A 282,541-nucleotide genomic window follows, 5' to 3' on the forward strand; every position below is an offset into this window, starting at 1 on the left:
AAAATGCTTGATTGATCTTGACCCCAAGCAGACCGTGAAATACTCAAATCACCGGGCATGGCGGCTACAGTTCAGTGAACTGTCTAACGGGGCTGTCAACAAAGCGGTCTGGCTGGGTGCGCGGGAAGATCGTACCTGACACAGGGCGATCGTAACCCGCGCAGGCTGCCTTTCTGATGCCAGGGGTTCAGAAAATAGAAAAAAAATGTTTTCTTAAAAAAATGAAGTCCCGTTGATATCCTCAGGCCACCACTCTGAGTCAGAACTCCAACAGACCCAGAGCTCGCAGACCCGCGCTGAGAATTCCCGTAGCCCGCATTGCCGGTGGGAAGCAAGTGTGAACAAGGAGCCGGGAGAGGAAGAGCTGCTCACTTGGAGTCAGCACGTGGCGACTCTCCAGAAAAATAACCAAAATAGTCACGTCAAACTAAGTCAAACTCACAGCATCAGCTGTTTTACTTTTTATTTTTAAAGGTAACAAACAGGTTTATAGATCAGATATTCATTCATTGGCATATCTTATTTTTCAGCGCACTGTGTTAATGCCTTAAATATAGTGTATCCGATTTGTAGGAAAACGCTTGACAACATCTCCCTTAAAGTCACTAGAATAAGATGCAGGATATGGCTTCTGTGTCAGAACAGTCCTGTGGGCCCTGGGCCCTCACCCCCTCCAGCTCCTTTACTCTAGTTGCCAAGGAGTCTTGAGCCAAGAAACTAAGAACAGGGGGAATTCCTGAGCCTAAATGAGTGCAATTTCAACCCTGGATGAAAAGAAAGTAGAAAGTCCTTGTCCTTGGAAAAAGAAAAAGGAAAACAGATCCAAGTTCAGATGGGTAGTCAAGGCCTCTCACCCCAAAGGCACGTCGCTGGGGCTGGAAGGGGCCTGTGTGTTTGTGAGGGATGTACTGCCTTCAGTGCTGGCCTTGGAGCCGCCAAAATGCCACTTTTCAGCTCAGCCTTTGGAAGGCTGAAAAGGCAAGATCTGATTCAACAGCGTTTCGTTCATTAAGAAGGACTCGACAACGTTTACCGTCCACTGTGTGCTGAACACTGTTTCAGGTGCTTGGGAGGTATCAGTGCACAAAACAGACAAAGATCCCCTCCCCCTGAAACTTCTGTTCCAGCTGAGGAAGAAGGATAACAAAAATCAACAAATGAATTCGTAACTCATAAAGTGTTCAAAGGTGATACTGACCCCAGACTCTTTAATCAACAGAAGTTGATGAGGCCACACGAGGAGTTCAGGCAAGGCTTGCACAGGGACTCCTTCTGCAGCACAGGGAGCGAGAACAAGTAACAGGTGCCCTTGCTGCTCCTGGAGGGGGGCGGGCTGCTTCCTTAAATGGGATGAGGGTGGGGCAGGTCCAGGGGGTCTGGCCTGAGGGGGGGCTTAGGTGGTCTGCCCGCCCCCTTGGTGCTGTGTGTACAGGGATCACACACTGGACTCTGCTTTTGCTCCGGGCACCTCAGAAGTGGCAGTTGGGTTTGTGGCCTTTTTGTATCTTGTGGTTGATAATTTGCCCCCCTGCACAGCCCTGCACTTATTTTTAGTCCCTTATAGTTTCTTTGTATCTCTTGTTAGAGATGTTTGTCCAGGTGCAGGTCCTGCAGCAAAGGGCCCAGGGCCCAGCCTGTCTCAAAGGTGGTAAATCCAGAGCATAAAGGAAGCGGACAAAGGAAGGAAGACTGGGGAGGAGGGGTGCGCAGAGCAGGTCTCACAGAGAAGGCATCGCTGAGCAAAGATCTGAACGAGGAGCGTTACCTGCCTGCAGGTGCCGAGAAAGGGGCAGCCAAGCAGAGAGGACCTCGAGTGCGAAGGCCTCCGGCAGGGGTGACGCCCGGAATTCCAGGACTGCAGGGGGTGGGGGGAGGCAGAGGAACCAGGGCCAGATCAGGCAGGCCTTCGGGGGCAGAGCTTTGACTCAATGAAACGGAACCAGCGCAGGCTCTGGGTGTGGCATCCCTTATGCTTTAAAAGGTCACTCAGGTGCCAGGAGCGGGCAGCAGTGAAAAAAAGGAGACCAGGCGGGGGGCGGGGGGCGCGGCTACCGCAGAGGTCGCATGCCAACTGCTGCGGCTCAGACAAGTGGCAGCTGGTGTGGAGAGGAGTCTGGATTCCTGGACCGTTTGTGGGGTGAGAGAAATCAAGAGGACTCAAGAATGACTCCATCACGTTGGAATGCCAGTTTCTTTTCTAGAACAGAGAGGGGGAGGCGGTGAGGAAGTAAAGTAAAAAGGCCATTGGTTTTGCCTGGCTTGGCCAGCCTCCGGGAGGGGATGTGTTAATTTCTTCTTTTCCACAGCCATTCACAGGTGGGCAGGGTCAGATTGTCTCCCTGTGAGCTGAACAGAGGCCCTTTAGTTTAACATTCAGGCAGCGGGGCAGGGTTCCCTGAGGCAGGCCATTATGTATGATTATAATAACAAAAGCACCGGGAAGCAAAGGTTAACGTCAAAGAAACAGATGCAACATGGAGTCCTATTTTGCTCTTCCCTGTTACAGCCTGAGGTGAGGAGGCTGGAAGGGTCAGCCTGTCGGGGAGTCCCAGAAGCCCAGCTCGGGCTGGGGAGGTGGCGGGGGGCGGGGGTGGGGGTGGGAGTTGAGCCATCAAGGAGACGTGCAGGTGGAGACACCACATAAGACTTTGGTGACTGTGATGCAGGCAGGTGGGGGGTTGGGGAGACTGGAACGGGTTAGAGGAGGCGGAGGAATCTCGGTGGATACAGATGAGTCTCGTTCGTGGATATTTGCTGGAAAAAGGAGTAAATAAATGGGAATGTAGCTGGTGGCTCATGACCCTGAGTCGAGGGTACTGCCCTGTTTTCATTTCCATTTCAGGTGGGAGAAACCACGGCATGGTACACTGACACGATCGTGATCAAAGAGAGTGAAAATCACTGAAGCAGGAGAGACCGTGGGGAATTTCTGGAGCTACATCCTGAGTGGGTGCCATGGACGGGTTAGTGGCCTGTGAAGGGCAGGCTCTGGGGTGAGCAGACCGGGTCACTCAAGACATCATGCTTTCTCGGCGACAGACAGATTTCAAATATAAACAGCGTGACACTATCAGAAATGAGAACTAGCCTTGTCATTTGAATTTGTTGTTAATATCTGAATGTATGCATCTGAGATGTGACGTAAAGCGAAACATTAAAATTGTATTGGGGTTTCCCTGGTGGCACAGTGGTTAAGAATCCGCCTGCCAATGCAGGGGACACGGGTTCGAGCCCTGGTCTGGGAAAATCCCACATGCCGCGGAGCAACTAACCCGTGCACCACAACTACTGAGCCCGTGTGCCACAACTACTGAAGCCCACACGCCTAGATCCCATGCTCCACAACAAGAGAAGCCACTGCAATGAGAAGCCCGCGCACCACAACAGAGAGTAGCCCCCGCTCTCCACAACTAGAGAAAGCCTGCACGCAGCAATGAAGACCCAATGCAGCCAAAAATAAAATTAATTAAAATAAATAAAATAAAATTGTATTAAGTTGAAGTAAAATAAAGCAATGATTAACGATTATTATGAAAACTCAATATAAGCTACCAAAACAATTATTAAGAACTTTCAAATACTTAAGCACATGGGGAAATACACTGACAGCTAATAAGAATATTAAGAGAGTACACTAGCTTTATAAGGGTAGGAAGACTATGATATCCTCTTTGAACCAAGAAAAGATATATGAAATAGATAAGCTAAATGTATATAAAATAGATAATTTTTAAACATAAAATACATACACATTATATATTTATATAGTATATAAATTTTAAGATATTGACAATAATTAAGGTATATCTTAAAAGATTGTTTTACCGCAGTTTTTTTCATTGTTGAACTGTTTGATGTATACCGTTCCTATCATTAAACAACATGCTTTTTATAAACTGGATTTAATTGCTTAATTTCATTCTAGCTGTGAGTCTTGGGAGAATAGATTTTCTTTGGGAATTCTTACTACCTTGAAATTTCATGAGGAGAAGGAGTTCCAAGGTGATGTGCAGCTACATCCATGAGGAATCGTCTTCGATCCAGACAGAATAAACATATGAAAAATAGATGCAAGTGTTAAACAAAAAGCAGGCACATTTTCTTCTCACTGAACAAACTGCAAAGGGACGGCTTCTCATGGTCCTTTAAGACAATTTCTTATAGCTGAGTTTACGGAGTCTAAATTAGAAGTTTCTCAAAACAGTTCTTACCTTGCTATTCTCAGTCATTCAGCTGCTGAAGGATTCTTAAAACCTGCCCACATTATGACTCTCAGGTGCCAGGTTTCTTCTACAAGACATGTTACTGAAAACCTTTTTCCTGAGTTTATATTTTGCTACACACCAGTGAGTGATATTATGAAATATCTATATTTAGTATCTCAGATATCTGTACATACAGAAACAGTTTTCTCTCTTTTTTTTAAATAAATTTATTTATTTATTTATGGCTGCGTTGGGTCTTCATTGCTGCATGAGGGCTTTCTCTAGTTGCAGTGAGTGGGGCTACTCTTCATTGCGGTGCGCACGCTTCTCGCTGCGGTGGCTTCTCTTGTTGCGGAGCACGGGCTCTAGGCACGCGGGCTTCAGTAGTTGTGCACGTGGGCTTAGTTGCTGCGTGGCATGTGGGATCTTCCCGGACCAGGGCTCGAACCCGAGTCCCCTGCATTGGCAGGCAGATTTTTAACCACTGCGCCACCAGGGAAGCCCAGAAACAGTTTTCTTGAAGTTCAGCAGCGTGATAGATGAGTAATGAATTTAAATGTTTCTCCTCCATTTTGGTGCCATTAAAGCTTTAATACCACACTTTACAGATAATAGTAGCAACATAGGATGTACAAACTGTGAATGGTTTAATTTCTTGAAACTGCTGAGGAAGGAACAGGGTGACAGTGACATGCTTTGAGGGGAGAAGTTGTCCTGACGTGAACCTTGTAACAGGTTATTTGTGATTCTCAGAACATACGAGACCATTTGACCCTCACTCGTGTCCCTCCCCTGAAATGCTGTCACGTCCTTCTACGCCGAGCGGACAGGTGGCTAAATTGTTCAGGATGCCTCATTGAGCTCGTGCTCTGTGCTGGGTGCTGGGGACACACTGGTGGACAAGACTTAATTCTGCCTTCATTCAGGCACTGGGGTTCTGGAGGGACATGGGCCCTTGTCCCTTACATCTTTTATTCCTTCCAGTTTTATTGAGATATGATTGACACCAGCACTGTATACATTTAAGGTGTGCACCATAATGATTTCACTTACATATGTCATGAAATAATGACCAAAATGAGTTTAGTGAACCTCCATCACCTCATATAGTACAAAATTAAAGAAATAGAAAAAAAGGTTTTTTCTTTGTGATGAGAACTCAGGATTTACTCTCTTGACATCGTTCATATATAACACACAGAGTGTGTATTTGATATTCTTGATGTAAACCTTCCTCCTGAAAAACTGCCTGTGGATGAACTCCAACAAGCCAAGAAGCGTGTCAGAACCCAGTCCTATCACCTGGGGTTGTCTGTGGTGTGGATGTATGGCCCACGCTTCTTCTTCTCAAACACGATGATCTAGGAAGAACAGACGGGTTGCCAGTAAGAAAGGGTGAGCCCAGTACAGAATCAGAAAGACACTGCGATACGTATTTTGGGAATGAAGTCAGATCGGAGCGCTTATGAGCCGTAAAGATGGGGGTGGGGGCCACGCACCTCATTGTCCCCTGGCTGGAGCCAGGCACCAGGAAGGTAAAGGGTCTCCTGAGGCCCAATGTTCCAATATCGCCCAAGGTTATGCCCATTGATGAACACAAATCCATAATGCCAGCCCTGGAAGGGAAGGGAGCTTGAGGCACAGGAACAGATTCCCTCTGGCAAGGTAAGGCCTAAGGCTTTGGGCAGCGAGGGCACGGCTGAGATGCTCGGAGGCACTGAGAGTGGAGGTGCGTTCAGAAGGGGACACGTCCTACCAGTCCCACCTGCCACCTGGTCGACGGATGGCAGACAAGATGCTGAGGCAGTGTGGCGCCTGACCTGTGACAGATGGTGCCGTCTTTTTCTAAAAAGCAGCTCTTCTGCTTCCAGAAACAAGTACTAGGCAATAGAGGTGAACACTGCTGCTGACAACAACCATAAAAGCTGCACATTTTTCTAACCTGCTTGCAATCCAATGAAGAAGTACAGGACCAAGGCCTGGGCGGAGGCATGGAAGCAGTGTTCCCACTAGAGGCACCTGCTTGTCCAGGAGGAGGAGGCTGAGGAGCCGAGCAGAACTGTCAGAGCCTCACACGTTTAGATGCCACCTGGGAAGACTGGGTGTCGGGAACCTCAGTAACTAATCTGCACTCTCACACGTTTAGATGTCATCTGGGAAGACTGGGTATCGGAACCTCAGTAACTAATCTACACTCTTACACGTTTAGATGTCATCTGGAAAGACTGGGTATCGGGAACCTCAGTAACTAATCTGCACTCTCACACGTTTAGATGTCATCTGGGAAGACTGGGTGTCGGGAACCTCACTAACTAATCTGCACTCTCACACGTTTAGATGTCATCTGGAAAGACTGGGTATCGAGAACCTCAGTAACTAATCTGCACTCTCACACGTTTAGATGTCATCTGGGAAGACTGGGTATCGGGAACCTCAGTAACTAATCTGCACTCTCACACGTTTAGATGTCATCTGGGAAGACTGGGTGTCGGGAACCTCAGTAACTAATCTGCACTCTCACACGTTTAGATGCCATCTGGGAAGACTGGGTATCGGAACCTCAGTAACTAATCTGCACTCTCACACGTTTAGATGCCATCTGGGAAGACTGGGTATCGGGAACCTCAGTAACTAATCTGCACTCTCACACGTTTAGATGTCATCTGGGAAAACTGGGTATCGGGAACCTCAGTAACTAATCTGCACTCTGCGTTGGGACCTGTTAGGGGAGGCAAAGACTGGGAGGGGTGCTGACAGTATTTCATTTTTTATCTCAACAGTAATTTTATGGTGTTTGCCTCGTGACAATTTATTGATCTGTACGTTCATATTTTGTGCCTTTACGTTATCCATGTGTGTTTACAAACAGAAGATATACTAGGTAAAAAATAATACCCTCCCCCAAAAAAGGAAATTGGAGAATACAATTTATGGAACCATCCCATTAGTGTAAAAAGTGATTGTGCACGTGTTTAGGCAAAGGGACACATGGAACCATGCAAACTCTTGGTCGTGCTTAATTCTGAGAAGTAGAGAGGAATTGGAGGTGGGAGAGGGTTGGAAAGACAGCCCTTTGCTCTCTACATCTTGTTAGTATTCGAATTTTTCCATTGTGCTTTGATGTATTATTTTTTTAAACAATGATAAGTTAGGAGGACTGAGAAATGTTGTAAACTTTAGTTAAAAGTGAGGAAGAGAAAGAAAGGCAGAAAGGGGAGTGTTCCTGCCAGGAACACGATGGCCTTGCTCCCAGACTCCTCCCAAGAGAACAGGTGGTGGGGACCCCAGAGCAGGGGAGGGCGCCCACTCACCGGGAGCGTCAGGAAGGTGTCCTGGGGAGAAGAGCCCACCTTCAAGGTGCCCAGGTAGAAGGCAGGGCCCAGGGAGTGAGTCGGGACAGGCTTCCAGGAGACAGAGCGGAGCCTGCAAGAAGGCCACGCCTTGAGGGAGAGGAAAGCCCTTTCCCAGCTGCAGTCCCCACACTGACCCCAGGTTTCCCGCGCAGGGACGAGGATTCTGCAGCAGGGGATGTGCTAGGCCAGAAGCACTAGGCTGGAATCAGGAGCCTCTATAATCCTGAGTCCATCACTCCGGGGCCCTGAATCTTGGCCCCTCATCTGCAAAGTGGAGAGTTGGAGACCTCAAGCTCCCTGCCCTCCAAGGCTAGGGTTAGGAGGGTGAGTGTTAGGGTTAGGGTTAGGGTTAGGAGGGTTAGGGTTAGGAGGGTTAGGGTTAGGGTTAGGAGGGTTAGGGTTAGGGTTAGGAGGGTTAGGGTTAGGGTTAGGGTTAGGGTTAGAAGGAGCATACCTCTTGAAGAAGCTCATTTTTAATTCTAGAGAATAGATGGTGAAACTCTGCAGGGGAATGTTATTCAGAGTAACAGGTCCGATTAATCCTGCAGGGAGGGAGGGAGGAGAGAGAAGATGGACAGGACATTCTCCATCGTCCGGATGCAGACTCGTAGCCTGGACCCCCCTGTGACCAGGGCTCGTCCAGGAGGGAACAGACTGGTGTGACCTGCACAACCGAAGGTCTCCATACCGACAAGAAACATCCCCTCCCAGGTTCAGAACTTCCCCTAAATTCCCACAAGGGGACCAGGTCCTGCTCCGACAGCCAGCACCCTCCGCCCCGGGGAGCAGGACATGGCAGGACAAGGGAGCGGGCACGTGCACCATTGGTCCCAGGACTCAGGGGCCCTGCCACTGCCTGGGGACCCAGTCTTTCCTCCCAACTCCACCCCCAATCTTCAGGTCCAAGTCACCATGAAGGGAGGTCATGGCCTGTTTCTTAGGCCCAGAGCCCACCTTTCTGCTGATTTTGAATTTTCCATGAAAAACTGATGCGTCCTTGATTCTCTACCAGGATCCTTAGAAGTTGACATTCCTGCTTGGGACAGACCAGTTCATGGGGACCACAAGGCCAGGTAGGGCTTTTACTCTGGAACCCACTCTTCTCGGAGCCCCAGATGGCAGACAAGTGAATGGGAAAAGAGGAGGCCCCAGTGCCCCGGGGCCCCCCACCAGAAGGACCCCGTGGGTTCCTGTTCCAAACTCTGTCCCGCCTGGTCTGCCTTCGGAGAGGCTGAGGGACTCAGCTGTGCCTGTGGTCAGAGCCCGGCCAGGCGCTTGGCAGGGGAATTCCATCCACACCGAAGCGGATGCTGTAGCCCCGGATGCACCAAGGCCTGGGAGAGGCCCTAACGCTTCCTGCCGGGACCCTGAGGCAGGCATGACGCCCAGGGGCAGAGGTGGGGACAGGACGGGTCTATCTCAGGAACAGGCCGTGTTTGCACTTGAGTCCCTGGTCTAGGGCAGCATCTAGATTTCTGAATTACATACCGTGATTTTAGGAATGTCTATGTTCTGAAAACCATCAGCCAGAATTCCTAAACTTGTCTCATTCAAAAACACCTGCGAAAGAAGAGCTGGTGTCAGATGGGTAGGTCCAAGGGGCAGAAGCGGGGAGGGAGGCCTGGATTAGGGGAGGTGGCTACAAAGGAAGCCACCAGCCTCGGTGCCCACAGGCAGCCAGAAGCTGGCCCGACCCGGAGGCCCCTATAGACTTAAGTCATGGTAAGTAAATCGGGTCTCTTTCGTCCAGCTTTACATCCCAGTCAAGCCTCATACACAGAGGTGCTTAAAAATGCTATCAAATAGCAAAGTGGACCAGCAACTGACCGCTCGCCCCCGCGGCGGAGTTGGGCTAGTGTCCTGCTTGTGACCAGATGGCCCTACCCCACCTGAGCCATGTCCCGCGCGTCAGAGTGGAGCCGGCCCCCGGAGCAGACGGTCGTCTCGTAAAGCACGAGCCCATAGGACTGGCCGTTGCCGTTGTTGATGGGCAGGTTCTCCATGTTGAGTGGAATGTTAGAGATGACCGGCTGACAGACGGATGGGGAGCCAGGGGTAAGAACGGGGGCCTTCTTCCTAAGACCCTGGGCATGTTTTGTTGGCCCTCCTAACGGTCCCCAAAAGCCCTTTGGATGAGGAACTGAAACAGATGCTGTGTGATGACGCCTGTGCCCTAGTCTCCACTGACCAGAACACTTGGGATGGGGTGGGTGGCGAGAGGGCAGGGGGGCCACTGCTCTAATCCTGAATCAACAGAGTAAACAGCCGCGTCCTAGCGCAACTGTGGGCCAGCAAAGAGGGCGCACTGAGCAAGTATTTATTTCACATCTGCAACGTGCCAGGCACGACTTCTTATTGGAAGGAGGGTCAGTGGAGGCACAACAATGTGAACTCAAGATGACATCTTCCAAACAATGTTCACCTTTTCTTCTGCAGGGACACAGAGTCTAGTCCTAAAGGGAGAGCAGGGACCCACAGGGGTTCAGTGATTTGGCCTAGTTGATGGTGAAGAGGAGGCAGAAACCGCGTTTCACGGTTCCTGGCTTGGCAGCCCTTTCCGTGGGGACCGCGTAGCCCAACTCAGGATGGGGGGTCATTGGAGCTGGGAGCCAGGAGCCTCTCATGTCCTGCTTCTCCCCACCCCTTCTTGTTCTTCAAGTTCAAACCCCTTCTCGATCCGCCCAGAAGGAGCTCCTGGCTCTCGCCCCCTAGTTCTAAATGTGGACAAGATGCAGAGGGTTACATTCACGCTTCCCACTAAAAACCCCTGAAGGGATCTCTGCTCTGTGGCCTCGGCCTGTCCCCCCCACCCCCCCATGTCTCCAGGGGCCACCCCGCTCCCCCAGAGCCCGGGTGTCACTCACCCGATTCAAGTACTGCAGGGCATCCCACAATGACAAGTAAAGGGATGGGTCCACGGAGGGGTACACAGTCTTGGGAATGGGCTCCGGTAAGAGGGGCAGAGGGGTGACTGCAAAGAAAATGGGCAAGAAGCTCCTGGAACGTCCCCTTCCTTCTCCAAGCCTCCCCATCCTCTCCAGGAGCTCTTGTGTCCCGGGGCCAACCAAAGAGGCGGGTCCTAGGCCAGCGCTTCTCCAACAGTGATGAAACTCTGGTGGGACTAAGTTGAAGCCACTTTGTGGGCACAGAGGGCTGATGGCTACAGACCCCACAGGGGCCTGATGCCCTTTGGCGATGCCGGTGCTGTCGGACTTCCTAGCACATAGTAGGTGGTTTGTTAACTTAATTTCAATAAATACAATTCAATAGGATGACTTTTGCTGTTGTATATGAGGGTATCATGTCACACATCATGCTGAGAGCTTTATAAATAGTAACTTCAACTTCACAATCATTATATGAGACAAGGACCATTGTCCTCATGTTTAGAGAAGACACTACAGCTTAAAGGGCTTGTAAGTGGGAAAGCCAGGATTTGAACTGAAGGTTGCCCCTGCCCTTACGAGCGCCTTTAAGCTTCTGCTCACAGGGAACCCTTCCCTTTCCTCCCCTCCCGCTTCCTGAGGAGGGCCACCCTTCCAATAAATTGGCAGCTGAGTACCGAGGATGTATTTAAAGAGTTCTTGGAGCTTGAAGTACTTGTCTGTGTAGTCCCCGGCCTCTGTCAGCAGCGCGTCGTAGTCTGCAAGACACCAGCCGCCGTCGCTGGGCAGGGGACACCCCACCACGAGCTGGGCCAGGGCCACCGCAGGGGGACGGGAGACGCCTTCCTGCTGCTGGACCAGGCTGGGGTGCAGGGGAGTAAGGCCACCCTGGGAACATTCCCCACAGCCCTTCCTGGGGGTCCGAGACTGCCACGACCCTGGGCTCATCCTTCTGCTTCCCTTCATAGTGGACACTCTCGTCTCCCCTCAACCTGACTGCCCACCGGGGCCTCCGGTGCCCACACGGCAACCACCACTAGATTCTACCTGGGGAGGTCTAGGTCAAGGGCTCAGGGTACGGGTGAGCGGAGCAGAGCTGGAGCTCACAGGCAGCCCCATCCACGGCAAGGACAGCCTGCTGACGGCATTGTGAGCATCTCAGAACGAAGATAAAGAGATAAGAGAACACTCAATGCTCAGCGTAGATTATGGGTCAAGAGCCCCATAATGCCAGGACATGTTTGTGGGCCTCCCCGGTAAAGCCACAGGGCCCCCGCGCTCGGAGGGGACCCTCCCAGCAAACACCTGCCATAGCTCGTGACAACGCCTCTGTGCCTGTCAATATGCGTGGCCCCGTTCATGAAACCGAAGTTGGTTCCCCCGTGGAACATGTACACGTTGAAGGAGATCCCCAATCTGATAAATTCAGACACACTGCTTTTAACCTCTGCAGAGGAGGGAGATGAGAAATAGAGAACATTAACACTTCAGAGAAGACAGGAGTCTGTGAAATCTTCTCCTCCTCAACCCTGCCCCACAGTAAACTCAACTGTTTTGTCCTTCAACCTCCATGAAGATTCTCACCAGACAATAGGTAGAACTGACCAGAACTGCCCTAGGAAACCAAGTCTTATCAATACCAAGAGCCTTTTCAAAAATCATTTCTCCCAGGGTATGTACATGATTTGACTCCAAACTACATCTATTAAATAACAGCCTGAGAACCTCTATGTCACTTAAATATCTAATGTTCATTAGATTTTTTGAAATTGTAGAAATAATTAGTATACCCTTATGACTACCTTGTAGGGTAGTATCTCTGGGGCCACTGACTTAGAACCACTGCAACAGTCCACAGTCTCTAGCCATGGAGGCACTCATTTTTGTCTCAAGGTCACCTTTGCACTGGCCGTAACAGGCATGGGCTGGTTAAAGGTTAGTTAGAAGTGGGATTCAATGCTGGCTGTGCTCCTTGCATTCCGTCTGATCTTGTTCAGTCTGTTTTCTCTCTCAGAGCCTCTGCTCCTGTATCTGTTAAATGAAGGTCCTATTCCTACTACATCAAGGATGGATGAGAGACTTATTGATGGTGGCATATATGTAAGAAACACGCACAGTGCCTGATATACATGTGGTCAGAAACCGTCATTTACTGGTGATGGTCCAGAGATATTTTTGTTTTGTTTTGTTTTTTATTTCTCAGCCCAAAGCAGACTTTTCTCAGTTACCCACTACCTTTCAGTGGTTTTCTTTATTTCCGGTACAAGTGAGCTTGCTTTTATAACAGCCATAGCAAAATATCGTTAGTAGAAAAATCCTTTTGTTGACAACCTCTGCCAGGCACCATTCTGGGCAGTTTACGTGGATCGCCACACTTAATCCTGACAACAGCCCTACTGGGGAGGGGTGGGCCACGGAGGCTCAGCAGCGGGTCACCCCCACTGGGGCTGCAGAGCTGGGGCTGAAATCCTTGTCGCTTTGGCCGCAGGAGCTACGACCTCTCTCATCTCCTGATAATTTCTGCCCCTCAGCAGACATCTCCAGAGCAGTGGCCTGTGCATTTTCCAGAGATGATTAGGATTTTCAGCAAATGCATGCCCTTCTTCAGAGACCCTTCCCGGGACCCCCACGGCTGGTCTGCCCCTGCCTCTTCTGTCATTGCACCTGCTTTTTTGCTTCAAAGCACTCGTTGGGTGGGGAACTCTACACTGATTGTTTACTTCTTAACTACCTGTCCATCCACCAGCTGACAAGCTCCCAGGGTGTGGGAGCCAGGTAACTTGTACCCCCAAGTGGACCCTCAGGCCTGGCCATGTCCCTGGCCATAGTAGGTGCAGGTCAGAGAGCTGACTGATGAGCAGAGAAATGTGTGAACGACCTCTGACTCAGGACCGCTCCACTGGGTCAAACACTGCAGAGCACTCACCTTCCGCATTTCTCACCATGTGTTCATTTCCCCACGTGTCGAACCAGCCGACCCAGTATTCCATGATCAAAATGGGCTTATTGCTCTAGGAACAAACCAAATCAAATACTAAGTCTGACAAAAGGAAGAAGAAAAATCAGAAAAACTGAATACAACAAATGAGTATTTGAGGAACTCTCGCTTTCCACTTTTCCCAACTCAGCGCTTACTCCCTGCATCCCCTCACCCACTACACCTTTGCTACCATCCACAGCAGTGGCTCCTCCTCTTCCCCTACAAGCTCAAAAATACACCATATGTACCTTAAAACATAGGAACAAAAAGAAACATAAAATTTCGGGGGCTAATTATCCAAGAAACTAGAAATTTCTTGGATAACTGAAATCTAATTCAATAAATTAGAAAAAACAGAAAAATAAACCAAAGAGTACAGTAAAGGAAATAATAACCTGATGGTTATTGCTGAGGGCATCTTGTGATCATAATAAGAACCACAGGGGCCTGTCCTGCTACTGCACTAGTTATCGATTGGCTGAGACCAGCACACAACACAAATAAACAAATCCACTATTTTATTTAGAGATGTCAACACTCTTCCCTTAACAATTGATAGAATAAGCAGGCAGATAATTAGTAAGGATAGAGATTACCTGAACAACATCACCAAACAACCTGACCTAATGGAAATGTACAAACAAATGCAAAATACACCTTCTTCCAAAATGTACATAGAACATTTACCAAGGATGACCATATTATAAGCCATAAAACAAACCTTAACAGATGTAAAAGAAGAGAGATCAAACCAAGCATATTCTTGGATTTTCACAGGATTGAAATAGAAATCAATAACAGAATGATATCTAGAAAATCTCCAAAGACTGAGAAATTAACCAACATGCTTCTAACTGATACATGGAATAAAGAAGACATCTCAAGGGAAGTTTAATGTTTTGAACATTTTTTAAAATATTATTTGAAAATAAAAATGCAGCATTTCAAAATTGGTGGGATGCAGCAAAGCCAGCACATACAGGAAAATTCATAGCACTAAATGCTTATATTAGAAAAGAAGAAAGTCTTAAATCAGTAACCTAAGCTTCTACCAGGAAAAAGAAAAACTAGTAAAAGTAGAGTTAATTCAATCCATTGAGGAATCAGAAGGTAGAAAATATTAAAGATCAGAGCAGAAATCAATGAAATAATAGAAAACAGAAAAATAATAGAGGAAAAAAAGTCAAAATCTGGTTCTCTGAAAAGATCAATAAAAGTGATAAGCTTCTAGTCATACTGACCAAGATTTAAAAAAAAAATACACAAAATTGCCAATATCAGGAATGAAAGAAGGGTCATCATTACTTACAACAAAGACTTTCAAAGGATATTAATGGATCATTACAAACAACTCTATGGCCATGAATTCAAAACTTAGGTGAAAAACGATAGAATAAACCCCTGAAGGACACAAACCACCAAAACTCACTTAAGAAGCAATAACCTGAATTGTGCAATATCTATTAGAAAAATTAAATTCCTAATCAAAAACCTTCTAAAAAAGAAAACTTCAGGTCCAGATGGTTTCAACAGTGAATTTTACCAAACAGTAAGTAAGAAATACTAACAATTCTACACAATCTCTTCTAGAAGATAGAAAAGGAGGGAATTTTTCCAAACTCATTTTATGAGGCCATCATGACCCTAATTCCAAAATCAAACAAAGATGTTTCAAGAAATGAAAACCAACAATCAATATCTCTCATGAACATGGAAGCAAAAATTCTCAACAAAATACAAACAAATTGAAACCAGCAGTATATAAAATGAGAATACATCACAACCAAGTGGGATTCACCCCAGGAATGCAACACCGGGCCAGCATTCAAAATCCACGTTAACTGTATTAGCACAGAAGAGGAGGTGGGCCTGGTCTGAGGTCATAGGTATGGCAGCAAAGACACAATCCACTCCGCTGTCAAAAGAGATGAAGCAGTGATTCACGCTACATATGGATGAACCTCAAAGCCATCAAGCAGCATGAAAGACTGGATATTGTAGGATCCCATGTATATGAAACATCTAGAAAAGGCAAATTTATGGAGACGGAAACCACATGAGTGGTTGCTAGGGCCAGAGGTGGGAGGGGGATTAACTGCATAAGGAAACCTTCTAGATTGTGATGATGGTTGTAAAACTCTATAGATTGAATTGTACACTTGCAGTGGGTGGATTTAATGGTGTATAAGTTGTATTTCAATAAAGCTGTTTTTAAAAGGAACGAGAAAAAAGAAACAATAAAGGAGACACTAAAAACTAGAGATAGCCATGGTGCCGCCCCTGGCAGAGCCCCTTCTTTTTACTCGACAAGAACCTGGGCAGAAATTGGTGAGCAAAGGAAATAAGAATCATTCATTCTTTGATAAAACTGTGGAGGAGGGGGGAAGGCTGAGGGGAGGGTGCTGTGGGGAGGAGAAGAGGGGGGTTGGGCCTGGAAAGGGCATCCCAGGCACAGCAGGCCTCGAGGGCACCAGGGGCTTGGACAGCATCGGAGGCACAAGGGAACACACGTGTGTATGAAGCAGAGTTGGTCCGGAGACCTGGGTCCCCGCTGTGCTGGGAGAGAGGATGCCATCCTGGTAATCGTGTCCATCCATCTCCGTGACTCGCACGGGGTCACCCACGGAGCAGAGCTACTCAACGAACATTTGGGGGAGACTTCATGGTCAATGGCCCCGCGTCCCCATGATCTGCAGAACCTGTGAACAGGTTGCCCTAGCAACCCGGCCACCTCCCAGCCCGTTCACTTCCCACCCCCCTTCCTCGGGGTGTCCCCAAGAGGCACTCCACTAACAGGTGACACCCACTCCCCATGACAATCGGCATGAGCTCCCAACTGCTTTGAAACCACTGAGGCCCCAGGGCCGGCCCCTGTTCTCTTGACCACCACTGCCCAGGCCGGGCGGTCTCCTCCTTACCTGCACCTTATAAAGATGCTTCAACGAGTCCTCGTTAAATGTCTTTATGTTGATGGTGGCCAGCACTGCAGAGAGAGGGGTGCTGCTGAGGCCCCTCGGTCCCCGTCAGGGGGGAGGGGCCAGCCGCAGAGGGAAGGGTACCAGGACCCCGCTGCATCCCTCTGTACAGGGTACAAAGGGCTGCCACACTTGCCCTCACATCGCTGGGCACTTCAAAGACAACGTGAGGGAAGGAGGGCAGTTCAAAGTAGCCATGTTTTTTGCAGAAAAGTGGAACAATTCAAGGTCACACGACTTGATTAAACCTGGGAATTGCACGCAGGTTTCCTGGTCCCAAGGTCAGCATACTCTCCACCACATGATGGTAATGTGGGGACATGCCACTGAGGAGGAGGAGAGGACATGACAGATGTCCCCTGGACTCCCGGGGGTGCTGCCACCTCAGCCACTTCCCTCACTATCGTGACCTCATGATTCTGTCCTGAACTGTTCGGCTACTTTACTCCCAGGACACGAGCAGCGTCCACAGTGAGCCTCAGGCTGTGGGATCCAGGGCTGGGCTCTGCCCAGGCTGGCCTCCTGACACAGCACCATCTTCTGCTTCTCCACGAGGCTCCTGGTGCTGGTGGAGAAATCTGACTCTAAGCCATGCCTGGCACCAGCCCAGACTCTTAGCCACAGAAAAATTGGGAAAGATGGAAAGGTGCCCTGAGGACAGAGGCTCTGTTGGAAGATCTCAGGAGTGGGGACCAGGGAGCAAGCTGGCCAGGTGCCACTACCTTTGACCTTGGGTCCTCATCATCATGACATCAAACCTCTGGGGTCCACTTCAGTGCACACAGGAAAGAGAGGTATCAGGGATACACTTGGTCTTTCTGCAGCTCCTTCAAGATTCAGAAGTCCAGCTCAGAGCCTCAGTTCTCCCTTAAAATAAGTCTAAATTCATACCTCCTTTTATGTGGCCTCTCGCTACTGCATCTGCATTGTCTGCGGTCAAGAGCAGCTCCACAATCCCTCTCCGCAGCAGGGCCTGTTGAGAGAACTGGACTAGATGAGCCCACCTCCTTGCTCCCCTGGGAAGAAGGAAGTACAAGGAAATTAGGAAATATATACACCTGAGCTCAGACGGGCATAATTGGAACTAGACAGGAAGGCACAAATCAAGAGTCTGCCCTGGTGCAGCTCAGCAAAATGGGGGACTGTGGTCTCTGACCAGCCTGGTGTCTTTCCCGGGGGTGACCGCACAGCTGCGTATAGACTCTGACACCCCATGGCCATGGGCCCCAAAGGAAAAGCACAAAGGTGAGTTCACAAGGGAACCCGGAGGAGGGTCTACAACCAGGGGGGAGAGAGAGACATGTAGATAAACAGATGATAGATAGATAGATAGATAGATAGATAGATAGATATAGATGATAGATAGATCAATAAATGATAGATAGATAATAGATGATAGATAATAGATCAATAGATAGATGATAATAGATAGATAGATGCTAGATAGATTGTTAGATGATATAGATAATAGATGATAGATAGATAACAGATCAATAGATAGATGACGGATAGATAATATCGATAGATGATAGATAGATAATGTATAGGTAGGTAGACAGATGAAGATAGATAATATCGATAGATGATAGATAGATGATAGATAATAAATTGGTAGATGATAGATAGATATGATAGATAGATGATAGATATGATAGATTGATACATAGATGATAGATAGATATGAAAGATAGATGATTGATAGATGATAATAGATAGATAGATGATAGGTAGATGGATGATACATAGATATATGATAGATAGGTAGGTAGATATATGATAGATCAATCGATAGATGATAGATAATAGATCAATAGATGATAATAGATAGATATATGATACATAGATATATGATAGATAGATGATAGAGAGATAGCTAGATCGATCAATAGATGATAGATAATAGATAGATGTGATAGATAGATGAAGATAGATAGATGATAGATCGATAGATGATAGATAATAGATAGATGATAGATAATAGATTGATAGATAGACAGATAGTTAACGGGGTGGGGGAGGGGAGAGAGAAAGTGAGAGATCCATAGACACACAGACGATAAACCAGAGGGACAGAGAGGGGAGACTTGGGAAGGGGAGGCCGAGGCTGCAGCCCCTGAGAAAGACCACAGTCACAAACCCGGGTCCCGTCCGGACACTCAAGGAAAGAAGGAGGCCCGCCAGCCTCGGGGAGGCGGGGGAAGCAGGGGTCTCATCTGAAAGTCGTGTTCACTGAGGGAACAGGAAGCAGACGATGGCGGGGAGCCAAGGACCCCGTCTGTGTGTCTTACGTGCTCACTGAGCCAGACCTGGGCCTGGAGGGAGTCGAGGGGCATGTTTTAAAAATCGAATAATTAAAGTAACGCTGAATGAGATGGACCTGAGAGGTCTGAAGTGATGTCCCCGAGCCATGCTGGGGAGGGAAGCTTCTCACACACCACGTGGGCTGCAGAACCACGGCTGCAGGGCGGGAGCCAGGACGGTGCGGAGCCAGCCCTGTCCCTCTCTCTCCCCTCCCCAGTGCCCCCGTCCAGGGGTCTCTGTGGGCAGAGCACATGGGACCGCTGCCCCCACTTAGCAACCTGGGTGGGTCCGGTTTAAACCAGAACTCATCAGCTTCCTGAACGTGGGACGCTGGGGGCTGGGAGGGGCCTGACCCCCCAGAAAGGACACCAGGCAGGACGGCAGGTATCCCCTGGCCTGAGACATGCCACCCCACCCACGGACGAGCAAAGGCAGCAGACGAAAGAGTAGTCACACCACAGGTCAGAGAAGGGGGCGCTGTCACTCGGCCCAGGGAGCACTATTTATTACTACGGGTGAGGACTCACCACCCCAGCTTTCACGACAGCCGTGCGTCCCAGAGACGGGACAGAAAGGAACAACCTTTTACCCTCATGTTTCACCTCATAACAATGCCATTTGAGCCCTTCCTGGTCACTCTGACCCTGTTGTGGCCTCACAGGGACACTGAACTGGGTCCCACGTGGTCCCGCCTCCTCCAGGGTCCAGCACGGTCACTGTGTAGCAGGGACTCACGTGTAGGCTGTGAGGGAGGTGACCACGGAGCAGAGCCGGTCTCACCTGGTGAAGGTAGGGCATGTAAGCCTTGTCCTTGTAGAAGGAGCCGTACTCATTCTCCACCTGCACCGCGATGACGGGCCCTCCCTTGCGGTACTGGGGACGAGACAGGCAGACGGGCAGGGTCAGCCTCCCAGGGAAGCCAGGGGCCTGGGCGTTGCTGTGACCGCCCTCCTCCCCATGTGGCAGCCACTGTCACCTCCAGGCCCTCCGGCTACTGCCAGCAGCCCCACCTCCCTGGTCTTCATGCATCAGCCGCTGCAAGGTTTCCCCTTGATTTCTCATACTGAGTGGCTCCTCCACTGTGAGATCCTGAACCTGCAAACTCACCTGCTTCCACCTTCCCACCTCCTCGCTCCGCGTCGCAGGGGGACGCCACCACCGTGCAGAGCCCCCCCTGCCTCCCGTCCCAGCTCAGGAACGCGGCTGTCCATGCTGGGCCCTCTCCTCCTGTGCTTTCATCCTTCCCTGCCAGACCCACTGACTCCCATCACCATGGAAACTACCCGGAACCCCCACCCCAGAGAGAGGGAGAGGGTGGAGCGCTGGGTCCTCGCGGACGCCTCCAGCGGCAGGCCCCGCTCCTGAGCGTCCTGTCCGCACTCACGGCCTCCGCTTCTCACTTGTACCCACTCCTCAAACCACCCGGTCTGCCACTAAGCCATCGACGGTGCCCCCAGTCACGTGTTCAATGTTTAACTTAATCTGGGAACGTCCGTCCACTCTGCGTCCACTCTCTGCTCCCGGAAGCCTGTCCGCACCCCGCAGGCACAGTGGCATCTGCTTCCCCACCCCGCCCCTGCAGGGCGACAGCAGCTCTACAGGGAGGCGCACCTTCCTTCCCTACAGCGCACGACGGACGACGGGCACCGGCTCCTGAGCTGGAACCAGGAGAGTGAGCATGTTTTCCCTCACAGCCTCTCCTTCGGCCTCTTTCTAGAAGCCCTAGAAAAGGCTGCGCTAAGATGCGGGTCTAGAATTCAAACTGCAGGCCTGTCAGCCTCTGTTCTCGTGCGGGAATTCTGCTCACAGTGAGCCAGGACAGCTGCTGTCCTAAAGCAAAGGTAGCAAAGCAGGAAACGGTCGTCAGTCTTTACCTGCAGCGGAACCACTCTGGCAATCAGGTGATCGAAGTACTTGTTAATAGCCTCCACAAAGCTGTGGTTGGTGGTCCTCAGCTGCGACGCGGGGTCTTGCAGTAACCGGCTGGGGGAGAAGTGGGGAGAGGGGGCGAGGCTCAGCGGGTGAGGCGGGAGGGAAGGCGCGAGGAGGGGCAGGATGATCGGGGCTCCCTTCGGAGGTTTTACGTCTCCGCCCTCACATCCATGACCTTGGGTACTCAAGGCCCTGAAAGGATGCCAGCTTTCTGGACCAGTCTCACGGACTTGTGAGATGTGGGAGAGATTCCACCTCCACTGCCAGGAGGTGCCATCAGCCCCGTGAGGCTTGCCCGCCCGCATCCTAATGAGAGGTGGTGTAAGCTTTCGTTGAATGCTCTCCTGCATTCTTTTTCAGCTCATTAAAAACTTTTTTTTGAGCACAGCATAGGCTTAGGGACAGAGTTACTTTTCCTCTAAGACCTGGACAGAGAGAAGCTGACAGCCAGACTCGCTGCTTCCCCCAGGTCAGGTGTCTCCTGAGCTGGGCTGGAGACAAGCCCATCCTGGAGGAAAGCAAAGCCTCTCCTGATCAGGAAGTAGACCGTCCACCTGGGGTCAGAGTGTGGACCAACGGGAAGTCCCGTCAGCTCTAGAGATAACAGAAGAGCATCCTTGGATTCTCCCCCTGAACCTTGGTTGTCTGACTGAGGGCCAGCATCACAGGGGCAGGACCAGGCAAAGAAAATGGAGGGGGGAGGGAGAGAGCTGAGGGCCTCGGTGCCCTGGAGAACAGAGCTTCTGTCAACAAAATACGAGAAAAACCAGGAGTGGTCCGAACAAGCCCAGAAGTTCTCCCTCCCACTGTCTAAGCTTCCCTTCCCTTCTTCCCACCACAGGAAACAGAGGCGGGCAAAGCTCCCTCCCGGAAAGAAGCACGAGCAGCTGACGCCTCCCCTCCGCCACGCACTCCTGGCTGCACGACCGAGACCCACATCTCATCGGTGAACCGGGGATTCGGGGGCTGAAGCGGCACCGGCCCTCAGCGCTCCACCACCACCCGCGCTCCCTGGGACAACGCGTGCGCGGGGAGACACAGGACAGGCCCTGTTCTCCTTAGACTGGACGACAGCGTCAGCGGTGCTCCACTCCGGACACAGCTGAGGCCCCGGCCCCGCTCACCTGGGCAGGCCCCCGAGGTCCATCTCACTGCAGATGTAGGGGCCCGGACGCAGGATCACCCACAGCCCCACCTCCGCGGCCAACAGGACGAAGGCCCTGGGGGGTCAGTGTCACCAACTCTCAGGCCTCGGAGCCGAGGGGGGACGGCCCAGCCCCACCGCAGGGCAGAGCTGCCGCCCCCTCCCCTCGCCCGCCCTCCCCTCCCCCGGGGGGCTGGGGGCGCTGAGGGCGGGATGCGACCCCCCAGCACAGCAGGAAATGCCCAGCCGGGTCACAGCAGTGGCCCCCAGCCTAGGACATCTGCACGGCACCTCTGGGGGCACGAGGACAACGGGCCTCAGACGGGGCACAGGGGTCCCGACGGGGAGCCTGACCCTGCCGGCCCCCACCCCGGCAGTGGCAGGACCACCCTGCAGGGCAGGGCCCACCTGGGGGATGGGGCCCCTCTGGGCTGCCGCGAACAGGTCTGGGCTCAGGGCAGGCAGGCCCGGGCCCCCGGGAGTAAGGGGGTCACGGCTGGAGAGCGTTGGGGTCCTGAGAACAGGCTGCAGACCCCAGGCTCCCTCTGCTCTCACGGCAGAGCCCAGGTGCCCCTGGGGACCCCAGCCACCCCAGGAGCCCCCGCACCCCCTGCCCCGGGCCGGTCGCAGCCGCAGGAGCACCTACTCCAGGTCCAGGTTCCCAGAGAAGTCGAATCTGCCTCTTTCCGGCTCGTGCAGGTTCCACGGAACGTAGCTGTGGTAGAAAAGTGGGAGCTACAATAAGATGTTTGTATTTCTTTCCTCCGAATTGCTAGGTCAGTCCCAAACCCATGTCAATCCCTGGGAGAGCTCTCTTTTGGAATAACTTGAAGCTTCCACTGGCACGTAGACCTTGTCACATGAACAGTGGTTATTTTCAATAGTCCCTTTCTCTCTTACCCACTTGTGTTCTCAGCTGCCAATAATCCTATGAGTCTAGATCCCTTGAATTTATGCATAAATTATCCCACTCACCACCCTATTCTTTGTAGTATCTATTAAAAATATAAAGAAAAGGAAAAAACCACAAATGTCTCTATATACCCAATGAATTATTGCTAAAAATTCATCAAAATAAGGATAGAGGAGGAGTTTCTATGAGGCTAATGGAGATAAAATAAAAGGAGGTACCACTTATAGACCTTAGCAAGAAGGACCCTGCCAGGACCTCCCCCTAGGGCTTAGTCCGTAGGGCCAAAGAAACATGTAAAATTTTTATTACGTGCTATGTTTATTAGGTGAGTATCTTTTTTGTGTGTCACCAACAAAGGTTTTGAGGTTTGTGCCCCTAACCTCATGTTTCTCATAAGCCCTATAGTTCTTGTTACACAGTTTTGCAGAGTGCAGATTTTTAAGAGTGCATACGTTGCCTTATGGCTGAACTGACTGTATTTCAAGATCTTTTGTTATGAGGAGGAATAAAAAGTTGGTTTGCACAAGACTAAATATGCCTGGCAAAGTTTATAGCTCTACACTGAGAGAATAGAGTGAAAAAATTTTGCTAAATGATGCTTACAAGTGACTTACTTTAAAGAAAATTGCTGAAAAACAAGTTGAAAACAAAAAGATTGGAAAAGATATGGATGAGGAAAAATTATTCTAGCGCTATTCAATAGCATGCAAAATGGATGTTAAGGCAAAAAAACCCCACAAATAAATGTTAAGAGAGGCATCAAATAAAAGGAATAATCCATCAAGAAGATATGATGACCTTCTATGCTCTTAACACACAGCTTCAAGTAAAGTAAAACTTTACTGAATCACAGAGGAAATGGATCCATCCACAGTCATAGTGGGAAGAGTTAAAATAGTTCTCTAAGAAACAAAGATACTAACAGCAAAAAAAAATTGTAAGGATATAGATTTGAACAACGCAATTGAAAGGATGGATCCAATAAATACACAGAGAAAGCAGTGGCCAACAATGTCGAACACGTACTTCTTTAAAAACTCAGGGAACAGTTGTTAAATACAAAGTAAATCTCAACAAATTCCAAAATCTACATCGAATAGTCCACGATCCCAAGGCAAATGCAACTAAGTCAGAAATTTTCACTTTAAGAATAGTAAAAGCTAAAAGAAATAAAGCAGAAAGCATATTCCCAAAGAGCTGAAATGTTTGAAACCAAACAACTTTGCTACTATATAGGAAAATTTGTGGGAAATATAACCAAAGCAATACTTAGAGGTACATTTATGTCCCTGAATAGATATATTAGAAAACATAAAATCCTGGAAAGAAAATGAGCTAAATTTTCAACTCAGGAGACAAGGAGAAGGGGGAGGGGGGAGAGACAGCACAAAATCAAATAGAGAAAAGAAAATTATATATAACTCAGAAAGTATATAATAGAAAACAGAAAAAGATATAGGGAAGATGAATAAATCTACAAGCTAGTTCTTTGAAAAGACTAAAAGTTCAGACAAGATTGAGTAAGAAAAAAGGAAAAAGTCCCAAACACACAATATGATGTATAACTTCCAAGAAAGAAAGAATTTAAGTCCCGGTCAATCCAAAAGAAGAAAGGAAATGAAAAAAGAGCTATAGAATAAAAATATGATATATTCTAGAAGAAACAGAAGCATGAATTAAACAATAACTGTTCAAGAGAGTTGTGTTGTCCCCAGAATCTTCACCTCACAATCACAAAAGATAGCAGTCGCAGAGTTTTATAAGTGAATTTTAAGAAATATTCAGGGTAAAGATAATTTTTTTGCAAAATATTTTCAGAGAATAGAAAAAGAGGATAAAATCAGTTAATGGGTTTATTATAAGACTGATTTCAAAACTGAACAAGACACTCATAAATAAAATTGGGCTTCCCTGGTGGTGCAGTGGTTGAGAATCCGCCTGCCAATGCAGGGGACACGGGTTCGAGCCCTGGTCTGGGAAGATCCCACATGCCGCGGAGCAAGTAGGCCCACGAGCCACAACTACTGAGCCTGCACGTCTGGAGCCTGTGCCCCACAACAAGAGAGGCCGCGACAGTGAGAGGCCCGCGCACCGCAATGAAGAGTGGCCCCCGCTTGCTGCAACTGGAGAGAGCCCTCGCACAGAAACGAAGACCCAACACAGCCAAAAATAATAAATAAATATTTTTTTAAAAAAAAGAAATAAAATTTTAAGTCAAGTTTAGTTATCGTCATAAATATACGTATTTGAGATAAAACACTAGCGAATCTTGATCCCTGGTCGGGGAGCTAAGATTCCACATGCCTCAGGGCCAAAAAACCAAAACATAAAACAAAAGCAATATTGTAAAAAATTCAATAAAGACTTTAAAAAATGGTCCACATCAAAAAAATATGAAAAACAAAAAACCACTAGCAAATCCAGTCCAGCAATCTGTATGTGGGTACTCACAGGTGCATGTCTCACAACCAAGCCAAATTCATCCCAGAGCCGTAGATGGACTCAATATCAGAAAAATTTTCAATGTAATTTACCGCTTTAACAGAAGAGTGAAGAAAAACCATATCATCCCTTCAACAGATGCAGAAAGGCCTCAATAAAACTCAACAATTATTTATGATTAAATTATTTGCATATTAGATGAGCCAATTATCAATTTACTGCTCTCAGCGTCCAAGCCACTGTTCGGGGTCAGCTCTGCACTAAGGGACGGGCCCTGGAAGCATCCTCTCCCCTTCAGTGAGTGTGATGCTTAGCTTTGCCACATGGGGGCAGTGGGGACACTCAGGCGCAAAGGGCTTCTGCTCTGGGTTTGCATTTCTCTGGTCCTGTGACTGGTCAGTGGTGTGAGGACACCCCACGGTCCCTACTTCTTTCAAAATTCAATACATTATAAGTACCATCCATAAAGACCAATGGAGGGTTAACCCGGAAAGGCAAGGGAACGTAAATCTTTTGGAATGAACATAATGAATACAGTTACAGATGTAAAACTGTATTATGTGCCCCATGGCGTTTGCTAACATTTTTCTGCTCTTTTTCTTTCTATATTGTAAGTTCCAGCTTCTCAGGACTGCCTTTACTTTTTCCTGACGTTAACTAACAAAACCCAACACCTTGACCATAAAAGCAACAGAGCTTTCTAATTGCTGGTGACAAACATCTCATCAAGAAGCAGAAAAAGTTTAGTAGGTATTTAGGGACCACTGACCTAAGTAACCTATAATAACTCATTCAGTTTCTGCATATCCCAACAATTAGAAGTTTTTATGTCGAGTGTAATGACATTTAAGAAGACAATATAGGAAATAAATTTATGTTGTTGTTACTTTTCAAAAAAAAGAATAAAACCAGAAAAATATATTCTGCATCATAAAATGATGAAATACCCTGCAAAGGGCACTTGGACTTGACAACAAGACCTTACAGGAAGGGCTGCAAAGTGCTGTGGATGTAACCCCGACGCCCAAGCTGAGCCCAGTTTTGAAAGGCAGCCGGGCCTGGGGCCTGCCTGACCCCCAGCACAGCTGGGCAAGTGCCTGAGTGTCCTCACCTACCAAAGACAGTGACGCCCCTCGCCCCGTGGGATCGCTGCGGGGGGTGGGGTCCCTCCTTCCCAGGGTTTAGCACAGGCCTGGCAGTGTGTAAATACTGCACATGTGTCGGGAGGGAGGAGGTCTGGTGGCTCCCTGTGCAGGGCCCGATGTGTTCAAATTTGCAACGCTGGTCCCGGCAATGGCAGGGTCGCTACACGGAAGGCTTCCCGGCCATCCCCCACCTTCGGGAGCCCTGTTCCTAGAGCTCCCGCACATCCTTTTACCAGCCGCTTCCAGCGTTTTCCGTCTGGGCTCACCTTCACCCCACCATTATGGACTCTCAGTTTTTTCAGTTTCAAGACTTTTCTGGAAATAGGTCCCTTATGAAGGGACCACCACTTTCCTCATTCAAATATGGCTTTTGCTTGGGGCATGGTTTTTACTCAACCTGCCGTGTGTGAGCAGGCAGGAGCCTCTGCTGCGTGTGACTTCGGGCCGCCTCATTCCCGTGGCGTGGTCAGGCCTCGAGGCGACGCCGGCCCTGGACCAGCTGGCAGAGCCCTCAGGGCAGCGACTACACCACGACCTCCAGGACAGTTGTCAGGATCAAGCGATGTTTTGAAAACGCTCAGAAAATGCCTAGTCGCCGGTGCACCCTAAATACACGGCGCCTCTTGTCCCTAGTCGACGGTACACCCTAAGTACACGGCGCCTCTGGTCCCTAGTCGTCGGTACACCCTAAGTACACGGCGCCTCTGGTCCCTAGTCGTCGGTACACCCTAAGTACACGGCGCCCCTTCTCCCTAGTCGTCGGTACACCCTAAGTACACGGCGCCCCTTCTCCCTAGTCGTTGGTACACCCTAAGTACACGGCGCCTCTGGTCCCTAGTCGTCGGTACACCCTAAGTACACGGCGCCTCTGGTCCCTAGTCGTCGGTACACCCTAAGTACACGGCGCCTCTGGTCCCTAGTCTTCGGTACACCCTAAGTACACGGCGCCTCTTCTCCCTAGTTGTCGGTACACCCTAAGTACACGGCGCCTCTTCTCCCTAGTCGTCAGTACACCCTAAGTACGCGGCGCCACCTGTCCCTAGTTGTCGCTACACCCTAATTACGCGGCGCCACCTGTCCCTAGTCGTCGGTACACCCTAAGTACATGGCGCCTCTTGTCCCTAGTCGTCGGTACACCCTAAGTACACGGCGCCTCCTGTCCCTAGTCGTCAGTACACCCTAAGTACACGGCACCTCTGGTCCCTAGTCGTCGGTACACCCTAAGTACACGGGGCCTCTGGTCCCTAGTTGTCGGTTCACCCTAAGTACACGGCGCCTCTGGTCCCTAGTCGTCGGTACACCCTAAGTACACGGCGCCCCTTCTCCCTAGTCGTCGGTACACCCTAAGTACACGGCGCCTCTGGTCCCTAGTCGTCGGTACACCCTACATACATGGCGCCTCCTGTCCCTAGTCGTCGGTACACGCTAAATACACGGCACCTCTTGTCCCTAGATACAGTCAAGTTAAATATCAGGTTAAGGTCACGTTAAAATTCTTCCAATTGACCAAGCTGGGCTTGCATTTCTTTTTGTCACCATCATTGAGTACATGTACGTGCCAGGCATGGCGACAGGCATTTTTGTTATAAAGAAGATAGAGGTTTTCTCTCATTGAATCATCAACACAAAGTTATAAGGCTTTACAGGACCCTGAGAGGTGAAGGCTGGAGGCACAGCTGGGCGTGAAGACCAGGTCTGTCTGCCGCTAAACCCCGACCCCTCAGTCACTAAGCTGCAATATTCCTGCCCTTTCAACACTAACCCTCACCTTCCTGATGCTGGTGTTTCCTTACATGTTTCTTTCTTATTCTAGGATTATTCCTCTATGTGCTCATCTCCATAGACATAAATAAAGATTGTTTTTAAAACACCGTGTAGTGGCTTCCCTGGTGGTGCAGTGGTTAAGAATCCGCCTGGCAGTGCAGGGGACACGGGCTCGAGCCCTGGTCCAGGAAGGTCCCACATGCCGCGAAGCAACTAAACCCGTGCACCACGACTACTGAGCCTGCGCTCTAGAGCCCGTGAGCCACAACTACTGAGCCCACGTGCCACAACTACTGAAGCCTGCACGCCTAGAGCCCGTGCTCCGCAACAAGAGAAGCCACTGCAATGAGAAGCCCACGCACCCCAACGAAGAGTAGCCCCCGCCCGCTGCAACTAGAGAAAGCCCACGTGCAGCAACAAACACCCAAAGCAGCCAAAAAATAAATTAAAAATATATATATATATAAAAAAAAAACCATGTATTTAACTGGAAATATACTTTGAGCATCTGTCGTAAAACTGAGTTCTCTTAAGGGGCACAATGACTCTCCCGTTGGAGAGGCTCCTGAGCAACGCCCTGCGTCACCCCATCCAAGGACGGACCACAGCAAACTAAGCACGCGAGGTAAGTGAAAGGCGTGTGCTGCACTCCCCACCCCAGAGGCTCAAGCCCCCTGGGGCCATGCTCACGTGGTGACGGTGTTGAAGCCGCAGGCTCTCAGCTTGAGCAGCCGGTCCCTCCAGTAGACCCTGGGCACCCGGAAGTAGTGGATGGAGCCCCCGAAGATGAGGAACTCATGACCCTCCAGCGTGAAGTACGGGTTCCTTCCTGCTCTCTCTTCAGTCTGAAGCCCCACCGAGCGGTCCTTCAGCTTGAGCGGGGTCAGGTGCGACCAGTTAAAGCTGTGGAGGGGCAAGAGGGAGAGAGGGGTGGGGGAGAGGGAGGCTGTGGGAGCCCTAGCGGAAAGGGAAGGCATGGCAGTGGCCGAGCGCTGATGTTACTTCCTCCCAGAAAGGAGAAGGGGCCACCTCCCTCCCCGCTCGGGCACACCTGCGCTGGTCTGGCTTCAGCTGGTCGTTTTCAAATACAAAGTTATCTCTGTGTTTCACCCGAGGAGCAAAACCTGATGAAATAAATGGCAGGAAAAAGATGCACAGGACTCTTCTCCAGGAGAGACAGGGGCTGAAAAGAGAAAGAAATAGCAGTGACCACGGAAGGTGCGAGGGATGCTGGAGGGACCAGATGGCAGGTCGGAGGCAAGGGAAAGGCAGGAGCCCGGAGGCGGCTCACGACTCGGGCGGGTCTCTGCGCTCCACCCGGGTCCACCCAGGGTCCTGGGCCACCGGGGCGGTCCCACTGCCCACCTCATTCTGGACAGAGAGCTGGGGACGGACTTTCCGTCCTAAAAGCCTACAGCCAGGGACAGGGCAGGGCTGGGGAGCGGGGAAGGGTCCTGGGAAAGGTGGGGGAGGGGGAACGGGGCTCAGTGCCAGGCGGGAGCGTTACATCCACCAGGTTCGGGAAGGACTCGGTGACCGGCAGGAGGAGCGCCTTCTCAGCACCCACACCCTGACTTTCTTCCATCGGAGGTGATGGACAGACCCCCAGCAGGGGGGGCAGGAACAGCACTGGAGGAGAGAAGGCTTGGGGGGGGGGGTGATGAGGAGAGTCTTGGGCAGATCTGAGGGCCCAGGAGGGTGTCCCAGTGCAAGGTGGCCCTTGCCCCAGGTAACGTTCCCAGGGCTTGACGCAATAAATGCCTGTGGATGACGACTGACAGAACGCGGAGGGGGTCTAGGAGGCTCCCAGGTGAGCTGCCCTCGGGGCGATGGGGAACCGGGATGAGGCGTGAGCGAGCCCGCGCCTGGAAGGGCAGGTGGGCTGGGGGCTGGGGCACCTTCACCTGGAACGCTGCAGGGAGCCCATCACCGCTAGGCCGAGGAGCCGACGTCCCGCGCTGCTCCCGCCGCCTCTCCGCTGCCCAGACGCCGCGCGGGGACGCGGGGACGCGGCCCAGCTCAGGTGCGCGCTGCGGGGACGCGGGGACGCGGGCCGGCTCAGGCGCGCGCCGCCCGGGACGCGGGGGACGGAGGCGGAGAGTCGGGCTCTGGGCGGCGGGAACAGCAGCCCCGCATCGGACCGAGAGTGTCGAACCGCCTCTGGGCGCAAATGCCTTTCAGCGGCGGAAGAAAGGCGGGAGGGTGTCGGGTTATCGCCCTGACCTTGAATTTCCGAAACTGTGTTTCACCGACCAATCGGGACAGAGAGGCGGGGAGAAGTAGGACCCAAAGGCGACTTAGCCTAGGTGTGCGGGAGAGCCGGGAAGTTTTGATTCCGCCGGTTCAGCAACTTTAGTGAGAACCCCTCTGGCTCCGGGCGCACAATGAAATACTTCAATAAGATGAGAAACGCGAAATAAAGGTGCCGCACGGTGCGGGGGACGCAAGGGCGAGGGACATGGGCTACCCTGGAGGAGTCGTTTTCCCAAACTGCGTCGGGAAGTGAGTGACAATTACCAGAGGAAGGAAGAGTAGGGACGCTACTCCTACCCGTGGGAACAGCCTCAAAGTAGCTACGTCGTGTGTGCGAGGGCCACAGTTTGGAATGCTTCGTTTACAAAGGAGCAGAGATGCGGGGGCAGAGGTCAGCTCCGGAGAAGGCTGGTCAGGGAGCGCGCGGCGGAGGCCGTGCTAACTAGCAACTCAGCCTCTTTGCCGAGATTTCAGGCAGAAAGTTAAGTCAGGTGTTAGTTTTATCGGGATTCCCTGGTACAAGGCGGAGGTCAGGTGAGAAACAGGTCATCCCAGTGGAGCTGGTGACCCCAGGATAAGGGCCCGAGCCGTTCTCTGGCGAGGAGAGGGAGGGGTTTAAGAAAATGTTGAGGTAAAATTGGTAACTGTTGCTAATTGCTTGGATGAGGGTTAGGGCGACGCACAGAGGAGGTGGATGGCCGCCGCGCTTCAGGCTTGTGTGAGTTGGGTAGAGAGCGGTGACATTCGCTGAGAACAGAAACACAGGGAGTGATGGGGATTTGAATAGAGAAAAGGGTGCTGAGCCCAGTTTGGAACGGCTGGATTTGAAGTCCCTGTGATGCAAGTCTCTTTTCAGAGATCGGAAAATCAGAAAATCCTCTGACCTTTTCTTTTCGAAGCCTTTGCTTTTCCTCTCCCATTTGAAAGAACAAAGCTTGTGGTAACAGGTTGAAATCAAGACTACAGTTTTCAGAGAATGTTGTGTGTGTGTGTATGTGTGTGTGTGTGTGTGTGTGTGTTTTCGCTCTTGTCTCACTCATTACAGGTACATTTTCGTCCTTGAGATCTCAGCTCCCTGAGAATTTTGTAGAATATCCATCTTTCTCTCATTCTTAGTTTGGAAGCAATGGACTCCTGTGACTTTCTACTTCTTACACAGAAGCATAATATTTAATTTCTTTGAATATACCTTGTTTTAGAAATTTGGTTTTACAGCCACAAAACTGTATTCTTCTTTATCAAGATTGTTAAAACTGCAACTTCCCTGGTGGTCCAGTGGCTAAGACTCCGGGCTCCCAATGCAGGGGGTCCAGGTTCAATCCCTGGTCAGGGAACTAAATCCCACATGCCACAACTAAGAGTTAATATGCCGCAATGAAGATCAAAGATCCTGCGTGCCCCAACTGAGACCCGGTACAGCCAAATAAATAAATGAATATTTTTTTTAAAAAAGATTGTTAAAACTATTCTTGGGCCTGTGCGTTTCCATATAAAATTTAGAAAAAGCTTGCTTATTTCTACCAAAAGCCATGCTAAAATTTTGATGGGAATTACGTTAGACCTATAGATCCGTTGGGAAGATTTGGCATCTTTACTCTTGAGTCTTCAAATCCATGAACATGCTATGTTTCTCCATTTATTTAGGTCTTCTTTCATTTTTTTAATCAGAATTTTGTGATTTTTTTCAACACACAGTGCCTATGCATATTTTGTTAGTTTTATACCTCAGTATTTCATTTTCTTTTGAGCTATTTTAAGTGGTATAGTATTTTCAAGTTCAGTTTCAGCAAATTCATTGTTAGCATATAGAAATGCAATTGAGTTTCTTGTGTAGATTTTGTATTCTGTGACCTTGGTAAACTCACTTATTAATTCTAAAAGTTTTGAAAATCCAATCCCATGGGACATTCTAAAGAAGCAGTCATGTTATCTGCAAATACAATTTTTTTTTTCTTTCTAATCCTTCCAATGTCTTTTATTTCTTTTTCTTCTCTCATTGTGGTAGCTGGAGTTCCTAGTACTATGTTGAATAAGAGTGGTGAGAACCAACATCCTTACCTGTTTCCAGTCTTAGGTAGAAAACAGTCTTTTACCACTAAGTATGATGTTAGATGTGGGTGGGGTTTGTGTGTGTTCTTTATCAAGTTGAAGTAGTTCCCTTATAGTCCTAATTTGCTGAGATTTTTTTTTTTATCATGAATGGTGATGGATTTTGTCAAAGGCTTGTGTGGAAACACATTTTCAGCTCCTGTGGGTAAACACCAAGGAGCATGATTTCTGGATCATATGGTTAGAATATGTTTAGCTTTGTTAGAAACCACCAACCTGTCTTCCAGAGTGGCTGCACCATCCTGCGTTCCACCAGCAGTGATGAGAGTTCCCACTGCTCCACATCCTCACAAGCATTTTGTGTTGTCAGTGTTCTGGATTTGGGCCATTCTAGTAGGTGTGTAGTGGTATTTCATTGCTGTCTTAAATTGCACTCCCCTGATGACATATGATGTGGAGAATTGTTTCATATGCTTATTTGCCATCTGTACATCTTCTTCAGCGAGGTCTCTGTTAAGGTCTTTGGCCTATTTTTTAATTGAGTTGTTTGTTTTCTTATTTTTGAGTTTAAGAGATCTCTGTATATTTTGGATAAGAGTCTTATTATGAGATACGTCTTCTGCAAATACTTTCTCCCAGTCTATGGCTTATTTTCTCATTCTCTTGATATTGTCTTTCGCAGAGCAGAAATTTTTAATTTTAATGAAGTCCGGCTTGTGAATTATTGTTTTCATCATGTCCACTAAGGACCTGGTCTCAGACCCATCCCTGCCCCACTGAGAACTCGAACTTTCTTTGAGCTGCACCAGATCCAGGGACCCAGCTGTTACAAGACCCAAGCTGGACCCGCCATATTCAGAACAGCACCTGCCCGCTGCAACCTTATGGTCTCAAGGTCTCCCCTTGTGACTATGCAACCATTTCAGACCTCAAACAATCCTTACTTAACAAGCATGCTTACTTCTTGCAGCTCCAATTATCACTCTTGGTAAACAACTCATGTAACTAACTGTATAAGCCTCCCTTCCTATGATGCCAACGCTAGCACTCCTTCAAAGATAAGGTTTTTTTCCCAGGTGCCAGGATCGTGCTGGCTCGCCATGGATGTGCTCATCTCTGTTGAAACCTTGGAAGAACAGACCCCTGTTGTGTTTGGTGTGTATTCTTTGTCCTGAAAAAGTATAAGACTGTGCTGAAAACCGTGCTTCTCCAATCGCTTTCCTCCTGGATGGAGACTGTACTCCTGGGCTGGTCCTCAGCTTGGCTCGAATAAAAGCTCTCTTCCATTCCTTATTATAGATGGTTTATTGATTATTCACGTTGACGACTGTCACTTACCTGAAATGCCAGGTCCTAAAATTCTAAAATTATGTTCAGCAAAAGATCTGATTTAGAAACCGTTCTGAGATACAGTCTCTGAGTGCAGTGTCACACTGATGCTCTCCCCTGCCCGTCCCGGATGGGCAGTCCTTTGAGATGCAACTCGTGTCCTGTCACCTTGTTCTTACACGTCATGTTTTTAGCTATAGCTTTTACTTTGCACTTTTTCCCAATAATTTCATATTGTTGATTTCCATCAAAATAGACTCCCGTAAACCCCCTCATATTTACTAGTCTAATCATTATTTGCTTTTGAAATAAATAAAAAGGTGAATTTTTATGAGTGCCACTGAATACATATTGAAACATCATTTCATTCGTTTTGATGAAATGTTCTTTTGCCTTTGCAGTCAGAAGTAGCAAGCTTCAAGGCAACCGATTATTTTAACTCAAATTGTTACAAGAAGAATGTGGGTAGGAGAAGCCTATGCAAAAAAGTACAGATAAGTAAACTTTAGTTGCTCCTTTAGAAGAATGTGCAAAAAGTGTCCCCAAGTGCTCGTGGAGGGGAATTCACTGCAGATTGACTGCATTATTCCCAGAGTGGTCCTTTGCGACACCCTCCCCACTGGGTGTCTCACTGGCCCAGGGCAGAAGTCGAGCATTGATTGTGTTTTATTATCTGCACATTGGAGGACAACCAGCTGAATTCTGCAGCTCCAGAGAGTGTAGACAAAGCCTAGAATGATAAACAACAATCTCTCCCTTCTGCTGAATCTTAAACCTTGTAGAGAATAAATTCTCTGATCTAAATTCTGTAGGTGGAAAATCAGACCTAAGTCATTCACACACTTGAGCAGCAATCTTTAAGATTTCAAACTTCACCACAGCAGAGAAGCATTATTTTAGTTGTTGCAGAAACTAGCATTTTCTTGCATCTTAAAATGGCTTTTGAGAAAGAATGATATCGAGCCTGGTAAAGTCAGCTGTGACACAGAGTGACTGTATGTTAATCCCGGGACTCTTGCATCCTTGCTACTCTGCGTGGAGACTTTTAAGGGAGACCACCAAAAACATTCTTCCAGCTCCGAAGAATGGGGAATGGGCTAGACTTGGAGAATGTCTAGCCATAAAAGGGAGCCAGAGAAAGATGGATATACCAAAATTATTCACCCTCCAACTTAAATTACATTAGCCCACTAGGACTACCAGATATTCATACCATAACTTTCCTTAGTTGGCTATGACGCCAACTAGATTCGGGATATACCATCTGCAGTGCTTGCGTTGCTTTAGAATACGGGATTTTAAGATCCTGCAACATTGTTCTGAAACGTTTCAGTAAAATTACTGGGGAGGAAGGAACTGTCCTCTGCCTTTCTGGGAGCTTCTGGCTGGTCTAAGAATTAAACAGACAGGAGACAGATGAAGAGGAGAAAATCAAACAAAAATTTAATAACATGTACACGTGGGAGAAACCCAGGAAAAAAGTAACTCACCAAAATGGCCAAAACCCTCACCCTAAATACCATCTTCAGCTAAAGAAAAAAGAGGATGTTGTGGGTAGAGGTTTGGGACTCTGAAGGGGAGGAAGGCACTTCACGTGGAGTCTGAAAAGCACATGTGTGGTAAACAATCAATGGGACAGAGTGGATACATCCCCAGGTCCCCTGAGCCCAGATTCTGTGCAGACATCTCTATTCTGGGAACAGACCCTTTATCCAAATTCTTTAGGCAGCAAAGCGGGAGGTAAAAAGAAAGACTTCCTAAGTCTTCTGTTTCTTAGAAATAATCGGCCTAAATTACTCCTCATGCCAAAGAGACACATTTTGGGTGACAAATTTTGCTTCTGATGTTACAAAGGTCCTTAATGTACCTGCTACAGAAACAAACCCCGCAAGCAGCTCTGAGAGACGTTGGGCTGGTTAAAAAGGGAGAAACAGACATCACCTTAGGCTTGTCTGAAATGGGTCAGGTTGCATCAATCCCAACCAATACCCCTCTGGGCCATATACACCAGGATTGGGAAAGATTTGGACAACAGGAATTAAAAGGAAAAACTTAGTAGGTTATATAATCAGGTTTGGCCACAATAAGAGTTAGGAAATTTAAAATGGAGTGAAGTACCCTATGTTCAAATTTTCATGGCCTTGTATCTAGGCAATGGAACCCAAAAGGAATTTCAGGCATGTGTAGCTTGGAGGGATAACTCTAGGAAGGACACAGAGGACATTTCAATTGACCCACCCTACAGGGCCACGGATCCCAAATGAACATGGATCCCTCCTCCCCAGACGCACAGGCCCTTTGGTTATGCATTTCATAGCCCAGTCTGCCCCAGACATCAGGTGTGAAATTCAGAAAGCAACTGCTGGTCCTCAGACTCCAATGAATGATTTGTTCCAATTGGCTTATTTGGTTTTCAGGAATAGGGATATGGCCAAAAAGGCTGAACGCACCCAGAGAAATATGCAGAAGGCCCAAATGATTGCAGTGGTTTTGTCCGCTCAGAGACCACCAAAGGGGAAACCAACTCTTCTGGGCCAGTCTGGCCCTGGCAGACCACAAGGCCCACGGGTACCCACACAAGGCCAGTGTGCCCTGTGTGGACAAAAGGGGCACCGGAGGGAGGATTGTGATCAACGTGCCCTTTGCAAACAGCCAGGGCATCGGAAGAGGGAATGCCCCAGATGCCAGAGAGCAACGGGGCCCCTCAGCCATTGATGGTTTTGCAATCAGAAGACTGAAGGGGCCCAAGGCCGAAAGTGGCTCTACCTAGAGATACCATCTACATAACTAATGTCAAGCCTCAGGTGGTCATTGATGTGGTGGGCCACTTGATAAAATTTTTTTATAGACACTGGTGCAAACTTCTGGTCTTAACCCAAAGGGTTGGAAACCTTAGCAATCATAAGAAATATGTAATGAATGGGGTTGTCAGGGAAGAGACAGGGGCACACTTTCCTGGAACCCCTTTTGTGCAAGATCAATGGCCAGCTGTTTTTACATTCCTTTCTGTTTGTGCCTGACTGTCCCATCCCTTTAATGGGAAGAGATTTATTAACCAAGTTAGGGGCCACTCTGTTTCTCGAGGGGCAAGGGAACCACCCTCATCACCAAATGGTTCTAACAAAAAGCAAAAAGGAACAGATAAAATCTGAAGCTAAAATAGAAACCAGTAGACCCTGGAATGCAGAATATTGAGGTTCCGGGCTTGGCCAAAGATATCCAGCCAGAGATTATTAAGTAAAAAGGGTTATAGTGTCTAAATATAAGGTACAAATTTCTTTTTTTTTTTTTTTTTTTTAAATTTTATAGCTACTTTTATTTATTTATTTATTTATTTATTTATTTATTTATTTTTGGCTGTGCTGGGTCTTCGGTTCGTGCGAGGGCTTTCTCTAGTTGCGGCAAGTGGGGGCCACTCTTCATCGCGGTGCGGGGACCGCTCTTCATCGCGGTGCGCGGGCCTTTCACTATCGCGGCCCCTCCCGTTGCGGGGCACAGGCTCCAGATGCGCAGGCTCAGTAGTTGTGGCTCACGGGCCCAGCTGCTCCGCGGCATGTGGGATCTTCCCAGACCAGGGCTCGAACCCGTGTCCCCTGCATTAGCAGGCAGATTCTCAACCACTGCGCCACCAGGGAAGCCCAAGGTACAAATTTCTTAAACCTAGGGAAGATCCTCAAAAATGTTTGTAAGTAGATTACCAAAATACGAGGCCACTGGTCTCACTAAACTGACCATAGCTGATATTAAGAGCCTGATAGGAATTTTGGAAGAGGCCTGCTCCCTTAAATTAAACAAGGAAAAGTAAAACTTTCCAACATGGGTGAATGGGTATGTCAGTCCTTCAGTATCATTGAGGTAACCACCCAATTCTTTGAAAAAGAAAGCAAAACTGTCCTTGTTTTACAAATGTAGTCTTTACAGGACCAGAGGTGTGGCTCCAAAAATAATCCAAAACCCACCAATCCTTTTACCACTCCCCAAACCTTCCCTATTTATCTTAAGAGGCTTGTAAGTATTAAACAAAAGGGAGGGACTTCCCTGGTGGCGCAGTGGTTAAGAATCCACCTGGCAGTGCAGGGGACACAGGTTCGAGCCCTGGTCCGGGAAGATCCCACATGCCGCGGAGCAACTAAGCCCGTGCGCCACAGCTACTGAGCCTGCGCTCTAGAGCCCGCGAGCCACAACTACTGAGCCCGTGAGCCACAACTACTGAAGCCCACGCACCTAGAGCCTGTGCTCCGCAACAAGAGAAGCCACCGCAATGAGAAGCCCGAACACCTCAGTGAAGAATAGTCCCTGCTCCCCGCAACTAGAGAAAGCCTGCGCACAGCAACGAAGACCCAACGCAGCCAAAAATAAATAAATAAATAAATAAATTTAAAAAATAAAAATAAAATAAAATAAATAAATAAACAAAAGGGAAACAAAGTCATCCTGGGAGGAACTTGCCTGTACCTTTGAGATGCAAATGTCCTATCTGGTCTTCTCAGGAACCCTTACCTCTGCCATCTTTTTAAAGGCAAATTTTAAAAAAAGGGTAAAGTAATTTAGAACTTGGCTTGTCAAGGATAAACAGAAATCTTGTGTCTTTTCTGTAAACACTAGTAAAAAGGATTTAGCCATCTAGGTAGGTGACCTTACAGGGGTCCATCAGGTGTTCCTTACAACGTGCTGGGCCCGAGACATAATCGAGTTGCAGAACTTCAAGCGTGGCTGTAAGTGTGCCCTGGGATCTCCTACAGCATCCCCGCCACGGGCAGGATGGTGAGTCCCTGGGGCCTATGGGTCTCAGCCTCTGGTCTCACACTACGTCTGGAAGCTACGGCATCACGCTCACCACTTTCCTCGTGCAGCGGGTCCTACCTCCGTCCCCACCAGAACACGCGGCAGCCACCTTGGTCACGTTTGTTTGGCTTCGCTCCCCAACCTCAGTCAACACCGGGGAAGGGGCGGTGCCTCCCAGACGGCTGCGGGGCGGTGGAGGTCGCCAGGAGCCTGGATTCCCTGGCACCAGGCAGGGCTCGCGCACACGGGGGCTCTTCCTCAAGGGCTCTCATGGGACGGAAGGTTGGGTGGGGGACACGGGCCAGGGAGAAACATCACTAACCTTCATGTTCATGAAGGTGTCTTTGGGGTGACTTCCAACTCTCAGGAGAGCAAGGAAGAAGGCAGGGCCCTGAGGCTGGAAGAAGGTCTGTATCCAGATGTTGGGAAGGTCCCTAAGGGGGAGAGAGTCAACCCAGTGGACAGGTCATGCCCTTCTCGACAATGTGTCAGTCATGACCTCTGAGGGTCGTCTCCTCCCTGCCAAGCCCGGCGACCCCTCGCACAGCCCGTTCGGGGTCCACGATGCAGTACTGAGACAGCAGACCGGGGCTGGGGACGGGGGACGGTGACCACTCTGCCCCGAACAACTAGGAAACTTGGGGCCATTTCCTTCAGTGTTCTGGGCCGCTGTCTCTTATGTGAAAACAAAGGGGGTTAGTCTGGATGGCCTCCGATGCTCCCCACCTTTGATCAGACACCTTCAGTCAGTGGTCTGGCACCTACCTTTGTATGAATTTACCCTGCATCTCCAGGCTGTAGATTTTAAATTTCCTCAGTGGAGAACTGTCCAGATAGATGTCCCCAACTAAACCTGCAGAAGCGGGAAGAAAGGGAGCACGAGGCAGGGAGGATGCAGGGATGTGCCCGGGCTGTGGGCAGCGTGCCCCTGAAAGAGGACGGAGGTTTCTGCAGAGCCCTGCATAGATCCCTCCTCCTCCAGCGCCCGCGTGCACCTCTCAGAGCGGGTTCCCACAGTGACTGCACCTCCTACCGTTCTGGCCAGCACAGTGGTTCAGCTAACTTGAACTCTGAGGCAGGTCAAAGCACGCAGAGAAAAAGAAAGAAGGCGTGTGAGCCGGGGCAGCCCAGGGGAAGCCTGGGGAGGCTGGGGGAGGTCAGGGCAGGCCGGGGGAGGCCAGGGGAGGCTGGGGGAGGTCAGGGGAGGCTGGGGGAGGTCAGGGCAGCCCAGGGGAGGCTGGGGAAGGCCAGGGGAGGTCAAGCATGGGCTCCAGAGAAGGAAGATCAAAGTTCCCAGGGAGGCACTCTGACCCCCTTATTCTCCATGGGCATTTCTACAGCCTCCTTCAAAACGCTCCCGGAAGAGGCAGGGCCGTGCGCTGGCTTGGTGCTTAGAGAACACCCTCGGGGGAGCCTTGAGAAAGGACGTGATCATCCTTTCCCCTCGAAGCAAGACTCCGTCAAAGCTTCTAGGCATGGGTGTCTCACTGGTCGAAACAGCCCATTCTCTTCCACACCATGAGCCTGGCCGCAGCGACCCTCGGCCGCGGTAAGAGCAACTAGAATTTGGTGCTCAGATTCTCAGGCGTCTCCGTCCTGGGCCCCCCTTTCCTCTCCCCATCGATGCTGGGCCCACAGACAAGTCGGCCTTGGCTCTCCACCAGGATTCTCAGCGTCAGGTAGTCCTTGTAGCCCTGCCCAAGGCACACCGGCCAGGTGGGGGCCACTTAGGCCCTCTTCTGGAGACCAGTGAGGTCTCCCCGAGACTAGGACGAGCTAGTAAGCAGGGTGGCCAACAGACTGCGGGCCTCAGGGTCCCCCCAGACCTCTGGCTCTGGGTCAGGCAAACCCTTCAGCGCCTCCTCCTCTTACTCGCCCACCCCCTCACGTGCTGGGCCTTTTGAGAAATAGAGTCACTTGAACATTTTACCAGAGACTCTTTTGAGGCTGCTGACCAACCCAGAGTTTTTGAGCAGCAAATATCTAACATGGAAAAGTTCTGCTCACCCAGAGTATGGACACCTTCTCACCCTTAGAGGGGCACATAGCTCATCCCTGCTGGGCCCCAAGGCAAGGAGCAATCCGAAGGTCAGTGGGGGAGAAAACAGACCTTCACAGGGCCAGGCCACGCTTACAGCCGAGCCCAGGGCCTAGGCAGGGGCTAGAACTATTAGTCCATTAACAGTGGATTATGTGCATTATTCCTGGGAATAGTCAGCTGTTGGCTGGCATGATCCAGGACTCCTATATACTTGTCATCCAAAAACACCTGCCAAAGAAAGAGGGAAAGCGTCATTGGGTCCTGATGAGGAAGGAGGGGAAGAGAAGCCTTGGAAAAGCAAAGAAAAGGGCAAGTTCTAGAAGGACTAACTCAGTCTCTCAGAAGGTTACAAGCTGACCACGAGTTCACAAAAGGGAGCATACTGAAAGCAGCTCTGCCCTGAGGTGTGCGAGAAGAATCCTGACACCAGATCTGGGCCTGGGCCACTGCAGGGGGCGGAGGGAAAGAAAAAGAGTGAAAAGGCCTGCAGGGAACGGTCAGGAAAAGGGAAGCAGAGGACAATGGACACTGTGAAAGACGTGATGACCAAGGGAAGGCGGGCTCCAGGGGCAGCGGGCATGTGCCTGATTCTAGGGATGACCTGAACGTACACCCATCTCTCTTCTGCTACCCGCCATACTGCTCCCGCCCCCTTCCCCTACAGAAGACTGCTTGAGCCATGCAGGACCAGAGAACGATACATCATTTGCCCCTTAGATTATCTGAGTTAGAACACAATTTTTCAAATGAAATTTTACTAGGAGACTATAAAAATTAAAATCCGCAAGTATTAAAAACATTAATATTATATAGAACACAGAATTCACATTTTAAGCTTATTATAGTCTAATGACAAGGTCTGTATGCTCTACAATCATTTATTGAGCACCTACTGAATGACTAAATATTTCCCTGGAGAAGGGGTCACCACGGTTAAAACACAAGCCCAGCCCCTGAGAGTTACACAAGTTACACAGAGGGGTGATGGGAACAAAGACTGCCGTGGAGGAGGCTCGCAGGAGGGCGGAGCTGTTCCCATGACAACAGCCACGGGAAAGCGACAGGGGCTGTAAGTGCGGGACAGCCAGGATGGGATTCTTTCTCAGGAAGACAACTCCGGTGGCCCTACGTGGGAGGGATCGGCAAAGGAGATACAGGTGGGCTCTCTGAAACAGGAAGGTCAGGTACGAGGGTCTAACCGTAGTGCAGCAAGAGGCAAAGATGACTCTAAGACCGTGACAGCGTGGATTTTAAAAGAAGAGCAGCTGAGTAGGGCAGCACATCAGGGGCCTGGCGAAAGCAAAGTGTGAGGAAAGGACAAGGACGGCGGCAACGGCTCCAGGCTGGGAGGCTGCAGACTGATGTGCGGAATACACGATGCGGTTTATTTAGGGAGCTAATGACTTTGGTTTTGGACATGATGAGTTTGAGAAGCCAAAGGAACGTACATCTAAGCGAAGATGCCTGTTCAGCAAACGGCAAGAAACAAGGGTCTGCAGCCGAGAAGTAATGAGGAGCACAGGAAGCCTAGGAAGATGACGCTGAGTGCAGGGAGCAGCGAGAGCCTGCAGAAGGGCTTCCCTGGTGGCGCAGTGGTTGAGAATCTGCCTGCCAATGCAGGGGACACGGGTTCGAGCCCTGGTCCGGGAAGATCCCACATGCCGCGGAGCAACTGGGCCCGTGAGCCACACCTACTGAGCCTGCACGTCTGGAGCCTGTGCTCCGCAACAAGAGAGGCCGCAACAGTGAGAGGCCCGCGCACCGCGATAAAAAGTGGCCCCCGCTTGCCGCAACTAGAGAAAGCCCTCGCACAGAAACGAAGACCCAACACAGCCAAAAATAAATAAATAAATAAATAAATTTATAAAAAAAAAAAAAAAAAAGAATATATATGGAAATGTTCAGATAAAGCAGAGGATGGACCACAGGACATTTACTGTGGAGCTGATGAAGCTGAGACTTCTGGGCCCTTCTAAGATCCTGGGAGAAACCTTAGTGACTTGTTCTTGTGCTTATGCGTTTCTGTAATGTTGGCAAAGGGAGATACAGTCCTGCCATTTACCTGGAAGAGGCAGACGGGGAACAGCTGGTAATCAGCACTAATTGACTACAACGAGTCATGATTTAAATATCGTCAAGTCCGACAGAAGAGATGTGTAAGTTGAGCAAGACACTTAACCTCCCTGCAGTTCACTGTGCTCGTCTGTGGGATGCGAGTGCTTATTGCACTCCATTCCGAGCCCTTTGTGTGGATTCTCTCACTTGATTCACCAGCTATCCTATGAGAGAGGAACTTTTATTCTCTCCAGTTTACAGGAGGAAACAGGCAGAATTTAAGCGATTTTGCTTTAAGCCGCAGTTGGTGGCAAAGCTGGCAATCAAAGGGCAGGGGAGTCTGACCCCAGAGCCCAGGCTCGAGGGAACGGCAGCACCAGTTTTCAGCAGGGCTGCCTTGCAATTCAATTCCAATAAATTAACACAACAAACACCTCTTGGGTGTAACCTCTTGGGTGTCTGTTCGTGCAAGGACCCCCCTGTGAAAACTAGGAGATAGTTTACAGGAAAGTGTTTTGGAGAAGTCCTACTGTTTTTAAAATAACTGTGAGCAGAGACAGTACTTCTAATTTCTCAAATCTATAAGGGATAGAGACATTTTTAACAGGTGACCGAAACCCTCCTCTGTTTAAACATCCATATACTGGAATGGTTAATTTCTCCTCCCCCGTGGCAGGGTCAGAGTAGAGGCAGTCTGAGGAGACCTGGAAGAGTTCAGACCCCTTGGAGATGCAGTTGTAACTGAGGCACCGTGTCCCCGGCTCAAGCCACCCCCCTTCCCCCAGCCCCAACCCCCCGCCCGGCGCTCTGTGCAGGCCTGGTCCTCGATGCCACACCCCGAGCAGCCTTCCAGCCCGTCAGATCCAGCCACGTTGGGCTGCATCTGGTCACCTGTGCGCGTCCTGCGCCCAACAGGGCCCCTGGCAGTGGATTTCCACAGGACCTGTCTGCTCTGCTTCTGCTGGTTTCGTTTACGGACCAGCTGAATGGTCGATGACAGAGATGAGCTCCAAGTTCACTGTGTTCTTGCCACAGGGCCCGAATTCAGGCTGCTGGGAAGCTGAGCTCTAATAAATGACCAAAGGCGAAAGCACGTGTGTGCGTAATCCCAGCGGCTCACCGAGCTCTCAATGGTACCGACGGCGTGCCTGCTCCGGCCTTGGGTCAGAACTGGGTGCTGGAAGCATCCCGAGGACCGGGAGGCCATCCAGGCCCCAAGGCGGCACCACACCCACCCACCCTCCTGCTACCTGGCAAGTTCAGGCTCAAGCAGCCTCACCTCGCCGGCTTCAAGGACCTACTGACTGGCCGGCCTCATGCTCCGTCTTTTCCCACTCAAATTCCTCCCCCACGGGCATCCCAGAATGTTCCTCTCAGTGGATTAACCTCATCACATCTTCCTCATTAAGAGCCTTCCGTGGCTCTCCACTGCTCGCAAAATGAAACCCACACCTCGGCCTTCGTAACGCTGCATCCAGATTCAACTTAAATCTTTCCATCCCGGGACCGCCCCGCTGAAGCAAAGTGTAAACAGCTCCCACTCACAGCCTGCACTTTTCCTGCTCCTGGTTCTTTCCTGTCTGAAGCTGACTTTCTTGGTTATCTTTAAATACCACACATCATCATAAAGGCTTAATTTGAATTCCTACTTCCTCCATGAATTCCTTCCTATAACACTTGTGCCGCATCATTCTCTCTTCCGTAGACCCATCATTATCTTGCACTGCAGCTGTGGAGTTAGGCTTCTGAAGGCGGAAATTTAACTTCAACTTCACGGTAGACCCACAGCCTGTCCCCCTGCACTACCCAGTACAGTGCCTTAGACTTCGAGGTCAAAACAGAAAACACCTGTCGTAGCTAAGGGCACATATGTTGGTCTCTCTAAACACTGACTTACAGTTAAAAAAATACCTTGGATATTTCTTTTACAGAGATGAGATGAAATAATGCAATGATCGTTTATAACAGGGTTCTCTAAAAAGTCTACATCTTTGGGTATTACTTTAAATCTACTTTCATAAATCATAAACACTACTTGCTTTACAAGGCTATTAATAATTTAAGGAACCTATTTTTAAAAAGTCAACTTGGTCAAGGAGAGATTTTTGTTTATTATCCCAAAGTCTAGTTAAATGTTTAATTAAATGTTAATAAAAATTTAAAAAATAGTCGTGAAGGCTTATTTAGAAAGATAAAATAAAAGCCAGTAGACCTGAAAATGGTACAGAGAGGGGTAGATTTTATTTATTAATGTAGTGATTAAAAACATTTAAAAAGAGGAGCAAAAAAGCAAAAACTCAGAAAACAAATATACTCAAAGCACTTATAAGGAAATGTTACAGGAACTTTGAATACCATTCCCAGACCACATGCTTCTAAAACAAGTATTCACAGTTCCAAATAATCTCAGCCCTTGATATTCAGATAGTCCAGAAGTGCAGATACGCCCTAAATCACAGCTTAGAAGGATTTCCAAACACTCATTTCATCATGATTTACATTCAGAGGAGGAGTTGCTGCAAAGGAAGAGCAGCCCATAGAAACCTTCTGCATCTTTAGCTGAGGCACAAAGAACAGAAAAAGACAGGAAGACACTTTCTCTCCATTTCTCCTTTCCCACTCCTTTGCTTTACAGTCAGGAATAACCCTCAACAGAAGTACCCAGATTCCCAGAAGAGGGATCTGGTGAACCAGCAAAAGGCAGACAAATCAAGACTCTGTGGATCCAGGAAAGGACAGTGGTTTGGTGGTCAGTGTTCACCGGTCACCCTCTGCATCAGGAAAACAAGGCGGCACGACTTCTTGTAACGTTCCAGCCAGGGCAGCTCCTGCCGCCCTCCAGGTGCCGCCCTCCAGCTGCGGCCCTCCAGCTGATGCTGTGATGGTGCCCTGGACAAGCACAGCCCCTCCAGCGCGTCCTGGACTCACTGTGACAGCGCCGTCCACATGGAACCACTCAACACTGATCCTCCCATCAGAGCCTCAGTCCAGGGGCTACTCCTGCAGCAGGCTTCTTGAGATCAGTATCCGCATCACCTCGTTGCTGCCTGCAAGAGCGAAAGGATGCAGGGGCTTAGGAGCTGCCGGGCCTGAGAGTCAGTGAAGCTCTGACTAGGGATGTAAAGGGCAACGTCGCTTTTTATCTTGAAAGATGTCAGGAAGTGAGGAAAAAATTTACTTTTAAAAAAACCTCTTCTGAGTGGCATGGACATATATACACTACCAAATGTAAAATAGATAGCTAGTGGGAAGCAGCCACGTTGCACAGGGAGATCAGCTCAGTGCTTTGTGACCACCTAGAGGGGTGGGATAGGGAGGGTGGGAGGGAGATGCAAGAGGGAGGAGATATGGGGATATATGTATATGTATAGCTGATTCACTTTGTTATACAGCAGAAACTAACACACCACTGTAAAGCAATTATACTCCAATAAAGATGTTAAAAACAAAAAAACAAAAAAACCTAACCTCTCCTGATAGTAAAAGTGATTTTATTAGGTAAAAAACAAACAAAATAAAACAGAAGAACATACAACAGTATATGTAGTATAATTCTATTTTTAAAAAATGTATCTATGGGGGGTGAGATGAATTGGGAGATTGGGACTGACATATACACACTATGTATAAAACAGATAACTAATGAGAACCCACTGTATAGCACAGGGAACTCTACTCAGTGCTCTGTGGTGACCTAAATGGGAAGGAAATCCAAAAAAGAGGGGATATATGCATACGTATAGCTGATGCACTTTGCTGTACAGCAGAAACTAACACAACATTGTAAAGCAACTATCCTCCAATAAAAATTAACTTAAAAAATGTATCTGGGGCTTCCCTGGTGGCGCAGTGGTTGAGAATCTGCCTGCCAATGCAGGGGACAGGGTTCGAGCCCTGGTCTGGGAAGATCCCACATGCCGCGGAGCGACTAAGCCCGTGAGCCACAATTGCTGAGCCTGCGCGTCTGGAGCCTGTGCTCCGCAACAAGAGAGGCCGCGACAGTGAGAGGCCCGCGCACCGCGATGAAGAGTGGCCCCCACTTGCCACAACTAGAGAAAGCCCTCGCACAGAAACGAAGACCCAACACAGCCATAAATAAATAAATAAAATTAAAAAAAAAATGTATCTATACAAGCACAGAAAAAGGTCCAAAAGAAGATATTTTCGGTCTTAAATATAAAAGGAGCCCAAAGTATTAGTTCTGATGTCAAAACATGAATGATCTTTTTTCTTTTTTAACTTTTCCTATATTTTGTTAAGTCTTCAACAATAAATATACCAACATCATCAGTAATCAGAAAACTGAATTTTAAAAGAACAAAAACATTTTCCCTGGAAGAAGGGGGGGTCAGTTGCTTGCTTCATTTTTCCACTCTTTTTAATGCAAAAAGAAACATTAACCACCATGAGGAATGAATAATCATACATCTCGAATAAAGTCAAAGCTGAAATTTCCTATCTATCCAGTAACAAAGTCTGGGGTGAAACAAGTGACAAAGACCAGTGCGCCCATTTTCCTACAAGCGGATGATGGTGTGGCCTGAAATAAGCATATCTGGCTTTTCTCGGTTATTCTAACAGGGTTGAAAGACAGAGTCAGAATGAAGGGAAGTCTCCTGCACTCACCAAGGCTGGAAAGCAACAGCTACGTACGACTGGAGTCACAGAAGGAATGAGGCGGCGGGGTTTGGCCTGCTAGCAACCATGCTCGTAAACACACTTTAGGGACAAGGTCTGCAGCAGAAAGCAGACACTGAAGCCTGTGACTTGGACGTGACACCCCGTGGTGGCTCTCAATGTGACAGGCAGGAGCAACCTCACTGAAGCCTCGTAGCGATGCAGATTCCCAGGCCCACCCACGACCCATGGAGTCAGAGGCTCTGCGCTCACAAACCCTCCCAGTGGTCCTGACGCTGGTCGGGTCCGAGAGGCATGCTTCAGAAGCCACAGGGAGGCCCGTGCTTCCTTCACATTCCTTCACTCAAAGTCACTTCCCCAAGCCTTTGCCTCATCTGCTGCCTTGGCTACAGCGTAACAACCTCAGCTACCTACTGGCTAAACAACAGTCATGTAATTTCAAGACTTCCACACCAGCGTGGAGTGGAGAAGGCCATGCAGAGCCCGACGCCAGCAGCTTAGCCATCTCCTGCCCGTGGGCCTGTGATCAGCAAGAACATGCCCGTGTGTGACAATTAATTTACTGAAAGCGCCATCAGCAACACTGGTGATCGTGATCAGTGTGTAGAGGCTGGAGACCAAACTAGCTCATATCTGCCCTGGAAGTTACTGTGGAGAAGTCCTGGGACCCCTGACGACCAGGTACAACAGTGAAGAACAGCCACTGCTGCAATTTTCAAAATGCTTTCTCGGATGTTACCTTAGTTTGCGCTGTCTCTATAAATGACAAAGGCAAAGGGCAGGAGGGGGGTGACTTGGTGACTTCCGCGGGGACAGAGCAGGGCCTCCTGGCCCCCAGGCCAGGTCAGGAGGGCACAGCAGGCCCCTCCAGAGGGGGCCCGGAGCAAGGAGGAGGAAGACAGGCAGCACGGGGAGAGACGGCAGGGGTGGCGGCTCCGAAAGGGAGAGAACCACCTTGGCCACGTTTACCTTCGAGGATCTGGTGGACCCTGGAGTCCCGCATGTACTGCTGGACTGCGCAGTCCTTCAGGTAGCCGTAGCCCCCGTGCATCTGCAGGGCCTGGTTGCAGATCTGCAGGGACACAGGGATTAGATACCTCGGATTCTGGGAAGGCTCTGGAACAGGGGCTCCTCTCTCCACCCCAGCCCTGATCTGGCCGCCTGCCCTGAGCCAACGCGAGGAAGGTGAAGGTGCCAGCCAGGCCAGAGGGGCTCTGGTTCTGTGTGCACGGGGACAACGAGGGAAGTCTGCCTCCTGAGCGAGCCCGTCCCCACCCACGAGGGACTCAGAGGCCTCTGCCCTTCTCGCCTGCTGTCTGCAGGGAGAGGCTGCCCGCCCCACACCAGCTGGAGTTCTGGCAAGCGGCAGATGCAGCCTCACTGTGGAAATGGCTCTGCCCCTGACAGTTAAGCACGGCACAGTGCTGTGGTCTGACCCTTCTTCCAAAGGCAGCATCTCACCCAGCGCACAGCCAAACGGCAGAGACAAAACATGATGTGCAGCGGCGTGGAGCGGGTGAAGCGCCGGCCGAGAGCGCCCGCGTGGGCCTCTCCCGAGTAACTGACGCCTCACGCCGCGTGCCAGGAGCGGCCAGCCGGCCTGCCACATGCCGGTCACCCAGGAGAGGCAGAGCATCCCACTCACCGCAAAGCATTCGTCTGTAGCGAAGAGCTTGGCCATGGAGCACAGGGCCACCGCGTCCTCACGCCCCTCCTGCAGAGCCACGGCTGCGTGGCGGATCATCAGCCGCGAGGCCACCAGCCTGGCCACCATATCCGCCAGTTTGAACTGCAGGTACTGCAGTGAGAGGAGAGGAGAGAACCAGACGCAGACAGGCTCGGAGAGGCACCTCTAACCGCGGGCCGCTTCTAAGGGGCCCAGGCTCCACAAAGAACGTGCCTCGTAAGTCCTAAGTCCACTGCACTCCCTGCACGTCAGCATCTCGCCTCCTTAGGAAGACGCTCCCTCTGTCCCTTCCACCCACAACCGCTAAAACGCCCACAGCTCTGCCCGGCACGTCCTGGGGCCCCGCGCCCCTGCACACCTCACGGGGGGCGGGCTGGGACCCAGCGCGGGCAGGGCCGGGAAGCAGTGGACGTGGTGCCCGAGACCCCTGCCCCGGCAGCAGCAGCACAGGCCACAGCAGCGCCCCGAACCCAACAAGCCAGACACAGCGGGGCGCCTGCGACCCCGGCTCCAGCCCCGCCCCCCCGCCTGCTGTGGTGGCAGCGCCCGTGACCCAGGCAACCCCGGATGTGGCAGAGGTGCCCGCCATCCGGTGCCCCTTGAGGCGACATCAGCCACAGGCACAGCCCCAGGCACAGCAAGCACCAGCACGCCCAGCCCAGCGCCTCTGGCAGCGGCGGCGGCAGAGGCGAGAGAAACCAAAGCCCACACTGCAGCGCCACCTGCTGGAAACCAAAGGAAAGTTAGAACCAAGTAACAAAGCTCTACCCAAGAAGGTACTGGCTGCTTCAAATGGGCCAGCAGAGGAACAACTGACCAAGCACCATGCAGAAGCACGGTAACACATGGGACCGCAGAAAGACGACAGTTCTCCAGAAACCAGACTTAAAGTCATGGAATACTGGGACCTAACTGATGGAGAATTCAAAATAGCTGCATGAGGAAACTCGATGAGCTACGAGAAAAGTCAGGTGGGCAGTTAAATGAGCTCAGGAATAAAACTAATGAACAGAAGGGCTACTTTACCAAAGAGACTGAAACTCTTAAGAAAGAATGAAACCAAAATTCTGGAGCTGAAGAACTCAATAAATGAGATGGAAAATGCATTAGAAAGCTATGGGGAGAGAGCCGACCACAAGGAAGAGAGAATTAGTGAGCTCCAAGACGGAAATCTAGAAATGATTCAGGTAGGAGAGGAGAGAGAGCTAAGATTAAAAAAACGATATCCTACGAGAGCTATCCTACTCCATCAGGAAGAGCAACAGAAGGACAGTGGGCATCCCAGAAGGAAAAGACAGGGGAAGGCAGCACAGAGCTTGTTTACAGAAGTAAGGGCTGAGGGCTGCCCTGGTGGCACAGTGGTTAAGAATCCGCCTGCGAATGCTGGGGACACGGGTTCGAGCCCTGGTCCGGGAAGATCTCACATGCCGCGGAGCAACTAAGCCTGTGCGCCACAACTACTGAGCCTGCACTCTAGGGCCCGTGAGCCACAACTACTGAAGCCCGTGCACCTAGAGCCCGTGCTCCGCAACAAGAGAAGCCTCCGCAATGAGAAGCCCGCACACCGCAAGGAAGAGTAGCCCCCGCACGCCGCAACTAGAGAAAAGCCCACGGGCAGCAACAAAGACCCAACGCAGCCAAAAATAAAATAAATTAATTACAAAAAAAAAAAAAAAGCAGTAAAAGCTGAGAACGTCCCAAATCTGGGGAAGGAACTGGATACACAAGCCCATGAAACTAAGAGAACACCTAATTATCTCAACGCAAAAAGATCTCCAAGACACATAATATTAAAACTGCCCAAAGTCAATGACAAAGAAAGAATTTTAAAGGCAGTCAGAAAAAAAGGGCAATAACCTACAAAGGAACCCCATTAGGCTAAGAGCGGAACAGAACTACCTTACAATCCAGCTGTTCCATTTACGGTATTTTTCCAAAGAATATGAAAACACGAATTCAAAAAGATACATGCACCCTTATGTTCACTGCAGCACTATTTACAACAGCCAAGATGTGGAAGCAACCTAAGTGCCCATCAATAGATAAATGGACAAAGAAGACGGAGTATACGTATACAATGGAATACTACTCAGCCATAAAAAAGAATGGAATCTTGCCATTTGTGACAACATGGATGGACCTAGAGGATATTATGTTAAGTGAAATAACTCAGACAGAGAAAGACAAATACCATATGATTTCACTCATACGAAGAGTCTAAAAAACACACAATAAATGAATGCACAAAACAAAACAAAACCACATAGATATAGAGAACAGACTGGTGGTTACCAGAGAAGAAGGGGGTGAGGGGAGGGTGAAATGGGTAAAGGAGATCAACGGTATGGTGATGGATGGAAATCAGACTTTCAGTGGTGAGCTCACTGTAGTGCATACATAAGTCAAATTATAATGTACACATGAAACATATAATGTTATAAACCAGCATTACCTCAATAAAGAAAAAAGAAAGAAAAACTGGAACACAAGCAAAAGAAAAAAGAGATAAATCATCTAATCACATCCCCCTGAAATAATTACTTTTTGCATTTTTCAGACGTATCCCTGAAAATGTTTTATTAATATTTATACAGGGACTTCCCTGGCAGTTCAGTGGTTAAGACTTCACCTTTCAATTTAGGGGGTGTGGGTTCAATCCCCAGTCAGGGGGCTAAGATCCCACCTGCCTCGCTGCCAAAAAACCAAAACATAAAACAGAAGCAATATTGTAACAATTCAATAAAGACTTAAGAAAAAAAAAAATGGTCCACATCAAAAAAAAAAAAATCTTTTAAAAGAAATTTAGGGCTTCCCTGGTGGCACAGTGGTTAAGAATCCGCCTGCCAATGCAGAGGACACGGGTTCGAGCCCTGGTCCGGGAAGATCCCACATGCTGCGGAGCAACTAACCCCGTGCGCCACAACTACTGAGCCTGTGCTCTAGAGCCCGCAAGACACAACTACTGAGCCCATGTGCCACAACTACCGAAGCCCATGCACCTAGAGCCCATGCTCCACAACAAGAGAAGCCCCTGCTCGCCGCAACTAGAGAAAGCTGTGCACAGCAATGAAGAACCAAAGCAGCCAAAGACAAACAAATTAATTAATTAAAAAAAACTTATACATATTCATGTATTCTGTAAACAAAGCAGAAGCATACTCCTCTAAAATGTCGTGCTTTTTCTTGCCAGTCAATGTATCACGAATCTTTTCACGACTATAAGCAAAAATTATTAAACAATTATTGACAGAAATAGAGCACAGGTTCTGGCTGAAATGGGGGCAGAACCCACAAGAGACATCAGGGCCCCACAGCTGTAGAGAATGTTCTAGAGACAAGAGCAAATGCTGGGACACCGGGGAAGTTACCTGGTTACTGGCCAGGGGCTCTCCAAACTGCTTCCGGACCTTGAGGTGGTCTCGGGTGAGGATGACCGAAGCATACGCAGCGCCCAGAGAGCAGGACGCTAGGAAGGACGGTACCAACACGTCAAGTGAGCCAGGGGACCGCGCTGCCCGCCCGCCGCTCCGGCCCCCTGGGGTCCTCACCGACATTGATCCTCCCCCCGTTCAGTCCTCTCATGGCAATGAGGAAGCCCTGGCCCTCGTCCCCGATCCTGTTGGCCACGGGGACGGCACAGTCTTCAAAGATCACCGCTCGGGTCGGCTGTGAGTTCCACCCCACCTGGCAAAAATCAGGGGCTGTGTGGCTGCCCGGGAGCTGCCCGCTCAGGGCAGCGCCCCCTCCACCAGGCTCTCCGATCCCTGGGCTTAGCCCCTCGAGGACGTCAGTGAGGAAAAACAGAAAGGCCACACAAAGATCCGTCGACTCCGAGTTTCCTCTTTCAGCACATTAAGAGCATCGACTTCCTAGGGCCCGCTCCACCAGAACCACCTGTCCCCACACAGCTCTCACGGCTCCTTCAGGATCGGGCAGAACGCTCCTCCTCTGTGGCACTTCCATGAGTACATTCTTTCATAAAAGACATTGACAGTGGAAGGATTACTCGGGGTATGTGTCCTTTTACAAGGACAGCACAAGGATAATGATGACCAAGAGCCACGCTCGTCCTTTGCAGAACTCAGCGCTTTTGCACGTCCACCACGCTGGCCACCGGCTGCACAGACCCGGCGAGGCGCGGGCACTGGCGCGTGGGAGCCAGTCACACACACCTTCTCCCAGCTTGGCTCTCAGTGACGTCACCCTGGCGACACCATCCCGGTGACATCACCCCGGAAGCCAGAAATCGGTCCGGGGAGAGTATTTCCACCACAGAAAATGGCAAACCCTGCACATGAGGGGCTTCTTGGTGGCTGCTTTTCCCAGGGAGCAGAGGCTCAGTGAGGCAGATCCTGAAGAGCACAAGACCAGACAAAGCCCCCGGGTCCCCGACAGCTGAGAGCCCCACTGCCCTCGTTCAGGGCTCCCTGCCGTGGGAAGAGGCGCTCCGTCCACAGCCTTTTACTCAAGGTTTTTCTTCCAACATGGGCTCAGTCCTTCTCTTCTGTCCGTCACCCACCCCGTACCCTCAATTCCACTCAAACTGCTCCGCGAACTGTGCGGCTGGGCTTTTTAAACCATACTTTTGCTTCTCCTGCTCCCTGCCTGGGAACACTCCCCATCCCCAACCTCCGTCAAAGTCAAGCTTCACTGCAACCTCCTGAGGCCCTGCCGGTCGCCTGAGCCAGCACTGACCTCGTTGCCTTTCAGGCCCCCAAGTCTGAAACCTTCCCACACTGGCCTCTGTGGTCTCCCTGGAACTTACCTCCCATCCAGAACATACACACCTGGAACGGGGCAGACGGGCAGACCTTAACAACAGCCAATCAACGAGAACCACATACTAACAGCTGCTACCTCCTAGCCCCTTCCTGTGAAAACACCTCCCTTCTCCCCTGGGCAGAGAACCCCGCTCCTCACCCCCCAGAGCCCCTGGGAAGCTGCGGCCAGAAAGAAGACCCTCCTCCCCGCCCGCCCAGGACCAGGCGAGCCCTGTCCCGTCCGTCTGTCTTTCCTTCCACAGACTGCCTTCCCACCGCCACCCCTCCTACGGGAAAACGCATTCTTCTGTACGAAACCTTTTAACAATTAGATCCAAGATAAAGCAATTCCTCACACCACTTTCCCACAAAGCCAATGCAAAACTGGTTGTTTAAAGCTCTCAGCTACAAAATGTGCTCAGTACGCCAAGTCGAAGCATGTGCTTGCAGGAAAGACGGCCACGGGGCTGGAGAGAAAGACCGGCTGCTCAGGCCACCACGGCAGCCAAATCAGCCATGGCGACCAGTGGGTGACCCTGCGCCCGGCCTGCGCAGCCCTGCCTGCCTCTCCAACTTCACCCCACGCCGTTCCCTTTGCTCACGACCCCCCGGCCACACGGAGAGGCTCTGGCTCCTTCAAAGAGGCTCATCCCATCCCCACCTCGGGCCCTCCGTCCCACTGCCGTCTCTGCCCAGAACCCTCACGGCCGGCCCCGGTGACGCTGCAGACCTCATCTCAAAGGACACCTCATCTTCAGAGTCATCTGTCCCCACCCCGAGAAGCTCTCCTCCGTCCACGTCGCAGTCTCCCGCCTGCCTTGCCCCCTTGCCCTGAGTGCTGACGGAAGGCACCGCGTTTGTTCCTGCGCCCGCCCTCCGGGCCGATTCTACAGGGCAGGGCGGGGCGCGTCCGTGCGGCCCCTGCTCTGTCCCACCACTCGGTACAGTGGACCCCTGCCAGCTGCTCAGTGAATGAGACACCCTTCCAGATTCCCCACACATTATAGGACAGGTAAAGCAAGACGAATAATTAAGAAGAAAACAAACAAAAAGAGATACAATATATATGCTTAAAAGCCAGAGGAGACAGAAAGTAAAGGGAAAGAGACGCTTTTTGTTTATGGAATTTATTTACAGTTTTTCTCCAGGCCCTAACCTTGTCAGCTATGGTATGCTATCAACCGATACCAGAAATATTGATGTGTTGAAATTATCATCACTATCTTTATAAGCACAAACACCAGAATCAGTATAACTCGGTCCTGTAAAATTATGTCAGGCTCCATGTCAGTCTGTCTTATAACCCCAAAGAGACATTCCTAGGATTAAGAAGTCTTCTAGCTACGTATCTCATACACCACGTGTACACAGCTTACATAGCTTATAAAGGTAAGACGATGTCTTATAATCCCAGACAAGCTGTGGTGATTCTTGTACCCCCAGGAGTGAGTGTAAGACTTTGCACAGTCGGTGTCTAGCAGGCCCTGCTTTGCTGTACGAGAGAAGGGGCACTGAACCTCTGCGCTCCTAGCAGCTGCAAAGGATCAGGAAGGTCGTGAAGGGACGAACGGGGATCCGGGGAGCCAGGAGAGGAGAGGTAGATTAGGGGCCGTCTCATTACTGACTTCTCTCCAACAGCCCCAACTCTAACAGTACCTGCTGGAGGCGGAGGCCAGGCACCTGGCCTGGCCCACCTGACTAGATCCCACCCTCATTACCAGTGACAGTTACATAACCACAGGTCTACTGTTCATGGCCTGACTACTTCTTAATCCTAAAAACGTCTTCCCGAAGCCTATGGAAACACTCTTCCTCTTACATTACTGAAAGACCCACAATCGCTTCCAGTGAGTTTTACTGTATTTTTATTTGGAGAAGAAAAGTGGCCCATGTGCTTTTCATTCCTGAGACCTCTAGTCTCCTGTAAGCATTTCCTCCTGGGGGAACAAGAGGGCATCAAGATAAGAAGGTAGATAAGAAATACAGGCCAAAAGTGGCTGCAGGAGAGATGACGGAGAAATCCCTCCCACTGATGAACTTACTGGCAAATGCTGCCACTTCACCAGCGGCCCAGCGCACTCTAACAACGCCCTATCCCACCTGATACACTGTCGAAACCCTAGTTGAAGCAACAGCCTCCAAGGCCAGTGAGCCAGTGTGGAACCCATTTCCCGAAACAGAGCAGAGGCTGGTCGGGCAGAAGCAAGAGGCTCACAACCTGACTCTCCCTGTCCAACCGCACTCACCTTTCTCTCCTTCTTGCCGAAGCTGAGGCCAGGGGTCCCCTTCTCAACAACTATGCACGAGATGCCTTTGGGGCCTGGTCCTCCCGTTCGGCACATGACCACATAGATGTCTGCTTCGCCTCCACCACTGATGAAAGCCTGCGGGGTTGGAGAGGGGAAAACACTGCAGTCCCCCGACGATGGGACAGTGAGAGAGATGGCGGCACAGAGAAACTAAGGAGGGTTACAAAGAGCCTGCACCGAGGCTGTAAAAAGGAGACACTAGTGAACGGAACGAAGTGGCCTGAGACCAGAAGGGAAAACAGTGACGGTGAACACGGGCAAGTCGGTGTGAGGTTCCCTCCCACACGTACCATCCCGGGGAATGTTCACTCGCAGACCCGGGGTCCAGGCTGTGGAGGCAGGAGGGGGACAGCCTCCGAGCGGCCCGGGGAGGACCGAGGACGGCATGCTTGTACCTTGGAGCCACTGAGCACGTAATGATCTCCTCGTCGCTTGGCGGAGGTCAAGAGGGAGGCGGCATCACTCCCACTGCCTGTGGCAGGGACGGGAGGGAAGCGGAGAGGTGGCAGAGAGCTTGGGAAGGTAAGGGAGCCCCGGCAAGGCTCCACCTGAGAAATCTTCCCTCATAAAAAACACCTCAGCGTTTGATACTTTAAAATCCACACGGCTGAGAAGCTCTCTATACTTGTGAAAACTGCATACGGCAATCAGACCCTTTTCCATCTCCCATCACACTAGCTTGCAGGGAGCCTCCTACAAGGAGGTTCTGGTCTGCAGCCTGGAAAGATTCTGCCCTAGAGAGCTCTTCGCCTTGTGACATCAGGTCACGGCCATCAGGTACCCTTGGTCAACAACGGCTACATGTGCCGGGGGCCGAGAAGGCACACCCCGTGATTTCCCATGAGTCACACCTCCCGCTGCACCTCATCGGCAGCACGGCAAACCCACCTGGTTCAGTGAGGCAGTAGGAAGCAAACTTCTCCATGGTACAGAGTGGAGGGCAAAACCTGTGCCTCTGTTCCTCACTTCCAAAGGTATCAATCATCCAGGCACACATGCTGACAGGTACACCAAGAAGAGACATTGACAGAGATAAAGACGGAAAAGAAAAGGAAATTTGAGGGGGAGGGGAATGGGGAAAGAGAACAAAGGCAGCAAAGTAGAGTGAAGCAGAACAGAGTGGGAAGGGAAAAGTCACAATTGAGAAGATTCATCTTTAAAGCAAAGGCCTGGATTAACACATATTCCTGGAACACGTACTACCCAGACGTACCCAGGGCCAAGATATTTCTCACCTGGATGCTGTTCATACTATTTCTAGTTAGGTTAACTGAGCTCCCTAAAAATCAAGGAGTCCTATGTCCTTTCCCAAATTAGTGGAGGCTTCATCTTTGGGTTGAGGAAAAGGGAACAGGCCCCAACCACTCCACTGGAGAAGCCTGTTTGGTACCAGGTCAATCTGGAATTTGGGAGAAGGCCAGCATTCTCTAAGCAACATACGAGATGACAGATTCAAGTCCAACAGGGAGCAGCAGAGCTCAGTGTGAACTTTTAACTGTCTAGTCCTTCAAGGACAGCCAACCTGAGAAGAGAAACCTTCTCCCTGCTGATATAAAATTTCCCAGTCAACCCGCACGAGCACGTCACTGTGCTTCCCCACCTTGGCCACTCACTTGTGGATGCTTATGTAGGCTGTGGTGCTGGTGCAGCCTGTGGCCAAGGCTTCAAAGATGACAGAGGTGTCGAGCCGTGACAGTCCAGACCCTCCTACGTCTGTTCGTACGTAAATCCCCCCGAAGCCCAGCTGGGCTGCCTTCCGCATCACGTCCACTGGGAACAGCTCCTGCGCACACAGAGGGCAGGGTCATCGGCAAGTGATTCACAGACGGCCTTTTCTTTAGAGGGCACAAGGAAGGGTCAAGACGCTTGCACTCGGGAGAGAGTAGGGGGTCTCTTAACTCAACATGCCTTTTGTCATCTATATAGTGGAACCAGTTAAAGTGCATTCTGTAAGGACTGGTTTCTGGCATGAAAGTTTCTTTTTATTATGAATAGAATTGCCTTGGTTTAAGAGTACCCAAATCTTTGTGCAATTAAAAAAAAATGATATCTACAGGATGCGGGAGATGCTTTCCAGGAAAGGAATCACACCACTCCTGGAACTTGCATTCGCTGTGAGAGTTTTAAGTGGAGAATAAATACTGAACAATCTGGGTCATAAGGAGGAGATAAGGGTCCCTGAGTGAGGCATCTGTGGGAACATCCAGCACAAGGAAAACCCGCACCTTCTGGTCCCACTCCGCCATGTTTGGCGCCATCTCCCGGGCAGCAAAGTCGAAGGCCACTTTCTGGAACTCTTTCTGCTCTTCGTTTAGTCCCGTAGAAGCTGTGGGCGAGGCGGCATTTACTCGGAGCCAGGACAGGGGTCAGGGTAGTGCACCGCAAGCAAGAAGCACCACGAAGCCCGGGCCGGCAGTGGGCCTACGAGAGCATTCCCACACGGCACACCACCTCCAGCACCCACCGTTAATCAGCGTCTTGATAGAGCATCACCTGCTTCCTTCCTTCTTTACTCCCAAATAGACTGGCTGACTTCATTTACCGTGTTACTTATTCTTTCAATACTCATCTTTATCTCTTCCTCCTCATGAATCCACATTAAAGGAATAATAAACACACACTGACCCTCAAATTTTGATGAACATTTTTTTCCTTCAGGATGTCCTGCGTTCTCGGTATTGGAATCTGTGCGTATTTGTCTACCAGCTACAACATATTCATTTTAAAAGATCAGTCAGGAAAGGAAGATACGGTACTTTGGCTTACCTTTCAAATTAAGGAAAAGATCCTGTAACAAAGCTGTGCATTTGACAGTCACTGATAACAATGATAATGAGTCTTCCAGTGTTGAAAACATGGCTAAGGCCTTCCTAAATCCGTCTTCACCGAATGGATTCAGAATTTTTAGACTATTTTCTTTCCTAACTGTTAATGCCGTGACTTTGGGTAACTCCTTCACTTCCAGGTCTAAGCTACTTAAAAGCTAAGGAAATGAACTGACTGAGCGATACCAACAGACAGGTAGTGGAGCTTCATCAGGACAAGTTTCTCTAGAACCTTAAGCATTTTGTAAAAGACTATACTATTCCAGTATTTCATCGGAGGTGATACTCTTTAGGAGAAAGATATCTGCATCAGCCTACGTGAAACAGTGACCACTCAATTCACAGTGTCATTACTTTACAACTTTTCTTTAAATAGCCAGTTCCCCGAATGACACGAACACTATTTATTTTCTATGTTGTTTTTCAAACACTGTGCGGAACGAGATAGGACTCAACTGGAAAGCAGAGCGACAGGCCACCTAGCTGGTCATGTGGGCCTGAAATATTTTTCCCGTTTTGCAAGGTGATAAGACTTTCAGCTAGAGGCAGGCCAGAAAAGCTAAAAGGGAAGAACCTAAGCAAAGCTCCTGTGAAAAGCCACAACCTTTTGGGGACCGTGTAGAGAATCTAGAAAAGGACGGACCATGAATCCTGGGAGCCACCATGCAGAAGGGTCAGCAACCTGCACAGGGTGACGGACTTACGCTGCTCACATTATCTTTCTTTTGTTTTCTCAGGACTGCCGTTTCGAAGGGACCGCCTGCCTCACATGTGTCTGCTGCAGCTGGAGGCGCAGCGGTGGCTGAGAAAACGTCAGGGGAAGAGGAAGTGCCGGGCTCTGCACTGCTTTCTAAGGGTTCAGCCTCTTGGTCCTGGGGTGACGGTAAGAGCGCCAGAGGCGTGCAGGCACCCGACCACGACTTCCTTCAGTGCCCGACTGTCCTGCGCGGCCCCCCCCACGGAGAACAAGGGCAGGCGGCAGCACGTGTCTCTGGGGTAGGCCTGGGCCTCAGGAGCGGCTGCTGCGTGAGGCAGGACAAAGCTGTCTGTCTGTAGCAGGACCCTCACCAACATGGGAAACTCAGAAGTGAAGAGCTGTGAGGATTAAAGACAAACGCGACCTTGCGAAGTCCAAAGCAGAAAACTACGCTGGGTGTTGCTCTCGGAAACGTGGTCAGGGATAAACAATTCATGGCTCCTTGCCTGGGAGTCGGGCCATTTTCCATTCACAAAAGAATACTGACTGAGTGTCTACCATGGAGCAGTGCTGGGGTGTCAAAGATGAAAACGGTCCAGTCACCCAAAGGATGACGTAAGTGGTGAGAAAGCAAACATCTGACTGTACACGGGCTACAAAACTTCCGTCCCAGCAAGAGCTCAATACGTGTCTACAGATGTTATTATTAGTATTTGACAGAATAAAACAAGTAGTTCAGGTTATAAAAGGTTTAAGAAGTAGATCTGAATTGCGTACAAAGTAAATAAGAGGGAATGGGTGTACACAAATCAGATATACAGGCGCACCTTGTTTCACTGCCCTTCATTTCTCTCTGCAGAATCTGTGTTTTTTACAAACTGAAGGTCTGTAGCAACCCTGTGTTGTCAAATGATGTTTAGCCTTTTTTAGCCATTAAGTATTTTTAAATTAAGGTATGGACATTGTTTTCTTAGACACAATGCTACTGCACACTTAATAGACTACAGTGCAGCGTAAACGTAACTTTTACAAGTACCGGGAAAACAACAAAGTCGTTATTGCAGTATCTGCTTCATTACAGTGGTATGGAACCAAACCTGCAGTATCTCTGAGGTGCACCTGTATAAATACAACATAATTACATATTTATTTAAGATAGATAATAATCAATTCTAGATAATGGAATGCTAACAAAAGGAGAACACTGCTTGGAGAAAAAAAGTGGAAAAGGCAAGTTAAAAAGTAAATTATACACAAGAAAGCATGGTTACTGAGTAAAAATACCTAAGTTCTCAGAAAACATGCACTGAAAAACAAAACAAGACGAAACCCAGGAACTTCCCTGGTGGTGCAGTGGTTAAGAATCCGCCTGTCAATGCAGGGGACACGAGTTCGAGCCTTGGTCCAGGAAGATCCCACATGCAGCGGAGCAACTAAGCCTGTGTGCTACAACTACTGAGCCTGGGCTCTAGAGCCCGCAAGCCACAACTACTGAGCCTGCAAGCCACAACTACTGAGACCGCTGTACCACAGCTACTGAAGCCCGCGTGCCTAGAGCCTGTGCTCCACAATGAGAAGTCACCGCAATGAGAAGCCTGCGCACAACGAAGAGTAGCCCCACTCGTTGCAACTAAAGAAAGCCCTCATGCAGCACCGAAGACCCAATGCAGCCAAAAATAAATGAATAAATAAATTTATCTTTAAAAAAAAGAATCTTTGAATGCATCCAAAGGCCAAACCTAGCCAGAGACTCAACAGTTCTGAGAATCCTGGTGCTCAAGGAATGCTTGGGAAGCTGCAGCAAATCACAATGAGGGAGCGCTGGACAAGGAACCAGGCGTTCAAGAGCTGGGTCTGCAACTATTAATTATACAATTTTCAGGAAGTCAGGCCTCCAGACTCCTCCCTCAGCCTCAGGTGCCCCGTTGTAAAACCAGGGGGCTGCACTAGACACTGAGCACGTTTCCTCATCTGTAAAATGATATATCAGATATAATGAAAATCATGACGCTCTTAAAAATTACTTTTCACATTAAAATATGCCATGAATCAATGAGAAACATTTGTTGATCACTTCCATTAACTTGATATTCTAATATGTAGAATGATACTCTAAAAGGACAGTTTCCTTTCATTTTACTAATTAAAAGAGGATTAAAAAGCACCTTCAGGGCTTCCCTGGTGGCGCAGTGGTTGAGAATCTGCCTGCCAATGCAGGGGACACGGGTTCGAGCCCTGGTCTGGGAAGATCCCACATGCCACGGAGCAACTGGGCCCGTGAGCCACAATTACTGAGCCTGCGCATCTGGAGCCTGTGCTCCGCAACAAGAGAGGCTGCGATAGTGAGAGGCCCGCGCACCGCGATGAAGAGTGGCCCCCGCTCGCCGCAACTAGAGACAGCCCTCGCACAGAAACGAAGACCCAACACAGCCATAAATAAATAAATAAATAAATAAATAAACTCTCAATAAAAAAAAAAAAAAAAAAAAAAGCACCTTCAACACTGGTTGAAGTTACACCACTAGCCACCGGAAATACTTATATTTAACCAATTTGTTGCCAATCAACAAAGGTGACCTTGCTTACGGAATTCTAAGTGCTAGGATAGGGTGGCACCCTGTGAAGGTGTTTTAGGACATTGAGAAGAAAACTGTCCTATACCTTGGCGTCCTTTACAGCTCTGGATGTCGAGCTAAGGCCCTCAGAAGCTACTCTGCCGTTTTCAAAAGTGTCATTTATTAAAAATTTTAAGAAAGAAAGACTTCAAAAGGAAAAAGTGGTTAGGCGCCCGACAACGTCACAAAGTGTCTGGTTACCCCCTAGGCGGCCTAGGTCCCCCCCACTCCGTTACTGACATCGAAATTATTTGCCTGGTGCCAGGAGACATTAAGATCTGTAAGCTCTGGTAGTTTCCCATTTGCAACAGGTTATTTTTCTGCAGAAATTTCAACAGTTGAAGTGTTTTGTAGTTATAGGTGTTGTTCTATAATTTATATATGGGAGCAAACCTTGTATCACCGGAGATTTTGTTCACCAATCACAACCAGTCCCGGGCTTTTCACATTCTTACTGCCTTTAAAACCGATGGTTGTGATTTAAAAAAACAAAGTCACGAGCTTCCGCGGCGGAGCCCGTCGTTATCCGACAGCAGATGGGTAACGACGTAGCTCCGAATTGTGAGAGGAAAGGTCGCAGGGGCGGCCTCACAAAACGTACCGCCAGGTTCATAACGCAAAGCACGGTATGGGCGGTCTGTACAAGGACGGACCAGCATCGGCCACCGGGACCGGGCTGAGCCAACGAGGGTCGCCCGCTCCCGGGGCCGCGCCACGTCTAAGCCGGGGAGACCACTAGGCCCGGGGCGCCCGGACGGGCCGACGCGGTGAATGAGGGCGGCCGGGCCGGCCAGGAGGGCGGCCGGGCAGGCCAGGTGGACGGACCCCTACCCCCGGGCGAGCCTTACGGTCGATGCAGGAGACCACGCCCCGCCGGCCGCTTTCGGCGGGGGCCTGGAGCCCGCCGCGCAAGCCGCGCAGCCGCGCCCCGACACGCCAGCACCGGCCCCACAGCATAGCCGCCGCCTGCTCCACTCTTTTCTGCTCGGGCAGAGGTCTAAGCGCCGGTGACCCCGGCCGGCCGGCCACAAGGGCCGCGCCGCACCGCACGCTGGGTGCTGTAGTGCGCGCCGTGGCCCCGCGTGCGGACTCGGGGCGCCTGCGCGAGGAGACGGGACTACAACTCCCAGAGGCCCCCGGGGCGCGCGCCAAGACTAGAAAGCGCCGCGGGGACGCTCTGCAGCGCCCTGCGGCGTGCGGGGAGGTGGGGTGGGGGTAGCGCTTCGAAGGCCTGCGGACCCGCGCGGGTAGCGGTGATTGAGAGAGAAGACCACCGGAGGCGCTCAGCGGCGGTCTGTGCTAGGCGGACATACGGGCGTGGGTAACGCGGGAGGATTCCGCGGGCGCCCTGGGCGACGGCGGAACCCTCGCTCCTCGGCGCGCGGGGACGCCATGCCGCGAGCCCGGAAGAGGCCGGCGGGGGCCGCGAGGCCAGGTGAGCCGCGCCCGGCTGCTCAGCGCCGCTCACCTTCCGCCCCTGCGCGTGGGGAAAGGCCCGAGTGGGTCGTTTTGAGGTCCGGTGTCCCGAGCCTCCCACCAGGCTCATGCCCAGGGCCCCTCTGCTGCTTGCTTGTCCGAGCGGTAGCTGTTTGGAAAGCACGAAAAGTAGCTGGGATACGGGCTGGCAGGCGCTGAGGCCGGTCACTTACAGTTCCCGCTCCCCGGGGAGCCAGACGAGGAAAGGAAAGGGTCACTGGGGCTGTGAGAGCAGGGAGGGGTTGGGGGGACGCCTTGAGAGGGAGGGGATTTGAGTCTAGCCGTAAAGAATGGGTAGGAACGCGGGATATCCGCGTTGTGTTCACAAGGATGAATGGCATTCTAAATGGAAGAGGAGCAGCAGCAAAGCAACGAACGGCAGAGAAAGTGCTTTTTCGAGACGGGGAAGGGTTCCGAGTTGCCCACAACACATTGTTACTTAACAGCACACACGGTGTTTACAGTGTGCTGATCAAGTCCAGGGGGACCCCCAGGACCCTCGGAAGGTTCCACGTGTTAGACGTCCATCATGATGGCATACGTAGGAGCTTGGACTTGGTTCAGAGGCTGCGTAGGATGGTCGTTAAGTGGATTCAGATAGACCAGCGTGGCAGGCCCTGATGTGTGATCTGGGACACATCTTACAGATGGACAGAACACCTCATAGATTGTGTAGACTGAGTTACAGTGAGGGTGGTAACACATAGGACGTAGGGTAAGAATTTAACAGCTGTTAGTTACTGGGCACCCACTCTGCTCCAGGCACATTTCCCTCACTCTGTAGGATAAAGTCCAGTCTTGACCATGTCTGCAAAGTCCAGAGTGGCTGTTTTATCCAGCTTCTCTTGGCACCTTCAAGGAGTAGAAAGGAGGCAGGCCACAGAGCATACTGAACAAGAAGGAAGAAGTCGAGGTGACATAATAGCTAATATTATTGAGCATTTATGGTAACGCCAGACACTGCCTCAGCCCATTGTTTGTATTATCTTATTTAATCATCAAAGCAAGTCCGTGGAGTAGGTGCCTGGTTTCCTCGTTGGAGAGAACAGCCCCAGCAAAGGCAGAGGAGAGGGTGAGGAAAAGAAAACATTCACTGACTACTTACTTAATAGATGCCACGGGAGGTATCCTTATCCCACTGAATGGGTAACCCAGAAGATGTCCTGTAAGGTAGGCATTCTGGTCCCATTTTTATAGATGAGGAAGAAGTTCAACAATGAAGCTGCCACTGTTAGTAACTGACAGCTCCAGAATTTGAGTCCAGCTCTGACTCCAAAGCATGTGCTTTTCCTGCAACAGAACTTTCTCTCTCAGCAAGCAAGAAAGTTCTCTTCTTTTTTCTTCTCCTATTGCAGACAAGAAGGGGCCAGAAGGAAAACGTACCAAAACTGAGAACCCAGGGGAGGCATCAGCTAAGGTGGAGAACTCCAGCCTCCAGGAGACTTCAGCCTCTAAAGACTGTGGGAAGAATCTAAGCAGCTACTGGCTGATGAAGTCAGAGCCAGAAAGCCGACTGGAGAAAGGTGTAGATGTGAAGGTGAGGTCCCGCACCTGTCTCCAAAGTGCATGGGGGACACCACAGGGTCCCATCACCCACTTCTTACCTTCGAAGGGTAGGAAAAAGGTGATAAAGAATAGAATCAACAGGATTTATTGCCATCCACTATCTGTTTTGTGAATCTTCTACTTAGGGCAGGGGTTGGCAAACATTTTCTCTAAAGGGCCAGGTGGTGCTGTTGCAACTCTGCTGGCATCACAAGAAAGTGGCCATAGACAAATAGTGTGGCTGAGTTCCAATAAAAGTATCTGCAAAATCAGGCATGGGCTAGATTTGGCCTGAAGGCTATAGTTTTCCAACCCCCGAACTAGGCAACATTCAGTCTTAGGTTGCCTTTCTCTCGCCACCTGCCATGCTCCTAGGTATCTCCCTGCCAACAGTTGGTACACAGGAGGCGAATGTAAATCAAATTTCGTAGTAGCCTGGAGAAAATAAAATTAGAGATACTATAGAAGGGATATATAATATTTTAATAAATGAAATACAGATAATCAGCAATTACCAGATTATCCACTCAGCTAATCCTCTTAATTAGCAAGGCTAACAAGGTAACACAAAGCTAACTTCTACTTGCGCAGTATGAGTGGCTCTGTGAAGAGCTTCCCAGTAAGCTCATATGCCACGCCAGCTGGCAACACCCTATAGGGGAAGGAACTTGTCTGCTTCCATATATTCTTACCAATTGGCCCAGGATTGTTTACTGAATGACCTTATTTCTTGCTTAGTTCAGCATTGAGGATCTCAAAGCACAGCCCAAGCAGACAGCATGCTGGGATGGTGTTCGCAACTACCAGGTAAGCGGGTTAGACAGGACCTCGAGACCCAGGGCGGGGGATAAAAGCCTGCTTCCTTCTGACTTATTCAGTAGCAAAATCTCTTGGCCAAGGTTGTTTTTTCCCAGAACCCAAACCTGAAAATATATACAAATGCCTTGATTGCTTTGACTGCATGCAGTTTTCAAATGGCCTGTGTTCCAGCCAGTGTCCTGATACAACTCTGGGTAAAAGGCAAGAATTGAATTGAACTGGTGGGGGGTGGGGTGGTGGGGGGGGAAGCTGCAAGAAACAAAATCTCATCTAATAAAAGCAGACTTGATTTCCGGGGGCTAGTGTTTTCTGGCCGGTGGGAGGATAGTTCTTGTTTCTTCTCTGCTGGAACAGGCCCGGAACTTTCTGAGAGCCATGAAGCTGGAGGAAGAAGCCTTCTTCTACCACAGCAACTGCAGAGAGCCAGGCATTGTGGGGCTTATGAAGGTCGGTTGTACAGGCTTAGGTCTGAGTCCATCTCCTTTCATTGCAGGTTAGGGAAACAGCTTAGGTAGGTAACCCTCCTCCCTATCCCTGCTGTCTCAGGAACATGTGACAGGACTGCAACAAGGCAGGCCTTCATTTCCAGCCCCGCTGGCACACACCTCTCTCCATTTCTGCACCTTGGTCTTTCACTCAAAAACAGGCCTGATGGTAGCTCTTCCAGGCCAGGAGTTACCAGGATAGAATTAACTGCAGGTGGAGAAACAGTGGCACCAGTAATAACCTTTAATGTTTGGTTTAGGACATACTTTTAAGATTTTTGTCAAAATAGGGTTGATTTCCTCTGCTTGCCTTAGACTGTGTATTACTTCCAGATACCTGAGCCCTCAGTGGCTCACCAGTGAGACAGATGGGGTAAGAATACGTAGAGTAGGAAATGACAGTTGGACTTGGACTAAAGCCTGGCCATGGAGCTGACTGGACAGACAAATGATTGGAGACTCGGCTTTAATTTCAGATTGTGAAGGAGGCATACCCAGACCACACACAGTTTGAGAAAAACAATCCCCATTATGATCCATCCAGCAAAGAAGACAACCCCAAATGGTCCATGGTAAAGATACTACTATTCTTCCTATTTCACAAAAGAGAAAGGATGGACAGAGAGGGAGGAAGAAGGTCTGGGGTATCTTTAGATTGGGGCACAGAGCCCCGCTGTCAGTCCGGTGAGGTTACCCTGCTTTTGGAGAGAAGGACAAACACTGGCAGCCAGGCCCTAGGACCCCCTGCAAGCAGCTAAAACACAGCAGGCAGAGTCCAGTGGACATGGCTTTCTGTCCCACACACTGTTGCCATGCAGGTGGACGTGCAGTTTGTTCGGATGATGAAGCGTTTCATCCCACTGGCTGAGCTCAAGACCCACCACCAAGCGCACAGAGCCACTGGCGGGCCCTTACAAAACATGGCTCTCTTCACCCGCCAGAGACTCTCGGTCCAGCCCCTGAGCCGAGGTAAGAACGGCCCTTGCCTTTTGATCACACGCCAGAGGGACGGTGAATCCACACGTACTATAGCTGGTGAGCCCCGAGCACGGCGGTCAAGGTCTGAGTCTGTCTCCCCACCTGTAACTCCCACGAGGGAGGAGCCCCCCCGAGCTGCCCAGGGCAGCCGTGCTCGGCACCTGTCGAAACGCCCCTGAGGGTTCCGAGTGAACGACTACCGGCCTTGCGACTTGAGAAATGCCTGCCATGACTGCCCTGTTCAGGAGGAGACACAGACCTAATTCTTCCTCTTCTTCTTGCCCTTTTCGGCAGAGGAGTTTGATTTTATTTTGAGCCTGGAGGAGAAGGAACCGAGTTAACGGAGACACGGCTGCTGAAGTGGGCAAGATGTTGCCCCAAAGTCAAGCTTCCACAAGACAAAAGGCGGCGTGGGGAACATGCTGGTTGTGTTCACCCGGGGTTGTGTGTAGACGTCGGGTTTGGGTCCTTTTTAATAAAACATGAATGTCTGAGTTGGAGGCATTTCTTTTAAATCAGCATCGGGGGTAGAATACTCCACTGCACGTTTTTACATCCTCTCGGCCAGATGCAGGGCCCAGTCTGGTGACACCCACTAACATGGATTGTCTCTACACCAGCCTTCCTTGCCCACCGCTGAAGTATCTGGTCCCAGAGTGGGTAAAACCAGCAGTTTCAGGACAGGTTGCCAGACTGGAGTAAAACCAGAATTCCTTCCTCAGCCACGTGCTTGTCTAAAACAGGCATTAATAAAGTGGGTGTCATTGTTCACCAGGGGCCACAGACACCAGGAGGGCTGGTGTCGTGGGTCAGGGCGGGGCGTCTCCCCTTGTGTGCGGCGGGGCAGTAAGAAGAGACCACAGAGTCTGGTGGACCGTGGGCACGATGCCTCGGAGCCCAGGGGCTTGCTTTAATCAGGGGGACGGCTGAAACAGACTGCTTTGTTTAAAACAGCCATTGAAAAGACACACGTTGAGAAACTTGTAAACACCGCAGCTGCTCAGCCCCAGGCCACACTGCTTGGCTCAGTCCCTATGCTCTGCCAGGGTCCCAGGGATGGGCCTCCCCTTCCCCGATGCACAAAGAGGCAGAGAATGGGGCAGGGGAAAGAACAGAAGCTCCCGAGAGGACAGAAGCAAATTCTACCTCTAGTTCTCTCAGGAGACAGGCTTCAGGGGTCGGGAAGGTTGGGAAGTGAATCTGTGGTCGGCTGGAAGGCAGAGGGATCGGCGGGTACCTAGTAGTTAAGGGGCCAGCTGTCGTGGGAGGCGCCAGAGCCCCAGCTCACGCTCCGGAGAAGGCGAGGGACACAGGAGCTGCCTCTCCCACACTTAGGCCCCCAGCCCTGATAATCCAGGGGCAGCTGCACAGGTGGTCCTGTCCCCACGGGGACTGTCCTTCACATCTGAACCCGGGGTCCAGCCTGGGGGAACCAGCTTCCCTTGCTCGGTTCTGCTGCCCCCAGCCCACCTCGAGCGTCACCCCGAACGCCCTTCCCTCCCATCTCAGCTCTGATCCGTGAGCCCTGCCCAGTCCGAGGCCTACCGCTGCACCAATTTCTGAGGAAAAGACGGGTCCCCGTTTTCCACACTAACTGAAAGATGACCCAAGAACCAACCCCTCTGCTTCCCAAACGACAGAGAACTCAGACCACCAACTATTGTACCTGCTGGCCATGGGGGTCTGCTTGGTCTTTCCAGAAGGGAAGAGAGGCCAACAGGAGACAGGAAGGACCTCCACAGCCTTAACAGGACAGGCGCGGTGCAGTGCGACAGCGGGAGACCCTCTCTAGCATGACCAGAGCATCCACACACACACACCACCAATGGTCCTAAGCTCTGGGCAGCCGGCTGGTGGGGAGGACGGCGGCTCAGGAGGCCCTCCCCTTCCCCCCAGCTCGCAGGGTGAGCACAAAGCTTCTACGTGTCTGAGACCAAGCCCCGGTTCCCAGGAGTGAGATGGGCAGCAGGGAGCCAAGAGGATCCACTCCTGGGGAGGCGGGGAGAACGGGCCCTTCCCGGACCTCTTCTCGGGGGAAAGATGTCCTCGTTCAGGGGCCGGGGCCAAGGACCTCCGGCCCTCAGGGCTGCCCGCACCACGCACAGCCGCCGAGGTCCACCTGCTTGCCATCCACCGGTGACACAGATGTGTCTGTGCCCAGGGACATCAGCCAAAGGCCCTACCACAAGCTCCCGTTCCATCCAGGACGTGACTGACCACAGTCCCTGGGAGGTGCCCGGTCCCAGCGGTGAGAGAAGGGCCAGAAGGAGGGTGGCCTGTGGAGGCTCCAAAGCACCACATCCGAAGCTCCCAAGGAGGCGGCTTCCTGGGCTTGAACCCTCACCGCCAGTTACAGCGGGGCGGGCGCCACACCCCCTGCCACTCGCTAAGGGACGGGGGAGGGGAGTGTGAGACAGGACCACCCGTGGGACGCCCCCCCCTCCCCAGCTCCTGTCCCGGGAGGCTCGGAGCCCGGGCCGCGCTGTGCTCCTGCGGCCCAGGCAGCCCCGCAGACGGCTCTCCCCGGGACGCCCCCTCTCCCTATGCTCCCATCAGCCACAGCGTCCCAGAGACACTCCCTCCCAACCCCAACCCCTTAGGTTCTTCAGGAAAAAGAATTTACATCAAGAACATGATTTGTTTTCAGGTTGCGAGTAGCGGGTCAGCTGAGCATCTTGCTGCCCCGGCCGCTGGTGCCCGGGGGCCTGGAGCCGGGGTGCGAGCCCAGCAGCTTCCTGGCCCCAGGCCTACTGTCTGCTGCTGCCGTCGGACAGCTGGCCGGGGGTGCGCGCCTCCCCCAGGGGGGCCGTGCCCTCGAAGCGCTGCGAGGCGATGGCTGCCTGGTGGGACATGCTCTTGCGGACGATGTCGCCCTTCCGCCACAGCACCACCTCCTGCAGGACGGGCGGGGGGGGGGGGGCAGGCGACACGTGGGAGGGAGGCCTGGGGAGGGTCCCCGAGGCTCTGCCTTCTCCCGGGAGCCTCAGGCAAAAGCCTCCGCTCATACGTCACCAATGACAGCGCCGTCCACACCTCTGGGCCCCGGGTGCCCGCTGACGGTGCGGCCGGGAGGGGCTGGGCCCGAGAAAGCAGACTCTGGGCGTCAACGGGGAACCCCCCCCCGTCCTTGCTGTGGGGCTCGGGGTAAACTGAGTGGCGCAGAGACTAAGCGGCTCGCCCCCCATCCCCGTCCCGTCTGCTTGACCTTGGCGGGAACGATGCCCTCGGATTCTGTCTGGGCGGCCGGGGCCCTGGGGGCGGCCGGCTCACCTGCTGCTTGAAGTAGCGCCGCTCCTCCTCGTCAATCAGCACCAGGTTGAGGTAGTAGCGCACAGAGAACTTCTTGTTGATGTCCCGCATGGTGGGCGTGAGCTCGTAGCCCGCCAGGAAGAGGCGGATGGGGATGGACTCTCCTGCAAGGGCCGGGCGGGAGTCAGGGCGGGGGCAGGGGGCCCCACCTTACACCGCGGTGGAGGGGCCGCCTGCGGCGGGGGGGCGTTGGACACCCAAGCCAACGCTTCTGCCTTCGGGGAGGCGCCTGCCGCTGCCCGGTGAGTGTGAACAGCACAAGAATGCTAGGTAAGCATCTTCTGACTCATTTAATGTGTATAGTTGTTGGGTTTAAGAGCCACTGTCAAACCCCAGCTAACCCACCATGTCACCCAGCAATTCTGATGCCACCATCAGGTCCCTCCATCCCAATTAGCATAGCCCCCACCCCGTACCCCTCCCCTCTAAGACGAGTTGGCAGGGTGTGGTGGTCTGGAAAACAGAAAAGCTTCTCTCTGGACCCAGTTCTCTCCACTGACCCGAGGTATGACTCTGAGGAAGTCTGCTGCTTTCCGTGGACTTTCATTTTCTCATAGGGAAAATTACGATATCAGGCAACATAATATTTTAGATCCCTTCCAGCTCTAACACTGTGCCTCTCCTAAGATAAGTGGAACAAAATCAGGGCAGAATTCTGCTGAGAAAGTCCAAACCTACAGTGCGGCCTAAAGCCAAACACGAACCCTGTTTCACTTCGCACTGTTCTGTGCTTCTCTCGGTGTCCTGTCAGTGCCACAGGGAGGGTGAGCTCAGCCCAGCTGCTCGGCCTGGGAAACACGGAACCAGCAGGCAGGATGGCTCAGCCCTGCCCCGAGGACCCCGCTCGTGACACCCGAGGGCCTGAGAAAGCTATGACACCCCTCCTTCCACGGGGAGCAGACTGGGAAAAAACTGAATGAAACCTCAGCAGCACCAAGCACTGCTACGTGAAAACACTTCATCATCAGCTGCTGCAGAGCCAACGAAGAACGTACATGACTGCTCCTCCCAAAAATCACACAACTTCCCACCCAGCTCTCAGCTCCACTCGTCCCGGAGGTCACGCCGGCACCGTGTGCAGCACTGGGAAGTGTCGGTCAGGGTGTCTGTACTTGGCGAATGAATTCAGAGCACGACTCGTTTTACCTGAGCTGGAACTAAGTAACAGAAATGAGGATTCTGCTTTCATCTCTTGCCCCCCAGCAGCAAAGAAATTCAGAATGTCAATAGGAAAGTGTAAACAGAGCATTCAAACTGTATCTGCTAAACTGGTGCTTTTCAAACGTCTTTTGTTTTTTTAACAGACATAACTCTTGAGATTTAAACTCCAGTACAAGCTCAGTCTATAAACGAGGTCCACATGGACGTCTTCTGGGTGAAGGTGAGCGGGGCCTGAGCTCCACATCCCCGACCTCCTTTTCCTCCTTCTCGGGACCCATAATGCACAGTTAGAGATTAAGAAATTACAGGCTCCCAGGCCACCTAACTTTGACAGGATGATCCCTGAAGCCCCTCCAACACTGGGGCCGGGCCGAGGCCATGGGGCCGGAGCTCACCTCTCACGGGCGCGCCGTCCATGATCTCGTACTTGGCAATGGTGTCGTTCTCGTGGTACACGTTGGGGCCCGTGCCTGTCGTTTCCCGCTTGATGATGTCTATCTCCATGTGCTTGATCTTGATCCTCACCAGCAGGAAGTAGATCTTCCCCACAATGACATCTTTCAAGTGGTACCTGCGGAGAGGAAGGCGAGAGGTGCGGCCCCCGCACGTGACAGGCCTCCTGGTTCCAGGAGAGGGCACTGCCCCGCAGGGCGAGTCCCAACGACCTTCTACACTTGAACCTGCGTCACTTCCTCTGCTGTCCCGCCTGCACCTCAGAGCGCGGTTCCGTCACCCTCTGCTCAGCGCTTTAACGAGTGCATGTGTTTTAGAGGCTCTGGTGTGAGAGGCTGACCCGCAAGTGCAGAGACCGGGTCCCGCTCTTCCTCCCGCTTCCAGGAACTGGGCCTTCCCCCCGGGGCCAGCCGGCAGCAGGGCTGCTCTGTACCAGGTGTGGCCACAGAAAGCAAACCTTCAACCTGAAGCTCAGGACGGGGGACCTGAGCATTCGAGCTCCCGGATCACAGGGCAGGAGCCCTAGGGAGTGCAAAGAAGACAGATGACGTGGTGGGATCCGAGGAGGGGCAGACACGGGTGTGGACCCAGGTTCCCAACCTGCAGGCCTGGGGTCTCCCCACCACTCCACGCCACCTTTCTGCCTCCAGCCTGCCTGGGGAGATGGCGGACGCACAAGGACCGAGGAGAGCAGAACTCTGCTGCTTGCAGCGCGTTAGAAGGAACACTCAGAGCACAGATTCTCTGGGCATTCAAACGTTTAAAGGGCGAACGCTCCTTTGTTCTAAATGAAATCTTACACACAAGAAACACAAAGGAGCCACGCGTGGCGCCCGGGCCCCGCTCCTCCTTCACGGCACCTTTCCACTGACCTGACCAAACCCCTCATTTTTCAGATGAGAAACCCCAGCTACAGAAGTCTTAGTACCTGCTAACCTGAGCCCAAGTCCTTAGTGGCAGGATGGGACGCTGTCCTAAGCTCCGGGCTCTTCCTGTCTGGTCGGACGGCCTGGCACTCACAGGGCAGCCTGCTCTGCAGGGGCAGGACCCGGTCCAGCCCGCCCGTCTGTGACACGCCTGTCTCACGCTCACCTTGGTCTTGACTGCACTGCTGGCTGCGGCGCTTGAGCGCCTTCGAGGTGGCACCCCCTTCACTAGGAGGCTGGGGCGCTGGCGGGCAGGCACTTTGGGGGGCTCTGTCCCAGGAGGGCCCGAGAGCCCCAAGACCATGAGGAGGAAGGGCAGGGGCCTGCTCCAGACTCTCCCTGCCTGTCGTGTAGGGGCCCATTGGGGCCACGCTCAGCACCAGGCCAGGCGGCGGCGGGAAACGGCCTTCCCTCCCCGTCCTGGGAAGCACGTGTGTTCCTAGCCCTTCGCAGGAGAGCCGCCGCTCAGGCCTCCACCCCCCGAGCCTCTGGAGGCCAGCGGGTCTGAGGTGAGGCCTCCCCACGGGGAGAACCCTCATTAGAGACTCGCGGGGGGAAGGGTTAGTTCTCTGTGAAGAGAATACACGTTTACTTTTGCATATTTGATTTTTGAACATTTTCAGGAATGTATCATTTTAAAAAGAAAGCTGCTTGCAGCACATTTTTGAACTGTCAATAAGTTTTATGATTTACAAGCACTTACATATTTAGATGTTGTAATAGCAGAGACAGTTTAAAACATATATGGCCAGTTAAAATAAAATTATTTAAAGACCTTTATAAAAAGGCATCAAATATTCTTTGTTACAATTCATTTTAATTTAAGGAAGAAGCAGTCAACTTGGCTTTCCTCACTTTGGTTTCTAAAGACACACTGTTTACAGGATACAAATGATAATAGAATGGTATTCTGAGGTTAATCTCATCAGTAGAAGGAAACAGATGTACCTAGAATCCAAAACAAATACTTTAAAGTTAGTTTCGCTTGACTTTGAAAGACCTCATAGGATGTTTAACTGAAGTTTGCCCTCTTAAGTTAGTACAGTTCAGCTGCAATGAGATGCAGCTCTTTCCTGACCCGCGACCTCGGCCGGCCTGCGCGCACACCCACCGCGTTATTTCTGTGGCCGCCCCCGCAGGTCACCACCAGCCAGCCGGGCCCGACACTCACTTGGATTTGTTGTACTCAAACTCGATGTGCAGACAGTCCTCGATCCCAACCTCCATCTTGATGGAGGAGTTCAGCTCCGGGTACGTGCTCAGCGTGTGGACCACGATGTCCATCTCCTTGACGACGTCGTTGAGGCGGCGGCTGATGGTGGCGCGAAGGAAATACCTGAGGGACGCAGGCGTGCGGTGAAGGGCCGCTCCCAGCCTCCGGGGCCCACCCCGCAGAGGACCCCTAGTAGAGGTCACCCCCGGGGGCTCCGACTGCCCTGAGCGTTCACCGCCGGGCACCACCTTCCCAGGAAAAGGCGCTCAGACACAAAATCCTGCAATTACAATTCCAGGGCGATCAAAGGCCTTGCCCCAACCCTCCTCTGAGCCTGAGCTCCGAGGTAAGAGGTGACGCCTCTCTCTGCACCTCAAGAGCAGCCTTGCTGCCACCTGCCAGGCACTGTGCACAGCTTCTGTTTCTTCAGCTAACTCCTGGCTCTGTGGGCACAGGGATCGTATACTCTTATGTTTGCACGCTATTTAACAATACTCGACCAATGAGCATTTTTCAAGTCCCTCACAGTTAAACAACAGGAATAAGATAATGGAGAATCAGGTCAGTGATGCATTGCGCACGTTTACTGCTGGGCCTAGGACGGATAAGGTGGAGTCTCGCGGGGACTCATCGTCCCCTGGGGGAGACGGGCAAATCAACAGAACAATTAGAACACATGCAAAGTGTCCATTCAGAGGCAGGAATCAAGTGCTGTGGGGAGAGAGGGGCGCCTTCAGGAGGAGCAGGCCTTAGAACTAAAGCAACAGAGGTGGGAGAGCCCCAGGTCTGAACTAGGATGGTCTCCGGCTGAGCCTAGGGTCCTGGGACACATTAGAAAGAGGGAGAAACACAGCGCTGAAGGGCAGTGAGCCACGCCTGACCACCAGCCAGCCCTTCAGTGTGGCGCCCCCCGCACCCCTCGTCCCCTTGACTTAACTCTGTGCGGCCCTCTAACAAAGCTGGGATGGGAGGCCTTGGTGGAGACCTTGGTGGCCCTCCTCTGCGGCCTCACCACCCCCCGGCCGCCCTCCCCTTCCGCCTGCTCCCTCCACGCAGCCCCAGACGTGGCTCCAGCCGGCCCTAAGGCTCAGGCCCTCAAGCCCCCACGCCCTGTGGAGAGGGCCCTGGCAGCGGTGTAGAAGGGAAGGCTCCACGAAGCTTCCAGCGGCTCGAGCGCCTCTCCTGTGCCAGCAGTCTGGAGGCGCAGGGGACTCACTCCGGGGCGCGTCTGCCACATAACTGCTCTGGAGAGGGACACGGGGATCTATATTTTTCAAAGCCCCCTCCACCCCCCCATGATTCTAACACAGGACTCTTGGTAGAGAACTACTGTCTGGCATCTTGATGCTTCAACTTCCCAACTTTCTCAACACATCCAATCTCTCTCCAGCTAAAGCTTCTTCCTGAGTTTATAAAAAGTCCCAAAGCCATCAATCCCCAGGACACTTCCCAGGCCCACACTCTACCTTTCCTCAGAGACAGCTGTCCAGGGGTCCTGTTCTAACCCTGCAGCTTCGTCCCCAGCCCCTATGCCTCGCCCCGGCTTCCGTCTCTACCACCCAACAGGAGCTGCCCTCCCAAAGGCAGCACAGGCCTCCCAGCTGCCAAGTCCAGGGGCTTTTTTTTTTGGCATCAGCTCTGCATTAGAGCGTAAAACACTCCCTCCTCCTTCACGCATCACCCCGCTCCTCCTCCGTCCCCAAGAGGCCCAGTAGGGTCCCCAAGAGTCCCAGTAGGTCCCGGGCTCTCCTCTCCCAGAGCTCCCCTCCTGGAACAACCTATCAGTTACCAGCTCCGAGCGGGTGATTTCTGACAGTGCATTTCTCTATACTGAGCGACAGGCTTGCATTTCCAATTGTCTGTTCTGCCAGTGCTTCAGACTCCTCCCTGGAACTGGATGAATCGTCTCATCTACAGGTCATCTCCTCCTCCTGATGGCCCTATGTCTGCATCTCCACTCAATGGTCAGTTCTGCTGGCGTCTATTAAATTCCTTGTTTTCTGCCTGTTCCCATGGTGTCCACTAAAGGAAAACTCAGGACCAACACTCCACCCACCCATCAAATACGACACAGTGACTTCAATCTTCTAACAGAACCACTGCCCTGCCTAAAAACAAAGGAAAAGGAGTCCAAAATAATCTTTTCATGTTTCCCCTCTGCCTGTAATAAGACACAAGCCCTTAATCCGGAATGTACCTCTTCCATTAACTAATGTTCCCGATTTTACCTCCTTTCTCAGCGTGAATCCAAAAGTCTTTGTGTAATTTAGACAGTAACACTTTTCTTCCATTGTGATACAATACAAAATACAGGGTGCAGAGCACGCACCCCAGAACATGCCACTGTGGCACGAGGATTCTATTGAGCTGAAAGCAACAGAGAAGCAGTGCACACAAGACAGACTCCGGGGCCCTCTCCACCAGGAGAGGCTGCGCGGCCTGGGAGCTGCTGGGGGTGCCGCCCGCAGAGCGTTCCTCGCCAAAGCAAGCCTCTCCCCGTGCTTCCCACAACTCGAGCCCCTGCAAGTGCAGGGCCCCTTCTCTGCCTCCTCACTTCTCTGTTAAGATGCTGCATAAGCCCAAGTTCAACTGCCCCTCAGTCACCGGGCAGAGCTCAGGTGGGAGCAATGCACACGGGAATACACCTGCTTGCTTGCCTCTGGCCAATCCGTCTTCCGTCCATCCGATTTGCAGAGCCCCCGCCAATGAACCTAACGTGGTGGAGGGAAAAGTTTTTTCCTCTCCTCCAATATATGTAACACAATGTACTGCTTTAACCATTTTTACGTGCACAGTTCAGTGGCATTAAGTGCACTCACGGTGCTGGGCAACGGTCACCACTGTCCATCTCCACGTGTTCACCTTCCCCAACTGAAACTCTGCCCCATCAACCACTAACTCCCCAGCCCCCTTCCCCAGCCCCTGGCAACCACCATTCTACTTTCTACCTCTATGATTTTGACTATCTAACTGCTTAAAAACGTGGAATCAGTATTTGTCTCTTTGTATCTGGCTTATGTCACTGGGAACAACGTTCTCAAGGCTCATCCATGCCGTAGCAGGTGTCGGATCTCCCCCCTTTTCAAGGCTGAATACTATTCCACTGTGTGGATACACATGTTGTTCATCCACTCATCTACTCATAGACACTTGGATTGTATCCACTTTTTGGCTATTGTGAATAATGCTGCTACAAATGTGAGTATACATAAATCTGTTTGAGTCCTTGCTTTCACTTCTTTGGGATTTATACACAGAAGTGGAATTGATGAATCATATGGTAATTCTGTTTTGAAGAACCGCCATGCTGTTTTCAACACCTTTCTTTCTGACATAAGAACATTTATGAGAAGTCCACTGCAAAACATCCAATTAAATAGCAATAAGCCCCCAGCCCAGCTTAAGTGATGACTAGATACTCCTCGCCGCTGCTGCCTTCTGAGCGCAGTCACGCAACGCTGCTGAAGCGGGGCAGCACCAGTGCTAGACCTCTCTGCACAGGCTGGAAAGGAGAGCCTGCAGCCCCTCTTCTGACGGGAGAGGGGAGAGCTTGCAGTAGCCCACACCATGCCACATGCAGGCCTCAGGTGACACCCAAGACCTGGAGCCAGGCAGCCAGAGTGACATCACATACCCCGGAGGCCCTGGAATCAGTCCCCACCCGCACAGCTTCCAAGACTGGAACAAGGAAAACAATCCCATATACTTAAAAGGTGTGTATTAATGTTTTAAAACTTGTCCTACTGTGTTACGTTTTACTCCCTCATTGTCCCAAAATATGGAGAGGACGGGTCTAGGATTAGAATCCAAATCTATGACCCGCTTCTCAAGTGACAGAGCTCAGGACCCCGCCGCAGCCTCATGCAGAGCTGGATGAGGATCAGTGGCCTGAGGCCCAGCCAGGGGTGTGTGAAAGCCGAGCGTCCAACTTTCGGGAACTTTCAGAATCAGCTGTTAATCACAACATTTAAAATTAAATGATAGACACTTGCAATCAAATGAATTATATTAAGAACAAAGGTAATATCCTAGCTATTCTGGGGTGTCACGGTCCTCTCTGCTCCTGGGGCAGGGGGGGTGACATCTGGTGTCTGTGCAGCAGCGTGCTGTCGAGGGGCAGGTGCATACCTCTCAACTCTGCACCCAGGGGCGCTGGGTCAGTGGCTCGAAAGGGGCCACGGTGGGGATACTGACATTCCAGAAACGGACAGACAAGCCAGGAGCACTCCTCCTGGAGGGAGGCCCACTGCACACCCCCCCCCCCGCAGCACACCTTCCCTACGGCCACACAGAGCCTCAGAAACGGGACGGCGTCAGGGCCCGTCCACACGGGGCACCCTGGGGGCGCCACTTACCGCAGCTTCACGTTCTGCCCAGTGTAGGACTCATAGGGCTTCTCCACGTGCGTGAACTCAAAGTCGAACGCCTGCGACTGGGTGACCTCTCCGGGCCGGGCCAGGTCCTTCACCAGGGACACGAACTCGTGGTGGTTCCCGCGGTCGTAGTAGAGTTCTGCAGGGAGAGCGTCGGCCACCTCTACCAGACCCTGAGCTACGCGGCCCGGCGAGGGGGCTCCCAGCTGCAGGAGCCTCCCGCCAACACACAGAGCCCCCAGTCTGGCTTATGGCTCCCTCGCTTCCTGCCCTGCCCCTGTGCTGCAGCCCAGAACCCGACACGCTCCTGCTCCAGGGCACCGGGCAGCACCCGTGGGGGACACACCGGGGGGCCGCGATCAAAACGCCACAGCTCCTTAAACATACTTGAAACTACTGCTAACTTTGGAAAGCATATTCGCAGTAAGTTCTTCAGTCACATCCTCCTCGTAACCACCTTGTGAGACAGCTAGGACGGCCCTATCACCCATTTAACCGCCAAGGAAGCTGAGGCACAGCGGGGTCGGTGACTGGCCTAGGGTCCCAGGTCTCCCGCTGGACTGCGTCTACTTCTGGACCTGGCGAAATGGGGGCAGCGACATAACGCACTGCAGGTGTTGTGAGCACGGGACGAGGTGAAGCAGGTAGAGGACCTGGAGAGGCACTTCAGAGACGGCAGATGCTCCAGAAGTATCAGCTGCCTCTACCCTTCAGAGAGGAGCTCACGGGGCCGACGGGACAGAGGGGCTGTAATGACGCCCCACGTCTAAGCTCAGGGTCCCCAGACTTCTGTGAACATCAGAATCACCGGGGGCTGTGTTAACACACAGACGGCTGGGCCCCACCCCTAGTGTTTTTGATTCCGGGGGTCTGGGGTGGGGCCTGAGAATGGACATTGTTAACAGACCCCGAGAGATGCTTCCTGCTGGTCCAGGGACCACAGTCTGAGGAGCACTGCTCTTCACCCATCCTCCTCTGGAAACAGTTCTGCTGTTTATTATGAGTCAGGCCACCTATTTGTCCTAGATTATATATGCCTGTTTGTCCTCTGCTATGTGTTAACTTTTGCTCCAGGCATGGTCGTTAGAGATAAGGCCTACGTCCCCAGCTTCCTGGCACCCCCAGTCCCCGGCTGTGCAGCAGGGACACTTAATACCGATTGCGACTCCGCGTGGCCACGTTACAGTCAAGGGACCACCCGTGGGCACCCTGCAGCAGGACAGGCAGCAGGCAGTGTACTCTCGTCGCTTCTGCCGTCGGCTGCCTGGGGAGAGACAGGGCCACAGGGAGGCGTGCCTGGGACAGCCGCCCGCCCGGCCTGGCCCGCCTCTCTGCAGCGCAGCGCGCCAGCTCTCTCAGGGACAGCCAGAGCAGCCTGGGCTAGGGCAGACCCCAGACAGCAAAGGTCTGAGCCCCCCAGGATCAAAGCCTTCTTGGGCTCAAGAAACCAGAGCTCTTGCCTCCCAGAGCCGACAGAGTGTCCGGGCCTGCCCTGGGGACGCTCGGGAGGGGAACGTGGTTCCAGGGGTGCTTTCGGCCTTGCTGCCCTGGCCGCTGGCCCTGACACCACCACCCCCGCAGCCTGTTCTCCCCAGGCAGCGAGGCACCGGAAAGCACAGTGGGCTCTGTCCTAAGGTGTGTCCAGCTCGAGAAGGCAGCAGCGGTGCGGTCAGTCCCCAGCCAGTGTGCTGCTTCTGTACGCACACCCAGTGCACCCTGTGAGCACACCTTGTGCTGATTTCCTACACAGTTACGCTTGGATCCACCTGACGTTACAAACAATCCACCTTCTCTTCCAAACACCAAGTGGAATCAGCAGCAGGCAGCGCTCTGGGTAGGGAGTGATGACCCACAAAGCCGCCAAAGGGGGAGGGCACTTCAAACCTTCCGGGCAGGGGGTGCTGGGGAAAGGTGAACAGCCATCCCTCGTTTTGAAATCCAACAACTGTGCCCCCAACCAAGGTAAGGAAGTGCAGTGACCAGGCAGGAACAGAGCCAGTGGCCAGCCTGTGACAAGGGCCCGTCCACTAACTCTTGCTGGTTCTTTGCTACCGGAGTCTCTGTTGATGGGCACTGACCCCTTAACTGGGGAAAGTGGTGCCTCCGTTCCCAAGCACTGGATTCTGCCATAGTTTCAGGGGACAGAAGCAGGCGGAACAAAGCCCCAACGTCTGTGAACTTTAAGTGGGAAATCCCGGAGTCAAGAGAAAGATGGGAAGAGAAGGATGGAAAAACACACAAATGTGCTCACACAGCCTCAGAGGCAACATGAGAAACAAACCAGAGAAGGATCCACAGTGTTCACAGAGAACAGAGCGCCGGCACCAGGGGTCCCAGCAGAGAAGCCTGGCTGGGCTGGGACCCCCGGGGGGACAGGGCCTTCCTGCCTGGCGGCACGTCCTCCCAGGGCTTCCCCGCCTCCCCCCAAACATCATGAAAGAGTGGCCAGTGCGTAGTCCGAGTGGGGCTTGATTGGGCTTTTTACCGTACACTTTATAAGCCATTTGCAAGGCTTCTGGAAACACTGTGGGGCAAAGGGGCAGAAATAGCAGCCGTACTTCACTATGTGCCAGAAAGTTTGGTTTCCTCTCGCATAAATTAGAACAGAAAACCCAAGACTGTTCTAGCAGGAGGTCTGCCCTAAAGAGACTGTCAACTGCCTCTTTCTTCCCCAGTTACCCCGAGTTCTCCCCAGCCTCCAAAGCCCACAGGGACCAGCCATTTCAAGCCAGAAGGAGGAACTGACCAGTTCTTTCTTAAGGTAACTCCCCCGACTCAGTCCACCAGGAGGAAATGACTTCTGTAGTCAGGATGTTTTCACCATGAAACTTGCCACCAATGGCTGAGGAGTGAATTTGCCACTGTGGAAGGAAATTGAGCCAGCTCTGCCCCACGCGGTCATCCCGTGAAGGGTGCCCGGAGACTCGCTGCTGGGCCAGGCTTCCCACCGGCCTTGGAAGAACCCTAAGCCAACCAGGGCAGAAAGAGCTCTTTCAAACAGCCCGCTCTTCACCCTGACTTTCCCAGCTGCTGTCTGCTGACGGGCAACCTGGCCACGATTCACGCTCGCCACGGCCACTTGGACCTCCTGGGCCTGGTAAACCTGCGGGAGCAGTGCCGTCTCCGGGCTGCCCGTGCACAGCCAGCCGCCGCTCTGCTCCAAGCCCTGCAGCAGACTATTAGCGGGTGAGAATCAGTGTGCCTCTCACTTGGCACTCACGGCTTAATGAATTAAAATACAGAAAGCCTCCAGAGTCTTAACAGCACAGGCTCGACTGGGGCTGATGGGTTTAGATTCACCCAGTGGCATTATTTAAAAAAAAAAAAAAAAAAAATCCAGAAGTTCTCTCTCTGGCTTTGGAGTGCAGGGGTATTCAGGTCCTCCCTCCTCGCCAAGTGTGACTGTCTAATTACCTTTGGTTTATTTAACCCCATCAGTCTCCAAGGTGGCCTGACACCCTCCACAAGTGTTCCCCCAACGATTCCACCTAAAAAATGGTCTCTCCATCTTCTAATTACAGACCTTCCCTTGATACTCCTTACGTGCCACACTGTGTTCTTCTAAAAACATGGGCCATCTAGTGACACGGGGGGTTCCCTCAGCACACATTCGCTGGCATTGCTGGAGCACAGACCAAGCCGCTGGGAAGTGCACAGTAGACGCAGGAAGAATCCCAAAGTGGCTCAAAAACTTGAGGAGGAGGACAGAAAAATGCACACAACAGGTGGATGAATCAGAGGCAACACCTGAGCTGTCGGTGCAGAACTGAATGGGGGCCTGACAACTCTCATCTCCTTATGTTAAGGGAGAAATCACAAGGCCTCTAGAATAACGGTGGAAGAAAGGCTTCCGTCGGCCAGGGGAGGTCAGGGAAGGCTTTCTGACGGGTGTCATGCCTGCTGGGCTTTAAGAATGAGTGAGAGCTTGGGTGGTAGGCCATTCCTTGCAGAAAGATGTTCATATACAAAGGGAAGAGGCCAAGACCCCTCTAGAAGGAACATGATACTTTGAGGAAAGCACACGTGGAAGGAGGAAAGGGTCGCAGAGACTCGGCCGGAGAAAGGCAGAGGCAGCTCGGGAAAGAGCTGGATGACTTCTCCCCTTCAACCAGCAGGGAGTCAACAAGAAGAATTTTAAGGAGGTGACTGACCATGCCAGCACTGACCTTTAGAAAGTTCCCTCTTACAAAAGATGAACTGAAAGAAAAGGCAAACAAAGGCAGGCAGGCCAGTCAGGCTGCTACACACAGAAGCATCAAAGTTAGCAGCATCGAGAGCGGAGAGGAAGCCCAGACTCAAGATACCCTACAGAGCCGCTGGAGAGGACCCAAACTGAGATGCCAGTTGGATGCGTAGGAGGGGGAGGGAGGGGTCTTGAGGACTCCCGGATTTCTGAGGCTGAATGGACCCAGGTGACAGGCCAGAGTGGAGAAAACAGGAGAAGCAGCAGGGCTGGGGCTGGAGCAGGAAGAGAAAAAGGTTTCTGGTTTGGATGTGTTTTTGAGGGACCTGAGGGGTATCCAGCGGGAGACTCTAGAAGACGGTTAGAAACCCAAGCATGGAACTCAGAGGAGAGTTCAGGTAAGGACAAAGGATTGGGAGTCATTGGATTCTAAGAGGACACTGCAGTGATGGGTGCGGATGAGGCTGCCAGAGTAGCTGAGAGTGTGAGAAGGGCCAGCAGACAGAAGGGCCCCCCTTCCTGCCCACCTCCCAAACCAAGACCGAGCCAGGAGCTTTTCCGAGCAGGGGCTGGGCCGCTGTGAGGCATGGGGTCTGAAGAGGACCGATGCAAAGATTACCAGACAGCTGTCTCTGCCTGGACTCTAGGGAGACCCTTTCACAGGTTTTCCCTCGGGCGAGCGCGCCTGCTGGGAGAACACACCGGGCAGGAGGTGCAGGGAGGCGGGCCTGGCGTGAACAGTCCCATGGGCGGTCGGCAGAGGAATCAGGGCTGACGTTTTAAAGGTCCAGCCCCTGGAAACTTCTGGAAGGATCCAGCTTAACAGGGATTATGAGTATTTGCGATGAGTGCCAAACCCTGCACTTCACGTACGTTGATGATCTCTAGTCCTCACGTGACCCTTGCGAAGTCTGTACCTTATAAACGGAGCCTTATCTAAGCTAAGTAACCCTCTGCTTGACCCTCAATCACGCACCGGGCTGTCTTTCTACAGGAGGCACAGGCAAGACATATATGCTTTCGTCTGCAGGCAAAAGAAATTAATCATAAGGATAGGAAAGTTAATTACATAAACCACTTCATTTTCAAGCTGTCCAATTCTTCCCAGGAAGCAGGGAAGGAAGGAAAGAAAGAAGAAAAAAAGAACCAAATCCAAGAGACTATGGTTTGTAAGAAGAAAAGTTCTGAGTGAAACCAATGAAGAAGGTGTCCAGAGCACAATGACATCGCCGTTCTCACCCCCATCCAGCAGTAGGACCATCCTGTGCGTCATCCGTACAGCCAGACCTTAGAACCCGACCGAAGTTCCACCCACTTCATGCAGCATCAAGAAAGCAACGAAGGAGAAAACCACACGACCACAACCATGGGGAACTTACTCACCAGCCTCGCTCCAGTGCCCTGAGGTCAGTTCATAGAGCCTCTCAGGTACAGGACACAAATACACCACACTCTGCCCAAAGCCTGGTCCCTAGACATCTCAACAAGGTGCTTCTGTTATTATCCTTGCCTTACAGGTGAGAAAGCTGAGGCCCAGAGAAGGGTACAGCTTCCCCAAAGCCAAGGGTGGACTCAGCCCAGAGTGCTCAGGGGCCCAGGAAGAGTTATCAATGGAAGCAACAAAAGGTCCTGAGAAATCTGAGCAGGGCTGCTGTCCTGGGATGCCAGGAGACAGACAAGAAGCCAGGCAGGGACGGCGCCTCCTCAACTCCCTTTCATTCAGGCTGCAGGGAGGCCTTGCCAGCGTCCCCCTGAACAGCTCATTTCACAACTGCTGGGGCACAGGGGGGCAGGGGACGCTCTGGTTACCTTTCATGTATTGGTGAGGTGTCACCCCCTGGAATGAAGGTACAGACACTGGCTAGACATGCCTGTCTGCACTCACATTGCAGAGCCAAAGAATCCAGCAATAACCTTAAAGCTACGACGTGAAAATACTAATTATAAGGAGGCAAGAACTTCTCCACTTCTTACATCTTACGCCTAGCACAGAACGCTGTGGGTTCATCCTGTCTACCCAGTGGCTCTTTGCTAGGAGTGAGTTTACCTTCCACGGACATAAGACGTTTCTGTGGTTCTGGTATCTGGCGGGTAGAGGCCAAGGAGGCTGTTAAACACTCACCCACAACAAAGAATGATCAGGCCCACAATGTCGACAGCACTGCTGCTGAAAAACCCTATCCAAGCCGGTAGCAAGAGAGCAGAGGATCTGAAACTCACTCTTCAGCTCCCTTTCAGGCCACTCGTATTCTGGGTTTAAAGTCACAACAAACAGGTTCCTATAGGATCAGCCAGCCTTCAACCTGATTCCCTTTCCTCAAACAGCAGCAGCCAATACTCCAGGCTGAGCGCTGGGCTGCAGAGGCAGGCCACACGGCCTTTCCCAGGGCTCCAGCGCTTCCTGCCTCTGTAAAAGGGGAGCAAGGTTCTGCGCGGGGCTCTCAGGGAATGACAGTGAGCATTCAACGAGCTTTCGCAGGAAATCCACCCCCCCAGGGCCAGATGTGCAGCGCCTGGTATGGGGTATGAATTCTCCGCCAAAGGTCTTTTCAGGCCACATGGGTATTTACTGTGAATCTACTCCTGAACGAATGACAATGGCAATTTATTTCAGAAGCACCTGCGAGTTTTAATAAACACAGTGTCCAAAGAGAACTGGAAACAACCCCGTGCTGACTGGCAGCTCTCAGATCTTCGGTACTGCTACTGCCTTTTATTGTCTAGTTGTAATTGCTAACACTCATGTTAGAAGAGTGTTAGAGCCTTGAGAAATTGTGACCACTTAATTTGGGTCTCAGGAGCATCATTTCTTTAAGAAAATGAGTCTGCCAAAGGCTAGGTTCTAATCAAGAAGTCTTAGGTACGCCAGCTGGCTGGACAGAGAGCTGACGCTGGAGCCCGCGGGGCTGCTTTCTCAAACAGCTCCCGGTGAAGGTGGGATGTGAGAGGTGGGTGGGACACAGGTACTAGAAAGGGGTGGACTGGCCGCAGGACTCGGTGGCCACGACCTGCGGGCGGGCCCAGCAGCACCGAAGGCCGGGCAGGAACAAGGAGCCCGGACCCCCGGTGGGCAACAAGGCCGCGCGGCCTGGGGCGGGGGAAAGGGGATACGGAGTCCAAGTAATGGGGGCGGGGGTTAGGAGGCAAGGGTTAGGGAGCAGGGTCAAAGTCAAAGGTCGGGGGTCGTGTCAGGGACCAGGGATTAGTGAGCGGGAGTGGGGGGGGGTCAAAGGCGGGGTCAGGGGTCAGGGGTCGGGGTCGGGGTTGGGGGTGGAGGGCAGGGTCGGGGGCCGGGGCGCGGGGGAAGGGGCAAGGGGCGGGGCCGGGTGGGGTGGATCCCGCACTCACCAATCTGCCCGATGAACTCGACCTTGATGCCCTGGTGCTCCAGCCGCTTGTTGGGGTTCTTGAGCGCCAGGCTCACCTTCCCGGACACCGTCTCCCCGTCGTAGAAGAGGAAGTACTTGTCCTTCTTCCCATCCTCCGTCTTGTGCTCGGCCCTCTTCCTGCTGTCCGCATCGTTCAGCAGGATGTCCACATCCACGCTCTGCCCGAAGCCGAAGAAGCTCATGTCCCCGCCGGGCCGGCCGGGCCTGGGAAGGCCGGAGGGCTGGACGCGGCGCCGACGCCCGCGCTCGCCGGGCCGGCGCGGTTCCGGGGGCAGCGCAGAGCAGGCGCGAGGCACCCGCCCGCCGGTGCTTGCAGCGCCGACCAGCCAGCCAGCCGCCCGGCCCGGGAGCACCGCCCGCCGCTTCCGCTGCTCAGCCGGACGCGCCGGACTCGCCGCGCGCATGCGCACGCCCCCGCCTCTCCTGCTCGGCCGCCGAGCCTCCGGCGGAGCGCGCGCTGCGCATGCGCGCCGGGAGAGGGTCGCCCGGCTTTCCCACAGTTGACATGGCGACCAGGGCTTCCTTCTGGAGCTCCGGCCAGATGTCCCGTAAAGTTCAGAACTAAAGATGTCCTTTCTGAATGCCCTGTTTTACTTTTCCTTTATTTAGTTCGGTAAACGGTAGGCCGCCACCCACACTCGAATGTGTACACCTTCGATGCTGTCTGATGGGTAAACGCGGCCCTTTGACACGCACGCGAAATGCCGCTTGACAGGGGGCAGAGGTGACAATTACAACAAAAAAAATCCTGCCTCAGATTCTCTTCAGAGTGTCCCCATTTAGGGAGACGGGGTGGGAAGGACATTAGATTTAGCTCTCTTCTTGACCCCCAGTTCCGAGGAAAAGCTGAAAACCACCCCCCACCTCGACTGCGTGGGTGGGTTTGGACCCGCCTCACCCTTTGCGCATGCGGCGGAAGGCCCTGCTGATTGGCCAGCGGACGGGCCGGCGGGGCGCGGTAATTGGTTGGTGCGAACCCCGTGCCCCCCTGAGCCCGCTGGGCCTTCTCGGCGCGCGCGCCGGAGCAGCTTTGAAAGTTGAGGCGAGCAGCGGTCATGGCGGCTTGGCGGGACCTGGCGAGCGCCTTACACCCCTGGTGCCCGCTGGACCTCAGGCCAGGTGAGGACGCGGCCGGGGCCCGGGGGGTGCTGGGGAGGGGCCGCGCCGGGCAGCGGCGTTGGCGCTCCTCCGCGGGCTCCTTCCGCTCTGTGCTCCTGCTTCTCGGCCTTGCCTCCGGGTCTGCGCGGACAGCCCCGCTGGTGCCGAGGCTTCGGCAGCGCGTCTGTTTGTTGGGCCGGGCCGACCTCCTGAACTTGAGGCCCAGGGGTGCGGCTGGCGTCCCCGGGCGCCCATCCTCCCTGAAGGGCAGGAGGTGCCCCCCTCCCCCACCTCCAGCCTCTGGTGGCGGCGGCCCCTCGTCCCAGCCTCGCCCGCCGCTTCCCGAGGCTGCGGTCCAACCCGCGCCCTCGCTGTGGCCCGCCTCGGCGCTTGGGGCACCTCCTGCCCCTCTGGTGCCAGCACTTCCATCCCGACCCGGCCCCACACCCCTTCCGGGACCACCTTGAAAAGGCCAGCGTGACCCGCCGGGTCTCTGACCCTTCAGTGGTTCCCCCGACTTCCTAAGAGTTACTACAGCCTCTGTTTGCGGCGAGAGGCTTCACCTGTCCCTGCGGGTGCTCTTTTCCCAGAGCTGAGCTCTGGAGTCGGACCCGGGGCCGGCGGCTTGGTCCGCCGCTGAGCACCCGAGCCTCGCGGGCCTCGGTCGCTTGTGTCAAATGGGGGTTCTAAGATTACTTCGCGGGCGTTCGTGAAGATTGATTTAACACCTGCACCTGCTGTTAACAAAACAAACTTGGGTCCACTTGCCCGTGCGCGGCAAGGCCAGTCTACTGACCCCCGGTTGTGGTGAAGCAAAGTGCAGCCTTCATTGCAGGAACTGACGAGGCGTCCAGGCAGCTTGTGCTTAAAAGACCCCAACTCCCCAAAGGCTTTCAGGGGAAGAGTTTAAAGACAGGGTGAGGGAGGAGAGTTGAGGGGTGTGTGATCAGCTGGTGAACATTCTTCTGATTGGTTGGTGGTGAGGTAGTCAGGGGTCAGCAGTATCAGCCTGGTTCCAACCAGTCTACCGCGCTTGTGGGCAGCAGTTAACTTCTCCCACCCGTGGAGGGGGGGGGTGGTTTCAGTGTCTGCAAAACAGCTCAAAGGACATGGCTCAGGCTAGTATCTGTAGTCCTTGAGGAGGAGCTAAAGGTCCTTGACTTTGTTTATTGGCTAATTTATTATTATTTTGCTCTGCTTGACTGTTTTTCTCTCTGCATTTTCTCACTTTTCTCATTAAATTTATCCTTTGACTCGAGTTGTTCTGCAGACAGAGGCAGGCCGAGCACGTGGGGGGAGGGGCTGGTCTGAGAAGGCCCCTAGGGTCCCGCGGCATTACACCACCTGATGAGTAAGTGCTGATAGATAACTCACCCTTCACAGCTGAGCTCAGTGCCCTTACGGTGCTGTTGGTTTCTAAACAGGTGATACTTTGTTGCCTTCTGTGCTTTGTTATGGGGTTGTCTCTCCCTGAGATGCCCTTCTCGGTGTCTCTTTCCCCGGTAACCCACACGTGTTGGAGCAGCTGAAGGATGTCTTCCTTCCCCCCTCCGCCCCCTGCCTCCCCCTGGAATAGTCTCCAGCTGCTCTCTACTGTTGTACGTGTCTACTACTGCTTTAACACCTGTCCATTGTAGACGGGGTAATAGCTGTCATTTGTTGAATATATTGGTTTCCTGATTCCAGATATTTTATCACTGGGACTTCGTAGTTTCGATTCAGAAATGAGGTCAGAAATATGGGTGTGCATTTAAAAATATGCATATAAAATAAGTGGGAGAATATGAGAGAAAAAGGCAAGAAAAGATGCAAGAACATTTTTAGGAAGCTGATTGTATTTGTTAGGAGATCAGTTAGGGAAGGGTGAATGAATAATTAAAGCATGTTAAATAGTCATTTGCCTCAGCTGTCCCTTTGTGCTGTACACTTTATTTGGGTTTATTAACTTGATTATAAGATTTTCACAAAGGGACAGCTGAGGCAACCTTTTATTAACTTCCTCTTCTCCAGATTGAACATACGGGAAGGCTGGATCGTCCCCAAAACTGTTACATCTAAAAAGTGTTTTCCTTCTTGATACTTTTAGGTGATGACCAACCTAATAGCCAGCTGTCAGTTAATGATTAAAAAAAGATTTTCTAATCTCTTCTGCTTCCTTCTAATTCTGCCTCACCTGTATGGTATAGTTAAATGTGAGTTGTGACTAGTAAACTTTTCTCTTCATGAATGTACTCAGAGTCTAAAGCTTATTGGCTTTCCTTATTATAGAACATTTGTTGACTTCATTGCATTTTCCCACTAGAATGGGTGGCCACAGTATGGGAACTGGAATTCACGGAAACTGAGCCTCTGGATCCCACCATAGAAGCAGAGATCGTGCAGACCGGACTGAGCGCGTTCACAAATCTCTATGACAGTCTTTTAACTTTTGCTGCTGGAGAGCTTGGAGCTACAGAGGTAAAAACAAACAAACAAACAAAAAATCAAGCTAGCCCTTTAGTTGTCAGAAGTGGAAGATAAAAATCCCTATTATCATCTAAAGCTTAGTCTTCTTAGTGTATAGTTCAGAAAGAGTATGATAAAGAGTGGCATAAAGAATGTGGTTCATTTATTGGGGTAGCCGCATAGCTCTCCTCCCAGAGGTTCAAGGTATTAATCTGTGATTCTTTTTCAAGACATGACCACTGTTTACAACAGCAAATTAAAGGAAAAGAATAAAGGCCAAGGCAAGGAGGGAAACCAGGTAAGCGAAATAGGAAAAGATGGCCAAGGACAATGCAGTAACAATTCGGGCATGCCTTAACTTTAGGAAAATTGGATATTAAACTGAAAAGTGATGAGTTGAATTAAAAATGGAAAAAAGAGTTCCTTTAAATACTGAGTTCTACCTATTACTATTTAGATCATTAACTGCTTTTCAAAAACTGAGGGACTCAAAAGCAGAACAAAGAATACTTAGATATTAACATCTCTGAAAGATCTAAATTACCAAAAATATTTCAGTTAGAGGTTTCATGTAGCTGTTCAAAAATTAAATCATCCTGTTAAACATTCATTAAGCGTAATGCTGAGTACCGCATAAAGTACCTCGGCAGATAACATGACGGTTAAGGTACAGAGCCTCCCCCTACCTGGGGGAGAGGGGAGAATTAAGCACTGGCTCTTGGGGCGCCCACTGGCATTGCACTGGCCAGGCATGTCCAGCGACCACATCCGCAGGCGTGGAGAAGCACCAGGCCACCGAAGTCTGCATTGTAGAAACTGCTCTAGGACAGGTTAGATGCCATCTCATAGGGGTATGGAAAAGGGAGCATGGTGAGATTGGGAAGGTCCCAGAAAGAAAGTAGCTAGCTGGAGGCAAGTCTTCACAAATGGATAGAATGTTGACTGCAGTAATGCGGGTCCTAGGGCAGCCTACGGAGGGATCATCACGGTGCGGATGTGCAGCGAGTGCCGAGGGGGTGGGGGCAGGGCGGGGCACCCAGGACTGAGCTGTAAGTGGGGTCCACAGTGGGGTTCGAGGCTGAGGTGTTTGTGGTATACAAGGTTCAGGTCTAAGCATCATACATAGATTAACCCACTCATCCTCACATCCAGCTCTCGGAGGAAGAGGTGCTAGTGAGCCGTAGACTAAGGAACTTGAAGAGATCTGTTTCAGACAGATGTTCTTGACCGAAGATGGACTGAAGTGGGAAACGCTTTACTCAGAGAGGTCCCTGGGGACAGTACAGCTGACCCTTGAACAACACGGGTTTGAACTGCACAGGTCCACTTGCATGCAGAGTTTTCCGGTAGTAACTACAGGACTCCACGATTCCAGTTGTTTGAGTCTGTGGATGCAGAACCATGGATGTGGAGGAACTGTGTCTGCAGAGGGCCGGCTCTGAATTCCACGAGGACTTTCGACTTGCCCTGTGTTGTTCAACAGCCAACTGTTCAACTGTGTTTTGCTCATCTGTTTTTTTTAATGTGTGTTACGGCGTGGTCTGGAGTTACGGTTGTGGAAACTGGGGAGGAGGGGTAACAACTAGGGACTTTTTTTCAGATGGAGTTAATAGAGTTTTGTGAACTTAGCTTTTATCAGGTATGAAATGCTGCAGAGGTGATTGGGTCCCCCAGGGTCACAGTTACAGGTGAGTGGAGTGGAGCTGAGGTGGCCTTAGGAATGAGGATGTAACTGATTTCTTCCAGAAGATTCGTGGTGAAGGAAAGAGGAGAGTTTTCCCTGTCTTTTCAGGGAAGCAGGATATACAAGGTCTGATTTCTTGAACTTTTGTGAGCTTATGTTTTTTTAAAGTAGCCCAGAATAAACCATATTTAGTTCCTGCTATGTTTGGTTTATACAAATAACCTATTTCCTGTTCACATGTTTAATAGGAGAAAGCATAGAACCGTGATAAAATTAATAAGATTGTGGTTTATGCTCTAGGGTTTATTTCCTGTCTTACCTAGGCTATTTCTGAAATCTCTTGAGGGAGACTCTTTCCGGTATTTCCTCTCCTGCTCCCATTGCCCATAGAACATTTCAATTTAAATAAATTGCTCTGATTTCTTCAGTTAGTAATTTGAGTGATAAATGAATTGGGGTACATTTGACATAGATGGGGAGTAACTTGTTTGCATAATTACTGATGTAGGGTGTCCCCATAGTCTTGGTGTAGCTTTTAGGTATAGTAATTTCAGAAATATATGTGCTTCTTACCCAAAGTTATTTTGAAAGGTTACCCAAATATATGTGCTTCTTACCCAAAGTTATTTTGAAAGGTTAATTAAGTTTCTTGTATAGTTATTTATCTTTGTAATTTTTTTGTTTTGTTTTGGTCACGCCATGCAGCTTGTGGGATCTTAGTTCCCCAACCAGGGATCAAACCCAGGCACTCAGCAGTGAAAGCGTGGAGTCCTCACCCCTGGACCGCCAGGGAATTCCCCTTGTAATTTTGAATAATACACTTTTAAATTTTGTTTTAGTCCCTGTGAAGATGACAAACATTTACAATTAGGAGCCAGAATGGTCTGTTCCTTTTTTTTATAAGGCACTAAAAGTACTCAGAAAAATCAGGTAATAGGAGATTTTCCCATTTCTCTAATTATTGGCTCTTATGGTTCGCCCCTCCCCCAGAGCATTTGGACCTTCTTCATGGAGAACAGCATTTCCCACAACGCGCTGATGGCCTTGTTCCATCACTTCGTTCAGATGGTCCTTAAGAAAAACGTCAGTGCCCAGCAGCGGGAATTTGGCCTTCATGCCGCTGGGCTTTATTTTCTGCTGCTGGAAGTACCAGGTACAGTATGTGTGTTTGGTGTGATAGGACAAGGCTTTTAGTTTTTAATTTGTCTACGTTGTTTTGTACTTTGTTTCCTCACTCGGAGGCTAGGTGAGAGGAAATCTGTGAAGCACATGTCATGTTACAGGTGTTCCAGAAAGCTCTCCTGTTTTCCTGTAAATGTGTTTTCTGATGTTGTTATGCTGGGTTTGTAACCTAATACAAACAGTCCGAGAGGGGTAAGGCTGGAGGGGGTGTTTCAGAGCTCCGCTCCGACCCACCCCACCCAGCATACCATCCTGATACCGCCCTGCCTTCTGACACCCTGTCCAAGCTGAGAAAAGTGCTGGGGGGGGAGGGGGAAGTGTTGTCTCCCCCGCGTGGCTGTGGACAGTAGTTGGGACTGTTCTCATCCAGTAGAGGCCGGAGCACAGCTAGTAGGGCTGAGGAAGGAAGCCCGGGGGAGGGGTCTGTCTGTGATGCTCCCCCACTTCCTTCGGGTGGGAGCCATGAAGGAGTCCCTCCTCCCCACTCACCCCAGCCCAGGGCAGGAGAGGGTGGGGCACAGAGGGAGCTGCAGCTGTGGGACCTTGAGTTCACGTGGAAGAGAAAATCAGGGTCAGCCGGCTTGCAGCTCGTCGTTGCTCGTGTCAGCGCGTTCATAGCAGATGTTAAGGGCCTATTCCATATGACTTGGGAATTAGTGAAGAGATATGTAAAGCCTGGAACACTGATTTGTTTTACTGCTAATGCTCCCATCATGACTTGAAATAATGAAATAAGCTCCCAAAGAACTCACTTGCTGAGCGATATCTCAGGTGTAACTGGGCTCTTAGCAAAGTGGTGGCCTTGGAAACCCAGTTTCACTCTTCTCTTCCTTGCTGGGCGCAGCGCCTTCTGATTAAGGTTGAGATTCAGCCCAGAGCTGAGGGCTGGCTGTTACTCGTAGGGCCACTTGCAGCTCTCCAGCAAGTCGTACTTCTGCCAGTTACCTTCTGTGTTTAAATGTTTCTGGATTATGGTTGGGGTACTGTTGATACTTAATATTTGATCACGGTTTGTTCTTTTTCAAGATCCCTTGCATTTCCATATGAATTTTAGGATTTGCGCGTCAACTTCTTTCCAAAAAGGCAGCTGGGGTTTTGACAGGGGTTGCATTCACTCTGTAGATCAGTGTGGGGAGTGTTGCTGTCTTAGCAGTGTTCAGTCTTCCAACGTGAACATGGACGTCTTTCCATTTATTTAGAGCTTTCATTGGTTTTGATGATGTTTTGTAGTTTTCAGGGTACAACTCTTGCACGTCCTTGGTTAAATTTATTCCTAAGTATTTTATTCTTTTCTGCGCTATAGTAGATGAACTTGTTTTCTTAATTTAATTTTCGAATTGTTTACTGGTGGTGTATAGAAGTACAGTTTATCTTTTTTATTGAAGTATAGTTGATTTCCAATTTTGTGTTAATTTCTTCTGTACAGTAAAGTTATTTAGTTTTATATATATACATACACACACACACACACACACACACACACACACACACACACCTGTTCTTTTTTATTTTCTTTTCCATTATGTTTTATCACAGGATATTGGATATAGTTCCCTGTGCTGTACACTAGGACCTCGTTGTTTATCCATCCTGTATATAATAGTTTGCATTTCCTAACCCCAAACTCCCAATCCATCCCTCCCCCACCCCCTCCTCCTCAGCAACCACAAGTTTGTTCTCTATGTCTGTGAGTCTGTTTCTGTTTCGTAGGTATGTACATTTGTGCCATCTCTTAGATTCCACCTATAAGTAATATCATATGATATTTGTCTTTCTCTTTCTGACTTACTTCGCTTAGTATAATAATCTTTAGGTCCATCTGTGTTGCTGCAAATGGCCTCATTTCATTCTTTTTTATGGCTGAGTAGTATTCCATTGTGTATACAACATCTTCTTTATCCATTTATCTGTCGATGGACACTTAGGTTGTTTCCATGTCTTGGCTATGGTTTTTATTTTTTTTAATATTCATTTATTTTGGCTGCACTGGGTCTTCGTTGTGGCACGTGGGATCTTTGTTGGGGCATGCAGGGTCTTTAGTTGCGGCATGTGGACTTCTTAGTTGCGGCATGCGAACTCTTAGTTGTGGCATGCATGTGGGATCTAGTTTCCCGACCAGGGATTGAACCCAGGCCCCCTACATTGGGAGCATGGCATCTTACTCACTGGAGCACCAGGGAAGTCCCTTGGCTGATTTTTGGTTATTGATCTTGTACCCTGAAACCTTGCGGAACTCATTTACTGGTTCCAATAGGATTTTCTATATATAAGATCATGTCATCTGTGAATAGACATAATTTTCCTTATTCCTTCCCTGTCTGTCTATACTTACTTGTGTGTGTATGTTTTAAGTGCTTGCTTTGGGTGTACAATAAGTACTTAAATAGTCTATCTTCCAATAATATTCTACTTATTTATAGATAATGTTAAACCTTAAGACAGTGTGCTTTCCTTTCTCCCCTCCTGTTTGTGCTGTTGTAGTTATACGTTGAATTTCTGTGTGTCGTAAACCACACAATTTATTCATAACATTTTTCTCTGAATTATCTTTTAAATAATTTTTTTAGAAAATGAAAAAATAAATGTCTTTTCTTTTTAAAAGATTTCATCGCATGTAATTTTCTTTTGGCCTGAAGAACTCTCTTTGACTCTTCTCATGCTGGGCATCTGTTAGCCGTCCACCGTCTTGGATTTTGATTCCATGAAAGTATCTTTCACCTTCAAGAATGTTTTTGCTGAGTATAGAATTCTAGGTTGACAGATTTTTTTCTTTCAGTGCTTTTTGGGTGTTATTGCATTGTCTTCTGGTTTACTTCACTTCTGATGAGAAGTCTGCGTGACTCTTATCATTGCTGTTCTGTAGGTTTGTGTCTTTTTTTTGGCGTGGTTACCTTGAAGATTTTCTCTATTAGTTTGTTTTGATTTGATTAGATTATTAGTAGTTTCGATTTGATTAGATTATCTACCCTTTGGTGTGATTTCCTTGGTGTTTATCATAGTTTGGTTCATTGAGCTTCTTGGGTCTGTGAATTTGTAGTTTTTAACAAATTTGGAAATTTTCCAGTTATTATTCCTTCAGGTATTTTCTTCCCTCTCTTTTTTATGGGATTCCAATTACTCGTATGTTAGATTGCTTGATATCCTCCCATGGGTCCCAGGGCCTTTATTAACTTTTTTTTGTTTCTGTGCTTCTGTTTCTTAAAGTTCACCTGCCTTTGTTCCTGTAGCATCTCATCAACTGTTGAGATCATCCAGTGAAGTTTTCTTTTTCAGATCCAGAAGTTCCATTTGATTCTTTAAAATATTTTCATTTCTTGCTTTGTTTGCTACTGTTTAATTCTTGAGCTTATTTATAATATCTGCCCTAAGGTTCTTCTCTGCTTGCTCTGTCATTTCTTGGACTGTTTCTAGTGACGATTCCCTTCTCACCACAGGGCACGTTTTCCTCTCTCTGGATGCCCAGTACATTTTTATTGGATGCTGGACATTTTGAATGTGAAGTTTTTGAGTGTCTTGATTTTGTTGTTTTCCTTTAAGTATGTTTTGATAGGCAGCTATTGGTGCATTAACTTGGTCTTTTTGAGGCTTGTTTGAAAGCTTTGTTGGGGCAGCTGTAAAGTAGCCTTTACTCTGGAGCTAGTTTAGCCCTGCTGTTAAGGTGTGTTTCTCTCCGAGTGTGTCGTGAATGTTCCAGGTCACTGTGGCTGGCTGGGGCGCCGACGTATCTCTCCCCTGTGTGCGTTCCAAAAACCGTCCATCTCCCACCTGCTGGAGGTTTTCTTTGCCCACCGTCATGGATTTCGCCCCATGCGTCCTAGCTAAGGTCAGCCCTGTGCAGACCTCTCAGCACTGTCTCCATGCGGCTTCCTCGTTTCCAGTGCTCTGCTCCGTGCATTCCAGCTACTCGGCCTTCCTGACACTGATCCTTGTATTCCTGACGTAGTAAGTCCATCAGAATGTGCTTGGGGTCACCGTTTTTCTGCTGTTGTCCAGACATTGCCTCCAGACACAGAATCGGGTCAATTTTAGGGTTTATCTCACTGGTTTCCCTTTTCTCAGGGGTTGTGTGGCTAGGCTACCTCTTGCTCTGGGTCTTAGATGGTCACTTTATAAATTTCTATCCAGTTGTATAGTTGTTTATGGCAGGAAGAAAAGTGTAAAACCAGTTACTCTGCTACGGCCAGCTGCGGAAATCTCATTATTTATTTATGATGAGGCCTGTTGCTCACTGCCTAGGGCTGAAGTTGAATGGAACTTTTTTGCTAAAGGTTCACTGTTATTCAAAGTTAAGGAAAAGTCTGGTTTTGCTTTTTAATTTTTCATTGTTGTTACAGACTTATTTCAAGACAATTAAACCTACCCTGCTTACTCTTTATTCTTTACGAATAGGCAGTATAGCCAACCAAGTTTTCCACCCAGTGATGTTTGACAAATGTATTCAGATTCTAAAGAAGAGCTGGCCTCAGGAATCCAGCTTGAATCAGAAAAGAAAGAAAGAACAACCGAAGAATGCTCAGGCCAACCCAAGGGAGAGTAGGAAGAGAGGAAGGCCCCCCAGGAAAGAGGAGATGGAGGTAAGAGGGAGTGGGGTCATGAAGCATATCTGATTTATTTAAGAATTTATATTAAGGTAGAGTTTCAGGGGTCACGATTATACCAGAGCCCTAGCGTGCTGTCCGCCATCCTTCCCGTAGGACTTGCGGTCGCCTCGTGTACCGCTGAACATACGTTCCCCTTACCATCTTCCCAGCCTCCCCATCATGTCTCTCCCACCTTGTCCCAGGTGTGCTCACCACAGGCCAACAAGTGTGTTTGCCACATTATCTTATTGTCATTAGAGACGGTGGTCGAAGTATCCTGAGGACTCTCGTCCATAGAACATAATAGAATAACGTTAATTCCTAATTTTTGTGTGACTGGGTAGGGTGGTAGAGGTTCATTGACACCAGAACTTCTAAGAAACCCAAGAGATCTCACTGACGTGAAAGTATGGAACTGGAAACTGTGGTAGCTTCCATCTGGTCCAGCAGCTAGCGGCTGCGGCGATGGAGACCCCGAGCAGTCGAGGTGCCTGGTCAGCGACCCAGCGCCCACCTGGAGTTTCACTGCCCTTGACTGGGTACATGGAAACCATGGGACAAACTATTAGGCAGTACTACACAGTCAGCTGTACATTTCTTCATAATCTAGATGGATGAAGTGATTGAAGAAGAGGATGAAGAGAATATTTTTTTTTCTTCCCGAGACCTTTGTCAAATTCGAAATGCCATCTTTCACGTCTTGAAGAATTTTTTAAGGCTTCTGCCCAAGTTTTCCCTGAAAGAAAAGCCACAGTGTATACAGAATTGTGTAGAGGTAAGTGAGAATTCCAGGAACCTTGGGCAAGTTCAAAGAGCGAGGACAAGGGCTAATACTTAAAGAGTGGGAAAAACCAGGCCTTTTCTTGGTCTCTGTTTTCCAGGTCTTCGTTGCATTGACTAATTTCGAACCAGTTCTACATGAATTTCATGTTACACAAGCCAGGTGAGCCATTAAATCTTCCAGTGCTAACGTTTAATTATGGTACAATGAGTTTTGCTCCATCAGAAGCCTTACTGCCATTTTACCCTAATTGGCACACAGGTAGAATTTATTCATTTAAATATAGCTTATAGGGTTAGGAGCTATTCCAAGTGAAATCACATCCATTAACTAATCTTTTGCTTTTTTTTTTTTTTAGAAACCTTAACCAAGCAAAATACATACCAGAACTGGCCTATCATGGATTGTATTTGCTGTGCTCCCCAATTCACAGAGAAGGAGATAAGGTAAAGGAGACAGGACCCCACTGAGTTACTGGTTGAAGTGAAAGCATGTGGGTCGTGGGATGGAAAACGCTGGAAGCATTCGATGTGATGCCGTCTGAACTCACTAGGTCATTGTCATGACTTGAGGACGTTTGTATAATGAAAATCATCCCCGTCACTACGTGGTGCCCACTGTTCATTCCAGGCTTATATCCAAGTACCTGGTGGCCACAGGAAGTTCTTGTTGGGTTAAGGCATAAAGAATGGTTCCAGTGTGACCTGGGTAGAGGAAAAGATAAGCTACTGAGCATTACTTTTACAGAAGTATTTACCAAACTCTTCTGAGAAGAGTAGACAGTCACAGACTTCCCAGTTTCCCTCAGCAGTTCCTGTGTGCCCCTGTATTTCTGTTAGTGTTTGTGTTTTAGTGGATGATTGTGCAAACACGCTCCTAGTTAGCATTCATATATAGATTTGCCCCCAGTGACCTTCGAAGCCCCGCAGCTCTAGACACTGGAGTTAACAGCTTTTTAAGCAGTAGGGTGTTACTAAACCTGGATGTTGTTAATGAAACAGGAGTTTGCAAAAAACGTGACAGACCAAGGTCTTGTGCCTTTGGTGCCTGCGATACACCTAGTTTCCAGGGGAACGATGTGTGAATGAGAAGGCCCTGGGCACTCGGGGCTCTGCACTTTGTCCAGACTTGGGCCTCCCCCGTCACTGCCTGTGTGTCCTCCTGTGAGGCCTCAGTTTCCTCATCTGCACAAAGAGGGTGAAAGGCTTCCCTTCCTTGTGGATTTCTCAGGAGGATTACAGGGAAGAATGCCTCTGCACAATGCCTGCTGTTTAGAAAGCGTCCCATGTTTCGTTAATTTATTGTCTTTGTCACTTCTCTGTTTGAAATATGGATGTGATAGCATTCACCGTAAAACTTAATTCCTGTGCCCTTTTTAACATTTTAGAAGATAAGGAGGTTGGGAAATTATCTTTTCAGGCAACAGTGTCTCTAAGGACATGGTGTTTTTCATTGTGAAAGTGTTGCCCTGATGTTGGGCGACATTGGTTGTGGCCTGACCTTTAATTACTTGACTTTGGACAACTCAGCTTGGGAGTCTTTTATTATGTATAAAGTAGAGATAATAGTAAAAGTATTAAGAACAAAATGGAAAAGCCTTGCCGACCTCGTGGAGTTGAGAGGTTTCAGAGAAAGTGTGGTCAGATCTAGTAACACATGGACATGCTTAATGCAATACCTGCCACATATTTGGTTTCCAGTAAATTGTTTTATCTACTGGATGAATGAATTAAGTAGCTGAGTAAATGATGTGTGATGGTATATTGGAAAGTGCTCTGTAAGCTTCAGGTGTAATACAGGTGTGATGGTATATTGGAAGGTGCTCTGTAAGCTTCAGGTGTAATACAGGTGTAAAGAATCATCACTTTCCTCTTTTCTGTAAGGGGTAATCAGTAGCATCCTTTGCCCTTCGTAAGTTACAACTAATTCTCTATAGTCCCTAATTTCTGGGCTGGAGTGAGAGAGGGCGAGCAGAGAAGCCAGCTGGAGTTCCTATCATTATCCGTAGGCAGCACTTTCACACTGCTGCGTTGTGCATGTATTGATACCTGGTCATCGTCCAGGAAGTGCATCCTTAGTGTTGAACCAAAACCTGTGTCAGCCTCACTTAACTTCAGGTCCTTGAAGTGGTTCACTGTGGTCTGCATCACGGTCTCCAAGGCCCTGGGATTCTTTGTCATGCCTTAAATTGAATTTTCTTTTCTCTTCCAGGTTATCAGATGTGTTTTCCATCGAATGCTCTATGTAATATTAATGTTAGAAGTGGGCAAAGGCTCCCATCACGCCCCCCTTGCCATCACTTCTCCGGCCATCAGTGGTAAAAACCAGGCAGTCCAGTTTGTCAGGTGAAACACAGCTCGGATCTTTACTCTCTGTCGCTCTCCCAGTCTTCTGGAGCCTGTACTAACCAAGATTTCTGACACCTTTAGCAACTAACAAGTGTCTGGGCTGTTTGTGGTTCAGGGTTCAAAGTAAAGCACTTGGTAGCTCATCTGGTTTGTGTGGTCTGGGGTGTCACGGGGATGAGGGGTCTGCAGTTTGTGGACCAGCCCGTGAAGTCAGCTCTGAGTTCTGGCAGCGGCCTTAGTATTAGCCGCTCCAAGTCTGCCTCCGCCTTTGCTTTTTCTCTCTCCTCTTAGTCTCCTTCTTTTTGTTCCTTGCCACTTTTTTTTTTTTTTTTAACTTCTTTAGCAATAATTGATAGACTAATTCTCCCCTCAAGAGTCTCTTAGCGTCACCTGCGAAGTCCTGTGTCTGGCCTTTACTGGGGAAGACATGTTTGCTGTGTCCTCAGCTTTTCTTTCTGTTACTGGCTACTCGGCAGCAGCGTGGAGGTGGTGGGAAGAAGGGGAAGGTGTGTATGTGAGAGTGTGTACATACCTGGAAGCAGCCGCGGTGCGTGCTGTGGGTGCAGGCGTGGGGTGTGGATGCTGGAATCCAGGTGCAGGCTGCTGTCTGATCCTTGAGTGAGTGTCTCGTTAAGGACTTTTTTAAACATTAAATAACTAAGATGTTTTAAGTAGAAACGCTCATTTTAGTTCTTCCATGAGTTCATGATGTCACCGATTGCAGTAATATTCCTATAATGGTACAAGGAAACTTAACACTGAAAATGGGTCCAATCTGGGCATTATAATAATTTCTGTTGGGGTTACAGTTTGGAGAGGTAGTTAGAAATGCATTTCACTGGGCTACCACCGGGTGGTACTGTGTCTCCATCTATCCTCTACCGCAAAAGGATGTATTTCAGCCTTAATCTGAAACGTCATAGGCAGTCCAAGGGCCCTGTGAGGACGGCACCCCTGCCCCTCGCTGGCTGGCTGGCTGCTCGCAGCAGCTGGGAGAGGGCCCGGGCCGTGGTGGCAGGTGCTCTGCTGCGACACTTCGTCTTCAGGCTCCAGGCACTCGCAGTGCCTGCAGTACAGGGGTGGGTGGTTTTTAACAGTTAGGCTTTCAAAAAGGTAGAAATTTCTCTGCTTTTGAGAACAGATTCAAGGAAAATTGCTACTTCATTGTCACTATAGGTGTATTACAAACCATGGCTGTGTTTCTTTCCTTTTGTAGCTCACTTGTGGATGAGCTAAAAGAAAGTATGTTTCCAGTCCTTCGTGTCTTACTCCAGCACATCTGTGTCAAGGTACTGTTTGCTTTAATGAGGGTGTATAAACACACATGAAGGTAAACGTGCGCGTGTGTTCTTGGAAATGAGTCTACATCATTACTGAACGTTGTTTTATTTAGTATATTCACTAGGTGTTCCCCTCTAGTGTGGTTTTCGGGGGAAAACAACTTTTTATTTTGGAAAACTTCAAATAGAAATAGAATAGTGTGACGAACACTGTCTTCAGTGATTTTGTATAAGCTGTAGCTCCTCCAGCACATATGCACACTGGATTTTTCTTCTGAAGCAGATTTCGTCATACCCTTTCAGACATAAATATTTCATGTCTCTCTCTAAAGGATAGGAACTCGTTAAAAACATAACCACAAAATATTAACACACCTAAAAAATTCACAGTAATTCCTTAATATTGTCCAGTATCTGGTCAGTGTTTGCATTTCTACTATTGTCTCATAAATTTTTATAACAGTTTGGACAGATGATTCTTTACCTGAACTCTATGGACCCTAGGGGTCCGTAAACTCTCTGAAATTAGGCTCTGAGGAGTGGGCTTACAGGTTTCTTATAGGCTAGTTTCCCAAGGGGTCTGAGACCTAGAACTGGTTAGTCATTTCTGTAACATGTAAACGCTCGGCACTGTCGCGGAGCCAGGCGCACTCAGCGATCATCCGATCGCACTACCACATGCGTCTCCGTCGTCCTGCTGTGGGTACTGGCTGGGCAGCTTCTCAGGGTCTGTGTTTCAGGTGGTCGATAAATCCGAGTACCGGACCTGTGCAGCTCAGTCCCTGGTCCAGCTGCTCAGCAAGCTTCCTTGTGCGGAATATGCTTCTTTCGTGGCCTGGCTTTATGGATATTCACGAAACGCCAAGGTAGGAGCTACATCTGCCTGAAATCGTGGCTCCTGGCTCTGCAACCTTCTAGTGACGGCCAGATCTGAAGGTCTGTTTCTGAAGATTAGTTTTCTTTGTCTCTGACGGAGATGCGTGTGGTTTTGCTTTCCAGATCCCATACCGGGTGTTCACTCTTGATGTTGCCTTGGCTCTGCTGGAACTGCCTGAGCGAGAGGTGGACGGCACGCTGGCCCCGGAGCATCAGAAGTTCCTGAAGCATAAGTTCTTGGTGCAGGAAATCATGTTTGCCCGCTGTGTAGACAAGGCCCCGACTGTGCGCAGCAAGGCACTGTCCAGTTTTGCGCACTGCCTGGAGTCCTCTGCTACAGCCGCGTCAGAGAGCGTCCTGGAACTTCTGGCTAACAGTGAGTGTGCCGAGCACCACGAGACCGGGTCTGGCTCCTGCTGGTCCAGAAGGTGCGGCGGCAGGAATGATAGGTGTGCTGTGATAGACTGGGACCCTCAGAGACCCTTTCAGTAGGTTTTACTGTCGAATGACTTCTTGGACGAGCCTTTTTAAGCAGTTCACGTGTTCTTGACCTCAGGCTGAGGTTGTTGGCCGCTCTCACTATTCCTTTGCATCGTTGGTATTGGCTGTATCGGGTCTGATGACCAGTTTAATGCACAGCCAAGGAGAACACTGAACTGTCAGCATTTAGACTCTGTCTTGTCTTCAGGCCTAATTATCTGGGTTTTGATTCCTCTGTAAATATTTATGTATGGTTTTTGATACTAAGACTTTTCTGTCTTATCTACCGGCTTACTTTTAGCTCCTGCAGTTTCAGGAATAGAGAGCCACCATGACACTTCACTGAAAAATTCATCAGGTAATGAAATGGGTCAATATATTGTCAGATATTGAATAATTGTCCTTTTAATTAAAGGGCTTGCTGACTATTTGCATGTTTTTTTCTATCTCCATATTACCTGTTTTAATACTGCACTTTTTTTCTTCATCAAAGAAATTGAAATTCATTTCAGTAATGATGTGTAGTAACTTAAACGTGGAATATGCCATGCTTATATTACTTAAAGGTATAACAAGTTTTTACTGTACTGACTGGGCCTTTTTAAAATTTATTTTTAAGCTTTTTCCTATCAGAGGCAGACATTTAACCCTTCTGGAGGCTCAGAGGTGATCAATATAGACAACAGTGGTGAAACAGCTGGATATAGGGGTATGTCAGATTTTATCCCTATCAGATGAGTAATAACTATTGGATTTCAGACAACTGTAAGTAGAGCCTCAAAACCTTGGAATTTTTTTCTAACTAATTCACCCTCAAGAATTGGAACTCTTTTTTTCCCTTAAAAGTAGATTAATTTTTATTTTATATCTTTAATCAATGTCTTTGCACTATACTGTATTTCATTTTAAGATAAAGAATAAGCTACATTTCACTTGTCGTGTACTGAAACCCAGTATTTCTGTCACACTTAAGAGAATGTTAGCAAATATTTTATTTCCTTAGTGAAGTCCGTTGTTCTGAACACTTGGATTTGCTGGCCAGAAAGGACCAGTTACTAGGAAAGGTGCAATAGAAATTAAATTTGTGTTTGGAGAAAAGTCATCACGGAAGAGGGGAAAAGATAAACAATACTATGGTACTCACCCTTGTGTCTGTTTTTTATTCCTTATTACTTTTTCCACCTGGCATCTTGACTCTGATTAAGCCATCCCAGAATCCATTTTTAATACATGGTAGGGAAATGTGAGCCCAAGCTTCCATTGAAAAAGTTCAGAATTTAGATAATTTCTCTTCACCAGCAGTATGAACCGTTCTTTAATGGGTCGTACACATCGTGTGGCGTGGTTATAGGGTGCTCTCTCCCATGGATCCCAGCACAGGATTCTGAACACAAATGATGCCTGTTCTCTTTCAGTGACTTATTGAAGCCAGAATAATCTGGGATGGTAAAGTGTCAGTGTGATTCAGGAGGGAAGAAACACACCTGGGCTAGGTAGTAGATAGACCTGGAGCTACTCTCAGATTCTGTTTCTGTCTAGCTGTATGATCTTGAGAAAGTCACTTTCCTTTTCTGGGCTTCTCCTTCACTTATACTATGACTTAGCATAATGTAGTAGGGGAAAAACTACATTAGAAATGAGAGGCAATCTGAATTCTGATACTATTGTAAATGAAATTGCTTTCTTAATTTCGTTTTTGAATTGTTTATTGCTAGGTTTTACAACTGATTTTTGATGATTGATCTTGTGTCCTGTGACATTGTTAAATTTGTTACTAGCCTTAAAAGGTTTTGTGTGTGTGTGTGAGATTCCTTAGGATTTTCTACATATCAGATCATGCCATCTGTGAATAGAGTTATTTGTTTTATCCAGCCTGAATGCCTTTATTTCTTTTTCTTTCCTATTTTCCCCGGCTAGGACCTCTAGTGGTGTTGAAAAGAAGTGGGGAAAGCAGAGGTCCTTGTCTTTCTTCTGTTCTTAGAGGGAAAGCTTTTCGTCTTTCACCATTGAATGGTTAGCTGTGAGTTTTTTCAGGATGGCCTTTATCAGTGTGCAGGAGTTTCCTTCTGTTCTGAGTTTGTTGAGTGTTTTTATCATGAATAGGTGTAGGATTTTGCAAATACTTTTTCTGCATCTATGGAGATGATCACGTGGCCTTTGTCCTTTGTTCTATGGTGGTATATCACAGTGAGTGATTTTCCCATGTCCTGGGATATATCCCAAGCATGGGGCTTCCCTGGTGGCGCAGTGGTTGAGAATCTGCCTGCCAATGCAGGGGACACGGGTTCGAGCCCTGGTCTGGGAAGATCCCACATGCCGCGGAGCAACTAAGCCCGTGTGCTACAGCTACTGAGCCTGCGCATCTGGAGCCCGTGCTCTGCAACAAGGGAGGCCGCGACGGTGAGAGGCCCGCGCACCGCGATGAAGAGTGGCCCCCACTTGCCACAACTAGAGAAAGCCCTTGCACAGAAACGAAGACCCAACACAGCCAAAAATAAATAAATAAATGAATTAATTTTTTAAAAAAAGAAAAATCCCAAGCATGGCGTATAATCCTTTTTGTATTTTGCTAGGTTTAATTTGCTAATATTTTGCTGAGGCTTTTATGTCTATATTCAGGAGGGATTTGAGTCTGTTGTACTCTTGAGCTGTTTTGTCTGGTTTTGCTCTCAGGATAATACTGGCTTCACAGAGGGAGGTGGAAAGTGAAACAGAAGAGATTCTGTTTTTTGAAAGAGTTTATGAAGCATTGGTATTAATTTTTGTTAATTGGCGATTTTGTTAACATTTGGCAGACTTTTCCAGTAAAGCTGTCTGGTCCTGGCCCTTTGTGTATGGGGGGAAGTGTGTCTTTGTTTCTTCTTGAGTCAGTTTCCCTAATTCTTATCTTTGTAGAAATTTCATCTAGGTTACTTACTTTGTTAGCATAAAATTGTTTGTAGTGTTCGTAGTGTAACCTTCTTATTTCTGTAAAGTCAGTAGTAATGTTCCCTCATTCATTCCTGATTTTAGCAATTTGACTCTTCTCTCTTATTTTCTTAGTCTAGGAAAATGTTGTTAATTTTGTTGATATTTTTCAAGGAACCTACTTTGATTTCATTGATTTTCTTTATTGCTTTCCGTATTCTGTTTCATTTTTTAATGTTCTTTCTTGTACCTCAGCAGTTCTTAAGTGTGGTTTGGGGTCCCTAAGCCTCCTTCAGTGGGTCCTTGAAGTGAATACAGTTTTCATAATAATATCTAGATGTCATTTACCTTCTACACTCTGATTTTCTCACAAGTGTAACTTGGAGTATTGCAGAGGTCCCAGACAGGCAGAAGCAGATAGAAGCAGAGATGAGAATCCATCAGTTGTCTTTTATTAAGCCAGACATTAAAGAGTTTGCAAAAATGTAAATCAGTGGCATTCTTTTCACTAAATTTTTTTTGTTTTGGACAATAGTTATTTTTTAGTTAAAAAATATACCATTTATAAGTGACGTGCCTTGCTATTTTAAAATGAATTATTAAATTTTTTTTACAATTCTCAGTTTAAATTTCTAATTCATATTAAAAGATATAATCCACGTTAAAAAAGCTCTTAGGAGTCTTCAGTAATTTCTAATAGTGTAAAGGGACCATTTATGGAAAGGTTTTAAAGCTACTGTTATGTATTGTTTTACTTAGTCTTTAAAAAACCCGATGGTTTAGATCTTACCATTTGTAGTAAACAGAATAGAGATCTAAATAATTCATTCAGAATTTTAGACTTAGGAGCCTGGATTTAAAACTAAATTTTCCAGAATTTATGCCCTTTTAAAATTTTACTACTCTGCCTTTTGCATTATTGTGAATAGCTAATTATTTGAATTTTCTTCTTTTTCTATGTCATTTCATGCTCTGATTTCTTATGATTTAAAACCAGCTAATGAGTCAGTCTTGGATTACAGCATGTTCTCAGGATTGTGTGGTGTTCTCAGGCTGTAATGACTGTGATGTTTCCTCAACAGGAAGAGGTCTCATGATGATGTTGAGGAGCAGGGTCGGAGACGAGAAGACCAACGTCAGGAAGTCTGCACTCCAGGTGTGAGTTTTTCTGGACATTCTTTTCATGTACTCTTTTTAAGCACTAAGAACTTGAAGATGCAAGAGACTATTTTAAAAACCCTTTGGCCATATTCATTACTCACTTTTCTCCCAATGTTAGTTCACCTTGTTCCTCTTAAATGTAAATTACATAGATGAACTGAAGGATCATCTGTTCTTAAGTGTTCCTACTGGGTTGCTGGCTTTTTAGGAATCACAATTTTATATCCTTAATTTCATTTTTTAGAATAAGGATTCTTAACCTGGGGACCATGGATGGATTTTGATAGGGTTCATGAAACCCCTGAAATTGTTTCAGAGTACTAGTTTGTATAAAATGTATGTCAAGTTTTCTCCAGAAAGGTGTTAAATTTCATCAGATTCTAAAAGGTGGGATGTTACTGGGAAGGGGGATGGATCTATGATCTCAAAAATGAAAGAATCACAAACTTAAAAGGCAGTGTTTTGTCTGCAGTTTTGCTTTTTGTATTGACATTATGCCTAAGTCACCCCTTCATGTTACACATGACCTTCTAGGTCTTAGTGAGCATTTTGAAGCACTGTGACGTCTCGGGTATGAAAGAAGAGCTGTCCATCCTGCAGGACCGGTGTCGGGACCTTGCTGTGTCTGTCCGCAAGCAGGCCTTGCAGTCTCTCACCGAGCTTCTTATGGTGAGACGCAGCCACCGTGTGTCTGATGGGTGGTATTTTACGTTACAAATAATTCAGCTTGATGAAGTACCTGTTAGAAACTCTCCTAAGTCCGCTGTAGGACTCTACAGTGTAAGAGAAAGGAATCTGTCCATTACCTCTGGTAGATTGCATTTCATATTAAATATAATATGACTAATGCTAGAGAATGCTAATGGTTAGCATTCTCTTGACTTCAGGTTAAATCTCATATAGAAATGTGAATTTTAAAATTAATTTGGTTAGGCAAGAGGCCTAGATTAATTTTTGTCCATTAAAACCTATATAGGTGATATTGCCAAAAGAGCAGATCCACTAATCCTATATATAATTTACTTTTGCCAAATAATTAGTTTTTGAAGAATTTTAAAAGTGAGTTTTTTTCTTTATTTCATGATAGAAGGCATTAAGCAATGCATGTTTTGACTTTCTCTGTTAGCATCTATTCTAATTACTCCTTAGGATAAAAATTTATTATTTGCTCTCGATCGTGAATTACGAAAAAGTGCTGCTTCACTACCAATAATAAGATAATCACTGTGTAAGTCTAAAATTCCAGTATGGGATTTCCCTGGTGGCGCAGTGGTTAAGAATCTACCTGCCAATGCAGGGTACACAGGTTCAATCCCTGGTCCGGGAAGATCCCACATGCCACGGAGCAGCTAGGCCTGTGTGTCACAACTACTGGACCTGTGCTCTAGAGCCCATGCTCCGCAACAAGGGAAGCCACAGCAATGAGAAACCCGTGTGCAGCAACGAAAACCCAATGCAGCCAAAAATAAATAAATAAATAAATTTAAAATTTCAGTATGCACTGATTTACAGTTACTGGAGCTTGAATTTGGTTTTCACATATATTTGGAATGTTGTTTTTTTTCCCACTGTATGTTTTATTTGTAATTATGTGAGCAACTACTTGTAACATATCCTAAAACATCGATCACAGCTTCCCCGATTTGTGTTCAGACCTGTGATAGCGTAGGCGTCTTTATGACTTCCTGACTTTCAACTCCTCAGGCACAGCCTCAGTGTGTCCAGGTGCAGAAGGCCTGGCTGGGGGGCGTTGTCCCGGCCGTGATGGACGGTGAGAGCACCGTGCAGGACAAGGCCCTGGAGTGTCTGGACCAGCTCCTGCTGCAGAACATCAGGCATCATGGTCAGTTCCACTGCGGGGACAACAGCCAGGTGCTCGCCTGGACGCTGCTGACACTGCTGAGCACAGAGCGCCAGGAGCTGGGGTACGTTCGCGTGCAACTGGTTGTCCTTAGGAAGGGCTTTCGTTGCCAATTCCTGTGTCGATCTCGGAAAATCAGCTCTCCACATTGCTTAATATACGAAGACTCAATCTTGATCTTTTTCCCTAGACCTAGTTCAAATCTCTTAGCATTTTTGTGGTGACGGTTTTTGTGAAGCCTTCCTTTGCTTTTCTCTGAGTGTTTTCCAGCTTCGAATTGATATCTTAATATGTAGTAGAAAGCATTAATGGATTTGCTATATTAACGTTAACTTTCCACAGTACTAGTTACTATGGTAGATGACTTCCTGGGTATGACAAGTTAAGACTTTTTCTGACATCGTATCGGGTTGGTTGACTTAATCACACTGCAGCATTTTTTCCATTTGATAACATTTGCTGGGTGTTCACTGTGCAGTGAGCAATGCAGTGAAGAGTTAGCACCTGCACTGATCAGTTTGAATCTCTACTGCAGTAATCTTGTGGCTGGTTTGTGTTTGTGCTCCCTTGACTGTCTTTTCCTTTCCTTTTTTTCTTTATCATACAAGAAACACCTCCCTGCTTGTTTTCATGTACTTCTGGAGGAATTATCATACAATAGAAAGAATAATAGATGTAGTATCATAATAGATACTAATAATTGTTAACCATGCTCCAATATAAAATAAAAATTAAAAAAAAAAAAAGATACTGATAGATAATAATAGATTTAGTATACCGTCTGTGGCCCTGGCAAATCACCCCATCTCCGTGGGCCTTAGTTTTCTCATTTGTAAGAAGAGTCGGTTACACTACATGATCTCTTAAGGTCCCTTTTGTTGTTAAAAATCTGACTGAAAATGCATTCACTCATTAAATATTTTCTCAGTACCAACTGTATGCTTTGCTGAAATTCCTGGAAGGGAGAGGAATTTAGCCAGCAGTAGAATCAACTACTTTTTTTGCGTTTCTTAGGGATATCTTACTGTGCACACCCAGTGTATACTAGCTCATGAGAAACTGTTGGGAGGTTTATTTCATTTCTTTTTTTTAACTTTTCTGTTAAAATATAACATGTATAGAAAAACGTACAAACTGTAAGATCAATAAATATCAAAAAGAAAATATAGCCATGTAACCACCACCCAGGTCCAGAAATAGAACATTGCTTGGCCTGAGAAAACTCTTCCTTCCCGTCGCTCTCCTTCCCTCCTCAAAGGGAACGACCACTGTGATTTTAACACCATGTGTGAGTTTTCTCTACTCTTCATCTTCATGTAAGTGGAATTATGTGGTATGTATTCTTTGTGTGTCTGACTCCTTTTACTCAAAGGAATACAAGATTTCATTCAAGTTATTGTGTGCAGCTATAGCTCATTCACTTTCATTGCTCTGTGTGTGTGTGTATGACATTTGTGAATAAGCTACAGTTTATTTATCCAGTCAACTGTTGATAGATTATGGGTCGTTTCCAGTTTTTTATTAAGAGGTATAATGCTGTTGTGAATATTCCCATGCGTATCTTTGGCACACATTTCTCTTGGATGTACACCTAGGAGCAGTGCTGTTGAGTATGCTTTTATTCGTCTTTCATGGTTACTGCCAGACAGCTTTCCAGAGTGGTGGGACCAAGTTACATTTCCTTGCAGCACTTAATGAGAGTTCCAGTTGCTCCATATCTTGGCCTGCGTTTCGTGTTGTCAGTCTTCCTTTTTAGCCTTTTTGGTCCATTTTGGACCAATACTGGTATTTCTTGGTGGTTTTAATTTGCACTGCCATGTTGACTAATGCAGTTGAGCCTCTTTTCATAGGTGGATTAGCATTTAGATATTCACATTGTGAATTACCTGCCCAGCTCTCGGGCCCTTTTTTTTTTTTTTTTTTTTTTAATTAGGCTGTCACTCTTTTGCTTGTTCAGGCAGAAGTGTTCATTATATACTTATGTACAAGCATTGTTATATGTATTACAGATATCTCTCCCATCCCATGATTTGCCTCTTTACTCTCTTAATGATGTCTTTTGATGAGTTCAGTTTGTCAGTGGTTTTCTTTATAGTTAATGTACTTTTAAAGAAATCTTTTCCTACCTCAGAATCATATACATATTTTCCCATATAATCTCCTAGAAGTTTGATTTTTTTCTTTCCCTTTCATTGTTAGGTCTTTAACTTACCTGCAATTAAGATGTGTCATAGCTGCCTTCATAGGCTCTCTGTTTTCATTTTAAGATGGGGGAAACACCTGTGCATATTTGAAGTCAGAAAACCAGTATGTAGAAAATATCGAGGATGATTGAAAGGGATAAAGTTTCTGAAAAAGAACAATATGTGAAAGGATACACTTTATAAAGTAGGAGGAGAGAGCTCCAGAAATAAAAGGAAACACAGAGAACAGGAAGAGAGAAACACAAAAGAGGACATAATATAAGCACTAGAGCTTTCAGCCTTTTTCTTCTCCGTAAAGTGATGCTCGGTGTTTGCCCAGTACAGCATGTTCACAGCAGCGTGATCCACAGCAGCTAAAAGGTGGAAACAATCCAGGTGTCCATGCACTGGTGAAGAGATAAATAAGATGTGGTCTATACACGCAATGAAATATTACTCAGCCTTAAGAAGTCACAAAATTCTGACAGATGCTATAACATGGATGAACCTTGAAAACATGCTAAGTGAAATAAGCCAGACATGAAAGGACAAATATTGGATGGTTCCTCTTATGTGAGGTCCCTAGAATAGTTAGACTCTGGGAGGCAGAAAGGGGCGGTGGGGAGGAACTGCTTAAGGGGTACGGTACAGAGTCTCAGTGTGGGGTGAGAAAAAGCTCTGGAGGGGGGTGGTTGCACAACAGTGCAAATGGGCTTAATGCCACTGATCTCTGTACTTTAAAATGGTTAAAAAGATGTTTTATGTACATTACCACAATTTAGAAAACAATGTATTTGCCCAAGTTAGGAAGGAGAGGGTAGAATTAGGGGCAACAGTTCTCAAAGTGTGGTGGATTCGGGAGCTTAGACTCTCTTGTCGTCTTAAAAACACACATACACAGAGAGAGCTGTGAGTTCAGTTTTATTTGGGGTTTACTGAGGACTGTAGTCCAAGAGACAGCCTCTCTGTAACTGAGGAACTGCTCTGAAGAGGTGGGGGGGGGGGCGCGGGTCAGTATATACGTGATTTTGGTGAGGGGCATACGGGCAATCAAGCACACATCTCCGTAGAAGGTTGCTGCTGGTCATGAGGAGCGGATGTCTCTGTTAATGATTTTAGTGCTTTTCTAGGTATGAGAAGATGCAAGAAGTTGGGCTCATAAAATCTTCCTGAAAATACCTACCTATCTGAAGGCCTGTTCTGCCAGTTTTCCCAGAGCACAGAGTGCGTCATTCCTGATCTCTACCCTGAGCTCCTTTTATAATTCTAAAATTTCAAGTTACCAAATATCTGGAGAGATTATTTTTAAGCAGACATTCTTAAAACATAATTAGTCCTCAAGAGTTCACTCAAAAGTTCTTATTTCATTTACATTTAATTTACTTTAAAGAATTTCACAATACCAAGTTATTTTTCTTGCTGACAGATTTGCAACAGACATAATAAGATCTTACTTGACCTCTGTTAAACCTGGCTGCACTGTATTAAACTTCATGTTGTTGGCTCTAAAGACATGTCTGTATTGATTAAACCAACAGACTTTAACACCAGGCGTTAATACTGAATATTTCCCAATTCACATGAGCCTGAAATTCATTTGGGTTAGTTTCTTTTATATTTCTGAGAGTTTATTAAGTGCTTAATTTCCTTTAAGCCAATTAAGTAGAGCTCATTTACAAATTAATTTTGATAATACCATCCAAAGATAAAAAAATTTATATATATAAAAAATGCACATATAGACAGACCCAACCAGAGATCTCATAGCTTCATTTTAAAACTTAGTCATGAATCAGGTATTACAGTGTAAGACCATCATGGCTGCTCGGATCACTGAATGGCCAGTTCTTATATGTGACCCCTGGATGAGCAAGTGTTCTAATTAATGAGTGGGTTTCCCTCTGGGACCACTGCGCAGTGTGAGGGCTCTGCCTCTTCCATTCCTGTAAGTTTCTCAGTTGCCTGAGAAGGCCGTGACTGACCGCGGGGACTCTTGGCCCTTTTCTTCAGAGCAGCGCTCTCACGTAATATCTTCACTTTTATCCTGACAAATTCTGTTCAGGCAGCCGAATTGGGGAAAGGTTTCAGGTCAGTCTCCTACCTAAACACTCAGCTCAGACTGCCCAGTGTCTCAACTGAGCAAGGGGGCCAGGTACCTGTTTTATACTTTGAAATAAAGCTCAAGGTTATCAACTAATATGGCAGATCTGAGAACCAGGAGAGACTCACCCAAATTCGTCTGGACTCTCTGAGGAGGTGGACGGGTGCAAGAGGCCTCTGCTGGTACCAGGCTCTGGTTCTTGTAGAGTTCAGACAGAGAGAAGTCTGCTCTGGTCCTTTTTTTTTTTTTTCCAAAGGTTTTTTTTTTTGATGTGGTCCAATTTTAAAGTCTATTGAATTTGTTACAGTATTGCTTCCGTTTTATGTTTTGGTTTTTTGGCCTCAAGGCATGTGGGATCTTAGCTCCCCCACCAGGGATTGAACCCGTACCCCCTGCATTGGAAGGCGAGGTCTTAACCACTGGACCACCAGGGAAGTCCCCTGCTCTGGATCCCTTTCTGGTCGCCAAAACTGTCAACAACAAAAAAAACCACACAGTGTAACAGCTGTGAGTTCAGTTTTATTTGGGGCTTACTGAGGACTATAGCTTGGGAGACAGCCTCTCAGTAGCTCTGAGGAACTGCTCCAAAGAGGTAGCAGCGGGGGGGGGGGGGGCGGGGGGTCAGTGTATACGTGGTTTTGGTGAGGGGCGTACGGGCAATCAAGCACACATCTCGGTAGAAGGTTGCTGCTGGTCACGAGGAGCGGATGTCTCTGTTAATGGTTTTAGTGCTTTTCTAGGTATGAGAAGATGCAAGAAGTTGGGCTCATAAAATCTTCCTGAAAATACCTACCTATCTGAAGGCCTGTTCTGCCAGTTTTCCCAGAGCACAGAGGGCCTCATTCCTGGTCTTGGCCCTGAACTCCTCTCAGGAGGTGTAGAAGGTCAAGGGACTGCAATGGCCAGTGACCTTATTCTTGTAGAGGCGGATGGCAAGTGGCAGTTTTTAGTTGGCAGCCTTTATCGTAATATTAAGATGTCATGTGCCATTGCCACTTTTACTCTTTGACAGTACTAGAGTTCCTAGAAGCCATGTGATGATATTGAAACAAATTGAATGGAGAATCAGATGTAAGAATGCACGTCTTTTGTTTAAGCCAGGCCATAAGGAGATTTACAAAAGTACAAAGCAACATCACTGTTCTTACCAAGTTTTTTTTTGTTTTGAGAAAGATACCAGGTTTTGGGGGGGGAAAGAATTGCATTATTTGTGTTAACATGTAATTAGCTTATTGTTATTTCTGACAAATTAATAGATAAGTATTTTTAAATTTCTGTTTTAACTTCTAGTATGGCAAATATTGATAGGTATAACCCGCATGAACAAAAATGGTCTTCTAGGTGGTCAGTAATTTTTAAGAGTTTAAAAGGGCCCTGAGCAGAAAAAGTGTGAGAGCCACTGAACAAGGGAATCAACTTTAAAAAAGGATTGAGAACAGTTGGACTAGTGGAATAGAGTTGTATAAATAAACTCTTGTGATCACAAGTTCTTTAATAAGCAGAAGGTAACTGGGATTCCAGGAGCTGCTCGGGACAGGAGACTCCGCAGAGCAGGTGAGCTTCGAGTTTGGACCTTGGCGGTTAACAAGGGGCGGGAGGTGCTCTCGTGGAGGACGCAGCCAGTGCAGGGCCGCGGGCGCATGCGTGGTGTGTGCTGCAGGGGCCCCAGGAGTTCATAGCACAGGAGGTGTCACGGATCGGCTGTGTCTGTGACCAGAGTCTGAGGACACAGGCCACCGGTGAATGACTCGAGCTCAAGGCGTGGCGACCGGGTCCAGGGGAAGCAGCTGGCTGCAGAGGAGCTGTCCAGCGGTGGGAAGCTGCGGAGGGGGGACCGGCTCTGAGGGCTGAGGACGCCCTGCGCCCTCCACTCTGGTTGCCCACAGGCCAGTGGAAAGGGAGTCACGGCAGCCAGGAGGGAGCACGTGGAGCAGCATGGGTTGTTACCTTTTTTTCTTTTGTCAGCTTAGGGTAGCTTCCTTTTGATGGTGGTGTGACCTCAATCATCCCTAGAGGTGGAAAGAGTTGAGAGTAACCAGGCAGGCCTAATGGTGAGGGTCTCCAGGCAGGAAATAGCAACGCAAAGGCTTAGAGGCCCGCCGCTCCAGGAATCCTAACTGAAAGGGCTTCTGGGTGGGGTTGCTGTTGAACAAGGCCCGGAAAGCAGAGGTGGGGAGGGCTGGGGATGGAGTCCCATTTTCAGGGTGAGCTTGCGACGATCCTGGTGATGGAGGACATCGCCCAGAGTTAGGTTGTAGGTTAGAGAAGATGACTAAGAACAGACCTCTTCAAAATCAGCCGTTGGTGTGATTAGAAGAAAAGGAATTAGTGAAAAGGTCAAACAGGTCGACTGGAGTGTAAGGGAGAGCGTGGTCAGTTCTGTCCAGCAGGGGGCACTGAGATGGGCACTGAGGGGGGTTGCTTTGGTTTGATATTAGGATAGAGGTCGGCAGTGCTTTTCAGGAAACCAGGTGGTGTTTGCTGAACCGCATTCTGAGTGGTGCGGCATCCCCTGCTTGTGATGGGCGGTGCGGCTAATGGAGGGTCCAGTTGGGAGGCTTTGGGGACGGCTCAGCCCATGTGGAGGGTGTGCGTGGTCAGAGAGGAGCCAGATTTGAGATCTCAAAGCTGGAAGTTCAGAGGACATTTTGTCGTTCTGTTTGCTTCCTGCAGTAAACTTCAGTTAATATTCTGTGTGATGCTTGTACGTAAACTTTTAAATATTTGTTGATTTCATGTATCTTGCTTTTGGATAGCAGTCAGATATAAATTATGTTAGTCATTTGCAGTAAAACTCTAGATAGATTTTTAACCAAAAGCTAATTTATTAATAAAACCATTCATTTATATGCGTATGCTTATTGTGTGTAGATGTGTTTATTTTCTTATAGTTGCCTTCTGCGTGCTTTGAGAATTCTTTTTTTCATTTAATGAGAAAGTCTTGCTAATCTGAGTGTGTGTGTGTGCCTAGCAGTAGAAGAAATTAATTGGGGGAAGAAATGTATTTTTCTCTCCACTTAAATATATAATACTGCATTTGTCTCATGAGTCATATGATGTCATTCAGTGCTATAGGAAAAAGTAAAATAAGAAATGGTTTAAAAATAGCAATGACATCACACAAACACTTTAATACATCAGAAGCATTTTTTATTTTAGAAAAGTTTGATATATGTATTTCTGAGTGGTATTGGCAGGTCATAGCAAAGTCGAGCTCATTTAATATCACCATATTTAAATGCTAGGATGTCATTTCTCTCCAATCCTTCCATTGAAAAAAGGACAATGTCTACATTTTTTTGTTACTAAAACCCTGTAGACTCTGGATGTACCTGTTATTGGTAACTTACCCCATACGTTTGCATAGAAATTTTAGAGGGTCTCAAGTGAATTATGAAATTTTATTATTTTCTTTAAAAATAAATACTTTATGGGCAGGGGAGGCGTAAATATACCTTATTCAGTGTAATAATAATTAGAAAGATACGTAGTTTGCTATCAGATGAGCCACTAGCCAGGAACCTCTGTTTGCATGTTTTATGTGCCAGAATCCTGGAGCAGAAGTTGATACCCTTCACCGAGGGGCAGGTCTGAACAGTTTTGTGTATTTACGGTTACAATTCTGCTTTCTCATCTTTTTTCCAGCCGCTATTTAAATAAGGCTTTTCATGTCTGGTCCAAGAAAGATAAGTTCTCCTCCACTTTTGTAAGCAATGTGCTCTCCCACACTGGCAAGGAGCACGCTGCCCCGGCCTGGATGCTGCTCTCCAAGGTTGCTGGCTCGTCACCCACGCTGGACTACACCCACGTCATAAAGTCCTGGGAGAAGATAAGCAGGTTCGCGTGCTTGTAATGTAGCTGCCACCAGACACGAGAGAGTCTTGGAAACAAAGCTCATGTCTTAAGGAAGTGGGCTCTTTCATAGCTGCTAATATACCCAGATCTTTTCTTTAAATTCTGGCATAAAAACAAACAGGAAAAAAAGAATCACTTTTAGGCTTTCATTGTCCAAGTACATTAAGTGCCTTAATGCTCCCCAACTCGACTCCTAAACCATGCTACCCTACTTCCTCCAGTACTGATAATCCAGGAGAAAAGTATTTTGTTGGCAGCAATTTTTACTTTGGTTCTATACTGATATTTCTTCTGCCCTTTCCACAGGCAGCAGGACCCCAATGCAGACACCTTAGGGCACATCCTCTGTGTTATCGGGCATATTGCAAAGCATCTTCCTCAGAGCACCCGGAACAAGGTGACAGGTGAGTGTCTACTGGAGAATCATGAAAAGGCTCTGCCTCTCACTTTATATATATTTTTAAGAGTTAAACTTCAAGGGAATTGACTCTCTTTTTTAGATGTTATCAAAAGTAAGCTGAATGGATTCTGGTGGTCACCAAAGTTGATCAGCCCAGCTGTTGATACTTTGCAAAGACTCTGTAGAGCATCTGCAGAGACTCCAGCGGAGGAGCAGGTACGCTACAGACTCTCCTGGGTGTGTCTGTCATTTGTCTGTACGTAGACGTAATGCTCTGCCTTGAAGCTGGGGATGTGTTCTCCGCGGAGACCTGGAAGGATGGGTGGTCCCCATCAGCTAGTTCTCCAAGGAAGCACCTACGTGACAAGCAGTTGACGTTCCCCAAGAAGATCTTGGCTGCTGAAGACACACAGCTCCTTTAGGAGGTCACCTCCTTGGTTCTGGGTACCAGTGTCTTCTAGGAAGCACACCAGCCGGACACCTGTTCCCAAGATCGAATCTACAAGGTTGTCTTTTAATCATCGTAACCTCGGTGCTCACAATAGCTTGTTAGACCCTCCTCCCTCACTCCAAGGATGTGTAAGTGGTTTCCTCCTAGTCACGGCTTCCCTCCAGACCAGAAGATTTCTGATTAGTCATCATCCTGTCACCCTAGTATCTCTTGTCCCCAGAGTTCCCAGAGCCTCCTGCTGACTGACATTCCCTATGGATTCATCATCACAACCCCAAACCAGCGTTCTGTGTGACACAGAGGGTTACTTTGACTCCCCAAAAGCTATCCATTTAAGTATCTCTAATGATAAATTATCTTACTACCATGTATTCAGTTTTTATCATGAAATATACTCCTAGACAGTGCTAATCATAATGAAAAATTTTAGGACTGGGGGTTATTAATAATGATTTTAGAAGTCAAAGATTAATTTAAATAATTGCTGAAATATATTTAAATCTCCCAGAATAAAAACATTATTGCTTCATCTGAGCTACCTGCCACCTTCCTAAGCTTCATTTTCTCGTATAGGTTCTTTTTAAAAAGTCCTTTCCTGATAAGTTAACCATTGTAGTAAGACAATATACTGTAACTTTTTTGCTTAGGACTTAAAACAGGTTAAAATTTAGTTAATTAAAAATGCCCAGCTCTTTCTGTGTCTGGTGTTTACCTGGCATAAACCTTTTGGCACTTTTTGGTGAAGGGGATACTTGCTTTATTTGATTTTCTGTTTCTCTCTGATCCAAGAAAGTGTGTGAAAAACTTTTAAATAAGGAACATTACCTAAGTAGGGAGCATATTTGAATAGCAGAAAACAGGTAAAAACAAAACAAAAGGCTGATGATGAGGAACGAATGCTGTAGGAAACAATGGAGGTTCTGTGGCAGAATGTGAGGGCGCCGTCCCCCAAGTGTGTGCGGCACGTCGCTCGTTAGTGCGGAGCCAGGCCTGCACCACGGGCCCCGCCCAGACTCTGAGGTCTTCCTCTCACTAGCAGCCGGGTGCTGGGCCTAAGCACTCAGCCAAGCTGGGACAGAGCGCGTGCATTTCAGAAGCTCCAGGTTGTGCAGTCTGTTAACATCTTAAGTGCAGTCATTTTGTGAAACGGTAATAAAGACCATAGCTTTGACACATTTTAGGCCGAGTCGGACTACGAATGTCTGGACCGTGATGGCGGTCTGCCAGCAATTTGGCAAACTTAGAGCACCGTCTTGTGGCATTGCTGCTGGGTACTCCCTGGGCTGTGGGGTGTGGTTCAGACTGCCCCTGCCTAAGGCGCCGGCCGCATAGTGTGGGAGGCCTACTCGTTAACCTGCAGTCCCAACGTCTTAGAATAATTCCTGAAACGGAAGCGAGTGTCTGGTAACGTGGCGGTCCTGGGGCGGAGCCACTCAGCTCAGCCTGGGTGTGTAGGGACGGCCTCCCGGGGAAAGTGGCTTCCGGGTTATAGGGTGTGACCGAGCTCCTCGGCCCATAAGCGTGGTGAGACGTGTGGGCTGGAGGTGGGACCCCCTTGAGGTCACTTTAACTAATAAGAGACTCTGAAAACTTGTCTCTGATGAATACATTTCAGGAGGGTAAAAACTGTTCTTTTTTATTCTGTCTTTTTGAAATATACTCTTTATTACAGTAGTTAATTCACCATCTACATATACCAGAAGAATTGCAATGTTTTTCTCTATTGGAGGAGCACTGCTATTACAGATCTCTTATAAATTAGGGCAGTAGATCTTCCTAAATAGGTGTCTTTCCCTCTTATAGGGCAAACGTAACAATAGAAAGAAAGATAATACATAAATATATATGTTTGTAGTAAATATAGCATATTACAAAGAGCATACATAAGTGTTCTTCGTGAATTCCACTTAGCCAGTTCGCATTGCCAGATTGCTGAAAGAGCAAAGATGCAAAAGCATGATGGCTGGGGTTTCCGTGGCTTGCGGTTTATGCACTTGAAGGCCGTAGAGTTTCTTGTGAGCAAGTTGTGTGTCGCGGCAGTGTGATGGATGTGCGGTGCCCTTCAGAGGTGGCCTTTGGCTTGCCGCAGGGATTACTGGCGCAGGCGTGCGAGGACGTGCTCTCCGCCTGTGTGCGCTGCCTCTCCGACATCGTTCTGAAGGAGGACGGGACCGGGAGGATGAACGAAGACCTGGCGGTGAGTAGCTGCCGCTCTTAGCGTCCTCCTCCCCTCCTCGCGTCGGCCGGGCCTGTGGATGGCGGTGTGAGGTGTGTCTTCAGTACTCTTAGCAAGAAAGGGATTTTCCTAGCCTGGGGCTTACTCTTGTTTCAGAAGAACTTTTTACTGGTGACCTATTCATTTTTCTCTCCCATACTTATCATCTGGGGGAAAATGATGGTAAATCCTTCTCCCAGGTGGGTCCTGTGAGATTCCTGATCCGACAGGGAAAACACAGTGTGTGTTGTGAGCTCAGAAGTAATAGGTGAGAAAAGAGTAAAGTGAGCATCCTCTTTGTTCTGTCGGCTTGTTGGTTTGATGTTTTTTTTTAAATTGTCTAATGTGTCTGGCAAGCTGTTTGAATATCAGACTATAGAACAGCTCCCAGGTCATGTCTAAAACAAATGAGATATTTGAAAGCTGGAGAAGCTGCTGCCCTGGGAGCAGTGAGATTGTGTGGCATGCACCCTGCTTTAGAAGTTGTGCCGTGAAGAGGTGCCTTTGAGCCAGTAAACGCGGGGCCCATTTTCTGGTTCAAGTAGCTGACTGTCAGCAAAACGTGATTCTGATTCCAGCATCTGACACTGTCCCATAAGGGCAAAAATGAGCTGCTTTTTGATGCCCTTCAGACTAGGCCATCATTTCGCCAAAACTGGTCATTTTCCTTGTCTGTTTGAAAATTAGTAGAGCACTTTCCTTCTGTGTTCAATTCCTTCTTTGCCCCCTCACACTTGGACCTGGGGATTGATGGCCATGTTTAGATTTGTTGGAGGAGAAGACCCTTTGTGCCAGGGCATTAATACACACCCAGTTCGGTAATAAAAATATCCTGATCAACGAGAACCCAGATGTTTTGGGTCAGAGGCCACAATGTTTAGAGTGGTCCCGACCTGGGGTTTCTCTGGAGGGTCTTGCTCCACTCATTTGTCTGGGATTCCCGACCCAATCTAAGAAAAATGCTTACTATGACCAGTGAGTTTTCCCCGCTAAGATTTTTTTTTTCTGTTAAATATGTCACCAAAATTTACCCTTTGGTCAAAATATATGGAGAAGTTTGCCCTATATATATTGTTTACTTCACTCTTCTTTAAATATAATTTAAATGTGCTGCTAATCCACTGAGATACAGTGTGTTCAGTTCTCTTTAAACACACACATCCTTATTATTAGCTTTTTTACTCTAAAAAGCCTTTATTCAACATTTTGCTGTTTATTTAGCATCACCCTTGTATTTTTGCGATTGAAAAAAATAAGTATTACTTAACTGTTAAGCTGAAGGTCCTTAATAAAGACACAGTAGTGGTGGCTTGAGGAAGCACGTTCTCACAAGTTCTGGTAGGAGTCTTACTAGTAAGCTAAGCAGGAGGACAGTGTGGAAGTGAGTTTAAAGCGTGCAACAGGCTATACGCCCTCTCACCCCGCACGTCCCCTCTGAGGAGGCAGAACACTGTCCCAGGGCACAAAGGTGTCCATCAGAGCTGATGCAAACAGGAAGGGATTAGGTCAACATAAATGTATAGTAATAGTGCGGTCAACCTTGATGACATTCAGAGTTTTTAACATACTTACGTAGTCATTAAACATATTGATCGTATATATTGACGTGAAAGGATGCCTGATACTGAAATTTAGAATCACAAACTTCAACCTAGTGTGATTGGCAAGTGTGTGAGAAAAGCCAACATGAAGCCGTGTGACTATAAAAAGAAAGTCATACAGAAAAACAAGGATGGTGTCTGTGGGTGGCGGGATTGTCAGTCAGCTGTTCCGTGTCCCCACTTACCTGGAAGCACCGAGGTCCACTCTGTTGTCACAGCACCCCTTTGACTTGCAGGAGTATCTAGATATAGATGATAAACCTATACAGTCACCCTAGTTGAAGCAGTGACTGGATTTTTACAATGGCTGTGTGTTGTTGTGGGGGAAAAAACCAGCTATTTAATTTGGGGGACAGAAAAAGTAACTCCACTGACACGGCCTTAACCTAGATAGAGTTCGTTTTCTTTTGCCTTATTCTTACTGCAAAACCCATTCTCTTGGCAGGTGAAGTACATTTTCACCTTAGGAGACGTCGCCCAGCTCTGCCCAGCCAGAGTGGACAAGAGAGCCTTCCTGCTGATGCAATCCATCCTGGCTGCTTCCGCCAGCACGGAGCATTGTAAGGCCCTTGGCGTGCCTTCTGCGCCTGCTGCCTCGGGGTGGGTTTGCCCTGTGGCAGTGCAGCAAGACCTCTCCTCCCTTCCCTTCCCTCCCGTAGTGACCGCGTCGGACCCAGGCGGCAGTGAGGCCACGTCCTCGCAGCCCATCTCCCAGTTCCAGGGCTCTGTCATGCCCTCCGTGATCAGAGCACATGCCGTCATCACCTTGGGTGAGTGAGGAGACACGGGGCAGCCTCTCCACGTGTGCCTTGTGATTTATAAGCTTGTAAGCTCGGGGGGAACTGTAGGAGCGCCCAGCTCTGCCGGACACTCCCTGTTTAATTTATTACCATCAAACCTGCGATAGTTTTATACTCATAATGTAGCACCATGCAGTCTGTTCTTCAGGAGCTGTATGCCAGACACTGCACTGAGTTCTGGGAATGAAGAAATAAGTTTGCAGTTCACATCATAAAGAGATGGAGAGCATAGGCAGAACTCTCTATGACATAAATCACAGTAAGATTCTTTTTGACCCACCTTCTAGAGAAACGGAAATAAAAGCAAAAATAAACAAATGGGACCTAATGAAACTTAAAAGCTTTTGCACAGCAAAGGAAACCATAAATAAGACGAAAAGACAACCCTCAGAATGGGAGAAAATATTTGCAAATGAAGCAACTGACAAAGGATTAATCTCCAAACTTTACAAGCAGCTCATGCAGCTCAATATCAAAAAAACAAACAACCCAATCCAAAAATGGGCAGAAGACCTAAATAGACATCTCTCCAAAGAAGATAATCCAGATTGCCAACAAACACATGAAAGGATGCTCAACATCACTAATCATGAGAGAAATGCAAGTCAAAACTACAATGAGGTATCACCTCACACCAGTCAGAATAGCCATCATCAAAAAATCTACAAACAATAAATACTGCAGAGGGTGTGGAGAAAAGGGAACCCTCTTGCACTGTTGGTGGGAATGTAAATTGATACAGCCACTATGGAGAACAGTATGGAGGTTCCTCAAAAAACAAAATAGAACTACCATACGACCCAGCAATCCCACTACTGGGCATATACCCTGAGAAAACCATAATTCAAAAAGAGTCATGTACCAAAATGTTCATTGCAGCTCTATTTACAATAGCCAGGACATGGAAGCAATTTAAGTGTCCGTTGACAGATGAATGGATAAAGAAGATGTGGCGCATATATACAATGGAATATTACTCAGCCATAAAAAGAAACGAAATTGAGTTATTTGTAGTGAGGTGGATGGACCTAGAGTCTGTCATACAGAGTGAAGTAAGTCAGCAAGAGAAAAACAAATAGCATATGCTAGCACATATATATGGAATCTAAAAAAAAAAAAAGGTTCTGAAGAACCTAGGAGCAGGACAGGGATAAAGACACAGGCGTAGAGAATGGACTTGAGGACACGGGGATGGGGAAGGGTAAGCTGGGATGAAGTGAGAGAGTGTCATGGACATATATACACTACCAAATGTAAAATAGATAGCTAGTGGGAAGCAGCTGCATAGCACAGGGAGATCAGCTTGGTGCTTTGCGATGACCTAGAGAGTTGGGATAGAGAGGGTGGGAGGGAGACGCAAGAGGGAGGGGATATGGGGACATATGTATACGTATAGCTGATTCACTTTGTTATAAAGCAGAAACTAACACACACAGACACAGAGTTAGTTTATTTGATACTTTGCATGACCTCACACTGTTGTTTATCTTAAGAAGACGGACTTCTGTCAGTATTCACAAAAAAATTTGAATTATTTTTTGTGATTGTGTATGCTCAACACGTGTTACGAATTTTTTGGTAATAATGGTTATTTTTCAAAAATCTCAGAAGTGTAAATAAGAGCAAAATATTCCCCAGGCCAAAAAAAAAACACATACAAACACAAAACTCAACAACAGCCTTCCTTCTCCTAACTATGAACAAGAAATGAAATAAATGACACGATTATGTATTCATCTAGCTCAGATTTCAAGTTCATTATTAAACTTTTTAGCTTCTATCAATTATGTGTATACTCAAAAGTAAAAAGTGTCATCGGTTACATTTTATTGGTGTTTTTCCAGGTAAGTTGATAACTCCAAAATTCAGATGTTGACTTTGAAAGAAAGTGAAGGAACATCTCGGAGTGTCTGTCTCATGAAACCCGGGGTTATTTGGCACTTCTTAATATTTAGTATGGGTCTGTCTGCCTTGGATTTTTTGTTTGTGATTGTTGATGTGATGTTTTAACTTTGATTAAATAAAATCCATAGCAGGATACAGCTGGAGAAAATGTGAGGCAGAGAATGAGAGTCGAGTCAGGGTGTCTGTCTTTCTCGGCGGCAGGGAAGCTGTGCCTGCAGCACGAGGATCTGGCGAAGAATAGCATCCCGGCCCTGGTGCGGGAGCTGGAGGTGTGCGGGGATGTGGCCGTCCGCAACAACGCCATCATCGTCCTGTGCGACCTCTGCATCCGGTACACGGTCATGGTGGACAAGTACATCCCCAGCATCTCTGTGTGTCTGAAGGACTCGGACCCCTTCATCCGCAAGCAGACACTCTTCTTGCTCACTAACCTCCTGCAGGTGCGCATGAGGGCTCGCCGGGCCGGCCGCTCCTGTTCGGGGGTCTGAGCAGTGTAGGAGTCGGGCGGCACTGTAGTAGAGGCACAGGTATTTGCTCACGTGCAGTTTCACATACCACTCTTCTGACGTTCTGGACAGACGTTTAAACAGATTGTTACTTCCTAATATTCCTTCTGGGTGTTTGTTCAGAGACCCCCTTGTGCAGGGTAAAGTTTGTTTTCACAAGTAAACAGCACGTAGAGAAAAGCACCTATAGACGAGTAGGTCTGGTTCCGATTCTGTGAACGGTCGGTGTTCCCAGATGGACCTTCATCATTTGTACAATGAGGACCCTCGCGCTTGCCCGGGTGACCTCGCAGACATGCTCCGAGATCCCGCAGAGACACGTCTGCGTGGACAGAGCTCGAGTGCGCATGTGTAGCCTGATGTGAGGGGAAAATGCTGTTTGATCTCTAAGTGTGTTGTGTGTCTGTTCTGATGTGTCCATGCCCTCACTGTCTCGTGCGGGGTGCAGCCGCCTCCCCGCAGGCAGGGGCGCTGAGTCACGGTCGGGCTCTCCTGCCCACACTCTCCCATGTGAGCGCCCACGGCCCCAGGGACAGAGGGCTGTGTGCTGAGGCCCCTGTAAGCGTGAGCCTTCGTTCTCTCGAGCAGGAGGACTTCGTGAAGTGGAAGGGCTCCCTGTTCTTCCGGTTCGTCAGCACGCTGGTGGACCCGCACCCAGACATCGCCAGGTGAGTCTTTCCTCGCGCCAGCCAGCCGGCCGAGTGATTGGCCTAGTTGCTGGAAAAGATCTCTTTTTCTTTAAAACTGGTTTAGAGTTGCGTTATTTAGGATTTAGTGAGCTTTTGGCAGTTGCTAGAAAATTAACCGATTTTTAAAATACTAAGCTGTGTAACAAAGCTTTAGTTTTCACGTAAGTTTAAAAACAAAAAACAAAGAAGCCCTTGTCCAGATTGACCATCGAATAATCCCAGCCCTGACCACATTTGCTGACACTTTGTTCTTCCAAATGGAGGAGGGAAGAGCAGTGTGGGCCTCTGCCGTGGTCAGCTGTCGAGAGCAGAAGCCAGTAAGTGTTGGCTTCTAGGCCGGTGTAGGAAGAGTTCAGACTTTCTCCTGAGTGCAGAAACTGCAAGGAAGAAATTCTAGGGATTAACACAGAATTGCTCAGTGTGAAATCATAGGGTATGGTTTACAAGGCTCCTTGGAAATGGGTATTTCCCAAGAATTGGAAGGCAGGGGGACGGCCTTGCCACTGTTAATTCTTATCCTTCTATAATTAAAGATGTATTTTCAAGGGGTTTAGAAATGATCTCACAGAATTTGCTAACCTTGATTATATTATATGAGTAATTCTTTTTAAAGCAAGTCTGCAGCTGGAAAATAGAATGTTGAATGCATGGCAGAAGCCACCACAGTTGGGAAGAGGTCTTTACAGGTTCATTAACCATAAATAGCATATAGTAATGGGTCCCTCTGGTTCCAAATGTGGTCACCAGTGGTTTACTCTGGTAAACCGTGGAAGGATTTCTGTTCGGTTTCCTTTGGGTATATTTTTCCAGGGAGAAACATTTTACATAGTAAACTGGTAGAAGGTTAACATCCTAATTAGCACGTCTAGAGTCAGAGAGGAAAGCTAAGGCTGCTATGCTTTCTTTTTCTGTGTATAATTGGGAAAGGGATGGGGCGGCTATGCCGTGCCCTCTCGCCTTCCCCCTCTGCCCCAGGCCGGCCCTGCAGCCCGTGTGCCACGTGCGGCCCAGGAGCAGGCAGGAGTGCCAGTACTGGGGGACTTGGGGAGGACACGCCCGGGAGGGGAGGGTGGGTGTTTAACCTGCCTGTCGGTGTCTTCCCCACTTGCATCAGCTCCTCCACGTGTATGTTACGGCCTTGTTCGCTCTGTAGACCACGTGCAGGGCCTGTGCCACAGGTGACGAGAGCATGAGTCAGAAGGAAACTAGAAGGACAGGCAGAAATCTCCACTGTAGTGAGAAAACCAGTACTTCTGGTAGCATTTTCTCCCTCCCCCTTAAACCTTTCCATTTTATCCCTGCGTTCTGGATTTGTTTGAACCATGGTAAAAATGTGGAGCATGATTTGAAAAGCTTTGAAAAACTAAATTAATCTGTCCTCTATTTTTAGGCCAAAGGTCAGGCCTATCTGCTTACTTTAAACATCTTAATTTTTCCATATGTATCTGGTAAGACAGATCTTCCCAAGAGACTATAGCGGCAGAGCCCTGTGAATTTATTTTTGGTCCAGGTGGTGGATTTCCTGGCAATTCTGGCATGAACAAAGATGCATGACATTTTTTGAAATTAATTTTTATTGGAGTATAGTTGATTTACAATGTTGTGTTAGTTTCTGCTGTACAGCAAAGCAAATCTGTTATACATATACATATATCCACTCTTCTTTAGATTCTTTTCCCCTATAGGTCATTAGAGAGTATCGAGTAGAGTTCCTGTGCTATACAGATCCTTAATAGTTATCTATTTTATATATATTAGTACGTGTATGTCAAGCCCAATCTCCCAGTTTACTCCTCCCCTTGTTTTCCCCCTTGGTAACTATAAGTTTGTTTTCTACATCTGTGAATCTTTCTGTTTTGTAAATAAATTCATTTGTACCCTTTTTTTTTGGTTCCACCTGTAAGTGATATCATGATATTTGTCTTTCTCTGTCTGGCTTACTTCAATCAGTATGACAATCTCTAGGTCCACCCATGTTGCTGCAAATGGCGTTATTTCATTCTTTTTCATGGCTGAGTAATATTCCATTGTATATATGTACCACATCTTCTTCGTCCATTGCTCTGTCCATGGACATTTAGGTTGCTTCCATGTCTTGGCTATTGTGACTAGTGCTGCAATGAACATTGGGGTGCATGCATCTTTTCGAATTACGGTTTTCTTGCACAGCATTTTTAATTGGTCCTATAAACCCCCAGTATGAGGGCTACAAAATTGTATGACCTGTTTCCTCGTCTGTCCACCAGGTGGTGCCCGTGTAGCACAGCAGTCAGGGTGACGGCCAGGGGGCAGGTGGGCTGTTTCAGGGGAGCCGCGCAGATGCTCTGGGCGTGCAAGAAGGCAGGGGCTGGAGGGGTTCAGGGCAAGATGGTGACTACAGTGATGGGCCGTGGAGGTAGAGAAGGAAGTGAGGCAGAGATGGCTTGGTTTGGGAGAAAAGGGAGGAACTGAGGATCCAGAGGGCTCCGTGCAGGACACGTGAGGGGATGAAGGAGTCAGAAAGCTGCATGGGTTGGCAGGTGAGGGTGGGTTGTCCGACCTCAGAAGTGGGGGCTTTGGTGTTGTGACACAGAGTCCTGGTGGGGGGCGGTCCCTGAGTCGATGAAGCCGGGGGACCAGGAGGCTGTGTGGACACTGAAAGGGCTCTGAGAGATTGTCCCAGGCCTTCTGGGCTGTTGGAACAAGTCCCACAGACTGGGCAGCCGATAAACAGCAGGAACTGCCCCTCCCCATTTGGAGGTGGGGAGTGTGAGGGGAGGCGCTTCCAGAGAGCAGACCTCTGACCGTGTCCTCACGGCGCCGTGTCCTCACGCTGCGGCAGGGGAGGAGGGACTCGGGCTTCGTTTATAAGATGCTCACCCCGTCGGTGAGAGCTCTGCCCTCGTGACCCAGTCGCCTCCCACAGGCCCTCCTCCTAATACCACCCCCTCGGGGCTCGGCTTCCAACATAAGAATTCGGGGGGATACAAACTGGGATTCAGACCATAGCAGCGATGTTGGGGTTTGGAATGGAGAAAACCAGGCAGCACTTACCGAGTGGTCAAAACAGGCACGTGGCAGGAGCGTCCAGAGGAAAGGCCGAGCCCCGCGGGAGCCTGGTGGAGGGCGTGACTTCTCAGCAGCAGCCCGCCCTCTCCCCTCCTGCACGCCCTCCCCCAGCCAGCTTCTGCTTCACACCACCTTTGGCAACACATTCTGTACGGTTTCCATAACATCTGTGCACCTGGTAGAACACAGGCTTCCCCGAGAGGCAGGGGTTGTTTTGTTTACTGCTGTATCCCTCGCATCTGAAACTGAGGAGACACTCAGTGGACATTTTGTGCGTGAATGAATGAAAGCGTGGGGGGAGTGTGGTCCTCGTGCCTGGACTGTGGGTCCTTGGAGGACAGCCCGCTTGTTTATGAAGAGGAGGGACAGAGTGGGAAGCAGCCGACACGTCGTGGAACCAGGACCACAAAGCATACAACGGGAAGATGGCAGGCGGGAAAGGACCTAGGAAGCGAGCCCAGGGTGACAGCGAGGAGGGCCGGAGAGCGAGGGGGCGTGGGTCAAAGTCAGTGTGGATGCAGGGAATTGATCCTGGTGTGGATGGGTCTGAGCCCCCATCCCGGTCTGAGAACGGCCAAATCAGGACTCTGAGTCCATCCACAGCGGCCTTCGCTGAGCAGATAGCTGCTTCAGAGTAGCATTTGCTCGGGAAGACATCTGAAAGAAGTGGGGTTTTTATGATTCTTGCTAAATCTAAAAGAGGAGGGACTTCCCTGGTGGTCCAGTGGTTAATACTCCGAGCTCCCAATGCAGGGGTCCCGGGTTTGATCCCTGGTCAGAGAACCAGATCCCACATGCATGTCGAAACTAAGAGCTCGCATGCCACAACTAAAAGATCCCGCGTGCTGCAACTAAGACCCTGCGCAGCCAAATAAATAAATAAATATTTTTTTTAAAAAATCTAAAAAAGGAAGTGACCAGACGGCTCTTCTCTTGTGGCCTCATTGGGCTGACTGAAACCGAGAATTGGATTCTTAGTATTACTCAGGATTAGCTAGCCTTCCTTCTGTTTTACGTATGAGACAGTTCCTGCCGTGTGAAATCTGCAGTGTCCCTGACCTGGTGGTTTGTTGTGTGTGGTCCCCGTTAACTGTCCTGTGGGGTGAGGAGAGTGAGAAAGGGTGCCGGCCGTAAGAGGCATCATTAGGATGCTGGTTTCTTTTAACTTGTCAGCTGACAAACTAAAAAAACCGTCCCTCTTGCCCAGTTGGTCAAGCTGGTGGGGGACCTGTGAGTCTTAATCCAGTCAAGGCTGAATCTTGTCCTGTGGGTCCCAGTCATTACGCAGCCAGCAGGATTAGTGCTGGGTTTTACCACTGACTGTGCACCTGTTCTGGTGACGCCGAGTCCCTGGACTTGATTTCAGCCCCAGCATCCAAATCGTCCTTTGCATAATTTATGTTAAACTGTGGATTTTTTTTTTTTTTTCTTCTAATGGCTGCGTTGGGTCTTCGTTGCTGCCCGCTGGCTTTCTCTAGTTGTGGCGAGCAGGGGCTTCTCTTCGTTGCCATGCGCAGGCTTCTCATTGCGGTGGCTTCTCTTGTTGTGGAGCACAGGCTCTAGGCGCATGGGCTCCGTAGTTGTGGCACGTGGGCTCTAGAGTGCAGGCTCAGTAGTTGTGGCACACGGGCTTAGTTGCTCCACGGCATGTGGGATCTTCCCAGACCAGGGCTTGAACCCGTGTCCCCTGCATTGGCAGATGGATTCTTAACCACTGCACCACCAGGGAAGTCCCTAAACTGTGGAATTTATTTGTACAGTTAGTTAAGCTGGTTATTCACCAGTGTGCTTGCCCATCAGTCACCACCTGTACGTGTTCTTGACCTAAAGTGAGTAGATGAGCATTTGACATCAAATGGAAGCCTAAAGCAGCCCATCTTCTTGCAGAAGCATCGCTGGATTCTGTCTGGTTGTATGTATTCATAGGAATGACTTCCAAGTCTGGCAGCTGTGAAAACCCTTGAAGTTAACCCGTGAAGGGTTAACTGTCATCAGACACCTCGGGTGAAGTCAGGTTGTTTCTTGGGGATGTGTTTGTTTATTTAGCGGTTTTCTCCATTAGTGGTCACTGCTGGTCTAGCAGAGTAACCTTGTCAGGAAAGCCCCTCCTCTGATCCTGTGGCCTCCGCCCCCAGCCTGCTTTAAGAGCCTGAGCAGGTTTGTGTGGAGTGGACCGAGGGCGCTTACGGTGCTCGGGCCTCCTCCCCAGGGAATTCCCTTCGGTAGGTAGAGTTTTCGCTGTGCTGTGGTTGCAGGTGTGTCAGGGTGAACAGTTGGAGGGTTGCTGTTGGCAGCAGGTCACTTCACTGTCGAGATCTCTGACCTGCCTCCTCTGGCTCGTAGTGGGTGTGTGTGCTGTGAACAGAGTGATTTCGCCCTTAGCCTGAAGGAGAGCATCGGGGGAAGGGACTCTCCTGGGGTCCCGCGCGTCCCAAGGCCAAGAGCAAAGTGCTCAGACTGTGCTTGTTGCTGCTCCTCCCGCCAAGAGCGGTGGGGCTCCTGTCGGGTGGAAGTTCCATTGAGCTTGAACAGGTTGGTCTGGCCGGTGTGACCGATCAGAGCCAGGCTCCACTGCCTTGGGTTGACCCCCGAGTGGAGGCCAGGCCTGGGCGTTCCCTCGCCTGTCCGCGTGTGCCTGCTTTGGGGTCGTGGGCGCTGGGCCCTATGTGTCCCTGTGCAGCCTGGGTCGAGTGGTTGCTGCCTGTGGCGGGTCCTTGTCCTGCTGACCCGAACTAGCCTGCTCTTGTGCTTAATCCCGGTGCTCGAGAAGGTTCAGAGTTCAAGTTAGGGTGGGAGGGTGAGGTTCACTCCGGGTGGTCGTGGCCAGCGGGTCCGCCTGAAGGAGCCGTTTTGGCGGGGGGGGGGGGGGGGGAGTCCTGCACGTGAGGTGTAGCTCAGTGACAGTGGCCTGTGAGTTTTGCAAGGAGAGCTGGTGGTGAGACCTGGGTTCACAGGGCAGGACAGGCCGAGGAGCCGAGTGACGGGAGTGCAGCTGTCGCCCACCCTCTCCACGGTCCCCTCTGTTGCAGGGTCTTGGTGTGACTTAGAGGCTGTCTCCCGGTAGCACACGGTCCCCTGTCCCCTTCTCCGCAGCACTGGGAAGTTCTGCCTGGCCCACCTCCTGCTGAAGAGGAACCCTGCCATGTTTTTCCAGCACTTCATCGAGTGCATCTTCCACTTCAGCAGCTACGAGAAGCATGAGAAGTACAACAGGTTCCCCCAGTCGGAGAGGTCAGCGCCGCTGGGGCAGGGTGCGGGGAGACGGGCAGCATCACCTCCTGGGCGTGCGGGTGGCTCCAGCTGCCGCTGGAAGTGAATTCCTCTCGGCCTCGCCCACGGGCAGTGCTCAGAGGGTCCTGTTCTGCCCTAGAGAGAAGCAGCTGTTCTCACTGAAGGGGAAGACAAACAAGGAGAAGCGGATGAAAATCTACAAGTTCCTCCTGGAGCACTTCACAGACGACCAGCGGTTCAACATCACTTCCAAAATCTGCCTGAGCATCCTGGGTAGGCAGGACCGGCCGGTGTGGGGGATGAGACGTGTGTGAAGGACCCAGCTGCCCTGCAGCCGGGGGGCCCTTATGTCCTTGGCCGTCAGCTGTGCCGTTCAGGCCGACGGACCACCGGCTGCGCATCCCCCCTTGCCCCGCCCCCGGCAGCGTCTCTCAGAAGCCCATCTCTGCTTCCTCCAGCGTGCTTTGCCGACGGCGTCCTGCCCCTGGACATGGAAGCCAGCGAGCTGCTCTCGGACGCGTTTGAGGTGCTCAGCTCAAAGGAGATCAAGCTGCTGGCGATGAGGGCCAAACCAGACAAGGACCAGCTCGTGGAGGAGGAGGACCTGGCCCTGGCCAACGTGGTCATGCAGGAGGCGCAGAAGAAGCTCATCTCCCAGGTGAGTGTGCTGCTCCCGAAAGGGGCCTGTGCGCCCCCTGCCCTGAGTCCCGGCTGTCTGCCAAGGCCCCGCCTCGCTCTTCCCAGCGGCCTCCACGCTCACCTGGGGGGGCTGTCCTCCACCTGCGCCCGTGGCTCCAGCGGCTCCCGCGAGCCTGGACCTGCCAGCCTGTGGCCTGGCTGTGCTGCGGGCATCTCAGGCAGAATCGCTCGTCTCTCCTTCCTCCTACGTGTCTCTCTCATTGTGGTTCCCAGGGGCTCTGTTGTGGAGAAGGGCACCTTTATCTGCCAAGTTACCCTAAAGGGAGCCCGAGTCTGGCAGGCCAGGCACAGAGCACTGCTTGGCCAGTGCGTGCGAGGATTGGGATTCGAACAACAGCTGTGGTCCTCACCAGGCCCAGGTTCTGGTACTGAGCCTGCATTGCCACCTGAGCCCTGAAGGCTTCTGAGCCCAAAGGAGTGGACTTTGGTAACATCCAATGTGTCCCCAGGTCCTGTCCATTCATCCCACGAATCCGTCTGTCTCACGTTCCCACTAGCTCCGCATTTATTTAACCTGTACCACTTCCATCTCTTGTTTCTTTTTGTTCTGGGCTGTGCACCGCCTTGCTGCCAGGGCAGTCTTTCTTTTCTTTTTTTTTTTTTTTTCTTATTAGGCATCAATTTTATACACATCAGTGTATACATGTCAATCCCAATCGCCTAATTCAGCACAAAACCATCCCCACCCCACCGCAGTTTTCCCCCCTTGGTGTCCATATGTCCATTCTCTACATCTGTGTCTCAACTTCTGCCCTGCAAACCAGCTCATCTGTACCATTTTTCTAGGTTCCACGTACATGCGTTAATATACGATATTTGTTTTTCTCTTTCTGACTTACTTCACTCTGTATGACAGTCTCTAGATCCATCCACGTCTCAACAAATGACTCAATTTCATTCCTTTTGATGGCTGAGTAATATTCCATTGTATATATGTACCACAACTTCTTTATTCATTCATCTGTTGATGGGCATTTAGGTTGTTTCCATGACCTGGCTATTGTAAATAGTGCTGCAATGAACATTCGGGTGCATGTGTCTTTTTGAATTACGGTTTTCTCTGGGTATATGCCCAGTAGTGGGATTGCTGGGTCATATGGTAATTCTATTTTTAGTTTTTTAAGGAACCTCCATATTGTTCTCCATAGTGGCTGTATCAATTTACATTCCCACCAACAGTGCAAGAGGGTTCCCTTTTCTCCACACCCTCTCCAGCATTTGTTGTTTGTAGATTTTCTGATGATGCCCATTCTAACTGGTGTGAGGTGATACCTCATTGTAGTTTTGATTTGCATTTCTCTAATAATTAGTGATGTTGAGCATCTTTTCATGTGCTTCGTGGCCGTCTGTATGTCTTCTTTGGAGAAATGTCTATTTAGGTCTTCTGCCCATTTTTGGATTGGGGTGTTTGTTTCTTTAATATTGAGCTGAATGAGCTGTTTATATATTTTGGAGATTAATCCTTTGTCCGTTGATTCGTTTGCAAATATTTTCTCCCATTCTGAGGGTTGTCTATTCGTCTTGTTTATGGTTTCCTTTGCTGTGCAAAAGCTTTGAAGTTTCATTAGGTCCCATTTGTTTATTTTTGTTTTTATTTCCATTACTCTAGGAGGTGGATCAAAAAAGATCTTGCTGTGATTTATGTCAAAGAGTGTTCTTCCTATGTTTTTCTCTAAGAGTTTTATAGTGTCCAGTCTTATATTTAGGTCTCGAATCCATTTTGAGTTTATTTTTGTGTATGGTGTTAGGGAGTATTCTAATTTCATTCTTTTACATGTAGCTGTCCAGTTTTCCCAGCACCACTTATTGAAGAGACTGTCTTTTCTCCATTGTATATCTTTGCCTCCTTTGTCATAGATTAGTTGACTATAGGTGCGTGGGTTTATCTCTGGGCTTTCTATCTTGTTCCATTGATCTATGTTTCTGTTTTTGTGCCAGTACCATATTGTCTTGATTACTGTAGCTTTGTAGTATAGTCTGAAGTCAGGGAGTCTGATTCCTCCAGCTCCGTTTTTTTCCCTCAAGACTGCTTTGGCTATTCGGGGTCTTTTGTGTCTCCATACAAATTTTAAGATGATTTGTTCTACTTCCGTAAAAAATGCCATTGGTAATTTGATAGGGATTGCACTGAATCTGTAGATTGCTTTGCGTAGTATAGTCATTTTCACAATGTTGATTCTTCCAATCCAAGAACATGGTATATCTCTCCATCTGTTTGTATCATCTTTAATTTCTTTCATCCGTGTCTTATAGTTTTCTGCATACAGGTCTTTTGTCTCCCTAGGTAGGTTTATTCCTAGGTATTTTATTCTTTTTGTTGCAATGGTAAATGGGAGTGTTTCCATAAATTCTCTTTCAGATTTTTCATCATTAGTGTATAGGAATGCAAGAGATTTCTGTGCATTAATTTTGTATCCTGCAACTTTACCATATTCATTAATTAGCTCTAGCAGTTTTCTAGTGGCAGTTTTAGGATTCTCTATGTATAATATCATGTCATCCGCAAACAGTGACAGTTTTACTTCTTCTTTTCCAATTTGTATTCCTTTTATTTCTTTTTCTTCTCTGATTGCCGTGGCTAGGACTTCCAGAACTATGTTGAATAACAGTGGTGAGAGTGGACATCCTTGTCTCGTTCCTGATCTTAGAGGAAATGCTTTCAGTTTTTCACCATTGAGAATGATGTTTGCTGTGGGTTTGTCATATATGGCCTTTATTATGTTGAGGTAGGTTCCCTCTATGCCCACTTTCCGGAGAGTTTTTATCATAAATGGGTGTTGAATTTTGTCAAAAGCTTTTTCTGCATCGATTGAGATGATCATATGGTTTTTCTTCTTCAATTTGTTAATATGGTGTATCACATTGATTGATTTGCGTATATTGAAGAATCCTTGCATCCCTGGGATAAATCCCACTTGATCGTGGTGTATGATCCTTTTAATGTGTTGTTGGATTCTGTTTGCTAGTATTTTGTTGAGGATTTTTGCATCTATATTCATCAGTGATATTGGTCTGTAATTTTCTTTCTTTGTAGTGTCTTTGTCTGGTTTTGGTATCAGGGTGATGGTGGCCTCATAGAATGAGTTTGGGAGTGTTCCTTCCTCTGCAATTTTTTGGAAGAGTTTGAGAAGGATAGGTGTTAGCTCTTCTCTAAACGTTTGATAGAATTCACCTGTGAAGCCATCTGGTCCTGGACTTTTGTTTGTTGGAAGATTTTTAATCACAGTTTCAATTTCATTGCTTGTGATTGGTCTGTTCATATTTTCTTTTTCTTCCTGGTTCAGTCTTGGAAGGTTATACCTTTCTAAGAATTTGTCCATTTCTTCCAGGTTGTCCATTTTATTGGCATAGAGTTGCTTGTAGTAGTCTCTTAGGATGCTTTGTATTTCTGTGGTGTCTGTTGTAACTTCTCCTTTTTCATTTCTGATTTTATTGATTTGAGTCCTCTCCCTCTTTTTCTTGATGAGTCTGGCTAATGGCTTATCAATTTTGTTTGTCTTCTCAAAGAACCAGCTGTTAGTTTTATTGATCTTTGCTATTGTTTTCTTTGTTTCTATTTCATTTATTTCTGCTCTGATCTTTATGATTTCTTTCCTTCTGCTAACTTTGGGTTTTGTTTGTTCTTCTTTCTCTAGTTTCTTTAGGTGTAAGGTTAGATTGTTTACTTGAGATTTTTCTTGTTTCTTTAGGTAGGCTAGTATAGCTATAAACTTCCCTCTTAGAACTGCTTTTGCTGCATCCCATAGGCTTTGGGTCGTCGTGTTTTCGTTGTCATTTGTCTCTAGGTATTTTTTGATTTCCTCTTTGATTTCTTCAGTGATCTCTTGGTTATTTAGTAACATATTGTTTAGCCTCCCTGTGTTTGTCTTTTTTACGTTTTTTTCCCTGTTATTCATTTCTAATCTCATAGCATTGTGGTCAGAAAAGATGCTTGATATGATTTCAATTTTCTTAAATTTACTGAGGCTTCATTTGTGACCCAAGATGTGATCTATCCTGGAGAATGTTCCGTGCGCACTTGAGAAGAACGTGTAATTTGCTGTTTTTGGATGGAATGTCCTATAAATATCAATTAAATCTATCTGGTCTATTGTGTCATTTAAAGCTTCTGTTTCCTTATTTATTTTCATTTTGGATGATCTGTCCATTGGTGTAAGTGAGGTGTTAAAGTCCCCCAATATTATTGTGTTACTGTCGATTTCCTGTTTTATAGCTGTTAGCAGTTGCCTTATGTATTGAGGTGCTCCTATGTTGGGTGCATATATATTTATAATTGTTATATCTTCTTCTTGGATTGATCCCTTGATCATTATGTAGTGTCCTTCTTTGTCTCTTGTAACCTTCTTTACTTTAAAGTCTATTTTATGTGATATGAGTATAGCTACTCCAGCTTTCTTTTGATTTCCATTTGCATGGAATATCTTTTTCCATCCCCTCACTTTCAGTCTGTATGTGTCCCTAGGTCTAAAGTGGGTCTCTTGTAGACAGCATATATATGGGTCTTGTTTTTGTATCCATTCAGCCAGTCTATGTCTTTTGGTTGGGGCATTTAATCCATTCACGTTTAAGGTAATTATCGATATGTATGTTCCTATGACCATTTTCTTAATTGTTTTGGGTTTGTTTTTGTAGGTCCTTTTCTTCTCTTGTGTTTCCCACTTAGAGAAGTTCCTTTAGCATTTGTTGTAGAGCTGGTTTGGTGGTGCTGAATTCTCTTAGCTTTTGCTTGTTTTTAAAGCTTTTGTTTTCTCCATCGAATCTGAATGAGATCCTTGCTGGGTAGAGTAATCTTGGTTGTAGGTTCTTCCCTTTCAGCACTTTAAGTATATCATGCCACTCCCTCCTGGCTTGTAGAGTTTCTGCTGAGAAATCAGCTGTTAACCTTATGGGAGTTCCCTTGTATGTTATTTGCCATTTTTCCCTTGCTGCTTTCAATAATTTTTCTTTGTCTTTAATTTTTGCCACTTTGATTACTATGTGTCTCGGCGTGTTTCTCCTTGGGTTTATCCTGCATGGGACTCTCTGCGCTTCCTGGACTTGGGTGGCTATTTCCTTTCCCATGTTAGGGAAGTTTTCGACTATAATCTCTTCAAATATTTTCTCTGGCCCTTTCTCTCTCTCTTCTCCTTCTGGGACCCCTATAATGCGAATGTTGTTGCGTTTAATGTTGTCCCAGAGGTCTCTTAGGCTGTCTTCATTTCTTTTCATTCTTTTTTCTTTAGTCTGTTCCGCAGCAGTGAATTCCACCATTCTGTCTTCCAGGTCACTTATCCGTTCTTCTGCCTCAGTTATTCTGCTCTTGATTCCTTCTAGTGTCGTTTTCATTTCAGTTATTGTATTGGTCATGTCTGTTTGTTTGTTCTTTAATTCTTCTAGTTCTTTGTTAATCATTTCTTGCATCCTCTCAATCTTTGCCTCCATTCTTATTCCAAGGTCCTGGATCATCTTCACTATCATTATTCTGAATTCTTTTTCTGGAAGGTTGCCTATCTCCACTTCATTTAGTTGTTTTTCTGGGGTTTTTTCTTGTTCCTTCATCTGGTATATAGCCCTCTGCCTTTTCATCTTGTCTGTCTTTCTGTAACTGTGGGTTTTGGTCCACAGGCTGCAGGATTGTAGTTTTTCTTGCTTCTGCTGTCTGTCCTCTGGTGGTTGAGGCTATCTAAGAGGCTTGATGGGAGGCTCTGGTGGTGGATAGAGCTGACTGTTGCTGTGGCGGACGGAGCTCCTTAACACTTTAATCCACTTGACTGTTGATGGGTGGGGCTGGGTTCCCTCCCTGTTGGTTGTTTTGCCTGAGGCAACCCAACACTGGAGCCTACCTGGGCTCTTTGATGGGGTTAATGGCAGACTCTGGGAGGGCTCACGCCAAGGAGCACTTCCCAGAACGTCCGCTGCCAGTGTCCTTGTCCCCACGGTGAAACAGAGCCACCCCCCGCCTCTGCAGGAGACCCCCCAACACCAGCAGGTAGGTCTGGTTCAGCCTCCTCCAGGGTCACTGCTCCTTCCCCTGGGTCCCGATGCACACACTACTTTGTGTGTGCCCTCCAAGAGTAGGGTCTCTGTTTCCCCCAGTCCTGTCGAAGTCCTGCAATCAATTCCCCCTAGTCTTCAAAGTCTGATTCTCTAGGAATTCCTCCTCCCGTTGCCGGACCCCCAGGTTGGGAAGCCTGACGTGGGGCTCAGAAGCTTCACTCCAGTGGGTGGAATTCGGTGGTATAAGTGTTCTCCAGTCTGTGAGTCACCCACCCAGCAGTTATGGGATTTGATTTTACTCTGATTGTGCCCCTCCTACTGTCTCACTGTGGCTTCTCCTCTGTCTTTGGACGTGGGGTATCCTCCCTGGTGAGTTCCAGTGTCTTCCTGTCGATGATTGTCCAGCAGCCAGTTGTGATTCTGGTGCTCTCACAAGAGGAAGTGAGAGCACGTCCTTCTACTCCGCCATCTTCTGGTTTCTACCAGGGCAGTCTTTCTTAAGTGCAAATTTGATCATTTTATTCTCCTGCTTAAAATAGACTGAGGCAGAGGGGGAGCAGGGGACTTTTGGGGCCGTGGATCGTGGGTGATTATCTAGATGCGGTGTTGGTTACTCAGCATATACTTGTGCCAAAACTTGTTCATCTGTTCACCTAACATGGGTAAATGTTATGGTATGTAAGTTACACCTCATCAATGATATCTTTAATAAGTGGGTTGGTGGCTTCCTGTCACCTTCTGGATAAAATCCCAGTTCTTCTTCAAGGCACACAGAACTCCTGTGTGCACAGCGTGCCCTTCCCTCCACGCCTCCTCCCATCCCTCCAGCCCGCTGACTCTCGGCCTCCGTGGAGATGTGCTCTCCTGCTCTGTGCCTTTGCGCGCTGCCGTTTCTGCCCAAGGTGCCCTGTCCCACCCCGTCCTCGCCTGCTGCCACCCAATCCCTGCACATCCCAAAGGTCTTCCCTGATACACATCCCGCCCTGCTCCTTCCCTCTTAGGCATCCCCCTTCCAAAGTCCCTTAACACCTGCCACTCATCACCTGGCCACACACTGTAACGCACAGCCTGGCCTAGAAGTAACTTGAAGGCAAGAGTTCTTGGCCTCATTTCTGTAGCCCTGGGGCTTAGCCTTGTGTCTGGTAGAGAGAAGGTGTTGGATGATATTTGTGGAGTGAATGCATTTAAGCCATTTTTTAAGGCTTTCCCTATACTTAGCCTCTGCTCAGACTCATCTTTATTAAATTATTTATTCCTTTAGTCTTTGCCCTCCTGTTTCAAGAACTCTGATAAGACTTTTTAGAAATGAGTGGATTACAAGTAAGGAACATATACTAGTGACTGTAAATGAGGAAAAGAATAATTTTCAGATTCAGAATGACAGTCTTGCATATATGGGCTACTGTAATGAGTTATTTTTAATTCTAAGAGATTTAGTGCAGACCTTTGTGGTTAGTGACTGTTCTTGGTGAAGACTGCGAAGGCACTGTGTAAATTTACCCAGCACATTCTAAATGTGTGCAGAGTTACAGAGGGGGACACGCAAACCGTCTCCAGGCCTGGCCCCTCCCGTGTCGCCCTCCCACCTGCAGGGACGCGGATGTCCCCAGTCCCAGGGAGGATGTTGAAAGGAGGGGTCTGGCGAGGAGCCAGAGGTCCGTGGTGGGTTGTGGGGAGGTTTGGAGCTTGTGTCAAGTTCTTCACTCAGTTGTCCCTTGAGCAGTGCAGGGGCTGGGGCACCTCTTCCCACGCAGTTGAAAATCTCTGTAACTTACAGACTGGGGTTGTTCAAGGGTTAACTGTATTTCTAGTTTCTTTTTCTTGTTTAGAAATAAGAATAGTACTTGTCTGCCTCCTGCTTTACAAAGCCCTCTGAGCATTTTGAGGTAATGGTTTTACATTCTCCCCAGCTGAGGTGGCGTTCCTCTCCAATCCCCAGAATCATATCAAAAATAAAAAGTAAACTTAGGTCGTGTACGAGATCGGCCACGCAGGCAGAACTAGGCTGAGGGAAAGTCTTTGTCTTTCAGAACTTTGTGCATCTCACACAGTCTTTGTTTGTGTTACCACAGGTTCAGAAGAGGAATTTCATAGAAAATATTATTCCAATTATCATCTCCCTGAAGTCTGTACTAGAGAAGAATAAGATCCCAGCTCTGCGGGAACTCATGCACTATCTCAGGGTAAAGACGGCCTTGGGATTTGTGGCTGGTGCCACGCCCCCGTTGGTTACTCAGGATGTCCCGCAGTCCTGACCATGGGTCCATCTGGGCTCGGAGCTGTGCCCCAGACCGGCCTTTGACTGGGGGGAAGACAGACTGACTCCGCAGGTTCCTCGGAAGCTGGTCCTGCCTTTTTCGGGCAGCTGAGTCTGTCCTTGCTGACAATTACATTCAGTTTTGAAGCTTCTCAGCTGCGGCCACAAGCAGAGCCCTCGTCTTAGTTTACTCGTGTGGGATAAAGTGGAAATGCTCATCGTTTAATTCAGGACTCTTGCCTCCACCGCTGTCTCTGGGTTCCCAGTCGGGAGACGCTGTCCAGAGCAGTGGCTTCGGGGCGTCCTGACCCTGGTCTGCGCAGTGGGGCACGCGTACATGCAGAGCGGACATAAATGAGGCCTCAGGCCTCTCTGCAGAATCTTTCAATTAGAAAGAAATGCAGCATTTTTTTCCTTTTTGTTTACACTAGGCTATTTTCTTCCTCAGAAAATGCTAAGAATCATTTTTTTCCACAAAGGGCTCTGAAAGAATTAGATTGAATAATAATTTTTCAAATATCTCTTTATCATACAGAAGTGAAGGTGGGAAAGACAGGCTGACTGTGGAGAAAATGAGGACTTCAGGTCACTCATGTTTTTCTTGCCCTGCTAAACCTCAGAGAGGAATAAAAAGAGCTTAGGTCCTAGGTAGACTCCTTAAACATGTGAGGAAAGTAAGTCCCCGTTTCTGAGCACACACCGAGCACGGCCACACGGCTTTAACCGAGGAGGGTGGCACGGCTTCATGTGGACCCCATCGGAGCCGCTCCCGCAGTCCTCTCCTCCACCTGGGAGCCCTGGGGCGGCTGGAGGACTGGGTGGGTCTCATCCCCTAGTGGTTGGGGCCACGGTAGATCTTTTCTTCCTCCAACATGTTAGGGAAAATGGTGTCTTCCTTATGGCAGAGAGGCTGGGTCCTAGCATCCGTCCTTAAGACCTGAGAGCATCCGCGCCCTGATGTGCTCGCAGCCTCCGTCAGGACGTGCAGATGGCTCCGAGCCACAGCTGCATCCCCTGAGAAAGCCGGTGTGGGCAGCTCCCCGTGGCCGGCTCCAGCCAGGACACTGTGTGTTGCCCGCTCCCCAGCCTCTGGCTGGGATTCCTGAGGGGCTGCCTCGTGGCACCACAAGAGCCTTTGCACTGGTGGTGACCCAGAGCCGAGCCAGGCTGCCCAGATACACCTCCACCCCCATCCAGCTGTCAGGGCAGTTCTGTGCCCTGTGGCGGGCTGCTTTAGGCTAAGATGGTGGGATTCCGGGTTACCTGGCAGATACGCGGGAAGCGTCCAGGGGCTCAGGCCCCTGCCCGTGTGGTCAGTACCGTGCAGCCGGCACTTCCTGGGGAAATGCCGTCAGGTTCACTCGTCGGTCGACGTAGTGGAAACCGCCTGCTCTCAGCACGTGTCCTCAGTGCTGTTCCTGTTATTGATGACGTCATGTGGGAGAGCTCATTCCCTTATTCAAGAGAATGCTCACGGATGCCTTGGGTCTGTTTTAGGAGGTGATGCAGGATTACCGAGATGAAATCAAGGATTTCTTCGCGGTTGACAAGCAGCTGGCCTCAGAGCTCGAGTACGACATGAAGCGGTACCAGGAGCAGCTGGCCCAGGAGCAGGAGCTGGCGCGGCGGGCCGAGGCGGACGGGGCGGCCGCGAGCGCCGAGGGGGCGCGGGCCGGGCAGGTGGGTGGGCGGCCCCTCTCCAGTCCGCTCCCTGCCGCCCGCCTCCCTGGCGTGGCCCAGTATGCACGTGTGAGCGCCGTCGTCCAAGCGAGGCCCTGGGGTGGCTGGAGGCCTGAGGGTGGCTCAGTGTTCCTGTGTCCCGCGGACAACATCGCCAAGGGCCTTCTCTCCGTCGCCCCCGCCCATCTGGAAAGTCACTGAGTCCCAGCGGGGGGAGCGTGCAAGTTCCCGGAGAGCGAGGACCCTGCTGAGGGTCCTTGCTCTTTGATGGCAGAGAACCTGGTCTCCCCCACAGCCCCCTCGGGGTGCGCCGCTCTCCCAGAATCCCTGACAGCCCTGTGAGTGCTGTGCCAGGCAGCTGCCGGGGGCACCGGTGTGACACGGAACTGCCCAGAGGGTGTAAACGTTTCTTGACGTTAAGTGTTGGAAGATACATAGTCTTAATTTCTCTTCTGCGACAGGTTGTTCCAAGTTTGGAATCGCCAGCTCCTGCCGGCCGAGAAAATGGCACCATGGGCACCGCCGCCAGCCAGCCATCCACATCCAGGCCCCACGCTGCCCACATGCCTGCACCTCTGTCCCTGGACACCGGGCCACTGAAGAGGCTGGTGCCCAAAGCCAGGTGTGCAGGGCCGAGTCACCACGTCCCCAGAGGCACCTCCCAGGTCACCCTGAGCATTGTTCGTGTGTTGGCGCAGATTGGGCCCAAGGGAGGATGAGGGCGCGTCTCACCTCTGTGCTTCACTGGTGTCTTTGTGACAACAGGCCCATGTCGCCAAGCACCATCGCCATCCTGAATTCCGTCAAGAAGGCCGTGGAGTCAAGCGGCCGGAGAGTGGGGCTGCCACCCTTCACCATGTGTCCCGAGAGCCCAGGCGAGCCCCCTGAGCGCGGTGAGTCCACTGGGCGGCTCCAGGGCTCTCGGAGACCTGGGCCCCCTTCTCCTTCCCCATCAAAGCATTTCTGTTTGTTGTCTTTAAACAAGGGACTTTGGGGACTTGGGGTCACAGGGAGTAAAACAATCCTGTTTATGATGGAGGATCTGGAAAATGGGGTGATGTGGAGACCCAGCCGTAGCTGTGAGGTGTGTGTGTGGTTTTGTGTATGCAGTTGTGGTGGAGGTTGTGTGGCTTCGTAACTGTCCTGCACACAGTCCCACGACCACAGCAACACGGGGAGGGCTTCCCGTCGCCCCTCTGCAGTGCCTTGGCGGCCATGACGTGTTCCTCACCTGCCCGTTCCTGGAAATGTAGGTTTTCTCAACGTTTTGAAACAAAGCACATCGCAAAGAACATCCTGGAACATACAGTCTTATATGTGTGTGATCTTTAGAATTAACCCCCCTGAATGTCTTTAACCTTTTGATGGTCAAACTGTTGTCTCCAGTTCCCCTCAGTGACACCCCTGCCGTGGCCCATGAGAGCCCAGGTCCTACGGAGAAACACTGGTTTCATAATTTTCCACTTTCTCTGCTGAGCTTTATAGACCAAAAATTTTCATTTTCATTTCCACTTGTTTGAATCCCAGTGAGAAAGGCCGTTGTTTCTTGTGTTTGTCATTTATTTGTATCTTTCTGAATTACCTCTTTAAAAGAACACTTTATTTGGGACATTAAGTGTATTGTGTAGTTGCAAGTGTTTTTTCTCATTGGAATGTTTTGTCCCTGGGGCTGTTTGGGTTTTCAGAGAGGTAACGCTCTCCCATTTCATCCCAGTGTCCTCGCAGGGCTTGGAGCAGGAGTCCAGCGGAGCTCTTGACCTCATAACGAAGCGGGCGATCAGCACCCCTGACCGTAAGTGGTTCGCGGGGACGAGCCGCTCTCCTGGCTCTGCGGCAGGTACCGCGTGTGCGGGGGTCGCAGCAGAGCTGCTTCAGCCACGTCGCGGGGCATCAGGTCAGACTGGGCACAGCTGGCCGCCGCCCTCTTCCAGGTGCTTTTACACCTGTGACTCCTCAGGTGGCCAGCACCTCAGGCCACCCGCTTTAGGGGCCAGGCGTCAGCGCTTGCGGCACCGCGCGTCACTGCGGGCTGACCAAGCGGGCTGAGGCCTCCCCTGCTGGCCGTGAGGACAGCCTGTGTCCTCTCTCTCCCACTGGGAGGTTTTTCTAACGTCCCGTGCTTTCCTTTTATTTAAAAACAGAGGTGAGTTAGAAGTGTGTTTATTCCTATTACTCGTTTTATATAGCCTATTATCTCAAAACCCATAAAAACCATTATTTTGAGCAAAGTACTGCAGTATGAAGAAACTCTGCCTGTCCAGAGTCTGTAGGATGTTTGCAAGGCCCCGCCTGGCGTGGCCCATAGGCCTCTGCCCATCTCCCGCCACCTGCCCCTGGCTCTGCACCCCAGGGTGGGCAGTCCTCCCAAGGGTGCAGGAGCCCCGCTCTCCTGTCATCCGCGCCCTGGGGCCCCTCCCCTGGCCGTCACCGCTTCACTTCCAGAAGAAGCCCCATTTGACCCTCAGAGTGGATGAGGTGCCCCGGGCACCACACTTGCAAGTCCTTCACCGTCCGTCTGGCTTTGGTTTGTAACTGTTTGCTCTTCACCATGTCCGGGGGCTGTCCGGGCCTGGACGCTGAGGGCTGCGAGCCGGCGTGGTAAGAGGTCAGGTGGGTGGCCGAGCTGGGCAAGAACTCGGGTGCTCCTGCTCCGGCCCCACTGCGCTCTCGGCGCTGGTCGTAGGCGTTGTTACAGGAGGAGCGGAACGAGCCGTTTCCCGTGATGCTGAGGCCTCAGGGCATTGGGCCGTCGCGCAGTCTGCCCCGTCAGCGAGCACTTACTGGGCACATGCTGTGTTCGTGCGCCTTGCCTGGTGGTTCTGTTACCTGTGAGCTCTTAGAATCCTTAACCGGTTAGAGATGATTTTCATCCAAGTCGTCCTTTTAAGGGAGATTAATGGATGAACAGAACTCCTACCCCACCCTCCCCAGATGACGCCTGAATCGTGACAGCTTTTGTCATGACGAGCAGGGGTAATTTGGGCTCCTGTATGTCGAACGGGTCGAATGTTATGTATGTAAAAAGTCACCCTTTTTCTTTTTTTTTTTTTTTTTTTAATTTTTTTTTTAAATTTATTTATTTATGGCTGTGTTGGGTCCTCGCTTCTGTGCGAGGGCTTCCTCCAGTTGCGGCAAGCGGGGGCCACTCTTCATCGCGGTGCGCGGGCCTCTCACTATCGCGGCCTCTCCTGCTGCGGAGCACAGGCTCCAGACGCGCAGGCTCAGTAGTTGTGGCTCACGGGCCTAGTTGCTCCGCGGCATGTGGGATCTTCCCAGACCAGGGCTCGAACCCGTGTCCCCTGCACTGGCAGGCAGACTCTCAACCACTGCGCCACCAGGGAAGCCCCACCCTTTTTCAAGCAGAAGAGTGTGGTGTATGTTCTGTGCTCCTGTCCTGGCGGTTTGGTGCCAGACGCTGTGGGAGGGAGTGCAGTTCCCGTCCTCTGCTTGTCCCCCAGTCCCTGCTCTGTCCTGACTGCACGAGCCCCTCACAGGAGGCCCGGCTGCTGCCACTTGGATTTGCACTGGAAGTGAGACTACTTTCTCGAGTCTCTTGAATGTAAAATTCCTGGGGCTCTCTCCTCACACTGAACCAGAAAGAAATGCTGGAAGATTTCCTCCTAGCTCTCCCTCCTCTGAGAATTATCAGATAACTTAAGAAGCCCACGTTCTGCCTTCTCTGGTTTATATACCGGTTCTGTCACCACTTCTCAGGTGGGGTGACCATGGGGAAGTGGTCTCAGCTGCACTCGGTGTGGACACGGCATTTCTGCCGAGTGGAAATGAGGGATTTTCAGAGCCAGATTTTAACTGAAAATGGGGGGAGGTGGGGGGTAGCAAGTCCCTCTTACGCTGTAAGTCGGTGGTGAAGGTGCTGCCGCCTGGACGCGCCAGGCTGTGCGGGGAGGGGGCCCGGAGCCCCCGGGGGCCCAGGGTCTGGACAGCAGCGGTGGAAACATGCCCTGCTGCTGCCTGTTCAGGGGGCGCGAGAGGCTCCTGGGCCCACGGCACCACGGATGCACCGACAGACGCTAGCCAGCCACGGCGCAGGCGATGCCCAGAGCCTGGCCGTCCTGGCGCGTGCAGTGACAGCACGCCTACCGGCTACGAGGTGGGGGCGTCTCGGGGGCAGTGGGGGCCAGGCCCCCTGAGCACGGAGCCACCGGGGTGCACACGCAGATCTGGGCACAGATTTGCCTCTGGGGATGGGGGGACCCAGGTAGTAAACGACAGTCGTGGTTCAGTGTTTTCAGCACTTACCTTGTACCAAGTACTGTGTTAAGGACTTAACACAAGTGATCTCATTCAAACCTGGCAGTTCTCCTGAGGGAGGTGCGTGTGTCTCCCCTTTAGAGATTAAGAAACTCGAGGTTCCCACAGTAGCTCACACAACCGGTGGGACGCAGAGCCCGAGTCTGACCAAGGTGGGAGGGGAGGTGACAGGCGAGGGGACATCTGGGGTAGCAACAGGGCTGCAGAGACCAGAGGGAGGGAGGGAACAGGGCAGCATCTTCAGGGGACTCTGGAGCAGTGACAGGAAGAGCGGGGGACTCTGCAGGGGGATCTGAGCTGCGGTGGGGCCTCAGGCACGACAAGTGGCCGGCGAGAAGCCAAGGCTGTGCGCGCCGGTTCTCGGAGGGCGGTCAGGCCAGCGGTCTGGTGCTGCAGGGTGGCCCGATGACGGAGGCCGGGCTCGGGCACCGCGTGGGCCTGAGTGGACCCGCATCTGACCTCGCTCAGTTCCTCTCCCTGAAGGCCTTCGCTAACCCTCCCCTGACTCTCCCCGCCACCCAGGGACCATCCAGAATGTCACGTTTGGAGCGGGACTCAGCTACATCAGCTCACCCCGGACACCCTTTCCCGTCAGAGGCCACTCCCCCCCGGCCAGGTCCACGAGCCGTGCCGGCACCTCAGGAAGTCTGGGGGTGTCGGAGGCCCCGGGCCAGGGGGACAACGTTCTTTGTCTGTCGCTGCCCGACATGCCGTAAGTTCCCCAGCCCCCGCCCGCCCAGACGTGTTCCCGTTGGGGGGCGGGGGGCCGTCCCACCCCAGGTGACACCCCAGGTGACACGCCTATTCCCCCCAGGCCCCCGCAGCCTCCACAGTGGAAAGTGACATCTCCCGCCAGAGGAAAGGACAGCACAGCCCCCAGGAGGTCACGCCGCAAGGCCCCCCTGAAAACAGCCAACTGACCACTGTGCCCCTGGCCCCAGACGCTTCCACCGTGAGCAAAGGGCTCGCCTGTGAGTCCAGCGCCGCCTAGCTTTTCACCTGTGTGGTTGGTCAACCTTTTCAATTTCTCCTTATGAAATACCTGGTTAAAAAGTGTAAAATACTAGAGAAATGCCTTAGGCATTTAATACTGTAACTTTACTCCAGACGGAAGGAGGCTGTCAGAGGGCGGCTTCCCACGCTGCTGCTCCAGGGACCCTTGCTGGACTGGAGGTCCTGCTCTTGCAGAAAGGCCTCCTTCCCCGGCTTCTCCCCACCGTGGTTTGTGACCCTCTTTTCCCCACTTCAGCCAGCCTGTGTCATGTGCTAATTGTGTGCAATAAACCGAGAGATTTGTGAATTTAAAAAAAAAGCTTTGAAAATATCCAGTCCCTTCTCATAAGCGCTATTCTGGTCGTTAACACAATCCTTGAGCTTTCTCTTCTGTAAGTCAAGCTTCTGTTAGCTGGTTTCAGTTCGTTATACTAAGTACATAGTTTCCCGTATCTGATGTCAAAATCTTGATTGTAATATTTTTTCTATTCTTATTTATAAATTGCAGACTTTTAAAGCTTTTTCAAATGAATAAAAGTTAAGTATGAGTACAGCCTTTGAGAATTTTTAGCGCAGGACTTTTATCGGTAGTCATTTAATTGACATAAAGTGTTTAAGAACCCAAATCTTCCCCGTTAGGGAAAAAGGACTCAATCTGTCTTTAACGTCCAGGTCCTCTGTCCCTGCCTCTGTCTGTCTCCTCACAGCAGACATCTTAGCACAGACCACACGTCTCTACTTAAGAAAACCCTGTGTGTTCCCCACCCGGAGCAAGAGCGGCGCTAATACGCACGCAGTCCGCTAAGGGCTGTTCCTGCGGGAGAGTGGCCTTAGGTTCCTCTGTCGGCGCCGTCAGGTAACCTTAAAGCACTTGTATGTGTGTGTTTTGTCCAAGAATGACCAGAAAGAAATCTGTTTGGTTCACGTCTTAATCCCAGTTCTACAGAAGTAAAAGCACAGGGTTGCTGCTTGCGTGTCCTGCACGTGACGGGGCGGTTGGATAAGAGGGTGGATGGCGTGACCCGCCAGCTCCCGTGTGTGAGCTGACACGCGTGCACGGAGTCGGTCACAGGGCTGCGCCTAAGCGAACACCCTCACGTCCGTCCAGCGCTTCAAACCTAGGGCCGCGCCGGACACGACACAGGAAGGAGAGGAATGAAGAGGCTGAGCTGCTTTTTATTTTTTTAGAAGCTTTTATAAATGAGGTTTAAGAAATACCAACTCACAGGTGTGTTTGTTAGTAGCACAGGTCTGTGGCACTGTGTACAGCTGCAGCCACACAAAGGCCCCGGCAGCCCACGTGGCCTCGCGTCTCCAGCAACGTTTACATCTTAAAATCACTCGATGCTCCTTTTCTGTCTGCGTTTTTACAGCGACGGGCAGCAGCCTCCCAGACCCCACACTCACTCCTCTCTCCTCCGTCAGAGCCAGGTCACGTGGCAGCAGGGCGGAGGTTTTAGGGTGCAAGAAGACTACCCCATCACTATGACAGCCGAGGAGGAGGCTGGAGCTGCCCCCACAGGCGGAAGGGCCCTACCCTTCTCCACCCAGAGGAGCTGAGGATGAAGGGACGGTCTTAGGTCTACGCTCTCAAGACCCAGACGGAAGAAGTCAGGCACCCCAGCGTGACGAGGTGCTGCCCTCTGCTGCTGCAAATAAATACTCCACGACAGAGCGTTCACACGACTCAGAAAAGAAAGGGCAACGGAAGTCTCGAGTATTCAAGTAAGAAGACGCTGAAAGTTTCATCCCAAGACGACTCTGTTCTACATAAAAACCATCCTGTAACACAGTCGGAGGCATCCTTCTGAGAAGCTCCTTGCTCCCAAGGGCTTCACACTGAGCTAACACAGCAGCGTGTCTGAGGCTGAGAACAAAGGGTGCTGTTCCTGACGCCCCCACAAAGCAGGCAGCATGTGGGGCACGATCAGGAAGTTGCCTTTGACTCAGGCACACACTTTGCCCATCGTCAGTCGGGCCGTCGCCCGGCCGCCCTTCCTGCTGTTCTTCAGAGGCTGGCCTTGCGGCCCTGCAGAACAGCTTCCTGTGAGGCGAGACAGAACCTGCACTGTCTTTATGGCAGAGAGGGACAGTGGGGTTCATTGTCTTTAAAAAAATATAAATGTAGGTAACAGATTTGATTTCAAAACTGCCTTTGGCCCTGGACCGTCGTATGAACTACACAAGTAAGTAAAATGAATTTAAAAGCCAGACAGCAGGGCTGCTGTTTCCTGAGCAATCTTCAGCCAAAAACCTCTGTCCCAGTCTGTCCCAGGGAAGCTAGGCTGGGGTGCCACACCGAGGACCCCGCCCTTGCTGCCCCCTTGCCACCGTCCTGGGTTGACCCACGTGGTACGTGAATGGCACCCTTAGGTAGGGCTGATCCACGCACGGTCAGCGTCGGGGCATCGGATGAGGGTGGGTGGGCGGGCTGGCCTGGAGTCAGGAGCCAACACCACTCCGAGCAGGTGTGCGGCCCGACCCCGGGCACCAACCAGCACGGTCTGCACACTGCGTCTGTGGGTCTGGGGCAGAGGTGGTCTGAGTAGCCCGAGGAAGAGGCAGCTTGACGCTAACCCGAGAGCCCCTCATGTCTCTTCTGGAGAGATGCCAACAGACCAAGACAATACTCAACTGGAATTTTCTTAAAGGTTTCCTAAGCACAAGAAACAGTGGTGTTTCCAATTGAACAGGAGCAGCTTGGGCTCCTGCCTTAAGTTGAACTTTTAAAAAAAGAGGTTATTTAACATTGTATGACAACTTATTTACAGTTGAAATAGAAATTTTCAATAATCAAAATACATCTTTAGCAAAAATTTAGAATGTAAAATTTTATAAAATAAACACCCATAGAAAAGCAGAACATTGTATCAGTACCATTTCAGATTTAGCATAAGATGAAGGTCTTCCTTCAGCACTGGGACCCTCCATGGATGAGCAGGGTTCCCACAGGTAAGAAGATTCCCTCCTCCTAACAAGCAATTTACCTTCCTGATTTGGACTGTTGTTATAAAACGCTGACCCAAAAGATTCCCCAAGATGGACACTAGGGCAGTGACAGCAAAGCCTCAGGACGAAGTGGCCTGACCACTTGGCCCCCGGCTCACGGGCCACCGTGAAGCCAGGTCACTGCAGCTGAGGCTCACGCCTTGACTCCCTCTGCCAGCCCTTGGATGCCGATGCCAACACCACCTGCCACGGGGCAGATCACCACGCCTCCCGGGCCCTTGGCGCCTGCCCTGAGGCCACCCAGACCCCGATGGGGTCGGCCTTGAGAACCCGGTCACTTTTTGGCCTTGTGACTGTGCCCATCTTGAGGAAGACTCTTTTATTCGTGTGGCTTGTTAAAAAGTAAGAAAGGAGTAGCGGTCAACTTTGGCCAAAACAAAAAGCTTTCGTGTGCATGTCCAGCCCCGTCTGGCTCCCCTCGCGGGGCTGCTCCCAGCAGGGTCCCCCGTGGAGGTATCCACGTGTGCGTGCGGCCGTGCTGCCGTCTAGATCACGAACGAGGACTTGTGTCTGAAGTCACCCTGCAAGGCCAACGCCGGGTTAGAGGGCGGCCCGCGGCCACGCAGGGCCCGGCGTGCGGTGGGAAGGGAGCCTGACACCGCTTCCCCACAGCGTGCTCTGAGGAGAGGCCGCGAGGCCTGTGGACTGAGTGCCCCGCGAGCGCACAGCCAGGGGCAGGGCTGAGGGCTCGCGCTTCTAACGTGACTCAGAAATCTCTTCTACGGACCTGCTTGGTTCTCAGGGGAATGTCATCTTCCCTGCTCGGGACACTGCAGCCTCTAGGCTGCCTTACCTCCTCGTCCGTCCTGATGTAGTTAACTCCATCCGGCTTCCCTGGGTTCTTGTAGCTGAAACAGAGGAGGGGGGAGCCGAGTGACCCCCGGGGGACCACAGACATGCCCACTGGAACCTCGTTCGTGTAGGACAGGCTCACCTTTCCCCGTTCTGCTTATTGTTGATGAAGTAGCCACGTCTGTAGGCACAGCAGATGCCCACTGTGATCAGGGCCAGTACAGTCAGGACAACCAGGACTCCCCCAATAATCCCGCCGATGTTGAGGTCATCTGGAGAAGAGGAGGGGTCAGCAGACGCGGCCTGCTGCCCCTGCCCCTCCCGGCCCGGAGCACCTCCGCCCACAGGCCGTGACACCCACCCGCTGCCCCAAAGCCACGTGGCACTGCCTGTGGGGGCGTCACAATCCTCCGGGGACATTCTTACTGGACGACATGGTTACACTACAAAGACAGAGCTAGGAGCCAGAGTCCTAAGGAAGAAAAAATTCCGAAATTTCTAGGGCTGCCCTTTGCTGCGGATTGTTTTTAAAGGGGCAAATATGAGGTGCAAACGTGGCCTCGCGGCCACCAGCCATCCCACAGGAGACCCTCAGCTGCGTTCTCTCGTTTCAGTATGGGGCCCTAAAAATGCAACAGAAACTACACGGGGTGTAGCGACCAAAGCCATCTAACTCGGAAGCTGCTGAAATTCTCCCTCTAGTACAGTGTTCTTGAATGTGGGTGCACTGTTATTTAAAAATAAGTCCATTTGAAATTTTGATTTCATAATGTCAGTTCCCAAGCTCTGTCCATAGAGTCCAGAGGTCTGGGGCAAAGCCCAGGAATCTCCCTCCTGCCGAGAGCAGCTTCCCAAACCTGACAGCAGCCAGGAGAGTCCCCTGGAGGCTGACTCCACAGGCGAGGGTGGGCCCTGGAATCTAACCCTGTCCTGCCCTCAACCCCCCCTAGAGCCAACACGCCCAGAGAAAGAAGCACCCGAACAGGGTAGAATTACTGGGGCTAAACCCTGGCTTTCAGCTTACTGCAAAACGGTTAAACTTGATACATTTCTGGCGAACCTTGTGTCTCGATAATTCTATCAGTTACCAAAGAAATGGAGTTCATGAAACTTCGTTAAAAGTTACATGATGAGGAGAGGACCCGCGTGTCAGTCCTACAGCTGCTCGTTGGTGCGTCCTCGCCTCCTCCCACCGGACCCGGGTGGAGCCCGTGTGCCCGCGCAGAGGGGTCACAGCTGAGGGGCACCAGCGAGCGTGACCGTCCCACCCACCCGCCGGCCTGCAGGGCGAGGCTCGGCAGAGACACTCACACACTTCCATGTCCTGCTCCTCGCAGCGGGCCGAGCCCGCGTCGTTGGACGCGATGCAGTAGTACTGGCCCGAGTCCTCCTTGTGGATGGCGCTGAACACCTGTTTGGGGACTGGGAGTGAACGGGGACCCGACGACAGGGCTCGGTGCACAGCGAGCCCCCTCCGTGCCAGGGGCACCAGAGCCGGCGCAGCCGGTCTTCACTGCGCGCAACTCCAGCCCGCTGCCTCCTCACTCCCCACCACAGGGTCGTCCACCAACATCTGTGTGTCTCTAGAAGGACTTTTTAAAGTCGTGCCCACGACGCCATGACCGTGCTGAACGCAGCCAGAAGTTCCTCAACATCAGACGTGCGGCCGGGGAGCAAGTCCCAGCTACCTCCCGACTCTGCCCCGAGGACAGCACCGGCAAGGCCACCTACACCCTCCTCAGTCACTGCCCCCTTTCCTTGGCCCCCTTACAACTTTTCTGTCTGTAAAGGGAGAGCAGGGTCCCCGACGTGCGGGGTTCGAAGCTGCCGTCTCGTAAAGTTTACTGTCTCTTAATAACCGCTCTTCCTACGACACAGACGTGCGCACCCACCCCTCTTCGGAGAGACCTTACCAGAGTGCCCGTGTCAGGGTTGAAGAGGAAAGAGGAGTTTCGGAACCGGGGGTTGGCCCTGGAATCTGTGGGCAGCGGCACGTCGTTGCGGTACCAGCTGTAGTGCGGTCGGGGGTACCCCTCGCCCTCCTGGCAGGTCAGCGTGGCCGCCTTGCCCACAGGCACAGCCCTCGGCACCCTGCACACTGGGGGCACCGGCTTCACTGCAGGAGAAGCATGGCAGGGGGTTACGGTCAGCAACAGGGCCCTGTTCTCATCACAGCCCATGATGAACCTGCTCCAAAAATGAGAGAGCCAGCCGGGCTCCAGACACCGCATCACGGGCAGGCCCGCTCCCCCGCGGCTCGTGCCGCCTGTGGTTGCCCCCGTAGGTGACCCCCCCAGCGTTCCCAGTGCCTCCACCCCCTCCAGCAGGTGGACAGAAGAGGCAGAAGCTCCCCTTCTCACCTCCAACCCAATGCAGGCAGCCTGCGCTCCCCCTTCCCCGCCCTGCCCCGCCAAGCGCCACACCCCCGGGGACGTGACCGTAGAAGCAAAGGAAGGAAGGAAGCCGGTCTTCTCCCCACAGGCAGGCACGTGAGCCGAGGGCAGGGGCCGCCACCCCACGTGCACCCGTACCTTGCACGGTTAACTCGATGACAATCTCATCAATCTCCTTGCGGTCGTGCCGAGCAACCACCTCACAGCGGTAAAGGGCTGAGTCCGTCCGGGTCACGTTCCAGATCTTCAGAGAGGTTTTCCCCAGCAGTTCTGCACGGCCGGCCAGGTCTCCTGTACAGGAGAAGACAGGGCACTGAGGGGCTCTTTACAGACAGCTCTGCCGCTTGAAGGAGGAGGTTCCGGGGCCATCTCTGGTGCCTCGGCAGGAAAACTGCAACTGGCTCGTCTCCGTTCCTGTGAGAACGCCGAGCACCGAGGGAGCGCCTGGGCTGTAAGAGGACTTGGCCATGTGTCTCTGTTGTTAAGGCAAGGGCCTCCTTTTCTTTTCATCATTCCCAGGAAGGGTTCCCCATTAAAAGAGGAAACAAGTCAAACAACATTAAAAGACAAGCAGCATTCCACAAACGGTGCTGGGACAGCTGGGTACCCACGTGCAAGAGAATGACGTGGACCCCTACCTCACACCACACACAACACAAACCTTACTGCACAAGCTGAAACTGTGAAACCCTTAGGAAAAAACAGAGACATGAATAACCGTGACCTTGGATTAGACAGTGATCTCTTAGGTCACCAAAAGCACAAGCCCACACACACACAAAGTTATATCTGCCTTCACGAGTCTTTCATAAAAAATTAGAAACTTTTGTGCTTCAAAGGACAGAAGCAAGTAAGACAATCCGCTGACTGGGAGAAAATCATATATCTGACAAAGGACTAGTATACAGAACGTATGAAAATTTGCAATTCAACAAATAAACAACCTAATTAAAAATGGACAAAGGATTTGAATAGACATTTCTCCAGAAAGATCCACAAATAGCCAATAAGCACGTGAAAAGATTCTCAACATCATTAGCTGTCAGGGAAATGCAAGTCAGAACCACAATGAGATACCACTTCACACCCCCTAGGATGACTGGAATCAAAACAATGGATAATTGCAAGCGTTACTGAGGATGTAGGGAAACACACAGCCAAGGGGAACGTAAAATTGTCCAGCCACTGTGGAAAAGAGTTTGGCAGTTTCTTAAAAAACGAAACATGTGATACCATATGACCCCACAACTGTACTCCTGCTCATTATCCCCAAGAAGTGAAAAATCACGTTTGCACAAAAACCTGTACAATGTTTATGAACATTATTGATAATAGCCAAAAAATGGAAACAACCCAAATGTACAGCAGTTGATGAAATGCATTAAAAATGTGGCATATCTATAATGCAATATTATTCATTGATATAAAGAAGAACAGGGACTTCCCTAGTGGTCCAGTGGTTAAGAATCCGCCTTCCAATGCAGGGGACACGGGTTCAATCTCTGGTCAGGGAACTAAGATCCCACATGCCGTGGGGCAATTAAACCTGCGCGCTCTAGAGCCCATGCGCCACAACTAAAGATCCCACATGCCGCAATGAACATCCTGCGTGCTGCAGCTCAGACCTGACAAAGCCAAATAAATAAATTTTTTTTTTTAAAAAAAAGAAGAACAAAGTACAGACACTTGCTACAACATGGATGAACCTTGAAAACGATACGCTAAGTGAAAGAAGCCAGGACCAAATATTGTATGACTCCAATTATAGGAAGCATCCAGAACAGGCAAATCCACAGAGACAAAGTAGATTAGTGGCTGCCAGGTCGGGGAAGAAGGGATGGACATGGTTTCTTTTTGGGGTGGGGATGTGCTGGAATCTGACAGTGACGGCCACACATCTTTGCTGAATGTACTAACCACCAAGTACACGCTTCAAAACAGTGAGTTTCACGCTATGTGAATTACTGTGTCTCAATTAAAACATTTTTAAAGTATAAAGGACACAGTAACTCTTTCAAAGAAGCACAAAGAACCCGGGCACTGACAAATAGGGAAAGAGTTAGAAAAGAAAATGACACAAAAATTAGAAACGAATTTACTAAACCTGCCAATTGGTGACAAGTCTAGAAAGGATTTACCACACGTGATGGAAACAGCAAAATGCTTTTGATAAGAGAACGAACATTTCCGAAGGCGTTTTCTAGTGGGAAGGTTCGTCATCCAGGCATCAGCAGGGGTCAGAACGTCCACCGTGTGGGAAACAAGTAAATGCAAACCCATCAGGCGCTGTTGGCACAGCCCTGCCCTAAGGCAAGGTCTCCCTCCAGGCCTCTATTTTGTGTGGCAGTTTCTGGGAAGAAACAGAAAGTTGCTTAAGAACATTCCCGCTCAGTCAGGGCTTATCAAAAACAGCCTGATGAAGCTGCCAGAGAAAACCGATTTGTTTCCTGAGAATAACATTGCCATCTCTTCGTAAATCAGAGGTGGGAGGATACTGGTGGGGAAACAGAACTGTTTTTAAGAGCCCATGACCCCTGATGATGTGGAGGACCTGAGGCAGAAAGGCCGTGACTTCAGGTTGATCTGCAAAGCCTCCACCCCTTCCCTGAAACCCACACTGTCACGTTCTCAGAGGGCTCGGGGTGCCCGCCTCTGCAGCTGCGCTGACTCTTCCATCCGCCTGCTGTCCCCCAGGGTGGTCCCCTCCCCCCATCGCGACCCCTCGCCCCGTCCACACTACCCTGACCCCCTCCTGGTCTCTGCAGAAGAATCCCGAACTGGGCCCTGCTCTCAGCTGTGCCCACCACCAGCCCCCTGTCTGCAAAGCAACCACCCCCGTCTCTAAAGCATCAGTGGGACCACATCACACCCCTCCTGAGGCCTTCCAAGCGCCATCCACCTCGTGTCCGCCCTCCCCTGCTGGGCCGAGAGCCGGCAGTCCCTCCGAGAAGCTCCCTGTGCTTCCATGTCTTTCTGCCCCGCGTGCTCCTGGCCCAGCACCTCCCTGCAGCACCGACCCTGCCCTCCCACGCGGTGCGCTCGGCACCCAGGTGTGTACAGTGGGCGCTGTCCCCCTGCTGTTCCATACTGTCCTGCTAGTGAAGTCACTTATAAAGTCGTGGGTCACGATAGGGAGATGGCCTCGGAGAAGGTTCACTCAGATACCTCAAAGCGACGGCTGCGTGTGGACTAAAATCCTAACTGATGAAGTGATAGTTACTGAAGCAGGGTCACAGGTGCAGGGAGGTTCCATACACTATTCTCACTACTTTTGCATGTTGACTTTTCCATACGTAAAACAAGACAGGACACCAATCCTGGCTACAGATGCAGGTCCAGTTAGAGCAAAGTCTTGGCCACAAGTGCATGCCTGGGCCTTCTGTACAAACGAGAGGACCACAGGATCATACCCTGAATTTTGTTGTCAAAAAACACATATGTGGTTTGTTCATCTTGGATTTTCTTCCACTCAATCCTGGGGTCATTTGTCTGTGAATCCGTAATGATACAAGATAGTTCCACACCTAATGAGCAAAGGAAAAAAGAGAACTGTCAGTGAATGTGGAACAATTCTAGGTTCACTTGTATACCCAGACCCTGCAAGCTCTATGTATATTTAGGTCTGTCATGTAGATTCAAAATCTAGCTAGCTCCAGGCTCCAAGAGACTTTAGTTTTAGCCAGAAAAACAATAAAGATGATTAGCAAAGACTTTTATTAAAGAGAGTACACGTTCCCCCTAATACTCTGCTTGTACATAAGAACGTTCTTGGTCTTGTAAACGCAAAGCCAGGCCAGGAATCAGGTTTCAGCCAGCAGAAAGCCTGCAGAGTTGCCCGAGGGCTACTGAAGCAGCGCTTCACTCACACGTGCACATCAGATGACTGCTGGGAAGCCGGCCACCCCCAAGCCTCTTGGGCAGGGCACGTCTGTGTGTGTCTGTCCTGCACCGGCTGCCAGACCACCAAGTGGTGCCCCTTTGCCTAACCCCTCCCTTGTACTTACTTTCATATTCCTGTACCACTGGGTTTCGGTTGCTGGATTTGAGATTCACAGCCCCTATCAAGCAGCCTGAAGGAAAAAAGAAAAGTAAAATCAGAGACAATGCAACACTAAAAGAGCAGAGAACCCGCACTTGAGATCAGACTTTCCCTTCATGGAGGCTTCAGTCACTAACCACAGAGGATGTAAAATGTCATATTCCAAAACAAAGTCTCTTAGATACAGCAGGGTGACTGCTTTCTCTCAGTCTGACCTTCACTGGAAGGAACCCAGGAGAAAGAGAATTCTCAGAGTGCACTTTCCTTCTTGGTCCCCGAACAAAGCCCCTACAACTTTCAAGACCTTCCTCTAAGAATGTACTTTTTAAACAGGATTGTAAGAGAGTTACACAACAACAGATTGGACAACCTAGAAGAAATGGACAAATTCTTAGAATCATACAACTTTCTAAGACTGAATCATGAAGAAAGAAAATCTAAATAGATCACTAGTAAGGAGACTGAAACAGTAATCAAAAGCTCCCCCAAAACAAAAGTCCAGGACCAGTCAGCTTCACTGGTAAATCCTACCAAACATTCAAAGATTTGATACCTGTCCTCAAACTATCCCCAAAAATTGAAGAGGAGAGAACACTTCCTAACTCATTTTTCAAGGCCAACATTACCCTGATACCAAAACCAGACAAAGATAACACACAAAAAGAAAATTACAGGCCAATATCTCTGATGAACACAGATGCAAAAATTCTCAACAAAATATTAGCAAACTGAATACAACAATACATTAAAAAGATCATACACCATGAACAAGTGAGACTTATCCCAGGGATGCAAGGATGGTTCAATATCCACAAATCAATGAACATGACACACCACATTAACAAAATGGAGGATAAAAACCATATGAGCATCTCAGTAGATGCAGAAAGAACATTTCACAAGATTCAACACCTATTTATGACAAAACTCTCAAAAAATGGGTATAGAAGGAAGCTCAACATAATAAAGGCCACAAATGACAAACCCACAGCTAACATCACACTCTACAGCAAGGGTCCCTAGCCTCTGGGCCGTGGACCAGTAGGCCTGTTAGGAGCCAGGCCACATAGCAGGAGGTAAACGGTGGGCAAGCGACCGAAGAAGCTTCATCTTCCACTCCCTGTCGCTCACATTACCGCCTAAACCACCACCCCCCACCCCCAAGTCTGAGGAAAAACTGTCTTCCATGAAACCAGTCCCTGGTGCCAAAAAGGTTGGGGACCGCTGCTCTACAGTGAAAAACTAAAAGCTTTCCTTTAAAATCGGGAACAAGGTAAGGATGCCCACTCTCACCACTCCTATTCAACACAGGAAGTCCTAGCCAGAGCAATTAGCCATGAAAAGAAAATTAAAACATCCGGGGACTTCCCTGGTGGCCCAGTGGTTAAGAATCTGCCTGCCAATGCAGGGGACACAGGTTTGATCCCTGGTCCGGGAAGATCCACATGCCATGGAGCAACTAAGCCCATGTGCCACAACTACCAAGCCTGCGCTCTAGAGCCCACGAGTCACAACTACTGAGCCCACGCACCACAACTGCTGGAGCCCACGTGCTCTAGGGCCTGTGCTCCGCAACAAGAGAAGCCACCGCAATGAGAAGCCCACGCACCACAACAAAGAGTAGCCCCCACTCGCCGCAACTAGAGAAAGCCCGTGTGCAGCAACGAAGACCCAACACAGCCAAAAAATAAATAAATTTTTTAAAAAAGAAAAAAAATTTATAAAAAAAATAAAAACATCCAAATTGGAAAGGAAGAAGTGAAATTATCACTATTTGTAGATGACATGATTTTATATACAGAAAATCCTAAAGACTCCACCAAAAAACTATTAGATATAATAAATGAATTCAGTAAAGTTGAAGGGTACAAAATCAACATACAGAAATCTGTTCTATTTCTAAACATTAACAACAAGCTAGCAGAAAGAGAAATTAAGGAAACAATCCCATTTATAACTGCAACAAAAAGAATAAAATAACCTAAGAATAAATTTAACCAAAGAGGCGAAAGACCTGTACACAGAAAACTATAAGACATTGTTCAAAGAAACTGAAGAAGACACAAAGAAAAGGAAAGACATTCTGTGCTCATGGACTGAAAGAATTAACACTGTTAAAATGTCCATATTATCTAAAGCAACCACAGATTCAATGCAATCCCTATCAACATCCCAAGGGCATTTTTCACAGAAATAGAACAAAAAATTCTAAAATTTATATACAACCACAAAAGATCCTGAATAAGCAAAGCAATCCTGAGAAAAAAAGAACAAAGCTGGAGATATCACACTCCCTGATTTCAAACTATATTATAAAGCTTTAGAACTCAAAACAGCATGATATTGGCAGAAAAACAGATATAGCTCAATGGAACAGAATTCAAAGTCCAGAAATAAACCCACACATATATGGACAATTAATTTATGACAAAGGAGCAAACAGCATACAATGGAGAAAGGATAGTCTTCAATAAATGGTGTTGGGAAAACTGCACAACCACATGCAAAAAAAAAAACATTGAAACTACATGACTATCATATGCCATACACAAAAATCAACCCCAAATGGATTAAAGATTGAATGTAAACCATGAAACCATAAAACTCTAAAAGAAAACATAGGCAGTACTCCTTTGACATCAGTCTCAGCAATATCTTTCTAGATATGCCTCCTCAGCAAGGGAAACAAAAGCAAAAAAAAAAAAAAAACAAATGGGACCACATCAAACTAAAAACCTTTTGCACAGCAAAGAAAACAACAAAATGAAAACACAAGCTACCAAATAGGAGAAGATATTTGCAAATCATATATCCAATAAGGCATTAATGCTCAAAATATATAAAGAACAACAAAAAAACCCCCAAATAACCTGATTAAAAAATGCGCAGAGGAACTGAACATACATTTTTCCAAAGAAGACATACAGATGGCCAACAGACATGAAAAGATGTTCAACGTCACTAACTATCAGGGAAACGCAAATCAAAACCACAATGGGATATCACATTATATCTATCAGAATGGCTGTTATCAAAAAGGCAAGAAATAACAAGTGTTGGCAAGGATGTGGAGAAAAGGAAACCACGGTGCACGTGGATAATGTAAACTGGTGCAGCCACTGTGGAAAACAGTATGGAGATCCTTAAAAAACTAACACTAGAACTACCATATGACTGAGCAATTCCACTCCTGGGTATTTATTGGAAGAAAACTAAAACACTAATTATAAAAGATATATGCACCCCTATGTTCACTGCAGCATTATTTATAGTAGCCAAGATATGGAAGCAACCTAAGTGGCCATCAATGGAAAAATGTATAAAGATGTGGCATGTGTGTGTATGTATATGTGTGTGTGGAATGGAATATTACTCAGCCATAAAAAAGGATGGAATCTTGCCATTTGCAACAACATGGATGAACCTTGAGGATATTATGCTAAGTGAAATATCAGGTGAAGAAAGACAAATACCATATGATTTCACTCATACGTGGAATATAAAAAAACAAAATGACAAAATAAATGAACCAAACCAAACTATAACAAACATGTAGATTCAGAGAACAGAGTAATGGTTACCAGAGGGGGTGGGGATGGGTAAAGGGGGTCAATATGGTGATGCGTGGAAAGTAAACTCTTGGTGGTAAGCTGCTGTAGTGGATACAGAAGTTGAAGTATAATGTTGTGCACACGAAGCTTATATAATGTTATAAATCAATGTTACCTCAATAAAAAAAATTTTTTTTCAGAATTTTCTCTTGCTTAGAGTCACTGTTAATCTTTTCATCACCTCCCAGACCCACATGGGCCTTCTCGTCATTCCTCCCTCCTGCCTGGTACCTTCCCCTGCAGGATGGCATGGACATTCTGGGTACAGTTACCAACCAGGTGAGAGACCACCTTGCTGGATTAGCTGTTTATCTAACCTGTGATTTCCATCCATTAAAAAGTTTGCACCAGTCTTTGGTAAAATAAGAAAAATAACAACATGGTGATTTTCATGAAGCTTAGCTGAATGAAGCTATCGATGAAATCAAAATATGCTATTTGCATGGTGATCTCTTTCAAAATTAGCACCTGACTATCCACGTGTTTAAACAACGTTGAAATCAGTTATCATGGTCTCAAAATGTCTTAGCTGATTTTCCTGGAGGTACATTGACCACCTACAAAATGTCATTCTTCAGCTACTTGGCCTCTAGGAGAATATGCCATCCCCAGAGAAGGCCTTCCTACATTAACCCTCATTAAGGTCCCTGGACCTCAGCTTACCACACCAGGTAAGAAAATGTGAAAACTTGTACTCTGAGCTGCAGGTCACAACAATCCATTCTTTTATTTTTAAATCTTATTTAATGGTTCAGCTACATGTATACATTCCAAGTATATGTTTTGATGCTTTCTGTCTTATTTAGTAAGACTTCATTAATTACAGCAGAAGCCTTAAAGAATGTAATAATAGGGATGAAAATCAGAAGTATAGGGGCTTCCCTGGTGGCGCAGCGGTTGAGAATCCGCCTGCCAATGCAGGGGACACAGGTTCAAGCCCTGGTCTGGGAGGATCCCACATGCCGCGGAGCAACTAAGCCTGTGCACCACAACTACTGAGCCTGCGCTCTAGAGCCCGCGAGCCACAACTACTGAGCCCACGAGCCACAACTACTGAGCCTGCGCTCTACAGCCTGTGCTCCACAAGAGAAGTCACTGCAATGAGAAGCCTGTGCACCGCAACGAAGAGTAGCCCCCGCTCGCCGCAACTAGAGAAAGCCTGCGTGCAGCAACAAAGACCCAACAGAGCCTAAATAAATAAATAAAATTTAAAATTAAAAAAAAAAAAAAAGTAGTATAATATACCTGAACTGTCATTAGTTGCTACAACAGTCACTTCTACTTCAGATTGCAGATCCAGGACAAGTGGCACCTGCTCTGTTTTGTTTTATAACCACGTGCTACTCCTTTTGGGGAAACCCACCCACACTAATGCAGCCCTTTCCACTGTTCCTTCCATCCAGAAGCCCCCAGGGACCCACTAACAGAGAGGAACACGAGACGCTCTGAGTATCTACCAAGGCCACACAGGTTCCCTCTAAGGAAAGTGACCTCAGACAGTCCTTTCAGTGCGATCACTGTAATTTAGGTGATGAGACACCAAAACTGTGGTCCCAAATGACTATGACCAGGGATCAGCTTCTGACCCAAAGGCCATCTAAGGGGCCTTAGAGGTAAGTCACGAGAGCTTTGCCTGACTGGATAATGACAGGACAACCCAATCTGAGGCTTTCTCTTGAGAAGTATGAAGCTGAGAGAAATAAGAGAATAAACTAGAGAGTGTACAGTCACGACAGAAACAGCTGAAGTAGAGCCTGAGGACGCAGAGCTGGCGACAGATGAGCCAGGGGACACTGAGGTTACCCTAGTGTTCACAAAGGTCAGACTCTCACGGGGGCCGACTCTTCACAATAAACCTCTTAGGGAAACCAAGACCACTTGTTTCTTATAATCTAAAAGAAGCTAAGGTAACACAGCCCCAGATGATGGAGATGATCACCTCTTTTCTCCCCCTGCATTGTGGCCAAGGTGAATGCACCCCAAGGCCTGACTCTCTCCTGCCCAACCACATGAGCGAGGGCAGAGCTAGACGACGTGATGGCTCACAGCAGCCGGGCCCTGGCGCTGCCGAGGCCCCACGCTGAGTCTCTCCTCAGCATTCCCTTCTGCTCCCAAACCGTTCTTAAATGCAGAAACGGTTACGCTCCTTACTTTGCCCACCTCCAACAGCCCAGGGTCCCACTTTAAACTACAGAAGTAACTTGTGTATCAGAACGGTGTCGTGAGGATCGGAAGCCCCAGACCGAACGCTCGAAGACATCGTAGGTGACTCCTCCGGATATAAGCCAGTGCCTGGGCACGAGGTTCTGACATAAGCCAACCTGGTGCTGCCGGAATACACTGAGGCTACATTATATAAGACTGAGCAAAGGGTTTTTGGAAGGCAGGAGAAAAAAGGGGGAAATCCGTTACAGCCTCCATCACATGCAGCTGTGCCTCTTTAATTTCGTACCAACCTTGGCTTGCCTGCCAGACTCTAAGCTCTTTGGGACAATCCAGTCATTCAGCAATTTTTTATTTATTGCCTTTTATAAGCCAGATACTGGCCTAAACATGAGGGATGATACATGAATAAAAGATAAAGATCTATGCCCTCATGGAGCTTACATTCTATCAACGGTACAAAGAAACAAGTATCATACGCACTCATCTTGGTATCTTCAAATCTAGTGTGGAATGGTATTTAGCAGGGACTCCAAAAGCGTTTACCGAATAAATCAATGTGCATTTTTTATGTTCTAGATTGGATCTCCTTGAGTTTTCCAGAACATCATTTAGTTGAATTCAGTTTGCTCACAGAGCTGTAATGTGGCTACTCTCTTTTTCATCTTGCCCAGGAACCCATTATTAAATCTTGGACTCAGAAGGAATCTAAGACATGTGTAGTTGTCTGTTTCTATTCAAATTCTCCGAAAGAAATGTAAGACTGTCCTCTGGAGGCAGGCGTGGTAAATTCCAAGTATACTGTGTTCACTTAATGTGACCTTGACCCAGCCTCCCCCAATGGTTACATAATTACAGCACAATATCAAAACCAGAAAACTGACGCGTGTAGTGTATGTGGATGGTTGTACATCATTCATCACACGTGAAGATTCCTGGGACCACCACTGCAATCAAGACACAGACCTCTTCCAGCACCAAAGACCTCCTTCCTGCAGGCCCTCACCATCCCTCAGCACTGGCAACTGTTCATCTGTCCCCCATGGCCATAATTCTGTCATTTGGAGAATGCTATATAACAGGAAATACACAGTCAGTGGCCTTTTGAGGCTGACTTTTTCGTTCAGAATAAAGCCCTTTGGATCCATCCACCTTGTGTGTAATGACAGTTTGCTTCTTTGTACAGCCAAGCAGCGCCCTGCACCGGGGACGCACCACACTTTAACCACTCACCCACGGAAAGGCATCTGGGTTGTTTCCAGTTTGGGGCTATGATGAATAAAACTGCTGTGACATTTGTGCACAGACTTTCGTATGAACATAAGTTTCCTTTTCTCTGGGACAAATGCCCAAGAGCACAAACCCTCGTCGTATGTTGTGGCATGGTTAGTTTTTTAAAGAAACTAATAACTGTTTTCCAGAGTTGGGCTGGACCAAAAATTCATTGTAGGAAAGTTTTCTTTCTAAATTTTGGTTTTAAAACTTAGCAGGGTACACTGGACCACTCTGTACTACCTTTGCAACTTCCTGTGAATCTATAATTATTTCAACATTAAATCGTAGAACACTTCTCTATTTCTAAAATGATGATAGTGAAATCAGTATGGCATTTGGAATCGGTTGGGTATGCAAAAAACTTAAGTAACAGTTTTAAAGCATTGATATTCACAATACACCAGAAATCATATACTTAACAACTATTTAAACTTATATAAAAATTTTTACGTAAGGTCTCCTGAATTCTTTCAGTGAGTACATCAGTTAAAAAATCAACTGGCATGGGACTTCCCTGGTGGTCCAGTGGTTAAGAATCCCCCTTCCAATGCAGGGGATGCAGGTTCGATCACTGGTCAGGGAGCTAAGATCCCGAATGCCGCAGGGCAACTAAGCCTGCACACCACGACTACTGAGCTCACGCACCTCACGCGCCACAACTAGAGAGAAGCCCATGCACCGCAACAAAGAGCCCGTGTGCTGCAACTAAGACCTGACACAGCCAAATAAATATTTTTTTTAATTAAAAAAAATCAACTGGCGTAACCGTATTCATGACCAAAGTATATAAAAGGAATACTCGTGTGGTCATGAATAATCTGCAGTGCATTTCACTGAACAGTAATGTCTGAGGTTTTGATTTTGGAGTCTCTAAAAAACAGCAGCAGCAGGTAGAAAGTCTGCTGTTCCTACCCAGCTGAAGGTTAGTGAACAGAGAAAACAGGAGTCAGGGTGACATCAAGATCCCCCCTTTATCAAATGTGGTATTTTTATCTCAGGAGATTCTTACAACTGAATGTGAGACGTGGGGCTCCGCCCTTTGTACGCTCACTGCGTTTCCCACTTTTCCCACTGTCTCACCATCATCACTATTTAACAATGTTTTTCATTCTGGTACAACATACACAACATAAAATTTACCATTTTAACCACTCTTACGTGTAAAACCTCAGCGGCATTAGGTACATACACAATGAGTGCAGCCAGCACCACCACCTGTCTCCACAACTTGCTCATCGTACCAAACAGAAACTCCATCCCCATTAAACGGCAGCTCCCCACTTCTTTGGAACCCTGGCCCCTGGCAACTTCCAGGCCATTGTCTCTGGACTTGCCTACTTGACAGACCTCACAAGTGGAATCACACAATATTTGTCCTTTTATGTCTGGCTTCTTTCATGCAGGATGAGGTTTCCAAGGTACATCCATGTAACATGCAGCAGCGTCCCATTCCTTTCAAGGCTGAATGATACGCCACTGTACGTACACAATCATCCCTCGGTATCTGCAGTGGATTGGTTCCAGGACACCCCTCGGCTAGCAAAATCCATGAATGCTCAAGTCCTTCACATGAAGGGGCCTAGTGTTTGCATGTAACCTACACAACCTCTCAGGTACTTTAAATCATCTCTAGGTTACCTATAATGCCTAATACAATGCCAATGCTATATAAAAAGTTGCCAGGGTGAGGCAAATTCAAGTGTGGCTTTTTGTAACTTTCTGGAATCTTTTTTCAAATATTTTGGATCTGCATTTGTTAAATCCATGGATATGGAACCCATAGATACGGAGTGCTGACTGTATACCATGTCTTGTTTATCCATTCATCTGTTGATGGACATTAGGTTGTTTCTACCTTTTGGCCATTGTGAATAATGCTGCTGTGAACAGTGGTGTACAAATATCTATCTGAGTCCCCGCTTTCAACTATTTGCGGTATGCACCTATAAGCTTAATTACTGGATCATATTGCAATCCTATGTGTAACTGTGTGAAGAACTCCCAAACTTTTCCACAGTGGCTGCACCATTTTATGATCCCATCAGCAATGCAGACAGATTCTAATTTCTCCACATCCTCACCAACATTCGTAATTTTCTTTAGTAATATCCATCCTAATGGGTGTGAAGTGGTGTCTCATTGTGGTTTTTATTTGCATTTCCATAAAGGCTAATAATGCACATCTTTTCATGTGTTTATTGACCATTTGCATATCTTCTTTGGAGAAATGTTTATTCAAATCCTTTGCCATTTTTTAAATTGGATTGCTTGGGGTTTTTGTTGTTGAGTTGTAGGAGCTCTTTATATGTTCTGGATATCAATCCCTTGTTATATATGTGCTTTGCAAATACCTCCTCCCACTCTAAGTTGTATTTTTACTCTCTTGATAGTATCCTTTGATGTACAAAAGTTTTTAATTTCAATGAAGTCCAATTTAACTATTTTTTTCTTTTGTTGCCTGCCTGTGCTTTTGATGTCATATCCAAGAAATCATTGCCAAATCCAATGTCATGAATATCTTCCACTGTTTTCTTCTAAGAATTTTATAGTTTTAAATCATATGTTTAGGTCTTTGGTCCATTTTAATTTTTTATAAGGCAAGGATCCAACTTCATTATTTAGAATGTGTATATCCAGTTTTTCTTACATCATTTGTTGAAAAGACTGTGCTTCTCCATTCAATGGTCTTGGCACCCTTGTCAGAAATTATTTGACTATATACACAAGAGTTTATTTCAGGGCTCTCTGTTCTGTTCCATTGGTCCATACATCTCTCTTTATGCCAGTACCATACTGTTTTGATTACTGTAGCTTCATAGTAAGTTTTGTAATCAGCAAGTGTGAGTCCTCCAACTTTGTTCTTTTTTTTTTTTTTCAAGATGACTTCGGCTATTCGGGTTCCCTTGAGATTCCATATAAAACTTTAGGATGGGATTTTCTATTTCTGAAGAAAAACCATTGGGATTTTGATAGAGAATGTATTGAATCTGTAGATGGCTTTCCATAGTTTTAACAATATTAGGTTTTCTAATCCATAAACATGGAGTATCTTCCATTTATTTGTATCTCCTTTAATTTCTTTAAGCAGTGTTTTGTAGATTTCAGTGTACTATGTCTTTTACCTCCTTGATTAAATTTATTCCTAAGTATTTTATTCATTTAGATACTACTGTAAATGGGATTGTTTTAATTTCCTTTTCTGATTGTTCTTTGTTAGTGTATAGAAATGCAACTGATATTTGTATGTTGGTTTTGTTTTCTGTTTTCCTGTTATTAGCTCTAACAAGGTTTTTTGTTTGTTTCTTTGTTTTGTTTTTGGTGTAATCTTTCGGGTTTTCCACGTATAAGATTAAATCATCCATGAATAGGGATAATTTTATGTTTTCCTTTCCAATTTGGATAACTTTTAAATTTCTTTTTGTTGCCTAATTGCTCTGGCTAGAAATTCCAATGTTATGTAGAATAGAAGTGGTGAGCTCTGGTATCCTACTCTTCTTCCTGATCTTAGGGAAAAACCTTTCAGTCTTTCACCACTAATTATGACACTGGCTATAAGGTTTTTCATATATCTTTTATTATGTTGAAGGAGATCTCATCTACTCCTAGTTTATTGTGTGTTTTTATTATGAAAGGGTGTTGAATTTGTCAAATATTTTTCTGCACCAATTGAGATAATCATGTGGTTCTTTTCCTATATTCTATTAATGTGGTGTATTACCGTAATTTTCATATGTTAAACCATTCTTGCATTCTGGGAACAAATCCCATTCATTCACGGTGTATAATCCTTTTAGTGTGTTGTGGAATTCCATCCGCTAGTAAGTTTCGGAAGAATTTTGCATAAATGTTAAGGAATATTGGTCTATAGCTTTCTTGCAGTGGCTTTGCCTGGTGTTAGTATCAGGGTAATGCTGGCCTTATAGAATGAGTTAGGAAGTATTCTCTTCAATCTTTGGGAAGAGTTTGAGAAGAACTGGTATTAATTCTTTAAATGTTTGGTAGAATCCATCAGTGAAACCACCAGGTCCAAGCTTTTCTGTTTTTAATTACTGTAGTTCTATTCAGATGTTCTACTTCTTAATGACTACATTTTGCTAGATTTTATGTTTTTAGGAATTTGTCCATTTCATCTAGGTTATCCAACTTGTTGATATATTTGTTCATAGCACTGTCTTATAATCCTATTTATTTCCATAAAATCAGTAGTTATAGCCCCACTTTCTTTGCTGATTTTAGTAATTCAAGTCTTCTTTTTTCCTTACTGAATCTAGTTAAATGTTTGTCAACTTTGCTGTTCTTTTCAAAAAAGCAACTTTTGTTTTCATTGATTTTTCCCTACTGTTTTTCTTTTCTCTTTTTCATTAACCTCTACTCTAATCTTTATTAATTCCTTCCTTCTGCTAGTTTTGGGTTTAGTTTGTTCTCCTTTGTCCAGTTCCTTAAGGTGTAAGATTGTTATTGATTTGAGGTTTTTTTTTTTTTTTTTTTTGTAATTTACATGTCTTAGTACTGCTTTTGCTGAATCCCATTAAGTTTTGGTATGTTTTGTTTTCATTTTCATTTTCTCCAGGTATTTTCTAACTTCCTTTTTAACTTCTTTGACCCATTGGTTAAGAGTATGTTGATTTCCACATATCTGTAAATATTCTAGTTTCCTTCAGTTATTTACTTCTAACTTCATTCCATTGTGATTAAAAAAGATACTTTATATGCTTAAAAATTTTTTTATATTAAGACTTGTGTTTTGACCTAACATATGATCTATCCTAGAGAATGTTCCATCTGCACATGTGGAAAATGTGTATTCTGCTGTTTTGGGGTGTAGTGTTCTGTATATGTTAGGTCTGACTGGTCCATATTGTTCTTCAAGTCCTATAATTCCTTATTGATCTTCTATCTTGTCTATCTGTTATTGAAAATAGGGCACTGAAGTGTCCGATTATTATTGTAAAACAATCTGTTTCTCGCTTCAATCCTCTCAATGTTTGCTTCATATATTATGGGGCTTAGATATTTCATGCATATGTTTATAATTGTTATGTTTTCTTGGTGAATCAATATACATTGTCATTCTTTGTCTCTTGTAACAGTTTTCTGACTTAAAGTCTATTTTGTCTGATATGAGTATAGCTACCTCAGCTCTCTTTTCATTATTATTTGCATAGAATGTCTTCTTCCATCCTTTCACTTTACCAACCTATTTGTGTTTAGGTCTAAAGTGAGTGTCTTGTAGATAGCATAAAGTTGGATCACATTATTTTATCCATTCTGCCAATCTCTGCCTTTTGACTGGACAGTTTGATCCATTTTCATTTAATTAACTGATAAAGGACTTACTTTTGCTATTTTGCTACTTGTCTTCTGTGTATATTATTCTTTTGTCCCTCATTTCATCCATTACTGCCTTCTTTTGTATTTTGTTGATTTTTTTTGTACTGACACATTTTGATTCCCTTCTCATATCCTTTAGCGTATACTCATGATAACCAAACTTTGTGGTTATCATGAGGATTATCATAACATCCTAAAATTATAACAAACTTGAATTGATAACAATTTAACTTTAATTGTATACAAAAACTCTACTGTCCTTCCCTTTGTTACTGAAGACACAAATTACATCTTTATATATTGTGTGCCTTATCAATAACGGATTTATCTTTTAAATTCTACAGAAATAAAAAGTGCAGTTACAAACCAAAATTATAGTAAGACTAGCATTTATATTTGTCCATTAATTACCTCTACTGGAGACCTTTAGATCTTCATACAGCTTTGAGTTACTGTCTAGTGTTGCTTCATTTCAACTTGAAGGATTTCCTTTAGCACTTTTTGTAGAGCAGGGCTAGTGGTCATGAACTCCCTCAGCTTTTGTTTTTCTGGGAATGTCTTAATTTTTCCCTTATTTTTGAAAGTCAGTGTTGCCAGATATAAAATCTTCTGTTTACAGTGTTGTTGTTGGTTTTTTTTTCCTTTCAACACATTAAATCTTTCATCACACTGTCTTCTGGCATCCAACATTTCTGATGAGAAATCAGCTAAAGATCTTGTTGATTATCCCCTGTATGTAATGAGACACTTCTCCCTTGCTGTTTTCAAGATTCTCTCTTTGTCTTTAGCTTTTGACTGCTTGATTATAATGTGTCTCAGGGTGGGTCCTCTTGGGTTTATCCTACTTAGAGTTCACCGAGCTTCTTGGATTTGTAGATAAATGCCATATGTCAAATTGGGGGAGTTTTCAGCCATTATTTCTTCAGATAATCTTTCTGCCTCTCTCTCTCCCTCTTCTCCTGGGACTCCCATAAAACATATGGGATGAATTGTGAATTGTGTCCCCCTGCCACCCAAATTCATATATTGAAGGCTTCACCCCCAGCAACCCAGAATGTGACTATATGTGGAGATAGGGTCCTTAAAGAGGTAATAAGTTAAAATGAGGCTGTTAGGGGCTCTAATCCAATCTGACTAGTGCTCCTATAAAAATAGGAGATTAGGACACATAGAATGATGTGTGTGCAGAGGAAAGACCATGTGAGGGCACAGCAAGAAGGTGGCCATATGCAAGCCAAAGAGAAGCCTCAGAAGAAATCAACTCTGCCAATATCTTGATCTTGAACATCTACCCTCCAGAACTGTAAGAAAATAAATTTCTGTTGTTTAAGCCACTCAGTCTGTGATATTGTTACGGCAGCCTAGCAAACTGATACAGGCTCTGTTCACATTTCTCCATTATTTTTCCTCTCTGCTGCCAGACATGATAATTTCAATTTTCTTATCTTCTAGTTCACTGATTCTTTTGCCTGCTCAAAGAAGCTGTTTATCCCCTCCAGTAAATTTTTCATTTCAGTTACTACACTTTTCAGCTCCAAAATTTCTTTTTGATTCCTTTTTATAACTTCTCTCTTTATTGATACTTTGTTGCTCATATGTTTTCCCTTAGTCTGAGCATATTTAAGACAATTTGTCTTTGTCTAGTAAGTCCAATATCTGGGCCTCCTCTGGGACAGTTTCTGTTCATTCATTTTGCTCTTCTGAATGAGCCACATTTTCCTGTTTCTTTGTATGCTTTGTGATTTTGTTGTTGTTGTTGAAAACTGGGCATCTGACTATTATAAAGCAGTTTCTCTGGAAATCAGATCCTCCCTACCCAGGGTTTGCCCTGTGTGTGTGTGTGTGTGTGTGTGCACACGTGTGTGTGTATTCAAAATTATTATTGTTGAAGGCTGTAGGAGTCCATTTGTTTTGAGTTCCAAACTTTTTTCTCAAACACTATTTCCTTTCAAGCATGATCACTGAGGTTCCTTTACCTCATCTTCAAATAATGTTCTGATTAAGATTCCCTTGAATGCCAAGTGCTAAAACAAACAAAAACACCGGGAGGGAGAGAGGGAGGGAGGCAGGGAGGAGCCCCCTCTCCCAAGTCTTTGCAAACTGGCTCTGTAGGTACTCCTTCACCTTTCAGCTAGGCTTGCTTGGAGTGTAGGGGTCACCTTGAGATGCGATGTGGTTGCTTTTGTCCTACCTTCCCCGTCTCACCACAGTTTCTCTCCTGAGCCTCAGATGGCCTATTGTGTGCCTCCACCAGAATCTCTTCAGGCAGTTGTGGGTTTGTCATCCCCTTGTAGCTCTTACAAGCAGTGCCTGCTGCCTTTCCCACCTACATCCCAAGTCATGGAGACAAAGACAAGCCCCTCGTCTAGTTCCTTCAGGTATCCCCAGGCAGGTGAGAACGATGAACACAATAATTTGCAAATAGGGTTTGTTCTGCTCCCTCCAATTTGGTGGGAGGAGGGGAGGAGGCTGTGCTGGGTAGAGGGTGGGGCAAGGGTGAGAAAATGTCTCATGAAACTTTCCTACCACTCTGAAGATCTTTTTTTCTTGATCAGGCATTTACGTGGTTGCTATAAACCTTCGACTGTTTCCAGATCTCCTACACAGTTGGTTCAGCTCCTGTTTGTTTCTCCAATGTTTCTGTTGGGGGACAAGAGCCTGGAGTTTCCTATTCTACCTCTTCCTGATGTCACTGCAGGTGAAAATTGCTGCTTTTTTTCTTTTTTATTTCAGCCATTCTTATGCATCTCCAATTCCCTACCACCATACCTGAGATGCAAGAGTTTCTGGAAATGTTATTGACTGTGAGGAAGAGAGACACGATTTCAATAGAATATGACAAATGTCACAAAAGAAGCCTGCAGAGCACAATGAAGCTAGCCGGAGAACCAGGATCCAAGCCCAGGACTGTCCAACTCACCATCTTTGCCCTTTTGGTGTCACTTCTGACAGTGCACCTCTCACTGTAAGTTGGGAAACTGGCAGGTTTGGTTTCCATGATTTCCCGGGATTCACTGCTTCAAGTAGGACTGACAAATGTGTTTCCAACACAGAAGAACTATAGGTGGTCCAGTCCAGGACAGAGGACTGATCCAATCAGTCTTGGGCTTGTAATTTCATTTTCAAAGCTCTTCTATATGTTTTTTTTTTAAAAGATTGATTGATTGATTGATTGCTATGTTGGGTCTTCGTTTCTGTGCTAGGGCTTTCTCTAGTTGCGGCAAGCGGGGGCCACTCTTCATCGCGGTGCGCGGGCCTCTCACTATCGTGGCCTCTCTTGTTGCAGAGCACAGGCTCCAGACGTGCAGGCTCAGTAGTTGTGGCTCACGGGCCCAGTTGCTCCGCGGCATGTGGGATCTTCCCAGACCAGGGCGCGAACCCGTGTCCCCTGCATTGGCAGGCAGATTCTCAACCACTGCACCACCAGGGAAGCCCAGCTCTTCTATATGTTGAAGCTATGAACTACTATCAAGAATCTGGGCCCTATTTTTAATACTCCTATTGACTTTCAGTGTGATTTTGTACCCCTCATTTCTTCCAACTATAAAATATTATTAGAAATTCTTTACCCTTCTTTCACCAATAATTGATGATAAATAAACATTTAGAAGAGGGGTCATTTATTATCATTGTTATTATTATAGTTGCTTTATAGGAACCAACATTCTTCTAGTGGCCCAAGGAACAGTAAGTTTCATACTTAATGGCTTTAGGCCTGAGGCCAGAAAATATATTAACCCTGGATACCATGAGTGGAATAATACGAATGAGAATTCCAAGAAAATTCAATACAATGTCTAAGACATGAGAAGGAGAGACAGGCTAAAAAAGAAAAAGGAAAGAAAGAAGGGGAGCAAGAGGAACTGAAAAGGAGAGGACTGAAAGGCAGTGAAAAAGAAAAAAAAATAAATGAAAACATCAAAGTGATGATTTCTGACTTTACACCAAATCCAGAAATTCTAAATCTTTTGAGCATCAAAATATGCTTGAATTCATAGCTGGCAAAGGCTGTTGGTCTTCTGGCTCGATGGTGTTTAATCCCAGCTGGGGTACAGATCAGTTCTGAGGATGCAGACACTGGGGTCCACTCCTGGGAGGCCCATCTCTGCAAGTGAGCAGAGATGACAAAGGATTTATGAAACCACACAGAATGGCATTTCCAACTATGTTAAGGAGAAAACCTGACCTCAAGCTGGTGTGTTCTCCAGCTGATAATAATTACAAAAATATACCAGCTCAGTGCTGAGCCAAGGTTTAAACCCAGGAGGGAAATCTTTTTTTTCCTTTCTTTTTTCTTTTCTTGTAAATAACACCCAAAAGGCTCTGACTTTATTGTTACAAGCAAAAAATACCACCACTTGGCTCACTGTGAGAACTGATATGTGCTTTCTGCGCGGAGGTACCTCATACCAACCAAAGAGCCACGCTGCCACACACCCGGGCAGGGAGGGCGGGGTCAGGAGCTGAGGACACATGCGGGGACGGGACGGCCAGCCTCGTGGGTCTCTCTCCCTGTTGCTGTCCTCTGTGCCCTTCTTCATGTTATTCTAGGAGCAGCAGTGGTCACTCTATTCTCCACTGGGACTACTTGTTTGAAAAATATTAAACTAAGTTGTATCTCCAGAGGCATCATGCTGTGAAGTGGCTTATTACAATGGCGTTCTTTATTCTTGAAACCACGTCCATCAGAGGTGGCACAGTCCAGGGCTGGGGACAGAGGTGAGGATGATTCTGACTCCTTCCTCAGCTCACGCTTCAAGATGGTGAGGGTGAGTGGCATTTCCAGGTTACGAAGCAGCAGCTAAGCGACTGGCCTCAGCGGAGGATGCAGCTTGTCCTCTAGCTCATCCTCAGACTCAGTCCCACACTCTTCCCATTTCACTGTACTGTCTACAGTTCCTTCTTTTCCTTGTGACTCCATGAAAGAATTCATTAAAATGCGGTTGGGGACTTCCCCGGTGGTGCAGTGGTTAAGAATCCACCTGCCAATGCAGGGGACATGGGTTCGAGCCCTGGTCCGGGAAGATCCCACATGCCACAGAGCGACTAAGCCCGCGTGCCACAACTACTGAGCCTGCGCTTTGGAGCCTGTGAGCCACAACTACTGAGCCCACGGGCCTAGAGCCCATGCTCCACAACAGGAGAAGCCACCGCAGCGAGAAGCCCGTGCATGGCAACAAAGACCCAACGCAGCCAAAAAAAAAAAAAAAACGCGGTTCGTTGTATATGTGATGCACACGTGACAAGAAATGTGGCAGATGACAGAAGTCTGAGAACTCTTCCTCTACAATCTAACCATTTATTTCCCCAATGCTAAATGACACTAAAATGGCCCAAAGGCAAGGCTATTCCACGACACGTTAGGGCCAGGTCACCTCTGCTCTACGGATGCCAACCACAGCAAGCTCCTAGAGAGGCAGCGGAGGACCCACCCGCTCTCCTCGGGGCCCAGCAGCGGTGCGAGCAGCGGAGAACCGACCCGCTCTCCTCGGGGCCCAGCAGCGGTGCGAGCAGCGGAGGACCCACCCGCTCTCCTCGGGGCCCAGCAGTGGTACAAGCAGCGGACTAGGGGAGGAAGAGGCAAAGCCAAGATTCAGGAAGGTGACACATGGGACACGCCCAGGCCATGAACAGCAGTGTCTGGCACAAGTTTTCTAGTAGGAAGACCTGACCAAGGCTGACTGCTGTCCTGGCTCGTCAAAGATGTCCTGAGCCATCTCCACCGCTCGTCTCCAGACCACCCAGTAGTGCCCCTTCCTGTATCTGTCTGCCAAGCCTGAGGGACAAGGCACTACTGTGAGGGAGGGCCCCAGCTGGGAATCCCGCCTGGAGGACTCAGAGACAGGCCCCATGGGTCAGGAGGCCTACACTCAGACACAGACGACAGAGTCATGCACAAAAAGGGACCCAAAGGGCCCTACAGCGCGGGCTCAGCTGGAAGAAACAGAGAGATGGCGGCAGGGCAGGCACACGGAGGCATCGTCTGCATAAGTCACGGCCCTGGACACCAGCCTTTGCCCCTCGGCTGGGGTGCCCGGCACGGCAGACGCAGAGTGAGAGCCAGAGGACCGGGGTCCGTTTCTAAGTTCCAGTATCAGCTGGCTAAGCAACTGGGCTCCAGGATGTCAAGGACCCCACCCCTCTGGACAGTGGTCTGCAAGGGAAACATGCTCTTCCTGAGATGACCAGGGTGGGCTGGGGCAGGGGTGCCGGATGGAGAATGAACTTCACCATCGGCAGGGCTCCGGGAGAGGAGCTGACGGAGGGGGGACACGAGGCCTTGATGCGCACAAGGAGTCGGGTGGGAGAGTGCGGGTCCGCCACTGCTTGTGGCTCAACCACGATGATGCTGAAAAGGAGAACTGAACCACTGGGGCCTTTTCTCGGAACAGGACCGATGCCCAGCTTGCAGGACGACCTAACACAGAGAGAGGAACCAAGCAGGAGGGGGTGGGAAGGCCCGGGTGCTGCGGGGGCCTCATCCTGTGCGTCGGCTCCTGCCCCCCAGCTCCCGTCGCGGGGCAGGGGGACCACTCGAGCCCAGCTGGTTCACGTCTGTGAGCAGAGAGCGAAAACCAGAAGCCAGGAGTGCCGACGCCCAGTCCCTGCTTCCCTGCTCTAGCTCACAGTCTCTTACAAGAAGAAACACGCCCAGAACCAGAAGAGACAGCAACAAGGGCGTGTGAGGAGGAGCCGGAGCCTGAGGAAGCCCGGCTCATATCCCACTGTTCTTCCGGACCTCCCTCAGCCCAGGCGCAAGGGAAGCGGCCTTGAGAAAGCCTCGGGAACCACGGGCAGACGGCATCTCCAGCAGCCCCCTTTCCCTCCAGGAAGCCGGGGGAGTCGGGGAGCAGGCAGACGCGGAGGAGGCCATGCTGGGTCCGGCGGCTCTTGGCCCCTCGTCTGCCCGTCTCTCTCCCGGTCTGGAACCATCCCAGCAGCTCTTAGCCACAAGTACAGTTTCTTACTTCGGTTGCGGGAGACCTTTCAGAAATCCTGCCAGGGCCTGGGGGCCTGGTGCCAGGCAGGCTGTAGGGGGATCACCTCAGGGGGCCCGTTTAAAAGCCCGCTTCCCAACCCCCCTCCTCGGCCGGAGAGCACACGCCCCAGATTCTAACTCAGCAGGTCAGGCAAGGCCCGGATCTGTGTCTCTCCAAGCCTCTCACGTGATTCTCACGTGCGGCACATCTGGCGACCCCACTGAGCCCTTCATGAAGTCAGGGCCACCCCAAATCGAGCGCCGGGTCCACAGAGGCACAGCCCTGTGGCTGGGCTTCAGCATGCTGCCTGCTCCCCTTTACTTTCTCAAGAAATTACTAACCACAAAGTGCTTGTGAACCCTCAGGCAAAGGAACTAATAACAACAGAAAATATTCTCATAAGAAAGTACATTTAAGCCGGAACAGCTGTGGCGGTAAGGCAGTCCCGGCCCCAGGCCCCCTGACCCAGCAGAGGCTGCCTTGCTGGGGTCATCTCTCCGAGGAGCCCACACTGGAGCTCGCGTCCTGGCGCGGAGTGAGACCAAGGGAAAACGAAACGCCGAGGTCGACCTCTCAACCCACATCCAGACACGTCAAGGCTGTGAAGTGGAAACTACCCGTCTTTTCCTCCTGTGGAAGCAAAACCACTCTGAACACAGCAAGACAGGCCTGCTGGCTCCTGGATGGGCACGGGGTGGGGGCCTTCCTTCTACCTTCAACAGCACCTGTGATCATTTAACTGCAGAGACAGCTCTCAACAAGAAGTCAGGCTGATTTGGGTTTCTATTCATTACTGTAAACCGAGAGGGAAAAGCAGCTCTTTTAGAAAATGTTCCCACTCCAAGTCAGATGTGTGTCTGGCTCTGTAAAGAGTTATATTTAGCCTCTGACATTCCATCCAGCATGTCCCCCGCTCTCGACCAGGCCTGGAGCAGTGCGGGCGCACGGTGGCTCCACTGCGGGCCTCGCTGCTCCCCGGGGCTCCAGGCTAAATATAAACGGCAGCGCGGGCTCTGCAGCGAGGACACTGCACGGCCATCCTCAAGACAGCTTCTGTGTGCTTGCTTAGCAGAACCCGTCCTAGAGAAGAAACTACCCCATCACAGCGTGTCTTCAACACTGTTCTGGTTCCTTAACCAATTTTTAGAGGAATTTAAGAGCAGGGGGAGAAGTCCACGTCCGTGAGATTTTCCAGACACACAGCAAAGAATCCACAGTAAACCCATCAAGTATGGGCTCTGACGAGAACACAGGCAGCTGAAGCTCTGGTTAAAGATGGCCCGCTGTTACTCTGGCTAAACTACATTGTTATCCAAAGAGACCCTTAAAACTAAAGTATAGGGCTTCCCTGGTGGCGCAATGGTTAAGAATCCGCCTGCCAATGCAGGGGACACAGGTTTGATCCCTGGTCCGGGAAGATCCCACGTACCGCGGACCAACTAAGCCCGTGCGCCACAACTACTGAGCCTGTGCTCTAGAGCCCGTGAGCCACAACTACTGAGCCCACATGCCACAACTACTGAAGCCCGCGCGCCTAGAGCCCGTGCTCCGCAACAAGAGAAGCCACCGCAATGAGAAGCCCACACACTGCAACAAAGAGTAGCCCCCTCTCACCACAACTAGAGAAAGCCCGTGCACAGCAACGAAGACCCAGTGCAGCCAAAAATAAATACATACATACATACATACATACATACTAAAGTATAAAGAGACCCAACCAAACATCATGGAATTCCAAATAAATCTGGCTGTGATGGTCCAAGTGTCAGCTTGGAGGGTGTTTTGGGATGCGATTAACATTAAATTGTGAACTTTTAATGCACTGCCCTCCGTAATGTGGGGGGCCTCATCCAATCAGTTGAGGGGCATGAACAAATCAAAAAGACCAGTCTCCCCAGGCTGGAGGGTGTTTCTCCACCAGACGGCACCCTCAGACCTCCTGGGTCTCCAGCCGGCAAGCCCGCCCTGCAGAGTGTCAACTCACCAGCCTCCGTAATCACACAAGCCAGTTCTTTATAATCAATCTCTTTATCTGTACAGAAGATATATACATAAGGTAAATAAATTCTACTGTGTTCTATTCACACACACACACACATCCTGTTTGTTGTTTCTCTGGAGAGCCTGACTCATACCCTGGCCACGGCGTGTCTTGCTCTGAATCCCGAGCTTATCGGAAACTGCTCACGTGCCCCATGAAGAATGCTCAGTGGCGACACTAGACAGTCTCAGCACCGTCACATCCTGCTTCAGGGGTCGGCTCAGCAGCAAGACGTCAGCTGAGGCACTACTGACGTCAGTTCACTTAATTCTGTCTCCAAGCCAAAGCCGTGGAAGATTTCTGACCACGAGTCCGACTAACCAGGCCAGGTCAAAGCAGATAAAAGTCCATCAAGCGGTCACCTGGACAGAGCGTCTGAAGAACTAACGCTCTGGAGGGAACCCCCTCCTTCTTTCATCTCAGGCACAGTCCAGGGAGACCGTCCAGGGTTACCGAGGGAGGAGTCCCCGTCACTAAAGGAAGCCGAAGGGGACAACCGGGGGGAAAGGGGGAAGGGCTGGGTCCTACACGCCCGTCGGCATCAAACCACTCAGTAAACCAGAGCTTGGGGAGTCGGCCCAGAAGGGCAGAGGAAGGGGGGTGCAGCCGAGCAGAGTGGGGTGGAGGCAGAGGGCCTGGCAGAGGAAGGGAAAGAGCACCCAGACAGGCAGCACGCCTGCGGCACCAGTGCAGTGGTCCTGGGTGTCTGCAGCAGCTCCAGGCACATCTGTGCAGGGACAGAGCTGCTGCAGGGCCCTGTTCTCCCCGTGAGCTGGGCTTGTGCTGAAACGGGTACCAGCTGCACGGGCTCCAGTGGGCCTGGCGGACGGTGGGCACCATCGTCACATGAACCCAGCACCGCAGACCAGTCGGATCAACCGTATGCCAGCCCTGGCTCTAAAGCCCAGATCAACGTACAAAAGCCTCAGAGGCACTGGGGTCTGACAAGTATGTGTGACCGTCGCAGACCATGTGTCAAGCACGTCATTCTGTAAAACGCCTCCCCGGGAAATAAGTCCCCCAAACCTGGCCCTGAGCGTGAGCCCCGTTCTGCTGTTACAGATTCTGGGGTCAGAGAATGCCAAGGGTGAGAGGACGAACGCTCGCAGCCGTAGAGAAACCCTCCAAGTGCGTCTGCGCAGCCCATCCCAGAGGCGCTGGGGGTCGCCTGCCGCTTTCGTCAAAGGCCCGAGGGGTGTGTCACTGCCAAGGACCACAGCAGAGGCAGGGCTACCGATGATGCTGTTTCTTTTGGCCGTGTCGGGTCTTAGCTGCCGCACGTGGGATCGTCCTTGTGGCATGCAGGCTTCTCTCTAGTTGTGGCGCTTGGGCTCTAGAGTGCGCAGGCCCAGTAGTTGCAGCACGTGGGCTCTCTAGTTGTGGCGCTTGGGCTCTAGAGTGCGCGGGCCCAGTAGTTGCAGCGTGCAGGCTCTCTACTTGTGGCACTTGGGCTCTAGAGCACACGGGCTCAGTAGTTGTGGCGTGCAGGCTTAGCTGCCCTGTGGCATGCGGGATCTTAGTTCCCCTACCAGGGATCGAACCCATGTCCCCTGCATTGGAAGGCAGATTCTTAACCACTGGACCCCCAGGGAAGTCCCCTGATGGTGCTGTTCCTGTTCCTGTTTTATTCCACTGATCCACCAACAAGAGGAAACAAATTCAAGCTACAATAAGTGGGTTTTAGGGTCAGCATGTTGGAAAAGCTATGAAATACTCCAGTGGGGACCGAGGTGCTGGGGTGGGGAGGTGGAGGGGGTCTATACACACTGGTTTTGGCGCCATCCCACCTGAGGTGGAAGAATAGATTCTATTTCTTCTCTAACATGGGGGGATGGCCTCTGAGTCATACACAGACTAAACAAATCATTATAAAGCAATTTAATTTGCTTTTTCTTGTCTCAAGAGTGAAGCATTCAATCCACTTATATTTTAAATTCAGACCAAATTAAACATATATATTCAAAAATATAACTAACGCTAAAAAATAAATATTTTAATTTTACATTAAAGCTAGTTGTAAGGAGACAGAAAGAAACAAGGAAATATGAGAGAAAAATCTAGAGTTTAGTGACACAGGCACAGTCACGACTAAATACATAAAGTTTACTGAATAAATGCACATATAAATGAATTCAGGAAGGGAATCCCTGGCAGTCCAGTGGTTAGGACTCCACACGTTCACTGCCAAGGGCATGGTTTTGATCCCTGGTTGGGGAACTAAGATCCTACAAGCAGCACGGCAAAAAAAAAAAAAAAGAAGAAGAAGAAGAAAAGAAATAGCATAGAAAAATGAACATAGGAAAAGGGAGAAAGTGCAGAAGTGTAAGAAAGGAGATAGAAGAGGAAATGGAATACAGACCAACAGTCGGCACTAGAGATTGCTCAAGCATCTGCCGTGGCAGCTTCAGTCTGCTTTTTTTAACCTGGTCTTTACCAGCTCCACTATGGACAGGAAAATCAGAGATGCCTGATTTTCTGAAATTCTTCCCTGGGAAGCCACATCAAAGACTCTACCACTCTGGGACAAAAAGCGAGCAAAGCCATGGTTGTCTTCGCTTGTTTCTCTGCTGATTTCAACCTAACAAGAACTCCAGCTCTGGCTGACCTGCACGGTATTTCATGTCAAAAGCTGCTCTGAAGAAATGACTTTAGCATTATATGGTTTATTTTAATATCAAAATACACTATAAGGATCCATGTAATAACTTATTTTAATAAATACCTTCATTTTTAAAAAGAGGCAAGGGGCTGCCTGATAGACATATTAGGGTGCAGTACTGTGATGGTGAATCCATGGCCAAGCATTCACCAAACCCTTCAGAACTCTACACCACAAAGAGTGAACTTTATACTGCATGAACATTTTAAAAATACGTATCATACAAAATGTCCAGGGAACCGGGATGGAATGCGTACTCTGAGAAATGAAACTAACTGTATTACAAGTAAAATAACCCCACTTAAGGAGATGGGGAAGAAAGGAGTTGACATAAATGACTTTGGGAAACAGCGTTTTGACTGGATATAACAAGGCTACCAAGAGAAGAATTTTGCACAAACACTGCACTCTAGCTGGTAAATTTACTTCTCATAGCAGCATGGGTTAGCAACTCTGAAAATACTTTACACGTATAACAGGGTTGAGTAAATAAGAACTATAAAGATGTCATCAATAATGAGAGCCACGTTTCTCACTGTCAAAGAAAGAAGTTATGAATCTGAAAGAGGGAAGCTAGAAGTAGCCCTGTAGTGCTGGACCAGTCAGAGACACTAGTACAAATCAATGTTTATTTCAAATATACACAAATAGAGAAATAAGTACAGACATGTGTGCATACATGGGTTAGTATAAATACATACATCTCCTAGCCCTGTCTACCAAGAGCCTAGAAGTATTGACACCTCCATAACAAAGAGCACACTCAGTGTCCGGATCCTGATTTCTAAATACCATTCTCTGGTAAAGGGAACTAGGGGTACTTGGAAAAATGGTAATTCAAAGGCTGGGGCAGGGAAAATACAAGATAAGCCTGGAGCATCTTGTAGTGCCAGAAAGTGAGGAAGTGTTAAAACAAACAAAAATATCAAAGGACCAGAAGCCCAACTGAAAGAGCTTCCAAAGGCTAAAGCTGGAAGATCTGAGCAAAAAATAAATGACAGACTGTTATAACACAAAGAATAAAATAAATATCTGTGAGTCCATAAGATATGAATACGCAAATGAATAAGCAAATGGAAGGGAGACAGAGAACTTTCTTTATGGAAGAATCCCAATTAATAATGTAGAATGAATGAGGGAAACAGAAAACCACCTTTAGAACAACAAAGTAATAGTTGCTTCAGGCAAGATCCACTGATGACTGACAAACTTAGTTGAAAAACTTTAAAGAGAAACAGAATATTTGGACAGCTTCAGAATATCTGATCCCACCAAATATTTATTAGCTATTGTGGTGGTTTCTCATATGTCCACAAATTATTTGATACTCTGCCCTCCCCTTGAGGTAGGCTGGCTGAACCCCTAATAGTGTTCAAAAAAGGAAAAACAGTAACTTCACAGGGGAGAAACCCAGAAGCCACCACCTAAACACAGAGATCAAGGCAACATCATCAGTGAAATGTCATGGTAATATGATGATAAGAAGGGTACTACACCTCTATGGAATTCTCCCACCTACCCCTTCAAAATCTATAACCCAAGGCCAATCATGAGAAGACATCAAAAAAACTCAAATTGAGGGACATTCTACAAAATACCCAACCACTACTCTTTAAATGTGTCAAGCTCATGAGTAATAGCTAAGAAACTAACAAAGGAGATAAAATAAAATAATAAATAATCTGAAAGAAGTGAGAAAAGAGGAAAAGAGGAATAAAGAACAGATGAGACATGTAGAAAACAAACAGCAAAATAATAGATGTAAACCTAACTATAAAAATAATCACATTAAATGTAAATGTTCTAAACATCCCAATTAAAAGGCAGAGATTGTCAGAGTTCTTTAAAATGCAAGACATCTTTAAATATAAAGATACAAAAAGATTAGAAATAAGAGGATATATTGGGTGGGCCAAAAGTTTCATTCATTTTTTTCCATAAGATGGCTCTAGTAGCACTTAGTTGTCTTTAACTTCATTCAAAACAATTTTGTTAGATTGTATGTGACAGCTGTCACATCAGCATGCATTTAAAAAAAGACATCAAAATTGGTGAATTTTTGTGTAGCCATTTTAACACTGAAGATGGAAGAAAAAAGCAACATTTTCAGCATATTATGCTTTATTATTTCAAGAAAGGTAAAAACGCAACTGAAATGCACAAAAAGATTTGTTCAGCATATGGAGAAGGTTCTGTGACTGATCGAATATGTCAAAAGTGATTTGCTAAGTCTCATGCTGGAGATTTCTCGCTGGACAATGCTCCACAGTCGGGTAGACCAGTTGAAGTTGATAGCGATCAAATCGAGAGAATAATTGAGAACAACCAACATCAAACCACATAGGAGACAGCCAACATACTCAAAGTATCCAAATTAAGCACTGAAAATCATTTGCACCAGCTTGGTTATGTGAATCACTTTGATGTTTGGGCTCCACATAAGTTAAGCAAAAAAAACCTTCTTGACCATATTTCCGCATGCGATTCTCTACTTAAATGGAAGAAAAACGTTCCGTTTTTAAAACAAATTGTGACGAGCAATGAAAAGTGAATAACATACAATAATGTGGGACAGAAGAGATCATGGGGCAAGTGAAATGAACCACCACCAACCACACCAAAGGCCGGTGTTCATCCAAAGAAGGTGATGTTGTGTATATGGTGGGATTGGAAAGGGAGTCCTCTATTATGAGCTCCTTATGGAAAACCAAACCATTAATTCCAACAAGTACTGCTCCCAGTTAGACCAAATGAAAGCAGCACTCCACAAAAAGCGTCCAGAATTAGACAAAAGAAAACGCATAATCTTCCATCAGGATAACACAAGATCGCATGTTTCTTTGATGACCAGGCAAAAACTGTTACAGCTTGGCTGGGAAGTTCTGATTCACCTGCCATATTCACCAGACATTATACCTTCCGATTTCCATTTATTTCGGTCTTTACAAAATTCTCTTAGTGGAAAAAATTTCAATTCCCTGGAATTGAAAAGACACCTGGAACAGTTCTTTGCTCAAAAAGATAAAAAGTTTTGGGAAGATGGAATTATGAAGTTGCCTGAAAAATGGCAGAAGGCAGTGGAACAAAACAGTGAATATGTTGTTCAATAAAGTTCTTGGTGAAAATGAAAAATGTGTCTTTTATTTTTACTTAAAAAAACCGAAGGCACTTTTTGGCTCACCTAATACTATGCTAACACTAGTCAAGAGAAAAGTGGGGTACCTATATTAATATCAAAGTAAACTTTAGAGCAAAAAATATTAACAGGGATTTTTAGAAATGTCATTCATGTTAAAGGGGTCGATTCATCAAGAGGACATAATTACAATTTATTTATTTTTATTTTTCTTCCAGTCTTCTTGAGATATTACTGACATACAGCACTGTATGTTTAAGGTGTATAGCATAATAATTTGATTTACATACGTCATGAAATGATTATCACAGTAAGTTTAGTAAACATCTATTACCTCACACAGATACAAAATTAAAGAAATGGAAAATTTTTTTTCATGTGATGAGAGCTCTTAGGATTTACTCTCTTGACATCATTCATATATAGCATACGAGTGTTAATTACATTTATCATGTTGTACACTCCATGCCTAGGACTTATTTATCTTATAACTGGAAGTCTGTACCTTTTGTCTGCCTTCATCCAATTCCCCCTCCCCCTAGCCCCCACCTCTGATAACCACAAATCTGATGTCTTTTTCTATGAGTTTGTTTGTTTATTGAAGTGTAATTGACCTACAACACTATGTTAGTTCCTGTTACACAACATAGTGATTTGATATTTCTATACATTTCAAAATGATCACCATAAGTCTAGTTATGATACGTCACCATACAAAGATACTACATAGTTATTAACTACATTCCCTACACTTCACATTTCATACCCATACACCTATTTCTTTCCTCCCTCCCACCCCCTTGCATCTGGCAACCACCTATTTGTTTTCTGTATCTATGACCTTGTCTCTGTTATGTTTCTTCATTTGTTTTGTGTTTTAGATTTCAAACATAAGTGAAATCATACAATGTTTGTCTTTCTTTGAATCATTTCACTTAGCATAATACTCTCTAGGTCCATGCATGTTGTTGCCAATGGTAAGATTTAATTCTTTTTTTTAATAGCCAAGTAATATTCCACAATGTGTGTATGTGTGTGTATGTATGTATGTGTGTGTGTGTGTATGTGTATGTATGTATATGTGTGTGTGTATATATACATATATATCACATCTTCTTTACCCATTCACCTATTGATGGGCACATAGGTTGCTTCTATGTCTTCACTACTGTAAACAGTGCTGCAATGGACACAGAAGTGCATATACCTTTTCTGATTAGTATTATTGTTTTCTTCAAATAAATATCCAGGAGTGGAATTGCTGATCACATGGTAGTTCCATTCTTAATTTTTTGAGGAATCTCCATACTGTTTTCCACAGTGGCTGCACCAATTTACATTCCACCAAAAGTGCATAAGGGCTCCCTTTTCTCCACATCCTCACCAACACTGTTATTTGTTGTCTTTTTGATAACAGCCATTCTGACAGTTGTGAGGTGACATCTCATTGTGGTTTTGGTTTGCATTTCCCTGATGACTAGTGATGGTGATCACCTTTCATGTTGACCATTAGTATGTCTTCTTTGGGAAAATGTCTGTTCAGCTCCTCTGCCCATTTTTTAATCATGTTGTTTGGGGTTTTTTTGACGTTGAGTTGTATGAGTTCTTTCTACATTTTGGATAGTAACCTTTTATCAGATATATCGTTTGCAAATATCTCCTCCCACCCACTAGGTGGCCTTTTCACTTTGTTGATAAGTTTCGCTGTGTAAAAGCTTTGTAGTTTGATGTAGTCCCATATGTTTATTTTTGCTTTGGTTTCCTTTGCCTGAAGAGACAGATCAAAAAAAAATATTGCTAAGACTGATGTCAAAGAGTGTACTGCCTATGTTTTCTTCTAGAAGTTTTATGGTTTCAGGTCTTACATTTAAGTCTTTAATCCATTTTGAGTTTATTTTTGTATATGGTGAGAAAGTAGTCCAGTTTGATTCTGTTGTGTGTAGCTGTCCAGTACCAGCTTCACTGGTAAATTCTACAAAACATCTTAAGGAAAAATAATACCAATTCTGAACAAACTGCTCCAGAAATGTGAAGAAAAGGAAATATTTCCCAACTTATTCATTCTATGAAGCCAGCATTACCCCAGTATCAAAACTAGACACACTATAAGAAAATAAAATACACACCAATATATCTCATGAACATAGATGCTTGCCTAAACATTTGAAAACCAATTAATATAATTCATCATACAATCAAACTAAAAAAGAAAAACTATATGACATTCTCAATAAATCCAAAAATAATCTGACAAAATCTAACCATTATCCATTAACCATCTAACCATTATCTACCATTCCTGATAAAAATTTTTGGAATAGAAAAGAACTTCCGGGCTTCCCTGGTGGCGCAGTGGTTGAGAGTCTGCCCGCCAATGCAGGGGACGCGGGTTCGAGCCCTGGTCTGGGAGGATCCCACATGCCGTGGAGCAACTGGGCCCGTGAGCCACAACTACTGAGCCTGCGCGTCTGGAGCCTGTGCTCCGCAACAAGAGAGGCTGCGATAGTGAGAGGCCCGCCCACCGCGATGAAGAGTGGTCTCCGCTTGCCACAACTAGAGAAAGCCCTCGCACAGAAACGAAGACCCAACACATGCCATAAAAATAAATAAAAAATAAATAAAAATTTTAAAAAAAAAAAGAAAAGAACTTCCTGAGATAGATAACAGAAAAAAAAAAATCAACAAACCAGCTTGAGAGAATTTCCTAATCTTGATAAACAGTATCCACAACAAATCTACAGCTAAGATTGATTATAATTAATGATAAAAGACTGCTTTCCCCCTAAGATCAGGAACAGGACAAGGATATCTGCTCTCACCATTTCCAGTCAACATTGTATTGGACAGTTTAGCCAGTGCAATCAGGCATGAAAAGAATTTTAAAATGCATCCAGATTGGAAAAGAAGTAAATCTATCTTTACTTGCAGACATCAGGATCATCTATGTCAGGAGTCAGCAAACTACGATGCAAAGGCCGTACACATCTTGCTCCCTGTTTTCTCTTGCTGTTGTTTGTTTATTTGGATAAATAAAGTTTCACTGGAACACAGCTCCACCCATTCATCTACTTACTGCTCTCACCCCAAAGCGCAGAGTAGAGTAACTGAGACAGAGGCGTTATGGAAAGGAAACACAAGAAAAGATGCTCCCCATCTTTAGCCATTATTGAAATGTAAGTTAAAGTAATGAGACACCACTACACACCTATTAGGATGGTTAAAACTAAAAAGACTGACTAGGTCAAGTCTTTTCGCAACAAGGATGCGAAAAACTGGATTTCTCATCCACTGTAGGTGGGAGTGTAAAATGGCACAATCACTTTGGAAGTGAGTTTGGCAGTTTCTTTAAAATTTAAACACATACCTATCATTTGATTCATTTTATTTATCTATATATCATTCTATTCCCAGATACCTACCAAAAAGAATGATGTTCAAAGAAATACTTGTACACAAATATTCACAGCAACTTTATTTGTAATAGCTAAAAACTGGAAACAACACAAACAACCATAAACAATGAATAGATGAACAAGCTGCAGTTATTTCCATTCACCAGTAAAAAGAAGTGAATTACTGACGCTGCTGCAACATGGATGAATCTCAAAATAATTATACTGAGTGAACTAAGCCAGATGAGAAAGAGTACCTGTGGTATGATCCCATTTACACAAAGTTCTGTGGAATCCAAACCAGCATGCAGTGACAGAAAATAGTAAGTGGTTGCCTGGGGCCAGGGCAGGATGGGGTGGGATGCGGATGGTGGGCAGAGAGGAAGGGGCACTAGGAAACTTGGTAGCGGTGGACAGGACCAAAATCTTGACTGTGGCAGAAGTCACAGGAGTTCATGTACAGGCCAAACTTATCAAACTACACTAAATATGTGTGGTTTATCATATGTCAATTATATCTCAACTGTTTTTTCTAAAAGTTTCCAAAACTGAAAAACAGGTGCAGATGGGTGGCCCTGTGACATGGTGACCTGCAGAATAAGGATGCAGCAGCACTAAGCCAGAGCCCTCGCTCCCAAGACTGGACACAGGTACAGAGGAACCCGAACTTCTTCCTTTCTGAGGAGCTTAGGGCATAAGGATACAGGACTAACACGGTTCCTTGAAGATGCCGCTTTGTCCTCACTACACCTTTCCCACGCCTGCCTGCACCCCACACATCCATTGTTTAACTCAGCTACAGAAAGACACCAGTGACGATTCAAGCACCTTCATTTCTGTCCTTCTGCATGATCCTATGGGTGAGTTAAATCATAGTTTTCAAAAGGAAGGAGCTCCTAATTTTTCTCAGACCATGTAACAATCTTCCCCACACACCCAGAATTAAGTTTTTGGCCCTGTTTTTGAACTTTAAAATGGGACCCTACAATGTACCAAGGAATAAAGCAAAGAATGGGAAAGTGCAGAAATGGTTAAAAATCACAAGTTAAAAGCAAACTGTAAGGACTTCCCTGGTGGCGCAGTGGTTAAGAATCCACCTGCCAATGCAGGGTACATGGGTTCGAGCCCTGGTCTGGGAAGATCCCACACGCCGTGGAACAACTAAAAGCCCGTGCGCCACAACTACTGAGCCTGCACTCTAGAGCCCATGAGCCACAAATACTGAGCCCGAGTGCCGCAACTACTGAAGCCTGCGTGCCTAGAGCCTGTGCTCCGCAACAAAGAGAAGCCACCACAATGAGAAGCCCACGCACTGCAACGAAAGAGTAGCCCCTGCTCACCGCAACTAGAGCAAGACCACGTGCAGCAACGAAGACCCAATGCAGCCAAAAAAATAAATAAAGTATTAAAAAAAGCAAACTATATAAAATAAACAAGGTCCTACTGTATAGCATGGGGAATTATACTCAATATTTTGTAATAACCTATAAGGGAAAAATATCTGAAAAAAAAATATAACTGAATCACTGTGCTGTATACCTGAAACTAACACAACATTGTAAAACAACTATACTCCAATTAAAAAAAATTACATGGCACATATACAGGTACCTTAAATGTATTTGATTTTCATTTCTCAAAAATAAATAAATAATTTGCAAAATGAAATGGAAAAAGCAAACTGGAGCTTTGAAAAAAATGTGTTGCTCTCATTCCAGAGAAATAATAAAGCAGGAATCTCTGTGTTCTTTTTAGATAATTTGTCTCAGCAGAGAAGTGTTTCACTTTTTCGTTTCTGTAGATCCATAAATTAACAGGATACCCACATGCCCAATCTCCCACTGTTATAACTCAGGCCCAGCGTATTCCCTGAGCCAAGCAACTCAGCGATCGGGGTCCAGCCTCTCCTCCCTCCTCCTCAGCCTCCTTATCACACAAAGGCGAAGGCGGTTTCAGAACCAAGGAAGACAGCAGGTCTCTGAAAACAGAAAATAGCTTGTACGTGACAAGCAGCCCTCTCATGTGGCAACATTTAACACAGGAAAGCAATTTAAAATGAGCTGTACACTCGGGAACAGGAATGACATGCAGGTTCCAAGTCAAACTACAGCCATACGCTAAACAAGAATGCAGCGTGTGTGTGCACATGACATGAATTACAGATGTTCACACAGATACAGGGCTGTGCACCGTCTCGCACACACGCACGCGCACGGACGTCCTCAGGAGCACGCCTGCGTGCCAAGCACCGGCCCCTGCAGGCTCTGGGCTCTCACGGTCCTCCCGGCAGCCCCGCGAGGCAGCACTGTGATGACCGCACCCCCAAACAGAGAGGCGGGCCCGCGGAGAGGCCCCGCGGGGAGAGGGTCAGCGCGGCCCCAGACGTGCGCTCTCGCCCGGGCTGCTGTCCTGCCGCGTGCGGTTCCACGCATGCTGCCGCCAAGGAGTACCAGCTCACCGCCAGCTGGGACACATCAGCGAAGAGCGGGACCGCAAGGTGGTCTCGGAGCTCACGGGAGCCTGATGACAGGTTTCTTCATCCTGCTACCCGCCCCCCCCCACCGTTCAATGTGCAGCTTCCTGAGGGATTTTCCTCGTCATCTGGGCCTGAAAAGCACGGGGCTTCCCCTGCGTCGCCCCCCCTCATCAGGAAAGGCTGTGTGGGTGGACCCTGGGCCCTGGGGGGGCCTGGGGGGGCTGGGGCAGGGGCGGTGGGGGGGGGCAGCCATGCCTCCGGAAACGCGGGGTCTTGCAATTAAGTCCCGGAAACTCGTCTGGATCAGAGAAGTGGTCATTCCACGGAAGGTCCAGAGAAAGGCACTAAAAAGGGGGACAGGGGGTCACCTCAAAGCCCTCTCCTAATGGAAGCAGAAGCTTGGGGACAGTTCACCCGGCCGGTTGCATCATGTTTCACCGTGTGCACCGGACCCTCCACCACGTAGAGGGCGGGGGTGAGGAAAAGAACCTCTAGACCAGGAGCGGCCTCGGCGCCCGCCAGGCCCATGCTGCTGTAACCGGCCCCCCAGCCCCGAGCAGACTCTGCAGGAGGTCGGAGGAGGGGGCCGGCGCTGGCTCTTCAGAAGACCATAAAAATCAGGCCTGAAAACACAAGAGAAGGCAGTGCTGTTGGTCTAATTCACAGCCAGTCGTCAGCTGAGGGCCCTGACGGCGCCCTGGGGTGACAGATGCAGCGGAAGGCTTCCCACCGGTGACAGGTGACACTGACCCACTGCACAGGGAACGCGGCCTGGGAGCCTTTCGGCTCAGGGACCACTGGTTCTGGCTTACATGCCCGGGAAAAGCAGATCTTGCCCTGGAAGAAACAGTTCGCACCTTTCTCGGCTCATTAAAGCTAATTTTGCAAATTCCGAATATCTCACGTGAACCTTCTACTGGGTTTCATCTGGCTTCGGTTATTGTGCTTTTTGTAAGAACTAGCTCGCTTCACTAACACACCTCTTTCCCACGGAAGCTTTCGTTAGCTTGGAAGCGCTGAGCCTTCCTCTCTGAAGGTGAACTTTCTGGCTCTCTCCTTAGACAACAGCCGTCTACACTGCAGCCTCCGCGTTCGCAGGCAGGCAGAGGCCCACAGGGCGAGGAAGGAGCGGCCAGCGCGGTCTCCTCCCGGGGGGGAGGGACACGGCCTTGGCCACGCCTCATCGCGATGCCCTGTGCATACAGCAGTCACTCAATAAATACGGACTGGACCCAGGGGGTGGGGGACCCTGAGGTTTGGGGAATGAAGTGGCGAAGCTCAAGGGGGATGTTTCCCGTGCACCCTACAAAGTGGACAGGTTTGTCACGGACTGGAAATGACCGGAAAAGATGAACCGTGCTCGCAATTGCGAAAGCATGAAATATTCAAGAACACAAGGGCTAGAGCCCTTAATAACGGCATGAACTCAGTAGCCATCTTACAGCACCAAGAAGGGCACAGATCTGGAAGAGGAAAATTAAGAATAGGTTTTAAATTTAAAAACCTGAAGATCACACCTTAAAATGACTTTCCATGATTTGGGGGATTTTTAAAGTGGCATCTTGTAATAGAAAAAGAAAGCAAGAAAACATAAACCTGAAGTAAACATTCTTTGGTCAGAAATATAACAAATATTATTTAAAGTAAAATACCGTTTTAAATTGTTTTTAATTCTTTGTAGTTTGGATTCTGCGTTCCTAACAATGCTTCCTTCTCCGCTAGTAGGAAAAAACCTGCAGAGCTGACTCACAACCACAAGTCAGCCTGCTCCCCGCTCAAGGCCAGCCCAGGCCAGGAGGTGTCTCTGCAACAGACACTGAGCTTGTCACTGATGCCTGAAAGAGACCCCAGCAGTGTGAGTTGAGAATGTCACTAATCTAGGGTGAAGGTGTCGCTAAGGACCCTCTTTCCCACACACGAGGTAGGGAGCAGGTGACCAGCCAGGACTCCATCCAACGTGCAAAAACGCCCTGAAATGCAGAGCAGCAACTGCAGACAGTTTTTAGGCGGTATTTCCACTCCGCGTTAACGTAGGGGAAACTGGGAAGTGGGTGTAGCTCCACACTCCCACTCAGGCGGGAGTCATGACCCAAGCTGGGCACTGCGTCTCTGGGCCTCTCACAGCAGAGGGTCTCCACTGCAGAGACCCTGCCACCCGGGTCACCCGGAATCCCCTGGAGTCGTCTCTGGGTGTCACGGCTGGGGGCGCTGCTAGTGGCACTGAGAGGCCGGGGTGCTGCTAAACATCCACAACACACAGGGCCGCGCCCCCAAAACAAAGGATTAACCGGCCCAAAACGTCAACAGCGCCGAGCTGGAGAAACCCTGTCTCACAGTCTCTTTCAGCTCTAAAGCTCTATAACCTACATGTCTGTTGAGTTGAGGGGTAGATACTACTTCTTTGGGTATAAAGCTAACAAAGAGGATTGAAGGACTTGCTGAGACCAAGTGTAAACCAAGGTGCACCCAGGTCTCCTGTAACCAGACAGGTAGTGAGAAATCAGGCCTGTAAGACGGTTCCCTCCTCCACAGAAGTCCAACACCAACATCCCTCGTAGGAAGAGGGAATGGTTTTACGCATCTTATCTCGCAGGTCTGGAACGAGGCGGATTGCAGGACTCGGCTCTTCAGCTGACGCCCTGAACTGAGCATGAACGTAACCCAGGAGAGCTGGGAGGTCAGACTCCATGCCTAATGCATGGTCTGTTTTAGCACTTCTTGGAAACTACATGCCCCTTGGGTCTAAACAGAGGCATGTGACTTGCTGAGTTCCTGAGGGCTTTCCTTCATCCTCTCCCCTACTTTCTCTGGACACACTCGCAGCTGAGGGCGCCCACCATCATGTGGCACCCTGGTCCCAGGACACGGGATTCCTGTGGATACTGAGGCCTATATACTCACGTGACATTTTCTTGTCCTGAACTCATCCATTCTTCATAGCTATTTATCTAAAAAGATGCTTATTTTTAATGTAAACACACTGATTTATATTGGCAGCTCCTCTACTTAAAGATATGCTGGAATTTCCACTGAAACTTTTTATTATTCAAAGTTTGCTAGTGCAGGCCTGAAAATGTCCCCAAGCAAAAGAGGTCCAATCTTTCCTACAAATATCACTGAACCACTTTTTAAATCCAAGAATGTCAGATAATTTCTTCTTCTTTACTCTTGAAACTTAAAACTGGATTTTTGTTTTTCTAAGAAAAAATCAGGACACCAATCTGTACTTTAGATGAAATGTCTTTCCTACACAGAAAAAATAAATGTAAAAACTTTCTATCCCATGAAAATAGGCCATCAGGGAAGCTTTAATATGAGAAAGTTCCTCTAAATTAGGTTTGTAACCTAAACAACCAGAGGACTATATATAAAATAGATAACTCATAAGGACCTGCTGTATAGCACAGGGAGCTCTACTCAATACTCTGCAATGGCCTATATAAGAATCTAAAAAAGAACGGATATATGTATATGTATAACTGATTCACTTTGCTGTACAGCAGAAACTAACACAACATTGTTAATCAACTATACTCCAATAAAAATTAAAAAAAAAAAAAAAAAAAAAAGAACCAGAGGACTAATGAAATTCTAGAATCCAAGGGGAATAAAGCCAAGAATGATACTGTTTACATCCGCACAGCACTTTATAATGTACAGGACCACTTTCACGTACAGTCTCACTTGATGCACATAAGAGTCCTGTAAAGTGGGTATTTATCTATAGATAAAGAGAAGAGGGCTCGGATATATTAGGAGACAATTACAGCCTCAAAACTTGAAAGTATCAGAGACCAAAGGAGAAACCAGGTCTTCTGACTCGAAATTACTTTAAAATAACAATTAAGAAACATACAAATTAGGCCTTGGTTTCTCATCTGTCCAGGTTGTAAATTGTTTGAATAGAAATACGTGTCAGCCCCCATCTAAAATGTCTAGTGAAGCCCCTGCCCCTTTCCCAAAGCACAACTAAGAACAGACACTCACCTCCCTCTGCTGGGCCAGTGCAAGGCCACGAAGGCAGCAGAGGGGAAGAAGAGCACAGTCTTACCTGATTATAGCTAAGGCGTCTAAGTTCTGCAAATCTGAGGACACTGCTAGGATGAAACCTGGGGCCTTGGAAGGGGCCTCCTTGTAATGGAGGAGTCCAAAAGCCTACGGTTGATAAGGTTCATTTTCAATTTGCCTCTGATTAACTGAGGATTCAATGAATTGTAGTAAAGTAGTAACAGCAGCATCAACAGTTAGCAGTGACAGTAAATCCCGAAAACCCAGCACTGAGAGCTTGTTACTATACCAGGCCCTCTGCTAAGCACTCATGTAATTAATTTTAATTTTACTATATCGATTAGTGTAATTTTTGTTATCACTCATATAGATAACTTTGATAGGAACACTATAATATAGTCACTGGTTTGCAAAACAATCCTACAGAGTTATACGTTTTTCTGCTCTTTTATAGATAAGGAGATTGACTTGGACAAGTCCTACAGCGGAGCTGAGATTCAAACCTTGGTCTAGCTTACGTTCTTCCTGATGAACAGGAATTCAGAAAGGAAGAGATCGCTACAGGCCAGAGACCTAAAAAAGCCTTTACAGAGAAGTGTGTTGAGCTGGATACTGGGGAATGAGCGGAACTGAACAGAAAGAGGGTGATCTGCACGGGGGTAGATGGGCGATGACAATAAAACAGAAATGGCAACGCACAAGGGTGATTCAGGAGACAGTGATGGAACACTTCTACAGAGCCCAAGACCATGCTCCAAATCGTGTGATTTCCCCGACAAAACTGAATTAAGTGAATACACTCTTAGGGTCAATTTTCTCTTTATGACATAGCCATTATCTTGTAAAGGAAAAGGAAAAGGCTACGTTTCTCTAGAGCCCAACTCCTCTACGGAGAGGGCTGGTGTGGACGCCAAAGTGCCTCGTCTCCGCCACCCGAAGCCCAAACCTGGCGATTCTCCCGTGAAGGCAGCGCCCCTGCTGGAGCCCAGGACTGTACAACCCAGCCCTGAGGGGCAGGGCAGGAGAGCCGAGACAGGACCCCCAAACTGGAGCCTCTGAGCGCCAGTTAAAGAGTCTTCCTCCAAGTTTCGTGAGAAGTAGCTTCAAAACTGGGAGCTGGAAGGCGCTGCTCGCACAAGGAGAGAAGCACCAAAGTCCTAACACGTTTTATTTACTCTGCACCTAGAAAGCGTACCTGCTGAGGACAGCACAGAAAGCAGATCTGTTAGTGGAAGAGGGAACAAAACACGCAAACAAACTCGTCCCAGAGAACGTCACCAGCCTGAGGATGCCCGGGGGAGCAGAAAGCACGCGTGGGGGACAGGGGAGCAGGGTCAGCCACGGGGCCGCCGGGAGGGTATCTGTTCCGGCTTCAGCGAGGGCCAGATCCCTCATCCAACGTCACGAGGCGTCCTTTAGGTCTGTCCTCTCATCACCACTGCCTAGGGTAGAGCCAGCCAGACAGACACGGACACCGAGGGAGACGGAAAGGCAGCTCCAGCAAGGGTTTCGCTGCTTTTCCCGGGGCTTCACCCTGCACACCTGCTGGAGCTGTGCTAACGCGACAGAGCACTGCGGAAATCACAGAATTAAGCACCTCTGAAGCCACATGCATACTTTGTTTTCCATTTAAATCAAAGTCTTCCCTCTGACCTACCCACAGAGCGAGCTAAACTGGAAACGTACGCAAATTACGACCAGATGCTTCACACGGACATTCACCATCCATAACACAGCCTCACAGAAGCGTCAGGCTGGGACGGAGTTAAGGGAAAGAAGAAGTAACAGAATAATAAAATAACACGCTTGTATACCAGTCCTGAGCTCTGCATGCAGTCAGCATCTACCTCAGAAGACACGCACTCCAGGGCCCCTGGGCCCCTGAGAAGGCCTCTCAACCTGAGGTCATAAATGATCTTCTGGGGGTTGTAACCCCCAAAGTAGTATATAAAACTTCCGCATATGTACATGAAAGTACTATTTGGAAAAAAGGGCCATAACTTCCATCATCTACACTGTGTTCCTGACATAAACTACTCCACAGATGAAGGTCTGAAACAGGACCTGGTGAATTAAAGACACAAACATTTGTTCTTACTAAACCACTGCTCTAGAGATTCACCGCTAACGTTCTCTACCGGCAGTGGACTTAAAAGCGAGACCAAATATGGTCAGAGTGAAAACTCCATATCTGACACTAGATAGCAAACAACAGATTACCAACCCAACCAAATAGTGGTCTATTTTTTTCTTCCTGGTAAACAAACACAGGAACTCTTAAAACACTAGATATAGTAAGTACGGTTGTAGCAGATTAAAAAAACAAAACAAACACAAAATCTGAGGTTCTGAAAGATGTAATTTCCTAACCTCTTGGAGTAGAAGAGGGCTTCAAACCAAGGTTACCCGGCTCTAAAAACTTCCAAACTTTCAGAAGAGGAAGACATTTCTATAACTGGGCTTTCAAAACCTTCAAATGCACTTTTTATTAACAAATAAAGTAATTCAACGAATCAGTTAAAAATTCTCTTGTATTCCCATAAAACCACTTCTTTGGATCTGAAACTCACACTGTGAGTTATCTAACAGGGGAAAGAAATGTGAATGTGTTGGTGGTAGGGGAAGAGGAATGCTGCTTAAATTACTTTCAAGCGACTTGGATTAAGACCAATATTATTTCCCCAAGGTCCCAAAATGAATCACGTGCAAAGCTGGGAAGTGGGTCCAGAATTCCTGACACCCACGTGTGCTCCCTCCTCCACCCAGAAAAGTATCTGAGAGGCAGCGGACAGCGGAGCCTGGGATGGGTGGTCCCTCTCACCTCACCCGGTAGGAATCTGAATCTGAAAATCTGGAGAATTCTTCACCTGTCCTGTTACCAGCAGAATGGGGAGCTGCTGTCCCAGACACCTGTCGAGTGTGGGACAGCAGTAATTCTCCAAATTTTAAGTTGTTGTGTCCCAAATGATCAACGCTCACTGCTCTTCAGATAAACCCACCCAAGGACAGGGATGACGGCTGTGCAGTTGGGTATATATATGTCTTTATAACAGGACAGCCCCATCCTGACAGCAGTGATGCTTAGCAAGACTCATTCAACCCCTTCCCTCAACCCTATCAGACCTTCGTGGGTGCAGATGTGCTCCGAAAAAACAGAGCCAATATTTTAATTTCGTTTTATACTTGAAAAATGAAAACAAAAGCATTACCTTCAGAATATAAACTTTTAAAGGAAGGTGTGTGACCCTTAAGTTATATAGAAGGGGGCCTACGTTAGGTACAGCCAAGGTTCTTGTTTCCAGCTCCAGCCGTGGCTTAGCTTCTCCAAAAGGCCTCGGCACTCCAACTTTGGAGAGCCCACGCAAGCAAACTGTAGTTTTTACTGCACCTCTGGGCTCTTGGGAAGTGGGCGATCTTTAACGCAGCAAGTGAAATAGCTGTAGTCTGAACCCAGAAAATAATAGGATGGGTGGGGCATGACCCTGAGGGTCATTAGGGAGACTGTGCCAATGGGCCAGAAGGAAGGCAGAGCTGAGCCTGAGATTTCCAAACACTGCCAGGCCCTGAAAGCCATCCCAGATGACCATCGTCTCTCACACAAAAGCGTCCCCAGATTTGCACAGGTTGCGATCAACCAAACACTGCCAGGGCCCCTGAAAGCCATCCCAGATGACCATCGTCTCTCACAAAAAGCGTCCCCAGATCCGCACAGATTGCGATCAACCAAACGCCATTTACAAGTAAAGAAAAACAAGTCACTGCAAGTAAGAGTCATAAGAAACAACAAACATTAGATTTAGACCCCCAAGAACTTCAGATATTTGAAGTCTCACATGCAGAATACAAAACAGCTGTGCGTGAAATGTTTAAAAATAAAAAAGTAAGGGCTTCCCTGGTGGCGCAGTGGAGAACCCGCCTGCCAATGCAGGGGACACGGGTCCGAACCCTGGTCCGGGAAGATCCCTCATGCCGCGGAACAACTAAGCCTGTGCACCACAACTACTGAGCCTGTGCTCTAGAGCCTGTGAGCCACAAGTACTGAAGCCCGCGAGCCACAACTACTGAAGAGCCACAACTACTGAAGCCCATGCGCCTAGAGCCCGTGCTCCACAAGAGAAGCCACCGCAAGGAGAAGCCTGCGCACCACAACGAAGAGTAGCCCCCGCTTGCCACAACTAGAGAAAGCCTGCGCGAAGCAACGAAGACCCAACGCAGCCAAAAATAAATAAATAAAATAAATTAATTTTTAAAAAATAAATAAATAAAATTAAAAAGGAGTGAAAAATGAGCAGGCAAAAGAAACCAGATTATAAAAGGAACCAAGTAAACTTTTAGAAATGAATATAATGGGTTAAAAAAAAAAAAACTTCATACATTGGTTAAATAACAGATTAGACATGGCTGGCAAAAGAAACAGTTGTAAAACAAAACTAAATAAATAACCCAGAACAGCACAAAGAAAGAAGACCATGAAATTACAACAGAAAGGTTAACAGTCTTGGAAGATGGAAGACTGAATATATCTAATCAGAGTTCCAAAAGGAAAGAGTTACGAAAATAGAAGCTGGGCAGTATTTGAACTCACACTACCTGAGAATTCTCCAGAAAGATATAAAGTCACAGATACACAAAGTATAACAAATTAACAAGTAGATTAAAAAGAAATGCACCCTAGACACACACACATAGTAACATTTCAGAATGCCAAAGAGAAGACAAGATCTTTAAAGTAGCTGGAGAAAGACAGGCTGATGACGTAACTGCAGGTTTCACAACAGGAACGATGGAAACCAGGAAGCATCCGTGTAAGGGAGCCCAGGCTCCAAGTCAAAATAACTGTCAACCTAAAATTACATACCCAGTAAATCTATACTTCAAGAACAAGATGAAAATAAATATATTTTCAGATATAAACAAAAATGAATTCAACATCGAGAGACCTACCCTAAAGGGAGTGACTGTGAACTATTCTAGAAGCTTCCTAACTGACCTTCCCTCTCCCACCATCTTGAATATAATATCAGTCCAACACATCTAAAATCATTTGATCAGATCACTTCCTGCTTCAAACTGCTACATGAATTTCTAGAACCTACATAATAAGGTCCATGACCATCTATCTGGCTCCTCAACTTACCAGCTGTGACCTGGGCCAGGTAACTAACCTGCCTGAGCCTCAGGTTCAGCACCTGCAAAGTGAGCCCTATAGGGACTGACCGCTGACATGGGTAAGACCCCCATAACGTAGCGCTCTCCGCAGTGCCTGGCGCAGACTTTCAATAACTGGCAGCTGTTATTAGTTATCATTATGATAACTCATTGGTCCCAAAATACAACATATGCATTCCCAATGCCACGCCTTTGCTCACAGTATTTCCTCCACTTCACTGGTCCCTAACACGTCCATTCCCCAAAAATCTGCACTAAGTCAACCAAATTATTGTCAAAAGTCCAGCTGCTTCTTGAAATTTTCCTCTACCAGGCCAGCCCAAAGTAAGTGCTCTCGCTTCTAAACACGTAAAACATTTACCCAAAGTGCTACTCTGTTCATTAACTGCCTAAACTGTGCGATGTTTCTGGTCTGGGGAAGCGCTTATCCTAGCTGTCCCTGTTCTGCCTGTGGAAAGCTCTACTGCCATGAAAACGGAGATTTTTGCCTAATAATGATGGATTGGCTGATTGAGCTCCAGCACCCTGGTAGAGACACTTTAGAGGAAAAACATGGCACCAAATTTAAAAAAAAGAAAAAAGGAAAGAAAAGGCAGTTGTCTTAGGATGTGCTGCATTCCTTGTAATCCTCCAGACAGCTGCACTTCATTCTAAAGACGTCAAATATTTTCCTTAGAGAAAGACATCCCAGGAGGAAGTCCTGGTGGGCAGGAAGAAGTGATAAGGGAACTTCAGCTGTCGGCTTACTTCAGGAAACATCTTTCAGAGTCTGTTTCCCAAGGAAGTCAATTTGACCTGGTATTTGTATCACCCAAGACAAAGAAAAGAGTCCCCCGGGAGCTGCCCGGCTGGCACGAACGAGGGGTCCAGTAAACACGGGCTGATGCCGAAAAGGCAGACCAAAGCAGCTACTCAGATGATTCCGTTTGTTTGTTCAAAAAAAGGAAGAGGCAGGTATTCTCATCAGCTCTCTTTCAGTTTGCCAGCTAAGCACTTGCTGAGGGTGCCACACCTGGCTGCCCCACCCAAGAGCCAGTAACAGCAAATCTCTCAAATGAGTCACAAAGGATGCGTGATCAAACCCAACTTCAAGGCTGCCCGTCCTTCTTGCACTGCAGCTGACATTAATTCAGGAGCTAGAAAAAGCCACAATCACATGCTATCACTTTTAACTAAGTTTTCCCACTTTAAAAGAAAATCCTTACTAAGTGTCAATTCTAAAATTCCACTATTTTGTCTAGGAGGCCCACAAAAAGGCAATTGTTTTCATTATATAAAAAAAATCCTTATCAAAGAAAACTTGGGGGGAAAAAACCAAGAATCAGCCAGAAAAACAAGAGAAAAGTAGAAAACAATCAGCCATAAGACCTGGTGGTCCAGTGGTTAGGACTCTGCGCTTCCACTGCAGGGGGCACGGGTTCGATCCCTGTTCGGGGAACTAAGATCCCACGTGCTGCACAGCACAGCCAAAATAAATAAATAATAAATTTTTTTAAAAAAATGAGCCATAAGACCTGCTACTCAAAGACAGCACCTATCAACATTTTGGTTCACTATCTTCCAGATGTTTTTCCTCTAAGGATAAGATGTTTTGAGTAATTGGAATCCTATGGTATACGACTGTGTTACTTAAATGACTTCACAAGCATTTCCCCATGTTTTTTTCTTCTTCTTAACTTCATAAAACTACATAGAGTAGATGAGAGAAAGAAGATGTTTAAAGTAAACCAAGTCAAGAAATACCATTCTCGTTCTTCCACAAAAACTGTTTTTACTGTAGTAAAAACCAAGAATTTCCAAAAGTTTCTGGGGTCATTGGAGATAAGATACATAAAAAGATGCTTGGACGCATAGGAAGTGTTTAAGAAATGTTAACTGACTTTCAAGTGACAAAGACAATATTTACTATAGTCCCTGAAAAGATACAAAAGAAATTAAATTCAGCCTCTGTTCCCAATGAATTTTTAATAACACTGAGAAGATAAAATGCATTTACACCCAACAACTAAAGTGCAACATAATTCGGCATGCAATAATCCTGGCTCTTCAAGGGCTTGGGATGCCTTATTCCTTTCTGCACCCCTAGCATGAAGGACATATTACAGATACTCAGTAAACGTCTGTTGTACTGAACAGAACTACAAACTACAAGCCATGCTTTAGAGACAGTAAAGATCACTGTGAGCTGAGGTTAAGTTGGGCAAAGCAGACACCGTGAACATGGCAGAACTTGATTAAGGCCTTAGATCTCCACATAGAGAACCACAGTGGATACTGTCCTTACTAAACTAGGTGTAAAAGAATGTGCTTACCAAAACTTTCTTTCAGGAACCCTTTAGACTCCACTGAAGCTATCTGCATATACCGTGAGCATCCAGAGGGTAAACACAGGAGATCTGAAATCTGTTTCAGGCCTAACAGCATCACATTCACCACCTGATTATAAACTCGTCTTAAAGAGAATCCAGCTTCATGACTAGGGTATCACTCAGCAGACTCCATACACCCTAACTTCATCCACACACAAATTTTCCTTTGTTTTACTCCACTTGTGCTTGCGAAAAAATGCAAAGAATTTGTGGAGAAGGAATTTGCTAATATTACATCGCTAACAGCTGCTGGTTGGATTGTACTAAATCCACAGCCTCTTCAGTCACATTATATGGCCAACTCAAAAAGTGGGCTATTAATACAAATCTGGTTTCTTTCAAAAGAATTGATTTAAGCCTACCCAGCCAGGCTGCCTTAAGAGCAAGTTTCCCAGAGCTTGGGGTTGGGTGTGTGAGCATTTTGTCTGTATGTAACGCTGCAATTACTTGTGATTAAGAATCTCTAATAGCTGCCCATTCAGTCTCCCCAGCCTGAAGCACTCAGAACAAATGCCTTCAACAGGCCTTTCAGGAATGAGCAGCTGATCTGAAGCAGTGCATGCTTCTGGGCAGGTGGTCCTTGTTTTTCTGAACACACACATGCACACGCATGTCTGATAACGCTTATATCAGTCAGATATAATTAATTCAAAAGACTGAAAACAACACAAAATAGGTCATTTTAAAATGTTTCAGAGGTCCAAACATATGCAAATGGAAAATTTATAATTTTTTTCAAAAATTTCCCGGAAATTATGATTTTCAGATTTTGCTAAACTTTCACACACAAATTGTCTTATCCCAAGAATACAAACTGTAACTGTTTTAACTCTAAATGAAGCACTTCTCTAGGACATCAAAAGATTTGGAAACCCAACGATAATTACCACATAATCATTCAAAAAAGACATGTGGTATATAACATTTGCAAAGAGGAGTTGCACCTGTCACCAATTCAACAAAAGAATACTTTATCTACAAACCACGCAGCGTTGAACATTTAATAATCTGGTTAAAATGATCCATAACAAGAACTCCACGTCAAACGGAATAATACAAGTAACCAAAAAAATGGATTAACACAAATGGTTGATTTCCGCATCTGAACCACATGGGATGTCACCCGGAGCAAGTTACTGAATCTCTCCGTACTTGTTTCTTAGTCCACAAAATGGGCAAAATGATACTAACAACCTCTTAGAGTTATCCATATTAAATGAATACATATTAAATTTTTATAACAGAACCTGGCAAAGGGTAGCTAATAAAGAATGTTTTTATTATATCAGGAACCAGATTTTTTTTAAATGAGAACACGCAAAAATAATAGCAATTGAAAAGTGTAATCATGAAAATAAAAGAGACACAGCTGTGATGCCCTGTGAAGGAATAGTTTTCAAGATATTACTGTATATTTAGAGCATAAGCAAATAATAGAAAAGAGCTCCCTACTAAAAATGATAGCTACATCCCTTCAAAGTGTATTAATACATCCTACCACCTCTATTCTTTGTCATTAGTGCTATTTTGCAAAACTGTGATTATTCCTCCTATGTTCTACAGGTGAATCCCAGTGCTTAACATTAAGAAAGGCACACAAGTAGCCCCTCCAGGAGACCAAAAGAAGTTAATGGGGGCTTTCCTGGTGGTCCAGTGGTCAAGACCCCCGCTCCCAATGCAGGGGGGAAGGGTTCCATCCCTAGTGGGAGAACTAAGATCTCGTATGCCAACACGGTGTGGCCAAAAAAAAAAAAAAAAAATTAAATTATATTAAAAAAATGTTTTTTAAATAAGAAGTTAAGGGGATGTGAAGGCCTTAGCATCCACTAGTTTCACTAACAAACCACCAACTTGAAACTCATTCCTGAACTAAACTGCCAAATGTTTCTGCAATAAAAACTGCAAACTCTCATGTGAACAGATCTTCTCAACAATAGGGAGTTGTTCCAGTCTGTGAATAGGACAGTGTCAGTGTGACCAACAAAGCCGGGAGGGGACATTCCTGACACCCCTGTCCCCTGGCTAGCCTTTGATCATTCATCTCTCCCAACCACACGTTTATGGAAACCACTTTCAAGCACAGCATAGGGACAACATCGACTCCCTGAACTTCGCCCTCATCACAGAGCCCTGCTCCCCGGCTTCTGCCCGGACCCTCACTGTTCACGCCACCCCTGAGGACCACCCCCCAGTGAGCCTCCAACACAGGAGCCTTTGTTTTCCTAGTACGCCCACCCCACCCCCAAACAGTCACTTGGGGCTTCGCTGTATATACTCTGGCAAACATCATGGGATGACGATGGCAACTAAGCAGACCACAGACCGACCCGAGAACGGGGGGAAACTGCTGATGCCCCAGGCGAGGCTGGTGCGGCGCTCGGGACCCCGGGTCTGAGTGTCCCTTGCTCCTGGGGGCAGACTTCGGGCTCAGTGTTCTCTCTGGACTCTGCTCTGAGGACTACGTGGGACCGCGGTCTCGAGCGCCCAGCGCGCGCCCACGGCCCCCAGCGTGTGGTCCCGCCGTCCGGCTGCCCGAGGCCTCCAGCCGGGGACTGGGGGGGCCTGGGGGGAGGAAGGACAGACCAAGGCCCCGTCCGGGCGGCCCCCGGGCCACTCCAGGGCGGGCTGCAGGGCTGGGCGCCGGCGGGACAAAGGGGACCGGGAACGGGTCGGCTTTGTTCGCGCAGTGATGGAGCGCAGGGCCACGGGCCCCGGACCGGACCCCGCACCCCGGGACGCCCTGCACCCAGACCCCCAGACCCCCGGGACTCCGTACCTCCGGGACCCCCGACGCCCGCACCTCTTCCCCGGCCCGCACCCCCTACCCCGACCCGGGACCCGCACCTCTGCGCCCCCCGCACCTTCGGGGCCGCTCCCCGCCCCTCCCGGACCCCGGGACCCCCGCATCCCTGACCCCGTACATGGACCGGACCCCCGCATCCCCGGGATTCCCCTCCCTGAACCCAGGACCCCCCGCACCGCCCACCCCCGGGCCCCCGCGCCCGCCCCCCACTCCGCCCGGGCCCCTCCGGCCGCGCCCGGCAGAGGCCCGCGGACTCACCCCGCAGGAGCAGCAGCAGGGCGAGCGCGGGCCGCCGCCTCAGCGCCATGTCGAGAGCAGCTGAGGGGCCGAGGGCCCGCTCCCGGCGCAGGCGCCCTGCCCGCGGCCCTGCGCCCGCCCCGGTCACCATAGCGACCACGGCGGCGCGCCGTCGCCATGGTGCACGGGAAGCCCGAGACGAGTCTGGTTGCTATGGAGGCAGGGATGCTCTGGACCGGGACCCCGGGGTCTCTTTCAAAGAATTTGGTGGAAGGAGGTGAAGGAGCGCGTTCAAGAGTGGGCGGGGTTAATTTCCACATCTATAAAATGAATCCGTCACTACAGATCCAGGAAGGAACACTCCATTAAAATTTGAGACATGAAGTGCTTCTTATTTTACAAATAAGGATGGAGCCCAGTTACCGTGGAAGCATTATTGCCTGCGCCTCTTTTGGGGCCCAGATTCTAAATGTGATGAGAGGGAAAAGCACTGAAATCTGTATAAAACAAGCAAGACGTGCATTATACAGTACATAAAAGTGATGTATTTCTAAAATAAACATAATCCTTCGTTTCTGTGTTAGATCAAAAGCATGATGGTATACCAAATAGTTTGTTATGCAGAAAAGCAAGATAATTCTTTGCTCTGATTTCTGAATATTGGGAAATGTTAAGGTTAGGGAGGAAAAATGGAACAGAATCTTATGAGGACCAGCACACAAGATGAAGAGAAGGATTAAACATACTGGAAATTGGACTCAAGGATGCAGGAGATCTTGATACGTTTAATACTGTGGGAAATTCTTTTATTATTATTTATTTATTTATTTGGCTGCGTGGGGTCTTAGTAACAGCACACAGGATCTTTGTTGTGGCGTATGGGATCTTTAGTTGCGGCATGTGGGATCTAGTTCCCTGACCATGGATCGAACCCAGGCCCCCTGCATTGAGAGCGCTGAGTCTTAACCACTGGACCACCAGGGAAGTCCCACTGTGGGAAATTCTTGAAATAGCTTGTTTTACATCCAATGTGGAAAGTACATCCCTAATGCTCCAGGAAGCAACAGAGTCAAAACAGAATTCTCAGTATAGTTATTAGTAAAATATGACAGAGTTTCTTTCCAATGACTAATATTTTTTAATGTTTAACTTAGGGACTTCATTTTTCATACAGTCACCCTAGGATTTTTTTGTTTTGTTTTTTGTTTTTTTAGTATTTTAGTATTTTTAGTTTTTACAAAGTAGAATTTTGTAAGTGTGTATATATGTATGTATATACAGGGACTTCCCTGGTGGCACAGTGGTTAAGAATCCACCTGCCAATGCAGGGGACACGGGTTCAAGCCCTGGCCCGGGAAGATCCCACATGCTGCGGATCAACTAAGCCTGTATGCCACAACTACTGAGCCCGCGCTCTAAAGCCCATGCTCTGCAACAAGAGAAGCCACTACAATGAGAAGCCCGCGCACTTCAATGAAGAGTAGTCCCCGCTGGACACAACTAGAGAAAGCCCGCGCACAGCAATGAAGACCCAATGCAGCCAAAAATTAATTAATTAATTAATTTAAAAAAATAAGTATGTATACACATATATAATTTACTATACTAAATTATGAATGCCAAGAAACATGAAATAGATTGAAGTTGTTGACAAGGATATGCTTCAACTGCCATCACTAGATGATCTTCTTTCTAAGTCTTTGTAACTGCTCACACTTTTGTAAGTGTGAATTAATTACATTCCTCCAAATCTCATAAAGACAGAATAAAAATATTGAAATAACTCCATCACCTCTTGTGTTTCTATTGTCTTTCCTTTACTAAACCTTCTTTCTGCTCTAGTTTACCATGTTCCCAAGTCACAAGTAAAAATTATTTTATGGTGATGGTCTGTCCCATCACTAAACACAATAGAGAAATTAAAAACAGTAGAATTCTACTTAGGCTCACTGACTTCTTTTCCTTCTGCTCTCTCTCTGCTCTGCCATTCCCTTCAGCTCCTGGTTATATGCTCAGGCATGTTTGCCATTGTGGTGACCTGGGAAATACGAGGTGGTGTCTGATTGTGGAAAGAGCAGTTTTCAGAAGCAGTGCCTCTTTTCTCCTGCTGAATTTCCTGTGTTTGCATTATGAAATTGTCCTGTCTGTTAAATGGTCTTTTCTGCTAGGGAATCTTTTGAAACTCAGAACAAGATCACAGAGAAAGGCTCCATGAATATTCTATATGGAGCAGAGGTTCCTATGAGACTGAATGCAGGTGCTTCGTTGTAAAACATTGATTTTCCTCCACAGATGGAGTACACATGTCATGACCAGTGGCTGAGACAGGATCCTGGAATGGAGCCTAACTAGTGACATGGTAGGAGGCACTTGACTGTCAAGTGATCTGCTCCTGCTTATGATTTCACTGTTCTCTGGAGAGCTCTGGCCCTGTGCAGAAAGGCAGCAGAGCCCCGGACGCATTCAGTGAGCGAGGCTGTGGAGTCTGTGCTTCTTTCACCACATTATCCAACTAACTATGCTTGTTTCTAATGGTGGCTTACTAAGGAGAGATACATGTCTTAAAAGAGCTCAGGGAACTAAATGTATTTGTGCTAAACTTGAACAAAAGCATTTGCAATGCTTTTCAAACCAACACAAAGTGCAAATCGAGTAGCAAACGGGGAGTGGAATTTTCCTTCGACACTTGAAATCAAGCAGGACCCTGTGGGGTACCCCCAGGTACAAAAGCCTTTCCGTGTCCCCCGTTTCTCATTTGTAGTGTTGACTGAAAAAATATGCACAACCTAAAAGTTGAGAATTGGATTTCATTTGGCGGACTTGCTGAGGACTTAAGCCTGGGTGGCAGCCTCTCCGATAGCTCTGAGGCACTGCTCCAAAGAGGTGAGGGAAGAGCCAGGATATATAGGAATTTTTGCAACAAAAACCAGGTGGTCAGAACAGCAAGAGATTACTGTTAATTAAAGAAAAACCAGGCATCTTAAATTAATGAATTAAGTGCTTTTCTACATATAGGGAGATGCAAGAGTCTGGACTTACTGAAATCATTCCTTTGATATGCTCCTTAACTATCTAGGGCCAGTATCCTGTTTTTCTCCCTCCTGAGTCCCTTCAGGGTATACAGTTGGGGGCGGCTCCAGTGGCTGAGGGCTTGATGGCCGAAACATCCTTTGTTTACTGATATGGAGGGCAGACATTCTTCATCCACAGCAGGGAAAAGGCTTCAGCCTCCTAGACCTTCCCTGAGTTCCAAAGGGCAGATGCAAATGGTTACCGATTAGAGAAGAGAGGGGCTGCAGAGACAAGGGAGGAGCAGTTGAGAAACCATAGTGCTTCCATAAAGAGGGGTCCTGTTTCCTCCTTAAGGGATTTACATAACAATATGTCTTTGAGTTCTTCAGCAGGAACCAGGGCCCCCACCCAGGTGGAGGATGGTAATTTCAGGCTGAGCACAAGATTCCTGGGGCACTGCCCTGTTACATCCCCACCAACCAAACAGAAGGAAGTCACACACCTTGAAGCCCTCACCCCCAATTTGGCCTTTAAAAACTGTTCCCCCAAAACCACCTGGGACTATGGGGGTTTTGAGCATGCGCCCTCACCCATTCTCCTCGCATGGCCCTGCAATAAACCTTTCTCTGCTCCAAACTTCAATGTTGCGGTTTGTTTGGCCTCACTGTGCGTCGAGCACATGAACTTGGGTTCAAAAACAAACTCACCTCCAAACAGACTGGAGAGATGCTGGAAGCAACATGGGGGGGACATGGGCTCTGGAGTCTGAAGGACAATGATTCAAATTCTTGGTTTTTGTAAACTTGGGAAAGTTGCTTAACTTCTCTAAGCCTTGGATTCCTTGTCTGTAAAACAGGGATAACAATACCCACCTCAAATGGTCATTTTGAAGATCATGTGAGATAAAGATTTGGAGCATACGAGGTGCTCAATACATGTTTGTTGCCTGGACCCCTTCCCTTTCCTACTATTTTGGTTCAGATTGGGCAAAATGGTATAACATTCCTGGAAAGTCTTGATAAAAAAAGAAACTCAAGCCTGCAGATGGGTCAGAAGGAATGAGAAGCAGAGAGGGAGTTTTACATCAAAGTGTGTTTATTCTCTTGGTGTTGATGCCGAATCCAGCCTCTGTACCCCAACACTGAATTAAATCTCAGACACAAAGTTTTGGTGAAGTAGAAAAGAATAGCTTCATTGCTTTGCCAGGCAAAGGGGGCCACAGCAGAGTAATGCCCTCAAAACTGTGTGTCCCGCCCTGGAGGGGGTAGTGAGGAGTTTTATAGTGATGGTTCAGACAGGAGGGTGTGACCAGCTGGTGGACGTTGTTCTGCAATCAGAAGAATTGGTGGTGAGGTAATCAGGGGTCAACATCATCAACCTGGTTCCAACTGGTCTGGGGTCTCCGTGCTCGTGGGTGGCAGACAGTTAACTTCTCCCCCCTGGAGGGAGTTAGTTTCAGTATCTGCAGAACAGCTCAAAGACATTGTGATGTGCATCCCCTGAGGGGGCACCAGGACCCTGCCTCACGGCTGCACTGTGGTTTCTCCACTGCTCCTCCCCTGTCTCTGCAGCCCCTCCCTTCCCTGATTAGCAACTGTTTGAACCTGCCCTTTGGAACTCTGGGAAGGTCTTGGAGGCTGAATGAAGCCTATTTCCTGCAAACAAGAAATGGGGGACACAGAAAGACTTTTGTGCCCTGGAGTCCCACAGGGTCCTGCTCAGATTCAGTGTGACTAACTTCTGAAAAAGTAACAGGACTGTGCTTCTGTTCCTTTGCTGTGCATTCCACGCCAGAGCGATGACCTGAAGTCAGCCTCCCGGCAGGAGAGAGTGGGATCCACCGACAGGGAAGTCACTGACCCCAGAGCCTCCCAGTAAAGCGCCCCCGCTGGGTTGATCCAAGGTTCTGTGGCTCCAGGTCCCCTCTCTTCAAGTCCCAACTTCTTGCAATATTTCCAACTCTGTTCTCACACATTTGTCTCGTCTATCATCTTCTCTTTCTCTTCAGTGTCTTTCCTTCGGTTTTTTTGAATAGGAGGACACCTTTCCATAACCTAAGGAAACAGTATGTGGACTGAAAAAAAAAACACACAACCTGGAAGTTGAAAGTTATGTTTTATTCGGGACCTTACCGAGGTCAGCAGGTGGGGAGACAGCCTCGCAGATAGCTCTGAGGGACTGCTCCAAAGAGGTAGGGGAGAGCCAGGATGTATAGAAGTTTTTGCTGAAAAAAATCACATGTAGTCAAACATCAAAAGATGACTGCTAATCACAAAAAAACCAGACATCTCAAATTAATGATTTCAGTGCTTGTCTATGTATGGGAGGATGCAAGAGTCTGGGCTCATTGAAATCAGTCCTTTGATGTGCACCTTAACTATCTAAGGCCTGTATCCTTCTTTCCTCCATCCTGAGTTCCTCTCAGGGCTCACAGCAGGGTGGGCTGCAATGTCTGATGGCTTGCTGGTGGGCAGCATTCATTGTTTACCAGAATGGCAGGCGACATTCTTTGTTTAATGAAATGGCAGGCAACAAATTTTTTGTGCGCAAGTAGCAGACATCCCCTTTAGCAATAGGGTAGGGGGGACCCCGGAGACAGAGAACCAGGCATGGCTTTCTAGACATAAGAGAAGGCATTTTTGGCCTAAGCCATTTTGTGATCGAATCTTGGCCACAGTGCTTGCCCTTGAACAGGTCTCAGTGATCCATGCTCTCAGGGAAGTAAGGGAATGTGGGAACACAGGAAAAGCAGTCAAGAAACAACAGCTCAGAAGTAGAACAGAGTCCCATTTCCTCTTCAAGGGCTACATATAACATGTGATCCAGTCTCTGAGCTCTGCAGGAACTAAGGCCCCCACCCAGGAGGAGGACGGAGCAATGATGTGGACCCTCAAGTGTGGACTCTGTTGACCTTTGCCCCAATTCTATGCTGAGTTTGCCTCTGCTCAAGCCCCTTCATGAAGATGCACGTGACCCTTAGGGTAAAACTTCCCCAGTTTTGCTCTTCGGGGAGACACTGCTTCGGCAAAGATCCCCTGTGTTCTCCTCACTTGCTGCAAGTAATAAATCCTTCCTTCTCCCACTCTTTGGCTTGGTTGTGTCTTCTGGCTCCACACCCACCAAGAGGTGAACCCAGTTTTTCTGGGGTAACAACCAGACATGCTGCTTATGCTGGATTAAGAAGCAAAGTCTGCACTTTGATTTATTTGCACGTTCCTGTCCTTTGTAGGGGTTCACTCGAAAAAGGTCATATTAATGCTAAAGTTTGGGCTTACAGTGGCTTCCTAGAGAGGAACTTTTGTAAGAAGCGACTGAGCAGGCCTTACACGTTTCACCCGAAGGAGGCTCGGTGTCGTGTGCTAGAGTGTGTCAGTGTGCGTGTGTGTTTAAGTAAAGATATCATACATGCTGTGGGTGAAAGAAAGAGCCCCTCCCCTCTGCCCAGGGTCAGCATCAGCCAGGACCTCTTTATTCCCCAGCGTGCAGGCAGCCATGGCACCACGAACAGGGACGGACAGTAACACGGCCACGAGGAAGCCTGACGTAGGAGCTGCTTCTCCCGGGCTGAGAGCCCTAAGCTCCCTGTCAGGGCGTCAGCCTCAGCACCTTCTCTGAGGAAGCAGAGAAACAGGGCTTGGCTGAGTGCCAAGACGCCAGGGACGAGGGTCAGGGACGCTGATAAACAGCACTGCCCATCGCCTTCCGGAAGGACATCTGCCGAGAGATAAAACAGACCAGCTCCTTCTTTCTCTCCACTTGGCCTCAAGAACATTTCCACTGACCTGGAGAAAAGTGAGAAACTTTTCCTAATCTATGCTCCGGGGCTGGGGACACGTGTGCGACCCGGTTGTCCTGGAGCAAAGCCAGGAGCGCCGTGAGGGTGAGAAGACGCAGGGCAGACAGGTACCTGCAGCCCGTGGTGCCCCAGTCGTGTGCCTCCAGGACGCCCCAACCGACGTGTTTACAGACTGGAGATATTTTTATCCCAACCCTCCAATGAGAGCTAGTTTTCTCTTCACACAAATGCTACTACGGAGTGTTTACTTCCTGGAGGCACCGGAGAGAGACCAGGGTGTCCTCTTCTGCTGCAGGAGGCCTGTCTGCCTTGGAGTCCCTCCGGGGGTCAGCCCCTCCTCCAGGGTTTGCGGTTAGGGGAAGGAGCTCCTCCCTGCTCCTGCTATTATGTTTATCTTGGGGGTCTCTGTCCAACATTCCCAAACCCCAGGGGCCACAGCTGCTCAGCCTGGGGCCCGTCTGTCTCCTGCCTCAGTTAGGTACAGACTTCTGCATATACATTCAGTTAAATTTATTTATTGTGCCACTTAAAAGGTCAATATCTTTGCCTTCCTTTTTTACTTTAGTTATTAATATCTGGGAAAGTTTGGTTAAATATCAGGCTGTGATTATGGATGTCTCATCATTGCGTTTCTATGTTTGCTACACGTGCACAGGTTCGGGAGCACCGTGCCATCCCGAGGACACCATGGGGCAAGCTTGTGGCTTTCACCCTCCTGGCCTCCGCTCCTCCCCTCCCCCTCTGCCTAGGCCTCAACCAGGAAAAGGCTGCCCTTGCCAGCCTCAGGCCTCAGCAGCCTCTCCCTGTCAAGTTCCCTGAAGCCTTAGCTGCTCTCCCAAGCGGGCCTGGTGAACATTTTCCTCCAAACAGACATAGTTCTCTCCATAAGTGAAATCACGGCAAACGATCATGTGATAGCCATGCTTTCCAAGTCACGGCCTCCAGCTGGAGGACCACGGGTCAGTGCTGGCCTTGTGTCACGTCTTCTGAGGGCCTGCCGCGCGGCGCTTGCTTGATGACCGCGTTAGAATGTTGAGAAACACATGCACATAGACGTCATAATAATGACATATGCTACAGAATCTCCTGTAAAAGATCTTTCAGAATAAAGGAATATCTTTGTGTTTGGAATGATGGAGGAAATCTTCTTCCTGCAGATGTGGAGAGAGCTGTATAACCTTTGATAATCACCTTCCATCATTTAACTATCCACCCGGCAAACGCCATGCGTATTGTGTTTGTGCCTGGTACCAAGCGAAGAACCAGAAATAATATGGGCACAGTTTCCTTCTTCAAGGAGCCCACAGTCTGGTAGGAGAGAGAGGGGGAAAAATAATCATGCCCTAGGCATCAAGTAACTCACAGAATGAGCTAACGTGGATCTCCACTGCTCTGTTGCATCACACAGGGAGATTCTCAATAAAATAGGGACAGAAAAATTAAAATGCATATTGAGTTTGAAATAAAGAAATCCATAAGCAACAGAAACAAGGAAGGAATTTAAAGCCAAAGTAGTAAGTCTGCAAACTGAAGCCACGGCAAAGCTAACGGGAGGAGGGGGCTGTGCAGAACCAGGGGAGCAGTTCATCACCACACCGGGAAGGGACAGGCCTTAGGGCCCATGTGAAGCAGGGCTTCGGAGGGAAATCCCGGCTCCCTCAGGGGAATTTGGCCAGGAAAAACCTCCATCCATCATTTTCTGCCCTAGGCTCTGGGTAAGAAAAAGAAAACAGTTTCCTGTGAGAAACTCAAATTTCCAGGTGTGGGATGTGAACTTACACCATCTCTCAGGGTGTGGGAATCCCCAAACCCCCAAATTAATGTAAAACTTGTTCTCACAGTGGGGAAACCTCGGGGCAACCAGTTGAAGCAAACTGACAACTCTTCCTGGCGTGTCCTGAGGGCATAAAGGCCCCACAGAATAAACACCCCGCAAGGATGCTAAGCATGATTTACAAGCTCCGGAGAAGACAACCCGCCTCAGAGGCAGCCCATGACCAGCGGGAGACTCACCCCCCAAATCTTGAGATAATGAAATAATCCAAAAGAGACAACAAAATAAGTTGCCCTACAAAGTACACAGAGATAAGAGGGCTAGAAAACATGGAGGAATAAAAGGGCATCGGAAGGACTAGGAAGACAAGAAAAAGAGCCACAGAGAGTTTCTGTTAATGCAAGTTCGTGTGCCCGATTACGTACAGTGAGGCCAAACAAACTGAAACGTCAGAGTTTGGAGCAGAGAAAGGTTTATTGCAAGGCCAGGCAAGGAGACAAGGCAGCTCATGCCCTACAAAGCCCCAAGCTCCCTGAAGGGTTTTGGCAAAGCACTTTTAAAAGCTGGGGGGGCGGGGCGGGGAGGGGCAGGGGGAGGTGACGCAGGGTAAATGATCAGCTTGTGCACAATTCTCTGGTTGTCTGACGGTGAGGTAGCTGGGTGGTGTCACAGGGGTTAACATTATCAGGAGGCCTGGGGCTCTGTGCTCATGGTCCTCAAGTCGTTAACATCTTCCATTTGTTGGAGAGGGGGTTTTTGACATCCACAAAACAACTCAGGAAGTGTGCATCAAACACTATTATCTAGGTACTTCAGAGAGGAGCAAAGCAGAGGATATGGGGGAGGGCCTGTCCCTGGAAGGCCCCCATGGGGTCCTGCTCACATTTCTAGGAATGAAACATTTAGGAGGGAAAAAAAGAACTCAGTGGATGAATTGACAGTTGACTGAAAGAAAATTAGCAAAGTGAGAGATCTTAGGAAATTACTCAGGATGAGGCACAGAGAAGTAAAGACATGAAAATGTGAAAAAGATGTTAAGATGTGCAATAGAGGATAAGAATTGTAGAGGAATAAAATAAGAACAAGGAAAAAGCAGTAACTGAAGAGATAACGGCTCAGAAATTCCAGAATTGATGAAAGACATGAATCCTTAGTTTGAGGAGGTATCCCACATGATAGCCCAGGATAAAGAAATGTCTCCTTTTTGTTTAGTCACCCAGCCACATGGACCATCCCTAGACATAACAGGGTGAAGTATCAGAACCCAAAACTAGAAGAAACATCCCAAAGTTAGTTACGTTGAAAAGATGGTCTATGTACAAGGGAATAACAGCAGTAATAGTAGAGGCTGGAACAAAAGGAAATAACTGCCCCAAAGAGCTGAGGGAAATGAGAAGTCAGTCCAGGATTCTATCTCCCGGTAAAGTAGGGCTCAAGGGTTAGGGTAAAAAAATGTGAGAGCAGATCAGTTGTTTAGGTGTTGAAAGAGATACTCAAGGATGCTCTAAAAGAAAAGCATAAAAAGAAAAGGAGGAAACAATCCAGAAGGAAGCAATGGGATGAAAGAAGCAAAGATGAGCAAAAACTTTGGTAAGCAGGTGGGCATCTGCAAGTAAGCACTGGCTCTACAAACACATAATAATATAATAATAATAATAATAACCTATCCTGTGAATTTTGAAAAATAAAGCCAAACTACTAGACACTAATAACATAAAAAACTAGGGTTGGAAGACACTTAGAGCATAGGGAGGACAGTTAATGTTTAAATTAGACTTTTAAAATTAGAGCATGGAGTTGGAACATTTAGGGGGTGCTCCTTAAAAGGAAAGAAGTGCTCAACTTCCAGATCAGTGGAGCAGGTGAAGGGGTCTCCAGCAAAGGTCCTTGGATGCCAGGCTGAGCTTTGTACCACATCCCACAGGAGATGGGAATTACGGAAGGCTTTCTAACAGGGGATCGAGCCCCACCTTACACTCCCGACACACCCCGGGCAGAATTAAGCACTTACTCCATGTTCCAAAGCCTCTTGGAGGGTATCTCTGAAATAGCATCTATCACAGTATGTTGTTATTTATGTACACGTGTATATAGCATGCAACTGTCTTTCTTCTGGTCTGTGAACTCCTAAAGGGAAGAAACATTTCAGAAATCTAAGTTAGCTACCTTTTATGGGAATGGTGAGGGTCTGACACCAGCGACCTTTCTGTGAGTAGCAGAGGGTGCCGGCTCTATGCTCTCCCAGCTTCTGTCCCCTCCCTTGGGTGGCCGGCCCACCCCTCTTCGGGGCACTGCCTGGGGCCCCCGGAGCACCCTGCACCTGCTCAGGGGGCCCAGTGCCTGGGAGTCAGTGTCGCAGGTGGGGAGGGGCTTCTTCTGCTAGGATGAGGCCCAGCTCCCTGGCTTTCCCTCCAGGCTCCTCTAAGGATGGGCTGGGGCTGAGGCTTTGCCTGAAAGGCACCCTTTCTCTCCCCTCCCTGACCCGCTCTCCACCCTCTGACTGTCCCCGCCTGGGGGGGCACTCTCTTCCACACAAATCCTCACCACCTTGGGTCTGCTTCCCACGCTACCCGGAAGGAGGTCGGGGTCCTCAGTCACAAAGCACTGGGTCTGGGCTCAGGGCATGCTGGCTCTGACCCAGCCACTGTCGCAAGTTCAAGTCTCTCCAGCTCTTTTCTTTCCTCCCCTCCCCCCTGCCCCTCCCCCTCCTCCCTCCTCCCTCACCTCCCCCGCCTCCCCCTCCTCCCCCTCCTCCCCCTCCTCCTCCTACCTCCCCCCAACTCCCCCACCTCCCCCCACCCCATCTCCTCTTTTCCTTCCTCCAGGAGCAAATCAGCCACCGTCTGTCTTCTCGGGCTGGGCTGGGCGGGGAGCAAGGATGCCCAGGGTCGTCCACTGAGCAGGCAGTCCTGGGTTAAATTCTCCCAATTCTCTGGGTTTGTTTTCCTAATTCTTTCACGGGGATGGATCGCGTGGTCTCCCGTCCTGTGATGATCTACGGGAAACAAGGGACACGAACTTCGGAAGAAGGAAAAGGAAAGGGCCCACGTACAGAGGATGGGTGTTCTGTGCAGGTCGGTGGAGAAAGTTTTCCAGCCACCACGTCCTCCTACCCCCCCTGGCTGGACGTCCTGGTCGGTGAATACAGGGAGGCCGGGTCCGGGTGGGGAGGGCCGCCAGGTCCCTCCGCAGGCCTGGGAGTGCTAACGGAGCGCGGGAGGATTAGCCACACGCCGCTTAATTCCTGTTAATCAGGATTGAGGGGCCCGTGTGCTCCTAAGTAGCAGCTGAGCTGCCAACCGGCCGCCCGGGCTCCCCGCCCCCGCACTCCCATCGCCCCAGTCCCAGGCTGGTCCTCCCCGGGCCTCTCAGCTTCCATCCCCTCTCCCGCCTCTGGGATTTTTTTTTTTTCTCCCACTGGCTCATTGGTCTTCACCGTCCCAGCCGCTGCTCCCATCTCTGTGGTGTGGTCCTTCCCTTCTCCTGCAGGTTCCCCCTTGTTTTGAACACACGCAGCCCCACGCTCTTGTAACTTCTGTTCTTGCATCAACAAACTCCCTGACCCTTGGTTGACCTGCAAAGGCCAAGTTCAAAGGCAACCCTTCCTGGCTCCTGCGGAGCCGGGCGGGTCTCCCTCATCCCTGACCTCACAGAAGATTCCAAAGCTGGGGCTCCCTCTCCTCATTGCCGAGGACAGACTGTCCTGTTTTTCCTCCTCCACCTCCACGTCTACCTCCTCCAGCTGAGCTCAGAGCCAGCCTGTGCTGAGAGGGAAACAAACTTCCCACCCAAGGTCAGACGGTGATCAGGCCTCACCCTGCTTGGGGTTGTTATTGTCTCTGCATCACCCTGTGTCTGCTGTCTCGGTGTCTGTGTGTGTGTGTGTGTGTGTGCGCGTGCGTGCATGTGTGTGCACAGGGGCGTGCATCTACCTGTCTGCGTGGAGCAGTGCCTATGAGATAATATGCACGAACTCTGTGTGGAGCCCCCGTGTGAGAAGCGTGGGGAGGTGGAGTGGGGGGGACGGGGGCTGGCGAGGGGAGGAACCCGTGTGCGTAGATGCGTGTCTGAGCTGTGTGTTGCAGAAAGCTGTTGGGGTGTGTGTGTGTGTGTGTGTGTGGAAAATGACATTTGTAGAAATGCGTATTTAACCACAGAAATGAACTGAGGTGGGAAAAGTGTTTGATTGTGTGGACTTTGGGAAGGTTGGGTTTTGGATGAAAAACAGAGAGGAAGCTTCTTAGAAGCATCCAAACGGAAGTTGACTACCTTTTATGGTTATCTCATGGATAAGCCCCTTAAAATGTCCAATTCTGGGGCAGCAGCAAACATCCAGGGTTTGGCTTCCCTCCAAGAACTGGCTTTGTTTCCAAGAAGCTTGTTAGACTAAGAAAAAAGCATCTTTGACCTTGTCCCACCCCCACTCTCAAACTCCAAGGACAGGGACTTCCCTGGTGGCGCAGTGGTAAGAATCCGCCCGCCAATGCAGGGAACACGGGCTCGAGCCCTGGTCCGGGAAGATCCCACATGCTGCGGAGCCACTAAGCCTCTGCGCCACAACTACTGAGCCTGCGCTCTAGAGCCCGTGAGCCACAACTACTGACCCCACGCGCCACAACTACTGAAGCGCGCACGCCTAGAGCCCATGCTCCACAACAAGAGAAGCCACCGCAGTGAGAAGCCCGCGCACCACAACGAAGAGTAGCCCTCGCTCGCGGCAACTAGAGAAAGCCCACGCACACAGCAACGAAGACCCAACGCAGCCAAAAAAAACCCCAAAACAACTCCAAGGACACACACACACACACACATCCCCCTCCTCCAGCTCCCCCCCACCCCTGACGCTGGCCCTCTCACCTGAGCAGGGTCCAACCGCGTGGTCCCCAACGGCTGACAAAGGAGAGGAGGGGGCAGAGAGCAGCCCTGGCCTGGGCCTCCCCCGCGCTCCGATCCCGCTGCAGAGCCCACCGCGACCCCTCGGGACAGCCACCCGGCCGCCCGGACAGCAGGTGTCGGCCACCAGCGGGCTGGCCGGGCGCCAGGCTCATGGCGCCACCTGGCGGCCACTCCTGCCGCCACAGCTCCTTCCCCGCCGACCCAGCCCTCACGCAGGCCGTGCTGGCTTCCAACCCCAGCTGTTTGTCAGAGGGACTTCTGTGGACTGACGTGGACGGGGCACAGAACCAGAAAGGGTTATGGCCCTGAAACCCACGGGTCAGCGACCTGGTTGGGGTGAGGAAGAGGAGAGGGGCCAGCTAGGAAAATTCCAGGTGTTTCAGTCTGGGCTGGGCCGGGGCGAGCCCCTAACCCAGGCTGTGAGAGGACTTTTCTACCCTCTTTAAGAGCATTTCCGTATTCATCTAAAAATGCAGGATTGGGAGCCGGGCAGCCTGCACTGGCGGCCTGGGGTCTACCAGCCGTGAGGGCGAGACCCCTCTGGCGGGGGAGAGGGGAGTGGGCCACAGGGAGGGTCCCCAAGCCTGGGAGGGGAACCCGCGGCCTAGGGCCAGCAGAAGGAGCGCTGGAGGTGAACGCTGCTTCTCTACTCACTCTGTGACCTTGAGAGAACTGCTTAGCCTCTCTGGGCCTCGCCTTAAATTTCAGAACCTCCCGTTGTAAGGCCTCGGTCTGTGTTCAAGCCGCAGCCGCCATCACGTCCTCTTTCGTGCTGCAGTCACACCGGTCTATTCTCCTCCTTCCAAACAGACATCGCTGGCTCTTAAAGTCTGCTGGTGTCATTCCGTTTGCTTGGGGTGCCCACCCCACCTCATCTGTGCCTCTAAATTCCATCCATCCCCACAGGGAACCCAAATTCCACTGCTTCCCTGGAGCTTCTCCTGATCTTCCCAACTGCATATCCATCCCCTCGTCCTCTCCTGGAGCCACCCGGGGACTCATGGACCCTTCTCCTGGGTGATGCTTCACGGTACATCCCGGTCGTCTGGGCCTTTATCTTACACCCTCGCCAGGTGGCCAGCTCCACCAGTGGGTACCATCCTAGCTCGTCTTTGCGGAGCCTGCCTGGCACTGCTCTGGCCACGCTGCGGGCTGAGCAGACCCCTTAGGGGATAAAGGGGAATGTCCTCTTTTTCATATCTCAGCTTAGGTGTCATTGCTCCCGGTAAGTCTCCATGAACCTCCCACCCCACCCCACTCCTGCTGCTTCTAGAACAAGCCTTCCTCCTGTCCTCCTGCTTAGCGCACTGGCCTGCAGCTGCCTCCTTGCCTTTCTCACCTACGCGGCGATTAGCTCCTTGAGGAAAGACTAGTCTTTGGGTCACCATTGCCTGGACTGTTCATGACACATGGTAGGAGCTCAGTAACTATCTGGTGACGGAATAGGCGGATATGTGCGTGGATGGGTAGGTACCTGGAAATGCGGAGGCTGCGGACGGGCTAAGGGTGGTCTTTAAGACCCCTTTACAAGCTAATATTTATGATTACAGAGCTGGGAGCTCTTCTTTGAGGGAGAGTAGCCCCGGCTATTTGCGAAACCACAGGGTGATCTTGGTGGGCTGCAGACGTTGTTGTCCCCTGAAGGGACGTTGTTTGCTTCTGTGGGGATCTGGCCTCCCACTCCACGGGGAATTTCGTGTTCCCTGGGCTCAGCCTGGCCCAGAACTTGGCAAGATCTCTGGGGTGTTCTTTTTGTCACCAGCCCGGGTAGGAGGGCGGACGGGTGGGTGGGAACCGTTTTGGGAAAGAGTGTTGGGGAGTGTTTGTGTGTGTGGTGAGTCAGGGCCTCGGAGCCCTAATCTCTGCCCCCCTCTCCGTGGGGGGTTCTCACCACTCAGAGGGGGTGGAGGGCCACCAACTGTCTTTGGAAAGTTTTCTGAGTCACAGCTTCTCCCAAGTCAGCTGGATCTTATGTAACGGGCCCTCTGTTCTAAAGACCACAGGACCTGATGGGCCGGGATGGCTGCTGTACCCCCAGCAGGACCTGCCTGCTCCAGCCCCTGCTACCTGCCCAGCCAGGTGGTGGCCCCCTTAGGAAGTAGCACTTTGACGTTTATTCCCACTGGAAGGGGGTTTAGGTCATCTTCACAGGCCCCGTGGGGATGCCTTCCTTTCCCTCCTGTTGGTCCCGCATCAGGCGGGGCTGATGGGAAGATGGGGCGCCCACAGCGCCCTGTGACTCCTGCATCCGCCAGAGCCCCAGCGGCAGGTGCGGTCAGGGCCGGCTCCCAGGTCCCTGGCTGCTGCAGGGCCGCCCTCTCTCTGCTCTCTTATCACCTCACTCTCCAGGCAGAGGGAGATGCAGCTTTGGGCTTCCTGTCTCTGACACCAGAGCCCATTTGCCTGTCACAACATGGTTCTGTCAGGGAGCCCAGATAAGGCCCAGAGTGATTTTGCAGACAGACTGGCGGGGAGAGGCTTGGCCAAGGGACGCAGGCCCCGGGGCCCCGGGAGAAAGCAGGGCTCGGGAGCCCGTGGAGAGTGGAGGGGCTTCCACAGGCTTCTGCGAGGCAGCCGGAGGCCCCTGCAGATGCCCAGCGTTGCTGCCCTTTACGACTTGCTGGAAGGAAAGCGCTTTTGCTCATGCCTCAGGTTCAGGGGGCTGGGGCTGGAAGCTCTGGGAAAGCGGGGAAAGTAAGGAGGTGTGTTTTGGGGGGCGACACCATTGCAGCATCCTGCCGGCTACTCCCCAGAACGAGAGGGAGTGACACCAGGCTGGGAGCTGAGGATGAACTTCCCGACGGTGAGGATGGCCACGCGGGCCCAGTGGCCTGGGAGGGAGCATGTTGTAGACAAGAAGGAGAGCTTAGGGTGGCAGTCGGAGCAGCTGGTGGTCCTCGGGAGCCTCCAGCCCATCGCGACCCTCTGCCCCCTCCTCAATGCGAGGACGTTTCATGGGGGCCCAGGCGGCCCTGAGCCCAGACGGGGGAGCTAGAGGAAGGACCTCAAGGGGCCCTGAGATGAGCGGGACCAGCTGAGAAAGAGCCGGGTGGGCAGCAGGGAGGGAGGCAGGCGGTGAGCCGGGCCCGGATGGCCCAGGTGGATGCGGACAAGTCCCAGAGGAGAGGACACCAGCCTTCCCTCTGCCTGGGCGCCTGGCGGCAGGAGAAGCACAGCAGACCTTCCTGGGTCCCATTGAGCAAAAGCTGGGGAGACCTGGGAGCGGGGGCAGGAACAGGAGAGGCAGAGAAGAGGGAGAAAGGACAGAAGTGCCCAGCGACCAGCAGGGCTGGCGGCGGGGGTCAGGTGACAGTGCAGGGGAGGGAGCTGCGGCCCTGGGCAGGGGCCAAGCTGAGCCAGGATTTCTGAAGTGAGCTCTAATTTCATTTCGGGCTGCGGTGGAGCCGGGGGCAGGATCTGTTTCACCCTCACAGGCTGAGCCCCGAGGCCCTGGAATTTCAGGCCCTCCTGCCTTATCTGCAGCTTGGGGACATAATCCAACTGGTCAGGTAGGGCCTGGGGAAAGCGTCCAGGAGCCCTGACCCAAGCCTGAGGCACTCACTGTGGTCAGCGCCCACATGGGCGTCCCTGGCTGGGATCTGTCGGGCAGTCCACTTCCTCGGGCAGGTCTTCCTTCCTGGGGTGCAGCTGTCCCTGCGCTCCTTCTGGACCTCAGGGAATCTCCACTGCTCTGAAGAGGAGGGGCCACAGCGCAGAGGTCACGCCTGCACATCGGAACCCGAGCCTGGCTGACCCCCAGGCTCTCCCTGAGCCAGTCACCCCCGGCCCTGACCTGCGTCCCCTTCTCAAGGGGAGGCTGCTGACGGGTCTCACCTGGGGGCGCGGGCGAGGACCCCTGGGACCCCTGGGACGACGTGCGCAGAGACATCTGCCTCTTTGGCTTCCCACGGAGTTGGCTCTGGTTTTCACGCACCACTGACCTCACACACGTGATCCTGTTTGTCCCAGATGGAGACCGCGTGTCCCCGTGACGCCGGCCTCTTCCTCCTGCACCGGGAACAGCCCCTGCTCAGCCCCCTTTTCTTGCCCATAAATGTCCTCCCACCTCCAGTACAGAAAACGCGCTAGTCACCCGCACGGCTTTTTGGAGAGCCGCCTCTTTCCCAAAGCCCCCGCTGAGGGTTCTAACCCACTCAATTCCTTCCTCCTCTGACTTACTGTGTTTCCAGCCAGCGCCTGGAAATTTAACATTGAAATCATAGAATGATAGAGTTTGCGGGCAGGAAGGGCCCTGACAAATGACCCCTGTCCGTTGCTCTTAATCAGGATGGTGGAGAAGTAGCAATATATTGACTGGCATCCTCAGGCATTCCCCACCGGTGTCACAAATCAACCACAGCCTCAGAGTCCTTCTCAACCCAGCGCTCCAGGCAGAAGCGCTACCGCCGTCCTTAACCTAGACAGTCGGAGGTCACCTGCACAGGTGGGGAACCCGCTTCGGGCCGCACAGTGCGGGCTGGAGCTCTGGTCTAGTCCTTACCCAGTGCTCCTTGGACCACGCCGGGGCCTCTCTGTCTTCTGGTTGTCCTCTGCCCTCCCCATGAGGCGATGTCTTAAACTGCTCTGGTGTCGGGTCAGGACTCCACCTGTTCACCTGTTGATGGCGTGGCCCCCTGGGGTTTCTCCCCATGTCCTGTAACTTGTCTTCAGAACCCGTGTGAAGGGGCAGGGGAACTGGGGCTAAAGGAGGCTCAGTCTGCGTGCTGGTCAAGCCCACCCGGCTCCATGTCCTCCCCTTTGCCCCCAGCAGCTCCGGTCCCTGGGAAGCTGCAGAGGGTGCTGGCCTCGGGGCCAGAGTGTCCTCTTCTGTCTGCGGCTGGTCTGCTGAGGGGCCTCTGTCTCCACCCATCCAAGGGAGAGGAGGAGGAAATCTGATGCCCACCTCTCGGGGCCCCAAGGGCGTGCGGAAAGGTCTCCTGAAGGGGGTCCTGTGTCCTGGGGGAAGGGTGGGGGCAGTGGAGGCGACACGGCTGACGTCCAGGTTGCTGGAGGTGCTTTTGCCTCAACTACGACTCCTGGAGGCCAGAGTCTTTCCCTGCCCGGTCCCCCAAGCTAGAAGCCTCAGCATACCCCTGGCCCCGGCCAGTTCTACGGGTCCCCCATCCTGGTCTCCCTGCCACGCTGGGCCCCTCTCATGGCACCTTGCTGATCTGCAGGTCTGCAGGGCCCCTAGTTGAGCTCCGTAGTCATGTCACAGCTTCGCTGGACTTGTCTTTCCAGAACCTAGATTTCCTCGTGCCGTTCTCCGCCGCAGCTCGCCATCAGCGCACCGCCTTCAGGAGGAAGGCAAGCTCCTTGCCCCGGTTCCCAGCCTCTGCACTCTTTGCCTCTCGGATCGCGTGCTCCGCTGTGCTCTGCAGGACGTCAGCACCATCCCTGGTCTCTGTCAGCTAGAGGCCCGTTCCCCCAGCCCGGCAGCTTTCACCAACCAACATGTGTCCAGACACTGCAAAATGTCCTCTGGGACACCATCGATTGAGAACCACTGTCTTCTCTCACAGATCAGGCCGATAATAATGACTGATAAGTTAGTGCGTATTTCACCCTTCCCCTGAGTGAATCTTCAGAACCTCCCTGTGGGGCAGTCCTATCAGGATCCCCACTTTATAGATGCTTAGAAGGCACCCTTTGGAAGGGATTCAGATCTTTCAAGAGAGCCAAAGATTTTCCCTTCCATGTGGGGTGAGAAGAGAGGATTATAATTCAAAACCTCTTCTCCTTGAGGCCAGGCTGCTAAGCCAGAGTCAAGGCAGGATCTGAAACTGGGCTGCCTGCTGGCGGGGTCTGCCTCCACCCGCACCCCCACCAACCCCACCCCTCCCCCTCCCCCTTCCCACCCCACCTCTCCCCACCCCCACCCCATGCGGCCTGCTCCTCCCCACCGCCCCCAGGCACTGTCTGCCCTCCCCAAGCCCACACCTTCCCAGGGAGGTCTCCGCATCACTCAGGCCCAGGCAGACCCTCTGCCCTCTTCTCTGCAGGAAGGGGCAGTGACCCACCCCCCCCCCCCCCCCCGGGGCGATGCAGGCTGGGACACAGCCTTGGTGTCGGGTGATTGCACAGGGCTGTGATGGTCCGGGGCTCTGCTCTGCTCTCCGTTGCAGTGAAGGGGTGCACGCTCCCCAGATGCTTGTGGAGTGGGATGGAGCGTGGGGACAGATGGTCAGCCCCTCCGAGGGCCGATGCCCAGTGTCCATAACACACCAGGAGCTACAGAGCCTCTGGGCGGACAAACCGGACACATGCCCCCTCCGGGCACATGGGCTGGGTTCGGGGCCCTCCGCTGGCCGGGGCCTTTGAGCCGGGCGTGAACTACAGCCCAGCTCAGCGGGACGCAGTGGAGCTCAGGTTGCCCAGAGGCTCCGTAGCTCCTGGTGTGTTATGGACACTGGGCATCGGCCCTCGGAGGGGCTGGCCATCTGTCCCCCCTCCATCCCGCCCCTGCAGAGGCCAGAGCGGCTTCCGGTGAAGGCCTTCCGGAGCGTCCTCGTCTCTCTCCGCTCCCCAGGGAGCAGCGCAGGGCACTGCCATGTGTCTTGTTTGTCTGCCCACGCGTGCACGCAGTGGGCACACACCTGCACCCCCCCCCAGTGGAGGTGGCCACGCCCATGCGCAGGGACACCGAGAGTGTCTGTCACACATTGTGCAGAACCTGCACGTGTGCACATGTGCCTTGTGACACCAGGACACATGCTCATATGTGGTCACGTCAACGTAGACCCTGGGTAAGGGACACGCAGGCCTTCTAGATCCCCGAAGGACGCAGTCTGCGCCCTGCGCTGTCCCTGTGGAGCGGGGGGAGAGGAGGCCGCTCTGGCCTGTGCAGGGGCAGGTGCCGAGGCGGAGAAATCAGGGACCACCTTCCCTCCTCCTGTCCCTCTTTCTGAGCTGCCTCTCTGAGCAGCGGCCAGGCCCCCAAACCCCTGCACAAGCTGGCCCCAGCTAGCCGGACCACTGCTGGGCTGGGGAGGGGGCTCTCAGGGCCAAGGGAGGGGGTGGGCTGGGCTGGGTGAGTCTCCAGAGAAGCCCAGTTCTTGTTCCCTAGTGACAATCAGAGCAGAGAAGGGCCTTCCTGAGAACATGTCAGTGTTTTGGGGTGAGGATGGCGGGCAGAGAATCGAGAAAATTCAGGGGCCAGGGCCACTCACGAGACAGGGGCCCAGGACTGTGTCTGTGGCCACATATTCACGTGAGGGCACCCACCTGGGCGGGTGTGAGGGGCTGTGGCCTGGGAGGGGGCAGAGGTCAACGGGAAAACGCAGAGATACAGCCCAGCCCCGTCAGAGCATTCCTGCAGCTGGGGGAAGGGCAGGGACCTTGCTTGTACGCCCACACGTGCACGCACCAGAGCAGGGGACCACTGTGCACCCGCAGACCCCTGTGTGCACCGTCCCGGCACCCCCAGGGGTCCCCTCTCAGCCCAGACTTTGCCTCACATGCGTACACACAGCTTTCACTGCCCCCAAATTCCTCCACTTCTGAAAAAGACAAGGGGAAAAAGGGCCAAGATACAAGAGGAGATAAAAATAGCTGAAAATAAGCTCTTTGGGTCAGAAAGCTCCCCTTTTCAGTGAGTCACCAATTTTTCCAGACTGAGCACACATGCACACACGCACACACACGTACACAATCCTGCCTCCAAGTCATGCACAAGTCCTTGCACAGACCCTCGGTCTCACGCTCTGTCCTCAGAGGTAAAATTACCCTCCAAGGCGGGTCCTGTGGGCTTTGGGGAGCTTGGCAGGCAAAGTCCCCACCCTGTCCCCTGCCCCTCGCCCCCTGCGCTCAGCTTCTTCAACTGCCCTGCATTTCCTGGTCCCCCCCGCAGCGGGGCACCCACAGGAAAGGGTGGTCAGGCGGGAGCATCCGAGGCTGGAGCGGGCAGACAGGCCCCCCCCCCCCGCCAGGCCCTCTCGGCCAGGGGCCAGGCAGGATCTGTGAGCGTGCTCCGGGAATTGCATCGGTGGCTTTGGGGGGGCACGATGGTGTGGCGGCCTTCCACAAGGCGAGGCCAGCAGAGGCATCCTAGCGGAGACAGGGCTCCCTGCGATCCTGGGCCACCGCGGCCCCTCCCTGCCTTCCCCAGCCTCCTGCAGACACGAGGGGTGTCTCTGCACAGCTACTGTCCTGAGCTGGGCAGGACCAGCCCTGCCCTCCTGCACTCCTCCAGGCTCCTCTGGTGCAGACAGCAGCCCGGACGGCAGCCTGTCTTCCAGACCCCACTGCCTCTGTCATTCTTTCTCTCCCCTCTTCCCCCTCCTCCTCGCCTTCCTTTTCCCTCTCTCTTTCCCTCACATCCTTCCCTCCGTCCTCTCTCCACCGCCACCCCTGTGTGTGAAGCCCAAGTCAGCTTCATTCCAGGCCTTTAAAGAACTCAGGTCCTGAGCGGCCCCTCCCACCTGCTCGCAGGAGCATGACCCCCTGGTGACCCTTCGTCCCTCTGAGCCTCTGGGGTCCCTACTCACCAGGACTTAGCTGGACATCACGTCCCTGGGCCTTTTCAGGAAACGGGGATGTGGTGGCCAGAGAGGATTTACCTGAAAATGCGGAGCAAATCTGAGGAAGTGGCTCTGGGCCTTGGGACGTGTCCTGTGTCCAGGATTACGACGAGCCCTTTGGAGGGTGGTGCTGGGGCCACCACGCCCGTCTCCTCGGGGCAGCTCTGGGACCCTGTGTCCTCTTCCCAGACCGTTGTACCCAGGCCAGCTGGGCCTCGCCGTGCTTGGGGTGGGCTCTGCATTCGGGCTGCGGCCTCCACCTGATGGCTCTGTGGCTTTGGCGAGTTTGCGTCTCTGGGCCTTTGTTTCTTCAACTGCCAAAGGGAATAATAATACCACCACCTAGATCATAGGGTCCTTTTATGTCTGTGGTGCTTCAAACAGTGAAAGCAGGCACTTGGCAAGTACCTCACAAGGGCCAGGTCAGCTGGCTGAGTCTTTCCACGGTTCCTTCCCCTCAGAAGCACCGCCCCGAGGAACCCCATCCCTTCCCTGGGGGAGCTTCTGGGGCGTCAGAGTCAAGATGCAGGACCTGAGTCTCCTGTCTCCCCCAGGGGGTCTCCCGTTCCCCCCGGGGGGTCCCCCGTCTCTCCCGGGGGTCTCTGTCCCCCCTGGGGGTCCCCTGTGTCCCCTAGTCTGTGCCCGTTCGGCAGCACTTGAGTGTTGCCCACCTGTGTCCCCTCTTTCCCAGCCTGAGCTGAACAAGGGCAGAGAGGAGGCTATTTTTAGCCCCAGACAGAAGCAGCAGCGGTGCAGCCAGTGCACAGAGCTCCGCTCTCCAAGGGAGGGTCCAGCCCCCAGGCAAGCCTGAGGAAGGAGAGGAGGGCCGGTGCAGGGGGCCTGGGACCCCAGCTCCTTGTCCTCCCTCCTGGGAAGGCGGCCCGGCCCCGAGATGAGCTGCCCTCCGGCCCCCTCCCCCAGTGTCTTAATCCCCGGGGGGCTTAGTGGCTGAGCTGCAGAGGCTGCAAAGTGGGACAGGAAAGTAGGGTCAGAGGCAAGGTGGAGGGGCCGGGGGTTGCAGCCCGTGTCCTGAGGCCGGGCACACTGGTCCTCGGTGGACTCAGAATTCCTCTCTCTTTGCAGCTGAGGACTCAGGCTCCCCAGGTCCAGGGTCTGAGACATGCCAGGCACAGCTGCCCTGCTTCTGGAAGCTCTGCCCTCCTGTCTGCACGAGCACCTACCCCCCTACCCCACCAAAGGGTCTTGGGCAGTGGTGGAATGCCTCCCAAGATGCGTCAGGAGGTCCGGGTTTGCCTTGATCTCCCCAAGGTGACCAGTCTTTCACAGGAGATGAAAAGGGTGCTGAAAAATCAGCATTGAATCATAAAATGATTCTTGCAATTCTTGAGTCACAGCCTCCGTATGACTGTGATTCTTGTCATCACTGCAGACCAGGTAGTGGTGGGCATGGAAGAGAAGTGCCTAGATCAATACGTTAACCACATTTTCATCTGCCCAGGCCCTGACCCAGGCTCTGAGGATGGCTTAGAGAGTGAACAAGTGGGCCAGAAACTTACCCTTGAGGAACTTATATCCTAGAGCTTAGAAGCTCTTTCATATTGAAAAACATACACGCATAAACCCAGGGAACAGGAGCCCAATGCTTTTATGTCTGTAAATGCTGCAAAGGCGCTTAGCAACTGGTTGTGAAGATCTGATTTCTCTGGAGTCTGGATTCCTGATGCTTTCAGGCAACAATTCTCAACCTTTCACATCCTGCATCTCTTTGTAAATCAATTAAGGCTGTACGCTTCTCTCCAGAAAAATGTCCAGAGCACAGACACTCAGAAGTCTGCCTCGGACTGGAAGGGCTCACAAGCCCGGGAAGCTGACGCAAGGGCCTGTGCTTAGAGGCCCTGTTTGAAGAGCGGGAAGCCGCTGCCTGGCCTGTGCTGAGGGCTCCGTCACTGCGTCCCCAGCGACAGGTTGCGGCTGAATTTTAATCACAGTGCGGATTAGGGCCCAGACAGCCCAGGCTATGGAAACGTTTCTAAGTCCTACCAAACTATAGAAAACCCATTTGCAAAAATCCTAACACATTAACATCTTGGTGTGGCCTAACAAGCTCTGTGACCTTGGCCAAGCCCCCCCACTTTGGGGGTCTCAGCTTTCTCATCTGTGGAATGAGGGGGCTGGACACTGAAGTAGAGCTGAGGTTCCTCCCAGCACGGATGTGCCCAGAACCTCCGCCGTGGTCCCTACAGGTGTGTCCTCCACTGAGGGGACGGGGAGAAGAGCCTCCACGTGCTGACACCTCAGGGGGGCCGGGACCTGGGCCCAGACCGAGCGCTGGGGAGGAGTCTCCAGCAGCCGGTCCACCCACGCTGTGCTCCCGGCCACCCGGCCCCCTGCACGCCCGCCTCCTTCATCAGTCACCGCCCCGCCCTGCTGCTGGAATTAGGGTTTAGCCCTTGCTTTGGGCCTGAGGCCGAGGTCGCCTGCTCTGACAGAGGTAACAGCCTCACAGATCAGCGCAGCCCAGACACCTGGAGATGGAGGGGGGCAGGCTTCTCCGTGGCGACAGGGTCGGCTTCCTGGGCAGCTGGGCGCCCTGCACGGGGAAGGCCCCGCGTCCTCAGCCTGGGGCACCTGCTGGGAGTGGACGGGGAGGGGGGAGGAGATGCAGCCCCTCTGCTCCAGGGCCTGTGGGCTGCAGCTCTGGGCGTGGAAGGGGGCAGGTCCTGGCACCACCTGGCCTTTGCGCTTCTGGCCCAGCGTGGCTTCCACAGGACTCAGGGGCTCCAGCTGCCGAGTGATAAGATCTGCAAACTCCAGTCCCTCCTTCGGAATCCATGCCGCCTTTTCCTCCCTCTTCCTGGGCCTCCTCGGCACTCCTGGAATTCAAATGTCTCTAACTGACCACTCAGGTCCTCTGTAGACTGCAGATGTGGAGGGCAGCGAGTGGAGGTGCTGCTGCAGAGGGGGCCAGGCTCACTCACCTTTTTGTCCGGGGAGGAAGACCCCCTGAGGCCCCTGGGAGAGGAGAGCAGAGGCGCCTGACTCAGCATCTTAGCGGCAGCACCAGGAAGCGCCTGGCCCAGGTGTGCTAGTTTCCTTTACACACTTGCTCACCCACACACAGGTACACGTGTGCACACCCGACGCAAAGGCCACAATCACAGACACATGTGTGAACCTGTCTGCAGAACTTCCTTCTTACCGTCACCCAGACAAACACACGCAGACCCTGCTCACACCTCCGCAGGAAGACATCCTTCCCTTGCCTGGGCATCTTCCCGTCCCGCGTTTGTCATGGCTCGGGGGCCGACATGCACGCTGCACGGTGACCCCCAGCACGCTCACGTGCCTTTCCCAGCTCACCTTGAAAACGCGCAGTGCAGTGCGTGCTCACACGCCCCGAGCCCCTCTGTTCCAGGCCCCGTGCAGGGTGACAATCCACCCGTCGCACACCCCCTCCTTCCTCAAGCAGCATCCCTGGGGGGACACATCTTCCCAGCCGCGCCTCTTCCCTCAGAGCTGAGTACGGGCAGCAGTGTCATGTGGGGACGGAGGCTGGGAGCCTGGGCTGTCTGCTCAGCCCGGCTCATAATAAGTTCCTTGGCTCATTTATCCTTGCATAACCTCACATGCCTTGTGAGGCCATCAATAAACAGATACTCAAATCCGGCCTCACTTTCCTCATCCATAGGGTAAATGAAAATACCATCGTTTTATCTCCATCAAGGCAATGTTTTGGGAACCAACCCTGATATATAAGGAAGCAGCCTGGGAAGTGTAACACGCATGACACACGGGCTATTAGGGCCATTGGTCCCGTGTGTGATGTCCAGTCCGAGAGCCAGCAAAGGTAGGGACAGCATTTTCCCCGTGTGAGTGGGTCCCAGAGCTGGTCTTGCCAGGGTTCCTGGTCCAGGGCTCAGTGAACCAAAGCAGAAATTTCACTCCCAGTCACCCTTCCTTCCCGCTGGTTTCACCCTCATCTTCACTCTCGTCTGCCCCAGACACATCCTGGCTACAGAGCCAAGGGCTTAGGAAGAGCCAGGAGTGCCAGCATGGGGTCCAGCATCCGCCCTGGGCGTGTGGGCTCACGTGGGCCTGGTTCCCAGGCTCCTGTGGGCTTGTGCCTGGGAGAGCTCCTCCCTGCTCCTGGGCCCTGGAGCCGTGCCAAGCAGCTGCCAGAACGGGAGGCCCTGTGGTGTGGATGGGCTGCTCCTGAATCTGCGATACCCCAGCTCCACTGCCCCGAGGCAACCCCCACTAGCACCCTGAGCCGGGCGTGGGAAGGCCGGGTTTTGCCCAGCCTGAGTCCTCAGTGAGCTGTGCCATGGTGGCTGGTACAGGCCGGGGTAGCACAAGGAGGGCGGGCAGCACGCTGGGGCCAGTGCCAGCTATGGAAGGAGGCCAGCAGCTGGCCTCTGGCTGGCTTTTGTCCACAGGAACATGTGAGAGGTGATGGGGCCATTCTGTAGGAGGGCTGTCTGGCTCTGGGGCTCAGAACAGTCTCAGAGTCAGCTCAGAGCTTTTATTCCTTTAGCTCAGCGCTAATGAGCCCAGGATAGGGCCTGTCTCCCTGGTAGTCCTCCCGCAGCACTATTTAGAGAAGACATTCCACTGGGACACCTGGTACTTTGCAGAGCAGACGAACATTTCTGGACTTTCTGGGGGGAGAGGGAGGCTGAGGCTGGGATATCAGGAAAAGGGCCTCCTGCCAGCAGGCTCAGGGCCTTGGAAGCTCCGGGCTCCCCTAGGTGGACGGGGATGGGGTGGACGAGGGCCCCAGGTAAGCCTTCTGCAGGGGTGAGTGTGCAGGGACCCTCCTCCCTTCTCCCTCCTCCGGCTCTGCAGTTTCCAGAAGGCAGGCTGGACTGGAGGCCTGGTTGGAGCTGGGCAGACAGACAGGGCCTGGAGCTGAGCTGGTCTGGGGGTGGAGCCTGTGAAGTCCGCAGAGCTCCAGCCTGGCTCCGCCCCTTCCCTCCCGCAGACCAAAGGGATGACATCACCCGAGTGAGGGCTCCGGCCTGCATGGGCTGCTATCTGGAAGCTGGCACCGCGGGGCTCCAGGACTTCCTGGGTAGGCCAGGCCTGCTTCTCTGCTCATCTCCTGAATCCTGCTCGGGGCCCCTGGGTCTCTGCTTTGGGGTCCTGGAGCCAGCACCTGGATATTCAGACGTCCAAGTCTGGGGCTCGGTTCTTCCACCAGAGACCATCCCTGGGGCAGGCGGCCGGGCGTTCCTCCCCACCTGGCCCACACAGGCTGCTCCGTGGTTCTGAAGCTCCACGGAGGGGGACTTGAGCCCCCGCTCCGGCCAGACGACAGTCAGCCGCAGCGAATCCACCGTCCCCCTGCTGTGGGTCCACACCTCCCCAGCCCACTGGGTGCTGGTGGCGCCTGCTTGCGGAGCATATGCTTGGCTGGTTGCTTGGTGTCTGCTGTTTATTCGTCTCTTCCCACTTAACTTCTGTTCCCGCCAGGCCCATCTGGCTCCCTGGGACCTGTCTTTCCCGCGGGTGCCCCCCTGCCCCGCTGTCCTCCTCCACCGCTTCCCTCCCAGGGCCTGGCTCTCCCCTCTGGGCCACCGAGGGAGCCCTTGACCTTGGGTGTGGGGGCAGTGAGGGGCACCGGTGTCCCTGCAGTGTTCAGGCCACCCTTGGGGAGGGAGGTTGAGATGGGTGGTGGGGGGTAGCATGGGAGGGGCCTGGACGGGGGAGGGGGCTGGGGCTGGTGGGAACCCCGCCTTCCCCGGTCATTCTGAGCGTCCTTCGCATCAAGGGCTTTGCTGGGCTGCGGAGGGGCCGGGCTGTGGGTGGAACGCCGTGCAGATACTGCCCTCGTCCCGAAGCAGGGGTAGGAAAGTGACCGTGAGTAGCAGCAGGAGAGCATGAGGCCAGGGAAGCCCCAAGGTTCTTCTGACCCAGAGCCTGGGGTGGACCCCAGCCCTTCCTGCTGAGCGGGGCCGTGGCAGTCTGGTGGTTTGGGTAAAAGGAAAATCGGTGGCAGCGAGAAGCCTCCCCTCGGCCAGCAGATCAGTCCCGCCCCGGCCCATCGCCCCCGAGTCATTGCCCCTCCCCTGGCCTCCTGCCTGCTTGCACACCCACACACACATTGCACACACTCAGCCCCAGAGCGCATCTCCTGGGTGAGATGTGGCGGCTTCTGGCTCCACCGGGACCCGTCAGGGGCTGGCGGAGCCTGAAGGAGGGTGGAGAGGAGGAGACGGAGCCCCGCAGGGCAGGGACTGGGCCGCTGCTCCGGGCTGCGCGGGGCCCGAGTCAGCAAGGACCCTCCGCAGGCTCCGTGGACGCATCTGCTCGCCTCGGGAGCCGCGGGGCGTGGCGGCCGGGCCTTGCCGGGTGCTGCTGCGTCTGCCCGCTCCGCCGGCTCCTGGCCCCTCCCTCGGCCCCCATTGCTCTCCCCCTCCTTCCTCCTGAGCCTCCTTGTTCCTGCCTCTCCCCCATCCCTGTCCAGCCACGTCCACCCGTGCCACAGTCCCAGCCTTCCCCCCCTCGGCCTTCGTCCATCCAGTTTCTTCTCGCGTCTCTGCTGTTTCTCCCGTGTTCAGATTCTCTCCATCATACATATTCAGTGGCTCCTTGAAAATCCACCTAGATTATTCTCAGTGCTAACAGCCTGGATCTGCTTCAGGAATGAAGAATAACACTTCTCACTCTGTAATTCTGCGTCCCTGTCTCCGACCCTGGCCTGCGTTAACTGCCTGGCAAGTGCTGGCGAGGCCGCCTACCCTCTCGGTGCCTCCTCCAGCGTGAGGCCTGTGCTGCACGGCGAGGACCAGCAGGACACGAGGTCAGGGGACACGAAGCCCCACGCCTCGGGGACAGGTTCCCGTGGAAGGGATTTGAGGAGTTCAGGCCTAGAAATTCACGTAGGCTCCAAGCATCTGACCCTTTGGTGATTGACAATCCTTTTACACCTGCCCTATTGCACACCCCTTACAACTCGTGTGGGAGGTTCAGAAACGGAGGAACTGCGGCTCCGGGCCGGGAGTTGCTCCACCAGCACCTGCAGTGCTGGACCAACAGCTGGGCTTGGGATTCCAGCCCTTGGCCACGGCCGCTGAATGAACAGAGAGATCCGGAAAGATGTGGGGAGTGGCCATTGAGGGAGGAGGGCCTGAGACGCTGCACCCCGACCCCCGGGGGGAGGGCGGGGAGGAGGGGGGAAGCAGGCCCGGCGGGGCCACAAGCGCGGGAGGCGGGGCGGGGCTCACGGTCCCCCAGCCCCCCGGTTTCCGGCTCCTTTCTCTGCCCAACCTTCATGGCACCTGCCCATCTTCCCCCATCCTTGGGGTCCGGCCCCCACCTCTGCTCCCTTTCTTTTCCACCTTTCCCATTCCTCACCTCTCTTTGCCCCTGACCACCTCCTCGTAAGCTGCCCGGCCTTCGTCTCTCAGTGACAACGTGGCCAGTGCAGCCTCAAGGTGGCTGGACCGACCCTCCTTTATGAACCCCGTGGGCAGTCAGAGTGGACCACATCCCTCCTCCACAGCTCCTGACTCTGGGCTAAACTCCCAGGGTGGGGCCCGTGCACCCCTCTTTATGAGCCCTGGCACCCAGCTGACGGGCACCCGGCCACACGGACACGCCTCGAGGCCGGTCGTGGGGCCTCGGGCAGCTGTGGTGCAAGCAGACCTCCTTTTCTCCAGGGAAGGCTCCCGCCACCCCCTCCTGCCCACACAGCCAGCCTCCGATACCCAAAGAGGACGGTTCCGCCCCGAGACGCCTACCTCGGTTTTACATGGGACTCCTGGGCCAATGTCCTAATGTTTTATTAAACTTTCTTTTATTTCTGTCTGGAAAAGAAAAACAAATCTAACAAACCCTTCAACACCCACTCTGTTTCAAACACTCTGTCCCACCGAAGAGGTTTCATCGGTGTGGTCCTCAGGTGGGGGGGGGGGCAGTCACGCCCTGCGGCTCCCTTTCATCACACCTCCTTCCCTGCTGACACACCCCCGGCTCTCGTGCCCCGAGCCCTGGTCTCCCGTGCAGTGTGAGGAGGTGCAGGGAGAGCTTGGGCTCGGGGTCTCCGGGCCCCCTGCCCTGGGGCTGCAGGTGGTGTCGGTTTTAGGAGAGCAGTGAGCTGGGGCCCCTCGGATTCCCCCGGGAGATTCCCCGGGGCGCAGCTGGTGCCGGGAGAGCTCAGTGAGCCCAGCTCGGCCCGGCTGGTCCAGCTGTGAGGTCTGGGGCGCTCATGAGCCTCTCTGAGCTCAGGTCCTTATCTGTGAGGAAGCAGCAGTAATAATCCTGCGTTGCCGCGTTGCCGGGAAGATTAAATGAAGAAGCAGGAGTGCAAGCATTGGGTGCGTGCACAGAGCTCTAGAGACGTAGGCATGGAGTGCCGAGGCGTCGGCACCGCACGGGGAAGACGGGCAGCCCCTGCCCTCGGGGAGGCTCAGCGAGGAGCACCGATGCCCGGGGCCTCCGGAGAGGCCGGCGACCTCACTGCCTACGCCAGCTCCGTCAGCGTCCCGTCATCTGCCTGGACGGGCACGGCCGGCACATCACCATCTTCAGACCCTCGCCTCTGGTGCCAGAGATGCGGGAACTAGGTCAGCCCATCCAGGCCGGAGGTGAGGCCCCGGCAAGAGAGAAGCCTGATCTCCTGCCTGGATGAGAAGGCAGGAGGTGGGCACAGAAAACATGATCTCACTGTAAAACTGACAAATACCATTGGTGCGGGAAACAGCAGAGGCACTGAGGAACTCTTTGTCCTTCCGCGGTCTGTGCTGTATTCTTGGGGAACCACAAGTCCTCCCGAGAGCCCTTGTCGGCTTGGATCACACGTCTGCACCCAGCCTCGCGGACACGTCCACTTAATACAGGTTACTTGACTGAGTGACTGGGAAAGAGCAGGGACAAAGAGGAGAGAGCTGAGCTGCTTTATATAATCCGTTGTGCAGAAGGCCCGAGCTTCCCGGCTTTTGTGCTGACTGGGGCACAATTTAAATACGACTTCCTGCCTCAAAAGAAATCATAGCACCAACAAACCAAATGCCTTGCACGCTTTGCATTTTGGCAGGTTTGCATAGGACAGGGGCACCTGGCTTCTGGGGGCGGAGGCATCGCTGGGTTGGGAGGGGGCCGAGGAGCTGCAGAGCTCGGAGGACAGTGCAGAGTGTTAGGATGGGCCAGTGAGTCCGGAGACTACAGGAGAGGAAGCCGAGGCCCAGACGCTCAGGATCACCCAGCTTGTTGGTGGCAGAAGTGGGAACAGCACAAAGATCTTCTGACCCCCAATCTTGAGCTCTTCCCACGATTGCAAGCTGCCGCCTAAGAAATAACTCCAAAAGGGGACATGACTCCAGAGACAGGCTGAGCTTGGTCAGCTTCTGGCACAGAAGGCGTCCATCCCCGAGAGAGGGATACTGAGGACACGCTGAGATCCTGCCGTGGCCTGCAGATGTGAGGGCTTCCCAAGGAAGCAGAGATACAGAGGAAAGTTTGGAGATGCACAGCCTGCAGCTTGGGGCAGAGACCCCGTCTCCAGGCTTCCCCGATGACCCTCCTTTGTACTCAGGCTTGGTGAGGACCCCAGTCTCCACCTCTGCTGTGGTCGGAGAGGGGGATGGGGTGAGAGCCTTGCTCTGGCTTCTGCTTGTTGGCTGTGCCTCCTGGTCTCCTGCTTGGATGGAGCCAGGAGGGTAAGAAGAACGGAAAGAGAAATAAAAGTAGCTGGAGGATGAAGGATGCCCATCTGCCATGTGGTGATGGGGCCCGAGGAGGAAGAAGGCTATGTAGGCTCCCAGCTAAGAGGCTGAATCGGGGCTCCCTGGTGTCCACAGGCCCGAGGAGCAGCCCCTGCTTATGGGAGGTCAGAGAATAGAACAGAAAGCTGCCAGACTTGGAGGCAGTTAAATCCGGGCTGAGGTCCTGCTGCTCTGGGTCACATCGCCGTCCTCTCTGAGCTCTCTCCATAACACGGGCAGCACTACCAACCTTAAAGGGTTCGAGTGAAGATTCAACAATACGGTTCCAGCCCAGCTCCTGTGAAGCACCTCCACTCAGAGCACAGAAACCAGCACCATGCCCATGATCCTGGGTTCCTGGGACATCCGCGGGCTGGTGCACGCCGCCCGCCTGCTCCCAGAGTACACAGGCTCGAACCATGAGGAGAAGAAGTACACGATGGGGGACGCTCCCGACTGTGACAGAAGCCAGCGGCTGAGAGAAAAATCCAAGCTGGGCCTGGACTTCCCCAATCTGCCCTACTCAATTGACGCGGCTCCTGAGCTCACCCAGAGCAACGCCGTCCTTCGCAAGCACAACCTGCGGCGAGACAGAGCAAGAGAAGATTCGCGTGGACGTATTGGAGAACCAGGTTATGGATGTCCGCTTGTACACGGCCAGGATCTGCTACAGCTCTGACTTTGAGAAACTGAAGCCTGCATACCTGAAGGAGACCCCTGAAAAGATGAGGCTCTTCTCAGGTTTTCTGGGGAAGAGGCCTTGGTTTGCAGGGAACAAGCTCACCTATGTGGATGTCCTGGCTATAACATCCTGATGTGCGCTGCACGTGTGAGCCCGAGTGCCTGGATGAATTCCCAAACCTGAAAGACTTCATTTCCCCTTTTGAGGGCCTGAAGAAGACCTCTGCCTACATGAAGTCCACTCACTTGCTTCCAGGCCCTCTGTTTCTGAAGATTGCTATGTGGGGCAACAAGTAGTGCCCTGTAACCAGGAGATGGTGCCCTGGAAAACAGCTGGACCTCCCTGCACCCAGAACCATCTGTCTTTTTCTTTCTCCTTCTATTCACTCTAGATGCCTTCTTGGCCCCCTTATCTCCCTCCCAACTCCCTTTTCATCTATCCTTTAAAACTTCAGTCCCCACTTTTCTTCAGCAAAGTTCCTCCCCGCCCCACATTGTCCCTCCTGCACTAAAGACAACCAGATGACCCTTCCCTTCCATGGTTGCTTCTGCTATGAGGAGCCCAGCAAGAACCCTGGCCCACAGAGCTCGCTCTGAGCTCCTAGCCCTGCCCTGAAGACCGGAACTGGCCTGGTGTGCAGGCCCTGCTTCCCGGTGTGGTTCCGGCCCAGCCCTGTCTGGACCCCAGTAAAGCTTTAATCATACCTGCAGGAAAAAAAAAAAAAAGATTCAACAATAAATGTACTAGAATCCCTGGAGCGTAGTAGGTGCTTCTAACTGCTAGTTCCCTTCCTCTCATGATCCCAGCCAGCCCAGCGTCCTCGCTTTGCCCTCCAAGCTTCGGAGAGCAGAGACCAGGTGACGTCCTCCAGGTGCCCCAGTTGTTCTGGCAGCGGGGGGTCCAGTGACTCCTGTCCAGGATCTTCTTCCTGTGGAGCTTCCTGGAGTCACCACCAGGCACCAGAGACCTGGTCACAGACTCTCGGACACGTGTCTTAAAGACAATGATGCCAAGTGATCGCACAGCAGATCCCGGGGTTCAGGAGAAATGTAACTGTTGGTCTAAAGCCACATGTCAGGGCTTCCCTGGTGGCACAGTGGTTGAGAATCTGCCTGTCAATGCAGGGGACACGGGTTCGAGCCCTGGTCTGGGAAGATCCCACATGCCGCGGAGTAACTAGGCCCGTGAGCCACAACTACTGAGCCTGCGCGTCTGGAGCCTGTGCTCCGCAACAAGAGAGGCCACGATAGTGAGAGGCCCGCGCACCGCGATGAAGAGTGGCCCCCACTTGCCGCAACTGGAGAGAGCCCTCGCACAGAAACGAAGACCCAACACAGCCAAAAGAAAATAAATATATAAATCAATTAATTAAAAAAAAATTATAAAAGAGGACCTGTTTCTTTCTGTTAAAAAAAATAAAAAATAAAAATAAAGCCACACGTCACCAATGCACAGCGAGGGGGCACTTTGGCCGCGAGGGCCCTGAACCCCAGACCAGCTCAGAGGGGCCTGCTCTTGTCTGGAGAGGTGAACAGGTCATAGCCTCGCAGCCTTGGTCCCTCTGCCACCTGCTGGCACATCAGTAAGAGATGGATCTGCAGGCAGACAGACGTCAGTTCAAATCTCAGCTTTATTACCTTCTGGCTGCACGACGTGGGCAGGTGGCTTGACATCCCTAAGGCCAGCTCTCTTGTCTCAAAAGGAGGACGATGGCTCACTCGGAAGGCAGCCTCCAAGAGCAAGCTGCGAGAGGCATACCATTTAATCACCACCCAGTGGGGATGACTGGACAGTGCTTCAGGTGATGGTGGTGTTAAGTGGCCCGACAACCAGACCAGTGACTGGTGGCCTGACACGGTACTTCACTAACCTCTGACCTCATCTGTCCCTTTGTCTCGCTTAGATCAGACCCAGTGCCATCAAGTCCTGATCTCTTGACGCCTCCTGTCAGCCTGACCCTCCGTGGTCCCCGCATCTTCTGAGTGGCCCTGCTGGAAGAGATCCATCCCACCTGGCCGCTGGCTCACCTGGGGCACAGCAGGTAGGTCTCCCTCCTAGGGTGACTCCTTGGGCCAGGAGCCAGCGGTCCCCGGCAGGAGGGGGCCGGGGCCCCTGGAAGAGGGATGAGCATCCTGCTTCTGGGGTTGGGCCTCCGCTTGGGAGCTGGCGCAGGCCCGTCACCAGTCACTCGGGCTCCCAGGGAGCCTGCCGTGTGGGGTGTGTGACCAGCCCTTTGCCCTCTGTGCCCCTGGCCCGCATCCGGCAGACCCGTTCACACCGCAGTCAGCCACTTAGGGAGAAGAAAGAACAGGGGGAGCCGGAGAAATCTGTCCAGACCCCGATGAATAGCTTCCCAAGCCTGCCAGTTGCCATGGCAGCCAGCTGGGAGCACCGTTTCCAGGGCCCGAGGCGCTCAGACCTGCATAAGGGGCAGCTCTGCTGGGCTGCTGCCCACTCACCTCCCCCACCCAGCCTCCTGGCTCCTTAGCAACTGCCGTCACCAGCGCCATCGCAACCACCGCTGCAGCTTCTGCACTGGCGGCTGGGCGTGGGGGTGGGGCACTGTCCAGGGATGCTCTCGGGGGGAGCCAGGAAGTGCATGGCCGGCAGAGCCGAGGTGCTTATGAGCTTGGGAGGGGAAAGCCACGGCCAGCTTTGCTGCCACGGCCCCGGGATCCTTCCTGACTACATGGAAAAGCAGCTCGAAATCTTGGGGTCAGATGATCACCCCTGATTTCTAAGAACACGTTTGTGTATCTCTGTGTATGTGGAGTTTTCTGAGAAAGAGTTTATAGTTTTTATCCAACTCTCAAAGAAGACTAAGATCCCCAGTAGGTAAGAGCCGCAATTACGGAGGCTTTTGCTTTCAGAATCAGAATTATCTCAGGGCCTGGTTGATCCACAGGCTTGGGAGGTGCGCGCAGAGGAAGGGCTGAGCGCGGCAGGGTAGGGACAGACGGCGTGCTACCTGGGGACCCCCACAGGGCCTGAAACCTCCCATCTGCCCCACTGGGCACCTCTGGGAATAGGGGGTGGGGTGTCTCTCCTGACCATCCTGAACGTTCCGTCCTTCCCGCCCTCCTCCGCCTCGCAGCTCTGCCCCGAGGTCAGCCGTGTAAACCACACGTGTTTGCTGCGCCCAGGCCCTGAGCTCCGCGTCTTACACACCCTCTCCACAGGGTCCCATCAACCCTCACACCGGGGGAGGACGTTCCCTCACCACTGCTGTTTAGAGAGGAGAATATTGAAGCAACAGAGAAGTAAGCCATCTGCCAAGTCGATGCAGTTAGGTGTCGGAGGAGCGAGGGGACGTGGACCAGGGCGCCCCAGCCTCACCCCAGCCTGTGAGCTCGGGGCCCGGTCTCTGCTCTCCCAGCCACACACCGAGGATCCTGACGAGTCCCACCCCAAAGGAGTTAAAAGAGGCAGCACGACATTTGAGAAGCGCTTAGAGCAGCCCCTACCACCAAACGAAGCAGAGGCAGAGCAGGGTCCAGCCACATTCCGTCCGGTTCTGGCACTCAGGCGCCCCGAGAAGGTGTTCGGGGTGCTCCATGTCATCTCGCCAGGGCCGGACCACGACACGCGGAGTCACTGCTCCACACTTGGTACCACATCACCGAGGTGGGACAGGTGCATGGGCTCCTGGAGCTGGGTTTCCCTGTCTCCCAGGAGCAGGGGTCACAGTGTACCCTATTTTCTTGGGGGACACTGTGTAGAGTCACTGTTGGCTATGCGCCGGTCAAAGGAAGCGACCTCAGGGAGTCCTTGTAGATTGTGCTACAGAGATGCGCCCATGCCTGTGGGTCAGGGCAGAGAGCCCGGGCTGGGGTCCCTGGGCGGGTGCCCCTGGGCAGGCCGGTGGCACGGTGCCTCTGGGCGCCATGTGCCTGCATCAGCGGCCAGAGCGAGGAAGCTCGGCGATTCCGAGGGAGCAGGAAGGCAGCAGGGGCCCAGCCGCCCCGGGCTTCGCTGGCAGGTGGTAGGGGGGCTGGAGAGGGAGGTGAGGGGAGCTGCGGGTGAGCCCTGGAACGCCCCCAGGCCGGGTGGGCTGTTGGCATCCTCGCAGAGGGTGATGGGGAAATGATGGCTTTATTTGCCACTGCTGGGGAGAAGCACAGGGTACCATCCGATCCGCGAGCAGAGGGGTCAGTCATCTGCGGGCTCTGGGGGAGCAATCTCACGGCCCCTCTTCTTGCCCCAGAGGCGCACGGTGTTGAGAGCAGATGGTGAGGGGGAGGCTGGTGGGTCCTGATTCCTGAGTCACTTGTCTGCCGGGCTTCCTTTCGGGGGTGCCAGCAAGCACAGCACGCTCCAGCATCGTGGACAAACAAGCAGCCGGATGGCAGGGAGGCGAGGGTCAGACAAAGGAGGTGACGCCGTGAGTGACTCGCTCTCAGTCAGCAGCTGTAATCGGAGGTGATTAATCCCCGGAGGAGAACGCCTGGGCGTCATCGCCGACTCGGGGCCACCGCTTCCTCGTGGCTGCTCTGTTCCCCGCCTCGCCTGCCCCGCTCGCAGGCTGGAGGGGGAGGCTTGCTGAAAAGGTGAGTGATTCAGAGGCACTTTAAAAAGCAGCGTTTTTTAAGCTGATGAGCTTCTGATTCTGAATCAAAGGTTTTTTTTTTTTTTCTTTAATTTTCCAGTGGTAATGTGAGGAGGTTGGGGTCTTTTCTGAGAATTAGGGGCGGAGCCCAGGGTGGACACTGCCAGGGCCCTGGCCAGGCAAAGCAGTGATATGCCCACACCAGCAAAGTGAGGGGTTTGGGGACGGCCCTGATGGGAGAGGCTGGCAGGCTGTCCAGTTAAGGGACCTGGCCATGAACCCAGTTTGGACTCCCTAGCTCTGCTCAGGTGACCCCACCTCTCTGAGGCTGTTTCCTCACCCGTAAGAAGAGAATAGAATTCCTGCTCATAGGGATTGTGGGGACCAGACTGTAGCAGCAGAGGCGGGCAGGGCATCACTGAGCATCTGCCCTAAATGAAGAAGGTAACTTTTCATCAGTTTCTCGCCTCTGCTCCGAAGACAAGGAAGAAATCCTGACCAAGGGGACCAGGTTTACAGTGGTCACAGTGGAACAGTAAGTTGGGTGACACAATGATGCAAATTGCGCTAAAAAACACAATAAATATTTAACGAAAGAGGCCGTTTTATTATTGGCAACCGCCTTTGGGAAGGTACCAAAGGTGCACGTATCTTGAAAATGCCTCATTGGCTTCTGAGGAGACCTAGATGGTACCCCTTCTGTCTTGGGTTCGGAGTCTTAGAAACTAGAAGTTGGGAAAGTGTGAACATTCAGTGTAGAATGATCAAGATACCATTTTCATAAATAATCAAGATACTAGACCTTGGAGGGTTCGTCAAATGCTCCATCTCAGGCCAGGGTGACACCAAACATATGCCTTGAAAGAGAGTCTAATTCTTTTCCAACTTTTCTTTTCTTTTAGTAAGCTTTTTATATTTATTTATTTATTTATGGTTGTACCGGGTCTTAGTTGCGGCTTGCAGGCTCCTTAGATGTGGCACGTGAACTCTTAGTTGCAGCATGCATGTGGGATCTAGTTCCCTGACCAGGAATCGAACCCAGGCCCCCTGCATTGGGAGCGCAGAGTCTTATCCACTGTGCCACCAGGGAAGTCCTTCCAACTTTTCTTTATCCCAAAGGAGAAGGAAGAATCCTTGACCGGTGAGAAGAGCAAGGATGGGACTTCAAGTGGCTGCCAGAATGCAAACACGGGATGGTTGACATGAGGTGCAAAGGTACAAAGTTAGGGATGTCACCACGTTAACCTCTAGGAGGCATTGGCCAGAGCCTGCAGGGCGATCCCAGACCAGCAGACCACCTGGCAGCCCCAGAGCCCCTGTAAGATCACAGCTGAGGACACCCACCCGAGGGGGCCAGGGCTGTGCTGGGGCTCCCGCCAAGATGCTGCCTCCATCCTGGTGTCCGTGGGCTCCCTCCTGCTCTGACCACCCCGACTGCCTGACCGTTCTGGGCACCGTTGCCATGAGCCGGCCTGTTTAGCCAGTGTGAGCCACTCACACACAGCTTTCCTTCTGTTTCCCAGTGTTTATTATGACCTTGGGAAGAGCAAAGTCCATTTTTCCTTGGCAGGTCTGGCCTTCGAGCCTGTCTGAATTCTGGATGCAGAATGCATCCAGAACAGCCCCACAGACACAAGAGCTCTACAATCAGGACGACTTAACCATCAGATTGGGAGCCAAGTCACCAAGATCCTGGTTCTTACACCTGCCGGTGGGAGGGGCCTGATGCCCTTGAAGCATCGTTCTCTGCCCCCAGAAGCCCAGTGCTTCTCCCAAAGTCCAGCTCCTCACACACGCCCCGGCCTCCCCTGGCCTCAGAGCAGCAGAAAATGCTCCTGGGAAACTTCCTCCTCACTTGGCACGTGTGGGCTGCAGCCTCTTGCCATTGAAGGCCAGGCCAACAACCATCAGCGTGTAGATTGAGCTGCTAACACGGGAGGAGCAGAGTAAAAAGGGGGGGTTACAGAGCTGGGTGGGCTCTTCTAGGGGAAGGTGGCTTCTCCGACGAGGGGTCAACCAGCCGCTCCTGCCACTGTGCCAAGAAGGGGAGGGGCCTGAATGGGGGGCTATCCCAGTGCCCGCCCTCCACAGGAGCAGCAGGAAGGGGCAGGAAGACAAGCTGGCTTGTCTCCGTCCCCTCCAGCTGTCAGTCCCAGGCCGTCACTCCGCACACGTCCCCCATGCTAGAAGGATTTCCCCTGTCCATCCTCTAGTTGGATGTTGGGTCTTGGTCCTCCTGTGAATTTCTGCCACAAGCAAAACTTTGCTGAGTCTGTGACCACAAGGCATTTAAGATGCAGAGTCTGTCCCCGCGGGGTGGGGGGAGGGGACAGGACAGAGGGGTGGGGCCCAGGATGGCGCTCCGTGGGGAGCCAGAGGGGCAGGTAGCTTCAGGGTACACACTTGGGAGTCCAGGTGAGGCAGCCAACACCTGGCGAGACGAATCGGTTTGTTTAGGAGCTCCTGCTCGTTGGCTCCTGCACGACTACGCTCAGGTCATCAGAGGCCTGGGCCTTCCTGCCACCGCAGAGGCCGTCCCGTCCAGCATGACGTGGTGGCACAGCTCTGGGGGTGGAGTGGCAACCCCGTGTAACCTCGACCCCTTTCAGGCATCCCGTGCCTGGCACTAAGTGTCATGGGAGTCCTGAGGTCCGCCTGGCCTGACCGCCTCGGCGGTGGAGCGCGGGGGGTGCTGGACCCTCTGGGGTTTCAGCCTGGATAAGCCTCCTGACTCTGCCGGAACCAACGCTCGGAGCAAGTCCCCCGGTCTCTGCTGCAGCCTATGTGCCTCCCACCTCCTTGATCTCTCCTGCCTCCAGGGGGGCTCGTGGCCTTCCCGGCGATGCCGTCACTTCCTTACACTTGGACTCGTCATCGTCTCACTCCCACAGCTGATCCCGAGCGCGCCCCCCACCTCCTCCTCCTCTCCACGTGCTGCTCCGGGCGCAGCTGTTCTGTCCCCACCAGACGCGCTCTCCAAGCCTCGCTCCTGCCCGGGGAGGGGCGCCCACCTCTCTGCAGACCAGACTCCTGCTGGCCACGTGAGCTCTTCTGCACACACTCAGCAAACGTCTTTTGCACCCTTGCTATGTGCTGGGCACCATGCTACAACCGGGTCTCTGCCCTCGAGCAGTGCTCAGGTGAGTGAGGAAGCCGCCAGGTAAATCAATGGCTTCACTGCAGCGTGATGGCCCATGTTTGGCCATAATGGACACAGGCAAAAGGAGTTTAAAAACAAAAAAGAGATATAGTCAAGTCAACCTGGGGAGCAGGAAGCTCCCGGAGAAGGTGGTGCTTGGCTGGACCACTGGGGGTCAACTAGGGGAAGGGCGTGAGGGAAGGGAAAACGCAAAAGGGAGAGCAACAGGCGGGTGTCCAGCTGCCTGGAACTCACTGGAAATCTCTCCTCTCCTCACCGAGGGGAGAGTGTCATGGTGGAAATGTCCCCCCAGCAGGAAAGTCAGATACAGGTGTGGACCCGGGGCAAGTCACTGACCCTGAACTCATGGAAAATGAGAAAATTGGACACCATGGTCTCTCAAGTCCCTTCCAGCCCCAGAACCGCCCTCTCCCCCTAGACCACTCTAGAAACCCAAACAGAAACAAATACGGTTCGTGGGCACCAAGGCCTCCTCCCAAGAAGGCAGGTTAGGGGCGGGGAGAGAGCCCACCCCGGAGATGGGGCTGGAGGGGAAGAAGGGAGCTTGCCCCCCTTTGCTGGGCGGGATCCCTCTACCGCTGGGCAGGAGGACATCAGGGCAAGAAACCCACAACTGATCGAGATGCCAGTGGGAGCTCTTCTGTCACGATGTTTCACTCCAGCGCCTTCATTTCTATTATTACACCAGTGATTTATTCCAAAAACATAAACCCAGCAGCAAAAGAGTAACTGGCTCCCGAGGGAGAGGTCTCCCCCCTGCAAGCCGCCGCCCCAGCTCAGTGTGCCTGCTGTGCTTGGGCTCAGTCCCACTCTTGGGCGGCAGTGGGCGGGGGATGACAGCAGGGCTGGCCAGGGAGGCTTCATCTCAGAGTCCGCCCGGACACTGGGCCTTACCGAGCAGTCCTGTCAGCGAGGCGCTGCTCTCATGGATTTGAAACCTGGGTGAACGGCATTCTGCACTCCGAGCTGTAGTTTCCTCACCTCTGAAATGGGGAGGAAAATTCTTGACAGTTTACGAACCCAGGGGAATGCAAAGACTTGGGTCCCGGCCGGGGGACAGATTAGATCCAAACGGTGCCGTGTCTCCTGTTGCCTGGTGCTCCCCATCTGAGAAAGATGAACACAGCTCACAGCAGTGCCCCTTCTCCAGGGGCCACCACGGGCACCTCCTGTTAGCTCTGCTCCCAAACCGCAGGGCTGGCCAGACAGATGCTGTCATGGACGGCAGGGCCTGGGACCACCCGCTGTGTCCTTGAGCCGAAAAACCTGGAGTTTAAAACATCCGCCCAACAATCCACTGTGCTTGGCTTCTCCTGGCCGAGGGGGAAACCGGTGAAGGTTGTGTAGGGGGCTGGGCTGGGCAGACGTGTCACTGGGGCATTCTGGGTAACTGCTTCCTCCTCGGGACCCAGGGGGACGTTCTGCTTTCACAATGCTGTCGTTTGTCACTCAGCATATGCTAGCATGTATGTCAGTGACTTTAAAAAAAATATAGCCCGTCTGCATTTCAAGCCTTTCAAGGGAAAGAGCAGAGTGATACACACAGTAGGTGTTCAATAAATGGCTGGTTTTCTAATTGCTGATGATTATAACCCCAGCTTCAGGGTTTATGAGTTTATTAAAGAATTAGAATTGTGAACTGTCAAAACATAGGGGTCTTAAAGTCCCAGGCCAACTTCCTCACAGACCTGCACAGCATAAGCTGTGATATTTCTCTTTAAAATCCTCTAACAGGTGTGTGAGACTGGCAGGCCGACACCTCTCATCATTTGGCTCTCACTTTGCATCTTGCCCACGGTCCGTCAGCAGCGACAGAGTCGGGCTGGAACACTGACTCCAGGCTCATTTTTTTTCTACCACATCCTGAGTCCTTTTGGTGTGTGGACCAAGGCAGTGGTTTCTGGATGGTTCTGTGAACTTAGCTATGGGTCAGAAGGCTGAGGCTACAGAGGAGAAGGCAGCCTCTCCAAGTTCCAAAGTGCAGTGCTGGGCCCTCTGGGCTCTGGAGCAGGATGGCCACACCAACCCCCCCCATACTGCCCCCCCCCCCACCCCGCTGCCATGTCTCCTTCCACCAGGGGAGGAATATGGTCACGGCCACGTCCTGTGGGCAGTAAAGGCCCACTGGACACCGCCTGGGGGGTGGGTGTTAGACGTGTAGGAGTGGAAAGTAGTGGATTAAGGCTGCTTTCTCTTCTCTCGCCAAAGGGAAGTCCCTGCACAGCTATGAAATGGCAGCGAGCTTTGAAGAAGGCTTTCTAACCACCCAGAGCCAGTCCTGGGTTTTGACGCTCTGTCACTTAGCACAGTTCCTTCCCCACCAACTGTCTGCTATGACACCACGGAGCTAAATAGCGGAGCTGCCGAAATTACAGTCAAAGGAGAGGGGAATTAAGACACCAGCAAGGGAGGAAAGATTTTTTGAAGCAAGGAAGGGAATAAGACAGCAACCAATAAAACAGACAGAAGCAAGATGTCTGTTCCAGGTGGCGAGAGGCGGGGATGTCTTTTCTGTGGCAACTTAGTCCAAGATGACGAAGATGCTCAAAGAGCGTGTGGTGACAACAGCCTCCGTCAACAGGGGGCATCTCATCGCGAGGTACTTACCCCATCACGTGACCTCGGGGGCCAACAAGATGGCTTACGAGCTTAGCAGTTCTTCTTCCTTAACTTCAGCAAGAGAAGGCTTGACCAGAGGAAGGAGAAGGGGCCGCAGGGAGGGCACATTTGCCTGTTGGACGCCTATGATTTCACAGAGGGAAAGAGCGGGAGTCCTCGTAAGTAAGGGCAGACGCCTGTGTAGAAGCCAACCACCGTGCTCTCTGAGCAGGCTGTCCACTCAGCCAGGACCGATGGATCTGCTCCAAGAACACAGAGGTGGGTTTTCCAGATGATGAGGGCAACGCAGAACAGGCACTTGGCACAAAGGCTTGAACAGAGAACAGCTGTCTTAAGACCCTGCCACGCTTCTAGCCCGAGTGACTGCTGCTGAGTGGGTCTGCCCTCTCTGCCACCTGCCCCGTGTCTAAATGCACGGTGAAGATCCGGGCAGGAGTATCATGATAGGGCACCTGCGATTTGTCCAGGAGCAGGAATAAATATTGCATGTTCTCCTCTGACATAATCTTTTCTCTTCCTTGGTCCCCTCCCCTCCCCTCCAAGTCCCCAAAGGGGTCAGCTTTCTCAAAAGAAGGTCTTGGTTCTCCTCTCCTAGTTTCTTGCCTCTGTCTCGCCAGCCCCCATCCTCCTCACTAACCCCCGCCAAGTGAAAAGGTCTTCATTTAATTAGAAGACTACTGGCCCCACAGCCCCTGTCAGTGCGGGTTTTCTGAGAGCTGGATTCTGCCTGGCCACGATTCCCTCTTCTTTGTGACATCAGAGGCGTCCAAGACTCCACTACGAATGACTGAGAAACTGACTTGCCAGTTACCAGTGGTGGAAACTTATAAACCCCAGGACTCACCATTTAGAATCAAATTCTTCTCAAGCTGGGTGAGATCTCCAGAATGACGCAGTGTTAGAGGCTGAAGAGGTCTTCGTGATTTTCACCTTGACTCCTTTATGAGAAGAGGAACCTGAAATCCAGAGGTGACCAAGGGCTTCCTCAAGGTTCTCCCCCTACCCCAACTCACCTGTAGTTCACCCTGCCCTCACCTTTAGATGTAATTGCTTTAAAGTCATCTCTCCTCTTCCTAAACTTCTTATAAGGGAAAGTGTTTTTAAGCTTGGTATGCAGAAGGTGATCCAGACGCTTCTAAATCTCTAAGACAGGATGTGCCATCCTAACATCAGTAAAGTCTTTCCATTTAACTTTCATTGGTTTTGCTGCCATCTTTCCTAAACCTTTGCAGTAAAGAGAGAAAGGGGGTCCCACCTTATACGTACCCTTATGTATTTTTCACTGGGTGTCAAATAGGCAAATCTGATCTCCCTGTGGCCTTGCTTCCCTTGTTGAAGTTGACATATGAGAACTTCCTTGCTCATAAGCCATCTGCTTAGCCCCTGAAAGTCAAATGAAGGTTGTCAGTCCATTGGAGAACTGACTCTTTGCCTAATGACAGAAAAGTAATATCTTTAAAAGCTTTCTCTTTTATTTCATGCCAAAGTTCAGGTTGATTTATAGGGTCGATCCAGCCTGGGCTTCTGGCACCCAAGCCCGTCAGAGAGGAAAACTGGCAGGAGAACAAGACAGAGACCTTCGTAGGTGGGACTGTGGAATAAAGATGCAGTGGGCGGGTCTTGGGAGAGCTCCCCAGTTTTGTACTATGTAGTTCTCGAGACGTACCCGTGAGCATCTTGAAGCATCTGAGGAACTGCTAAGAAGCCAAGCTAAAAATACCAGGGAACAGCGCAATCAAGGAGAAATGCAGAGCTGGGCGTGAGCTCCCCCTGGAAGGTGTGAGACTCGGGCACGGGGGCCAGCCTGCCGTGCACACCTCGGGCTGAACCCTGAGTCAGTCTGACACAGGTGGGAGGAGTGGATGTTTCTGGCTTTAGACCCTTTTATTTGTGAATTCTCCAGTCCAGTTGTGCACAAGTGTCTCATGAGCACCGACCACGTGCCTGGAACTAACAGGGGAGGACATACCGCTCCTCGGGAACGTGACTGTGAAACCTGTTGCTGCTCCCCTCGCCCTTGGTGACAAGTGTGACTTGGCTTCCGTGGCTTCTGGCTCTCTGTCCACCCCACTTTCAGGATCGTACTTCTTCTAACACTTAATCATGTGTCCCTGACAAATATCTTCTCTAGTCTGCTTTTACGAACCATCTGTTCCTGATTATGGGGAACATTTTACCATTGTCACATCCTCCCACCCCTAACCTCCAGGGGTTCCATCAGCAGCTTAATGGTCTCTGGGCAGCAGGACCCACTCCCCTCAACCTTTCTGCTCGAGACATTGTCAAATAGCAAAGGGCCTCCCCTCAAGGTTCTCTTAACTTGAGGAGCAGGGGGTGGGGGGGAGGAATGGTGAGTAGGGGGACAGTCTTGCTTTCTTCTGAGGGTCCTGTTCTCCATGTTGGTGAAAACCACTCAGAATCATGTACTTTTTCATGTTTTAAAATAACAATTGTTATTTGAGACAAAGACTTGTCTTTGAGGAATCAGAAGTCTAAAGACAGACATCCTGATATGGGCAGCCATCCACAGGACAAAAAGAGCAAACTTTAAAAAAGTAACACGAGACATTAAGCATTTATATCATGCATACATTAAGGTAAGTGGGTTTGCACTCTGATATAATTTGGTTAATCTGTTCCTGGCTGTTCCCTCAGGAAACGCTCCCTCCCTTGGATCCTAAATTATTTTCAAAGACTTAGAGGACAGAGGCGCAGATACGGGTAACCTTCTGGCTGTAGCATCTTGCTGCTGTCTTGTCACCTGTGAGAGATGGATTGAGCAAGAGGTCACGGGGTGACTCAAGAGAGCTGAGTGCTAGTGATGAACTTTTGGGCAGGTTTTCAAAAATGTAAAATACCTGTTTTCATTTGTTCAGACTTGACCCCTTTGTAAAACTTTCCTCTTGAGCGCCGTATGGAAATAGCCCGTGCACACAGTATGTGTGGTCTTACTTACAAGTCAACAAGCTTACCTTGGGGGTAGGTAGGTTCTGCTTTACCTAGGAACTCTGAAGGGCTTCGCATTTTGTGAATGGAGAAATGGTAAGTTCCTTACGGGCTGGAGCCCCGAGATGCTGAAGCAGCTCTGCTTTTCCCGGAGCCAAGATCCCCGTGTGGCCTGTGGGCTGCTCAACATGCGGTGGACGCCTGGGAGGCAGTGAACAGGTGAGGAAGGACGTGCCGGTCCCTCCAGGCGTCCCCGCTCCTTCCCAAAGTGTCGTTCTTTGGGAAATTCCTGTAAGTACCAGAGCGCCTCGTCTAGGAGTTGGATTGAGAGCAGAGCCCTGCAAAGTCCCCACCTGCAGGCCTGACCACGAAAGCCTCTTGGAGGAAGTGCAGCCGGGGCTCCGCCGTGGGACGTTACTGGAGGGGAAGGACCCAGAGGCTAAGCCCCTCCCGGGGAGTCTGCCATGACCGTGTGGGTGGGGTGCGGCGCTTTCCCAGGCGACTAAGACGGGGACGGGGAACGTCCTTGCGCTGAGCCGAGGTTCTCGGGAAGACGCTGTTTTCTCTGCCCCCGGGATCTGGGGATCTGCGTCCCAGCCCTTCCTCTGGCAGTCCCGTTTGCATAATGTGATCTTGGCCGGATTTGCTGCACCCTGGCAGGGATCCCGACACCTAGTTCACCTACCTCGAGCCCTGAAGGGCGTGGGAGCTGGTGGAGAAGCTCTCCCCCAGGGGGTCTGAGGTCGGCCTCTGCCGGCTTCTCCTGTCAGATGGCGTCATTCCGTGGGCGACAAGGTCCTGGCTGCCCTTCCGTCTCTCCGTCAGCCTGTCCTGCCCCTGGTCCTCCCTCGAGGGACAAAGCATCTGAGCAGATGGGCCCTGATTTTATTACTCACCAGGGTAAGTGGGGTCATCACAACCCGTGATCTCTGAGTTCAGACTCACTGCCCCCATGGAGCTGGGGGCCGGGGTCACAGCCACTCTGTGCGGTGGCCCAGACAGAGAGTGGAGCACTGCTGGACAGTTGCCCCGCACCTTCCTCGCCTTCCTTCCATTTGGGAGGCCAGCTTAGTGGCTGTCAGCCTCTCAAAGGTGCAGCTGAGACGCTGCCATCTCTGCTCGCGGGCTTGGGTGCAGCCTCCAGGGGCATAACTCTGGGCAGAGGCCACAGGGCCACTCAGTGCCTGCAGGCCGCCAGGCTAGTCCTGTGCCCAGCCTTCCGGACCTGGCCTGCCGGTCTGGAAGCACTCCCGAGGGATGCGCCCCAGGCAAGGACACAGAGCCTCAGGAAACACACTTATCTGCTTTGTGGGAAACCGGGAGCGTCACAGGGTAAAGCTTTTAAATGTAACTCATGGTAATTTCTCAGTTACAACACCGACCACATAAATCACTGAAGGGAAAAAGATCCCAGCCAGACCCAGTTTCAGCGTCCAAGCTGATGGGCCTCATGGAGGCTGATATCCTGGTGAAAACTCCTAGTTCGAGGTCTTTATAAATGCTTCTTTCTTGGGATTGTCCTAGGACCACATGAGGAAAGAAAACTTGTGAGGCTTGGACTGTGGAACGAGGGAAGACCGGAGCCCCAGCCGGGGGTGGGCTTCGAGCACCAGTTGGATGGTTTCCTTCGATGGGAAGAGCATGGCAGCTGAGCGTCCAGGAGGATGGCGTGTCCCTCCCCAGGCCTGCCCGCCTCCCCTCTGTGTCCCAGAGCTTTGACTGCATTGTTCACGCGCTCCCCCCCCAGCACCCCTTCTCTCTGCTCGCCACCCCTCCCCCAAGGCGGCATCAGCCCTCCCACTGCCTCTGACCCCTCCCAGGGCTCTGTCTTGCCTTCACTCCCTGCGGCGGGGTTAGGCTCCTGGTGGCCAGACCACCGCCCACCTTCCTAACAGGGGAGGAACACCGGTGGCTTCTGCGTGCTCTCTGACCTCTATCCCAGTGGATGCCTTTGTTCCTTCCTCTCCTTGCCTTTGGCTAGAATTGTTGTCCCCTGTCCCCCTCCGTGGCCTAAAGTCCATTCTCTTTCTCCAATCATCCATGTGGTGGCCAGTCTCCAGCATGGCCCCCGATGACCCTCACCTGCTGGGACCCACACCCTTCGAGGTCCCCGTCCACACCTGGGTGCCCAGTCAGAAGCTGTAGAGGCACAGAAGGGGGAAGCCGTGGGAAGCCGGCTGCCTCGTCAGGAGGTAGCCCAGCAGCCCCGTGGAGGGGCCTACCAGGGACGAGCTCCTGCCAAAAGCCAGGGGAACTTCCCGGCGTGTGACTGAGCCGCCGGGAGGTGGGTCCTCCAGCCCCAGTCAAGCCTGTAGGTGACGCAGCCCTGGCTGACACCTGCCCGCAGCCTCAGGAGAGACACCCTGAGCCGGGACCATCCAGCAGAGCTGCTGTCGGCTTCCTCCTGGGTTCCACAAACTGTGCGGAACGATAAATGTTTATTGTTTTCAGCCACTGTTTCTTTCTCGGAGTGGTTTGTTAAACAGCAGTAGATTATTGATACGGTGTGTTTCTCTATGATGGGGTTTCTTTCACCATGCCCTTTCCAATAATGTCTTTTACTGGAGCCGAGCCTGTTGATAAATCAGCCTTCCTTTATCCAATCAAACTGAAGAATGTTCCTCTCATTTATTTTGTGGGCTTAGCATAGTGCCTGGTAAATAGCTTGTCTCAGTATTAAAAAATATGGAGCAAATGTCAGAGGAATCAGGCGAATTAATTAAATCAATGAATTTCAGTATCTGTCAAATAAGTGTTACTGATAAAGTTAAAACACAGTGAGGGGCTTCCCTGGTGGCACAGTGGTTAAGAATCTGCCTGCCAATGCAGAGGGCAAGGGTTCAAGCCCTGGTCCGGGAAGATCCCACATGCCGTGGAGCAACTAAGCCCATGCGCCACAACTACTGAGCCTATGCTCTAGAGCCCGCGAGCCACAACTACTGAGCCCGTGTGCCACAACTACCGAAGCCCACACGCCTAGAGCCCATGATCCGCAACAAGAGAAGACACCGCAGTGAGAGGCCCACGCACCACAACGAAGAGTAGCCCCTGCTTGCCGCAACTAGAGAAAGCCCACGCACAGCAACAAAGACCCAACGTAGCCAAAAATAAATAAATAAATTTATTAAAGAAACAAAAACAGAAAAACCGCAATGAGCTTTTGCCTCATTGCAGCTGAGAAAGCAACATGGGTCACCAGCAGCTCTACTGGAGCCATCTGGGAAAATCCAGCCAGGGTTCTCGCTCAAATCGGCACGGTGTGATCCGGAAATACGGCCTCAATATACACCGCCAGTGTTTCTGCTGGTACGCGAAGGACATCGGCTTCATTGGGTTGGACTAGGTGTGAACTTCTTGAATGGGTCATCAAGCATATCTTCCTCAGAAACAATACTAACTCTTTGCATATAAAATAAAAATTTTAACGCTTCAAAAAAACCCACAATGAAACTCATTTCTGGATATCTTCATGTGATTTATGGGGGAGGGGAAGTCAGGTGGTAAAGTTTACCTCTTATTGCTAGATTGATAATAAAAATTACTGCTGTTCGCTAAATACACACCACCTGATGACGGTGGGGCACCGGAAGCGCATCTGGCATCAGAGGATGGCAAATGATATATAAAAAGTGCCGAGGCTGGTCTTTCAGTTAAGTGACTAGTCCCATGGATGACTGGATCTGAGCCCAGACCTTCACAGTTACCTCGGGTGTCTGGAACACGGCACCCATGGGGTCACCCTTGCAGGTTCCCAGCCACAAACTCTCACTTCTCTCATCTAGCTGAATTCTGTGGCTTCCGTGACAAAGGAGAAGAAATTCTAAGAAAGAGGGAATGAAACTGTTAATGACCTGGGTCCTTGGACTCATTAATCAATAGAAATTGATCAGAGGCCAGAGGAGAAATTCAGGCAAGGCTTTACTGGGGCCCCTGCAGCACAGGGAGTGTAGGCAAGTAACAGGTGTCCTTGCTGCTCCCCAAGGAGGGCTGGCTGCTCCCTTAAATGGGGTGAGGGTGGGGATGGATCCAAGGGTCCGGCCAGAGGCGGGGCTTAGGTGGTCTGCCCGCCCGCTCCCTTGGTGATGTGTGTGCAGGGATCGTGCACAGGACCCTGCTCTTGCCCCCGGCACCTCAGAAGTGGCTGTTGGTTTGTGACCTTTTTGTATCTTCTTGTTGATAATTTGGCCCCCCTGCCAGGCCTGCAGTTATTTTTAGTCCCTTATAGTTTCTTTGTATCTGTTGCTCAAGGAGATGTTTGTCCAGGTGCAGGTCCTGCAGCAAAGGGCCCAGGGCCCAGCCTGTCTCAAACCCAGAATTTACTCTATGGCAAATGCATTACTTACAAAGTTACATTTCAACTTTATGGTGACCTTGTGAGATGGGAGCTGTTATTCCTGTTTATAGATGAGAACCAGGGTCCATTCTCTTAAGCAACACGCCAACGTCACATAAACGAGGAAATCATGAGACCATCATTCAGACCAGAATCTGCCTGGTTCCAGTCTTCCTGTTACCAGACACAAGTTCATGTGCCCAACACAGAGTGAGGCCAAACGATACCGAAACATCGGAGTCTGGAGCAGAAAAAGGTTTATTGCAGAGTTCAGCAAGGAGACGGGTGGCTCATGCCCCCAAAAGCCCCCGAACTCCCGAAGGCTTTCAGCAGAGCATTTTTAGAGGCCAGGTGAGGGGGGCGGGTCGCAGGGCCTGCGAGCAGCTCGTGCACAGTTCTCTGGTTGGTTGATGGTGAGGTCACAGGGTTAACATGATCAATCCTGAGGCTCCAGGAGGCCTGGGGACTATGTGCTCACGGTCATCAGGTAGTTAACAACTTCCATTTGGTGGTGGTTTTAGCATCTGCAAAACAATTCAGGAAGTGTGCATCGGATACTATGATGTGGCTACTTCAGAGAGGAGCCCAGCGGAGGATACAGGCGAGGGCCTGTCCCGGGAAGGCCCCATACGGTCCTGCTCGGTTACATTCCCACTACCATTGTTCGCAGAACCCAAGATCGGGAAGGCAGCTTTGGAATCTTCTAGACGAGCTCCTCTAACACACCTGAGGAGACGGAGACTAAAAAGTCACGAGTGATCGAATTAGCTCAGCTGTTAACGGTGTGACCAGATTGGTTTGGGACTTCCGGTTTGGTTTTCTTTTCACGCCACCGTTTGAGGGTAAGATCCACCGTGTGCATCTGCACCGCTCCTAGAAGAGCACTCAGAGTTTATGAGGACTTGGATGCGTGACAGAGTTTTAATCCACATCCTTGAAGACATCCTGCTTTTTAAAATCAACGTACATATCACGCTCTTGAAAATGGGGGAAGACAGTGGTCTCACTTGCCGGCTGCCCTTTGAGCCAGCGGGGCTGGGGGCCGGCAGAGCAGGAGGTGCACCGGCCCCACGTGTGCCGCGCCGGCCATCCCGGAGGGGCTGAGGGCCCAGTGGGTGGCTTCGCAGATGCAGGGGACCCCCTGGGCGGATCGCAGCTGATTCCGAGGTCTTCTCTGATAATAGCACCAGTTTAATTATAATCCAGAGTGTAAACTCGAGTTTGCTTACATCTCGAGTATGTTTCATTTCAAATGTGACTTTCCAGCTCCTTCTCTCTCCTTTTTTTCGCTTCGTGCCATAAAATATTTGCATATTTGAATGTCAAGATTTTCCAAGTGCTGGAAGCAACAGGCTCTGGTATGTGCTCAAGTTATTTTGTACAGGCAGCATCTGTCTTGTTTCAGCAGAGTCACCAGAGCTGAGAGGTGACCCAAGAGCAGCCTGCCAGGAAGACAGAGTGTGGGATCCAAGGGGGCTCCTCCTAAAACAGAGCCCACCAGGGCCGGGGCCCTGCCGTCCCAGGCAGCTTCAGAACACATGTTTCCCCAGCTTATTTTTATTTATGTATTTATTTTAAAAGAAAGGCAGATAACCAAAGGAAACAAATACTGAATGACAGCTACGGAATGTATCTTTGGAACTTGCTAGACTAATTACTGAGGTTCCAAAATCACTTTAAAAGCAACACATTTTGTTTTGCAATATACATTCTTGTTGCCAATTTTTTTTTGTTTTTTTTGTAATTTCAATCAGAATCCACCTCAAACTGGATTGTTGATTGCCAGAGAAGTGGCATCAGGAGGGAATACTCTCATTAGGGCAGCACATTTCAAGGAATTGCCTGACTTTTTTCTGTATATAGAATGATGTCAGGAAAACTTTTCTACAATGTTTTCTCAGAGCCGTATACGGCTTCCTTCTGAAGTGATGCCTTCTGTTCAAGCAATTATAATAGTAGCAATTGTAGCTGCTTACACGTACCAGGAGAAACCTAGCCTAATCCTCACAGCTCCCCTAGGTGGAAGGCATCCTTATTACCTGCATTTTAGGCGCGTAAACTGAGGCTCAGGGAAGATGCTTTTCCGAAGGGCATATGATGGAAAATGGTGGAGACTGGATTTGGTTGGAGATTATTTGCATTTACTGTGTACATTGTATTATTGTTATTTGTAAAGAGACCAGGACAGCAAGACCTACTCATTTAACATCCTGATGTTTGAATGCTCAGACCCTGAATTTTCTAGGGATCGTTCTGATAATTTCCAGAAAGTATGATTTTCTGTTAATATTTGATCAAGGAAGTAGGACTCTGGCTTAAACGCAGAAATGTGACTGCTTTGAAACCACACTTGCCAGAAACATTTGTTCATTTAACAAAAATGTATTAAGTACCTACCGTGTGTCAGGGACTGTGGTCCCCACTGGGGAAATAATTGTGAGCAAGTAGAGCTATTCTGGAAATTCAGAATATGACGCTGAGCGCAAGGGGGAGGTCCAGATCGTCTGGTTGGGGCCGTTCTGTCCATCTCATCAGAGAGTCTTTTACCCTAATCGGAGATGCTCTTGGAATCCGACAGGTGACCTAGTTAATCTGAGCATACCTTGCTGTTTCATCCACTCATTCAATTATTTATGTAATTCATATTTATTTAATACTTAGTACGTACCATGGACCTCAGTCAGGTACAGTTCCTGTTCTCATTGAGCCAAGAGGGTGATGACAAATATGAACCAATAAACACGTAAAAAATACAATCATGACTTAGCAAGTACTAGGGGCCGGGGGCCTCTGTGAGGAATATTTGAGCTTGGGGGCTGCTCTGTTCGGCTCTGGGGATTGTTGTGGGAGGGGTGGCAGCTGAGTCCAGCCTGTTCTCCGGGCTGAGGGCCTGCACGGCCGGCACCGCCCAGGGTGGACGCCTCCTCCTCATTACCACAGTCACCTTTGCGGGGGTGGCCCCGAGGAGGTGCCAGCCAGGTGCGGCAGGGTGACAGGAGGGCGGCGTGGGTGGGCTTGGGGCGGGGCCTCGCCAGCCACACGTGGCCGCGGGACTCGGTCTCAGTGCGTGAGAAGCTGTAGAAGCTTCAAGCAGGGTTTGTATTTTTGAAAGCAACCTCCATCTTCAGCCTTTTCGCAGGGCCTACACCCCCAATCTCCCCACATCCTCTCTAAGCCACTACCCCGTCATCTGTAAAACAGGTGTTCATACCTGTTAAAACATCTGTTAAAACAGGTGTTAATACCTGTGTGTGTTTCCAGGCTTTTTAAAAAAGTAAGTGACAAAGTGACACATGTCAGGTTCCCGTGAGCACGCTTCTCGGTGGCCTCCGCGCAGAGGAATCGTAACGGACGTTGCTCGGGATTGTGGCTCGAGTCCCACAGACCAGGTCCTCCGGTTTGCCATCAAGAGTTACGCTTCCTGGTGGGAATAAGAATTGTTCTGTCACAATGATTCAAAGAAGGTCACAGCTATTGATTGGGGGGGTCCTTGTCCTTTGCACTGGCCTCTCCGACATCTGTCTCTCCATCAGTGCTGATAACTCAGAAGGACTGTGGGAAGAACCTCAGCCCACCCATCCTCAGCACTGGTGTGTGTGCGCACGTGTGTGTGTGCACGTGTGGTCTTTGCAGGCAGTCACCCAGAGGACGTGATGTTGCTGTAAGCTCCTTTAACTTGAGAAAACTATAGAAGATGCAGTTTTTAAAAGCTGACACCTCTGTTATATTTTGGTATCTGTCTGAACGAGCGCAGCATTTAGAGACCCACAGAGTTCTCGCCGACAGCTCTGCAGGTACAGTCTGTCCTGAAAGGTATTTCCTCTGGCTTCAGGCCCGGCTGAGATGGATAAAGTGGGGCCCCTGGGGGCGGGGACATCTGGGCCGCGTCTCAGGCCACTGGAGCCTGTGGCTTTACCCGTCAGGATGTGGCCGTGACTCTCTCCTCGCCTGCCCGGGCCGCCGCAGGGCCTGGCGGGCTTGTTGGATACTGCTGTTGAGCGGCAAACAGACAGGCTGGACCTGGTGCAGCTCACAAGGGGGCTGGAGCTCAGGAGGCTGCGCGGGGTCAAGGGGTGACGTGTTCAAGGTGTACGAAGTGATGAGCTGACTTACACGATGTTCTGTGTCAATCACATCTCAGTAAAGCTGGAAAAATAAATAAATAAAACTCTTCTGGAAAAAAAATGAGGTGAGGTAAGGACTATCGCGGTTAGAAAGGTGTAAATGCTCTGAAAGTAGGAAACATCTTAGATCCTTAGACCCAAGGTTCTGACCCAGGCCGCTAAGCCCTGGTCCTGGCCCTCAGCTCCTTTGGTGAAGGGGCAGAGGAGACCCCCGGGACGCAGGCCCAGGGAGGAGACCACCGCCTTGCTGCTGTGTCTAAATTACACATGTTTTTGTCAGATCTGTTAGCAGCATGTCACCGCCTTCTCAAGTACAGCCAGGAAGTAGGAATCTGCAGTCCCGAGGGGGAGACTTTGAGGGGCTGGGCCCAGCTTTGTAAACAAAGTGGGTGGTTTTTCATTAATAAAATGGCTCAGACCTCTGGTTTCTCACCCACCTCTGGAGTCCACCTTCAGTCCTTAACCCAGCTCAGCTTCTAGAAGGACTAGTCCTGCCCTGAAAGTGCCCAAGACACAGACGGGCACAGCCCTGCCCACCTGTCTCTCTCCTGCAAGCAGGGACGGAGGGAGGTACGGGCTGGAGGGCTTCGAGCAGGAAGGCTGGTTTGGAATGACTGGGAGGGGCTCGCTGGCACGGGGAGGATGGGGACCCGCCCACTGCGGTGCTCAGGGCTGTCTTGGTTGTCACACTCACCCAGGTCCCACGTCCTGGGAACACTTCGGTCCCCAGATGGCTGGTCACCCCGGGACGGTACTAATGATGCCGCCACAGGCCTCCAGCCAGCAGACCGGCCTTGTCGCAAAGCCATTCCTGGTAGAGGTGTCACATCCGACCAGGATTTTCTGGGCTCTGGGACAAGAGGAGATGTTAAGTGCAAGCGTGGTGTCGTGGGACGTTACCACCAGTGTCCCCGTGTCCCCTTAGCCCCTGCTTCGACCGCTCACCAAGCAAGCAAACAAACTGCAGACCTGGAGAGAATCTGGAGACCCCCGGCCTCCTCCCCCAGTGCGTGCCCGCCCCGCCCCGTCCTGCTCCCTCCAGAGGACAGGCACTTCGTCTGCCCACAGCGGACGCAGCTTCCTGGGCTCCTCCTGCCCAAGGCCTCTTGTTTTCATCAGGTGACGGGTTAAGGGTGAGATTCACGGCCAGAGACTCAGGAACAGAGCTGGGGGTGGACATCCAGGGGCCAGTCTCCTCCACCAGCTCACAGAGGCACGTCGCTCAGTGAGGCAGAGCCTTCTGAGCAGGGCCAGAGGGGGCCGTGGACTGGCCCGGCCCTGTGCTCAGCCTTCGCATGTAGCACCTCGTGAAATCCTCCCAAGCCTCAGGACGTGTTGCCGCCCCCTTCCAGAAGACAGATGAAAACCCGGGCTCAGGGCACACGCCGAGGTCGAGGCAGAGCTGAAACCAGAAGCAGGTCTTCTGACTCTGGCCCAGGCCCTCGATCCCCAGGGGCCTCCGTGGAGTCCTCTGTTTCGGCGGCGAGTGTGCACCGTGCAGGGGTCTAGAGGTGGCCACGGTCTGCCTCGGTCCTGCCCAGAGGGGCGGGATGACTGGCCTGCCTCCCACGGCTGTCCCGTGGCCTTGCCTCGGCCGGCACTGCGGCGGGCTCCCCACTTTGGAAGAGAGTCCTCCCAGCCAGTGCCCAGAGAGCACGCTGTCGGCGGCGAATGGTCTGGAAAAGCTGTAATTACGCCTTCTCAGCCCCAGGGGCGCTGCACCTGTTTCCTGTTTAAGGTCCCCGTGTACAGACAGCATCTCTGTCCTCACAGGTGGGCGGGAAGGAGCACGCTGAGGGAGGCGACGCGATGCCACGTTGACAGCCGGCCGTGGCTCTCGGCTGTGGTCCGGCGTGGTCACCAAGCTCCCCACCCCACCTGGAGGCTGGCAAAGTTTCCTTATTCTTTCCTTTCAAACACGTATAATAAGTTCCTCCTACGTGCCTGGCACTTTTTATCTGGAAATATTACTCATGAAGTAAGTTTTTTTTTCTTTAAAATCACTCCTGTGGGCAGCTACTTCCCTTCGGATGGGAGAAAGGAGGGAGGTGGAGGCCCCCCTAGCCCGTCTCACAGGCCCCTTCCTTCCACGGGGTCGTGGGGATGGGGCTGCTGGGGGAAGGAGGGCGATGACTGTCCCTGAAGGGAGTTCCGGGGGAGCCGGGCACCAGGGGGCGTCCCTGCCACTCCTTCTGGGTCAGGACCCGGCGTCTGGAGGCCAAGCCGTGAGAGCAGCTCCCGCTTGGCTCCTGGAGACGAAGCTCCTAAGGGCCACGTCTGCTCTGCCAGGAGGCCCCGCGGCGCTGGGCATTCCGGGCTCGCCCAGGGCCGCGGGGCCTCGAGTGACACTGGGAGGGTCCACCGCCGCCTGGGCGGGGGAGGGGGGAAAGATGGGCCGGAGCATCGGCTCTGGCCTCTCCCGTCCTCCTCACAGGCTCATCTGTTCACTGACTTGTTCACTCAGCAAGTTATCTGTGTCTCCGATACGTGCCGGATGCGGCTCTGGGCATCAGAGACACGGTGGAGACGAGGGACGTGATCTCCCCTCTCGGAGCCGTCCTGCTAGTGGGCAAGCCAGACAGGGAGCAGGTACACAAACTGCCTGGAAGTGACGAGGGAAACCAGGGGGCGGGCAAGGCTGGGGGGGTGGTTAGAGATGGGGTGTGTGTGGTGGTTGTGCGTGTGATCATAGTGTGTGATTGCGTGTGGTGGTGTGATTATGTGTGTGGTTGTGTATGGTTGTTGCATGTGTGATTGTTCTGTGTGTGGGTGGTTGTTGCATGTGTGGTTGTTGTGTGGGCGGTTGTTGTGTGTGATTATTGTGTGTGTGATTATTGCGTGTGGTTGTTGCGCGTGAGGTTGTTGCGCGTGTGGTTGTTGAGCGTGTGGTTGTTGAGTGTGTGGTTGTTGAGCGTGTGTTTGCTGCGTGTGTGTTTGCTGCATGTGTGGTTGTTGTGTGTGTGGTTGTTGCCTGCTGGTCTCGGCCTATCCGTAACCAGCGCTGTGGCAGGACAGGCCCTGTTGTTCTCGTTGATTGCAAGATGCCCTCAGCAACAACCATCGCGTCCTGGAAATTACACGGCACACCTGGGGCCACGCAGCGAGTTGTGAGGGGCTGCGGGGTGGGGGGTGAGCGAGCGAGCAGGGCCTGGGGCTCTGCTTTCACTGGGGTCGAGGGTGGGGGCCTGGGGTTTCACAGGCTCAGGCTTTATTGGTGACTTTAAAACAGAAGAGCAGGAATTTAAAGCACAAAGAGAGAAAACAAGTGGCCCCAGCCGTCAGTCTCTGAAATCAACCAGGGTCTCTAAAGCAAAGGGGCCTGGCTGGGGGTCCGGCCGCGTGGTTATGCGAGATGCCCCCACCCCTGCTGCCCAGAAGTGGGTGCCTTGCAGGCACAGCCCGTCAGGCACTTGCTTGACAAAGAAAGACCGAGGTCGGGCCCCAGGCACGGAGATTACATGCAGAGTGATCAGGGAAGGTTTCCCCAGACGCTTATTCATGTTTAGCAGATGCCTGAGCAGGGTGAGGCAGGGGCTGCGTGGAAGCTGAGGGAGGAGGTTCCAGTGAACACACAGCACGTGCAGAGGCAGCCACAGTGACCTGCGTAGGCGAGGAGGCCGGCCTGGGGTGGGCTTCCTGCCCCTGTGAGTAAACGGAAGTCCTTGCTTTAGTGTCCGCAGACACTAACTATGACGGGGGAGAGGGATAAATTGGGTGATTGGGATTGACATATACACACTACTGTATATAAAATATTGGGCTGGCCAAAAAGTGCCTTCGGTTTTTAAGTAAAAATAAAAGACACATTTTTCATTTTCACCAAGAACTTTATTGAACAACATATTCACTGTTTTGTTCCACTACCTTCTGCCATTTTTCAGGCAACTTCATAATTCCATCTTCCCAAAACTTTTTATCTTTTTGAGCAAAGAACTGTTCCAGGTGCCTTTTACAGTCTTCCAGGAAATTGAAATTTTTTCCATTAAGAGAATTTTGTAAAGACTGAAATAAATGGAAATCCGAAGGTGCAATGTCTGGTGAATATTCATCCTGGCAGATGAATCAGAACTTCCTAGCCAAGCTGTAGCACTTTTTGCCTGGTCATCAAAGAAACATGTGGTCTTGCGTTATCCTGATGGAAGATTATGTGTATTCTGTTAACTAATTCCGGACGCTTTTCGTTGAGTGCTGCTTTCAGTTGGTCTAACTGTTCCAGCAAGTTAGTGCTTGTTGGAATTAATTGTTTGGTTTTCCGTAAGGAGCTTACAATAGAGGACTCCCTTCCAATCCCACCATATACACAACATCACCTTCTTTGGATGAAGACCGGCCTTTGGTGTGGTTGGTGGTGGTTCATTTCACTTGCCCCACGATCTCTTCCGTTCCACGTTATTGTACAGTATCCACTTTTCATCGCCTGTCACAATTTGTTTTGAAAACGGAACGTTTTTGTTATGTTTAAGTAGAGAATCGCATGCGGAAATATGGTCAAGAAGGTTTTTTTCGCTTAACTTACGTGGAAGCCAAACATCAGAACGATTCACATAACCAAGCTGGTGCAAATGATTTTCAGAGCTCAATTTGGATATTTTGAGTGTGTTGGCTATCTCCTGCATGGTATAACATTGATTGTTCTCAATTACTGTCTCGATTTGATCGCTATAAACTTCAACTGGTCTACCCGACCGCGGAGCGTTGTCCAGCAAGAAATCTCCAACACGAAACTTTGCAAACCACTTTTGACACGTTTGATCAGTCACAGCACCTTCTCCATACACTGCACAAATCTTTTTTTTGTGTTTCAGTTGCGTTTTTACCTTTCTTGAAATAATAAAGCATAATATGCCAAAAATGTTGCTTTTCTTCCATCTTCAATATTAAAATGGCTACACAAAAATTCACTAATTTTGATAAGTCTTTTTAAAATGCACATTGATATGACAGCTGTCACAATACAATCTAGCAAAATTGTTTTGAACGAAGTTAAAGACAGCAAAGCGCTACTAGAGCCATCTTACGGAAAAAAACAAACTAACCTTTTGGCCAACCCAATAGATAACTACTAAGAACTTACTGTATTGCACAGGGAGCTCTACTCAATACTCTGTAATGACCAATATGGGAAAAGAATCTTAAAAAGGAGTGGGTATATGTATTTGTATGACGGATTCACGTTGTTGTACAGCAGAAACTAATGCAACATTGTAAATCAACTATACTCCAGTAAAAATTATTTTTAAAATGAACTATGATTAAATAGAATTAAAGCCTCAGTTCCCCAGTTGTGTTACCCTGAGGAAAGGCCACCTGTGGCTGGCAAGAGGTCACCATGTTGACCGTGTCCACCACTGCACCAAGTCCTATCAGACAGCACTGACGTGGGGAGACTGGCCCCAGATACAAACGTCCCCGACACAGCTGGCTAGTGACTGAGAGAAGGCCGAAGAATCCTCACGGTTAAATTGGGGACTCAAATGCCTATGGGAAGAATCCCTCCCTCAGTTCCGGGGTGAAGAGCAAGGCGTGGGGCTGGCAGCTGGGCTGCGGGCAGAGGGCCAGCCCTGCCTAGACCAGGTGCCCAGGGCTGTCCCGCAGGACTCAGCCAGGAGCTCCTTCCGGCTGGAGGCCCAGGTGAGGCCTCAGTTCCCAGCTGCCAGGTGGTTTCAACAACTATGTTAGATATGCTTGATACAAATCTATAGATCCAATGAAAAGACATAACATTAGAAAGTTTGACTACAATCTATATTGCAAATTATGTTATTTATTAGAGTGCGCTGCTGTTATATCATAACTTATTCAGTTTGAAGGAAAATGGGGCATTTATAGATTTGATATTATTTTGAATGAACAGAAATCTCAAATCCTGAGGACACTTGGAAACTCTGTCTCTAAGAAGGTCATTCCCACCTGCACAAACAGATGCCCTGGGAGAAAGCAGTGGCTGTGTTTTCTGATTTCCCCTTTTGCTTTTCTCCTCTTACATTTCCAGAATAATTTCAACCTTGTATCAACCAACCTCAGGCAAACAGGTGATTGTTCCCACTGCAGGGACAGGGCAGAGATCAGATCAGCACCCCTGGGGTGGGGATGCAGGGCTGCTGCCACTGGAGAGCAGACTGTGCCGCGGTGACACCTGGTGATCCCCACCTGCCTGGGGCGCTCCCTTCCAGGGAGACCGGCTCCAAGGGGTGACCCGAGGCGAAATTCTGAAACAAAAGCCTCTGTCTCGGCATGTCCTCCCCCTTCCCTTCCGGTGCGCTTTGCTTTTCTGGCTCCCAGCTCGTGTCTGATCTGTTCTTATGATACAATGAGAACCTGGTAATACTGCTGTTCCACGTCTCCCGGGTTGTATATTAAGAATAACATTTACATTTTTAACAAAAAGCTTCCGGAGACAACGCTGAACTACAGGCAGGGGGGCGGCAGGGAGGGGGGCGTCTGGCTGAGGATCTGGTCAGCATCGCTGGCAGTGCTGAGGACTCTTACAACATCTGTCCTGTTTCCGCCGCTGTTGTCTGCGCACAGCCCTGGAACGTGGCTTCTAGAGGTGCTGTCAGGTAAGAGGTTTGCCAACGCGCCATCGCGATGGGACTCCATCGACCCCGAGTGCAGGGGGCCAGCGAGGACCAGGTCAAAGGTCAGTCGGCACCCGGTCCTGGGCAGGTGGTCTGCTGGTCTGGACCTGAGCGGGTTTATGCACAAGGCAGGCTGGGGTTCTGGAAACCCGAGTTGGAGGAGGACTGAGAGAAATCAGGTCTGGACAGAGCAGGGGCTGTGGGAACCCTGTGCCGAGGCTGCTTCCTGGGCCAACAGCTGGCCCTCGGGGGCTTTTCCGAGGGGCAGCTCTGGACTGGCAGGTGTGAGGGGGCCCCTGGGGCAAGTGGGCCCTGGTGGGTGGTCGGCACCCCGCGAGTCAGCTTCTGGAGGGCCTGGGGGCAAGGCTGGTGGAGCTGGAGGAAGTAGAGGGGTATCTGCGGTCAAGCAGGTAGAGGTGAAGTGGCGCCAGCACTCCCGTGGACCGGGGCCAAAACCTGGTCATACCAACACCTTGGTGAACACGTAGGAGCTGGGCCTTCCCCCAGGACCGCCGCGTCAGGAGAGAGGGCTTGCTCTACTTTGTACTTTCCGTGCCCAGCACAGCGTCTGGCTCACTATGAATGCACAATCTAGGTCTAATCAACACTCACTGAGCTCCCACTGTTCTGGGAATATGGGGCTGAGTGACGGGATGATCCGGTCCCCATTCGAGTAGACGGACAGCGGTGAAGCGGGACGCGACAGCCACGGTCACCTCTGAGGGCTCTGGTGAGTAGAATGGGGGACTGGAGCGTGTCTGGGCGGAGGGACCACCTTGCATTGGGTGGTGGTACCTGACGGACGAGAAAGAAGCAGCCACGCCACCGTCTGGGGGTGGGGAGGCGGCTCCAGGCCGAGGGCAAAACCCCTGGGCAGCAGTGAGCTGGCTGTGTCTGGGATGTAGAAAGGAGGCCAGTGTGGCTTTGGCAGAGGGCACGAACTTGGAGAGGCCGGCGGGCATTGATCCAGAGTTTCTGAAAGGAGCGCTGCGGGCATTTGGGGTGAGACGGGCGTGGGTGTTAGGTGGTGCTTAGCCCGCTAATTGTTAATAGCACCTCATCTCCCAAGTTGTTCTGACAACCAAAAATCCCCCAGTGCATTTCCATTCCTACACACTGCCTAACAGGGGCCACTCTACACAGGACACGTGCATAGGAAGATATTTATCATAAGGAACTGGCTTATGCAATTTTGGAGGCTGACAAGTCCCAAGAGCTGCAGTCAGCAAGTTGGACCCGGGAGAGAAGACGGTGTGAGGTCTGGTCTGAAGGCTGGCAGTTTCAAGACCCAGGAAGAGCTGATGTTTCAGTTTGAGTCCGAAGACAGGAAGAGACTGCTGTCCCAGCTCAAGGCTGTCAGGCAGGAGGAGCTGCCTCTGACTCGCGGGAGTGTCAGCCCTTTTGTTCTACTCGGACCGTCAGCTGATTGGGTGAGGCCCACCCACACGGGAGAGGGCAATCTGCTTTTCTCAGTCTGCAGATTCACACGTTCATCTCATCCGAAAGTCTCATGGGCTCACCCAAAATAATGTTGTCCGAATACCTGGGCATCCTGTGCCCAGTCAAGTTGACACAAAATTAAGCATCACAGTCATGTAGGGCCCTGATAGTCTTCCCGTGTGTTAAGACCCGGGTGGAGTGAGCTTGCTGGGGTAAGTCATGGGGAAAGTGGGAGGTGACAGTCCCGAGGCACTAAAACTGCCCCGGCCCCGCCTGGTGGTGATCAGGTTTGGGGTGTGTTGTCTTGTACGAATAAGAATAGTAAGAACCGTTTTTAACGGTGCTCAGCAAACCCACACACAGGATCTCATTTCACCTCCCGGTCGTCTCGTGAGGCTGGCTAAGGAAGATGCACTATCATTGCTGTTTCACAGAGAGAACAGCCTCAGAAAGGGTCAGAAGTTTGCCAAGGTTGTACACGTGGTGCATCAGGGCTGGGGTGACAATGTCTCCCGACGCTGGGGAGGTCGAGGTGGGAGAACAGGGCGGCCGCAGCGTCTGGAGGGAGCTGCAGAGGGCGGGGGGCAGCCACGCGTGCGCTGCAGGCAGGAGAAGGTCTTCAAGGACGCGGAGCGCTGCCCGAGCCACACAGGGTGATGTAGCAGAGCTGTCACTCACAGGGAGAGACGGCTGTGGGCACGGAGGCTGCCGGCAGTGGCAGCCGGGGTCAGGGTGACTCAGGGAGCAGAAACCGGGGCTGGCGGGGAGGTGGCCAGACGGTGGGGTGAGGAACGGCCAAACCTGTCACCTAAAGCCTCAGAGGGAGAGGCCGGGGAGACGGAAGACAGCGCGGGGGGAGGGGGGACGGGGGCTGCCCCTTCCTGGAGATGAGCTGGGGCTGCTGCCCGCCCTGCTTTCCTCCCTGGAGGGCTGGGGCTCGGGAAGGTCTGGAGGAGGCTGCCCGGGCCTTTCGGTGTCGATGGCAAGGGCGCAGAGAAGCGGGCAAGCCGAGGCCTCGCGCGCTCCCACCCACCCCCCGGCATCTTCTGTGAGCTGTTCCAAGTTGGAGCCCGGTGTGGACACCGTGCGCGGTACCTGCCTGCCGCAGGGAGAGGGCGGGGGTGGGGGAGAGGAGGTGGGAGCCTGTCCTGGGGGTCTCCTCACCGCGTCGGGGAGGATGGCTGGCTGACGGGCCCGAGCCACCCGGGGACCACAGTGAGCTGTCCCGTGGGCAGGGCTTCCTGTGTCTCAGGAGGAGGTTCACGGCCACAGCAGAGTCTGGGCAAGGAGGCCGGGAGCGAGGCTGCGGGGAGGCTGGGCCATGGGGGTCCTGGACCCCCAGAGAAGCGCGGTCACGTGGAGAACAGAGGGGAGAAGACCTGGAAGTCTGGAAAACAACGGCCTTTCTCCGCGCGGAGTCCTCGGAGGCGGCCTGGTGGGTGGAGGCACCGGCTTTGGGTCGTGGCCTGGAGGAAGGACAGCGTGGATGTGGACCTGGTGCCCCCTGGAGCTGGGCCCACACAGGCCCTGCCGGGGGCCGGGGGCCGGGGCTGGTCCCTCCCTCTGTGCGAGGTCCAGGCTGCTGAGACCTCTGCCCCGCCCATCTTTCTGGCCCTGTGCTCACAGGCACGGAGGCCCCCTCGTTTCTGGGCCAGCGTCACCCACCCCGCTGCCGGGTGCACACCCCGAGTTCTCACTGAAGCCAGGCCCGCCTTTTCCGTCACACAGCACAGTCCTGTCAATCCCCGAGCTTTGCCTTGCTGTGTGTATCCGCATCCATCACCTCTGTTCACGGCTGTCCTGCACCCATCCATCCATCAACGCATCTCGCCATCACCTGTTTTCCTTTTTTAAAGTGATTTTATCCAGGTATGATTGACCTATAACATTATATTAGTTTCAGGTGTACAACACAGCGATTTGATATTTGTGTACACTGCAACATGAGTCTAGTTAACAGCTGTCACCATGCATTGCTACAAAAAAACTTCTTTCTTGTGATGAGAACTTTAAAGCTTTACTCTTTGAGCAACTTTCAAATATGTAAAATAGTATTAGTAACTATAGTTGCCATGCTGTACATCCCCATGACTTATTTATTTTATAACTGAAGTTTGTACCTTTTGACCCCCTTCACCCATTTCACACCCCCCCTCCCCCTCCCCCGACTTGTGTGGCCACCAATCTGTTCTCTGTAGGTATGAGCTTGTTTTGTTTGGTTTTTAGATTCCGTATATAAGTGAGATCATACAGTATTTGTCTTTCTCTGTCTGACTTATTTCACTGAGCATAATGACCTCAAGGACCACCCATGTTGCTGCAGATGGCAAGATTTACTTCTCTTTATTTATATATGTACCACATCTTCTTTATCCATTCACCCATAGATGGACATTTAGATTGCTTCTATGTCTTGGCTATTGTAAATACTGCTGCAGTGAACATGGGAGTGCAGATATTTTTTCAAATTAGTGTTTCTGTTTTCTCTGCCCAGAAGCGGAATTGCTGGATCGGATGGCAGTTTTATTTTCAGTTTTCTGAGGCGCCTCCATGCTGTTCTCCCCAGTGGCTGCACCAGCTTACATCCCCACCAGCAGTGCACGAGGGCTCCCTTCCTCCACACCCTCGCCAGCAAGCTCATTTTGGTGCTAGAGGGTGGGTGAGCCGTGGCCAAAGAAGACAGTGCGCGCCTGAATCTAGGTTCCCAGGACAGATGTAATGTGCTCCCCCAAAACGGGGAAGGGAGAGCTTCCTAGTAGCAAACCGATGGGAGAAAACTTAAACGAACATATTGTTTGCTTTTAATCTGCACAAAAAATGCTGCTCTCCAACTTGCCTTTTTTGATTAAACAGAACAAACATTTTTTCTTGTCAATAAAAAAACCTTTCTTACCAGTTTTTACAAAAGGCGAACCACTGGGATATTATCAGAGTTCAGGCCTCTGGTCTTCCTTTTCCTGTGAACAAGTCCCCAGAGAGTGACCCCTCCCTGAGACGCTCATTGCCCTGCCTGATTTCCGTCCCTGGGTCAGGAGCACCCTGCCTGAGAGGGGGCCGGGGGCCACCTCCTCCTCAGCGGGCCTGCCCCCCTGCCTGGGGGAGAACTCCCACCCCAAGAGGGTCACCAAGGGGCCTGTGGGCTGGGCTGGCTGGGCAGGGTGGCGGATGGGGTCCCTGGCAGATGCAGGGCAGTGAAATCGCCTCAGGAACGGCTCCCTGCTCCCCATCACAGGGTCCGTGGGCGGCTCACTGCATCTTCGTTGCCAGGGAAGGGGCTGCCGGCCGCTGGTGACCAAGGCTGTCCTGCAGAGGATTAATCCAGCACCGTTCACCAGGGTGTTTGTGGCCGTTTCCCCTGATTCTGATGTTCAGTTTTGATTGTCTAACTAGACATTTGTTGCTCCTCCCTCTCCGTCCTTTCCATGGTCAAGTGGGATGTGACCTCGGAGCGTGTTTGAGCTGTGCTGCCCTCATAAACGACCGGCAAGGGGCTTCCGGGACCGCGCCCTCTGGCCCGCTCCATACGCTGCCCCGTCCCCGTCCCCGCAAGTCTCAGGCAGAGCCGGTGGGCCTGCACCTTGTCCCCAGCATCGCACCGCCCAGAGGCTCCAGGGCACTCCTCCCTGTTTACGCAGTTTCCTTCCGAGTGGTGTCTCTTTCTGTCTGCAGGGTAGGGAAATTAAACCAGTAGACGGGAGTTTGCCCCAAATTCCTTCCGAGCTGTTTTCTGTGCCTCAGGCTGACACAGGCTGTGAGAAGCGTCCTCCCGGGGGCACGGAAGTGGCCGGGTCCCAGCTCTTGGGAGGGTGCCAGCATGACTCCACCCCAAGGCCATTTTGTTCGGCCATCAGCACCAACTGTCTGCTGAGTGCAAAGCATTACCCCAGGTCTGTACTCCTCCCCCCACCCTCTTCCTTCCGTGTATCTCCCTGCCTCCCCCATCTCAGGACCGCCGGAGAGGGGAGGGGGAAGACCAGCCTCCTCTGCAGCCCCGCCCCTGATGACGTGGGCAGTGCCCCCGGGTCCTCCGGTCTAACGTTCTGCTCCGGGGCCCCAAGCCAAGCTGTAAGGCCGGCTCCCTCGGCCTGGCCTGCTCACTGCCACGCTCTCTCCTGCACACTAACAGCCAGGGAGAGAGGAAAGAAACTCTGGAAGGAACCCAAAGTGCCCATTAGATGACTGTTATTATGTTGCAGCGATATAAGTGTGAGGTCTTAATAAAATCCAGCATTTTCCAATTAGCTGTTGCTTAATTAGCGTCATGAATATTCAGAGCCTCACGCCCTTTTGCGTCCTCCCCCCTCAATCTCTCCCAGCCCAGCCTGCTCCATCAAACTGTACTTGGGACACCTGGGCTGGGAGGTGGAGACCCGCAGAGCTCAGGCCTCCTCTGCCTCTGCGAGGCTGGGCGTCCGCAGGACCCCTGAGGTCCTAGTTCTCACTACCTCCCCCTTCCAGGGGCAGGAAGCCTCTGGCCATCCAAGCTCCCCACTGGGAAAATGCTAAATGTACAGATTTCCTTACTTGCCACGAAGCCTGTGAGGATGGTTACTTCTGCAGAAGGCCACCCTGAACCTTTAAGCACAGGCTGTTCGAATAATTAATACACCTGGTTGCTCCTGGCTGTTGGTGGTTTCCTCCCTCCCTCTCGCCTGCCTTCCTTCCGTCCTTCCTTCCTTCCTTCCCTCCCTCCCTCCCTCCCTCCCTCCCTTCCTTCCTTCCCTCCTTCCCACCTCCCCTCCCTCCCTCATCCAGTGTGTTTCCCGGACGGCTCACCTGGGAGACCGTACAGAAGTGCAAGCCCAGGGGCTCCTGGTCAGATGGAAGGAAGCCGGTCTCCCCGTTAGAAAGAGGACAGCAGGCCTAAAGTGGAGTCACGTGTGCTTAAGCCCCGTCACCAAACCGAGACTTCATACCTCACTTAATCACAGCTTCAGCCTCTCCGGAGTGGACTCTTGAACCAGTCCATGTGGAATGACCTGGTCCGCACTAGGGGGGTGGTCTGTCGGGCAGACCCCTGCCACCCGGGCCCTGAGGGAGGGTGGCTTTGCCACGGCCAGCCTTACCGGCGTGCTGCTGGTAACTTCCTCCCCCCGCCCTGCCTGTGGAAGTCCTTCATTTTGCTCCTTGGAGCCCCTTTCTGTCTGCTGGATGGACGCAGCCCGATTCATGAACAGTTGAATGAAGCCAGTAAGAGCTTTGACACCTTCTCGGTAGAACTTTGCGTTTTAAACACCCCGAACTGCACTAAAGGCCGTTTTCTTCCCCTCCTGGCTGTGGGAGGACAGGAGAGGAAGAGCCCCCCCGGGCAGCCTCCCACCCCACGAAGGCCGCGTGTGCTGCAGTGGCTGTAATTTGGGCTGAGCTTGGAGGTAATTTCCCGGTGGCGCCTGCAGCTGCTTAATGCAGGCTGTCAAAATGATGTAAAATTGTGCTCTGCCGGCCGCCCGGCTGACTTTATTCAGCTCCATCTAACGTGACAATTTTGTCACAGCTCGTATTACAGAGCAGTTTTGACTGGAGGTTAATGCAGCCTTCCCAGTCAGCTGGTCTCCACACCAGGAGCGAGAGGTGACGATTTCTCCGTGGAGAAAGGTCTCTGTGCCCGGCGATGACCCGGGCCCTGACCTCCCTGGAGCTTGCCCGGCCTGGGGCTGAAAGCCGAGGGGGGCAGGTGAGGAGGGGGCTGGAGTCTGTGCTAACGGGGCAGTTAGGGGCCTCGGATGCACTCGGGGACGCTGGAGCCAAGAGCACGGTCGGGACGGGCCCAGGCTCCGGGTGACTTGGTGAGTCCCCTGGTCCAGACTCTTTGCTGGACTGAGGTCTCCCCGCTCTGCATCCGGGCGGAGGGGCGGCTGCCGGGGCCCTGGGCCGACAGTGACAGACACGCTTAGAACCCCAGCCGGGTTCTAAGTCACGTGGCTCATCTGAGTTCGGTTTCCTCATCTGCAGACCTGTGAGGGCTGAACACGGCGTCGTGGGCAGAAGATGCAAGACGGCAGCCTCCACCCTCCCGTCGTCCTGCCCCTGCTCCTGGCAGAACGGAGTCTGAGCCGTGCACCGATGTCTGTGTGGACGTGGAGGAGAGTCTGACTTCTGCTTCCTCCGTGTCTGTAACAGCCCAGCTTGATTTTTAAGCTCTGTGTGGGTAAGAGTTGGGAATTTAATATATATTCCAAGGACCCCGTATATTCCTGCAGAATCCTTGGCCCCTGGTTTAGATGAGATGTCTAATCAAGTGTTTTATCTTCTATAATTTAAACCAATTTCTCTACCCAGTGGATCTTGTCTTCTGAGGGAAACAGAACATGAAGGAATGGGTGAGGCTTGTTGAGACCTGCCCCCTGCAGGCCCTTGCCTCCCGGTATACCTGTGACACACCTTAACCAAGGCCCCGTGGCCTGCAAAGCGTCCAGCTCCCTCCGCTGGGATGAGCCCGAGCTCAGGCTGGAGCCACGTCATCCGGCACCAGGCCTGGCCACTGCACCGTCGTGACTGTGAAGGCACTGGTGCGGCGGCCACCGCGGCTCCAGCCTGGAGAAGCAGCAGCTCCATTCTGGGCTGGGTCCTGAGAGGTGTGGGCAAGGGACAGCCTCCCAAGGGTCCTGGGCCAGGCCTGCTGCGGGGTCAGGGACTGCACCTCGTTGCCTGGCTTTGGGACGTCCCACTTCGCCTGCTTCTCAAAACGGCCCCTCCTCTCTGCCAGCTGTTGGTTATTGATGCTTATTTTTAACTTGCTTGCGATGAAGGTGAGTCAGAACTGCCCCCACCAGCTGCAGGTGGTCCTAACTGGGGAGTTAGGGGTTTGGGCCTCTAGGTCCCCTCTGGGGCTCTCCTCTGTCCCCATCCAGTTGAATTGACTCTGGCCACTCTGATGTCCTGTCCTGCTCCCAGGACCAGCTGACTCGGCCACAAGAGATTCTTCGGTCCTGTCTGAATGCCCGGGTCCTGTCTCTCCCCTTCCTCGGCACCCCTGGGAACATCTGCACCGTGGAAGGCACTTTATTTGTCTTCATCAAACAAGAGTTAAAAATAAAAATCAATAACCACCAGATTATCAAGGGAGGATTAATTCAACTTCTATAAATGCTAATGAGATCTGGAACGCTAGCCAGCGACGAAGGCAAGGATTAGCGCCCTTCTGCTGGGCTCTCAGAGGGCTTAACACGTTCTCTCGCAGAGGCCTGTGGACTCCGGCCCCGTGACCTCAGCCTGGCGAGGCCTGAGCCCCCAGGACTCGGGCTGCATCTGGCCCCGGCGTCGCCCAGCTGATGTGCGGGCAGAGTGTGACCAGGATGCCACTTTCCTGGGAGCAGAATAGACTCTTGGTCAGGACCCGAGGGTCTCTGGTTTGGGGCTGCTTGGGGGGCTGGGTGTAGCTGTGGCGGGTTAGGGAGGCCGCCCCCTCCGTGGGCACGTGCTCCGGTGGGCTTCGGTGCCCTCCCATGCTTGGCTCCCCAGGATCTTCTGGGATGTCGCGGTCCCAGGGGGAGGCTGAGCCCCAGGCCTGCAGGACCTGCCCCTCCCCCGAGCTGGCGTGCGTCGCGAGCTGTGCTCCAGCGGGACCTCCCCTCCTCGAAGGGTCTCCTCGCCAGGCTGCTCGGCTTCAGGAATCAAGGGGCTCCACTCTCTCCTTCAAGGCTTGGCCCAGATGTCTCCTCCTCCGTCCCTAAGCCCGCCCCCTGCCCACACCGCTGACTCCCCTTGCCCTCCTCTGTTCTGCTCCAAAGCACCCAGCACCTCCTGACACCCCACACTGTCCCCTCGTCAGGGTTACAGTTCGGTCGTGTGCACCCCCAGTCACAGGGCGTGCTCACCTGTGGGGGACCCAGCCCACACCCGCTCAAGGAGAGACATGGAAGGGCAAGGTGTCTTCCCTTCGCTTCCTCGGCCCACGATGTGAGGAAGGGACGGAGGATTCATGAGGCGGGCCTAAAGGGTAGGGGAGCAAACTCGGGTCCATCCCCCGGGGACACGCTCAGCAGACAGCGTGAGCCGCGGGTGCAGGAAACAGGCCAGCAACTCGCTCAGACGCGCTGGTGGGAAAGCCGGTGGGAAAGGCTATGGACCGCGTGCTTCCGTCTGTTAGACACACGCGGTGGTGATGGGGAGCGGATCAGCGGGGTGGGTGAGGGCTTGCGTACTAAGGGGTGGTGGAGGGAGTTTTGGGGGAGGTGATGGCGCTGTCACGTGGCCTGCTCAGGATCGCGGTTATACGGACCTATATGTGGGTAGGAATTCATTAGAACTCTTCACCAAAGGAAAAAAGAGCCGCGTTTGCTGCTGTATAATAATTATATGATAAATAAAAATATCTTTAAAAGAGGAAAGGGTGGCGTTTATCCCGAGGCACAAGTCCTAGGATTGCCCGTCACTGGAGTGTGAGCCCTCAGACACCACAGGCCCTGTGCTTGTGAGTGGGAGGGGTGCGTCCCCCCCGCCCCCACGTACACACGGCAGCTGCGATGCAGGGTGTCTGCGTGCACTTTTGAAAGGACAGCAGGGTTTTAACACAGAGCGAGGCCTCTTTGGCCGACCATTTACTGCGACAAGAAGGAAATACACCATGAATAGACTTTTCTTTGCAGGTCCCTTTCCTGGCCTCAGACCCGGTTATGGGTTTCCTGCTGCTAATAGATTTCAGCTCTTACTCTCCTCTTCTCGCCTGTGCTGCTGCGGCCGCACTGCCTCTGTGTCCTGACAGCTCTCGTTGCCCCAGAGTCGCTGTGTCCGTCACCGCTGGCAAGTGGCAGTCCCATGACGAGGAGCGCGGGTGCCTCCCGCGTGCGGGGCCCTTTGGTGGGAGTCAGCCGTCCCTGGAGGGCTGGGAGCTGCTCCTGTGTCCTGTCTCTTCCCGCACTGCCCTCCCTGGTTCTCATGAGGTCACAACGCTACCCGGTATCCTGCGTTGTCGGTCAGTGTCCTCGCGAGGGGTCAGGGACCAAGACCTCTCACGCTGCGTCCCCACGGCCTGACGTGGTCCCTCCGTCAGGAGTGAAGTTCCAGGGTAGGAGCGGTGCCTGCCGAGCAGAGGCTTAACAGATACTTGCTAAGGGGACGAGTGAGTGCCTGACAAAGCAGAGCCGAGTCAGCCGTGGACGAGGGGCCCAGGCCCGGGTAAGCACGGCTCCAGCCTCTCCTGCCTTCTTCTGGATCCCAGCAAACCATCAGAACTTTCTTCTCTTTCGGATCTTAGTTTGCCTGCTGGCATTTTCCACCTGAGGGTATGAAAGACAGGCCAGTGGGTGGCAGGGATGTGTGGGCTCCAAGCTCTGGCTTCGGACATTGTTAGCTTGGAAGACGGACGGAAGATGACCCCCTGTCTTCACCAGCAGGAAGGGGTGCTGAGCGCACGGCCGGCCCCCACGGTGGGTGGAGGCACAGATACGGGAGGGCAGGTGTGGAGCTCAGGCTCTAGGCATCTTGTCCTGGACTGTGGAGAGAAGCAGGTGTGTGCCTCGTTCTCCTGTGATTAGTATATAATACTATGGTGATCACCAGGCAGAGCTATGCTAATACAACATTAGGCTGGAGACAATACCTACAGGAAACACCATTTGACGTCTTCCACCGCATCAGCGATTTGGCTTCTCGCTCTGTTAGCTCAGGTGAGGGTAAGAGGACCCTGAGGGCAGGAAGTGCATCTGGCTTCCTAACGGGACCCGCTGGCTGTCGGGGAGGCTCCAGCGCTGCCCTGCTCGTTTCATGCACAAGCGGGAAGGAGGTGGCTTTCCATGCGCCAGGGGCGAGGATGGTTTGGGGCCCAGGTGCTGCAGGTGTGGTCTCTGCCCCGGACTTTCTTTCTCTCCCACTGGTGACCTGTCCTGACCTGGGGGCTCCTGGCAGGGGCCTTAGGGAGAAACGCTCTGACCTCTGCTTCCCTGTCCTCGCTGGTGAAGTGGAGGAGACCCCGGCCGCTCTGGGTGTTGCTTCCTCCACGGGGGGTTGCGGCCCAGACCTCAAGACCACGCCAGGCCGGCTTTGTCCCCCACGCAGGGGCGCCGCGGGGCTGGGGAGGCATTTAGGCGTGCGGGCTCCGTGGCCCGGCTGAGCATTGTCTTCTAAGTTACCGTGGTTTGTGGAGCGTGACAGGAGGAAGCAGGATGGGCGGCTTGACCTCTGCATGACCTCAGAATCCCCCCCAGTCTTCTGCATTCCCAGCTCCGGCTGCTGCTTAAGACAAGGGCTCAAGGGAGAAGGAAGAGTTTCCGGAGCGGAGCCAGTGCAGCGTTTCCACCAGAAGTGGCATCCAGAGGTTGGAGAGGTGAGTGGGTGACGCTTGCCGGAGGGCTTGGGGGTTACAAGAGGGAGCGAGGGCAGGCTCTAGCCTGGAGACCGGCCAGGGCCGCGCTGACCCAGGCAGACCGTACGTGTGCACATGCTCTGTCCCCCAGGCCCCTCCTCGCCCCACCTGTGTCACCCACCTCCCCACCTCCCCTGGAGCCTGAGTCCCATCTTCTTGGCTACACCTGAATGTCCAGCAGTTTCTCACCACGTGGGAAAGACTCTAACTATTGTAAAGTGCGACCCCGTGTTCAATGCTCGGCGCCGCGCCGCCCCGTAGACCAGAGCCGACCTTGTTGTTGCCCGTACGACGTGGCCCCGGGAGCAGGGAGCCACCGTTCGCCGTGTATCCTTGGGAGGCAGAGCGGGCGCCTGCCGGGGACCCGCGGCCGGAGGGGCACGTGCGGGCGTCGCTGCTCGGGCATCCACAGTCTCCAGATGGATTCTCCGGGACCTGCTGCTGTCACTGTCTCTTCTCGGCCAGAGCAGGTAGCCCTTGGGGCAAAGTTGCTCCGAGAGGAATCACCACCTGCTTCTTTCAGGCAGGGGGAGGTGGGAGAAGGGAAGGCAGTGGGGCTGAGGCCAGAGGGACTGGAGGCCCCCAGAGCGCTGCTCTTCCGGCTCTGGTGACTCTGGCCTCCTGGGAGTCTGTTGTAGGGCATGTGGGACTCAAGATTCCTGGCTTAGAGGTGAGAAACCAAACAAGCCAAGATCGGAGATTCCTTAAGGCAGGCAGCAAGCAGCTCTGACGTCAGTCCCCTGGAAGGGGAAGCCCAGACATCAGGTCACTCTGGCATTGTCCCTCCTGGCCAAAGCCCAAGGGCCCAGGGCACCCTGCGGGCTCCTGGGCTGTGCCTTCTCTCTGGGAAAGGCCAGCTCTGGCCAGCTCTGCTCTTTCTCTCTCTGGGCTAAGGGAATACTAAGGACGGACTCAGGCCACACAGCCCCTGCTTGCTGTGTCTTTGCAGGCTGCCCTTGCTTTCCCAGCACTAAGTTTTCCTGTCCCTCCCCGGCTTACAGGCTGCTCGGAAAGAGGGGGTGCCAGACATCCCCTTGCCTCCTGGGAAGATGCTAAGAGGAGGTGGCCTTGGCAAGTAAGGCCTCTTCCACCTGCTGTGCCCTTTGGTGGCCCACGGGTCCCACCAGACCGTTCAGAATTCACTGCGACCCAGACAACAGGCCTGCTTGTGGCGGGTGAGAAGAGGCACGCCCTGCAGCTTTATGGTGCCTAATTAATCCCCACATACCTGCAAGCACAGCCAGGTCTTTGCTGTGACCATCTTGCCGTCCTGGCCGGAATCTGCTCCACCCACTCTGGCTCAGCTGGAGGGGGAGGAAGGCAGCTGGACTCGGAACCTGACCCCGTCTGTCCAGGTGTTACTCGCCAGACATCCTGCAGTGCACTTGCTGTTCCATTCCTCTCACAGGCGGCGCTCCTCCCAGGCCCTTCATCTGGCTGCCGTAAGGCCGCAGCTGCAGGGAAACACTGGGGAGGTCGTGTCCCCGCCTGGGCGACCTGCAGGTTACAAAGGCCTCTCCTCAAGGCGGGGGCTTGGGGACTCCAGGGGAGAGCGCGACTTCACACGGAACCCCATCTTTCCTGGCTTCCTCCCTAGCCTCTTAGCTTCCTCCTGGGAGCTCCCACCCCAATAAATCCCTTCACAAGAATCCCCATCTCAGGTTCTGTGTCTAGGGAACCCGACCTAAGACAGATAGCTTCTTCCTCTCTCTCTGTGTGTGTGTGTGTGTGTGTGTGTGTGTGTGTGTGTGTGAAAGAAGAAATATTGGAATGGGAATCAGATGGATTCAATCTACTGAGCACTTTGGTTTTTTAAAAAATTTTTTAAACGTATTTATTTTTGGCTGCGTTGGGTCTTTGTTGCCGTGTGTGGGCTTTCTCTAGTTGTGGCGAGCTGGGTCTACTCTTGGTTGTGATGCGCGGGCTTCTCATTGCAGTGGCTTCGCTTGTTGCGGAGCACGGGCTCTAGGTGCACGGGCTTCAGCAGCTGAGACTTGTGGGCTCAGTAGTTGTGGCGCACGGGCTTCGTTGCTCCGCGGCATGTGGGATTTTCCCGGACCAGGGCTCGAACCCGTGTCCCCTGCATTGACAGGTGGATTCTTAACCACTGAGCCACCAGGGAAGCCCTCGGTCTACTGAGCACTTTGTATGGACCATGCAGAGAGGTCATGGGAGAGGTCAGTGTAGAACAGAGGCACTGATGGTGGAGATCCAGGGGACCTCAGGGAGAGGACACCGCCCTGCGTCTGGGCAGATGAATGATGGAGACAAAGGAGAGGAGGGGCAGGAGGGGCAAAGCAAAGGAGCCGAGCCCTAGACAGAGCGTAGGCAGCGTGCCAACGCTCAACAGCGGTGAGCCCTGGAGCCAGGCCCGAGCCCGCCTGCCCGCCTGCCAAGGCCCCCTTTCTTCCACACGCCTCTCTCCCTTGAGCTTCGCCGGCTGGGTGGGTGAGACTCTGCTCCCCCTGCCCTCGATGCGTACCTGTCTGCGTGGGCACCGGGCCAGGGTAAACAAACAGTCTGTGCTCATCAAGAACCCGCTACACTGAGTTGACTCCCAAACTGCCCTTGACCCAGCGCCACCTTGTTTGTCCAGGTCCAGAGAAGGACGACGTCTCCCCTCTAGAGATTCCAAGCAGAGAGGGGTGTGCTACAGGGTCGCAGGGGCTTGCACGCTTGGAGGGCAGGAGAGGCAGGTTCACTGTTGGGACAACTAGAACCTCCCAGACCAGTGCAGAATCCGGGCCGCTGACGCACCGAGGCTGCCGGGGGGCCGAGCCCGGTGAGGTTGGAGCTGCCACTGGCCCCAGACCGTAGACTCCGGGGATCAGACAGTCGGATGGAGAGGCTGCTGTTTACCAAATGCAGAAAATGAAGAATGAACACGGAAGCTCCGGCACGCGACCCGGAGGCCCCCAGCAGCCAAGGCTGCAGGCACATCACCTCCACCTGCTCGGCGTCCAGATCCTGTGTGGGTGCGTGTCGAGGACGGGGCCTGACTCACACCTGGAATCACAGCATCAAGTGGGGTGGGGGGCGGCTTCCAACCTCTCCATAGAGATGGTGGGGCGGGGGAGTGACATGGGGTGGCAGAGCCACCCCGGGGTCCCCCACAGGCTTCTCTCCTCCAGACGGACCCTCTGTTGTTTTGCCTGGAGTGACGGAGGGATGAGTAGCAGTTACAGCCTGGCGGGGGGGCAGGGGCGTGGCTGAGGGTCCTCAGGCCCTAGAGGGAGGGGCTGGGAAGGCTCTGCGTGAGTGAGGGGTGCTGGGTCATGCAGAGAAGGTTCAAACAAAGTGGAGAATGTGACTTCAGGGACCCTGCTTCCTGGGCTGAGGGCCAGAGTCTACAGCTGGGCCGAGGCTGGGCGTCCATGTGCAGGTGCGCCCGGCAGCCCACATGCTCGTCTCAGACCTTGGACATGGCATCTGCTACGATCCTGTGAACCCAGAGGACCCCCACTGTCACTTAGGAAGATCAGTCTACAGAATGAGAGCCGGAACCCAAGTCAGGCTTCCTGCAAAGGCTGAAAGCATCTTGGACTTTTCCAACGTCTCGTCTTGCACGATGGAGGTCAAAGTCACCTGCATGTGTTCCGAGGGGCAGACCGCCTGGGGCCCGGTCGTCCGCCTCTTCACAGCGCCTCCTTTTGGGAGCTGTGAGCAGGAACGCTGTGAAACGGTGACCCTTTCCGGAAGTAGCCGCAGTAGCAGAACTGGCCATTTATGATTACAATGGCTTTCCTTCTGCTTCATGCCACGTGGTGCATGCTGTCGGGAGGAAGGTTTTGACTCTATCTGGAGAGAACTTGAGAGCTGTTCATCCTGGGACTGGATGAAGGTTCCGACATGTTTACATAACGGACGGTCACTTATCCAGAAAGTCCTCAAGGAAAGGTGGGCATTGAGAGGATGGGGCGGGGTCCCCAATAATACCCGGGCCTTTTCTATTTCTGACATTCTGTGCTTCTGTGACTCGACCCAGAGGGGGATCTGGCGTGAGGCCAGCGGCCTGGGTGTGTGTGTGTGAGGCTGAGTGGATGAACTTGACCTCGAGGGCAGAGGTCCGCGCAGCCTGAGGCCTTGGGCTTCAGCGTGGGCCGTACCGAGCGGGGGTCCCATTCTGCCTTCTCTCTGCTCTACACTTGACCTTCTCTCTTGGTCCCCACGCCGCAGCCGACGGGAGCGCGCTGGTGGCTTTCCGTTGCTTTGGCTTCTGGATGGCTGGGCACCTCACTGCCCGCTGTTCGGAGCCCCGGTGCGGACGCGCACCAGGCTTCTCTTCGGACGGCGGTGCAGCGGGAGCCCGGCTGAGCTGCAGTGGGCGT

The 282,541-nt window shown here is 50.3% G+C and overlaps 7 protein-coding genes, 1 long non-coding RNA gene and 1 pseudogene across 12 annotated transcripts; 5 read left to right on the forward strand and 4 right to left on the reverse strand.

Annotated features, from left to right (window-relative positions):
* The first annotated feature begins 2,311 nt into the window (after positions 1–2,311).
* LOC132369532 (uncharacterized) lies at positions 2,312–3,077 on the forward strand. Its single transcript, XR_009504434.1, has 2 exons — positions 2,312–2,512; positions 2,843–3,077. It is a non-coding gene; the product is annotated as an uncharacterized LOC132369532 (long non-coding RNA).
* Positions 3,078–4,835: 1,758 nt separating this feature from the next.
* On the reverse strand, positions 4,836–30,245 carry GLB1L3 (galactosidase beta 1 like 3). 2 transcript variants are annotated; one of them, XM_059930001.1, is made up of 20 exons: positions 29,944–30,245; positions 29,091–29,222; positions 28,730–28,942; positions 22,422–22,490; positions 21,756–21,851; positions 20,574–20,682; positions 19,480–19,572; positions 17,290–17,371; positions 16,342–16,406; positions 13,370–13,454; positions 11,753–11,890; positions 11,121–11,201; positions 10,423–10,529; positions 9,448–9,588; positions 9,047–9,118; positions 8,513–8,591; positions 8,013–8,100; positions 7,517–7,628; positions 5,705–5,821; positions 4,836–5,566 (listed from the first exon to the last, which is right to left on the reverse strand). In XM_059930001.1, exons 1-20 carry the CDS (start codon positions 29,964–29,966, stop codon positions 5,504–5,506), a joined length of 1,965 nt encoding a protein of 654 aa, XP_059785984.1. In that variant the 5' UTR covers positions 29,967–30,245; the 3' UTR covers positions 4,836–5,503. The 2 variants fall into 2 exon arrangements, with proteins under 2 accessions (XP_059785984.1, XP_059785983.1); XM_059930000.1 differs by having other exon boundaries at positions 17,290–17,383.
* A 14,523-nt stretch (positions 30,246–44,768) lies between these two features.
* ACAD8 (acyl-CoA dehydrogenase family member 8) lies at positions 44,769–63,132 on the reverse strand. Of its 2 annotated transcripts, XM_059930002.1 has the most exons (11): positions 62,931–63,130; positions 58,171–58,271; positions 57,559–57,728; positions 56,834–56,943; positions 56,341–56,417; positions 55,883–56,020; positions 52,425–52,560; positions 52,245–52,342; positions 48,835–48,987; positions 48,159–48,261; positions 44,769–45,598 (listed from the first exon to the last, which is right to left on the reverse strand). In XM_059930002.1, exons 1-11 carry the CDS (start codon positions 63,037–63,039, stop codon positions 45,546–45,548), a joined length of 1,248 nt encoding a protein of 415 aa, XP_059785985.1. In that variant the 5' UTR covers positions 63,040–63,130; the 3' UTR covers positions 44,769–45,545. The 2 variants fall into 2 exon arrangements, with proteins under 2 accessions (XP_059785985.1, XP_059785986.1); XM_059930003.1 differs by lacking the exons at positions 52,245–52,342; positions 52,425–52,560 and having other exon boundaries at positions 62,931–63,132.
* A 116-nt stretch (positions 63,133–63,248) lies between these two features.
* On the forward strand, positions 63,249–67,879 carry THYN1 (thymocyte nuclear protein 1). 2 transcript variants are annotated; one of them, XM_059930007.1, is made up of 7 exons: positions 63,251–63,517; positions 64,914–65,095; positions 65,842–65,910; positions 66,277–66,369; positions 66,884–66,979; positions 67,226–67,376; positions 67,680–67,879. In XM_059930007.1, exons 1-7 carry the CDS (start codon positions 63,475–63,477, stop codon positions 67,724–67,726), a joined length of 681 nt encoding a protein of 226 aa, XP_059785990.1. In that variant the 5' UTR covers positions 63,251–63,474; the 3' UTR covers positions 67,727–67,879. The 2 variants fall into 2 exon arrangements, with proteins under 2 accessions (XP_059785991.1, XP_059785990.1); XM_059930008.1 differs by lacking the exon at positions 66,277–66,369 and having other exon boundaries at positions 63,249–63,517.
* Positions 67,880–68,252: 373 nt separating this feature from the next.
* Positions 68,253–86,788, reverse strand: VPS26B (VPS26 retromer complex component B). 2 transcript variants are annotated; one of them, XM_059930005.1, is made up of 6 exons: positions 86,352–86,788; positions 78,803–78,959; positions 74,406–74,570; positions 72,251–72,426; positions 70,656–70,798; positions 68,253–70,279 (listed from the first exon to the last, which is right to left on the reverse strand). In XM_059930005.1, the coding sequence occupies exons 1-6, from the start codon at positions 86,572–86,574 to the stop codon at positions 70,133–70,135; spliced, it is 1,011 nt and encodes a 336-aa protein (XP_059785988.1). In that variant the 5' UTR covers positions 86,575–86,788; the 3' UTR covers positions 68,253–70,132. The 2 variants fall into 2 exon arrangements, with proteins under 2 accessions (XP_059785988.1, XP_059785989.1); XM_059930006.1 differs by lacking the exons at positions 68,253–70,279; positions 70,656–70,798 and adding an exon at positions 71,114–71,851 and having other exon boundaries at positions 86,352–86,657.
* Positions 86,789–87,423: 635 nt separating this feature from the next.
* On the forward strand, positions 87,424–148,490 carry NCAPD3 (non-SMC condensin II complex subunit D3). Its single transcript, XM_059930004.1, has 34 exons — positions 87,424–87,511; positions 89,793–89,947; positions 92,610–92,772; positions 97,191–97,375; positions 97,992–98,156; positions 98,263–98,324; positions 98,521–98,608; positions 100,374–100,507; positions 101,727–101,799; positions 102,531–102,656; positions 102,790–103,042; positions 103,448–103,504; positions 103,766–103,855; positions 107,136–107,209; positions 107,749–107,883; positions 108,919–109,139; positions 117,005–117,196; positions 117,521–117,618; positions 117,715–117,830; positions 120,155–120,262; positions 122,327–122,441; positions 122,541–122,651; positions 124,788–125,026; positions 125,681–125,760; positions 131,923–132,060; positions 132,200–132,333; positions 132,519–132,718; positions 140,808–140,918; positions 142,490–142,672; positions 143,134–143,294; positions 143,438–143,565; positions 144,387–144,464; positions 147,467–147,656; positions 147,759–148,490. The coding sequence occupies exons 1-34, from the start codon at positions 87,448–87,450 to the stop codon at positions 147,862–147,864; spliced, it is 4,533 nt and encodes a 1,510-aa protein (XP_059785987.1). The 5' UTR covers positions 87,424–87,447; the 3' UTR covers positions 147,865–148,490.
* A 620-nt stretch (positions 148,491–149,110) lies between these two features.
* JAM3 (junctional adhesion molecule 3) lies at positions 149,111–205,933 on the reverse strand. Its single transcript, XM_059930010.1, has 9 exons — positions 205,842–205,933; positions 158,136–158,201; positions 157,542–157,655; positions 154,270–154,422; positions 153,652–153,854; positions 153,050–153,149; positions 151,881–152,010; positions 151,740–151,794; positions 149,111–151,467 (listed from the first exon to the last, which is right to left on the reverse strand). The coding sequence occupies exons 1-9, from the start codon at positions 205,888–205,890 to the stop codon at positions 151,432–151,434; spliced, it is 906 nt and encodes a 301-aa protein (XP_059785993.1). The 5' UTR covers positions 205,891–205,933; the 3' UTR covers positions 149,111–151,431.
* A 31,886-nt stretch (positions 205,934–237,819) lies between these two features.
* Positions 237,820–238,460, forward strand: LOC132369534 (glutathione S-transferase Mu 1-like; annotated as a pseudogene).
* Positions 238,461–254,622: 16,162 nt separating this feature from the next.
* Positions 254,623–254,778, forward strand: LOC132369535 (small ribosomal subunit protein uS14-like). Its single transcript, XM_059929215.1, has one exon. The coding sequence runs from the start codon at positions 254,623–254,625 to the stop codon at positions 254,776–254,778; it is 156 nt and encodes a 51-aa protein (XP_059785198.1).
* Positions 254,779–282,541: the final 27,763 nt, after the last annotated feature.

Source organism: Balaenoptera ricei, chromosome 8 (genome assembly GCF_028023285.1).
Source record: "Balaenoptera ricei isolate mBalRic1 chromosome 8, mBalRic1.hap2, whole genome shotgun sequence".
Taxonomy (NCBI): Eukaryota; Metazoa; Chordata; class Mammalia; order Artiodactyla; family Balaenopteridae; genus Balaenoptera; species Balaenoptera ricei.

Excerpts from the sequence above, each read along its gene's own strand:
- GLB1L3 (XM_059930000.1), bottom strand. The coding sequence starts at position 29,966 with ATGGGCTCCCTGCAGCGTTCCAG. Across the intron at positions 21,852-22,421 it reads TCTGGGAACCTGGACCTGGA|GGCCTTCGTCCTGTTGGCCG; the intron begins GTAGGTGCTCCT and ends CTGACCCCCCAG. Across the intron at positions 11,891-13,369 it reads CATGGTGAGAAATGCGGAAG|AGGTTAAAAGCAGTGTGTCT; the intron begins GTGAGTGCTCTG and ends CCTCCTCTGCAG.
- ACAD8 (XM_059930002.1), bottom strand. The coding sequence starts at position 63,039 with ATGCTGTGGGGCCGGTGCTGGCGTGTCGGGGCGCGGCTGCGCGGCTTG. Across the intron at positions 56,021-56,340 it reads ACGTGCTCAGTGGCTCCAAG|GCTTTCATCAGTGGTGGAGG; the intron begins GTACAAGCATGC and ends CCAACCCCGCAG. Across the intron at positions 45,599-48,158 it reads GGTCCACCAGATCCTCGAAG|GCAGCAACGAGGTGATGCGG; the intron begins GTAAACGTGGCC and ends TCGCTCTTGCAG.
- THYN1 (XM_059930007.1), top strand. The coding sequence starts at position 63,475 with ATGCCGCGAGCCCGGAAGAGGCCGGCGGGGGCCGCGAGGCCAG. Across the intron at positions 65,096-65,841 it reads AGAAAGGTGTAGATGTGAAG|TTCAGCATTGAGGATCTCAA; the intron begins GTGAGGTCCCGC and ends TTTCTTGCTTAG. Across the intron at positions 65,911-66,276 it reads ATGGTGTTCGCAACTACCAG|GCCCGGAACTTTCTGAGAGC; the intron begins GTAAGCGGGTTA and ends CTGCTGGAACAG.
- VPS26B (XM_059930005.1), bottom strand. The coding sequence starts at position 86,574 with ATGAGCTTCTTCGGCTTCGGGCAGAGCGTGGATGTGGACATCCTGCTG. Across the intron at positions 74,571-78,802 it reads GGGCAGAACGTGAAGCTGCG|GTATTTCCTTCGCGCCACCA; the intron begins GTAAGTGGCGCC and ends TGCGTCCCTCAG. Across the intron at positions 70,799-72,250 it reads GGACGGCGCGCCCGTGAGAG|GAGAGTCCATCCCCATCCGC; the intron begins GTGAGCTCCGGC and ends CGGCCCTTGCAG.
- NCAPD3 (XM_059930004.1), top strand. The coding sequence starts at position 87,448 with ATGGCGGCTTGGCGGGACCTGGCGAGCGCCTTACACCCCTGGTGCCCG. Across the intron at positions 103,043-103,447 it reads CCTGGAACTTCTGGCTAACA|CTCCTGCAGTTTCAGGAATA; the intron begins GTGAGTGTGCCG and ends GCTTACTTTTAG. Across the intron at positions 120,263-122,326 it reads GGATGAACGAAGACCTGGCG|GTGAAGTACATTTTCACCTT; the intron begins GTGAGTAGCTGC and ends TTCTCTTGGCAG.
- JAM3 (XM_059930010.1), bottom strand. The coding sequence starts at position 205,890 with ATGGCGCTGAGGCGGCGGCCCGCGCTCGCCCTGCTGCTGCTCCTGCGG. Across the intron at positions 158,202-205,841 it reads CCTGCTGCTGCTCCTGCGGG|GCTGCTTGATAGGGGCTGTG; the intron begins GTGAGTCCGCGG and ends TTTTTCCTTCAG. Across the intron at positions 153,150-153,651 it reads ACCCTGACACGGGCACTCTG|GTGTTCAGCGCCATCCACAA; the intron begins GTAAGGTCTCTC and ends GTCCCCAAACAG.
- LOC132369535 (XM_059929215.1), top strand. The coding sequence starts at position 254,623 with ATGGGTCACCAGCAGCTCTACTGGAGCCATCTGGGAAAATCCAGCCAG.